At 42.0% G+C, this 285616-nt stretch overlaps 16 protein-coding genes across 23 annotated transcripts in view; 8 read left to right on the top strand and 8 right to left on the bottom strand.

The window, feature by feature from the left end:
• gna12a (guanine nucleotide binding protein (G protein) alpha 12a) overlaps window positions 1-6541 on the top strand; it is a 26140-nt gene extending 19599 nt beyond the window's left edge. The window contains exons 3-6 of the mRNA XM_080879844.1: window positions 2085-2135; window positions 2218-2418; window positions 2738-2944; window positions 5862-6541. Of these exons, the coding sequence (XP_080735970.1) occupies window positions 2085-2135; window positions 2218-2418; window positions 2738-2944; window positions 5862-6023 (621 nt within the window). The 3' untranslated portion in view covers window positions 6024-6541. The remainder of the gene's footprint in view (window positions 1-2084; window positions 2136-2217; window positions 2419-2737; window positions 2945-5861) is intronic.
• A 6764-nt stretch (window positions 6542-13305) lies between these two features.
• Window positions 13306-23544, bottom strand: ern2 (endoplasmic reticulum to nucleus signaling 2). 2 transcript variants are annotated; one of them, XM_080881378.1, is made up of 24 exons: window positions 23194-23543; window positions 22310-22427; window positions 22181-22214; window positions 21567-21639; window positions 21405-21477; window positions 21157-21279; window positions 20968-21069; window positions 20702-20761; window positions 20371-20587; window positions 20080-20158; window positions 19763-19913; window positions 18635-18786; window positions 18330-18518; window positions 17021-17162; window positions 16740-16847; window positions 16498-16588; window positions 15588-15777; window positions 15399-15495; window positions 15092-15291; window positions 14820-14967; window positions 14434-14561; window positions 14070-14193; window positions 13871-13938; window positions 13306-13773 (listed from the first exon to the last, which is right to left on the bottom strand). In XM_080881378.1, the coding sequence occupies exons 1-24, from the start codon at window positions 23281-23283 to the stop codon at window positions 13591-13593; spliced, it is 2940 nt and encodes a 979-aa protein (XP_080737504.1). In that variant the 5' UTR covers window positions 23284-23543; the 3' UTR covers window positions 13306-13590. The 2 variants fall into 2 exon arrangements, 1 of the variants encoding a protein (XP_080737504.1); XR_013971535.1 differs by lacking the exons at window positions 13306-13773; window positions 13871-13938 and having other exon boundaries at window positions 14105-14193; window positions 14434-14544; window positions 23194-23544.
• Window positions 23545-25420: 1876 nt separating this feature from the next.
• LOC308396219 (carbohydrate sulfotransferase 12-like) lies at window positions 25421-34891 on the bottom strand. Of its 2 annotated transcripts, none has more exons than XM_080881367.1 (6): window positions 34385-34891; window positions 32479-33115; window positions 32127-32269; window positions 28908-29036; window positions 28613-28805; window positions 25421-26302 (listed from the first exon to the last, which is right to left on the bottom strand). In XM_080881367.1, the coding sequence occupies exons 2-6, from the start codon at window positions 33004-33006 to the stop codon at window positions 26030-26032; spliced, it is 1266 nt and encodes a 421-aa protein (XP_080737493.1). In that variant the 5' UTR covers window positions 33007-33115; window positions 34385-34891; the 3' UTR covers window positions 25421-26029. The 2 variants fall into 2 exon arrangements, with proteins under 2 accessions (XP_080737493.1, XP_080737494.1); XM_080881368.1 differs by having other exon boundaries at window positions 32479-33098.
• Window positions 34892-38880: 3989 nt separating this feature from the next.
• On the bottom strand, window positions 38881-45198 carry eif3ba (eukaryotic translation initiation factor 3, subunit Ba). Its single transcript, XM_080881244.1, has 19 exons — window positions 44964-45198; window positions 43765-43957; window positions 43528-43647; window positions 43367-43424; window positions 43078-43206; window positions 42805-42962; window positions 42429-42560; window positions 42260-42326; window positions 42127-42173; window positions 41838-42048; window positions 41673-41745; window positions 41448-41570; window positions 41277-41355; window positions 40937-41075; window positions 40698-40823; window positions 40379-40456; window positions 39943-40051; window positions 39744-39856; window positions 38881-39448 (listed from the first exon to the last, which is right to left on the bottom strand). The coding sequence occupies exons 1-18, from the start codon at window positions 45061-45063 to the stop codon at window positions 39756-39758; spliced, it is 2043 nt and encodes a 680-aa protein (XP_080737370.1). The 5' UTR covers window positions 45064-45198; the 3' UTR covers window positions 38881-39448; window positions 39744-39755.
• Window positions 45199-45331: 133 nt separating this feature from the next.
• Window positions 45332-55870, top strand: brat1 (BRCA1-associated ATM activator 1). Its single transcript, XM_080881243.1, has 12 exons — window positions 45332-45732; window positions 46462-46610; window positions 46706-46853; window positions 49633-50089; window positions 50422-50529; window positions 50647-50738; window positions 50825-50928; window positions 51292-51478; window positions 51850-51923; window positions 52613-52697; window positions 52786-53072; window positions 54006-55870. The coding sequence occupies exons 1-12, from the start codon at window positions 45606-45608 to the stop codon at window positions 54924-54926; spliced, it is 2739 nt and encodes a 912-aa protein (XP_080737369.1). The 5' UTR covers window positions 45332-45605; the 3' UTR covers window positions 54927-55870.
• A 189-nt stretch (window positions 55871-56059) lies between these two features.
• Window positions 56060-67203, top strand: LOC308396144 (GRB2-related adapter protein-like). The gene is made up of 5 exons (XM_080881245.1): window positions 56060-56556; window positions 56641-56738; window positions 57024-57143; window positions 65494-65803; window positions 65913-67203. The coding sequence occupies exons 1-5, from the start codon at window positions 56479-56481 to the stop codon at window positions 66090-66092; spliced, it is 786 nt and encodes a 261-aa protein (XP_080737371.1). The 5' UTR covers window positions 56060-56478; the 3' UTR covers window positions 66093-67203.
• Window positions 67204-67276: 73 nt separating this feature from the next.
• slc5a10 (solute carrier family 5 member 10) lies at window positions 67277-88383 on the bottom strand. The gene is made up of 15 exons (XM_080881342.1): window positions 88011-88383; window positions 87852-87923; window positions 87153-87257; window positions 86610-86669; window positions 85445-85549; window positions 85224-85329; window positions 84953-85033; window positions 84647-84852; window positions 82101-82236; window positions 72041-72148; window positions 71800-71950; window positions 71550-71718; window positions 68909-69124; window positions 68306-68399; window positions 67277-68174 (listed from the first exon to the last, which is right to left on the bottom strand). Exons 1-15 carry the CDS (start codon window positions 88116-88118, stop codon window positions 67978-67980), a joined length of 1914 nt encoding a protein of 637 aa, XP_080737468.1. The 5' UTR covers window positions 88119-88383; the 3' UTR covers window positions 67277-67977.
• fam83gb (family with sequence similarity 83 member Gb) lies at window positions 74065-83391 on the top strand. Of its 2 annotated transcripts, XM_080881341.1 has the most exons (6): window positions 74065-74419; window positions 74524-75460; window positions 76920-77087; window positions 78000-78124; window positions 79329-80712; window positions 82465-83391. In XM_080881341.1, the coding sequence occupies exons 2-6, from the start codon at window positions 74969-74971 to the stop codon at window positions 82834-82836; spliced, it is 2541 nt and encodes an 846-aa protein (XP_080737467.1). In that variant the 5' UTR covers window positions 74065-74419; window positions 74524-74968; the 3' UTR covers window positions 82837-83391. The 2 variants fall into 2 exon arrangements, with proteins under 2 accessions (XP_080737467.1, XP_080737466.1); XM_080881340.1 differs by having other exon boundaries at window positions 74065-75460.
• A 3169-nt stretch (window positions 88384-91552) lies between the features above and the next one.
• Window positions 91553-105549, top strand: chtf18 (CTF18, chromosome transmission fidelity factor 18 homolog). Of its 2 annotated transcripts, XM_080880089.1 has the most exons (22): window positions 91554-91789; window positions 94369-94458; window positions 94537-94687; window positions 95293-95482; window positions 95609-95701; window positions 96460-96512; window positions 97241-97382; window positions 97485-97709; window positions 97797-97894; window positions 98009-98132; window positions 98216-98352; window positions 98464-98557; window positions 98636-98734; window positions 98824-98954; window positions 99510-99624; window positions 100004-100228; window positions 100355-100504; window positions 100789-100919; window positions 102352-102496; window positions 102583-102678; window positions 103809-103878; window positions 105414-105549. In XM_080880089.1, the coding sequence occupies exons 1-22, from the start codon at window positions 91702-91704 to the stop codon at window positions 105533-105535; spliced, it is 2769 nt and encodes a 922-aa protein (XP_080736215.1). In that variant the 5' UTR covers window positions 91554-91701; the 3' UTR covers window positions 105536-105549. The 2 variants fall into 2 exon arrangements, with proteins under 2 accessions (XP_080736216.1, XP_080736215.1); XM_080880090.1 differs by lacking the exons at window positions 102352-102496; window positions 102583-102678; window positions 103809-103878; window positions 105414-105549 and adding an exon at window positions 101331-102284 and having other exon boundaries at window positions 91553-91789.
• Window positions 105550-105625: 76 nt separating this feature from the next.
• Window positions 105626-108356, bottom strand: gng13a (guanine nucleotide binding protein (G protein), gamma 13a). The gene is made up of 3 exons (XM_080880091.1): window positions 108037-108356; window positions 106161-106265; window positions 105626-106050 (listed from the first exon to the last, which is right to left on the bottom strand). Exons 2-3 carry the CDS (start codon window positions 106256-106258, stop codon window positions 105945-105947), a joined length of 204 nt encoding a protein of 67 aa, XP_080736217.1. The 5' UTR covers window positions 106259-106265; window positions 108037-108356; the 3' UTR covers window positions 105626-105944.
• Window positions 108357-113736: 5380 nt separating this feature from the next.
• Window positions 113737-162990, bottom strand: LOC308395740 (uncharacterized protein). Its single transcript, XM_080880729.1, has 21 exons — window positions 162417-162990; window positions 152718-152769; window positions 150949-151046; window positions 144252-144397; window positions 143905-144000; window positions 141181-141302; window positions 137423-137531; window positions 136873-136981; window positions 136420-136514; window positions 135186-135300; window positions 132373-132471; window positions 132081-132265; window positions 129514-129595; window positions 127137-127204; window positions 124902-125009; window positions 124280-124381; window positions 124014-124152; window positions 120756-121558; window positions 120038-120680; window positions 117936-118557; window positions 113737-115685 (listed from the first exon to the last, which is right to left on the bottom strand). Exons 1-21 carry the CDS (start codon window positions 162508-162510, stop codon window positions 115589-115591), a joined length of 3984 nt encoding a protein of 1327 aa, XP_080736855.1. The 5' UTR covers window positions 162511-162990; the 3' UTR covers window positions 113737-115588.
• A 2920-nt stretch (window positions 162991-165910) lies between these two features.
• Window positions 165911-172195, bottom strand: socs1b (suppressor of cytokine signaling 1b). Of its 2 annotated transcripts, none has more exons than XM_080879461.1 (4): window positions 171849-172195; window positions 169675-169988; window positions 167618-167805; window positions 165911-167465 (listed from the first exon to the last, which is right to left on the bottom strand). In XM_080879461.1, exons 2-4 carry the CDS (start codon window positions 169858-169860, stop codon window positions 167141-167143), a joined length of 699 nt encoding a protein of 232 aa, XP_080735587.1. In that variant the 5' UTR covers window positions 169861-169988; window positions 171849-172195; the 3' UTR covers window positions 165911-167140. The 2 variants fall into 2 exon arrangements, with proteins under 2 accessions (XP_080735587.1, XP_080735588.1); XM_080879462.1 differs by lacking the exon at window positions 171849-172195 and adding an exon at window positions 171347-171587.
• Window positions 172196-172335: 140 nt separating this feature from the next.
• LOC308394871 (ATP synthase membrane subunit K, mitochondrial-like) lies at window positions 172336-188236 on the bottom strand. 2 transcript variants are annotated; one of them, XM_080879464.1, is made up of 4 exons: window positions 186714-186835; window positions 186569-186639; window positions 172655-172747; window positions 172336-172544 (listed from the first exon to the last, which is right to left on the bottom strand). In XM_080879464.1, the coding sequence occupies exons 2-4, from the start codon at window positions 186635-186637 to the stop codon at window positions 172443-172445; spliced, it is 264 nt and encodes an 87-aa protein (XP_080735590.1). In that variant the 5' UTR covers window positions 186638-186639; window positions 186714-186835; the 3' UTR covers window positions 172336-172442. The 2 variants fall into 2 exon arrangements, with proteins under 2 accessions (XP_080735590.1, XP_080735589.1); XM_080879463.1 differs by lacking the exons at window positions 186569-186639; window positions 186714-186835 and adding an exon at window positions 187819-188236.
• LOC308394869 (protein kinase C beta type-like) lies at window positions 186952-241391 on the top strand. Its single transcript, XM_080879460.1, is given in 21 exon segments — window positions 186952-187265; window positions 196345-196580; window positions 196582-196681; window positions 196683-196820; window positions 196822-197066; window positions 197519-197550; window positions 226566-226648; window positions 227844-227955; window positions 230980-231108; window positions 231476-231632; window positions 231948-232082; window positions 232225-232321; window positions 232437-232580; window positions 232683-232856; window positions 233048-233139; window positions 236481-236543; window positions 236645-236783; window positions 236875-236955; window positions 237059-237166; window positions 237633-237773; window positions 238221-241391. Coding segments are annotated over 21 exon segments (2592 nt in total). The 5' UTR covers window positions 186952-187232; the 3' UTR covers window positions 238374-241391.
• An 8883-nt stretch (window positions 241392-250274) lies between these two features.
• On the top strand, window positions 250275-253784 carry cacng3a (calcium channel, voltage-dependent, gamma subunit 3a; the record flags this gene model as incomplete). Its single annotated transcript, XM_080880088.1, has 4 exons — window positions 250275-250491; window positions 252203-252286; window positions 252387-252527; window positions 253219-253784. Exons 1-4 carry the CDS (start codon window positions 250281-250283, stop codon window positions 253782-253784), a joined length of 1002 nt encoding a protein of 333 aa, XP_080736214.1. The 5' UTR covers window positions 250275-250280.
• Window positions 253785-257708: 3924 nt separating this feature from the next.
• Window positions 257709-271275, top strand: LOC308396352 (uncharacterized protein). Of its 2 annotated transcripts, none has more exons than XM_080881577.1 (20): window positions 257709-258888; window positions 259322-259421; window positions 259566-259605; window positions 262040-262081; window positions 262208-262296; window positions 262415-262511; window positions 262665-262801; window positions 262921-263093; window positions 263198-263301; window positions 263395-263789; window positions 263873-263936; window positions 264072-264129; window positions 264224-264305; window positions 264391-264717; window positions 264893-264988; window positions 265125-266739; window positions 266831-267540; window positions 267658-267728; window positions 267844-267931; window positions 268544-271275. In XM_080881577.1, the coding sequence occupies exons 1-20, from the start codon at window positions 258723-258725 to the stop codon at window positions 269520-269522; spliced, it is 5433 nt and encodes a 1810-aa protein (XP_080737703.1). In that variant the 5' UTR covers window positions 257709-258722; the 3' UTR covers window positions 269523-271275. The 2 variants fall into 2 exon arrangements, with proteins under 2 accessions (XP_080737703.1, XP_080737702.1); XM_080881576.1 differs by having other exon boundaries at window positions 262659-262801; window positions 268544-270835.
• Window positions 271276-285616: the final 14341 nt, after the last annotated feature.

The following is a 285616-nucleotide window of genomic DNA, read 5'->3' as shown; positions in this document are numbered from 1 at the left end:
TAATCTCTCATTTGTGTGAGTATTTCTGGTCTGTATACAGTCATGGTAAAAAGAAAGGACACCATCTGTGTACCATAGCCAGCACAAGTCTTAAAATGATGTAAATACAGCCTCAGACAGGGCTGGACTTTGACTTGTCCGTTGCAGCACCTTCATTCTTTTCTTTTCCAGCTCCTCTGATTTGCTGCTGTGCTTGGGCTCATTGACATATTGCATGAACCAATTTAGACAAAGCTTTATCTTGTCAGACAGATGGCCCCACATTAGACTCTAGAATACTTTGGTACACAGAGGAGGTCATGATACACTCAGGGACTAGGTGAGTGCCCAGGTTATGTGGCTGCAAAACAAGCCCAAATCATCACCCCTCCATCACCGTGCTGACAGCTGTCGTGAGGCGTTTGCGTTGATATACTGTCTTTAGTGGCATTGTGCATTATTTCTAAACATCATCTGCCTTGTTGTCATCTGTCTAAAGAACAGCGTTCCAGATCTCTGAGTTCTTCAGATGCAGTTTTGCAAAGCTGCGCTGCCATGATCTTTTCAGAGTGTCTTTCTCCTTGCAGCCATTCCAAACAAGCCATGCCTGTTCAGTGTTTTTCTGATTGTACTGTCATGAAATTTAACATTTAACATGCTAACTGAGGCCTCCAGAGCCTGAGATGTGGCTTTTCAGTTTTTTGGACCTTCCACCCCTGCAAAGATTGGCATCTGTCTTGACTGTTTTCCATTTGTCAATAATCTTTCTCCCTGCAGAGTGATGGGATTAAAGTTACTCTAGAATGGCTTTATAGTCCTTCCCACATTGAAACAATTAACTTCTTTAAGATCATCGGTAAAGGCTTTCCTCCTTGGCGTTGTGCTAACAAACACCTAATTGCTGTGTTTACACTTGCTGATGATCAGTTAATCAAGTGCACCTGGTTGCTAATTACCATTATAAGGAGTAAGGATGTACTTGGCTTTTCACACACACTTTTTTAATGAATATATAGTAACAAAGTGTAACTATCTATCAGGATGTTGTTGAATTTTAAGAGCTGGTAGGGAGCAGATTATTTTTATTGTGTCCTGAAACGCAAAGTGAAATATCTCTGTGTTTAACTTTGTCTGGCTGCTGTTTGCCGTAAGGCAGATTATTCACTGTAAGTTTATTAAATGTGAAAATAGCTCTCTGCTCCAGCTGGAAAATTGGTGCAGTCAAATCAAACAGCTGTGTTCAGAAACAAGGTCGTTCAGAGTGCTTTACAGAGACGAAGTCGAAAACAAAGAGATATTTAAAACGCATATTTGCATAGGGGTCACGATGTGAAGCATGCACAGATAAGTCATGATGGGAATATAACTACAACCTTATTGTTTCCCACGTTCACATATGTCTAGTTAAATGTATCTGGCATGCTAATGTTTACTCTAAAATGATCATCAGGGCAAATCCGAGTCGTTTCTGCCACAAACTCGATAAACGCGATGTCAGAACAGCGTTAAAACTGTGGGGGTGTGATTGTGGGCCTCTATAGAAAACAGTTTTTCTCTCTAACGGCTGATCTTTAGATCACAACACGGGGCTGTCACACCAGCACAATGAGCCGAAAGAAGCCAAAACCTGTGGTGAGCCACACCTCGGGTTTATATTCTCTGCGGGTTTGTAACCGCGATTTTTCATATCAAAAGTCACTGTTTGATCCTTTGTTGATTGGAAAATGTGGATCAGTGCAGCTTGAATGTCATCTTGAGCTTTGAAGAGCTGTGGACTCGTGGCAGGTTCTGTGTGACACGATAACTAGATGTGATCAAGCTGCGAGCTGCACAGATGTGATGGGACTAATATGATTGTGGTCGTTCACATGGTTTCTGTCCTTTGTTGCAACGATTGATGTCTTGTTAAATTAATAACCACAATACGACAGCTTCCATGGAAATGAGAATTAAAGAAGGAAGAAATACAAGAAATGAAATCGTTCCGATAATGTGATCAAGAGCCATAATTTGATTATTTTGAGTCTTTTAAGTTTGCTTAATGCGTATAAGATGACTCAGGTCTGTGTCGCGGCTGTAATGGATTCTTTCCTTCTCGTCTGCAGAGTGAGTCGGTCAAATACTTCTTGGATAACTTGGATCGTATTGGACAACTGGTGAGTCATAGTGACTGGTTTAATCTGAAGCACACTCTGTACTTTTTACTTTGCAAGACAATGTTCTCATATCCTTTTTCAGAGCTACATTCCCAGCAAGCAAGACATTTTGTTTGCAAGGAAGGCGACTAAAGGGATTGTCGAGCACGACTTTGTCATCAAAAAGATTCCCTTTAAGATGGTGGATGTTGGAGGGCAGCGGTCCCAGAGGCAGAAGTGGTTTCAGTGCTTCGACGGGATAACCTCGATACTCTTCATGGCCTCGTCGTCGGAGTACGACCAGGTACGTGCACACACAAAAAAAAAAAACACGTTATCAGCCTAATTATGAAATGCTGATGCAGTCGGAGCGTTTGGCAGACGAGTCTCTTGACTATTGGGATTGCGAAATGCACAAGAAACATCAGAGAGACACACAACATTTGCGGTAAACACAAAGCTCTCTTTGTGGTGCGCTGAGGAAACTTCATTGTTCCCACAGTCGTGGCTCGAGTTCAAGTCAGCGGTCATATGATGACGACTGAACCCTTAATTGGCATGCAGATAAGACCTGAAAAAAATAAAACTAGACAAAGAATAATGTTGAGCCAATGTGATTCCAGGTCTTGATGGAGGACCGCAGGACAAACCGTCTGGTCGAGAGTATGAACATCTTCGAGACCATCGTCAACAACAAGCTCTTCCTGAACGTGTCCATCATCCTCTTCCTCAACAAGACGGACTTGCTGGTGGAAAAGATTCGCACGGCCGACATTCGCAAGAACTTTCCTGAGTTCAGAGGAGACCCTCGCAGGCTAGAGGACGTACAGGTAACCCGAGGTTTCACAAAACTCTGAATGCAGTTGCAGATTTTGAGCGTCTTCCTAAAGTGCTCCATTATCTTTCTCAACGCAGCTTTGCAACAGTGGTAACTTTCATGCATTCCAGAAGAAGCTGCCCATACATGGGTCGCTGTAGCAGGTCATCTGCTAATCGGAAGTCTGCATGCCAAATATCCTCGGACAAGATAGTAATCCCAGTTGTGTAAATGTTAGATAAAAAGAACTTACATAAGGAAGGGTTTGCATAAATGGGAGAGAATGGGTAACTGAGGCAAGTTGTATAAAGAGCTTTGAGTGCTCAGTAGAGTAGAAAGGCTCTATCTGTTTACCATGTAAGCTAATAAGGACCGAAATTTCTGTCATCACACACGTAGGTTGTTATGGGCAACAATGAAAGATGTAAAGGAGCATTTATAAAGACATCAGTTTATTACCAAGGCTTTATTTTAAAAAAGAAATACAGTTAACATTAATACTGCTAATTAAAGGCTTGTTTTTCTGCCAACTCATATTTTCTCTCGTTTCTGCAGAGATAATCCAGGTTGCTTCTTTAATAAGGCTTTTAGCATCCGTGACTGAAGTCAAGATAATTAATGATAATCCTAAAAGCTGGATTATAGAGCAACACTCAAAACGAGCGCATTACTAATACTACCTGGGTTTCTCTGCAACCTGTGTGTTACAGTGCAGCTTTCTAAATGTTTTTAAGTACTGGTACTGGTTTCTTACTACAAATCTCATCCATCCCATGTATGCCTTTAAACCTAATATCCATACTCGGGGTTCAAAATGCACATTAATGCAGTCAGGTATTGAACCGCTGACCTTTACAATTTTTAGCTGACTCGCTCTTTCTCCTCGCTCCTTTCTCCTGTAGACGCCGGCTTTGTGACGAGCAGATTTTAGCGCAGAAGCATAAGATTAGTAGTTTTCAGCATATTTTTAAGGGTTTAAAACATGTGAGCATTTTAACTAGTTATAAAAGAGGAAATACACCAGTATTTTTCTCACAGCCTGTAAGCCGTGTTGATCACTGTTTTGTTTTTAACCGTCAGATAGAGCATCGCTTCAAACTGAGCAGCAGCATTAGCTCCTTTCCTTTCATGAAGGATGAAAAGGAGTCACTGAAACACATTTGCTTAGCACTGAGAGCTGTTTTCAGGGCTTCCACCTCCATGCTATCTGGTTACTGAGAAACCTTCTGGAAAAGACTTATTATGCTCCCTGTAGCTCTAGATTTTTATTCTTGGACTCTACTGGATTAATTTTGCATGATTTATTTATCTTGCACTGTTCTGATCAGGCCCCTCAGTTCATCCACTGTTTGAAGCAAGCTTTCTTAGCTCCTTTCTTCAGATTGGTTCTCCTGTGCAAACAGAAGGTTTAAACGGCAGGTGGGTGGGGCTTCCGTGCTTGCAGCCAGAGCCTTAGTTGACCATATTAAGGATATCTGCTGTCGTTACAGCATCAAGAGTAGAAATATTTAAACAGTGTTTAGAGCAGTGCTTGCACATACAGTGGGAGAAATAATCACTTGATCTTCTGCTGAATTTATAAGTTTGCTCACTCACAGAGAAATGAACAGTGTCTCGTCTTTATGAAAGTTTCATATTAATAGACAGAGACAGTGCATCAACCAGAAATCCAGAAAAAAACACATTACATAAAAGTTTGAAATTGATTTGCATGTCATTGAGTGGAATAAGCATTTGAGCTGCCAGCAAAACATCACTTAGTACTTGATGGAGAAACCCTTTTTTGCAAGATGGTAAGATGTTTCTTGTAGCTGGTCAACAGGTTTGAAGGGATTCTCACTCAACTTTACAGAAACTCCCAGAAGTGTCTATAAATTAGGTTTCTTGGCTGCCACTTGGCAACTCGAAGCTTTAGCTCCAGCCACAGATTTTCGTCTGTTTGGCGTCTGGAGGCTGGCGAGGCCACTCGTGATCTGATTGTGCTTCTTCTTTAGCCACTCCTTTGTTGCACTGGCAGTATGTTTTGGGGTATTGTCATGCTGGATGGCCCATCCGTGACTCATCTTCAGTGTTCCGGCTGTTGCAGTACGTGGCCCCAGAAAACAAAAGCATAATGTTTCCACCTCCGTGCTTGACTGTGAGGGTGGTGTTCTTTGGGTCATACTCAACATTTCTCCTCCTCCAAACACAGCGGGTCAAGTTGATGCCGAAGAGCTCAGTTTGACCACAGCAATTTATCCCAATCCACCACCTTTCTCATGCTCAACCTCACCCTGTGAGGCCAGATCTTGCATGGAGCTCCCGATCGCGAGGGTGACTGATCTTTTACAATCACTACAACAGTTGTGCATGTCTGCAATTTTGTCCCTGATGTCCTTCAGCAGTTGGCTCATGGTGGTGGAGAGGTTGGAATGGGAGAAATTGATTCTCTGGACCGGTGTCTAGTGGACAAGCTGATATCAGGAGTATCTGTAACTGACTGATTGATTTATTGATTGTAATCTGTGTCCCACAGTGGAACATAGTCAATCTGTGGGAGACATGCAAATCAATTTATAACTTTTATGTAATGGGTGTGTGTTTTTTGTTGTTGGGGCAATATCTCTCTATTAAAATTAAACTACCATAAAAATTAGAGACTCTTCACATCTTTGTAAGTGAATAAATGTATAAATTAAGCAGGGGATCAAATAGTGTTTTTTCTCCACTGTACATTGACCTCATTATCTGAAGCTTAGGCCATGTGTAACATGAACATCCATCCCTCTAACACTACGTATGTGACAATAGTTCCACAACAAAAATATCTTACCGCCAAAAAGTCCAATCCTCCTGCTATGTCATAAAAGTCGGTCTGATCTTGTATTTACGTCAGTATAGTACATGTGAACACACGCACATAAAGACTCTTCCTCCTCTGCTTCTTCCAGGCGTTCCTGGTGCAGTTGTTTAGTCGTAAGAGGAGAAACCGAGGGAAACCGCTTTTCCATCACTTCACCACTGCAGTAGACACAGAAAACATCCGCTTTGTCTTCCACGCCGTGAAGGACACCATCCTGCAGGAAAACCTCAAAGATATAATGCTGCAGTGACCTTCACGTCATAGACGATGGCCTCTCTGACTGTTAACTGTGAAACCAGCCGTGAATCCAGGCCTGGAGGACTTCTGAGAAGGTCTCCTTTGATCTGAAGCAACACTGACCTGTGGAACCATCACTTGACCCACGCAGAGTGGATCTTAGTGACCTCTGAACCTGTGGAGCCCTGAAGCAACTCTGGACGTTTTGGCCCCTGTGGAATCTCTATGTTTAACCTGTATAAATGTGTGAATGCTGTAAAAAAAAAGAAAAAGAAAAGAAAAAAGACAGTGGGCTTCTCCTTGCACAGGTTCCAAGATGTGTAAAAAATGTAGAGGAAAGCACCAACTACATGACATGAGCACTGAACGTTGTTTTTCTCTTCTGTATATAAGACTCATGACAACATGTCACTAAACCCAGTCAGACTGCTGCCTGTTGAAATGTAGCTCGAGCTGTGTGAAGACGCCGCGGGAGGGGAAAGAAGCGCAAAGAAAGAAAACGAGGAGGAAAAACATGAGGTTTGGAGCTGAAAAATAGTACACCTGACAGAGGGAAGGGGGTTTGGGGTCCATACTGGTCATATGCTGTGTTATGTGAAAAGGTTGCACAAGTGTTCCTGTCAATGAACTTCAGCAGAGGAGTGAGACTGAGCTGCGCTACACCGCTCGTCCTCTCCTGCCCCGTCTTTTCTTTCCTCGTCTTGTGTTAATTCTCTTGTTCCTGCCATTGTTCGAGAGATCAACAGCTGCAGATAACAAGTCTTATTCTTCTAATCCCACTCCTTCTCGGCACAATAGACACATTGTTCTTCTCCTCAGAAGTAGACGGTCAAATTAGAGTCTCATCTAAGCTCTGACAAGTGCACGCAGCTCCTGGTTTCGTATGAATCCATACACCTTTCCCGAGCTTTTCTCTCCCTTCTGTGATTTCCATAGCATCCCAGTAGATGCACCACAATAGCCTAGACTTGACCTGAGGCAGTATAAAAAGAAATATAGTAAAAAGTATTTTAAAAAATCTACAAAAAAGCTTTGGCTTCTGGTTACACTGCTTGTTCCTGTTCCCTTTGTCCTGTAAACGTGCCGGGAACAGCAGAAAATGAAGAGATTGAACTGCAGATGACCTTATCCCCGTGTTTCTTGTAGCCATTTTGGACTTGTAGCAGTCGGGGTGGGAAGCCTTCCTAGCAAAAACACTGAGACAATGACAAGTGACTTACACAAGCCAGACTTTTTTTTAAAAAAATCATCACAGGGAAGCGAGTTTAAACACGTTCTGGTGACTGGCTAGTCTGTGATTTCCTAATGAGTTCCTAGAAAGTATCCTGACCAAAATAGTTGGCCGTGTAAGGAAAACAGGAAGCTGCCAGAAAGAAGTGCTGCCTTCAAATCCAAATATTTGATTACTGTCAGAAATACAAGTTCAGTGATAAGCGACGGCTAGAGATCATTTATTTAAATGTCTGCTGCATTGAAAACAAGAAAAAAAAAACTCGGATTTTAATTTTTAAAAATACAACATACTTAAATTTTGCAATCAAAACAATTTCACTAAAGATGTTCCAATATTTTCAAAAAGCTTTGGTCAATGCTGCGTATATGAAAGGGAAAGAACGGCTCAAGGTAACAAATTCACAGATCATTGGTCATCATCTGAAAACCCTCGGCTGTGTCCAGCGTAAGTCTGATCTAAGACTTCCTGTTCCATTGATTGCCGATTGTTTATGAATGCAGTTTTTTTGGGGGGTTTTTTAAAAATCAGGTGATGGCAGATGTTTTTTTCCAAATTGCACATCGTCAAATGTGTTCCTCTTGTTCATCTGTCAGACGTTCTTGACTGCAAATGGAAACCAGAGCATTTTTGGTGCCTGTTGACCTTCAGACAATTTCTATGCATATATATACAAATATGTGTATCGCCGTGCTCCTCTAAAGTTCCCTCCAGCTTTATATGAAGTTTCATAGTGTCCTTGAGCTCATTGTTTTGGTTTTAGAGTCTCCAACGTTACTTGTTTGGTTCACTCTCACCACTCATGGCCTTGTTTCCATCCCAAAAAAGTCCTAAAAACCAACCACACTACACTTCTTTCCGAACGCTAAACTGCAGCCGGACAAAAATAGCAGCCAGCCTGTGAACATAGTGGACTATTTAGCAGCTGAAATGTCAGATATTTGTTCAGCAGGAGGTGCACAGCGAAAACCGAAAAAGCCACAAGAGAGTTTATATTACCCAGTCCATCAAGATGTCTTGATTTGATTGATTTGAATGTAATGACTGGATTTTTTTTCTGCATTGGGTTAATCTGATAACTGCAGAAATATTTCGTTCAGTGCAAGTTTTTCCAGTGTCAGACATGTAATGTAGGTATAAAGGTGAAATTATAAGTCAAGTAACCAGCAGGTTAACTATGAATGCAACCAGTCACAATCTGTCCTGTTACGTAGCTTATCTGCAGTTTTAACAAACGTTATGCACTGATTTCTGATGGTGGTTAACTGCTCACAGGAGCATCCCTCATACTTTGTACATTTTTAAAAACTACTTTTTTCCCTCCAATCAAGTGAGGTTAAGTGAAAACCCCTGATTTGCATTTCGGTATGCAGCAGTCGGACACAGCCGGGCTGCTCTTCCCACCCCGAGTAATAAGTCTGCATTGCCTCGAAGGCAAAGGAGTCAAACCGGGAACGTTCCCACTCTCGCCTCGTTCTGATACTGTATTAAAACTGTGTTTGTGTGGATAAATCCTGTACATTAATTACTGTAAGTATGTGACTGATACTGTGTGCACATCGTAAAATACAAGCGGCACTCTGTCTAACGGTATCACTGTAACTATAACTGCTCTGTTGGTGTTGTTAGCTAACCTACCTTGTTTTCCTCTCACGCTTAACTTTTTTTTTTTGTTGTTGTTTTGTTTAATTTTGTAATTGTCGTCATTGCACTGGATGTGTCCGAGAGAAAATGAGCAGAAAGGAAAACGCCTGGGGAAGAAAAAGGCAATGAAACAAACAAACAGATGCAGACGCTGAAAGGCGAACAGGATGAAGGTCGGGAGGGTTGGTGGGGGGGGATGAAAAGAGGGAGGTCTTCTGCCTTTGTTTTTTTGTTTTCCAGTGCCTTGGCTCTGTGCTCTGTGGTGAAATACACTGCCGTTTGCTGACACGCTGTTTCTTTATTTTCTCAGTGTGGCCGTCTTTTGTGTGCTTGAGTGTGTATGCGGTAAAGCAAGAGGTCGAGACCCTCTGAGCTGGAAAGTGAAGAGTGGTAGAAAGATTAGTGGAGAGGAGTTGAGGGAGGAGGGGTGGGGGGGCAGATAGATGTGAGGATTTTTAAGAAATGTTTTTGAGCTCCGAAGGAGAAACGCGGGGGGAAATAAATTCAAATATGTTTTTCTAATGTCCTGGGGCCGTTTAATCAGTATTTATGAACACGAGAAGCTCTCTTGCGAAGCCAGAGAGTTGAAGCTCCTGATAAGCAATGTCACACTGATCTACAACCTAGGCTAACCGTAGGCCCTCATCCCACATAATGTAACATGAAACTCATCAGCCAGAGCTATCAGACCACTGGGCATGAGAGTAAAGCTGAAGTCGGGCAATATCTCTGTTACCCAGCAGAGTCTGACCTTTGCTTTGGCTTTTAATCAGAGGAGCTCTGCTGCATAACAGACTCCAAGTCTCAGGAGAGAGGGAGGGAGCCCAGAAACAACTAGACCAGAGTTTTAGTGTTGTTTTAGAAATCACTGGTTAACATAGATTTATTTACACAGGAAGTAAGCAGAGTGTAATTTAAGGTCCGCTCAGGCACGCCGCAGAAATGAATGTGACAGCCATACGAGAGCTCCCGGCTCCAAAAGAACACTGGAGTGACCTTGTGAATGGGTAGGCGCAGACTAAGGGGGGAGGGGGGGGACAAAGGGAGGAAGAGGGAATACAGGGAAAAGTAAGAGGATAGAGGGAGGGAGAGAGGAGAAGCGGGAGGAGGTCATGTTTCCTCTGTTGAGCCCACTTCCTGTCCTGATCCCAAAATGGAGAGACTCAGAACGACATCGCTCAGGCTGTTTCGATCGCCTGCCCCTCTTCACCCCACAGCACAAACTCACACAAACTCACACACACACACACAGATCACAGAAAACCCAACCAGCCTCCTGCGGTGTCGTACAAAGGAGATGAGAGGAAAAAGCAGGGAGCAGAAAAATATGTCCCAGTGGTCTCTGAAACATAAGGAAGCATTCGTTTATAGAAGCTGAGAGGCACAGGACATTTCGTCCTCGCACTGCATTTCAACGTTTGTGTCTGATGTGTAGCCTGTGTGTGTGTGAGTGTGAGAGAGAGTATCAATGCTAAATTCTACACCATAGTCAACACCAGCAGGCCTGTGCAGGATATTCTTATAGTTGAATTCAATTCAACCAAAGGAGGAGTTTATTTCAAAGTGAAAATATAAAATTGGGGTAGCACATTATAATAATGTCACACTGTTAAGCATTAGAGAGGTATTAGTAAGGTGCCTAATTCAGTTTTGGACAGTGAATATTCTATATACTTGCATATTATCTATATGATAGTTAGCACTAATTAAGATGGGTATTTATATGGGTGCACTGCAGCCATCCAGTCTTTATGTGCAGCTTGCTAATAACGACTCACTTCTCTGCCAAAAACAAACCAAAATAAACACAAAATGGCAGGAAATAATGCAAAGCTTTTTAATGCAATGGATAAAAGGTGATTGTAGCCATTTTTATTATTTTGCCTCTAGCAACCAAAGTAAATAAAGAATAATGTAGAAACACCATTTTTAGCCACAAACCACCTCACAGAAATCAAAAGAGGACTTCTGTTTGTTGTTACAGCAATTTTCTGTAACATAACGTAATTGTTGCCTACCCGAATATCCACAGGCCTGAGAGCCATCACGCACATTTATCTGTTATCTGTGTGCGAGTGTGTGTGACTGTGGGTTCGAGTGTGTATACAGCTGCATGTGTGCAGCGCAGTGAATTCGGTCTCATGACTTTGGTTAAGCTGATGTTTCCCTAAGGCTGTTTTGATTGGACCTACAGCTGAACTCTGATATTTAATAATGAGCCGGGTACTCCCTCTGTTTTTCTCCACACCCACACACACACACACACACACCAAACGACTGAATCAGAGATAAACGAGCATAAAGTATGAACGAGTGGTTCATTAGCTGATGATTTGGTCATGACAGATAGCTGCACCCCAGGCTTTCAGATCATTAAACCACTTCTGTTTAAGTTCACACTGACAGTGGAATTAACTGATGTCTGACATCTTATCTGCTCTACGGGATGTGTTTTTGAGGGCAGATTGTTAATCAGGCCAAAGCGAACGCAAGAGAACAGTTTTACATGTTTGGACGGTGACCGCATATACACAAGTACACAGCTTTAATCTGTTACTTAATAACTTTAATAATAATAATAATAATAATGGATTGCATTTATATAGCGCTTTTCGGGACCCCTCAAAGCGCTTTACAATACCACTGGTGAAGGCAAGCGACAGAGGCGAGGCTGCCATATCGCGCCATCGGCCCCTCTGGCCATCACCAGTAGGGGGTAGGTGAAGTGTCTTGCCCAAGGACACAACGACCGAGACTGTCCGAGCCGGGGCTCGAACCGGCAACCGGCCGATTACAAGACGAACACCCAACTCTTGAGCCACGATCGCCCTACAATCACAATTCTGTTTAATGTATGACAGCAATTTAGAAGCCTGCGACTTCCTCTTTACTTCTAGCCTTTACCAAGAAAAGTCATTTACATGATCAGCGCTGGGCTTGGCACATGTCTCCCTCTGCTGGAGTAAAATAGGCAATGCAGCATTTTTACTGTGATTCAATGATTCTGTTTTTACTGTGTAACTCTGAATAAATAATAAAAAATAATACATAAAAATGAAGCAAAGTCAGTTTAGTAGTTTTTTTTTGCCGTTGTCTTTTTTTTTTTTTTTTTATACCCACTGACATTTTCAAATGGTAAGTACCTCTCTGGCACATTCATCTGCACAGGAATGACATTTTCTCACCAGGATAAACAATTGACATCAGAAAAGGAAATGTCTGAAATGAGTCTTTGCTTATTCAACAAAGTGTAAAAAAAAAAAAAATCTTTACCTTCTTCATCTTTAAGTCTTGCTTTCCACCATGTCTCACTCTGTGCTGTATACAGTTTAATGCTGCAAGTGCTCCTGTTAGGATTTAATAACTTAGATTTGAACAAATTAATTTTTCTTCAACGTGAAGACAAAAATGGGTGTACCTGGCATAAAACCAGGGGTCAATGTGTGTGCAAGTGTCTTTATGTCTCTCTGTGTGTCATTAGTGGGTGGGTGTGAGTGAATGAGCGAATGGTCGGAGTGTTTTGTGCACATATGTGCGTGTGTGTGTGCGCGCGCGCGCGTGCGTTCTGGTGTGGTTGTTGGCCCGTGCCCTGGAGGCGGCTTGGACCTCCCTCTTATCGGGAGGCTGCTGGGTGGTTCTTGGGCACCAGTTTTTGACTCGTACCAGGCTAGCCAGCCTCTACCACGGTCAACTGCCCGTTGCTTCGGGTCTGCTGGGACTCTCACCCTTTGGCCTTGAGCACCCAATCTGGGGCCTCCCCTCTTCTCCTGCTGGGATGGGCATGCGAGATGTGTGGCCTCAAGTCTTCTACCAGAAATAAACTTCCAAGTTTTCACAGCTTTACCCACGTATGAAGTGTGTCAGTGATGTCTGACTGTGATATTCACTGTATTCTCTTTAGTGGGCAACATGCCTGGGTGGAGCTGTATAACTACCTTCACTTATGCAGGTACGGCACTGTCTCCAGAACAGTTAAAGAAAGCACAGCACGAACATTAGTGTGTAGCCTTGTGTAACTGTGTACCTCAGTATCTGCGGTGTGTGCTTTACCTACAGCTTCAACAACGTTTGCACACCCAGTTATTATCCTCTACGCTGACAACATGAAGACAAGATCTGCTGCAGTTCTTCAGCACACTCTTTAATCATGTCAGAGTTATTATGCATCAGTCTACATGATTCTGTCAACCTGTAAAACTATCCCCACTGTCAGAGAGGCTATTTTCAGTAGTTAATATAACTTATCATAATTTTACTTCATTTGGTTTCAGTTCAATAAAAGCGGCCATCACTGTGTTTTCACCTTTGATTTTAACTTGAGCAAGTACATTGTGTAGCACAAGGGCAGGTTATTTTCTACACAAATAAACACAGCACCTTATGACCAGTCAATTCTCTTTTTAAAAAAAAAAAAAAAAAAAAAAAAAAAAAAAAAAAAAAAAAAAAAAGTAATTTGACTGAGATCTAGTTTAAAAACATATCCTATTATTAATACAAATATATACATTCTTTAAGTAGGGAAGAAATAAAAAATACAATAAAATTAATCTATAAAACAACCAAGTTCTATAAAAATATTTTCAGAGCAGCTGCAACTTCCCCTGAAGAACAGCACAGGCTTTACAAAAGCAATAACAGGGTACAGTCAGGGATTTCTTTTACTTGGCCCTGCACATGAAATGTGGAGTGCATAGCCTTGTGAAAGCTATTTGGCATTGGGGGGTAGGTAGTAAGGGTGAAACAGTCTTTCATGGGCACAGATTTGCAGCGCAGCGTGTGTGTGCATCAGTAACCGTGGAAACCGTGATGTGAAGTACCCGACGAAGCCTTCGGGCAGCTCACCAAGAGTCTCCTGCACCTCTGGTGGGAGCTCGTGGTAGTGATGCTTCTGTAATGTAAATGCAAAAAACAAAACAAAAAAAGTCAAAAACATAAAAAGTTGAAGATAATTCTGCATGAATCTAATGATTGTAATGCTGGCTGACCTTATTCCTCATGGCTCTCAGCAGGTCTCTCACCGAGTTTCCTTTATAGGTCCTGAACCGCCTCAAGTCTGGGGCGCCCATGGAGGAGGAGGGGGGAGAAAAAAGAAAAAAAACAAAAACAAAACATTACAGGTTTATTGTCCTGCACAGATGTTAAGCATGCATGTAGAGCTACGAGGTTGTGTCTGTGTGTGCAAACCTGTCTGCAGAGGCACGGAGATGTGCATCCTCCAGTTGGTTCGGACGACTAATCTTCCTGCAGTTTCTAATCTGACTACAATTGGACTGTCTGCAGGCTCCTTCTCTATGCGGTCACTCACATCCTTTAAACAAACATAGACATAAAAATAATAAATAAATAACACTGCTCACAGAATCTGCAAACACAAAGCAAACAAAAATAAATTCACCACAACATCTTTTCATAGCCCATCTCTAAATCTCAATATCAATAAAGTAGAACGTTTAAAGTAGAAATAATAAAAGTAATCATTTTATTATTAGATTTCAATGTCTACATGCAGCTATAAACGAGTGACTACAGAGCAACCGAGGCAACACACCTGGAAAAATAGCAGCTGCTTCTCGGGGCTCCAGAAGAACGGATGTTTGAGCACGCAGGCGGTGGAGGGGCGTGACTCCACCTCAGCACTGATCATCTGCTCTATCAGATCCTGTGCGATGACATCATCTAATAAGACCAGCAAATATAAATGTTTTCCAGTTAGTAACATGTGATGTGATCTGAGCACAGTTTACAAAAGAGGCCAATCAAAGCATCAATTTCACGCAGGTAACTGGAAAAACTGCAGCCAAAAGCATCTTTGAACTGATGAACCGGTTCAAAGTCTGGTGGCTAAACGGTGCTCACGTATGAAAGCATGGACAGTTTTCCATTTTCACATCATAGGACCTACTAAGGAGAGAGGCACGAGTGAAAGACACTCACCATGTAAATCCTCCATAAAGTGTGAGAGCGAATACTCTCCTGACAGGATGTTGACCTGTCTTCTCAGTGCATCGCCAAAGGGGTGCTGCCCCCTGCTGATTACGTAGTAAAACACACAGCCTGCTGAAAACACGTCCACGGCTGCTGTCTGGAAAGATGAGACGAGAAACACCTTTACCAACAGGCCAATGAAGTACTTCTCACTCTAAAGACCAACCTGGCTTATTATTGAGAAGAGTTTAGCAGTTTTTATAAAGATGTTTGCAGCCTACCGGTTTATTTTCAGGGTTGTCTCGCAGCACTTCAGGAGCTATCCACCCTTCAGTTCCTGGTATTCCAGAACGCAAAGAGAAGCTGCTCCGACCGTCGGGAATCTTCTTACAGAGCCCAAAATCCGAGATGAGAGCTCGGACCTGACCCAGTGCGCTCGGCCCAGAAAGCAGGATGTTTCTAGGCTTCAGGTCACGATGGACTAGACGGATAAAGGATGGAGGAAAGGTAAGTAATAGTGTATGTAAATATACGTGTGTGTGTGTGTGTGTGTGTGTGTGTGTGTGTGTGTGTGTGTGTGTCTCAGACCTATATTGAGTGAGTGGAGATGTGAGAGGCCACACATGGTCTGTTCCAGCAGAGTTATAGGACTCAGCTCAGGAAAGGAGGACGGATCTTCCACATACTGCAGTGAATACAGACAAAACAAATGTCTTAGAGATAATTCAATTAACAGTCAAAGCGGAGATCTCAGTGACAGTCCACTGTAGCGCCAACCTGTTGCAGAGTTGCGGTGCACAACTCGATGGCGATGTAGGTGAAGAGGTGGTCTCGCTCTGTGCAGAAGTATCGGATGACGTTGGGGTGCGTGTCGGACTCTCGCAGGAGCTGCACCTCTCGCTCTGCCACCTCGAAACACTCTGGCAGAATTCGCTTCACGGCAACGAGGCGGTCGTCAAATTTACCCCTAAAATCCCCATAACATGATTATGTGCATGTGTGTTGTTCAAAAAGATTTCGATGTTTTGCTGTTATAGAGAGTAGGAGTACGAAATACTAACATCTGTGTGCTCTATATTTTGGTGCTTGTAATATTTTCAAAGACATGAGTCAAGTTTTTCAACCTGTGGTCACCTTAGCTTTGAATGAGTTCCTATTCACATCCAGTCACACCACTAGCTATAGTATAGACCTTAGTAAAGTCAAAAAACACAATCAGATAAACATCCATTTCTTCCCTCTCTAGTTTTTAACTCTTTACCCGTTCACAGCCTACCAGGAGTAACCCTTGAAACCTTTGTTTCCTGATTGGAGCGTTTCTGTATTGATGCATGCAGGTTAGTGAGGATTGTCTCTGCCTAAGCAGCTACCCTCAGAAAAATAAAATAAGAAAACTATCCTAATGGTCATCAAACCATGTCTTTATTGACATACACTGAAGTGTAAAAACTCATCATTTTGGGTGCAGAGGAGGTGTCGTCCTCATCCTTATTAAGGATAATGATTAATATCGTAATCATGAGGAAAACATACAGAGAATTAGTGCTGTTTGTGATGGGCACTGAAAACAGCGTGCTACGTTTTAGATGCTTAAGAATTCTTGACAAAAATATGATACAAGTTTTCTCTTTTGCTTAAAATCATGAAAATCCACTGATACAGTTTTCTGCTTACAAACATATCGTACCTGAAGACAAATGTTCCTGCAGAGCCGTGTCCAAGCACCTCAGAGGGACTGAAGCAGATTTTACCCACGTGCACCTCCTCACTGTTTTCTTCTGAGAAATAGAAAAAAAATAAAGGAAAACTAAATGTAGCTCATCTTTAAGGTGAAGGAGCAACAGTGATTCCCCCCCAGTAATGCTTTCTGTTGAGTTTTTATACCCAAAAGCATCTTGAGGCAAATTTGCCAAATATGCTGCGTTTCACCTGCTGTGGGTTTGTGTCCATTCTTGCCATTTTTATCTCCATGCGATGTGTTGCTGCTGCTGCGACTGTGAGGACTAGGTGGAGCTTCTGTAGATGCAGGCAACGGGTCTAGGTGTAGATATGCAGTCTGAATAACACTCTTGCAGGTATTAAAACTTATACTAAGCCCAGGTTAATCTGGGCCTCAATAATGACAGGTTTTATTAATTCTTCATTTCTCATCACCATCACTGCACTCACAAGCACAGAGCGATAGAGAACTTGGTTTTTAAGTTACACACCGCTTGAGATGTTTGCATCAGTAGAAGGAGGTGGGTCTGAAGAAACCAAGGTTTGTGCCTGCGTATTTGTCTGCATGCGCTGGAGACGAGACTCAAAGGCTTCCTCCAGCTGTCTTTGAGCTTTCAACTGCTGAGCTGCACGCTGGAGAGACACATATCGATATACAACACATCAAACAAGAAGGTTGAGTTCAAAAGGTCAGTACTGAAAATATAAGATTAGTAAACTGTCCACACACACTCAAAAACATGGCAACTGCGATTCAGTCTCAGTAGTGTGGAAACTCCACATAAGCCAATTAAAAGAAGCTTAAAAACAAAAACAAGACAAATAAATGTGCACTTTATCTGCAGTTTGTTCCATAATCGCTGTTTCAAACTATGATTTATTAGATTAAGTGGGGAATATACTTTTTTCTTTGCTAATCACATACACTCTGTAGCCTATTAAACTCTGCAAAAACAATACTTAGGAAATGCATATATATGCAGGAAGGTGCTACTGAAGCTGTGAGGATAAGCTTTGCTGTAAATATGATTTGTCTATCACGCAGTGGCATTGAGCAAATAACCTGCTGCAATAACTGAATGTCCTGTTCATGATATGTGGCGTGACACGATAACAGCCTGAGGCTTAGTTACTGTATCTGGCTGAAACCCGTCCAGAAAGCATATTTGTTTCTATTCCAAGTGCTGCTGAGGGGAGCTTCAACAGCCCAAAAAATGAGACGCAGACACAAAAGAGGCTGCATTTTAAAAAGCATTACAGCCCTCGGTTTTTCAAACAGAGTGGAAACGCTCTTCATCTCTCGCTTGTACTGTCACCATTCATTACCAAGCCCGCATGAGTAAACAACAGCTGAAGATGAAACAATGATCTCTGTTCTCTAAGGGTTAATGAATGACATGCTGGAATAGGAACACAGCTTTCTAACTTAAGTAGAGGAACAAGGTGGGTGGAGGAAAACTGGGAGCAGCAGGAATTTTTCCATCACACTGTTTTGGATTTAATGACAATCACAGGTCACTTACAGGGGCATCCCACCTGCCACCATTAAATCAGAGCACCTTTGTCAGAAACCCAGACAAAACCATAAATTCTCACCTTTGTAGTTTGCTTTTCTTTCTAAAACATGTAATGACTTTATTAATGAGCAGCGGTTTACTCCCATTTCTCATGTTCATACTAAGGCATGCTCATAAGCTTATATGGGTGATACTGCATATTATTGATTAGAAAGGAGGGTTAGTGATCACCTCATTTAATTCTTTAAAAAAAAAAAAAGAAAAAAAAGAAGCAAAAACTCACGATGGGATATGTGAACATGAAGGCGAGCCATCCTCCCAGCAGCAGAGTCACGACAGCCAGAGTCAGACGGTCCTGAGTCACATAGAGAGGCAGCACGGTGGCTGACCTCTGATCCTGTCCTGATGTCTTCCCATCAGCCCCTCCTTGGTTAGCCTTAGCGTCACTATGTCTGCCAGCTAATGTTTGAAACTGAGATACACAAGAAAGAGAAAAAAAAAAAAAAAAAAAAAAAAAAAAAAAAAAAATTAGATGATGAGGATACTTTTTTTTTTTTTTTTTTAATTTTATTTTAAGTTGTGACTCACATAGCGCTGATGGTAGTGGGAGGCAGGGGACAACGGGGAGGCAGTGGAGGCAGAAGATCGAGGGGGGATGACCGCCTCACCAGAATGCTGCAGGGTGGTGGGAAAATCTCTCAACATGGTTGTGTGGGCTACTGGGGGGAGCTCATGGTGACCTGAAGCAGCAAAACACAGATCAAATACATTTACATCTGCACAAGTTTTTTGTGGGATTTTGTCGTTTTGTTGCTTGTTTGTTTTGTTTGGGGGGGGGGGGGGGGGGGGGGGGGGTTTGATGCATAAATCAAAGACTTTGCTCCTACACCAGAACTCTTACCATGAAAAATAAAGAAAAAGGATATTAATCTTAATGCTCCACTGCTTATGTGAATATCATTTTTAATATATTTAAATACTTAAATAGATAATTATTTAATGTAGCAAGAGTATATATGCACTAACTTAGAAAATGATACACTAAATAAATATCTCCATTTTGACATGGGTGTGTATTTGTTTACATTTGTACTGAATTAGTTATTTTCCTCATTAATCATTCCTTACTAACAGTGTTGTTTTCGGCTAGATTAATTAGGTCTACAGCGATCTAACAAGTGGAGGCAGCCATTACATTTGTGAGCCAAACAATATGCATAAGACTGACCCCATTGCACTCTTTGGATAGCAGCCCACTCATTTGCATACTGAAGCAGTATGCAAATTATTTGAGTAAAGGATAGATGAATTAGCAGAAAGGTAAATAAATACAGAAGCAAATGAACACACAAATTCATGTTACGTTCTGTGAATCGATAAATGCTTCATTTTATTATTATTTTTAATTGATTTAAACGTCATTTATGTCAACACTTATTTCTGAGTTTGTGCCTGTGAGGTTAGCCTGCAGCTCACTCGTTTTTCTTCACTGCAATTTTCTCTGCAAGGAGGTGTCATTGTTATGTTCAGGTCAGCTTTTTTTTTTTTTTTTTTTTTTTTTTTTTTTAAATACACAGAAATACAAACCAGCAGCCATTTGTCTAGTTCTGGACAATAACTTCATTAATACAAATGTTGTCATTTCTGTTGATTAGTGTCTGAAGGACTCATTTATTTTTAATAAAGAAAGCTGTCTGTGTGTTTGAACACGTTTACCTATAAGCAGCCAGTGGTTTTTCTGGCTGTTTATGCTCCCCGGAGGATAGCGCACATCGGTGGATGGTGTGATCTCACACTCCCCCCTCTCTCTGACCGTCACCTCAGCCGTCAGTGGACCGTCGATCCGTGCCAGGGTCAGTCCCCGAGGCTGCCGTGGCAACAAAGAGCACAGATGAGTCAGGAGTGGACTTTCCCCATTATCACCTCAATCATCAGCTGACTGGATACACTGTTTAGCGTTTACAGATGATGATATTAGAGGAAAGTGGGTGCTGATGTTTGGATATTAAAACTGATTATATATTTGAACTCACCACTAATGAGACTCCGTGGTGCACAAGAGAAGTCGAAGCATAGAGGTGGGAGTCCAGCTTTCCCACATAGAGAGTGGGCCTTAAGGAAATAAAAGCTGAGTTATTTTAATTCAGTCATTGTCCAAATATTCATGAACCTAACTGTGCATCAAATGAGAGTCATGACTGTGTAGCAATTTAAAACATCATACGCTCTTTCCTGCGTTAGATCATCATGAATAACAATCAATAAGGAACTCAGAGACTGAACAAAACAATCCTCTATTCTTCAGTGAACACAATTCTTCTTACACAAGTTGAGTCTGTGCAGTGGCTTGCTCCTTCACAAACTGATAGCTCCACTTCAAAGTGGAGTGTGCATCTGCCTGGTTGCCAGCAGACGAGAATGTGAGAAAACGCAGTGTTTCCATTGCAAGGGACAGGTGGGGGGCGTGTCTCAGCGAGTCTCCAGAGTACAGGTAGACGCCGATCACTGGCGACCCATAGTTCTGACTCCAAAGGACATCACCTGGAAAACAACAATACGGGACTTAAAACCCTCAATATGACTGTTAAGGAACACATCAGTCATATGAGATGTTAAAATATTCACAAAGGGATAAAACCACACACCTCCCCCTACCTGACTCTCTGTCAACTGTCACAACAAGACCATCACCACTGGAAACAAGATGGGCCATTTCTATAAGGAAACCAGAGGCAACAGGTTAGTGTTGGAAGTGTCTGGGATCATTTTAACCAGCTGTTTACATTTAAAATATAACCTAGAGTCTGTATCAAAATACACAATAATGGATAATCATGAGTTACATTTGTGCAATGTCACAATAATCCTGGCAAAACAACTGTATTCACACTCAGCAACTGATTGTGCGTGCAGGGACGTACTGTAGTCTTGCTTCTCGTCGTAAGGTGGAGCAGAGTAATCGTTGTACGTGGCGTTCCATCGCAGCTCTTGTGTCTTTGTATCAAACATGGTAACAACATATTCTGGGAAAAACAAACAGTGACGCCCATCAACCTTCAACCCTCAGCCCTCAGCCACGCGAGCGGGTGCAGCCACCTGTGCAGACGTACCTGTGCGTCCAATGTAGAGCAGGGGACTGTTGGGACAGATGGAGTCAGAGGTGGAGGTTGTTAAACTGGTTTGCTTTTCACCAGTTTCAGGATCCACCACAAACCACACATCCTGCTTTTTACCTGCGAAGATTATTAACGAACAGCAGCGATGTAGGTCAGAGTCTCCTTTTATGACAGTCTGTTTCACACATGGTGATAAAAAATGTAAAAAAAAAAAAAACAAAACAAAAATGTGCTAATCTGACCTGTATAGAGTATCCCATCAGAGCTCCTGCAGGGAGCTGCCTGTACCAGCTCAGGGATGGTAAAAGGCAGTTTCTGCAGATTTATCAATACAATAAATCAAACAAGTTCTATTTTTTTTTTTTTTTAAATATAAGAAATATAACACAAACAAGCATCCTTACCATCAAACCTTCCTGGTGCTTTCCACCGAGTACATATAAACTGCCATCATTGGGGTCTGGGAGGAAACCTGGTCTAAATGAAATGTGCACAAATTTAGAAATGAATCACTATCAAAAAAAAAAGAGAACATCTATACAATCTATACAACAATAACACAACTTCCTTATAGAAATGGGCAATATGGAATCACCAGTTAACCTAACCCCCCTAACTGCATGTCTTGGGACTGTGGGAGCAACCCCCACAGACACGGGGAGAACATGCAAACTCCACACAGAAAGGGCACCATCACACCACCGTGCTGCCCTATCAATATATGATTCAAACTTAATTATATCAGCTTTGTCTTAAACTAAGGTTTGGAGTTTATTATTAAAACAGGATTTTCTGGTGTGATCCATGCTTTGCTTAAAGGCAATCACAAGACTTGATGAAGAATTTCCACAGTTATGTAAACTGTTTATGCATTTAGATGATAAGGCTTGTGGCTCACTCTTCCTGAGATAAGTCTAAAAGCACAAAAATGGAAAACGGACACTTTAAGGAAAGTTAAGCTATTATTCTGAGTAGTGGTACTCAGGGCCCCATGTCTGTGTGTCTCTATGTTACTTACTCTGTGAGGTAGACAGGAACTTGAATAATGGGGTCTGAAAGAATTAGAAGAGCAACTTCATGATGTATGTTTTTAAAAAAAATAATTAAATACAACAGAGTAAACAGTACTGACTCCTTGTGTACAGACCTTCTCTTAAAGTCCATTTGATGTCTCCTGTCTGTTTGGAGACAGCATGCAGACTACCGTCCAGAGTGGAGACAAACAGGAGGGACTCTGGAAGGGTGACTGATCTGACCCCACCAACCTGAAGGGTCGCCAGAAGAAATTAGAGACACACACACACACACACACACACACACTTTAGAACAGCTGTCTGACATTGAGGTCAGTCGTGTCATGTGTCGAAGATTTCAGCATAGCGCGCGTGTGTGTGTGTGTGTGTCAGGTCCACCACTGGGGGGTGGGGGGTTGATTGTAATGGCCTACAGTGAGTTTCTACTCAATAAGTGCACTGTGTTCCTGATTTAGCAGGATATCCTTATTTGCCCTGCCCTCCAAAACTCGACACCATATGCCGAGGGGTGTTAACCTAAGTGTATTTGTATTACTCACGCTGTGGGCAGATACAGTTGTTTAACCAAAGTGGGGACTTGACTGCCTTTAAGTTTAGTTTATGTTAAGATTAAAGTTAAATCACTTTAAGTCGAGATAAGTTTCCTTCGACTGTGTCTGAGAGTCCACCTCTCCCATATTTATACATTAGCAGGAGAGTAAACCTGAAGCAGAGGTACAAGTGAAGCAGGCAAACTAAGCTGACTCTCTCTCTCTTCCACCCCCCCCCACACACACACACACACACACACACAATTAACTTTCTTCTGACGAGTGAGCTAGCTAGCTAGCTAGCTAGCTAGCTAAAGACGTTAAAAGTCCCATCATATCACCGCAACTTTGCTAGAGCCTGAAATAGACACACATGCCATTTGGGAGTTCCGTTAGGCATAAATAGAAACACAGAAACAGTGTTCACAACAAGAGAAGCAGAAAGCGCCACACAACTCAAAGTTTACCTGAACCAGCTTGCCTTCCAACGACAGCAGGAGAAGAGACAGGATCAGGCGCCCCACAGCCCCCATGACCCCTAAAACACTTTGTTTCATGGCTTTTAATAAACGAACAACTGACGGTACTGAACTAAAAACAGAGGTCGAAGTCTCTTTCCATTTCCAGCGCCTGCCAGCCACTGTTCGTAAGTTAACCTCGGGCGTTTAACATCGCTAAATCCATGCGGACAGCCACTAAAAACGAACATTCAAAGCTCGAAGTGCCGCTTTAAAGCCATAACAAACGCAGCGTAACATCTCCTGTCACTACTCCATATTTCCGTGATGGGACGGATTCGGTGACGTCAGTAACGAACTGTCAAGCGGACAGGTGGGCGGGCCCTTTTCAAAGACCTACCCCAGCTGAGTGACAGGAAGCTACACCAATGAGAGGAGATATTTGGAGCAGAAGGGGAGGAACTGTGGAAATGGCTGGAACACGTGGAAAAAGACAACAGGGCAGGTGTAAACGCAACAAGAGGGGGTCTTTGTGCAATCGAAAGTAGTGGAGGCATTGTTTTTTGTTCTCTCTCAGCACCCCGCCCAAAAAAGCCTATACACACCTATCAGTGGTGGAAAGTCCGTTTAGTTAGGTAATATAACGAATTATACTTGCACTTCACTTTAATACAGGGAAGGAAATACTGTGTTATTTTTTAGTTTTAAAAAAGGTATCTGACCTCGGTGGGAATGAATGGGATTATTTTGCAGGGATTATGTTATCTGGGGAAATATTATACTTATGTTTACATTTCTCTCTTTTTCTTTATTTCACTTTTTTCTTTTTCTTTTCTTTTTTCTTTTTTATCTCACAACCTTAAGTGTATGGGCTAATTACCCCGAATGTGCTGATCATCTGTAATCATTTTCCTCTCTTTTTGTGTATATGTATAGAGGAAAAACTCTTAATAAAAAGACATTGTTTTGTTGTTGTTGTTGTTTTTAAGTATCTAATTTCAGTTTGGCTCTGAATCATACATTACCATTAAATCATCTTTAGTCTCATTACTGGAAAATGGGAAAGAGATGCAGTGGGGGTTTTTTTAAACATCCAAAAATAGATGGAAATACAGTATATAAGGCAGTTGTTATAATTCTGTGTAGCCTGTAGGTCAATATTTGGTATTCTTCAAAACAGCCTGAACTCTCTTAGGCAGCTTTCTTTTAATTTCTTTAAGTGATCTTCGGGAATAGTTCTCTGGGCTTCTTGAAGGACATTCAAAACTCTTCTTTGGGTGTTGGCTACCTTCTGTCCTCTGGTAAGATGATCCCACATTGCTTCAGTAATGTTGTGGTCCGGGCTCCAGGGAGGTCAATCAATGACTGATGGTGTTCCACTGTGTTTTTTTATTCAGGTATGCTTTACTGCTGTGTCAGGTGTGTTTGTGATCACTGTCACACTGATCAGATCCTTTCCAGTTGGAATTAACCCTTGTAATGTCCTCAGGATTCCCATACTCTTGATGACAACACAAGGACAACACAAGGGTTAAATGGTGGAGCAAAATCAGACTGTACTTTTCTGTGTGCTGTGTTTTCAGTCCAGTTCTTGTGTAATTTAGCATATCTCAGCCTATCTATTTCATGAAGAATGGCTTCTTGTCGGTCACCCCTGTTGAGGCTTCACTGAACAGTAGATAGATCAGCTGAAGGGATTTCTCAGGTCCTGTGTCAGGACTTTACTGTTTTTGGTTTTTTTATTTCTTACATACACGACTTTCAGATATGGTTTGTCTGATCTTTATAGTTTTTCTTCTTTTGAATTCAACTTTCACAAACTTTAAGGGGGGAAATGGTATCACCTTGTTGATACAAAAGTTCTATTTTATGCCTGTCAAAAATAGAACTTTGGAACTTTTGTACAATCAACTAAGAAAATGGGGAAAATATTATTTTTGTTACACATTGTATGTGTTTTTGTGAGTAACAACGTGCCTAGAGTTACAATTTAAAACTGATTCTTTGCAAAGTTGTCTATTTTGTGTAGAAACAAGACAGGTTCATCGTTTGAGTTAGCTGAATTCTTTATGCTCAAATGATTCAGATCAGTGTGAAGTGACTTGTGTCGAGACTGTGCAGTATGGATGGACTAATGTGTTCTATTTTATTCAAACTTCTGCCTCTATAGTATACTTAAAGGTAAATAGACCAGGGATTTATTACTCCACTTTCATGAAGCACTCACATACAGATAAAAAAAAAATGGCTTTAATGGATCTTTTAAAAATGAGTGACAGTTCCTCCTAATTTGCAAAACACTTATTCCTCAACCTGAGATCTGAAGACTTGACAAAATGCCTCCAGAACCAAAGCAGACAGAGGATTTATAGATGTTTTCTCAAGCTTCGTAGCACTTCCAGTGATAAGTAATTAGAGATTAAAATCAAATTTTGAATTGAGAAAGTTTAAACACAAATTACCTACAGAGGATCACACAGTAATTTAAAAACTCTTTATTTTTCTGCATACTTCCCCCTCAGAAATGTGAGCTAACATGCAGCCCAAGACCTTCACTCATGACTTACCAAAATACCGCATTCAAAAAATACTCTTTAAAGTGCCATTGCATGAGGAAACACAGACTGGGATAAAGTAACTTGTAAGCTGGTGCACTTTGGATATGATATAATGTCAAAAATAAAATAATGCAGACAGGCACTTTTGTCTTTTGAGGTATGCATAAAACAAATTAAACACACAGCTTCACAGACTGTTTTTTAAAGGCATGTGCTCGTTGTGCGCAGGCAGGGAAGGTGAAGGCGCTACACACAGTGCAGCGTCCGGGCCTTTGGCTTGGTATGGTCTACTGGTGAAGCACGCTGTCAGGTTTGGGGTATCCAAACAGCTCAAAGTCCAGCTCATACAGCTTGTACAACTGTCTCTGTGTTGAAATGGGAATCTGTGCAAACCAGTCTCTTTCCCAGCTGGCTGCAGTTTTGTTTTGAGCCCCTGAGGGGAACCGTATCAGATGATCCACCTTCAGAAGCTTCAACAGGTGCTCTGCATCTGTTTCCAGGGTTTCTAGCTTTCCGATAAAGTCATACTTCACCTGGCAGGGGTGGCACAGACGGTAGACCTGAAACACAGCAAAAGCAGGAGTATCATTTAAAAACTGCATTAGTTTGTGTGTGTTTGTGACTTTGTCTATCTGCCTCTAATAATTGACTGTTTGTGCACATATACTGGCATTCAAGAAAAAAGGAGACACACAACTCTACTCTTGTGTTTATTACTAAAATGGATTTGAATACACAGGCTTCCTCATTAATCCATCCAAAATAAACAAAAAAATAAAGAAACGCTATTTAATCAGAGTCATGCATCAAGTCATGGAGGAGATTGCCTGCCTTCTGGAGTTACTCTCTGACAGTTGGACAGGGCCGTAGAAGGTCCTTAACCCATAAGTGGGAGTGTTATCTTCTGCTTTGTGCAAGGAGGAACAAGATGAGCACTGCCAGAGCCAGGCCACTGGTGTGAATGTACTCACTACCTGGCACCGTGGAGCCTGACTGCCGTTTGCCATAGAATACCAGAATTGTCAGGTCCACCACTGGCACCCTACCCTTTTCACAAATGAGAGCAGGTTCACCCTGAGCACATGTAACAGACGTGAAAGAGTCTGGGGAAGTCGTGGAGAACGTTATGCAGCCTGTAACATAGTTCAGCATGCCTGTGGTAAATGGTGGGTCAGTGATGGTTTGGAGAGGCATAGCATTGGAGGGATGCACAAACTTCTGTATGCTAGGCTAACAGCACGGTGACTGTCATTAGGTATCAGGATGAAATCCTTGGACCGACTGTCAGAGCCTACATTGGTGCAGTGGGTCCTGGAGTCCTCCTGGTGCACGATAATCCCCAGCCTCATATGACAAGAGTATGCTGGCAGTTCCTGGACGATTAAGGAACTGATACCATTGACTGACCCCCACGCTCACCTGACCTAAGTCCAACACCTCTGGGACATTATGTTTCACTCCACCCAGTGCTGCCAGTTGCACCTCAGACTGTCCAGGAGCTCAGCAATGCCCTGGTCCATGGACATCATCTCATTAGGAGAATGCCCCAACTTTGACAGGCATATATACAAGCACATGGGGGGCTAAATAACAACAACTCAAACAACATTATGAGTTGCTGAATTTTCATTTCCATCAACAATGTGACATCCTTTGGTTCCTAACATATTATGTAGTCCATAATAGTAGAGATGTCCAGCATGAATTTCTCCCCATTGAGATCTGATGTGTTTTCACAATGTTCCTTCACTTTATATTTATGTATTCCATCAGACATGCAGCACTTCACTGTGAGGTGCTTTGATAATACCAATTATGTAATATTTTATTTGATCTCTATTTCAAAACATAGCTCTCCAGCTAACTACTGTCCTTTCTTTTTAGCTATTGTCCCCTCATTCTGAATATCTCACCTGGGTTCATCTCATCTCTCTTTCTGAATATCTAATATGGCTGAGATATAACTGTGATGCAGGTATTGTGCTAAAAAACTCAAGGAAAAGCCTAGAAATCACCTATTATAGGGAAAGTGCTGCTTTATTGCCATTGTTATGCTGTTCCAGTGTGTAGTTTCCTTTACTGACAGCACAGTTTGTCCAAATACATTGCACCGTTGTGTTTGTACTAATGCACGTTGCATTAGTACAAACTGTATGGTCCATCTTTTGACAACTAAATTCATTCAAAGGATGTGAAGCAAGTCCACGTAAACCCTTAAATATGAAACATTCATACTTGAAATGTTTAAAATCATCAAAACTCAGAAACTTGAAAGTGTTAAACTGATAAAATGTGAATAACGCTATGCTAATTCACCTGTTAATGACCAGGTAGTGAAACAATACTCAATATGTCAGATCATTTGCCATTTGTCTGCCAGCAGAAAGAAACACAAATATTTTAGAAATCTGCCAAAAACGAGTTTAAAACTAAGAAATTATTTTATTTGTAGTCAAATAACAAGCTGAATTCATTTTTATACTGTCGACCAGGACTTCTCTAAGAAGTCTGAAAGTAATCAAGCATAAAATTCGACCACTACCAGATTTTCCTGTTCAGGAATTCAAATAAATGATTTGGCATCTTAATCAAAAAATAATCATGTGTTTTACAGTTTTTTCTCCTCTGTTTTTTTTGGATGACACAATAATTATATTTTAGTATTAAAAATATCATTGGGTGGATTACCTATTATAAGAAGGTTTTTTAAGTAACTACCAGTACTGTTAATTTATGGAAGCTGTGGAATAAGCCTTACAGTGGGTGATGGTCTAATAAATGTGTTAAATACACCCCATGATTTTAATGAACGATCTTTCCTTAACCTGCACGTGTTAAAATGCATGCGTCTGTTTGTGTGAGGCAATCACCTGCCGCCAGTGTTCGTTGAAGATGCTCTCTTTCTCAGTCTCTGGATCTAGCAAGTATGTGATAAACTGCTGAAATGTTGGTTTGATTCCTGCCTTAAATGCCTCGGCCGCGGTCTCTGGCAAATCCCCAGACACATTGCCATAACGACGCAGCATAACTGAGCCAAACTGCCTGTAGAAGTCCTGGTTGGGCCTTAAAACACACACAAATACGCACACTTCAGTGATTCATCAATGACATGGGCTACTGTTTAATGCAAAGTGAAGCACATTTCCTTGAACAGCAAACACACACCTTCCAAACTTGTTCCTGAAGGCAGAGATAAGACGCACAAAAGGGTCACGTACAAACAGAAACTTGGTGTAATGCTGGAGCTTCAGTGCCATCAAGTGGCGGGACAGGGAACCATAACGGCGCCAAAATCTAGAAATGCACATAAAAAGCACTGTTAAAGATCTTGTTCTGGGGTTACCTCCTTTTCAAGTTGTGATAGTTAGATATGACTTGGATACACAAACTCTGCATGTCTGAATTCTGTGATAATTTGTGGCTGAGTCACAAGATGAATGAAGAACAAAGCCAGATCACATCCAAAGGGGAAAGGGTCAGGTCTTCTGTAACGACGCAGACAGGAAAACACATGTTCGACTTCAATGGGCTACAGAGCGGTCTGCCTGTGCTGCAGCACCAAGCTCCGCCTGTCCTTTCCGCTCGGCCTTCCAAGCGTCAACTCACACATTTTGTTTGCGAAACACATTTTTAAATAACTTAAAGTGAGAATATAATTACTTCCAGGTTTTGGGGAATCTTCCTTTTTATTAATGCTTGACATACTTTCAATTCAGTCCAGTTCACATTTCAGAAAGTTGTTTGGGAGACATTCATCTTGGAGTATATATTTTTCTTGGCTGTGCAGCCTTCCTGTTCCAGAACATTTTGCATGAGGACTTGGTTATTTAAAACTATGGTGGTCTTGATTTCCTTGTGTGGCTTAAGGAGACAATTTTATTTATGACTTATCGACATTTTTCCCAAGAAACTAAGCAGGCAGAGTGTTCTGAAGAGCTACAGTGATGTATTTATAGTAAGCATCACCTGTTTAGCATTTGCCGTTCCTCTTTCTGGTGCTCACTAATTAAAAAGTAAATGCCAATATCTCAATTATTCTCAAATCATTGACTCTTCCCTGGAGGTAGGATTAAGGCCGAGACCATTAGAGTGCAAAAATTATTAGAATGAGCAACTTAATTTCAGAGTAGGAAAAAAGTGGTACTGTTGAGGACACCAAGGTCATTCTGCTATTATAGCAATAAATCACAAGAAACAGGCTCAGATCAGCTCAGGAATGCTAATGAAATAGCTTTGTTTGTGCAGTGTGGATTCTGAAATATAATTCAGGAAGCAAGAATTAGAAAGAAAATATAATTTTAAATGTATAAATATGTAAATATGAGAGCGCAATTAGCAAAAGACTGAACAAGTATGTCTTGTAAGTTTGGAAGGGTAACCAGGAAAAGTGTTTTCTCACTAAAAGGAACCTGGCAGCACAGTTTAGGTTTGCAGCTGAACAAACCACAACCTGGACACTCTGCAGTCACTGGGCTGAATATGAAACTCGCTGTGTACCAAAGAATTATGGCGTCAAATACGAGGCCAGCTGTCTGACATTGGATCTGAAATCGGATCATGCGACAGGTCAATGATCCCACGCGCCGCAGTGAATCTATAACAGAATAGTTGAAAAAGAAAATAATCCAAGCATTGCAAAGGCTCAGTCAAAGCCCAGACTTCAACCTGACTGAAATGCTGTGACAGAACTTTAAGAGAGCTGTGCATAAAGTGGGATTTGTGAAAACAACAGTGGGGGCTGAGCCAAGATGAACCTAGAAAATAATTAAATAGTCCCAGATCCTCTAAAACCTGTTAGGATATTTATTACCGCTCTCATTCATGAATTGTGTAATTAAACAACGAAAAGTTCAGAACTTAAACATATATCCACAGCTTTTACAATAATATTGTAAGATATTTTTAAATGAGAACCACTATGAGGATTAACAGTCTGATTTTTCGCTCTTCAGACACAGGTGATCCGGTCAAAAGACTTAAACTTGGCTAGCTGTGGCATTTAACTTCAACATTAATGAGAAATAAGCCCAAATTACAGCAGCACAAAATGCTGGCAAATTTACAATTACAGCTTTAATACAGTAGATCACTTCATCTCAAACAGACAACAGTTTGCTTTGATGACAAACTCTTTCTGCTTTCCTTCAGCACGTCATTTACTCGCGTCTGCTTATCTCTGGACGGGGACCTCTGCGCGTGTACTCCGATCTGCAGCATACTTTTGAGATGCTATTGATAAATAAATGACTTGGCTCTGTAACATCTTTTACAGCATCACAACCCACAGGTTCTAACTTGTGAATGATACAATGAATGATGCTCAGATTAGGACTGAATGTTTTCCATGTGTGGTTGTCCGCCCCTCTCTATCAGCCCATCACTGCAAAGCCAGGAAACTGTGGGTGTGATTTCTTCTGCATGTAACTTTTCATCACAACTTGAAAGAAGAAATTCTGATGTCGATGATCAGGCGAGTGGCTGGCAGAAAGTATTTCTAGGACAGTTTTGAGTCTCCTAACGCTGTGAATCCAGTTAATTTCTCTTTTATTTAGTTAATGTAGTTTTCACTCTCTTTTTGGCTTGTTGGAAAGGGGGAGGGGAAACAATCCAGAGCATCGGCTTTTGTACCCTGGCTGTGCATAAATGAATTCCCGCGTACCTCAATGAACTTTAGCAACTCTGTAAAGAAGCCAAAGCTCATCCATATCAATGTTCGAGACTGATAAAGTCAAATAGAAAATAATTACTTCAAGTTATTCAAGTGAAACTGGTTTTACACCCAACTGAATCACGGTGTGCGGCCAGGTTTTCCCATGCAAATAAATAATGATACTGGGTTATAAGTTGTCTGTTGTTGTTCAGCTCAGATCCAATTTAATTAATTTTAGAGCCTGATAGTGACTAGATATATTTTATGTCCTGACTCCTGATAAGTAAAATCTTAGATTTGAAAGAAGTACTTTCTTTTTCTTTTTCACAAGTCCGATCACTACTAAATGAACATTTATCACATCAACAGTACTTGGATAGTTATTATAAAGCTGAAACTGATACGTATAATATTTTTTAGAGAAATGAGCTGGTGGTGGTATAAATGGCAAGCTAGGATGAAGCTAAAGCAATAAACCAATTTATAGTTTGGATTAGAATAGACCGAAATCACAATATTCGCCGTGCATGGTAAAAAAGGGCACAGAGCACAAAAAATAGATACAGAAATCATGATGTGAGATTTTACTCATCATTAAAAACCTGATAAACCAGTTTTCATTTCACCAAATTAAATATTTACAAAAGTAAAGAGTTATTATGACGGTGCAAACACATCACCAAAACTGATCTAATATTTGTCCGTGTTATAGGTTCAATATTTGTGTGTCATACTTGGCAAATGTTAGATGCAACGTGGAGTTGTGTACAAGGTCAGCAGGTACAGCCTCTGGGTCAGTGTAGGGTTTCCCTGAGGAGCTTGAGATCAGAGACTGAGACAGAACCACCATCACTCGCTTCCAGTTGGTGCACGCCACCTAAACAGAGATCAGCAGCAAGGCAGAGAAGAGGGAAGAAAAGGGAAACCATTTAGAAGACAACGGGGACCATAAAGGAGAAGAACAATAATGAAGCAGTGTGATTTAAACATCTGCTTCTCCTCTTGTTACTTTCCCCACACAGTGAACTGACTCGCCACCCATATACACCCCACACCACACATAATCACTCACTGAGGCAGCAGTACCTTGGGAACGTAGCAGTAGATAATCTGGTGTGTATCGTCCACTATCAGGTGATCCAGTTCCCTGTTGGGGATCTGTGAAAAAGGCCGAGTCCTTTCGGGGACTTCCACGTCTTCCTTCCCTGAACACACGTCGTCAATCCTCTTCTTTCGCGCCTCCTGTTCCCTATCATAAGCAGAGATCTCCATCTCTACATCCTCCTTTGTTTCCTCCTTCCTCTGTGCATGATTTTGCTTCCCCTTCCCTTCCTCCGTATGTTCCTGAGCCGCTTCCTTTGGGCTAAATGAAGCACTAGAAGCGGTGGTGGAAACAATGGAGGAAGAAGTCGTGTGGGCTCTGCTGGTGGGCGTAGTCTGAGGCGGGCTCATAGTCGTCGGGGCACAGCATCCGGACTGAAGCACCTCGTGTTTGGGGTCCTTCAGCGGGTAGAGACTAAAGCCCCCAACATCATCCCAGTAGACAATGATAAGCAGGATCATAAACAAAGATCCCATGATGAAAGCCACTCGGAGACCACGCCACGTTCCCATGTTTATAGTGCAGCAAGAGCCGTAATTGGTGAATAAAAGAGGAAGAGTTTATCTCAGCTCCATTGTGGCCGCCTTACGGAAGGACAGACTTCCTGTTTGAAAGATTCAACTTAAAAAAAAGAAAGAAAGAAAAAAAAAACACAGGAAACATTACTAAACCTCGGCTTCTCATTTATAGCCTTACTAGGCACATTTAGACTGTGGTTAAAATGTTCAAGTTTGTAAGAAATAAAAAAAAACTGAAGCAATGAAACCACCAGATTTAAAAAACTGAAATACCACACTTTTTTTTTAAAATCCATTAAAATCATTTTACACCTCTTCCATCCCATTTACACACACCAAAAAGTAAAACCATTAGTAGCAAAGAAGCACAGTAACAGTCATAACAGAGCAGATGTGGAGTGTGCGAAGACCCCACTAACGCAGATTTCAGAGAGACGTGCTGGAAATCACGTTAGGGTGGTTTCAAAAGTACTCCTCAGCTCTCAAATGCTTACAGAGCACTGTTAAAAAGAGGAATGTGAAGCAGCACAGTGCTAAACGTGCCCCTGTGGTGGTTTTCCTGAGAAAAATATCGATTTTGACTGATTTGCAAAGCATGTATTGTGTATTTATCTGATTGTTTGACTTAAAATTCACTGTGGTGGTGAACAGATGAAGCTCGACCTTCACCCGATGACACTAAACTGGATAAGGGAAGAAAATGGCTGGGTGGATGTGCACAGTGGTGCACAGTACTCTATGGCATTTGTTTCCATTTTAAAGAGAACAGCTGCCAGAGTATCTTACTAACTTGATGCCGGGCTTTATGATAGGCCAGGCTGTGTTCCTGACCTGTGTCATGTCAACCAGAGGCCGTGAGAACCTCAGGCTGCACCCTGGGCACCCAGCTGTCACAGGGAGATGTGAACAAATGGTTATGCTGATGAAGCAGCTTCAAACCAGGGGCTGCTTAAGGGTTCACATCCCTGATTGTTTGTCCCATAAAAAACATCTGCTATAGTGGAAAAAAATTATGGTGCCTTTTAAAACCAGAAGAAAAAATTCAGACAGGGCAAGAAGCATCCTCCAGCGAAAGGTGTTTTTCCTCTCATTGGTTTAAATTTAAACTCCGCGAAGACAAGACGAGCCTGTCTGGAAAATCAAACATCCACACAGTCTCTTCAGTCTTGCCACGCGCTACACACAAGCGCACGCGCGCGCAAAGGCACGCACAGAGATCAACGGAAAAGATCCAAAACTTCAAATGTTCAGTGACAAGCTGCAGGCCCTTCGCCCTACTTCCCTTAGAATATCTTAACCATTTCTCACTGAAAGCAGCTTACTAGGCTTTATTATCTCTGTTAATATTTTCCTCGTTTAGCAGCAGACTCACCGTGACCTCCTCCCGGCCGTCGGACGGAAACAATCTCAGTTTACAGAGTAACCTACAGAGGTTACAATGCGCCCTTTCTGCGGCCGCACCGGACAGTCCCTTCTCTCTCACGCAAACGGGACTCTTCCAGCTTCTCCTTCCCTGCAGCAGCCAACCACAGAAGGACTGCACCTCTTTCTCTCCACACTTTCATCCGCTCACACTCCGCTCATCATACCCAGGCTCTGAGGAGCAGGAAAGCCTCCTTTTGTTTCTTTTACGCCTCTCACTCAGGGAGCATCACGGCAGCAATTTAAGCCGGTCTGAACATTAATCTGTCTGTGAGGAAAAAAAAAAAAAAAAAAAACGGCTCATGACCTAAATCCTTCATATCACCCTGCAGAGGAGCTCCATAGTCAGTCCGCTTCTCTCGCTCTCTCTCCCCGTCTCTCTCGCTGTGTCCGGCTGCCCCGGTGATGAGACCAAGCGGGCGGGAGGTAGGGCGAGACAGAGCAGCAGCGACGACGGAATGAGCCCTATAATGAGGAAAGGCTCGCGAGATTTTGAAAATAGATTTTTGTTTTCAGAATCCAGCCACGCACTATTCCACGTGTTCCAACCCGCCCCCCCAACACACACATTTTTCTTTTCCCACACTGGTCTTGGGACTTCCAGGGAAAAACTAAAATAATTATAAATCTCTGTTGGTCCAGAGCCCGGGGAGAGCATAATCCATCTTTTTGTAGCTACAGTGTACTCTTATCCTCTAAGTGCTTCACATGCAGACAATAATAAAGTCAGTGTTTTGAAAAGAGAACAGATATAACGAAAATTACATTTCAAAAGCATAAAGATTTGGTGTTTTTTTTATTCCGCTACAGTGCTTTAAATTAAGTATTTATATTTTATACATTATCTAGTTTTATTATGGGAAAAAATAAACCTATATAAATCTGCCTGGTCTGTATGTGAAAAGTAATTGCCATTCAGCAAACTCATACCCCCAATTTCAGTTCCACTAGCCACACCCGTGCCTGATAATTGCAAGGCATGTTGAATCAAGACATCCCACTTAAACAAAACCTGTCTGACAAGGTAAAGTAGAGCTCAGAGAGCTCAAAAAGCAACACTTCATGTCACAATCTAAGGACGTAGCTGAGAAAAAAAGTTAATGGCAACAATGGGAGAGATTAAGGTAAAAACCACTGCTGGAAAAAAAAGGGGGGGGGGGGGCACAAAAGCTTTTGGGACTTTTGGGAAAATATTCTGTGGACTGACGAGACAAACACTGAAACTAACACAGCCTTTCATAAAAAGAACATCATTGCAACAGTTAAACAAGTTGGTGGTGGTGGTCTGGGGCTGGATTGCTGCTTCAGGACATGGAAAAGTAATTGACGGAAACATGAATTCTGCTCTCTACCAGAAAATCATGGAGAAGAATGTCTCATGCTTTGAAGCGGAAGCACCCTTGGGTTAGACAGGAGGACAATGATCCAACACACTACATCAAGCCTCCCGCTGAATGGCTCAGAAAAACAAAATGAAGGTTTTGGAGTGGTCTAGTCTGTACTCGAATCCAATTTTGGTGTTCTAGAATGACCATTAGCAGGCCGTTCATGCTGGAAAACCCTCCTATGTGGCTGTATTAAAACAGTTCTGTGGGCCTAAATTCCTCCACGGTGATGTGAAAGACTCATTGTCAGCTACTGCAAACACTTGATTGCAGTTCTTGCTGCCAAAGATGGCAAAACCAGTAATTAGGTTTAGATGGCAATTACTTCTCCACACAGGGCCAGGTAGCTTTGTATGACTTTTTTCTATAAAATTGTGATTTAAAAAGTGCATTTGGTATTTACTCCATTTTTATTTGCCTAAAATAAAAATGTATTTATTAATCTGAAATTGCTTCTTGGAGACTTGGTTTTAGGATTAAAGTTTAAACAAGCCTAGGCTAAAGGTTCAGACTGGGCACTTGGTTGTGTAAACTAAAATTAGTAATGAGATGTTTTGGAATACATTAAAGTCAGTGAGTGTCATCTGGTTAACAGAGAACAACTTTGAGCTAAAATGTAACAAGCGTTGATTGAAAGGACCTCAGATTTGACATTGCTGATAATAAGGTCCCAAGTCTGCAGTGGATCAGATGAGCAGCTGCTGAGAGACAGAAATGTCATATAACACAGTCTTAACCATTCATAAAATAAGAAGAACTATGAGACAGGAAGTCGACATTCTATCTTATAATTTAACATTTTTTAATTTCAGGAAACCATATTTGGGACTTAGTATCAAAATTTTTATTCAGTATGTCATCAAATTTGACTTCTATTTGAAGACACAGTAGCTTATACTTTCTTTGTTGTTTGAATAAAAACCAACTTTCATATGTTAAACTATGATTTTTTTTTCTCAGTAAGTCTGAATTTGAACTTGTTTTATAATCTGGTAATTTCTGTACAGTCAAAAAGTTTCAATTTTTTTTTTAAAAACTTGATTTTTCTCAGTAAAATTTATCTCTTTTTTTTTTTGGCTTTAAACAGGACCTCCTTCATAATAAAGCGCACATTGTCTGCAAATTTTATTTATTCATGTATTTTTTATTCAGTTATTTGAAAGAGTGCAAAATTTCACCCACAATTATCCAGTTAAAACATGCACACTTTAAGCGTTTAATTTGCAGATACAAAACTGATTTATGACTGTGGTTAAGCCACATTTCTTCAGGTGGTTTGTGGAACATTTAGTGACATGGCGAACTGGTAGATAACGTCTTTGATAATAAGAGTATTTCACAGTGAAAAGCACCACAGTGAAAGTGTTTAAAAGTATGCGCAGATATTTGGGAGGTTAATGAGATCCGTGCAGCATAGAGTCTATATTGTGGCTGAACAGTGGCCTCCCGCTCCCATTGGGAATTAGCCATGCAAGACTAATGAACCCAAATGGTGCTAGGATGTCAGCTGTATGTTGAGGTCTGAAAGGGTTTTTCACAATAACAATGACGCAAGTGTTGATGAGAAAACAAAACTACTGTATTTAAGGCCTTCCTATCGAGCACATTTAGACTATTTAATGTTTTATTGTAGAAATTATGGCCCACTTTGTTTTATTTTTTGCAAGCAAATCATATGGCCTTGGGGTGAAGGTATGGATGACTTTCAAATCTGTGGAAAAAGCCAAGGCTAGAATTTCACCTTAATGACAGACCAGGTATCTACAGGAACAGACAGAGAGGAAAACCCATGATTTTGGTTGATGCAAATACTTCAAGGCCACAAAACTCAAACAGCAGATACAAAAGAGCAAGTGACCTTAGCTTACAAATATTTTAAGTACAGCGAAATGTGGGAATATTAAAATCATTTGAGCAGAAATGGGCACAATTTCACTGCAATTTATGGCTTTCAAAGGCAAATTCAGTGGCAGCTAGATGACGTCTGAGTTTAGGCTCAAACACAGCCCTGCATTTAGCTGCCACGCTTGAGGCTGAAGTCATCTGTTTATGAGATGGATCTTTTTCCCCCTACAAACAACAAAGATTTGCAGTCGTTTTATATTCTTAACTGCAGTGAGCTAAAAACAAAACAAAACACAGTAAACACTCACCTGATTGGATGTAAACAAACTCATGTCTAATGGAGAAAAGGTACATGTGACTGTGATGCTGTTAATACTGAAGAGATGTGAGCAAACCTGTTGATGCTGATTGGTACTTTTGTCTTGACACTTTTCTACATCTGTAGCTGTCACATTTGGCCCAGTTGAAGGAACTTGTTTCAGCTGAGAACCAGCACTGTCCATGATCAGGATCGGTGTTTTCCTTGCAGTGGATTTCACATGCACACCCAAACATCATTTATTTTAGAAAAGACTCCGTGGAGGTGCATTAACAGTTTAAATGACCAATGCAGCAGGTTTGGACGTCAATTAGACATCTCACTAGTACAAAACCTGCACTGGTGTGAAATTAGCATGTGTAATTGTGTGGAATATTCACAGTTAGTGGGCGATTATGCCCTGTTCTGCCTTAATTACTCAGGAAACACAATCTAAACCACAGTACTTCTGCTGTACATGTGTCTCCTGGAGGGTGCTGCATGTGAGTAAGAACAGCTTTTATATCCTGATGTGATTTGATGACAAGCTGGCCTATACCCCGCCCCCTCCCCTCAGGAATTATAAGGTGAAACAGCAAAGAATCAGATACAGAAATATAATAAACAATTACAATTTTAATCTTAGCATCTTTACCAATAATCCAGATTATCAATAATCCACATGCCCTAATTAGTATGATCAGGGTACGCAGTAATATTTTATTAGACATCAGTGAACGACAACGGCCATGTACATCTTTGAATTATTTTATCAAGCCCGCAGCAGTTTTAGCATATTTACTGTGTAAACACTGCTCCAGACTCATGCAGGTTAATTTTCTGATATCACATGCAATCATGTGACCAATCCATATTTGAATGGACTCACTCTAATAATAACCAAACCGTGAGACAGAGTCAGGTGGTATTCTGTTTGTTTATTTAAAGGTTTTCCCACTGCGCGCCCCCTCCCTGTGTGAAAGCCTAGTCTGAAAGGAGGAGGATACAGGCCACTATAGCGCCACATCAGCACATTTATTAACAAGGCTACTTGTTTATTCACAACACCTCCACCCCTGAATGGTATGGCACTCTGTGCTGCCCTGTAACAACAGACTAGCATGGTGAGGCTAGTTCAAAATAAATCCCCAGGGGGGGTTGAGGAAGGTCCAAAACAGGATGGAGTTTGAGATTAGACACTGAGACTCCAACTAATGAACAGAGTAGGAGGCAGTTTTGCTGAATATCAAAGTCCACAGAGGAAAAAAAAAATGGGGAAGATGATGCTGAGAGACAAAGAGAAATTAGGCAATACAAAGTATTCTCTTTTGTCTCTCGATGAAGCTGCTGATCCGTAAGGCGCACTTTGATGATGAGTTGAACGTTGCGGCCTGAGATGAAGCCCCAAGATTCACAGCGTGGTCGTCGTCCTTCTCCAATCAATGACGTAGCTCCTCTCTCCTCCTTCCACACAAAAACGGATGGACTGAAGGGGAAGACAAGAGCGGAAATGCAGAGTGAGACTGTGAGCAAAAGGGGGGGTGATGAAGATGCTGCTGACTGTATGAGCATGCGGGAATGGCATTAATTTTTCTGTTCGCCACTTCAGATTAAAACTGAAGACAACATGCATCCCCTAATTTATATGCAGCCGCATTATGTGGACTAATGTAAAGTTTTATAGCCGGATGTTTAAAATATGAACACATCTCCACAGTGAAATCAAAGGGTGCAAGACAAATAGCTGACAAGACTCCACAACAACCTGTGCAGTGTGTTACCTGCGTAGGGGACTACAGATCTCCAATGGGAATGATTTCTTCGTTGATAAAAAACTCAATGGTCTCTTCCTCCCAGTCGTCCACATTGCTGTCCAGCTCATCTGTGCCCACTCCTACATGACACAAAAATTTCAGCACTCTTAAGAAAAAGCCTCAAAGGCAAGTTAACAGTGAGTGAGATAACAGTGAGAGGTCCCACCTCCTCTGAGCTCGAGGCGAATGCTCTTCTGTTCTTGATAAATCTTCAGCGCCTCCTCCCTGTACCGTCGGTAGTCTTCCATCATTGCCCTCCGCTTGTCCACCAGATCCTACTCACACAGAGCAGAGTTCAGCATCATAACCCACAAAGCTTACATTTCAGTGTGAACACACAGCTTGTATTACCATGAAAGCATGTAAAGTGTTAGCAGCCTCAGTGAATTATACTATAGAGTCAATATAAAAGTTAGCAAAACGCTTTAAATTTCTTTAAAGAGATACAGGAGATGATTAACTTGCAAATTAACAGGACAATAAAAAGGGGCCTATCCAATGCTGATGGAAGAGGTGGGGGACAGCACATGAAAAATTGGGAAAAGCATTTCCAACAAACTCTCCCAAAGATAAGTTAAAATATAAATATAAACAGGTCAAACCTTAGAAGCCTTGGACTGGCTCAGACGATCCTTCTGCTCAAAGATCTTTGAGTATTTCTTCAGATCCTTTTTGATCATCTGCAAGAGAACAGATGAGTGTATATGACAGCATGTTAACGTGACAGATGGCTTCACAAACGCATCATCGCAGTACATGGTGGACACATGTATAATGTGGTGTAGCTGGGAGCCTCAGATTAGAGCTAGAATCAGGAGCCACGGTGCAGCTCTCATACGAGGTGTCAGAAAAATTATGTTTGTCATCACTGGCTCCACACACTCAACAACACACACACACAGTATAGAGAAGAAACTGTACCTTTATCTGTTCTGTGCTGAGCAGGGTTGGAGGTCTTGGTCTCCAGAGCAGCTGACAGAACCGATCCTTGTTGTTCTTCTGGAGGAGCCGGCCCTGGAACGTCCACAGCCAGTACGCATTGTCCACCTAGCACGCACGTAAAGGTGGAGAAAAACGAAGTGAATGGATGACAGAAAAAGACCAGACTGCATTTCCTCTCATCTGCAAAGGACTGGCGAGGCCTGTGGAGTGCTACGCACCTTGTGGCTCCACCACGAGACGGAGGTGACGACGTAGCGACCCGTTGGATCCCACTCCACGTCAGAGGCCATGTAATGCTCTGCTATGTTCATCATGGTGCAGTCTGACGTGTCTACAAAGGCGAGAGCTCCGTTCATACTGCAAAGGAGAGGCAAAGCGGTTACATCCATGTACAAAGACACTCATCTCTACAGATACCAATGAAACAAGCCTCAGATTAGCGTTAGAATCAGGAGCTTAGCTCTCATACGAGGTGTCAGAAAAAATGTTTAGTTTGTCATCAGTGGCTTCTTATATTCATCTCACACACACACACACACACACTCCGATAAAACCTACCTCCTGAGCCCAGCCAGCACCATAAACTGTCCCTGGGGGCTCCAGAAGATACTGTTGGCCTGCTGCTTGTCAAACATCTCTGTGAAAGGAAAAGTGTCACATTCAGTTTAGTGGACACATTAGAAGCAACAACGCTCTGCTATAACATTGCATGCCTGTCCTTCTACTCACTTATGAGCTCAATCTTGCCGTTGTTTTTGACATGATAGAAGGAGGCGTTGATTCTTGGCGACTCGCCGTGGAGGACAGCAAACTTACTGCCATTGGGCTCCCATGCAAACGCTATGATGCTTTCTATAAGGAAAACAACACGAAGGGAAACAGATTAACTTCCTTTCTGTGGAAATTAGAATTACTTGCAGCTCATTTCTGTGTTTGTACAAATACATGTCTTACCCTTCATCTCCACCACATCGACAGGAACCTGCTTCTCTCTCATGCGGAAGATTTCAAAGTTGGTAACGACACCCTGAGAAGGCAAAAAAAGTCAACTTATTATTTCTTGTTTTTTTTAAAAGAAATCTGTGACATATAAGCGGTTTGTCCTCTTTCTATGAGTACCTGTGTTCCTTTGGGAGTCCTGTCAACTTTCACACACAGATAATCCCCGTTTCTCTGCCAGTGCAGTTTACAGTCGACGACATTGAAGAGATTGCGAACGCGGATCTCCTGACGGGAGGGCATCTGCATCAGAGTCACCCTGGCTGGAATGTCTTTGTCCTCGGGTACCCAGAACGCTATGATGTTGTCACCAGGAGACCACGAGAAGTCCCTGAAGATGCACAAACATTAATACCTCTATACAAAATGCCGTTGCTTTTTAAAGCATGAGAGTATGAAGGACTCTTACTTTATCCCAGTAATCTTGAGACTCTTCTTGTCCAGTAAGCCCATAGACTACAAGAAGAAAACAAAACATAAACCTTTAATATCATTTGCACATTTCATTTAAACACATCTAGACTGTTTTCAGGCCTACTTACCGGAGTTTCATAGATGCTCAGTGTGTCTGGTGTCATCCTTGCAAAGAACTTCCCATCATGACTCCATCTGACAACAAACATGTAAAATTAGAAGACGCATCCAAACTCTGCAAGGACTCTGTAAATTTGACTTAAATTAGATTTAAAAGAGAGAAAGCATAATACTGACTTAAAAATAGGCCAATGTGCAGAACTCTCGCAGTGGAAGCCTCTCTTCTTCTGTCCGGTCAGAATGTCCCAGATGATGATGGCCTGTGGGTCCTCCTTGGTGTCCATCAGTGGACTGAAGGTCACCACATACCTGGAAGCCAACACAACCACACATTAAAATCAGACAGTGGCTCACAGGCCAACTCGGCACCTCTTTAGAGTGCTTTATCTGCACATTAATCATCCTTTGCTGTCCCCAGGTCATGGTGCAACAACCCACAGGATTTAGGTGACATTGCCTTATTTACAGGAAATAAATAAATACTAGAACGGGATACTCTGTGCACTATAATGTGCTTTTTTGGATTTAAAAAAAAAAATCGACTTTTTATTACCTTTCACATGGTGAGAAGTCAATGAGGGACACACCCTGATGACTGAACCTCTGAATCTGTTTGAACTTCTCGCCGCCCCACAGTGCGATTCCCCGCTGGTGGAACGTAGCCAGGTAGGTACCTTTAGGAGACCATCGGACGTACGTCTCTGTCCAGCGCTGCATCAAAGCAGGAAAAACATCAGAACTCTCCAAACCAGTGACTACTGACCAATCATGTTCGATACAAGCCCTGCATTTCCCACCAACTCTGTGTGAGTAATTAAAAACTCACTGCTCTCTCTTCAACTGTGATTGGCTCTTTAGCGTCGTTGGAGAAAATGGCAGTCCTCTCTCCAGCTTCATAGATCACACTGTACTGGTCACGGCAATCTGGGTCCTCGATCCAATGGCGCATATTCCCCTGAAAACACAGACAAAGTAATTGTCGCTTGCAGGGTTTCAGGATAGAGACTGTCCTGTTGATTTATAAAGGTCAACTTAATAATGAAAGTGCTGACATGAAGCTATTTTTGTCAAACAAATTCTAAGTCTTATGACTGAAAAGTTAAGGTAACACTTACAAAGTCTTTGAAAGGCTGCTTTGCTGGAGCTTCCCATTCATCACTGATGTTCATGTATCTAAAAAACAAAACAAAAACAAAGGGGCGATTATTTACTTGTATTCCAAGTCTGGCAAGCAATACCTGGACAATGCATTTACTGGGTGGTACTCCATACTCACTTGTCAAAGTCAGTGAAGAGGTTGACCCTAAACGTGTGTTGCTTGTCGAGTTTGTATCCATCTGCGTTCTTGACTGCTTCGAGGGCTTGAGTAGGAGAAGCATACTCCAGGAAGATGTAACTGTAACGAGGAGAAAAAAACAATTACTAAAAAATAAAACATAAACTCTCTGCTTCAAATCCAGAAATCCACCTTGAATCAAAACAGATGCACAAAAGAAAACATCTGTGGTCTTACCCTTTGGTCATGCCATCTGCATCTGGGTAAAACTCGGTCGTGATCTTGCCAAACTTGGAGAAGATCTTGTGTATGACGTTCTTGAGCTTTTCCAAACGCTCCGGGCCCACCTGAGGGACGTTGTCCACCACCACCACCGAGTCTATGCCGTCTGCCTCCTGGGGTTTTTCCCTCAGGATGTCATCAAGAAGCTCTGAAAAGTGAAGGAGGAGGGTCAGGGGTGATGAACAAGCTCATCGGACTGTGTGGGGTTGGGGTTCTTATCTCATTTTAATGACGACCTTCTTTTCATATACAAAAACCAATCTAAACTTTATAGCCACCACTTCAGTTACTGGTAGGGAAGACTGCATCGTTGAAAAAGACATAATTCTTTTGTTTAAATTTCCATTAGAGATGTGTAGGTTTACGCTTCATGATTTATAAGTAGACAACATATAATCACATCATAATAAAGCTGATTCAATAGTACATCTCCTTTACACTCACTGCTTAATATACATCATTTTGATGAGGATAAAGAACCGCTATGCTGGCGTGTTTAGCTTCACAGAAGCTATTTCATTTGAGTCTCTGTTTAACTTAAGCTTGCATATTAATATTAAATGGTACTAATTTTGTTGTAAATTTACCCCCAAAGTTTCTATATACATAAATAATTATATTGTGACTACTACAGACAAAACACGTGTATCTGATGAGTCATTTTACCACAACTGCAAAACTTGCACAATTGAAAAGCTCTACTGAGCAAACGCCCCTCAGACCTGGGTTAGGATTACCACTGAGCTACAACCAGCTGCCCCATTCAAACTACTTTATATAGGCAAACAGCACAGAGAAAATAATGCGCTTTAACGGCTTTACTAGCTAAAATCATGTTTCGGTTTTTCAGATCGCATCGCACAGGCCCCAGTGTGGGGTCTGGGTGAGGCTGTAACGGGCGTTAAGTACACTGTGATAACGTTATGTTGGAGTTTTTTTTTGGAGAAAAAGGGTGGTGTCGCTGTTGTATTCCTGGTAATTACGCTTATGCATCCAGCTCATGTTCATTGTTAACTATTCACTATTACTACGTGCCGGTGAGCAGAGAGGCAAGCTAGCTAGCTTTGTAGCATCTAAAACATCCCCACCATTGAGCTCTTAGCTAACTGCTAACAGCAGGCCGGAAAGCCGGCGTTTTTTCTGTGACTGCTTACCGTCGTCGTCGACATCGTCCACGTAGTCCTCCGGGTCGCTGAAGGAAGGCTCCTCCTCTTCATACTCGGGGTCGTCCACCATATCCACCGTTTCTTTCATTTAACAGAACTACGACACGGACTTTTGTCTACAGCGGAGCAAAAATCCCGAAAACGAAAAGGCTGGCGGTTCTCAGCCGGTGTAGCACCATGTGCGGATCCGTGAAAATGGACGACGTGACGGAAACGCGACACCGGAACCTCCTCAAAGGCGCGTGGAAAGGCTGCGCAGAAGCAGTAAAGCTGTAAAGCATAGGGACCGGAAGTACAACAGCTACTGGTGGTAATTTTCCCCCCACAGTGATGTTTAGAGATCAGCGAAGAGCGCAGGGGCGTGAGACCCGCCCAGAAGCACGGAAAAGGAAACGACACACCGGTAGATCCGAAACTGTTTCCCGCGAGACGTTCGTTTAGTAAAGTACAAAAACCAACGACTTTGTGTGTTTAAAGTAGCTGCTTCGGTTTGGTCTGTACTGCACAATTTAGCTAGAGGTCACATTTACATTGACATGAGTGGTTAGAGAATGTGTAGACGTTATATAACTCCTAGTTGTAAAGACCTAAGCTAGCAACTGCGGTTATTAACACGCACACCTTAGCACCATGGACAGAGAGTGTGTGTCACTGCTGCCCCGGGTCTGTGAGGTGCTGGCGGCCTCAGGGAGCTCGCTGCCCGATGACACCATTCTGGAGAAACTGCTGGACTGGTTCACAGCGCTCACCGAGGCTGGTTAGTAGTACTGACCCTAACAGGATAGTGTCTTCATTCTTCCTCCTCTCCCACTATCTTTCTAATAGGAGGATCGATTCAAAAATTATATTATTAAAAGTATCGATACCATCTAATCGATACTTTATTTCTTTTCTTTAAGTTCAGTATGTAACCCTCTACCCTGGGTTGAATAACAGATATTTTGAAAATGAAACAAACATGCGATGACTGTCTTTTTTGTGTTGACTGTCACTTCTGCTTCATTTATGGCTTATAGCATATTTAAACGACACAAGCTGAGACAGAGACAAGCACATTTACATTCCAGTTCTTCGAAAAAACAGCTTCAAAATACATGAAAAGCTGAAAGGTGTGTTTTAAAGAGCCCTCATTTTCCAGAGAACTGATCTAAACTTAATACCATGCAGCGAATCACTGTATTTGTAGGTGATTATTACTCAGATTATATCACCGATATTTGCAGATAACATTTACACTTTGTAAAAGATCCCAAAACTCAAAGATACTTATGATATATATATATATATATGTTATATTGCATTAATAAAGATAAATTAAAATTTAAAATGTTCCTTTTTCATGTCTTTTTCCCACGTGTGGGACTAATAAAGGTTATCTTATCTTATCTTATCTTTATACCTTTATCATTTCTCTTTATGGTGCACATAAAAAAGTGATCCTGTGTAAATCTGTATCATTGTTTTTCTTTTCTTTCACTCTTTGAAGGGGAGTCTCTGCTGGAGGCCTGTCCGTGTCTGCTTGAGTTCATATCTGCTGTGATTCATGACACGGCTTCAGCCCCAGGTGTCCTCTCCTTCACTCTCAGACTCATCGGCTTATTGGCTGCTGCTGAGGATGACTTCATAGTTCTTAAGGTAGAGCTTCTGACGCCTGTTGCATTTAGTAAACTGTTACAAAATATTCCAGTACTTATCTGCTCTATTATTGTGCCTCCCTCTCTCTCTTGCAGGAGTCCTTAGTACTGGATCTTGTCTTTAGCTGTCAGCACTGGCAGGAGTTAGGGCTCTGGGAGGATCCCTGCATACGGATTGGCTGGATCCAGGGCTTAAGGACCACACTGCAGCATCCAAATGGTCTTAGCTTCTTTAGACAAGCAGGTGAGTTTTGTGCATCGATTCATGAGAGGGGGATCATTAGTGTTAAGGATAATATGCTATTTCTGTTCATCCTTTCATTTGTTTGCTCTTGCATATCAAATTCAGGGTCACTGGGGGCTGGATCTTTCCCAGCTGCCATAGGGCGAGAGGCACTGTGCTATAGGTATTATATTGTTGTAATTCTGACGCATCCTCAGTGGCGTGTCTAGAAAATTTTTGTTGGGGGGGCCAGGTAGGGGCACAGATTTGGAGAAGGGTGGCAGATATAATTGGCAGATATTGTTAAAAACAATTCTACCAACCGTTAACCATAATTCAATAACCCTGTAAACCTAATAACCGAATGCGCTTTTAACTCTTATTAGAATGAGATTTTAACCACTACGGTGCAAAGTTTTTAGATACTGCGTTGATAAAGTAGAAGAGATACAATCAGTCAGTGTTTACTCAGTATTCAAGGACATCAATATTTGCATAGTATTTTTACTGACATGTAGTGCACATATGTTTTGGGCAAAAACATTTTTGAATATTAAAATACGAACATTTTTAACATACAATTGGCAAATTAGCCAATGCCAATGCAAAACCAATGCCTGTTAAAAAAAAGAAGATAATCTTCTCACAAACTGGTGTTTGATTTTAAACAGGAAAAAAGTGGGGAAACAAATGAAAAGACTAACATTTGAATAAAACCTGAAAGCAAGTAAATACTTTCTATGCTGCCTTATGGTAAACTTTGGTAATATTGATGTATAAATAATAATAATGGATTGGATTTATATAGCGCTTTTCAAGGCACCCAAAGCGCTTTACAATGCCACTATTCATTCACTCACTGGTGGAGGTAAGCTACGGTTGTAGCCACAGCTGCCCTGGGACAGACTGACAGAAGCGAGGCTGCCATGTCGCGCCATCGGCCCCTCTGGCCAACACCAGTAGGGTAAAGTGTCTTGCCCAAGGACACAACGACCAGGACAGAGAGCTCGGGGATCGAACCGGCGACCTTCCGGTTACAGATACGTTACCCAACCCCCTGAGCCACGGTCGCCCTTTAAAATAAAGATATACACTGGTTGATGATAAAATACAGTCAGCTGGCATGGTGACACTGCCAGTATTAACCTGCAGGGCTGGACTGGGACAAAAAATTGGGCATTTTGACTAGAGACCGGCCCACCAGGTATTAAAGCCATAAAGACTTTGAATGAAAACAAATGCTGTTGTGACAGTGATGTACAGTCTTTTTGGTATATGTATGATTTCTATGCATTTTACGTCAGATAAAAACTTTGTTCGCAAGATTCAGATAATTATTTAATAAAAGCTAGATATTTGAATTGAGAATAAAAAAGAAAAGTATTTCTTTGTGCCCCCCTCTCCCTGTTAATGCCCTACCTGGCCCCCTGGCAACACTTTGCTAGACCCGCCCCTGCACAGTTACCAGCTGTCAGCTACGTAAAAAAGGATCCTGGTGTTATTTGTCTCTCAGAAACAGTTCATAACTTCCCTTCAACTCACTCATGTCACCTAAAAGGTAAACCTGTTTCTCCATCACAGCTCTGATGATTCAGTAAGGACGTCTCCTGGTTTCATCTTCATGTTTCCCTCTCACCACATATCCAAACCGACATCATGACCAGCAGCTTTACAGCTGTGGCTCCAGCAAACATCAGCTGATATTAAAAATTAATATTAAATAAATTCTAACAACAGCTGATCAAGCTTAAACGTGCTGCTGTTGTTTAGCGCGACATCCGCTGGTTTCCTCTTTCTGGCGCAAAGTGGGCGATAAACAAACAAGAGAGCCGATCAGCTGATCATTGATCAGTTTCACGATTGAAGTAGCAATAGAAGAGGCAGCTGTAAAGACAGAATAACTCCAGCTGTGTGTCTTTTTTCCATTATAGCTAAAGTTCGGGACAAACTGCGTCTCTTCTCAGCTCAATACGAAACGTGTAATATTTTCTCTGAATGAGGGACCATTCCATTTTTTAAGGAGCTGTTGGCAACTCTACTAACTAACCTTATGAATAAAATAAAGTTCACTATCAGTAACATCATAGCAACCGAACAGCTGTATAGAAACTCGTCATTCTAGCTCACGCAGTACGAGGTATTGTAACTGACTGTAAAAAGTCAGCTTAACAAAAATAAACTGCACCTAAACTTGGTTTATATCTGACCCAGATAGACTGCAGGTCATAACTTCTTACCTGAAGTTCAGTTCACCTGACACTCGGACCGGCGGCCACCTCCTCCTCTCTCCTCCTGCCTCACCTTCCCTCATCCACCTGCTGGCCTCTGTGGAAGCTCCGCCATAGCCACCACCAAACAACTGAGTTATTTTTACACATCGGCCAGCATCTGGCCAATCCACCACTTTCATTGTTCATGCCGTTACAAAAAAAAACAAGTCATCAGCCCACCATGCAAATGTCCGATGGCTATGTTAACTTGTTAATCTTTCGCGGAAAATTTTTTTTTTTGTTTTCTGCGGTGCCGTCTTTTGTGCTTGGCTCTTCTACCTTTGCTAACATGATGCTCATAGTGCAGAAGCCGGTGCTGCATTCACTTACCCTCGGATATCTGAGCTTCACTGTGAAACCATAATCGTACATTTGATATTTCATTAAATTTTATTGTTTTAGCTTCGGGGTGGCACCTGGGGTGGCCAGTCTGGTTGGGGGGGGTGGCCTGTGCCCCCCCAGGCGACCCTGCTGGACACGCCACTGCGCATCCTCATATATATGTATTATCTTTGTTTGGTTTTTTTTAGATTTCATTGAGCCGCTTCTGCAACTCCAGACAGACACAAGCCTATTTGTTGCCTCAGCTGCCAATCAAATGCTCGCCCACGTCCTGCTGTTCTGTCAGCCTGTCTCATCTATAGGATGTAATGGCACCAATAAGAAGGAAGATGAGCAGAACACAAGCGTGTCCAAGGCAGCTGTAGAAAACCCAGCCGAGCCCATGGAAATAAACCAAGATTGCACCGCTGTTGTCGATGCAATCTCAGAGTACCTCAAGAGGGCGCTGGGGGTTCCCAAGGGAAGCGCACAGCTTCATCAGTGTCAGCAGACCCTCCGATTGCTGGCTCTGCTCCTGGGCCAGACCAAGCCTCCTCTGCATGACAAGCTGCTGCAGACAGTCACAGCTTCTCTGGAGGAAATGGTGGCAGCAGACTGTAGTGAACTCACACTGCCTCTGATGGATGTCATTCTAGCTGCATGCAGGTAAACCCCTCATAAAACACACTAGAGTGTAGCTTTATAGAGTTGTCTGTCCTTTTTTGTCTCTACTAGAGATTATTTAGATTTTAAGTAGTGACTTTAAGAGGATGGTGAGGACAGTGGAGCTTCCTGGCTGAATATGCAAATCTGCTAATAGATATAGCATCAATGGCTTTGTTCTGTTGATCTATGCAATACAACAGGACAGTGTAATGGTCAGCCATCATTCACAGCATTTACTTAGTGGTTGTTTTTAAGTATACATTAGTGACTGTGCTGCTGTTCAGCCTCTTTCTGGTTTAGTTTATAGACTCTTGCTGTGCTTGCTCCTACAGCCGCGTCCCAGACCAGCGCATCACCCGTCTTTTAACTTTCATGTTGAACGTCAGGAAACCTGCTGACCTCGTCCATGCTGCAGCTGCTTTTCTCCGCGGCAGCCATCAGTAAGCACAGCTTGTTCAGCCAACACAAACTCTGTACACAAAAGTCTGTAGAGGTTGGGTTTTCTGTTTCTTGTCTGCAAACTTTTCTTCTTCTTCTTCTTCTGGTTTTATGTGCAGTGACCGTGTCCACACAGCTCAGTCTGTGAGATTACTGCTGCTACCCCTCGACATCATATCTGGCCAGAACCGACTAGGCACAAACACTGCAGGTGACCCACAAAGACGTACACTCTTGAGAAAAATCTGTGTTATCTTGCATTTATGTTATGGAGTAACATGAGGTCTGGGCCTATAGGAGACATGCATCGGTTTGCCATGACTGAGCAGCTGAAAAGCAAAACCTCCTGCATCTCCATGATCAGTGTGTGTCTAACAAACACACCTCAGATTGCACACATGGTGAGTGTAAGGACAGGAGAGAGTGGCGAAGTAAATATTGGATCTTTTTCGGTTAACACTATAATTTTTAATTCCTCTGTAATAAAGCAGGCTTTTTAGGTTATTTATTTGTAATTACAATGTAATTATATTTACATACACACAATTAAAGGCAGGCACACTAGAATAAGGGGATAACAGGTATAATAATAATTCTTTCCTGTACTGTACACTTAAGTAGATGCATGTAAACATAATTACATTGTAATTTCTGATACAATCTGAATGATAGAAGTAACACACCCTTAGTCGCAGGCCATGTTATAAGGTGTTAGCTTTGTTTCTAACGCATGGAAAGGCTTATAATCTGCCTCTCTCCCTCAGGATCCTGACTGCCTCCCCTGCGCTCCGGATTTAATCGTGTCTGGAATTCTGTCGCTACTGAGGATCTGCAGCGGCGACTCGTCCTCCTCGTCCGCTGGCTGTAGTGAAGTTTTCAGGAATGTCATTGGCAGTGGGAAAGTTCAGAAATGTGCTCTAGAGGCTCTGACAGCTGTCAGTAACAGCCCAGGTGAAGCTGTCATTAGAGTTAGAATCCATATTACATGAATGGAACTAAAAGGGAATACTGAAAACAACCATTCTCTTTATGGAGGATATAAAGACCTTTAGTGCATATATTAAGATAAGATAAGATAAGACTTTATTGATCCCACAACGGGGAAATTTTTGCATCACCTCAGCTCAAGTACAGATATATGAAGGAAATACAAAAATACAATTGAGTACAATCAATGAAAAAAAGTAAGAAAAGTAAAGTGATGAGTTTTTAAAAATTCTGTAAGATACTTCTACAAAACAAAAGTAGTATATGGCATATGTGGGAAAAACAAATGTTAAAGGAACACGCTGAGTTAATTTACGTGTCTGTTTGTGTTTCAGGAGCAAATGGCAAGCTGACTGACGTGCTCACACTTCTGATACAGTATCTGGACGATCCTGATTCTGATCCCACTGTAAGTTTGTGCGTGTTTTTGTTCACAGATGCAAGATGATCACAACTATCAGAGATTTGTACAGCTGCTTTGATTCACACCTAAACTGGCTGTAGGTGTGAATTAAAACGTGAGTCTGTTTCACTGTGTTTGCTCTAATATGGATGCACCCTGGCTCTCATCCCATTACACTGGGTTGGGTCAATATCCTGACCTGTGGAAGATCTATCTTAGAGTTTCATTTCTAGTTCGTTGTAAAGGTGATTGATGTGGTTAAAGTTGGAGTTAGTCAAGTTTTTCCATAGCGCACAAAGCCAGGAATATCTCTCCCCAGACTGTGGTCGTAACACACTGTTGTCTGAGAGTATCACTGTACGTTGAAGGACTGTCACTTCTTTCATTATTTGGAACTAAGAGTCCCAAACCATCCAGCAGATGGCGTCAGTAACCTGAGTATCTCAACCTGTTTTTACACAGGTCAAAGTTAAATTTCTTTTGCTCACTTTCAAGCATCAAAAATCTTCTTTACACAATTTTCTGTAATTGTCATAGAGTCATGTAAAAAGCACAAGTTTCTGCTTTTTATTTTTGAATGGACAAGAACTAATGAGATAGAGAAAGGTTCAAGATTTTAAAAGGCAGGTTGAGGGGAACAAAAATGTTTTTTGGACTGAACATCGTGATAAGATGAATGCGTCTTTGTTTTTCAGGTGCTACATAAGTCCTACCAAGCCTTGGTAAAGTGGATGAGTGTTTGCACAGACGTCTCCTTTATAACAGACCAGCTCAGACACGGTAAATCACAGCGTTAGCATCTTCCCTGTAGCTCATAAAGCCTGTGCAATAGATCTGCACAACAAATCACATTGTTTGTGTCTGTTAGATCTCGTCCAGGTGGTGAAGAAGCGTGCGTGTGACATGCGCTGGGAGGTAAGAGACTCAACGATGGAGTTTCTAGGGCACCTGGGAGCGATGCGTGTCTGCCGGGCGCCAGCTGAGCAGGCGTGCGATGCCTCTGAGGCCCTGCTGGGTGGCTGCTGCTGTACCACTCCTCTCCTCAGGGAGGCTCTGCAGGATCCAGAGAGTTATGTGAGAGCCAGCGCGATCAAAGCACTGGCACAGACAGTGATGCACAGCTGGCAGGAGGGGGCAGCACCCACACAGGAGCAGGTGAGAAGAAGTAAAGGCAAACCTGTCGAAATAGGACCGAGGAATGTGTACATGAACGTGCATGCATGACAGGAGGATAAAGACACATGTGAATACTCAAAAACAGTAAATATTAGAATCTTAACACCGATATTATATATGTAGCATGTATTTTTATAACAAACTGGTTTATTTCACCTGCTTTGGTGCAAATAAAAGTGACAACATGTGCACTGAAGAGGCAACAAGAAGATCACACAGTGTGGCCAGCACAGTGTCCTCCAGCAGGCTTTATCACCAAGCTGTCAGAAGAAGACTCCATGAGGGTGGCACAAGTACCCAGCATCCTTCAGTGGAGCCTGTGGTCACAGATTGGCACAGGCATTAGTAAGAAAACACCTGAACTGGCAGGTTCACCAGTGGTGCCCCGTTGTTTTCACAGATGATCTTGCATCAGCAATAATTATATAATTTTTGCCGTGGTCTATCCAGACTCTTTCACAGCTGCCACATGTGCTCTGTGTGAACCTGCCGTTGTTTGAGTCAACTGTTCAGCTGGAAGGAGGTATTTTTGTAGCAAAGGCAATAACACGCTGTGTTTAGTAGAAGTAAAAGGCTTATTCTGAGAGGGCAACAGAGCAGAGATGCAGTAGGATTTGGCGTTTATTGTTGTGCCTCAAGACACTGCGACATTAGATGAGCTGGGCGTCGAACTGTGGACATTCCTAATAGTAGACAGCCTGAGCTGAAAACGCCTCCAGCTTCTGTTCAAAGCATCAATTGCATTAGGGAAGAATTTTTCCACTTTTTGTTTTGTTCTGTGGAATAACAGCAACACTCAAGATAGAGATAGTGGGGCTCAGAACAGATATCAGATTTAAATGATAATAGTTCATCTGTAGTTTGATTTGAACTTGCCCGGTTTTGCTAACTCGATGTCCCGTCTATCTCCAGACTGAAATTGTGACCCGGCTGCTTGAGATTCTCTCCCAGGACACAGAAGGGTTTGCCAGGAGGGCTGTTGTAAAGTTCTTCATCGCCTGGTTCTCTTCACATACGTCACACACGCCCCCGTCGTCGCCTGCCTCCCCCTCCTGCTCTCTCCTCATGCAGTCTGTACGCTCCGTCCTCTCACGAGGCTGTGCCGATCTGGACTGGGAGGTCAAAGTTCACACGCTGGAGCTGGCGGAGTTGCTGCTGGACAAAGCCTTTTTGGGGCACGGGAGTTACACGAAGGGCTCGGACGCACGTCCGGCCCAACCACACGCATACGCTGTGATGCCTGACCGAGCCTACACACTTCACACACACGGAGACACGCGCGCACAGGACGCGGAGTCAGATTTAGTCGACGTGTTGAAGAGTCTGGTTGAGCAGGGAGTCATCTCTGCATTGCTGAGCGGTCTGGTCGACTGCGATAGGCCTGTAGCTTTAAAGGCCTGTAGACTGCTGATAACACTCAGAGTGACAGTTTGTCCGGCATCGCAAGGGGACCCAGATGTATCTGATGCCACGGCAACAGTTGCCAGAGTGTCCTGTGAGCTGCCCAGAGCAGGTTGGGCACAAGAGATCAGAAAGATACTGGGTGTAAGGACTGAGGCTAATGCTGAGAGAGATTTAAATGCACTCAATGCCACCAGCTTTGAAGACCACAGCGAGGAAGGAGCGAGCGCTGTGAGTCATTGCGAGCGCGTAAGCGTGTGTGAAGCGTTGGGCTCTCTGGGTTTGGACGACAGGCTGGAGATCCTCAGTAGAAGCAGTGACCACGTGCATAACTCGCCCCTCTCACTACTGCAGGACATACTAACTGCGAGCACCTCTCACACTCATTCAAACACACAACCAGGGCAAGAGGTCATAGTGGACTGCTACTAACGCACACACGAATAAATCAAGTTACATTTCTCTTCATGTTGTTGCAATATTCAAATTCGTTGAATCCAAGAGGAGCACGCTAATTGTAGTTTTTTATTTGTTTGCTTGTTTACTTCTTTCACCTGGGTAATTGTAATGCAGCAGTTGAGTTGTAATCAAAAAGTTTTGTGACTCCACTCCACTGATTTAAATGTGCCCACTGTCACCTGCACCTTTACACCACTCACAGTGCCGCTGCTATGCATCGCTCCCAGCTTGAATGTACAGGATCAATCCTGGATCTCAGCTATGACTCAGACTCAGTGTAGTCTAAAGCCCCAAAGGTGGCGCTGTGGGTAAGACCAGGAGAGTGGTTGTTGAGCTGACCTACTTCTGAATTTGTCCCGGGGGATCACCCCCTCAGTGCCAAGTTCTCCCGTAGCACCCTGAAGCGTCAAAGGGAGAACGTTCACTCCAAATTACACACAGCTCAATGAAAAAGCAGATTTGGCTCCCTGCGACTTTGTCCTCTCTTCCGCAACAAAATTCAAGTTGAAGGCTCGCAGTGGAGGAGATCCAGCCCTCAGGAGGAGAGAAGCATAAAGGCACAGTGACAGCATTTTTACACCTGTACTTACAAACCTTTTGATCATATTTCATGTAATTAATTAAAAGAAAAGACCCAACATCCTATAAGGACCCCAGCCACATTTAAAACATATAGCTATAGCAATGTGTCGCAGTAAATTGTCAGCATTTGTTTGCTGTTCGTGCACCATTTTAAATGAGAATATGAGCTAAATATAGACAATCCCAGAGTTGATGTGAAGCAAAAGAGTTGCCAAACACTTTCTTTGCATTGTCCAACCTGCCACTGAATGATGTCACAGTGGCCACTCACATAAGTGGGATCTAAAAGCTCAACTGAAGTTTATTCACATCAAAATCCTCTAAATAAATGCAAATTTTGTAAAAAAAAAGCGTGTTATTTTATTGCTTTTTTTTATCAGTCACTAAGGGAATCTGTGAAGGCGTCCTCCGCTGCATCCTCTGACTGCGTAGATGTTATTTTGTTGTGCTTAAACGCACACAGGCAATCTTTAGGCTCAGGTTTCAAAACACGCATTTCCCTGTCAAAAGCGCGAGTAACCAAATCCGCTGGAGCCACTTTGTTACCTCCTGTCCTGATCTTTTAGCATTGCAGTCTACTTCAGGTCCTTTTCCATTGCTTCAAAGTGTGAGCCTCCCACTGTCGCTGGTTTCCCTGGTGGACATGCTTTAATAAAGCCCCAGAGTTTAAAGTGTGTAGGCAGAGAAGCTGGGAATGGAAAAAGGCGGTCGCCATCTCCACGTGTTCACGCTCTAACTCTGTCACATGTATGCAGAAAGGGACGCAGAAAAACTCTGCTCATTAACTTAAGAGCAGAATATCAGCCACTACGCACACACACACACACACACACACAGTGATTATGTCATCACCCCGTGCTGTCCTCTACTCAGCTGTAGTATCTCTCCATTCATGAAGTGAAACTGTTGCCGAGGCTCCTCCGCTGCACTCTTTCTGTCTGGGATGGAGGCTGTGGCTCTTTTCTCTTTTGCAGCGTCAGAAGCAGACGAGATCAGTTTTCACAAAGGTGATATCATCAAGGTAAGTAGGTCTTTTAATGCGTTGAGAAATGTTTTGTTTTGTATGTCGACGCAGAGTAATTGTGCGTGTGCATGTGTGTTATAGGTGACAGAAATGGAGGAGGATTCTTGCTGGGTGACAGCAGAGATCCAGGGGAAGCGTGGCTACGTGCCCGGGAACTACATTTCCCTCCTTCCACACCCGTAAAAAGAACTATTTTGTCCACTTGTGCTGCATGAGTAACTCTTATCAGGCTTCAGTGTGTAGTCAGACTGTTTTCTTGTGATTGGATTGTATCATTTTAAGGAGTTTTAGAGGCCTAAAGATAAAAAAGCAACAATTTAGGATGTCATCATTTGTGCTTTATTCCTTTTGTGAGCTAATGGGGGAAACACTGCCTTACATAACTGATTTGAATACTGCTTTAATTGTCTTTTAAATGCCAAGAGAAGTGTGTGAGAAGTGTGTGCTGTTGTGTGCTCTGGTAGGTGGTTTGCAGGACCGGTGTCAAGACTTGAGGCTGAACAGCGTCTGCGTTGGCAGGACACTGGAGTGTTCCTGGTGAGGGAGAGTGAATCAGCTCCGGGAGAGTTTTCCCTCTCTGTTAGGTCAGTGAATGCACCACAAACACACACAAAAACAAGAACGTCAGCTTCAGTCGGGATGAAAGAATGTGCTTAAATCTGTCCATGTGCTTAAATCTGTCCATTTCCATGTTCATTTCTCATGGGCTCACTCTGCTGTCCTGCTTAAATAACCCATTCATCCACCGGTTATATCAAACTCCATCTTTATGATCAACGACTGTTCAAAGCTGGGGCTGAACTCAAACCACACATGCTGCGTGAAACACACACACTCCCCCACGCACACATCCTTGCAGCGTGTCCCTGCGGTATTAAGTGTGCTGTTGGATGTTTGTTTTCCATCCCACTGACTAAATGAGCACATTAAAGCGTCCACGTGTCTCTGAGCGTGTGTCAGGGTCGGCACATAGGAGAGCCAGACTATTTAAATTGCTTTATGAGAACCGGTTGAACTAAAAATATCACAGCAGCACAGACAGAGCACAGAGAGGAGGAGGAGGGGGCGGTGCAATCTGGGTCACCAAAGTGACGTGGGACACATTTAATCACTAAGGGTAAATTGAATGTGTTCAATAATCGGCCCATTGCGTAACAACAGACAGTCTTTAATTAAACACAGGTACATTATGTAATGGACACATGCCACAGACGGGCACGTACACAATGTGCTCATGTTAACATTTTAAGGCGTAACATCTGTCTACCTGCGAGGTTTACGAGAGATGAGAGGTGTACAGAAACAAAACAATGTGATGCTAAAGTCGATCAGGAGAGGGCGATAAAGATTCACGAAGAATGGCTGTGTAGTCTGTGCCCAGTCTTGTTTTTATTATCATGGAAAACACATTACAATACATTCCAGGACAAACCAGGAGTTTTACAACATGGGCCACATACGCTCAGTTTCATCTTAAGTGGGTTGGAGCGGTAAAGCTAACGCACAGTAACTCATTTAAAAGATTTTCAATGTAAAGAAGGTAAACTACAGTTTGATTGCCAGAGATGTCTTCAGAAACAATACGTCTGCTTTTTATCATTACAAAGAAATACTGCTGTAGTAAATTTAAAAAAAAAACTGTCAGCAGGGTCATTGGGCTCAGACTGTAAAGGAAATAAAGAAATGAAGGACTTCGTTTATTTGCTGTGACAGAAATCATCTGTGAATTGAGTGTAGCATTATTCATTTGTAAAAAGAAACTTATTTTGTAAACAGGGATTATGAAGGGATTTTTCCTGTTTTTAAACTGAATATTAACAATAAAAAAAGGAAATTTCCTTGCAGTTAATGGTTTATCTGTTACTGGTGGATAACAGCCCATTGGTTGTGTCTTTGACAGTAAAGAAGCTAAAACAAACAAAAATACTAGGGGTGCAACGATATTCGTATCGATATTGAACCGTTCGATACAGTGCTTTCGGTTCGGTACGCATATGTATCGAACAATACAACATTTGTAATTTATTTTATCAACTTTCCTTCTGACGATGCTGTCTGTGTTGAGCGCTCAGTGAATCTGCGTTCGACTACTCCGCCTAGGCTGCACTGTCGAGCGCAGATCCACTGAGTGCTCCACACAGACAGCATAGTCAGAAGGAAGAGCGCAGGGCACCTCCCCCACCCTCATTCAGATCTGGCGTTTGGAATTATTTTGGTTTTCATGTGACGTATGACCCTGAAGGTAAGCGAGTCATGGACTAAAGTAAAACAGTATGTTGGATGTGCCATGCAATGCTCAATTACATGGGTGGGAACTAGTGTGTTAGCGCAGTTAGCTCGTTAACGTGTTAGCCGTCTAGCCCCATGCACGGGGCGATCGGCGGTAGCTCGTTAACGGAGATTTGCCGTGTTGTGGTGTTAAGGTCATTTCAACGAGATTAACCTGAAAGCACTAGTGGGAACACAACGAATATGACTGCACATTTACGCCGACATCATCCTAGTGCAAAGACAAAAACAACAAGCATGCTACTAACTTTAGCCGAGTCATTTAGACAGCTGTTAGCACAGGATTCTCCTTATGCTGCTGAGAATATAGCCCAGAAGAAGCGGATAGTATAGCTTTTATTTTGGAAAGAGACATTTCTCTGTAATAAACTCTCTTTTCCAAAGATGAGTGATTCCTCAATCAGATACAGGGCTTGCAATATCGCTAGCCCAACGTCCCGGGGCTAGCGATTTTTTCAGTCGGGCTACCAAAATCTATCTCTTCCCTGCCCGTCGGGCTATTGTAGGAAGGAAAAATATATGTCAATGCTTTTGCATTCTTTCAGAAATGTAGCTGGGTAATTATGTCATTGGCATCAGTGAGCCACTGTCAATATGTGACATATTGCAATCGCGTTTGAATTTGCGCTTGTTTTTTGCTTTCACTTTGCAATCGCGCGAACTGTGTATAGAGAGCGACAGCACTGATCTGTGAGTGATGATAATTTGTGCACCAATTCCTCTGACATCGTCTTATTAATCGTTAGCTTACTATGCAAACATGACAAGTGAAATCTCCCACAGCTTAAACATGTGAGAGGTTGATCGCGCAGAGAATCGCTGAGCTTATGTGAGTGAGTGTGTAAAAGCATTTCAGTTCTGCTGAGCCAAACAAGACAGGTCAGGGTGAAGAAGTGACAGCCAAAGAAAAGCTTACCACAAAACGGAGAAGTTATGACAAATCAGACTATAAGGCAAAAAGAAAGTGCAGCTTTATGGTTTCATGGACAAAATAATTTCTGTGGCTGCGATATGACGAGCTAAATAACCAGGGCTGCACATAAGTGGTCCGCAGGTGCGCATTCGCTGTCAAAATAAAAAACACGCACAAGGGTTAGGGTTAAATTTAAAAACTGTACTTTTGAGTTAAAATATATATTTATAATTTTAATAAATGACAAATTAAAAATGCATGAACATTTTTTTTGTATCGAAAAAATATCGAACCGTGACACCAAAGTATCGAACCGAACCGAGAATTTTGTGTATCGTTGCACCCCTAAAAAATACAGTTGAACGTTCAGAATTTATTAACTTTGAAATGTCCACATTTTCCAAAACTTTTGCCGCATGTTTGACACCCCTGACCTCTGACCCTTACAGAACTGTCTGTAGGCTTGTTATCATTCTGTAACACGCGCTGAGTGAGAGTTCGGATTCCCAGCAGATGGAGCTGTTAACGGGGAAATCCGTTATCTGCACTGCTGAGACACATGTTAAAAACATTTCAGCTTGGGCGCGTTTCTCATAAACACTATTCATAAATATGATAATAATATTTGGGAGTGGGACAGCGGTGTGGTGGTTAGCACCATTTCCTCACAGCAGGCAGATCCTGGGTTTAACTCTAGTCCAAGGCCTTCTGTGTGGATTTTGCATGCTCAGTGTCTGAGTGGGTTCTCTGCAGGTGTGGCTTCCTCCCACAGTCGTCGGGTTAATCGGTGATTCTAAATCAGCTGTATGTGTGAATGGTTGCCTGTCTCAATATGTGTTAGCAACCTGTCCAGGCCGTACCCTTCCTCTCGCCCCACGAACGCTGGGATAGGCTCCAGCCACGACTGCGACCCTGAATTGGCTAAGTGGAAGAGAATGGACGGTCCCATCGTGTTTTGTACCAGGATCTTGGTACTGTACTATCCATGTACAAAAGTGCCATAATCAATATTATATAAATCACACCTGTGCCTATCCTGCAACATCATGTCAAAATGGGCCTCTTGCTCCTGTCAGTGAAAAACTCCTCATAGCAAAAACTTTTGAAACTATTTGTTGTTGTTGGTTAAACAGTTCCAGGAACATCTCATAAAACTAAAAATAATAGATTACCTTTTTTTTCATTTCGCAAAACATTTTGCTGAAAGGTCCCTAAATTTATCAGTTATGCCTGTGTAAGATCATCACAACAGTAAATCCATTGTTTCCATTGCATAGTCTCGGCCTAATTAAGACTTAGTTATCTGCATGTGTGTGTGTGTCTGTGTGTGTTCCTGTCTAGCTATCTTTGTGAGGACCCAAAGCTGCATTCTACTATACTTGTGAGAACCAACAGTCACTTGTGAGGACACACAACCCGGTCCTCACAAATGTGAAGACATTTAAAGGCATTTTTGAGGCTCAAAATGTGGTTTTAGTGTCAGGGTTACAGTTAGGTTATGGTTAGGTTTAGGGTAAGGGTTAGGCATTCATTTTTAATGGTTAGGGTTAGGGGCCAGAGAAAGCATTATGTCAATGAAGGTCCTCACTAAGATAGCTGAACGGCATTGTGTGTGTGTGTGTTGGCGGGGGGCGGGTCTGACATCTAAGTTACACACAACAGAAATGCAGTAGTATATGTAGTATAAGGTGCATGGTTGAAACTGAAAAGATATCTCAGTCTGTCAATGATTACACATCTAAAACGTCACAAAGGCAGTTACTCCCCACAAAACAGATAACACAACAAAAGAGATTATGTGAAGTGAGAGTGTGTTGGTCAAAGCTACAGTTCAAATGTAATAAGGTTTCATAGTGGAGATGGAAATGTGTTCCCTAAATAAAGTACTTACCCTTCTTTGTAATCCGTGAAGTCGACCTGAGAAAACACAGTGTGTTTCCCAGCAAGAGAGAGAAGGAGGGTTGAAATATGTATTATATTTTTTTTCATTATATATTAATGTTCAGCTGCAAAAATAATTTTACACAAGTCTTTGTTGTTTGATTAATCCATCTTTTCCTTTAACAATTTCTGTTGTTAATACTAAACTAAGAATAGAACAGGACATATTAGGAAAAAACAGCCAAACAGCACAGACCAAAGAAAAATAGAAAGAGAGGGAGAGGTTGGTTAAGATATCAGGACAGGTAGATACTGGGAAAGGTGAATGACTATGACGTGTAGTGTGTGACAAGAGGTGCTGCATGTGTGTACGCCAGTTTTCTTAAACAGAGTTCGAGAGAAAGAGAAAGCGGGAAGAAAGAAAGAAATTTAAGTTAATGAGCAACAGTCATGATAAGAAGCATCAGGAATATTAATCATCTTTCTCCTCATGTTCATCATCATCGTGATCATCATCACTACCGCTTTCAACACAAACTCATCATCATCTTTATTGTCATTTATGTGGAGATTTATAAGTGTAAAGGTCATATGTTTATATATGGTAGGAATTATGCTGAGCCATGTTTTTAATCGAGGGTTTCCTGGGTTTGAAAGTTGCCATGGTTGTAGAGCTGGGCGATATGAGATTTTTTCATATCACGATATGTTTTTTTCATTTCAGGCGATAACGATATCTATCACGATATCAGCCAAATAACTATATTTGTAAGATTTAAATGTGCCGTTGCTCACAAGTAAAATGTGAAATAATCAGCAGCTTGTTTTTATTTAAATATTTATTTCCCATAATAAGTTCAACAGGGTAGATGTACTTAAGGAACATGAGACTTTTTCAGATAAATAAAGGCAAATATTGCAAACTACACAAAAGGCAGCCGCTAAAGCGTTTAAGTTTCAAAACAGAACAAACGAAACAGACTACTAAATTGTCAATTCCACTTAGAAACAAAATATTAATTCTAAAAATAAATCTTAGTTTGTTTTACAGAAGAACAGACAAAACTGACTAACTTTTGTCAATATCAAATAAACTGAGAACTAAAAGGAAATTCTCAATCTCTCCTTGTTGTATAGCTGAGCTTTTCAAACAGTTTTAACAGTTACTTTAGTCTGACAAAAGCCGAATGACGAATCAGTGCTTCCAGTCAGAGACTGAGGCTACGTCCACACGTACACGGGTATTTTTGAAAACGGAGATTTGCCGTTTTCGTTTTAAAAAATAATCCCGTCCACACATAAAGGCAGAAATGAAGGAAAACGCTGCTATGAACATGCCAAAGCAGCAGGTGGCGCTAGATTCCTAACCATGCAGAAATGTTGGCCAATCAGAAGTCTAGAAGCCTCGGTGGGAAAAAGTAAACAAAGCTGGGGCATAGAAGCAGAACCGAGTCGTATGTGTGGAGGGACAGTAACTGTGTGTATATGTAAGCATTTAAACACTGCAGAGAGTAGAATTAACAGTAACAGTATTGTAGAAATTCATTTCACCGAAACAATAACGTGGCGCACAGTGTGACGCATGCACCAGTTTATTGTATTTCCAGACTTGCTTTTGGCACATTTACAGTGCACGCTACTCTGTTTTTTGTCAGACTTGAAATAGCCGAAATACCTTCACACTACGGAACTTCTATGGCTCTTCCGTTCGACAATCTCTCCGGCATTGGAACCATCATCTGTTTTCTCTTCGGTCACGCTCGGTTGATTTTTCTAGTCGGCACACTCATTTCCTCCATTACCCGCTGGCTCCATTACCCGCTAGTGATGGGTCGTTCGCGAACGAAATGGCTCTTAGAGCCGGCTCTTTGACGTGAACGACGCGAGCCGGCTCCTTATCGCGAGCCGTCACGTGGTTGTTTTTTTTTTTTTTTTTCTCTCAGCCTCTCTCTCGCACTTTTTTTCCGCTTCACTCTGCACGCGAGCCTTGTGCTTTACGCTGGGCAGAGGGGGGAGGGGCGGTAGTTACACTCAGTAGCACAGGAACAGAGCCAGAGAGAGAGAAAGAGAGGCAGGGACAACAACATTAGAAAGGTATAGTAATCATCCACAACTATTTTCGGTTGCAGATGATAAAGGATTGAGAAAGTTTATTCATGCAGGTCCATATGACAGAGAATGTGCATGTTCTTTTAGTTTTCATATTATAATTTATATTTAATTGTGTTGTGGTTTGCAGTGTTTTGTGTTCTTTTCACTTTAAATTTGTGAAAGGAAAAAGCTGAAAATTTAAATAGTTAAAACTTGAAATGTGAATAGTTGATTTTTATATTATATGATTTATTTATTACATTTTATGTGGAGTGAATAAATAAAAGTATATTTACGGTGGCCCCTAGAGACAAAGCACATACAAACTTCAAATCACGTACGAACTCTGAAGCATGTACAAACTCCAAAACACGTAAAAACACGTACAAACTCCAAAACACGTAAAAACACGTACAAACTCCAAAACACGTAAAAACACGTACAAACTCCGAAGCACGTAAAAACTCAGAAGCATATAAAAACTCAGAAGCACATAAAAACTCAAAACACGTACAAAAGAACAACAGAAGTGCTCCAGGATGCTGGGCGCAGTGTTGAGCCTTTGTTATCTTGTGGCTACACAAGCCAGCAAGTACCAACGACCGGATTTGGTGTGTCGTAGTAACAGGTAAATGAACTTTTTTTTAAAATTATTTGAATATATATATGAGTGCCTGTGTATAAATACACAAACAATACACACATGCTTTCAATTGTGTAATTTAAGTGATCTAGTAGCTCTGCTTTGGAAGTTCAGTTCATGCTAGAAATGTGTTTTGGAGTTTGTACGTGTTTTGTCTCTAGGGGCCACCGCATATATTTATATATAAACATATATAAATAAAACCACTTGTTTTTATGTTAGTAATTCCTTTTGTGCATAATTTTATATTATTGTTAATAATAAATTAATTAAAGCAACAAAACAACCTCAAGAGCCGGTTCGGAGCCGAAAGAGCCGGCTCTTTTTAGTGAGCCGAACCGAAAGAGCCGGATCTCTAAAAAGAGCCGGAAATCCCATCACTATTACCCGCTGGCTGCTTCCCAAACAAACACACGTGCGGCTTGGCACTTGTGCTGTACGTATCAAGTCACGCGACGTGACGCTGCGGCTGTGATTGGTTCGGCTCTGCGCTACTTAATTTGGATTGGCTGACCTTTTTTTTTTTTTTTTTTTTTAAGAGGACAAGAGCGGCGAGGTCTATCGCGATAGCTTAATTTCTCTATCGAGTAAAAGTTATATCGCGATACATATCGTTATCGTTCTATCGCCCAGCTCTACATGGTTGCATTGCTGTGCTGTTTGAATCACAGTTGAAGTTTAACCCAGTGCATGACGTCCATCAGAACTCTTATTGGGCAGTCAGCAGGCAATAGATCCGAGTGTTGTGCGTCTTTTAAGTCGAGATAAAAGTACCCCAGTGACTGTGATGGGACACGTTATAAAACAAATACAAATAATAATATTTGAAAAATAATTGTTTTTGACTAAATTATGGGGTCTATGTTTGAATCTTCCTGATGAAATAGTGAAATAGTGTTAATAACAGCTTGCCTAGTCATTTCATGGCCTCACCTTTCACGGTTGCTCTGTGCAGGTTAATGTGGCTGCTCACACAAAGACATTTGAAAATGATGGAGTGTGATTTTAGTTGGTGGTGTGACTGAGGGAGTTCCCGAACAAAGAATGAGGACGCACATGCTTGTCTTCCTTCTCATCAGCTCTCTCGTTTTCCATGTTCACCACTCTTATCTTGCAGCTATGGCGACAGGGTGGAGCATTTCCGCGTCCTGGAGGGCGGCGGTCAGTACTGCATCTGGGAGGAGTCGTTCTGTTCCCTCAACCAGTTGGTGGATTTCTACAGAACTCACAGCATTGCTGTGGAGAAGGTGGTCTGCCTCAAAGATCCTCCCTCATCCCCTCAGCTGTTGTCGCACTTGGCGCGTAACCCCTATCCTAACCCTTACAAAAGCACCTCTCAGGAGTCCATCCCCTCGGGCCGTCTCTACTCTAACCCCTCTCACCCGGAGGGAAATACATCATCGCGTCTGCTGAAACCAGTTGTGGAGGTATGACACACCACCTCGACGCGTCTCTGTTTCTCATAAACGACTCGTGCTTCTGTTAAACACGCACCTGTCTGTCTGACTTCCCCGTTTTGGCTCCGTCTTTGTGCAGAAGCCTCGGCTGGCTCACGCCCTCTGCGACTACACCCCCCCTCACACCGCCCACCTCCACTTCCTGCGCGGTGACATCATCGACCTGCTGGACTGCTCGAGCTCCTTGAGCTGGAGGGGTCGCTGCCGAGGCCGGGTGGGGGTCTTTCCACCGGAATACGTGCAGCCGCTGTACCACTGACGCCATATCAGGACTGGGGCTGCGTTGCTGACACTTATCGGTCAGCCTGCAGTGACTCACCTTTCTTATCCAGTGACCAATCGCTGAAACGATTAGTCAAATGAGACTGACTGAGCAGATTTCATTACTGATTAAAGACCTATTTCCTGTCATCTTTTCACTATGACCTTTAAATGATAGGTCCTGTCTCTACGATAGCGACTTGTCAATCTCAAGGTTTGCCCGCCCTAAATCATATCGCCTATTTTACTACAAATGGGACCATCATTTATCAAATGAACACCACGCTGTAGACAGCAAGATCTGAAAACGGCAACTGAGACCATGAACCAGTTCAGATCCTGAGGTCATACATCCATGAGCACTGCAGTCATTTTCTCATACAGGCCTGCTGCCCGGCAATGCTGCTGACCATTAGAAAGAATCCAGGTTTAATTCACCTCACCGGCGGCTTCATTTTTCACACCCCAAGGCTGTTTCAATCTTTTATATACAGTCTGTGGTTGAATACAGTTGGATAGGAAGAGATGTCACACACACACTTACACAAAATCACAACAAAAACACACCCTTACGCTCCGGATTACCCTTTGACTGTTAAACTCTACCTAATACCTGCGAGTGTAAGTGGATTCACGTCTATTTAGTTATAAAGAAATGAACCAACGGCCTTTTGTAGGCAGGCTGGAGGACTTCAGTGCAAAATCAGTGTAGCACTTTTCAGGTTTTTGTTGCTTTTTTAAAAAAATAATGTATGCCATTTTAAGTAATAAAGACAAATAGCAAACAATGCTTCTGGTTCCCTCTTCACAGATCTGAGGATTTGCCGCTTTCTGTGTCTGACACCATTATCCTTATTTCCTAAATAACTCTGGAAGTTATTTATATAGCAAAGCTTGGCTGTGCTTCATATTTGTGGGGTAATTTTACAGACTTATCAGTAAAACTAATAACAACTTACAGATAATTTCATCATAAGCCAAATTGTGCCGTTTAATCTGAGTCATTCTGAACGGCTTATACTGAAAATATGAAGTGAAATTTAACTCCATGTTTGCTTTGTATAGCCATCTTATCTTTGCTTGTACCCCCCACCACCACCACCACCACCACCCACCACACCAGTGCTTATTGTACATAAACTACACAGAAGCCGAATAAAGAGTCTGGACACAAACTTCCGTTTTTTTATCTTTTTATGCACACATCATTCAGTTCAGTTTTGATATCACCTGGAAAAAAAGATTACAGGACCACATAGAAATATTACTACTGATAAAATGAACATGAAATTTCTCATTGTTTCTCATTGGGATGCATTTGGAGCTACACTCACTGTTCCATTGCTTCCATTGGTAAAGACTTCAATATAACAGCTTTAGGTCATGTGTGAGAAGTTCTGATTAAAATTCATAAATCATGTAAATAAAATTTTAAATCAAAAGAACATTTAGTGCAAACATTCACACAAAGCTCTAAACATAACTAAATAATCAACACTGAGCATGTCGTTTCTAGGCAACAATATTATGTCACATGCAAAGCCTGAACCACACTGATGTGCTCTCACTGCATATTGTGAAGCTTTAAATTAAAGGTGATATTTGATGTCCTTTTATTTATTGTTGGTTTGTTATAATCCACACACTTCAACATTTTATTTCCATTATTATCTAAATGTAACTGTTTTAATAGATATGTGTGCTGTGCTGTCCACCGGCATCTACCGGCTTTACACTGTCAGTCGATGTCTTAATGATTCGAGTGAAATCTGAGCAAAAACCTGTTTGTTTCTTCACATTCTTGGATCTAGAGGGATCACTTTCCAGCTCGTGTTGGAGGGACTACAGTTCAGCTGAGGCCAGATGTTAAATCTGACCTCACCTCAGGCAAAGTATGCATAGAGAAAAATGTTAATGCTGACCAGCAGGAGAGCGTTGAAACAGCAGAACCTCGACCACAACACGCTCTCTCGAATGCTGGGGACTCTGGGAGCTGGAGTCTCCTCTGATCTCCGTACTGCTGAGATACACAGTCCTGCCCTCTGACCACATGTCGTCACCCGCCGTGTTGGTTCAGAGTCTGCAACACACACACACACACACAGAGCAGACACAGTAAGTTACTCAAAAACAGGAGCAGTGTGTGTGTGTGAGAATGACTTGTTTTTCACATGATAGCTGGTTATTCCCCGTGACTGCTGACAAACTTACCCTGGGAGCTACGGTGGCTGATGGAGGACACTTTTTGCAGAGGAATGTCTCTTTTTGGCTCTTCAGTTATTGTCCACCAGGTCAGGTTACACACCTGGGAAAAATCGAAGAAGCAAAACCAAGAAAGTTTCATTTATTCACTATCAACCAGGTAAAACTCTACTGCCATTTTGACATGAGGTGACCCTGACAACACCCTGACTTTAACATTTCAAAAGTTACCCCCACTTGCTATTTTTTGCAAAAATGTATAAGATCTTTATTGCATGTGCATTTATAGTGCGTATAACGTGCTATCACAAGCTGTAAACAAGGGACGATGCAGATAGGCACGATTATCTGATGCTAGAGATAAAAGCTGCTTTCAATTGCCCCCTTTTTATGAGAGATCATCACAGCATGCTCTGCCTGTTTGTTTTGGCTGAGTATAACAGCGGACGCCCTTCCTAAAGCAACCCCAGTGCAGACTCTATGTTATAGATGAGTGCAAGTCTGTTTAATTCTCTGTAGTGACAGAGTGTTTTCCCCACCAGACACAGACCATACTTGATTAAGCTTACTTCCCTCATAGTCGTATTATCTATTGTATCCATTTGTGCACACCTGTTCGTGAGTGGGCGGTGGTGTAAGCAGCGATACAACGGCAACCACAATTGCCGTGAGCCCACAGAGCAGAATGGCGAAGTGGAGGTAGTGGACACCACGTAGCACCGCAGGTGCCGAATCCTCAACGCCACATCTGGAAGGAGGGAAGGCAAACTCCAGCACCATCCTGCACACGCCGACCACCAAACCCACCATCAGACCCCAGAAGGCGCCCTAAAAATCACACAAATACACCTAGATTGGATTACATGCCTTTCTGAGCCGAGTAGCTGAATTTAATTGGACAGGAAGCATGTGTCTCATTCCCGAGGCAACTGTGAACCACACATGGGTGCGTTCAGCTAATGTCATCACTTTCCCAGAGATATAATTTGTCATCGTCACATCACTCACTTCTCACTTACTGTTAATACACACAAACACGCAGAGAGGCACAGATCACTCTCCGACTCCTTCAGCCTTCAGTGAAGAATGTGATCTGTGCAGTTTGAAAATAACTGCCTTGTAGCCACACACAGAGAACATATCTGATCTTATTTTTCCTTTATTTTCATTCCACCTGTTCTTATTTTTTAGACATACCTCACATGTACAGTTCCTATAATGTAACATGCACAGATACTAACTAGGATCCAGATATTGTGTTAGTAATTACAAGGTTAGCTGACATTTTTATGAGCTTAATTCACTGCCCAGCTTTGAACACAACACACATTGTGTTCCTGTGCAAACACTTTCGATTGTTTGCAATCTACAGTGTCATTCTGCTCAGCGTGTGACTCATCCCGTGCTGTAATGTGTGTCCTTTGACCCCGTGATTCAATATCATTTATATTTTTATTGTGTTTATCCAAACATACAAAGCTCACAGCTTTTGTGTAACCATGTAGTTCACCTTTTATAACAACCTTTTAATAGGTCTAAAGTGAAATGGTAACATAGAAAAGAAACAGAGACACCATATGAGACACTATATGGACAAAAGTATTGGGACACGCCTCTTAATCCTTGAATTCAGGTGTTTTGAGTCCCATTGCCACAGTGTTTGTAAAGGCAGTCTGCCTTTACAAACACTGGTTTGGTCTAAGGATTCATGCTTCATGGCATGGGTTTCCATGTCTGAGCAGCTCCTTCAGGTGGCCAAGTACTTTTATCTCTACAGTTTATTAATAGGCTCACTTTTGGGATTAAATGTTTCAGAGACTGAGGTCATTTAACAAACTTTTTCTGCCACATTTTTACCCTTTGGCTAAAAAAAGGCCAATCTGGAATGGTCATCACCCTACTGGGAGTGTTGGGTGGGCAGGCGGGTGGTGTGGACACACAAGTTCGTGTATGCAATAACTTGAGAACAAGGTGACGTATGGGATATTTCAAGAAGGATTTTCACCTAGGATTTTCAAATTGGCGCACCTGCTATTAGTTTGAGGGGTAGCACTGATGGCCAACAGTATTTATTATCACTGTAGTGTAATGTTAGTAGCAAACAAAACTGAAGAGCCTAAATCAATGCTGGCGACTAACCTAAAGTGCTCTTCTAATCCATGTTTTGCCTGATTATGATGCCAGAGGAAAACTTAAAGAAGCTATTGAGATATTTGAGCCTTGGCCAACGAAGTGAGCCGACGTGGATAAGATTTTCTTTTACGTAACAGAGATGTCCTTTGACCTGCAAATCACCAAATGTGTGTTTGCTTGGTGATTGCCAGCTCATGTTGTAACCCCAGGCGATTTCACTGCAAACACAAAATAATAAAAATCCTCTAAAGTAGATTCTGTGCAGCTTAACTGAGCTGGAGGGGAAGTAGTATTCACAGTAAGAGGGAAGGGAAATCCTGTTCATTAGAAAAACCTGAGAAAATGCTCTTTCTTTCAGTCTGTGGACAACGTGCCAGCAGCGAGAGCAGACACACCCAGGACGTGCTCTATTAAAACAGGGATCGTGAATATCCAGAGGACTGGTCTTTACTTGCTGGCGATCGACGCTTGAACACGTGTGATATCAGATTTAACCCAGTATGGCTTTCCTTCTCATCTCCTCTGCACTTCATTCTGCAGGTTTTAATTGTGACAGTCACAGCAGGCCTCTGTCGCTCACAGTCTGTTATCAAAGATCACCAATGACTTTTATTGTTTAAAGTGAGAACTCCGGCTCCTCTAGAGGAAGCAATAAACAATACACTTCATGAAGTGAATTACTGATACACACAGCTTTGAGCTCACACACAAGGGACACCACACCAAGCACTCTGTGGGCATGTGTGTGTGTGTGAGAGAGCTGCACACAGCTTGATCCCATTTGAGGCTAATAAAACTATGCAGCCGTTACGGTGTAAGTGAAAGGACAAACAGAGCAAACAGGGGAAAACCTCAAAAGTCCAGAATGTTCTGAGGGCAGGTATCCGGGATGGAGGGTTAAGCTTCCTTCAGTGTGTAACAACAACTTACAGATGTCTTTTCTTTCTGTGTTGTAAGTGTGTTTGGAATAAAATAGCTTTTTTTAACTACATCATGATGTAATTGAACCGCTGTGATTTTTGCTATTTTCATCATGTCACAGAAAAATCATGAATGAAAGACAAAATAGTAATTTCGAGTTGCAGCTGTAACTTTATTATATTGATTGTCAGTGTGCTACCTGCTCATTGGTCCTCTTCCAGAAGATGGCCAGAGTGAAAACAGCAGTGACGGGTGGAGCGAGGTAGCTCGTCACCGACTGGATGTAAACGTACAGCTGCCCGCTGTTGGCTGACTGGAGGATGGGGATCCAGACCACACTCACCACCACCAAAATCACGGTCACAATCCTGGGGCAAAGGCAAACTGTGTCAGCGCGTCTCTTTTCTTTATGAATCAACCTCCAGCTCATTCACACATGAGTGCCACACCTGCCAACCAGCAGCAGCTCTCTCTCAGAGGCTCGTGGCCGGTGCTTCTTCCAGATGTCCATGGTAAAGAGCGTGGAGCTGCTGTTGAAGATGGACGTCAGCGAAGACATCAGAGCGGCCATCATCACAGCTATCATAAGTCCCCGCAGGCCTGCAAAAATGCATACGCAGACACTCAGATGCAGGTGAAAACACCTGAAAAGTGTTGTGTGGCTGCTTGGGAAAAAAAACACATTCTCACCACTTGGCATGAGTTCAATGACCAGTTTGGGGAAAGCAATGTTGGAGCATCCAACCTCAGCTCCACACACTCGCACACACTCCTCTGGATCCACACAGCCTACAGAGTCTGAAACATGGAGGCATAGTCAAAAGTTGTGTGCATGAGTGGAAGGTGAAGGTGACTTTTCCTCTCATCCAGAATTCAAGTTTGTTCCCTTTAAGTCCCACGAAAGGTACTAAAGGGCAGATTCAGGGTTGTTCCATGTGAAAGCATTCAAATGTGTCTGTTCCAACTACCTACAACCCTCATTCACAGTCACACTGGAGTAGCCAGCTAGTATCCACTGCTCTACCTCTTTAACCACCCTGAACACCACTGGTTTGCTTTGCAATTTGCTGCTTCGTTACCTGTTTAGCTGATGACAAATTTCTTTGTGACATAAGATGGCATGTCCCTTTACTCACCTTACCGAAGTTTAGAGCGGACACATCTAATCGCTGTGACCCTTGTGGTTGATGCATTGCCCATCCAGCTGTCTCATTCTCATAGCATGCACTGATCCTGAGACCCTCTGTGATCCAGGGCACTGTCAAAATCTGGGTCTAAAGCCGTTTGATCAGTGTAATGTGTCCAAGCTCCTGTACATGGAGCATGTGAATGTTGTTTCTTCATTTCATAGCCATAAACCAATTTAACTTAATAAATGACAAAGTTATTTAGTAGAAATCATGAGTAGAAGATGTGGCTGGGGTCAAACTGTAGATAAAACCAATACTTTGTTCCATGTGTTGATATGACCCTTGGACTTTTTAAAAGTTTTCTCCAGTGAACTATCAGAAAAAAGATACAACATCCATGCACAAATAAGGTTTCTGTCAACTTATGTCACTGATGTTAAACTGGTGGAGTTTCTCTATTAAAACTGCATCCCATGATGTTCACGCTCAAACCTGTTTATAGAAAAATTAGATCATGGTTTCAGACTGTGGCATTTGAGGTCAATGTAAAATCGATTTTTTAAAACAGAATTTAAACGTAGTTTTCAGCCGTGAAAGTTTCATGTGTCTAGCTCCTGTATTTATACTTATAAAGTTAGACAGAAGGTTACACTTGGCATGGCTTTATTAAATATGGACAATTTGTTATTGTTAAAAGAAATCTAACAAACAACTGATTCTGGGTCAGGTGGACGGCATTGATTGAGTTTTCCTGGAATGACTCTTTCCAGGTACTTCAAAGGGTCAGTCTGAGCTAGATGGGTTCAAATGTATTGCCTGTTCAGTAAAAAAAAAATAAAATCCTTTTCGAGTTACCATCCATTGTGCAGCTAGGAACTAGGAAACACTATCTGTGGGAAAAGTGTTTGCACAAACAGCTGAGTTGGCTCAGAGGCATCATGACCAAATGTTGGATACTTGTTGTGTAGCCTTGTGAGACGAGAATGAGGAAAGGAATATATTAAAGCCACAAACTTTAACATGTATATGCATAATCACACACTACATAGCTACACACGCTCCAGCTTCATTGGCTCCAGTAAGACTGGAGTCTTTCATCAAAGCTACTCAATAATTTTTCCCAAATCACCACCCACAGCTCAGCTGAAACATCCAGGAGACCTGAGACACATTTCATTTTCACAAGTCTGCTACATGTTAAAAAGCGCAAAAAGGGTGACCTATTTGATTCTTTATCTGGCTAATGTTATATATTAACCCTGATAAAGCTATTGTTTTTCAGCGTTACCTTTCAGAGACCCGTGGATAAGCAGCAATCACAGGAAACCGGGGAAAAAGCCTGCACTGATATAACAGTAGAATAACTATTAACTTTTAGGTTCATTTAAATGAATGAATAGTGAAAGTATAAGCTTAAACAGAGTAGTCACGTTTTATATATATATATATATATATATATATATATATATATATATATATATATATATATATATATATATATATATATATATATATATATATATATATATATTGTATAACTTGTTATAGCCTCTTGGGTTAGCTCCACGGGCTTTCGTAAGGGTTCTAATTTGGGGTGAAGAACAAGATTTCCCCCTGTGTGCTGGCAGGAGGGTGGAGTCTAATGCCTCTCTTTCCTAACCAACTACCGGACACTCCGCCTCTCTGCCCCCGGACACCGAGCTTCCGTTGCCGGATTCCAGGGTCAGACACTCGCCGGCGGCTCCGCCACACAGTCTGCTGGACCTGGACGAACTTCGTGTGACTGCAGCGACACTTTAAAGTAAAGAGGCTCGGTACCGCCACGTTAGCGAAGACTGCTTTGTGTTCTTTCCGGGAAGTTTCCTTTCTTTGAACATCTGTACACCTCTGGCTTCAGGCTCGCGCTCCGACACAACAAAAAAAAAGAAAAAGTGGAAAAGTGAGTCGTCAGCGCCTCAGTCAGACTGAGTCACACACAGTTTAAAAGTTTTACCGAAGGACTAATGACTTCTTTCTTTGTGTCGACTGACTGTTCCGCTTTAGACTGACTCACTGGCAGACACACACTCATCCACCCAGACAGCTGCTCGTCTCTCTCCGTGTCTGCTGGGCCCCGAGGCTGGAGGAGCAGCCGAGCCGGGCCGCAGCTTTCCGCAGCTTTCCGGCTCCTGTCAGGTGTAAGGCGTGGCGCTGGGCGTGGAGGAGGGGGGCTTTGTTCCAACCACACCTGAGAGAGAGAGATATCTGTAACCCGAGAGCAGGGCTGAGCTGGAGCCTGCCCGGGTTGAGGAACTGATAGCGGTTTATTTGCCTCAGATGAAAATATCTGCCACTGGTCTGGTTTGTCCCCGGTCACGCGGACCCGAAATGGACCGTAATGACAGATCGCACTTCTTCCATGTTTGAACCCCCGGACGGACGAGTGGAAAGTGGGTCAGAGTGGTTTCAGTGTTTAACTATTTACTGACCGGCGGGTTTACTGGGGGTCATGGCGCTATCTCAGGTCCAGTGTCTAGACGATCACCACGTCAACTGGCGCGTGAGCGAGAGCAAACCGGAGTTTTTCTACAGCGAGGACCAACGGCTGGCCCTCGAGGCACTCATCGTTGAGGGCCGCGACGCGTTCACGGAATACATCAGCAAGCATGGCGTCCGGGAGTTCCTCTCGGAACCGGAGTTGGAGCGGATTGTACACACGGCGGAAGCATACAGGCCCGGCTACGAGCATCTCCAGAAACCCGGGACGCCAGGGCCAGGAAACACAACTCCGGGGCCCTGGGAAGAGACCGGAGACGATGAGGTGTCTCTCGAGTACTGGCCGGACCGGTCTGAGGGCTCCGTGGCAGAGCTGGACCTAGGCTGGCCCGAGGCCATCTCATACCGAGGGGTCACGCGCGTGACCGTGCACACACAGCCTCCAACCGAGGGGCACACGCACATCAAGGAAGTGGTGCGGAAGAGCATTGCGTCAGCCCAGAAGGTAGGCAGAGAAGAAGATGGAGTTTAGAGGTTCTCCACCAAAACAGAAACGCTTCACAGTGACGAGAATTAACCAGCTTATTGTCTTTTCACCACTTTATGTTGAATTATGTTAATATTCGCAATTTGATGCTTGGATTTTATCGCAAGGTGTTTTTATTTGACTCCTCCATTCATGTAGCCAAAATGTGGGGGACAAAACACATCTTAGCTGAGTACAAATTCATGGCGAGCAGCATAATACAGAGACCTGAAACGCACCACAGCACTGAGTCAACGCAGCAACAGGAAACCGCATTAACAACTCATCAAAAACTGGAGTGCATTTTCTGTGCTGTCAGTGAATGCACCACAGTGAATAATTGTTTTCAATATTTCTCCAGTCAGTGAATGTATAAAGAAGTTCACTGCCACAAACCCGCAAGTTTCAAAACAATGCTTCACCATCACATTAAAGCAAAGAAGAAAAATCACTTTGTGCACTTAATAAAAATGATTTTGCTTGGCGTTAAAATGATTAGGCGAGTAATCAGTTAGTGGTCTGACAGGAAATTACTGTTGTGCCTCATCTGAAAAACACTTTGGCAATTAAGATTAATTGTTAATGACAATAACTCTTCTATCAATCTATTTATTTGTTGGCTGTTGCTGTTTGCATGATCGTTTTATCTTGTTATTAATATTTGTCTGTTGCCACCTATGATGCAGAGCACAGCACATTATGTTAGCCTGACTTTTTTGGACATGTTCCAAGTTCAGTTCACCTTTCTGTCTTCATTTCATAATTTGCCACAGACCCGTCTCAGAAACCCGCTTCCCTTCATTATAGTTTAAATAAAACAAGTCCTGTCTTGACACGAGAACAGAAAAAAGTGGGGGGGGGGAAATGCCCTGACATCACTGAATTTGTCACATGCCAGCAGTCTTCCTGTCACATCCATAAATGCTGGTACATGTTCATGCAGTAGTCCAGCTTTGCACCTGAGCGACAAAAGAAACATTGAGGCTTAAATGAATCAGACTTAGTGTCAAAGAGAAAGGCTGGTTTTCAATGCACATGTATTTTCACAATAAACGTAATACAAAAAACATGAAAAATTTCAAGACTTATCATCATTTTCCAAAGTCTACCTAATGCTGCTGCTTTAAACGTAATCTTTAAGCTGGATCACATAAAGAGAGCCGCCTGTCTCTACTGTTGCAGCGTTGCGCAGCACATACTGTCCACCCACATTTTATCACCTCTCTGCCAAAAAACAGCCTCTGTTCCTAACAGGCTCTAAACTACAGGAATATTATGCTCAAATTTCTTGTGTTCCCAGCTTCCTTTGGGGATTGAATATCGCTGATAAAAGCAGCTGAAATAGAACCCACCCTCAGAGACCAGGAAGCACTAAAACTAACATTTGTGGTTTTCCTCTATGTGTATGTGTGCTGTTTTTTTTTTTTGTTTTTTTTAGGTGATAGCTGTGGTGATGGATGTGTTTACAGATGTGGATATCTTTCGAGACCTGATGGATGCGGCCTACAAACGCAAGATTCCTGTGTACATAATCATCGACATGGCTGCGGTGCCCTGCTTTCTTTCCATGTGTGGCAGAGCTGATATGCACCGTGGACACCTAAAGGTTTGTATTGCCAGTCACATGCATGCACGCATGGATGATGTTTTGCTGGGCTAGTTATAAAGAAGGGTACGCCCAATAAGTATACAGTAATGGGGAGGGGGAGGATTGGAAAAAACATCTGTTATTAAAGACACCTTTTTGAAATTATATTGTCACTATACAAAGGAACATTTTTGGGCGGCCCATGATTGATGTAGGTTGCCAGGTTTGTGCCTGCGGGTATTTGTGAGGTGCATGCTGCAGCTAGTTTGCAATAGCTTGGTTTTCTTTGTTATTCTCTGGCTCTCTTAAGTTGAGTTGAACTGGTCTAGGCAGTAAAAGAAAATACTTAAGAGTTTCACGGGGGATTTTTTTTGGACTGGAGGCCAGAACGACGGCAGTTAAATTCCTGTCTATGCTGCAGGCAATAAAACCACACAGACTTTTTACTTTCTGTAACATGTTTTCCTTTCGCTTCTCCTTATTCCTTCCTCACGGCATTTACCGCATTGCCAGTCTCTTTTTTATCTGACATCTCTTCCGTTATTGTGAGCGCCATCACTCCCGTTGTTAATGTCCCCTGTGAGATTTCACACACAGCGTTTACTTACGAGGTAACGCTCAGCCTGTCAACCACACCCTTATCACAGAGCCGAACACAAACACCACAGGGTGTGTCAAACAGGCATGCACGTACGTAGATAGAAAGTCTATGCTCTAACCTGTAGAGGCACCCAGTGGGAGACTATGGAGGTATTAAAGCTGAGCACCGGCTCTTGAGTAACAAGGAAACACATTCTCTTCTGCCTCTCCATTCTCTTGTTTCCTCTATTTTGCCCTTTGTTCACTGAAACCTTTCCATCCATCAGCACTAAACCCTCTAGAGGCTTTGGTTACCAAGCACTAACCCTTTATGTATGTGTGCATGTGCAGAACCTGCGCGTACGCTGTTGTGGAGGCGTGGAGTTCTTTACGCGATCGGCACAGAAGGTGCGTGGATCTCTGAGCCAGAAGTTTCTTCTGGTAGATGGAGACAGAGCCATCTCTGGCTCCTACAGGTGAGCAGCGTTCATTTGTGTCTCTAAATCTGCACAATTACATATTTTAAATTAGCCGTTAATTGCATGACCTTTTCCACTCAAAAATAAACAGGCATCCGTGCATTTCCCATGACCTCTGTGGAGGGCTTTAGAGCCTTTCAGCTCGCTGTTTTGGTTTTCTGACCTGCAGGTTTACTGGTCTGGTTTAGTCTTACCCAGTCCTTCCTGCTGCAGCATGCAGCTGCTTGCAGGAAATGGCCTTAATAAATCAGTCATACACATGCATTCCATACAAGACACACAGAGCTAGTAACTAACTGGTGAACATGCTGGAGCCTTTGACCACCATTTGTGGTGAAGAGCTAAACAGAGCTACACGGAGAGTGATTGCTGTTCTGTGTTTGCTAAGATAACACAAAAAGCGTAGCATCAATGTGGACAACTGCTTAAAGCCACTGTACCCCAGCTTTTCTCATTATTGATGGTTATCGTGGTTTCTCACCTGTCAGGGTCCTGACCTCTGAATCCACTTGATCCAGGTGCCTGATTCCTCCGGAAGTGTGACATGAATCGAATGGGGTTTTTTTTACTGTCAGCTTGTTGTTATGCATTGTGAGGCATGGCTAGTGAATTGTGTTTTGAGAAACAAGCGGATCAGTGTTGGCTTAAAATAGTTTGATTCAGACTGATTTGTTGGGGAAAATTGATTCCCCTCCCCAGCTGAAATTACAGAGTAAATGCAGACTCAGTGTCAGGCTAAAGATGTTGACGGAGTGTAAGGGAAGTATATTAAAGTCCATTGCTCTGCTTGTTTTGCTTTGGAGCCAGCAGTTACATGTCATAACAGTCACAATACGGTTTTGTTAGCGGCCAAAGCAAATTTTGAAAATTAGGTGTGTTATCCTTACCGTTTACTGTCATTTATAGTTGCTTCTTTACTGAAATGTTGGTGTAATGTGAGACTGGATCTGTTAGAAGGAATTTGAGGATCAAATGTGATCAAAGACCAAAATGTGGTGCATTACATCAGAGTACAAAAGCGTGTTATAATGATTAAACTATTATAATCTCAGATTTCTGTTTTCTCAGTGGGAGCTGTGACTTGGAAGAAGGAGTTTAGATGTGATAAACAGGACCGGAATAGAGCTGGTAGGAAAAAAAATGTGCAAAGAAAACATTGAAGTCCCTTCTGAGACTTCTCTCCATTTCTGTGTTTTTCCAGTTTTACCTGGTCCTCGTCTCGTTTGGACCGTAACCTCATCACTGTGATCACAGGACAGGCAGTGGAGACCTTTGACCTCCAGTTTCGGGAGCTTTACCTCACGTCCAGAGGCGTGTCACTCAACAAGGTTCCTATGACAGACGAGCCGGTACCTGACCCTCTCCCTCAGGCGGCTCCTGCACCTGTGCCGGCTTCTGTTGCCAGGAAGCTCATCAACCCCAAATACGCTCTTGTCACCACGGGGACCCACATAAGTCCCACTTCATCTGACCAGAACTCCAGCAACAAGAACTCAAACTCCCAGAATCCCACTGGGCTAAAGATGATGAAAGCACGGCTGAAGGGCGTTATTGAAGAGCCACCCATACATCCAGGATTAGCCAATCTGGAGAAAGCATACCTGATTCCGTACCTGCCCACCTGGCCTGAGCCAGACCCACCAAGTGACGTGATTGGCTTTATCAACATCAGGGATGATAAGCGGGCCAATCAGGTTCACTTGCAGAGGTCGGAGAGGTTTGAGGTTAGTCAGGCTATACGCTTCAGCTCACCATTTTCACAGCCAGCACAGACTGAGCAGCCTGCTTCACATCCTGCAAAAGCTGCAGGATCAGCTGACACCCCCTCTGCAAATACAAGCCTGAAGCCTTCGACTCCTGTGAGTCCAACTAACAAACAGCTCCCATCCCCCGCAGCTCCCAACACAGACCAAACTGATTCCCCTAAACAGCCCAACACACCCCCAGCACAGGATGCACACACACCAGCTGCACAGACTTCCACTTCACCACCTAGTGTTACTGCTGATTCACAGCCAACAGAAAATGCTGCAGAACCTCCACAGACACAACCTGTAGCACCTCCTGTTCCTAAACGCCGCACCCTGCAGCTGCTCATAGAACCTGCCTCCTCAGAGAAACCTGGTGAAGCGCAGGTCACTCTGGTAAAAATGGACCAGCTGGAGAGTCTAGAAGGCTCATTTAAGAAAAAGAGACCCCAGAAAGAGTTGACCCTGATACGTGGCCGCTTAACGTCAAAGGACAATGACCAGGACTCTGGGAGCAACGATAATGACAGCCAAGACAGCACCAAGGTCAACTGTGACCGAGCGGTCAATGACGAACCCTCGAGTAACTCCACAGCATCGGATGAGGAGTTTTACGATTGCGCGCAGCCAGAGCCCAATAACCAGCTAACCAATGGAGTGACAACAGGGTCCGGCCGAGGACGCCAAGGAGACGGTTTCAACATGATGGCCCGCTTCTCACAGAGCATGCTGGACTTGCGAGAGCCCAACCAATCAGAGGACAGTGCTGCTCTCATCTGCCAATCACAGCAGCTGCGCAGACAGGAGCACCTCTCCCCACACAGGCACATAGGACAGGTGAGCACTCGGTATTACTGCTCGAGTGATGCTAAAATAATCAAAAAATGGGAAATCACACACACACATCCATACAGCACTTTATCAATGCATGCACACACACACACACACACACACACACACACACACACACACACACACACACACACACACACACACAGAAGGATGCATTAGAGGTCATTTGGGGTTCACTATCTTGCCCAAGAATGCATACAAGCATGAGGAGTCAGGGATCGAGTCGCTGACCTTCTGACCCTCTCTTTCACCCGAACCATGCATCAGTATATATAAAAAAAAGTTCTATTTGTTCATGATTACCAAGTAGTATGAAGCTTTAGTGAGTTTGTAATAGAAGGTTCATTACTCATTTTCATAGTGTCAAGTCACATTTTGTCAGATGTACACACAAGGTGTTGTTGCTGGACTCACTTCACATTCGTCACATATGAAAGCTCAGGAAGAACCTCTCGAAGTCACAGTTTAAAACCTCAGTTACCCTGTGGTGTAGTCTTTCAGAGAGGAGTGTATTTTGACTCAAACTTTTATTTTTTTGAATCTCATTTTTTAAGTAGATCTTAGTGCCAAAAGAAAACCAAACAGCCAATGAAAACAAAACTAAGCCGTGAGTGAAACAGGACGTGCACTTCTCTCCTCTCCGGTCTTGTGATTTACTCTGTTGCCAACCCGCACACCTGTTTAGGCACGGTTTAAAGCAAGCAATACAAACTGCTTTGTGACAGATATCCATATAATGTTTATAGCTTCACTTTTCAATATTTATTACCACTTAAAATGAAGCCTTATAAACATAATTTACCACTTTACAATAAACATGAATTATTATCTTTTCATTTTTTAACAGTAAGTAAATGTATTTGTGTTTCTATAAAGTGTTGCCAAGAGTTTAAGTGACATTTTTAAGCTTTTTAAAAACAAGAACACACTGTTTTACTGCATAATCTATATTGAATATCTTCTTTTACAAAGATGTCAGTGTCAGGCTATATTGATGAGTCGCGTAATCATTCAATTAAAAAAAGAAAAAGAAAAGACAAAACAGCTTAATCCATTAGGGAAGTTTCTGCCCTAGATGACACAATGCTTAATCTTTTAAACGTTTTTAATGCGTAATGAGTAATCACTGACAAAACCACTGCTGAAATTCCCAGAAATTGTGATTGCTGTCCAAAAGTATGCAGCACTTACTGGAAAAGCACACATTTATGTAACCCACGTCAAAATAGGTGTGTCTCATCAGTGGTACCAAAAGCAAGTCCCTACCTGCTTGCGGTACATGCTTACATGACATATTTTTCCCCTCCAATTTAAAAGGTATTTGCGTGTCTGTGCGCATGAGCGACTGAGCACCCACGCTCGTGTACACTCACCAGGGTAGAGAGCTCGACTGATCATGCCAGGGAGGACGATGAAGATAAAGGGCAACATCTTTAGATAGGCGGCAAAGATGGAGGCTCCTTTCACATGACTCATGTTCTTAGCAGATAGGGACCTTTGTACGATAACCTAAACACACAGAAAGGTGCTTAAAAATATTTCCATAAGACATAATCAGGTAACATATGGTGTAATAAGATATAAATGAATATAATAAATAGTAACATTTCCTGTTAACAGTAGAGAAAAACATGGATAATGAATAGCAGTGGCTCCAGAATTGACCCCTGAGGTACTCCTTAGAGAATAATGGAGGATTTAGAGTTTTAATTCCCTCTCTGTGCTCTTTCTGCTTAGTTGTTTCAGACCTCTAGATCTCCGGGTCGTGATGCAAGAGCGAGAGGACCAACAGTAGTTATCGCCAAACCAGGAAGTTATCATCGGCCCACCCGAGCAGCTGGCCCAGTGATAGGAGGTTACCGCTACTGGCAGGGCCAAATGCTCCAGCCTGACTCGGCCCAGCTGCGCGTAGAGACCCGCTCCGGGCGGTCACCGAGACGACACAGTCCCGGCTACAAGAAGGAAGCCCACACGTCACCACAGCCACCAGCCAACCAGACGGGATTACTTGGAGTTTCTTTCTCAAAAATTAACACTTTTAAACACTTAAGAGCACGAGGAGGAGCACCGCAGAAGAAAGCACCTCAGAATAATAAGCCTGTCAGGTAGATCTGTGGGCCGGTCAGGGAACGTGAGGACATTAATGCTTCATTGTGGGATGTGTTGTTTTTTTGTTTTGTTTTTAATCCTCTTTTTGTTTGGAAACTGCGACGCAAAGCTTACAAGATCTGCTTTACTCTGATATCTCTGGGTGGTTTCAAATGAGTGACTGACCAAAAAGAAAGTTTGCTGACGTGTTTGTGCGGAAATAAACTCTGATAATAACATATCAGGTGTTTGTGTTTACAACATGCAAAACAAGATAGCATGCACTCTTGCAACTGATTTATGAGTGATCTGTTTTTTTTTTTAAGATATGGTACTGTGTTTGGTCAGCTGTGATTCTCTTCAGCCAACCCATGTCACGCACCGTGCAGTGTATCTGTGACATGCAGGCTCTAGGCTCTAGTGTTGATATCATGGGGACTGGTTGCTGATGGTGAGAGGGTGTTGCTTTGAAATCACTGGCAGACTTCCCTGATTACCTTTGCAGATGTATGAACATGTGTGAAAAACATGGGACCATAAGTTGTAATGTTGTAAATAAAAAGACAGTTAAATTTGTCCCATTGTTTTGTTTCAACTAGCTCACATAAAGCATTAGTTCATTTAAAAATGCCACTGTATTGTACAAACATCTTAATATTTGAAGGAAGCATATCATTACTAAAAATGAAAGATATTATCTCAAGCATACAGCGCCTGACAACCCAGACAGCTGATCAGGAAATATTCCAGGGTAAATGACTGTGAATGAACACTCCGAGGTATTTTTAGGTATGTTTGCTTTTGCTTCCTGGTTTGCAGAAAAATATAATTGTAGCTTCTTGCTTTCTGAAGGGATTTTTGTAGCCTGGAGCTGAGGTTTGGCTTGCAATCAGCATCTGGGCAACACGGCAGAGCCCAGCCTTTATTCTTTTTGCAGAGGTTTGAGGATGCAGTGACACTAGCGGAACAAAGTCTAGTTTCCAAAGTGCCGCATAAGAAACTGGGAGTGTTGTGGCTCATAAAGAGATCAAATTAATATTGACCAGAATGGAATTCAGCTTCTTGGAGTGGCTCTCCAAACATAGTCCAGTTTCAAAGTCCTCCATGACCCACAGTTAAAGCAGATAAACACGTTCTCAGATTTCTTTAAAAAACTAGTATTATAAGTATTCAGACCCTGTGCTATGGCAGACCAAACTGTCATCAGAAACATCCTTTCCAATGTGTGTAGACCTTGATAATTTAGTTATTCAGCAGAAACGTGGAGGTCATGGCAGTGCGTTGAAACAAAACTTGCAGTCTCCACTGCTCAGCGCCTGTCTAATGCTTTTCTTATGGTGAAGTGCGGGAACAGTGAAGCATGACAGCAGCATCCTAGTATAGACGTGCTTTTCAGTGCCTCAATCTTGAGATTAGTCAGCGTGCTAGAAAGGATAAATAGAGCCAAACACACTGAGGTTTGTAAAAGAAATGTGCTTCAGAATGCAGATCTTTGAGCACAACTGGGAAACAGCATGAAGTGACTTCATGACAAGTGTTTGACAGCCCCGCCAAGACTAAAAAGACAACAAAAAGAATGTAAAATTCCTCAGCAAACACGACAATGGCATTTCACAAATGCTTCTTTGTGGAACTCACAAGGGATCTATGAGGAACAAAAACACCTGCCTGAATAATGTCAGTCAACACAAAAAGGTGAAAAAAAAAATCTTAAAAAAAGCAATAATTCTGTACTCAGAAGATACAAATAAAGTATCAATCTGATACCAATACCAGTATATAGATCGATCCTCACACCTTGAGTATTTGAATTTCGTCCTTCCAGACTTACCTGGTCGGTACACCAGTACCATGTGGCCAGTATGGTGAGCCCCAGAGTCATCCCGGGCCAGGGAAGGTCTCCAGTGACGGCGTCTCTGAACAGGTGCATGGCGTCCTGCCGTGGCAGGTGGCAGGTACTGTTGGGAATAATTTTACTTGGTATCGCTCTGCTGTACCGCTCGGCCAGCTGGCTGTAGCCACCAATCTTATTGAAAGCTGTGGATGCACATTTATTGCTGCTGTTGAACAATTATTGATTGATATTGATTCTGCAAATTGGCCCTGCAATACTTTGTGTTTATGAAACAGCACATACCAGTAACTGTTAGGATAATTGCACCAACGAGCATGATAAACGTCTGGAGGGTGTCTGTGTAAATGACAGCAGCGAGACCACCTGAAAAACAGAGATTTTATTTGCGCAAAGAAACAAACAAGTGCCGAGTCTTACGTTCCAAAATATGCAATATGTTTGTCTCTGGGATTTCTGTTTGCATAATAAAATATTAGAATTAACGTTCATCAGAATTGTTGAAATTCTTTAAAAGAGCAAAAAAACGCGAATTGTAATGCACTTTCATATCTACCTGCAATGGTGTAGAGCGCAGTGACCACCAGCATGAGGACGGTAGACAGGTACAGGTTCCACCCAAGACACACCTGAACAAACAAGGCTCCAGAGTACAGGTCAGTCTGGTGAGAGAAACATGCCAGTCAGCGATGTTGGCAAACAAATGAACTCACATCTGAGACACTTGTACAGTCAGATGGGGTTGTATGTAGGTGTGTTTGTGCCACATAGTCATACTGAAATCTTTGTGAAGATGGACAACATCAGCGAGAGGACAGCCAGGTAGGTTCTGATCCTCTCTCCTCCAAAGCGACGTCCCAGATACTCTGGCATGGTCACGATCTGGACACAAGACAGTTCAACATCTTCAGCGTGCCACAGCTACACGGAGGAGGCATACTTTAAGAGACAATTTATCCCAAAAGCTACAAAATCTATATATTTTTCTTCATGGCCTGATAGTCTCATATTGCCATTTTGATTATTTTTCAGTGATAATGCAATATCAGTCTGTAGAAGAAAGTGTGAGCTGTCTGGGAGAAAACATTTGTGCATGTGACAGGAAGTAAACACTACTGATGTTTGCTCTCAGCTGCGAGCTTCCCTTTTCTGTGAAATTGCATCACAAGATGTGCGGGGGGGAAAAAACCCTAAGTGACTTGTACAAAAAAAGGACGGGTAGATCAATAAGGTCAAAGTCTATTTATACCACTGACCACACACAGATCACTTTGATCTGCAGTGGGTCTGACCAGTGAAACTGTGATAAATGTGCAAATTACAGAAAAGGTGCTGGTAGTTCATTGGCCAGACTGTAATTATAAAAATGCATATACTGTCTTTTTTTAACTACTGCAGAAACAGACATTTCTGTGGAAGGTTGTGGGATCAGTAGGAAAAGTTGTAAAACTTATGAGAACACAGCTCACAGGTCAAAATCTATGCACGCCATAACATTTTCCAAAGCTGTCCAGTGGGCCATCTTTCCCGACCGGTTCTGGTCCCTGTACCTTATGTTTGACACCCCTGATGTGGCTGGATAAATAACCCAAAGGGGAGGAAAAAAATGCGAGTTATGTCCAGTGACCTATTTCCTTAAGAAAACTCTGGATGGATTCAAGATACCGACTATGAAGAAGTTTAGTACGTTCACAACTGTATTTATGACTTTATTTTTTTAAATATATGTGCCAACAAACAATAAAATGAGTACTAAGATGTGTGTGTGTGTGTGTGTGAGTGCTGTGCAGTAACACCCTTCTGGGGAATTTACAAGGCGGGGGAATCCTTGTTGGGGAAAAGCCTCCTGGCACCAAAATGTACCTGCAGAACCAGCCTGAACAAGCAGATGGGTACCTGTGTGAGTGTGTGTGCATGTGTGTGTTTGTGTGTGCCGACCAACCCCTGAGGAGATGTAGACAGGCACAAATACCCAGGCTAGAGCCAGCAACACATAGGTGGCCTGGGGAGAAGGGGTCAGATAGAAAACAGAGGGGTTTAATGAGAAATCCGCCAGAGTCAGCTCACAGGTCTCTTTATTTAAGACGCATGCTCTGCGTCCACATAGGACAGCTATGCTGCTGCTGCCCCCTGCTGTAAGCTGCCTGTTACAGCTGAAGAGAGGAAGACATTGAAATGACAAACTTTTGTGGTCTAGACAGCCATGTTCATATTAGGTAAACTTTCTGTTGTAAAGCAGGTAATTGCAACTGATGTTATTTTTATTTAGCTGCAAATGTCATATGCCCCCCCCCCCCCCCCCCCCCTCCTTTTGTCTAGTCAGCACACCACAAAAGAGAGAAGTTGTTGAAGGATTAGCAGGCTTGTTCTGCTTCATTCCATGCCACAATGCATTTAATCACCATTAACAGATACAACAAAACAGCATCTCGTATTGTTTTGATGAGCACGCATGTTTCTCTGACTGCGGTTTTGTGTTTCTCACATTCCATTCAAAGCCGGTGACAGCGATGCCTCCGGCAGCTCCCGTCCCCGCCAGACCGATGAACAGACCCGAGCCCTCTGAACTGGCAAAGAGAGACGATCCAATCTGTGCAAGACAGAAGAAAAGGTCTGGAGGTTTTACTGCAGAAATACTCTGCTGCAAACACCTGACCTACATGCAGAGTTTGTGGACTTGATGCTTGTGCTCAAAATGATGGAAAATCTTCTCAGAGGGTTCAAAACTTTTCTTTTTTTAAACCTGCAACTGTAGCATTTGTCTTCTTTCATTTCTCATGTAGCCTCATTAACGTCAGTGTTTATCATCACATTGTTATTTACTTAATGAGAAACAGTTTCCGTTAAGCATAAGTCTACCAAGTCTCTCTTAAGTTCAGAACCCAGCTTGGCCTTACAGTTTTAGCTGTAAGGGGTGGCTGAATTTTAGTAAAACAAGGAGAATTGATTTCTACATTTTTCTATCCCCCCACCCCCACACACAAAAAATCCACCCTTTTAAGTGCCTGTAAGAACCATACAATTGTTTACTGATGCTTGATTCACAGAACAAATCTACCCAGAAAGTTGTGTATCTCCTAAAGTCAGTGTAGCCTACATCTATCACTTTTACCATCTGTGAAAACTAAAATCAACTTATTGCAGGTCACGCTTTATTTCCACAGTTAATGTCAGATGGACTCACCGGCCACCAGGCCATGTCCCTCCCAGCCAAGAAATATCCACTCAGTGTGTTTCTGCTCACCCTGCATGAGGACTGACACACAAACTGATTTGCACAAACATCCAAAACGAGCTGAATTAGTAGAACGGCACAAATTCATTCACGCCTCTCGATTCTTACCCAGATGCCAACAGCGAGGTTGAGAAGAAAGTAGGTCGCAATGACAATGATGTCTGAGAAGCTGAAAGACTGCGACAGGGCGTAGAAGCTGATGGTGGAGTTAGACATCCTGAGCGTTCGCGGCACTGTCGAAAGGTTCCCTGCGGCCACACACACCTGTCCGCCTCTGCGATTAGATTCTCATCTGACGCTGGAACTTTGCAAACACCATAAACTCGAGAAGAAGATGATACACACCCTAAAAATCTGCAAATCCTTGCCTTTAAATGCTCACTTCCCATCCAATGCACTCACGCTGTCAAACACACACACCTGGCCCTCGCCTGCGAGCTGACTGGTCTGCTACCAAAACATCTCGAGGCACACTGTTACATCTGAGTGTGAAGAGGGCAGACCAGTGGCTGAACTGATGATTAAACACATCACCTTAATGTGGCACCTGAAGTGCTGACACACACACTCTGCTAGGGGATAATGGAGTGCACAGTGTGTGCGAGCAGGGAAGTACTGATGTAAATCAGAGTCCACGGTGACACACACACACACACACACAGATGGTCAATCATTGCCGATGACAAGTTTATAATCATTAGCGTCTAAACACACAAAAATCTGTTCTGGGAAGTGCTAAGCAGGGTCAGTGGAAGTGTGTGAGAACGTGTCTGAGCTGTTTATGGTTTCATCCTGATATCTTCAGGAGGTGATACAGTAAATAAGACCCCATAGAGGCCTTTCTTTACAAAAGAAGATGCTGGAAATGCTGGAAAAGTGCCACAAATGGATAATAAATATAGTGTATTCTTCTTACAGCAGCTATTCTGATGAATAGTAGTAGTTTAGTTCATTCTGTCTATAGTATAGTTCACACACCTGGATGCTTTCATATCAGACCCCTAATTAATGCTTACCTGTTACTTCATGGCAAATTTGCTGCTGTAAAATCTGCCTGTGCTACAGTCTGTAAAAACTCATTCACACAAACATTTTTTTAATGTGTGTAAAATTTGTATTTCCCTTTTTACATAAATTATTTTGAGTATGAGATCTTAACAAATGGATAAAATGAAGAAAAAAAAGGATTTGCCTCATTGTGCAGGTCATGAGATTGTAAAAATGTATTTAGGCTTAAATTTTAAGTGGCACCAGTTTAGCTAACAGTGTGAGCAGGAAACCATATGTCACTAAAGGCTGAATGCAGCGGCCCGGATTTGACTTTGACCTGCAGCCCTCTGCTGTATGTCCTCGCCATTCTGTCTCTTCCTGTATGCTCTCCACTGTGCTGTCATTTATTTATTTATACTGGGTACATAAATGCAGACATCGGGTGGTTATAGCTCAGGAGGTAGAGCAGGTCGAGTCTGCACGCCAAATATCCGGGGGCAAGATGCTGAAATAGGTCATCGCACATGAGAATATGAACGTGTGAGAAAACCCTTAGGTAGACAACAAAGTACGAACCAGGAAAGTTGTATAAAGTGCTTTGATTGCTCAGGTAGACTTTTCAGGTAGAGTATAAATGCACTATATGGGGTGGCTGTGGCTACAATGTAGCTTACCATCACCAGTGTGTGAATGTGTGTGTGAATGGGTGGATGACTGGATATGTAAAGCGCTTTGGGGTCCTTAGGGACTAGTAAAGCGCTATATAAATACAGGCCATTTACCATTTATATGAGAATCATTTGCCATTCATATCTGAACAGTAGCACATATTTTATAATCTTGCCTCTGTACACCACCACAGCGGATTTTAGATTAGTCGATCGAGATGTGCCTGAAGTTTAGGAATTACAGGTGTTTTTAATTCACAGTCCCCATTTTCAGAGGTTGAAACTTAATGGGACAATTGACTGAGAAACAGCTTAATGGCCAGGTGAAATCTGCTCTTTTGCTAATTCATGATACATTAAGTATATAGAAAGAGTTGATACAAAAAGCAGAACTTGCATTTGGTAGCTGTTTACTGGAATTCTTGATGTGAGGTCCAGAGAGATGTTGATGCAAGTGAAGCAGGCCATCGTTAGGTTTAAAATCCAAAATGAACCAAACGAAAAAGAGATGACAAAAACTTTACAAGTGACCAAATCAACTATCTGGTTCATTTTCAAAAAGAAGGAATGCAGCGGTCAGCTCTGCAGCACCAAGAACGCCCGAAAGACCACAGAAGACAACTAAATTATGATGAATGATGTGGAAAGACAAAGAGCGTGTGAAATAAAATAGATCTGGAGGTATGATAAGTGAAGGAAACAGTTTATGGTGAGACTTCATCCAAGAATGAAAAACAATCAAATTATCAGTCAAATTGTGTTAGTCTGTACATCTTTGATTAACTACATAAACTCTACTGAGGTGGTTTAGAGAAAATATGTTTAATTTTCAAAAATCATACGGACCTGACTGCAGTTTTTAAAAGCTCTATTTTTTCTCAAATACATGTATTTTTCAATTTTAGTGTTTATTTTTCTCTACCTTTCTTTCATCAGTCATCATCAGTTTGGATATTTCATCCGTATAAAGTATGAAGAGTTCTGACCTTTACTGTTTCACACACTTGTTTGTAGCTATGCTTTCTGACATGTTTGCTTTTGCTGGCCTCACAGTGAAAAAGCCTTTTCTCTGAGCACACCTGTACATTTTTCATCGGTGACAGCATGAAAGGATGGAGAAGTCCAAGAGTGGGTGTCAGGGAGAGTTTATCGGTCTTGCTTTTGTGCTCCCTGATGTGAAATTAACTCAGTGTCACACACAAGCCGCTGGCCGGTGTTTGTCCGCTATAAGGAGCAGATGGCGATGATGGAGACGGCCTGACGTCACGCACACCATCATCATTAATCTTTCTCTCACACAGAGCCACACAAAACCCCACTCTCACACTCGCAAAACACACAGCAACAGGTATGTGGTATTGGTAAAAGCGATAAGAATAACTGGTGTGCATAGAGGTCTGTATGTGTGAATGGGTGGATGACTGGTTGTGTAAAGCGCTTTGGGGTCCTTAGGGACTAGTAAAGCGCTATATAAATACAGGCCATTTACCATTTACCATTAATAATATAGTAATGAATAAAGAAAATCTTCTCTAGGGCTGGGAGATAGACTTTGATGTCAACACTAGTGCATTTTATTGGAATACTTGCAAGTTTGACTGCATTTTAACTAAATATGTGCAGAGTTAGTTGATGTTAATTCAAGAGAAAACCTTCCAAATTAATCCAAATTAAAATGTCAAAGAAGCAACTTCAAAGGTATATGCGCAAAAAATATTATCTGAATCGGGCAGGAAATGAACACATCCGAGCTATGTCACTAAAGAGAAGTGACAGCGCCACCCTCTGGTCAAACAAGCAGAAACAAGGTTTATCTATTTGAAATTGAAACGATTCTGCTTTAAGGGAGACAGCTTGGCACACATTTAGTCGCACTGTTACAGGGAAATGTCGGCATTTTTTTTCAGATATTCAGATCATTTAGCTAAGTAGTGTATGACGGGAAATAGGAAAGAACTGCGATAGCCAATCAGGAGTGAGGGCAACGGACTTACCCGGATGTAATACTTCATAACAAAAAATTTGCCGGGAACACGACTGTGCCAAAGCTACTGTCGAAGCTGAGAAAGAAGCTATCGGGGGAAATATATTTTTCCTGATTATTTAGCCGCCGTGTCTCGGGTTTTATCGGACCAGGCAAAATGGACGAATACGATGAACTGTTCGAGGTACACGACGACTTCGAGGAGCAGTTTGCCGACGAGCTGGAGGTGCTGGCTGAGATGGAGGGTGAGTCCAAAACACTCAAGTTACCAAAAGGGTAGCTAGCCTATGATTCAACTGTTAAATCGCCGAGCTACTTCTCGGAAACCGTCGTAGAAAAGTGGAGTTTTTGTTTAGGAGTAGACTTAATTTAGGGCTGCTTTGCTTTTGAACAGTGCGGCTCTTGAGGTGCGTTTAAATGGCTTTCAGGATCTTTGGGAAAGCTGTGTCAGTGAGTTCGGATCGAGCAAAACGCAACAAAAACAGACTCCGGGTAGAATAAAAAGAAATAGAAGTGCATACATTCAAGCTACAACATAATAGCACAAGATAAAGAAAAATAATAAATATAATGAAAATAGAGTTTGAGATATCTGTACAGGTGCAATAAAAAGTAGAGTTTGCAAATAAGACTTAGAGGCAGTGATTATACACTCACCCGTATATGTAGATATGTGAACGCACACATCTAGATATGTGTAGCTGTGACTTTATAAAAGTAAAAAATAGGTTATTAATATACAGTATATGTGTAGATATGTGAACACACATATCTAACCAGCTAGTCACGTCGTATCAATTGAATGCATTTAGGCATGTAAACACGGTCATGTATTCCAGAAACTGCTGATCTACTGGGGATTTCCTGCACAGCCATATTCAGGGTTTACAGAGAATGGCCCAAAAAGAGAAAATACCCAGTGGCAGTTTTCTCTGTGCCTTTTTGATGCCAGAGGTCAGAGGAGAAGGGGCCGACTGCTCTGAGCTGATAGGGAGATAAGTTGTTATTTGTATTATTGTTATTACAACAAGGTATGCAGAAGAGAATCTCTGCAGATCTGCATCAAACCTCGATGCAGATGTGCTACTGCAGACTTCACTTCTGTGAACTAATAACTAATAATAATAATTGTCCAAGCATTTCACTACATATCGTACTGTGTATGACTGTGTACGTGACAAATAAAAATTTGAATTTGCACTAATAACGGGAAAATGAGGCTGCACTTCACACGGGCTCATCATAACTGGAGAGTAGAAGACTGGAAAAATGTTCTCTGCTGTGACTTCAGTTGCTGTGTTCAAATTATAGGGCCAGACTTTACTCATAAACATAGACAAACATAGATCCATCCATGATTAAGGCTGGTGAATGTGAAATGTAGTGTGATATATTTTCTTGGCATACTTCTGAGTATAATTTAAACACCACAGAGAATCTGAGTGTTGTTGCTGACCATGTCCATCCCTTTATGACTATGGTATGCGCATCATCTGATGTCTGCTCCTGGCAAGATAACACAATTACCACAAAAGCACAGATGCTCTCAAACCGGTTTCTTGACCATGACAGCGAGTTCTCTGCATTCGAATGGCCTCTCTGCAATCCATTAGCTTGTGGTGGAACACAAGATTCTCATCATCGATCTACAGCTGACAAATCTGCAGCAACTGCGATGCTTTCATGTCAATATGGACCAAAATCTCTAAGGAATGTTTCCATCACTTTGTTGAAGCTATGCTATGAAAAACGAAGGAAAAAAGGGGCCTGAATGCTCTTTTTCTTATGCATTTTGGTCATTTCAGCCAGACCAGTGACTCCCCAGCACAGCCTTGGCCTTCCCAGTCAGCCTATTCAGTTTCTTGGTGTCACAGTTTCAGATGCTCCTACACCAGCAGATAACTGCAGAGGAAACCGGACTAGCAACACCAGATAAATCAAGTGAAGTTAACATTATCATCATCCAGCAAAACTAATTCGGACCCCTCTGACACCTCACTGATGGTGCTGTTCTGTTCAGGACTATACATCCAAGAAAATGCTGACTTTTGTCTCTGTTTGGTTTATTATTCCCTCAATGGGTGTGTGAACTCCATGATTATACATACTATGTGGTATTTGAATAAGACTTAAAGGACTAAACAAAGAATTTAGTTATGTCTATTCTGATGAAACAGGCTCCACACATCAGAAGATGTATGTAATCTGCTCCATTATTATCCCTAATAATTCCCCATATTAATGAGAAGAGTTTAAAGTAATCATTTACCACACAGTGGTACAGTTGTTCGTGATTCTGACATCATTAATTCATACTTATTCATAGCTATATACAATACCTAACCCTTTGTCAAACTGTATTATTTGTATGTATTGTTACGTTTATAAACCAGAGTAGAATATAAAATAAATTCTGAAATGCGATAACACGAGAACTGGTTGACAAAGTCCAAAGACATGCAGTTTGGTTCATTTTAAATTGTACATGTGAGTGCTCTCTGTCTCCAACCCCCGTGACCCCATAAAGACGGACTGCTCAGCTGGCTGTTTGTGGCTATATAAACATGCTGGGAACAGGGAAGTTGCAGAGCGCCCTCTGAGGACAGACTTTGCAACTTCAGCACCTATAACATGGTTGAAGGGTGTTTCTACCACTTCTTCATCCTCTTCATTTGTCAGCTGATCAGCAAACAGCCATACTGGTCTGATAGCAAATCGGTCAGGCTCAGGAGGATGGTGGTGATAAAGTTAAGATAGATAAAGTTAGGGTTAAGTCTCCAGGAAGTAATTAATGTATGATTTTATGTGTGCTTTAACATCGTAGACGAAACTTGCAAGCCGGGGAAACGCCACAGTCAGGGTCCAGGAGACGACATCTCGGATATAGAGCACCTGCTGGACAATCAGCCCATCAGTGAGTTCACCCTCGGGGTGCACCTGTATTTTTACACCTGTCTAATTTGCAGCTTTAATCTAAGCCTGCCTCTTCCAGCTCCAAAGGCAAAGCGACAGAAGCAGGACGTTGGTGTGGTCAAGCGACTGTTCAACGCAGCACAAGTTCAAGAGAGCAAAGTCCCTTCACTGAGTGATGACATCACACCGCCATCCTCTCCAGAGCACTATGAGCCCTCTCACGCCATCAGGTAGTTTTTTTTTTTAAATGATTTGTTTAGCATCATTGAATTTGACCTGTTTTACTCAGAGACACCTTCAATGTGTTTTATTTATTTATGTTTTATTTTTACCTTGATTTTTACTTATTGAGCTCATTTGCTTTGTTATATTGTGGCGATTTTATTGAACTATTGTATTGAGATCAATAATAGACATGTATTATATTAACATTCATCTGCATCTCTTTCAATTGATACCGGAGCAAAAAGATGTTCCTAAAAATCCCAAACATTTCTAGCGGAAATACATTTTAATGCAGAAACTCACACACAAGTAAGATGCACTTAAAAACAATACATGACAGTCATTTGAAGCAAAGTGGCGAGTATTGCTGGGGGCACAGCGGCGCACAGGTGCCTGAGGAGCAGATGTAGCTGGTGCTGAATGCAGTCGTCTTTTTTCCATCATATTTAAGCAGTTTCTGTTTTTGTCCTTGATGGGATTGTTGTACGTGGAGATGGGCATAACAATAACCTGCACGATAAAATTGTTATTTTAAAATCATACTTGTACAAAAGCGTGATTTCAGCCTTTAATATAAATCTGAGACTTCTGAACATGTTTTGTGTTCCAGCTCTACCCCTGCTGTGCTGGATATCAGCGGCTTTGCTGAGATTCCACTGACTCCACAGCGACCTCCCACAGCGGCGCCGGCATCCCTGCGTGTGCTGAAGCGACCTCCTTTAGAGGGAGACTACATCAGTGTGACGGACTCGTCTGGGAATCGGGTCTACCTCCGACAGAAAGAGAACGCAGAGACAAAGGTTAAATGCCCCCCGGTTATTTATCCGTGAGGCTGAATTTCGCACAGGCAGCATGTGCAGCAGCTGCAGCTTCCAGAGTTTGGTTAATATTTCTATTTCTCTCTACATTTCCATGTGTCTCTTCAGACAGCAGACTCCAGAATAGTACCAAACTCCCAGGGTGGACTGGGGCTGCTGGCAGTGCCGATAGGACTGCTGAGAGAGCAAGAAGCAGACAGGGTGAGTGACTCATTACCTTCCCTGCACCCAGTGTTAAAAAATGCATCTACCAAGAATATTTTTTATCCACTAAAATTGTGTTCATTTAAAAAAAAAGTGGATTTATATTGAAATCTATTAATAGAATTAATATTGACCTCAAAGATGACCTTAGATGTGCTTAAAGTATAAACTTAAAAGCAAATTAAGAAATCTCATCATCACGCTACTTACAGAGACCACGAAGTCCCGACCCTAACTCTGATTGGCTAGTGTTCTGTGTTAATCTAATGGCTAAATGCTAATAAGAAGATGAAGAAACCCAAGAAATAATCTTCACATATTCAGTTGTCGCAGCATCAGCTTTCCTCAAAGCTCAAAGAAGCATGAATGAAGAACACAAAGCGCAGCTTCAGTGGACAGCTTTCATGCTTTTTAACGCTCTGCTTCACTTTGTCATCGTTAACTTTTTAATTCTGCACAACAGGGGCTAAGTTGAAGGACTGGGAGATATAGAAGAGTAGCTTACTTAGCAGTTTTTCTACATGTACAGCTCTCATAGCTACAGCACGTAGTAGAGGGACTTTTCATCTGCTCGTCTCGTTATGGAAGATCTAAGAATAAGAGCGTTTAGATTTCCAGTGTGACAAAAGCCTATAAATATAATTCATTTGAAAATGTGTGATATAATGTAGGCGCTGTAGCCCTTACATTAATAGCAGAACATACAATTATTGTAAAGTCACATCAATGTCTCGTGTTCCTTTGAAATCTTGCAGCGCCACCAACAGGTTGTGGAGGAATCGCAGCGTCTTACAGAGCTGTTAGCCAGGTAACTCACTTCCTGTTTCACTCACAGACATCAACACACTCATGTGGGGCTCAAAAGAGGACACAGACTGGGCTGGTTGTAAAATAACAAAAACAGAAAACATCAGCTGAGACTGATAAGATGGCGTGAGTGGTGGAGTGGTTAGCGGTGTCGCCTCACAGCAAGTTCTTGGTTTACATCCCACCTGATGTCCCTGAGTGGGTTTCCTCAGCCTTTCTCCCACAGTCCAAACACAAGCACGTTATGTAGTTTGTGATTCTATATGGGTCGTGTGATATGGGGTAGATGGAGTGGTTGAAGTGCACAGAATAAGTGCTGTGTGATCCATCCATCCATTATCTGCCGCTTATCCGGGGCACGGGAGTATCAGTCTCAGAGGGGAAAATTAGACCTCCCTCTCCCCAGCCACCTCTTCCAGCTCGCCTGGGGGGAAACCAAGAGACATCATTTCTCCAGCCTGTCCTGGCTCTGGCCCGAGGTCTTCCCTCAGTCTGATATACCCAAACCACATCAACAGGCTCCTTTTGATGCGGAGGAGTAACCACTCTGCTTTGACCTGTACAACTGAACTCCTCACCCCATCTCTAAGGGAGCATCAAGCCACCTGTTGGAAGAAGCTCATTTCCCTCTAGTATCCACAATCTCATTCGTTTGAGACACATCAAGACTGAGTTTACATACACGAGCAGGAGTTTTAACTGCGTTTTTGTGTTTATGTCACATTCCAGCAGTGTAAACGACGCGTTAGTTGAGTCTGAAAACCCAGAAGATGAAGAAAACGAGGATCCAGAGGACACAGAGGGCCGAGCATCTCGGCTGTGGGTGGACAGATTTTCACCGCGTCACTACACAGAGCTGCTCAGCGACGATGTAAGTGATGTGCAGTGTTTCTGTGTGACTTTAAGGAGGAAAGCTTATTCTAAAGTCTTTGTGGAGGCGGCTTATTGATGTGGCGCGTCTTGTGTCGTTCAGTTCACCAACCGCTGTCTGCTCAAGTGGCTGAAGCTGTGGGACACCGTAGTGTTTGGAAGAGAGAGGAAGTCCTGCCCTGCCCGATCCGACAGACAGGCTGCCAATCAGAACGCATTTAAACCCAATCAAGGAAATCAGAATCAAAATCGCTTCAAGAGCAAGATTGAGGTGACCGAGGAGCTGCTGGAGGCAGAACTGGACCAGTACAAACGACCCAAATTTAAGGTCTAAAAGCTGCACATCTGTCACATCTGTTTGCATTTGATTACCTGGCTTTTACACACGGTGTGATTTATTTTGGCCTCTCTCCAGGTGGCGTTGCTATCCGGTCCTCCAGGTTTGGGGAAGACCACCCTGGCTCATGTCATTGCAAAGCATGCTGGGTACAACGTGGTTGAAATCAATGCCAGGTTAGTCACAACAATAATAAGTGAGCAGATAGTGGCAGTAAGTCATGGAGATGGCAGGTTTACTGTCATCCTCCTCCTTCACAGCCTCACTTGGCGTTGTTGATGTTTGTGCAGTGACGATCGCAGCGCCGAGGTGTTCCAGAAACGCATCGACACAGCGACACAGATGAAGTCCGTTTTGGGAGCCAATGAGAGGCCGAACTGCCTCATTATCGATGAGATTGACGGAGCACCTGCGGTACACTCCTGCTTTAAATTGGTAAAGAGCAGCTAATTGACCGCAGCCGTTCTTAATGCCTTGCCCTTTGATGTGCTCCGCAGGCCGCCATCAACATACTGCTGGCAGTTCTGAACAGGAAAGACGGACACGGGGGTGAGGCTGGCGCGGAGACGGCGAAGAAGAAGAAGAAAAGGGAGTCCATCTTACTGCGACCAATCATCTGCATCTGTAACGACCTGTAAGAGAAACTGTGGCATTAACAGCAGAGTGGGAACTGTGAATACCTGTTATTTGTTTTTACTTTATTTTTACTTCTTTATCGTTTTAAAGTCATCTGTTTCTTTTTAAGTTATGTCCCAGCTCTCCGGCCTCTCAGGCAGCAGGCTTTCCTCCTGGCTTTCCCACAGACTCAGCCTTCCCGCCTGGCACAGAGACTGGCAGAGGTCAGCATAGTCACAGATGCACGCACACATCTCGACACGCGCTGCTGATCCTTGTTTAAACGAAATCGCTGTTTGCAGATCTCACTCCGCCAGGGGCTGAAGGCAGACACGGGCACCCTGATGTCACTGTGCGAGAAGACCGACAACGACATCCGGTCCTGCATCAACACGCTGCAGGTGGGTGCCGCGGCTGAGAAGGAAAGCCCGGCAGATGCACAGCCAGTGTGAAGAATTCGGTGTAAACATGTGTTTGTGCTTCTGTCCAGTTCCTTCATAGTCGTGGCGTCAAGCAGCTGGACAGCAAGACGATTCAGAGCATCTCTGTGGGGCAGAAGGACCAGAACAAAGGCTTGTTCCATCTATGGCAGGAAATCTTCCAGTTACCACGTACAAAACGGTACGGCGAGTTCCCCGAGACAGGCCAGCAGTCTGTCACATGGCTAACACAGAGAGAGAGATGACGATTCACACCTATGGGTGTGAAAATTATGCAAATATCACTAAGTAAATAGATAAACCTTGAAGATAATCATAGCGCATATGAACTGAGCTTAGTATTAAAATGTCTTTTAAAGTCTTCAGTTGAAGCAGGTGAAAGTCGTAGGAAGCCTTGAAACGAGTCACTGTGTCTTTTCTTTTCCCTCCCTGAGCCTGATTCTGCCAGAGGTTTCTTCCTGCTAAAAGGGAGTTTTTCCTTCCCACTCTTGCCAAGTGCTTACTCACAGGCGGTCATGTGATTGCAGGGTCTCTACCTTACAATATAAAGCACCTTGAGGTGGCTGGTGTTATATAAATAAAACTGAATTGCCTGAAAAACAAACGACCGCCAGACCATCGTAAACAGTCATAAGATAATGTTAAATCTTTGGCACAAATAAAAGGTACAGCAGGTGTTTGAGGTGTGTAGAGGACCATATGTTGCAAATTACTGATAAATATTCATTATTTTCAGGAAACGTGTCGGTGAGGGGTTTGAGGACGGACCGGGTTCGGGAAGTGGAGCTCACAGGTTCCAGCACATCTTGCATCTGGCTTCGTCTAGTGGAGAATATGAAAAGGTTTCTCAGGTAATACAGGAAACTCTATGGGACCTGCTCTGCTCATTTAAAATTGCTTGTTATCTTATATCGGGCCCTCACGCCGCTCCTCAGCTCATCGATTGTCTGAAACGAGCTTCTTTAGCTCTTGCACCTTTAAACCGACTCTCTTCTGATTGGTTGCTTGTCATAAACAGAAGGTTTGAAAAGCAGGTGGGTGGGGCTTCTGAGTTTTTGGCTCACAGGGATTTCTTAACTCACGCTGACCTCAATGTTTGAAACTTTAACCGTGCTTAATATGAGCAGTACAGAAAAGCTGAGGAGGAGCACTGACTCATGTGGAAGTTTCCAGAATATAAAGTAGTTCATGGTTCACTGTGTAATGTTGCATTACATCTCTTTTCCTCAGGGTCTGTATGATAATTATCTGTCCATGCGTGTGAGGGACCCAAACCTCCAGAGCGCGTGCGAGGCGCTGGATTGGCTGGCCTTCTCAGACAAGCTGAGCCACGTGATTCTGCACGGGCAGAACTTCTCTCTGATGAAATACCTGCCCTTCCTTTCCATCACATTTCACTTCCTGTTTGCCCACACGAACGTGCCCCGCATCAGCTATCCCCACAGCCAGCACGAGGTACGACTCTCCTACACACACCTGTGCAGCAGTGCGAAGGAAAAGTGATAAAAGGAGAAGAACACGTTTTTGTTTGGGTTTTTTTAAGGCATCATTGCTGATCAGTCACTATTGTGTCCCGTCCAGGCCTCCTCCCGGCTCCTCAGCTGCAAGAACGCTCTGTCCACCATGTTGGCCGACACCCCAGCAAGCATCAGAGCGAGGATCAGTCAGCTCAGCCTGACCCTCGATATCCTCACCTTGCTTCTCGACATCATCTGTCCCAAACTACGGCCCGTATGTAAAAGCTTACATTGTAACCTTGGTACATGCCTGTATGTTCAGCCCAAACTCCAAAACTGTGCAAAATGTGCAGAATGCAATGATGATGATGCCTTTTTTTAAAACAAATCTATGGTTTTATGGTGCAGATCTTATAAACCTAAATTTTGCACATCAAACATTAAATTTGACAAAAAGCATTGTAAATGTAGGACCTGAAATGCCAGGTTTTAGCCTCTGTGTCTGCTTAGATAGATGTGGGTGGGTCATGATATCAAAGTTTCTTATTCTTCTTTCAGGTGAATCCACAGCTGTTCAGCAGCAGAGAGAAGGAGCAGATGCGTGAGCTGATCGACACCATGCTGGCATACAATCTCTCTTACAGGCAGGACCGCACTCCAGAGGGACAGTACACCTACGTGCTGGAGCCGTGAGTACACGCACACGTACGCACACTTGGCTGGACTCCACTGTACACTGGACTCATGCAGAGCTGATGTGTGTTTGAGGGGTGTTGAAGGTCACTGCTCTTGTCCACACTGTGGTTCTCTGCATGGAGGCTTAAGAGATTAATCCCCTTAACACCTGGTGGGCGTGTGTGTGTGTGTGTGATGGTCGTGGTTGAAGCAGGGTAGCAAGCAGTAAAGCCTCACCGTTGGATGCAGGTGAATGGAGGAGAGGATGGAAGGAGGGGCGGGTTTAAGTTAGATAGGTTAGTAGGCAGTAAGTGACGAGGTGGCCTTTTGAAAGGTCGAGGAATGAAAGGATAAAAGAAGAAAAAGAGCATTTTTAACTTGAGAGACTTTTACTTAATGTTCACCCTCATTTTTGTGATTCTGAGGATGCCGGCGCCTGCTGCAGTTAGAATGGGATAACCAGCTTGTTACCTCAGCCATGCCGGCCCGTGTGGAGGAGCAGCGGGACGCCCAGGACGGCTCCTTTCTACAGGCTCGCTGTGACGAAGTGCTGGTCACCAACGACTGGGGCCTGCCTCTAGTGCTGGCTCTGCTGCTGCTGCTGCTGATCTACACCTTTCTGTACCTGCCCTCTCAAGCGCACCACAACTCCACTCTCTGATATCTCACGCATAAAAGGCACAGAGTGCAGCCGTGGATCTAAACATTTAACATCACAAACAGCGGATGCGCTCAGGCAGGACAAGATTATTTGATTGGACTGCTCTCTTTTTGGCCGCAGTTGGTGATTGGTCATGTCGGACGCTGTGAGCAGGAGGAGATGTGCAGGGAAGAAGAGTGGGAAAGATGAGGAGAGGTCATTTAAAATAAACCCTAGAACTGATGTCTGCTTTCATGCAGAAGACTGTGTGTCCTTATAAATCCCTAATATGTCCTAATACGGTTAAAAATGAATTTAAAAGTAACCTGCGGCTAGATTTTAGTAATATGAAGTTTAACCAGTGTTGTTCATTTTTATTGTTTGTTACAGAACTGCTGTTGAATTGTGTGGATTCAGATGTTAAAGATGATATCTGCACATGTAGATGCTAATGATAACACGGTTGACATAACGCTATTCCACAATAAATAGCCGACTGAACCGTGTGACTGCTTTTATTGTATTTATTGGTCCACAGGGCTGTGAGTGAGAGTGTGTGTGTGTGTGTGGATTGAGTTGGAGATCAGCAGTAAGAGGATTAAAGTTTTAGAGAATGAGAGATTCTGGGTTTTATTCTGGGGGGGGAAACCAAAACAACAACCACGGCACCAGAAGTGGAAGCTCTTTGTTATTGTTCGTCATCTAACAGGGTTCAGCCGAGTGTCAGTTGCATCACAAGTGCATTTGTGTTTACTGCGTGTAAACAACGAGCGTCTCGTTTGTTTGTGTTTACTGCGGGTTTCCAGGCGCGTCGAGGAGGTGGTGAGGTTTCCAGGCCTGCCTCCGCGCCGCCAGCTGACGTACCAGGCCAAACAAACCATCAGCAGAGAGATGGAGCAGGAGAAGATGAGGAGGGCCGAGCAACTGATGCTGCTGCGAAACCCAGCACCGGTGAGACTCGGGCACGCGTAGCACCTGGCCCCGCGCGTGCTAATTAACGTGACGTGTTTGTAATGCGCCGTGTCTGTGTGACGTAGAAAGCGGAGGACAAAAAGAGCGCCGGTCCTAAAGCAAGCAGGAACCACCAGCAGAGGCTGGAGAACATCGTCAAGCAGACCACAGTGGAGAGCAGGGTGAGGCGCACAAACACTTTGACACGCTGTTAGCTGCTGGAAAATCACTGCTGCTCTGGACCAACACTGCCTGATAATATGGTCTGATTTGTAGTTGTTATTTTTGGCCTGAACACAGAAAAAACACTTATTTTTTTCTTTTATTTAAATAATTTATTTGTTATTTTTTTAACTTGAAAGTGCCCCCTCTTAACCTTTGATACAGTTCATGGGGGTGGGAGTGTATACCAGCTGACACCGGGGGGGGGGGGGGGGGGGGGGGAGGAGGAGAAGCACTACCGTAGGAGAAAGCTTTATAAACCACATACAGGCTTCGTTTATTTGTTCAAAACTGATCTTAAATTTTCTCTAATTTCTGATTGGTCCACATTAGCTGCACAACATGTTTGCCTTTTGTTTTGGTGATGTTGTCATAAAAAAAAATCTGAAATAATCCACTGGGATTATTCTTTAATTCTTTAAGATTATCATTTGGCACACTTTCATGGTGAAATGTTGTCTATTAGGAAGAACAACGTATTTCTGGCTGAAACCAAACACAATATATTGGCACAAATACCTCACACCAGCTGTTAAGCACGGTGGTGGAGGGGTGATGGTTTGAGGCGGTTTTACAACCACAGGAAATGGTCACCTTGTAGTCACTGAGTCATGCAAACTCCTCTGAATGCCTTCAACCTCAATATTGCTGCTAAAGTTACTGAGTCATGAGGTGTGCTTAGTTTTTCGCAGCACTGCACAAAAGAAAAAAAACACAGAGCTCAAGTTTCCACTGCCGGTAACATGTTTACTGTTATAGACTCTACTGTATGTTCAGGGTGTGGTCACTGTGCTCCTCACACATGTGGGTGTTAGTTGGTGCCTGCTGGTGGAGCCAGAGTGGAGCAGCCTGTCTGCACTGAGCCTAGATGAGTTATAATAGTTCCCTCTAGAGGGCAGGAATGAGGCTAATAAGAAGCCACTGGGTCACAGTCCCCGATGGAGACAACTGGGAAATTACGCTAATGAGAGAGAGAGTGTGTGTGTGATTGTTCACTGATATTGACCTCGTTATTGAGGACAAAGCGTTTGAAACTTCCTGTTTAACTTCATCCTTCTCATCACTTTGTTGTTGTGTTTGCGTCCTGCAGCCTGAGGTGGATTTCTTTGGTCGAGCTGTTGCCCCTAAACCCCAGAGACCACAGCCGTCATCAGACACAGGTACCTGACTTCATTTATCTCAAATGTGGAAAACACAGGCTGCTCTGATTTTTTTTTTAATACTTAATGCCTCGAAGCACATCAGGTCCACACGCACCAGAGGTAACAACTAATGTGTGTTATGTAACTTTGGTAATTAAGCGTTTTTGTTGCAGTCTGCAGGCAGAGCTGCTGGACTGCCAGCACTGTTACCACTTGCATTTATTATCAGATCTCTGTTAGCCAAACAAACTACTTTGCACAGCGCGATCCTTATATTTATGCATCAGCCAATAGAACAAACATACTTAATATTTATTTCCTAAAATGTACATTAATAATAGTGTCCAGCATTCCTCAAAATCAGTTTACTACATTTTCCTGAGATGTAGCAGTTGTAGCCCTTGGATGCTAATAAAACTCTTCAAGGTCATTTCTGAGCCTGCTGGTGCTTTTGAGTCAGTGGAGGCAACTGTGACTGTTGTTTGAATACATTAAATCTCCACCCCTCCTGCAGTTCTGGAAAAGTGCATCATCGTTAGCTCAGGACCCGTAACATGTCTCTGTGCATGTCTTATTTACCGTATGACCAAAAAGTCCCATTAAAAGCACTAACCCTCCTGAAACCACACCATCAGGGGCATTGATGAGCAGTGTAATCAGGGTGGAAACGCAGACCTGTGGTCATTTGTAGGTCAAAGCAGGATTTATTTACTAAAACAGGCACAGCTCCACATCCTCTGTAATGCTTCCCAGACTTTTATTTTGATTGGATCGGTTTGTGGAGAGGACTGAGAAGCACTAATTTGGATCTGGTGGCGTCAACGGTATGCATCAGTACTTTAGATGGGTGCATAGTTGAATTATGCAATAATGTGACAACAGTGTGAGAGTGAAAGGATGCTATGGATTAAATGATTATCAGTCTGCAGCTTTCATCGTCTTTACAGAGCTTTATGTTGAGCCACAGATACACAGATATTTACGCCGATGGATCAGATTTTTATTGTACTTGCGGCTTCAGCCTCACTGCTCTCATAGTGTCGTTTTTACACTACAGCAGGCGGCTGTTTTCACTGGAAGACACCACTGTTAGCAAGTAGTTAGCATTTAGCTCCTCAGGAGAAGGAGACCAAAAGTAGAGCTAACAGAACAAGTTAAAAATAAACTGTAAATAAACAGTGTTGCTGCCTAACTGCAAATTTTCCACTGGAAGTTGAAGGCTGATGATGTTCATAACTTATTTCCACCTCCTCAAGTCCTCCATCCAAAAAAAAAAAGAAAAAAAAAAAAGAATTCACCCTTAGTGTGAAACTGGAGCTAAACTAGTTACACAGATCAGCATCGGCTCTGTTGTGGGATTTATTGATGTAAAAGTCATTGGTTTGAGCTGAAATGACAGAAAACTCTTTGGTTTAAGAAACTTGGACTGGAAAATTTATATTAATTGAAGTATGAACTTTTTAATTCATTGTGAAAAAAGCCACCAGCTTAATCAAATATGAAAATACTTGGACCCGAATGAGTGCACTCAAAGCCTGTTTGTGTCTCCGCAGGTGAGAAGAGAGCAGATCTATCTATGGGGACAGCAGTGGGCAACAGTGACGTGTGGTTCCGGTTTAATGAGGGCATGTCCAACGCTGTCAGACGAAATGTTTACATCAGAGATCTGCTGTAGCGCGCACACACACGCGCACACACACGCTACTGTCTCATTCTCAGCTGCACTTGTTGTTGTATCATATGAAAGAATCTTAATCAATGCGTGTTAAATTCAAAACAGTCTTTATTTGGATTGACAGTGTAAAGAGCCAATAAAAAGGTGCTGTTCATCAAAACAAACCTCTAGAAAGCTACTCGGTGCTGCACACTCACACATACACTCGTCTCCACAGAAAGCATTCAGAGAAAAGCGGTGATAGCACTGATCGTGTGTGTGAGCGAGCATGTGAGTTAGTGCAGTGCGTCATCCTTCAGTTTGTATGCATCCGTGATTGTGTGTGTGTGTGTGTGTGTGTGTGCGTGCGTATATATTTATATATATGAGTGTGTATGTGTGTGTGTGTGTGTGTGTGTGTGTGTGACCGCTAGAGAATCACACACTTGCCCTTCTCCACCCAGGGATTGGCTCTCATGAGCTCCGGATTCAAAAATGGATCTTCACAAACACATCCCTCGATCCATTTCACCAGCCTACAAAAAAAGATAAAAGAAAGAGAGAGTCGTACGGTCAGCAACGGGTCACACGCTGTACTGAACAGAGAGGGAACGAGTGTGTGTGTGTGTGCAGCAGGTGGACTCACTCAGTGACAGTGATGGAAGATTTCTCTCTGTTGATTGCCAGCTGATACTGAAGGCTTTCCACTTCGCGCTTCATCTGTGGGATGTCCCACTCCTCCATGATGCTACTGTTGTGTATACACACAAACACACACACGCAGATCAGAGACTGAAAGAGCACAGCTCTACTACACAGATGATTAAAGCTTGTTTTTGTTTTGCAACTGCGCCAATTTTAGAGTGCTAAAAGAAGTAAAAGCAGCCGACTGATCCTGCTCCAGCTCCTTTTTGAAGCGGGAGTATTTTTGTTGTCGCTTCTGCTCTGAGTCATAATTCACTGCGTGGATAAGCTCTGCACAGAGAACCAGTGTTGTGTTATTTTCTAATTTTTCAAAATAAAACTCACGTTTAAAAAAAAACTAATAAACACAACTTTTTGCAAACATTACTCTAACAGGTGTAAATTGCGCTCGTGTTGTGGACTATTTTCAGCTGTGGATGAATACGATTTTACTGGCTGTTGACCTCTGACTCCAGAAGGATGGTTTGTGTGGGATTAGGCATACAGCAGTGTCCATGTACATATTGGAGAAGCAGGTTTCAGAGAGACTGCCAGTAAAATGATCAGAAGTAAAATAAGTAAAAGGGCTTGACTTAATTAATGAGGTGGGAGGAGTGATCCAAATATTGATAGTATCGATACCAACACTGATACTGGCATCAGATTGATACTGCCGCAACAGGATTTGATATTTTGTTTCTATTCTCTCTTTTTAAAAAAAAGAAAATATATGCTTCAAACATGCGCTATGAAAAATGTCTCAACCTTTGTGTTGACTGTCGCATCTATTTTATTTATAGCCTAGAGCAAATTTCAGCACGTTTACATTCCAGGTCTTCAAAATACATAAAAAGCTTAAAGTTGTGTTATTGTTGTGTTAACGCGTTATTGTGGAAAGTTCAAAATCAGTGATTTGGTGATCATTAAAACGTGTGGAGAATTTGGCAAATCTGATTCAACTCTTACATTATGCCACACTGCTCTGCCCTACACGAGCTGCCTTTATTGGTTAAAAGTATCGGTAATGGTATCGGCAATACTGGCCCTGTATTTACTTGGTATTGGATCGTACCAAAATTTGCAGTATGGGACAGCGCTAGTGGGAAAATATGACGCCACATTAAAATTGTGCTTTCCTCATTTTGTTAGGTTTATCCATTGTATTTGAATCCTGTTGACATGTAAAATGTTTATACTAGAGCAAGAATAAACTGATTCGTTTAGTGGAGACGGAAAGCACAAAGAAAAACAGTCACAGAGCGAATTTCTTAAAAGAAGAGCAGGTCATGAACTGTTTTCCATTTTTCTCTCTCTTGTTCCCAGAAAAAGGATCGAGTTACACCATTTAAATGTAAATAATCAGGGTAAAACGCGTTTTGTCTCTTTCTTAAGACACCTCAGGATATTTTAATATATTTAATGTTAGAAAACAGGTCTCGTGTTCTTATCTTATTTGTATTACTTGTGCCCTGCCCCACCCTGCCCCAGGCCACATTACAGCAGCAAGACACAGCCAGAGAGTTCAATCATGGATCGGTTAAGCCCTCTCTACTGGAAGCTGTCTCCCTCCTCCTGCTCTTCATCTTTTTAATGGATCTAAGTAGGTCGGCTGCCGGTGCCGGTTTCCACCACCAGCATCCATCCTGCTGCGCTTCTCCACCAGCCAACCGGTCCATGAAAAGGCCTTCATCATTTAATTACAGGCAATGCTACAGCCCCATCACGGTCTTCCTCCCATTTTACAGCAGCTTCTGTCCTCCCTCTCATAAAGGAAGGACATAAATGTACCTCGTCGTGAACGTGTGGTGACAGCGAGTGAATGACAAAGCCGCTCTTACCGTCAGGCCTACCGGGGAGAGGACCGCTGTTCGAGTGTGTGCGCTGCCGGGTGCAGACCGGGCTTCAGCGGCGGCGAGGACCGTTCAGGGCCGGGAGTCGGTGGCGTTTCACCGGTAGATGAGTACGGAGTCGGTGGGGGGAGGAGGCTGTGTGAGTATATGCGTGTGTGTGTGTCGGCTCTCCGCTGCGTAAAGGCACTCCTCTGCGCTCCTCCCCGGTAAAGCTGGATGCTTGCGGGGGCGGAGAGAGAAAAAAAAAAAAAAAGCACCAGCGCCTGCTTTGACAGTCAAACGAGAGCCGGAGCAGACGCACCTGTATGGAAATCCGAGCACGCAATGAGCCTCAGCGCAGGCAGGGAAAACGCAAATGAGTCGCTCCGAAGGGAAAACACGCAGGGAGGTCATTTTCTATTCATGTGACCGGAGGCTATGCCTGTTTCTCCTCCGAGGCCCCCACAGAAAGTACCAGAACAGTACTTTGATTTTTTTCTTTACTCAGCTCTGGTACAGACCATCAAAAACACCTGACCTCTAATCTAAACACGTTTTCCTTCTCTCTAATGCTGCCATTGTTTTGACCACTAAACTTATTTTAACCTTCATCATGCGGATGGGTGCTTCATCTTTTCCCAGGACACTTTGACATCTGCATGGATTGAACAGCAGATTCTTAATTAGTCACCCTGCTGTACCTCCCAGTGCACAGCTGTGCTTTTAAATATCCAAAGACTGTCTAGTTAGTATGACTAGACTGCAGCTGTACCCACTTTGTTCTTTACTCTTAAGGTGGTGCACCTGTGGTATCAGTTTCTAAATCCTGCACCACCTAATAAAGTTTCATCTTATCTCATTCTCGAATTCACAAACTCATGGTGGATGAATTTGGCCTAAATCTTCATTTTTGGCTTTAATCAGGCATCAGAATTTCAATAGAATGACACCACCACAGAGACCATTCAGAAAACGAGAGTTTAACTTTTATTTGGCAAATTTGAAAAAGTATTTTTAAATAACTGCATAAAACAACATCCTCCTGTCCCATAAAATCATCTTTGCTGGGTTTGTCCTGTGAGCAGCTTCCCCATCTGGTGACGACATCTGAATACCACACCTGAAAGACACAAATACACATTCATGTGAGTGACAGAAGGAGAAAAGCAAAACAAGCCATGAGCTGGAAGTTCACATACACGAGGTGTTGAGTTTTTCTCGTCACTGGCTCTCCCACATGCATCGCATATAAACAGACTTACCGTAAAGAAACTAGATCACCATCTGCCATCCTGAGTCGGGCTGTAAACAAGAGGAGCAGCTCAGTTATTATTCACATAAAGACATTCGTAGCATCACATGGTATTACAGGATTACTCCAGAAGCCTCAGAGAAAAGCTGGAATCAGGAGCTGAAGCTCAGCTCTCATAGTAGGTGTCAGAAAAGATTGTTTAGTTTGTCATCACAGGCTGAAAATGTTCGAGTACCAGCATCTTATACAGACTCACCTGATCTCAGACCAGCATGAAAGCCCATTTCTCAGGACCATGTGGCAAAATACAGCCTACTTCCAGTCACCTTCCTCTCACCTGGAAAACACAGTAGTTGTTTTTAAAGATGAAGGCAACGTGACAATTCATCATAAAAACATTTATCATAAATAACTGAGCCTCAGAGAAAAGCTGGAATCAGGAGCTGAAGCTCAGCTCTCATAGTAGGTGTCAGAAAAGTTTATTTAGTTTGTCGTCACAGGCTGGAACCGGTTCGTTTGTTAAGAGAAGAAGAAAGAAGAAAAAAGGCTCACCGGCTGTTTTCTTCTTGCTCTGCTTTCATCTCCAGGTGATCACGTTGTTCTCCGACTGCATTCAGCCAGCCTTCAGTCTGCTAAACAGCCCTGTGCATTCTCCAGCCTCTGCACTGTCATCCAATCCCACCGTGAAGGCTGAAAAACAAGACACAAACACAATGATCTTAATCATGAGCAGAAGGCACTTCATGCGCTTTGGAAATTGATTACTGGAGCCTCAAATGACTTGCAAATCTTGCTTTGTTGTAGTAAAACAGGCTGAAAGGCACATTTGTAAAGGTCGCACGGCAGAAGGAGCTTTTTATTTTAACAGAGACAAATCCAAACGCCCCCCCCAAAACCCTTCAACCAACCGCTACGAGTGTGTACAACCGAGACGATGTGTGTAGTAATTCAGAAACTGCGTCATGAGTTTGTCCAGCAGTGTTGCTCAGACTTTGAGGGTACTCACTGTCTGCAACATGTAGCATAAACTGTATATAAAAGGACACAGTCAGTGACACTTTGACTTTATGACACCTCAAGCAAAAGATTTCTGGCATTACCATTATTATTAATAATAATAAATTTTTAAACCAGACACTCCCAAATTTCCCCTTGTGGGACAATTAAAGGATTATTCTATTCTTATTCTTTGTAAATAGCACATCTGACTGTGAGACTCACAGGCCCATTATACTCGCCCTCATTTGCTAAAGTGTCGTCATATGCCACACTTTGGCATTGTGTCAGCTGGTTGGCACATCTCAATTTTTTTTTAAGCCTCACATGAGAGCTACCGCCACTGTGTTGAAAATCTGAGTGTATGATCGTGTCACTGTTAATAATGAAATAAAACCCTTCTCTGCTTCCAGTGTTGATGTCTACACCCACAATGTAGCAGTGGCAACATTGCAGTGTACTCATACCCTTGGTGTTGGTGTAAATGCTACAGAGCTGTGGCGACATCACCATTTGAGCACCACATAACCAATGCAGCAAGCATAAAGGGGCCCAAGCAGGTCCACTGTAAAGCATATCCTGCTTCATCAGGTTTATTAGCAATGAAACAAATTCTTCAGGAAAATGTTTGCTTCTTTCCTCTGACCTCAGTAATGTCATTTTTGCATAGATGTCTAGAAAGCTGTTTACCCCCTGCTGACAATTAGGCAAAAGTGCAGCTCTAAGGCATTTAATAACGTTCAGGCGCCAATGTTATGTCCATCTTTTATATACAGTCTATGACATGTATCAGGCTAAACACACAGCTGAGCATTCATACACAGAAAGAATGCATTAATTAAATGTGTAATGAGTGAATCAGGGAATCTTTTACTTTGCGCAGAATTGCTTAAAATATTTGTTGCAGAATTGAACAACAACTGGTTCCACAAAGACGTGAAAACCGTGACCCTTAAAGTAATTTTGAAGAATAGCTAAATGGATCCGTCATTTAACTAAAGTGTTGCTTAATCCAGTGAATGCACTTTAAAAATCGGAGCACAAGTTCTACTTTATCGCCACATGGTTGCACGTGCTTGCGATGTAAGTCGCTGTACACTTCCTCCACGTGCAGACCCAGTACTCACCTCGTTCACTCTTAACCGCCGTCCTTTGAAGTATTTAGCGAAGCAGACCAGATCGTTTCGGCCTTTTTTGCTTCCATGTTGTGTGTTTATAGTATATAGTCTTCAAAGGTCCATCGTCTGCTCGGGCTGAGAAGGAAAAGACCTGCATGCCCGCCTGAAGTCCCTCACATACCCTCTCAGGGTTAAAGCCCCTCCCCCGTGTCCTATCATTTCCGGACTAACTGTTAGCTGCAGAGCTAGCTTAATTGTTTCTGCTGGGGGGGGGCCGCTTTTTTTTGTCCCTGTTTTTGTTTACTGGGTCTTCATTGATATGCGGGCATGAGAACAACGAGTTATTGTAAACTGTAATTAGAAACAAAGTTAACGCTGTCGGCATATTTCAGATGCGCAAGGTCCAAGGCATCATGGGACTTGTAGTTCATCGTGGTCAATGAACCCTTTCAAGCCTGAACCATTATAACTGCCATAAAATCCTTTTCTGACTTTCTTTCTTTTTTTTTAAATTGAGTGTTTATTGAAACTTCTGACTTTTTACAATCATTTGCTACATCTGGCATTTTTCTTTTTTTGGTAATTTATTAGGAATTTCAGGCAGGAAATTAAGAAAATTCAAGTATCACTAGTTAATAGTTTGTAAAAAAAAAAATCTCTCTCTCTCTCTCTCTCTCTATATATATATATATATAGACCTTTAACTCCCAGCAGGCATGATGACATAACAGGACAATGTGGATAAACTCAAAAAGTGCAACCACAGATAAACCCAGCCTGCATGTCAGCATCCTTTAATCAGTTGGGCCCCTGTACCTGTGTGCACATATCACATGTAGAAAGCCATGTTAACAACAAACACCTGTCTGAAAGTGTAAAATCTCACTGAGAATAATACTATTAATCATGTACTGGACTTTTCATTGGGTGAACAAAAGGTGTGGCTCCTCCTATGGTGCAGTGAAAAATCAGTGCTGCACAGGAATGTGCCTGGAATTTGTTTTTACACGATTTGAAGGTTATAAAAACTGGCCTGTCACCTTATTTGTAGTTTTACCTGTCAACAGCAATATACCATATGTAATTGTAGTTAACTGGCATAGCTAGATCTGCAGAATATAGAAACAATGTAGTAATAAGACTGGATATATAATATAATGTTGACTGCAGACTCACTTTGTTAGGTGCACCTGTTTAACTGCTTATTAATGCTGATATCTAATCAATGACAGTGCAGCAACTCAGTGCATTAGGCATTTAGACATGGTTAAGATGACCTGCTGAAGTTCAAACTGAGCATTGGAACAGAGAAAAAAAGCTGATTAAAGTGACATGGCTGTTGGTGCCAGACAGACAGCAGATATTTCAGTAACTGCTCATCTACTGGGATTTTCCCATACAGCCATTTCTAGAGGTTACAGAAAATGTTCTGAAAAAGAAAAAATATTCAGTGAGCAGCAGATCTCTGTGTAAAAATACCTTTTTGATGTCAGAGGTCAGAGTGTGTAATGAATGCTATGCAGAAGAGCATCTCTGAATGCACAACACCTCAAACGTGGAAGCAGATGGACAGCAGCAGCAGAAGACCTCACCGGTTGTCACTCCTATCAGCTAAGGAAAGAAAACTGAGGCTGCGATTCACCAAAACTGGTCAGGAACATTATGCAGGATGGGTCCATGAGTCCTCCATTAGACACTTCATTTCCTTCATCCTGGTGTTTTCTTCTGCTGCAGGTTGTAGGTTTTTTTTGTTTTGTTTTTTTTGCAGTTTCTGCATATTCGAAACCTGTCACACACATCTCCGGTAATTTCAAGCACTGTACAGCTCATTTAAGTTATAGAGTCTGATTGAAAAACAAAGGCCAGGGCAACATTTCCTTAATATTAGCTGGCAAACAATCACCAGCATTTCTAATGGGGGTAATCAACCCCTGTGTCCCCACTGAAATCCCCACATATGGCAAAGGCATTTTCTTTTTTCCACATTGCTTAAATTTCTGTGTCACACGTCAGTGAGTAGAAATAGCCAAAATACACATTACCTGTTCAGTTATATTTTATCGCTGTACGCTCGGGTTTGGGTAGGTAATAAATCTTGTTCTGCAATTTATAACAGTATTTTGCCTGAAAATTCAATGCATTCGGTCTTAAAAATGGAGATAGATTCACTTAGGTTTCTGATTCTTTTGGAGAGCATTCCAAAAGCAGCAAAATTATTACCAGAGGATTTTCCACTGACATGTTCTGCCATTGTGTGCGGGTGAAGTGACTCGGGCGTAATCAGGCCTGCTGTAGAAGGCGAGATGCAAAAGAACAACTGCGAAAGAGTAGCATCCGGTTTATTTATTTTTTTTACATTTATTCTCATCACAGCTGTACAGGAATGCATCGTCACAGCAGAAACACAACCTAAACCCAACCAACATGGCACAACAGCCGTCACAACACATCCAGAACTCGACCAGAAGCTCACCTCAATGCCTACAGCCATTATCGTTATTGTTATTATTAATAGTATTCACATAGATCCATCTGTCTCTCAAATATATCATCTTTGTTTTCAAAGAGCATAAAAATACAAGTGGACTCTTCATTGGGGGATGAACACTGGTGGTTGATCCACTGTCTGGCTAACACTGGGGGGGGGCTCTGAGTGGGCCACTAAAAACCAGGGATTCAAGGAGGAGCGGAGCCAACTTATTACAGCTTACGGGGGGACTTACATGGGCTGGTTTTAAATGGGGTAGACAAGCTGACTAATTTTAGAGGTCGTATATAGAAGCTATTCAGACATCACAGACACAAAAGGGCTTGTAAGGAACCCAAAAAAACCCCAATAAATATGTTAAAGTATGGAACAAAAACCAAACAAACCAAAAAACTGAATATATGAAGAACACTACGAAGGCACAGAGAGATGTAGAGTTAACAAACCAGACACAGAGGGAGATTGTAAAAAAACAAAAAGTGGGGGAGACGAGATTCAAGGTGGGCCAATTAGAGGCAGTTTCACTAACCAACACTAGAGGGAGCCATAACAGCTCAAATACCCAGGTATACTATAAACTCTATGTATGTATACTGGATGTACTATATAAAGCATTGAAATATAGGTTTATCTTTTATAAACACTGTTCACTGCAGCAGGACAAAGGGATATACCGCATGAGTGTGCTTGTAAATATTTATATATATATATAATATATGTTCATGGGTGTGGTGTGTGTGTGTATGTGTGTGTGTGTGCAGATTAATTTTCAAGCAAACCTCCGCAGCTGGAGTTAACCGCCAACAAAGCTGAAGACTAGCAAGATGTAATAAGTGTGTGCATGTGTGTGTGCGTGCGAGTGTCTCAAAACTCATGGACACACATCTATATCATCTTTCTGATCATTACAACAACTACTGTACGAGAGGGAGGACACTGACGTGAGCATCAGCAGGGACTACACACGACGACGACAACGGCAACGGCAGCAACAACAACAACAACATGAACAGAGACGACACACAGGGAGTCAGGAAGTCCGGCTAACCATAATCCTCCACTGGAACAGAAGAGAAATAGAGGCTACGAGTTGACTGGAAAAATGCATCCTTTTGACGCTGCAGGAGCGAATCGGGCACAGAAAGCGGCCCGCCTCTCTCCCCGTGTGCTTTTATAAATCTTCTTGGACGTCTCATCAGTATCTACCTTGTCTATCTATGTATCTAGCTATCTAGCTATCTCCCTGCCAGATGGATAGTGTGCTTATTTTGCAAGCAATATGCTTATCTGCTGTCTCCCTGTCTGACTGAGTCAGCATGTCGGTCCAAGTCTGTAGAGATCAAAGGATGAGGAAAATGATTGTGCTTCTCATGGTTCACACAGCCATCTGAGGCCGGGTGGCAGCGGAGGCGGCAGCGGTGACATGCTGAGCTGCAGAGGTCAGAGGTTGTGTGGGAGCGGCCTCCTTGCACCAGGAGGCGTACTAGAGCTACTGCACCAGACAAAGAGGACCCCCCCCCCCACTCCCCTCGTCAGTACTGTACAAGGCTACATGAGAAAGCGCTCACGCACGCACGAGGGGGCGCACGCTCGAACACACACTCTCCGCGCCGGCACTGAGCCTCGGGAGAGTTTTCTTACACCTACGCATGATGAGGGGGGAGGCGAGGGAAAGGGCTTGTAGGAAAATGAGATGCGTGCAGCAGATCAGTCCAGCATCGCATCCAGTTGGTCTGCCAAGTCGTCAAACATGCTGCCAATGTCGTCCAAGATGGAGACTGTTGCTTTTTTTCCGGAGAGAGAGCTGGAAGTTGGGCGAGAATAAAAGAAGGGTTCGGTTAGTGCTGAGGCATACAGCAAAGAATCAGAGATGGAAAGTGGAGGGATTTGAGAGGATGCAAATATCTAACACTGATCGCACATTAGCTACTTTGAATGACCTTCTGTGACCTAAGTTGTCACCGGTGATGACCTCTAACCCCAGGCAATAAGAATATGTATATTTTGTTTGTTTGTTTTTGTTCAAATTTTAAGTTCAAGATAAAGTTTTGGCAGTCAGGGAACAAAGAAATAGATCATAGCAAAAGTTTTTCACATTTCTTTCAAAATACAGGGTTAAGGTCTTATTTCCACCAATAAGGACTTAGACCAGCTAACATTCCAGCTCCTGAGTATAAATTCCGTGCGATGTTGGATTAAGTGGTTGTGCAAACTGTCTGCAGCATTTACCAGTGCTGCTTCTTGCATGCACCCTCACATAAAACCACGTGGAGATATATCCAGAGGTGTGAATGTGTGTGAAGCAGATTACTTCCTGTTGCATGCTGCATGTCAGACAGTCCTGACCTAATTCTCCCAAAACTGTCCAAAGTTCATGTGTTTAAGCTTGTTCTGTGTTGTGCTTATTCACTTGTGAATACAGGGCCGGTATTACCGATACCAGCATCAACACTAATGCTTTCAATTATACATAATACTTTTAACTTAGAGTAGTGTGTCATGATTCATGAGGTGAGTCATCATCAGTTTGCAAATTCTGAACACACTTTGCTGATCACTAATTTAACGATTTAAATGAGCTATAGGCTATAAATAAAACAGACCTGACAGTCAACACAAAAAGGTTGAGACATTTTTCAAAGTGCATGTCTGAGGAATATTTTTCATTTCCCCCAAAATAATTTATTTAACACAGTTCACTGAGCTACATACTTAACTTAGAGGATAGAAGCAAAGTATCTTACCCTGATAGTATTGATCCAATACCAATACCAGTGTCGGATCGATACTACTACGCCCACCTCTAGTTGAAGCAGCTAAAGATGCCAGAGGAGTCATTTGGATAGTTTCAGCTGGTAATATTTGATTTTTTTCCACCCAGCAAGTTTGTTTTCCTTCTAATTGTTTGTCTCCATGAATTCCAAAACCCATTTGGCTACTTAGCTATTCGATGCCCTGTTATATCTAACAGCAACCTTCTAGCTTTGTTGTCCTGTCTTTATTGATAGTGGTGCAGTCGGCAATTCTTGGATTCACGACGCCTCCCCGAGTGGACTCGCAGCGTGTAATCCCCTTGCACTGTTTTTGGTCTTCTTCCTGACAGCCTCACTGCTTTGCTGTTCACTTTCCTTACAGTGAATCACAGAGCTGTTTTTAAAACAAAGGGAATGTTTACCACGGCCGCTGCTTTGCATTTAAATCATTGCGATCAAAACGCGGCACGGCTTTGTTTGTGAAGCAGCCGCAGGAAATGCAATTTCATCGTCCGTTTCCGTGCGCGACAAACATACCCATACGCACAAGCAAACCCTGGCTGGGTCCAGATTTTTGAATTCCTCCACTCCACTGAGTTGATCAACTGAGGGGGAATGAGTTGATGATATTAAACAAAAACAAATTTGGATCGCTGTTTTAAAGCAACTCATTGGATTAGAATAAAAGTGCTGCTTTATATCCTTCTCCTTCTTTGCCCTTTCAGCTGCACTGGAATAACTGCTGATAGCTAATGGGGAAAAACATATATCCCCTTCCTGTTTTGGTTTTCACAGGAGATCAAACAAAACTTCAAACCCATAGATCAGGGCTGTCAAATGTAAGGTTTGACAATCTGAGCATCTTACCAGAAGATTTTCTGTTTTTTTACACATTTATCATGCAAAAAGCTGCTGAAGTTTCACTTCTTTTTCCTGTATCAAGATATGTCAGGGATTAAATATCTTTAACCTGGCAGAAAAGGGAGTTTCACTGGTTGGGCCCACTTAAGATCAATGGCTACATCCATGTTTTGTACTGTCTATACTCAAACCAGGAGTGTGTGTATATTTCTCACAATCTTGAGCTTGATGTCAACACGAGCCTCGGGAGTCCTTTCTGTACAGCACTAGCACTTCCATTACACTGAAGCCTGTAATAAGCTGTCTCAATTTGCAGCTCTACACCGCGTCAAGTTATTTATGATCTAATCCCTTTGTCATTAGGTTTGGTGCCAACATGCAGTCCCGATGAATATAAATCTCCTTTCAGTGGGAAAATGAGATTTGCTTCTAGTACTCACTCATTTTGTGTGTCCTCCTCTTTGATCTGATGCTCCACAGCCTCCAGAGCTGCAGCCAAAGAGGCGCTGGTCTCCTCCAGCCGATGCTGAACCTCTCCCTCCTGCTCTCCTTCCCCTGCTCGACTCTCCACACTGTCGCTCTTTGAGGACTTCCTCTCCAGCTCCTTCAAAGCCCCGTCCTCGGCTCTGCTTCTCTCCTCTTCCTGCTCTTTGTGCCTCCTGTGCTCTCGCTCTCTCCTCCTTTCCTCTTCATCTCGCCTCCTATCCTCTTCCTCCTCCACTTCCCGCAAGCCCAACAGGTCGATGGAGAGACCGGTGATCGAGGAGCGTGGAGGTTTGACGGGGTGCGGTGAGGGAGTGGACGGACTCTGGGCTGGAGAAGGGGAAGTGAGAGGGAGCCCGGGTGAGAGGCAGGGAGCGGAGGGGGTGTCGGGGGCTGGAAGAGGGGCGGCAGAGAGCGGAGAGGAGGGTTTGGGGGCCGGGGTGGGGCTGGCTGCAGCCGGGCTGGTAGCGGCGGGGCTCGGGCTCATGGTTGCTGAAGCTACTATTGCTTTGCCAGGTTTAGGTGCTGTCGGAGGCCCACGCGGCTTCGGGGACACGGGGGGAGGGACACGCTTCGACTCTGCTCAGAGAGAATCACAAAGAACGACGTCATTTTTCTCACATAGATGATATCTATTTCTCTGAAGAATCAAAACAAAGAGACTGCTGTTATCGATTATTGATTTTTTAAAAATGTTTTAGTCTTTGAGCACCTTTGTTTCCTGGCATAGTTTACTTGCCTGGTTTTGAATTTACAGAGCAACAGAAACATTTCAGTTTTTAATACTGAATGACTTAATGAGGTTTTGACCCGTGTGTGACCAAAAAGCGTCAGCTAATCGAGTGGCAGCAAATCATGTCCTGAAATGCTCAGCACGACCTGCTCAACTTCAAACTGAGCAGAAAAGAGAAAGAAAGAAGATTTAAGTGGCTTTTGATGTGGGATGTTTGTTTGTTGGTGCTTGTCGGGCAGGTCTGATGACTTCAGAAGCTGCTGGGATTTTCCCCACACAACCATCTCTATGGTTTAAGGGAAAATATCTAGCCAGCTGCAGTTCTCAAGGTGAAAAAGCTTTGTTGATGTCACAGGTGGGAGGAGAATGGCCAGAGTGCTCTGAGTTGACAGGAAGTCAACAGTAACTCAAATAACCACTGGAGTGTAAAAGAGCACTTCTGAACACAGCGAGGGATAACAACTGTAAACGCTTATGGAGCCACCGCATGTGATGAATTCTAACTCTTTTACTAATCACTGATTTCATGCAGAGTACAAGGCTACACATAAAGCAGGATGTCTTTGGATTAAATGACATTAATTTAAAAACAATGTTTGTCATGAATATGAACAGATGTTAATGATATTTAAATTAAGGTAACACGGAAAATAATATAATAGGACCTTTTATATTTGCTGTACTCAACTATGCAATGTGTGTTATAAGCCAAGTTAATTAATATTAACTATATTTTATTAAACATGTGGGTAGTGAGCTGTATGTGTCTGAGTTTAGAAGAGAAGAAAAATGGTCCCATCCGTTTTTTTGGTTCTTCCTGTGAAATGGGAGTTTTTCTTCCCTACTCTCGCCAAATGTTTGCTCATAGGGGGTCGACTGATTGTTGGGATTTTTCTGTTGGATTGTAGAGTCTTTAACATATAATACAAAGCTCCTTGAGGCGACTGTTTTTGTGATTTGACCTTGACTTTCATTGTTAGTGCCCAAGGTCAAAAGGTTTCACGAAACCATATCCAGTATTATATAATATGAAAGGCCATTGAGGGAGCGATACAATGCACTTTTTGTTTGTTCAATACGAAACCGTACGTCATCAACATAAGATGACGCCATAACAGGCTGATGTCAGCATGTTGTAATAAAACATCATAAAACATCAAAGGTTTTATGGGGGGAGTTGCGTGTTCTTCTTTTCTGTCTCTGTTTCCACTTTCTCCACCAAATAAAGGCAGAAATTAATAAATATTTAAACGCCCTAAGTATAGGATTTTGATTTTCTGACACAGAAGTTAAATTCAGTGACCATGTGTTGTGTGTGTGTCTCACCGGGGCTCTGGGCCAGCTCAGCAGTGTCAGGCCCGGGTATGGGGACCCTACGAGTCGGAGTCGGGGGGTCAGCTTGCGGCTTCTTCAGGGTGACAGTGGATGGTTTGGGTGAAACTGGTGGCTTCAGAGACTTCCTAGCTTCCATCCACTCACAGCTCTCCTTGTTGGTCTCCGTCCTCTCGGAGATCTCAGACACCGGCCTCCGCCTCAGGATCACGCCGCCGTTCTGCTGCGGCTCGCTTTCAATTTTACGGCAGCTATCTATTTGACTGATAGGAGAATCTGATTGGTTATTGCTTTGAATGAGATGCTCCGTGTGCTCAGTCGTGCGTGGCCTCCTGCGTATGGTGTCAGAGCCAGTAGTCGTGGTAACAACCGTGGTAGACACAGATGCAGGAGCTTCAGAGTCCGCGGCCACAGGACGCGGCTTCCTCCGGAGCGTCGCTGTGCCGTCTGTGATCTCTGATGCTGAGGTGAGCACGGTGGAGCGGGGCCGAGGCTCGGGGCGTCGCGGGACCGGTTGCTGAGGTAATTGGTCAGACTGATCTCCAGGGAGGCCTTCGGGTCCACTGATGGTCCTGCGGCGATTTAAAACATCATCTTCTTCAGATCCGAGACCTCCTGCGCCTGCCTGGCGACTCACCTGTAGATCACATCACTGTTAGACATGTAGCCCAAAAAACTCATACATTTGACTCTCACAGTCACTGTCACCCACCTGCAGGTAGTTCGTGCTGCTTCCCAGATTCTTCGGCAGCGTTTTGGTTCCACTCACGATGGATGTTTCCAGCATGGCCGCGAGGCTGCGAACACTCCCAGAAGCTCCGTCTGACCTCTCCAAGCCTGCTGACTCCTGAGCCCTTAAAGCAGCTCCCAGGCTGCCGCAGTCACTAGCTCGCCGCTCTCGATAGGTTGGCAGCCCGAGCAGTCCCTCCACCTGCCCCTCGCCCTCCCCGTCACCCCCGGTAATGGAAGAACAGGACCGTTTAGGAGGTGTTGGGGGCCGACCTTTCCTACGCGGGCGAAGGGTAACAGATGATTGGCTGCGGTTAACAGTGACATCATTAGCGGCAGCGGTATGTGAAGAGCTGCTGCGGCACACGGTGGCATATCTAGAGTCTGATTCCGAGCCAATTAGACTGTGAGTTCTCCGTCGCTCTTCCTCCACGTTGGGCAGCCTCAGCAGAGGTACTGCCGAGTCTGCTGTCGACTGCTGGGTGGATGGCCGCGGCCGAGCCCTGGGGGAAGCCTGCTGGGTCCGAGTGTGCGGGGGCGTTTGCGGTGGGGTTTGAGTCGGTGTGTGGGGAGGGGTCTGTGTGTGTGCGAGACCTGGGCGAGGTTTGGCCCGAGGGCTGGGCACCCCGTCCCTCTGCTTCCTCGCCTCTTTCCGCAGCTCTGATGTAGTGCTGCCGCCTGGGCTGGATGGAGGTGTAGAGGGGCTCTGAGGAGGCTCGGAGCCACTTTCTCCTCTCTGAAGCTCCTTCAGCCGCTTCACTCCCAACATTATCTTCTTCTGATGACCTGAGGGGGGGCAGGAGTGCGGGGCAAAACAGAGGATTGTGAGAAGAGAATAAGCTATATTTACACTGCAAAGCTAGGAGAGAGTGGCATTTCTGCATAAAAGCCACCATGAAATACAAATTTACATTTTCTTGAAAACTGCAAATCTTTAATGGCAACCTCATTCTGCGCTAGTCATGCAGATTAAAACTAACCCAAAGGTTTTGGAACAATTCCAAAAAGTTGAATAATAATTACATCTCTGTATTGGTTTGTTTTGTTTTTTAACAGTATTATCCAAGTAGGATCTGATATCCTCGTGTTGTTCCCACATCATCATCATCATCATGGACATTATGAACAATGCTGGGCATCCTCTGCACACGGCCATTAACAACCAGAAGAGTCTGTTCAGTGACAGGTTGCTTCTCCCCAAGACAAGAACTAACAGACTTAAAAACTCCTTTGTCCCACACGCCATCAGACTGTTTAACTCCTCTCTGGAGGGGAGAGGGAGGGGAAACAGGAGGACAAAGGAGGGGGGAACAACTAAGCTGTAGTGCCTCTTCACCTCACTGTACAATACCTTGTGCAATACTTTTTGTAAATAGTCAACAGTGCAATAGACCTCAATACTTGAAATGTGCAATTCACTTGTATTTTTATTTTTTATTCCTATTTATTCTATTTATCCCCTTTGTATATTTTATTTATATTTGTCGCTGTATTTATATATGTGTGTGTGTGTGTGTGTATATATATATATATATATATAACAATTCTGTAACTGTAACTTCAGTCGTTGCTGTGCTTTTTTTGGAAGTCGAATTTCCCAGAGGAACCCACCCGAGGGATTAATAAAGTTCTATCTTATCTTATCTTATCTTAAATGTTGTTCCAGGTTCAACATTGCAAGTGACCAATGACATTGTTGTGATGTCATACTTTTGCGCCTTAAAAAAAATCTACTTAACTTGCAAGAAACCGCCTCTGTCCGCCAATCCAGCAATTTGAATTCGCTGCATTTCAGGATACTGTTCTTTAATACATGGTAAGCATTATACATATTGTCCTTGCAGCATTGGAATTTCATAAATGAATTAATCGCTTGGCTTGCAAAAGTTATTGTGTTATTGGTGGGACCGTTGCTAAGCAGCACTCCCACTCTATGTTATGTCCAAATTCTTCCAGTAGCATAATTCTGGTTCATATCTTGCCCTGCACCGTTTGAAACGTCTAAACATTAAAATGACTGGCTCATGTGCACGCTGGCAGCCACACGCAAACATGGCGTTAGTGCGGAAGCTCTTCACGGTTTTTGACAAACTAAACCACAAAAACACTTGTAACATCCAACTTGCTCAGACATTTAAATCAACCTCACACAGAGCTCAGAGCCAGCCACAAGCCAGCAGCCTCGGTATGAGCAAAGGATCACTGCAGTTAAGAGGCAAATTACAGAGAAGAGGTTGAAGTCCTGTTATCTTGTTTTGTCATATGTAAAAGTCTCGAGCCACCCCTCAAACTTTTGTTTAATAATTTATTTTATTATTAAAATAATATTTTACATTGTAGAAAAGTTGGTTTTTTTGCTTGTATATGCTGAAAGCTATAGATTACAGCAAGAAAACTGGCAAAAATCTCTACTAGACTGGACTAATTAACCGACAGAGTGGAAGATGCACAAAAATTCTATCTGGTAGGATTTCTCTTCAACCTGCCTGCGCGCTCAAACAGGAAAATCCATCTTCTTTCCAACAGTGTCTTCCTGAAAGCAAGCAGATATAGACTTTTTGATCTGTAGGCATTCGAGTGAGAGGAGTGGCATTTAACTGTTCAATAGACTTCCATTATAATTTGATAAAGGATTTTTGGAGACAAGCAGAAGCAACCTGTGTTTTTATCTTTCTTCACTGACCACATTTTTCACACTAAAAACACAAATTTTGTGGAGCTACTTCTTGGGACTGTCACATTTTTTAAAGGAGGTAGATACGATTTACAGATTGGCAGCGAGAGCAGTGCCGAGACGATTTTTACATTTGTTTTGACAGCTGGTTACAATGAGTCACACAGAGCGTCTTCACCAGGTGCAAACAACAGACACTTAACAGGCTGAAGATGATGGGGCGCATAATCGTCTGTTATCGCTTTATTGGTTCATTTGAATCTCAACGTTCCCTCTGTGATGCGTTTATACCTTTGTTCACATTAAATTCTTGTATCTCTCACACACAAATGGTTACACGTGATTATAGAGAACAGCTTGAAATGCGCTTCGACACATTTTAGCCAATTTAAAGCAATTGATCCATCTGTCTGTTCATATCTACGCAATTTCTAAACAACAAACACAGAACAAAGACACTAAGAGCGGCTAACAGGAACCCGGCTTCCTAATGAAGGGTCGCACTTTTCTATAGAACTTGTGTTATAATATATTGCCTATAATCTTAATAATGACGTTTTATCTTACCGAGCTTAGTGATGCCAATCTCTCGCAGATCTTCAAGGCTGATGTCCGAGACAAAGTCAATGTTCTCATAACCATTCTGCACGAGTACCTGGTAGTACTGACTAAGGCCCAGGTGAGACAGCCAGTCTGCCAGATTAGCCTTGATTAAACACAAAGACAGACAGACACAGGCACAGTTATGATGCTGCGTGAGCTGGATGCGTCTGTGCTCTTGTGTTCGTCCGACCTCCTTATTCTAGATTGTATGCAGCAGCTAACATCCTTACAGGCTTGTGGTCGGGCAGCCAGTCTGTGGAGGGCAGCTTGCTGATCTCTGATATTAACTTCTTTCGATGTCCGGGCTTCATGACCCCAATTGCCGTCAGATCCTTCAACGCAAAGCACACTCAGTCACATCATGAACTCACCACCTCTACTGGAGGTGTTTTTATTTTCATTTCTATTCAAATGTGAGCAGTTTTTACAGGCAACTCGGACATTTGCACACGTGATATGCCTTCGGGAATATTTTGGCTTTGGATAATCTCTGATGAGTGTCGCCTGTCCTTTGGGGACGTTTACATCATAGCACTGTGTTTGCTTCAGCGCACACATACACACACACAATCACATTAAAAACCACATTCAAGGACAAACAACGAGTAGTGTTTACAGCACAGACTGGAACACGCGGCCATGTGTGAACACAGGTATGTAAATGAAGCAGACGGAGCATGAGAAGTGACTGGTTGAGGCTCAGGACTCACACCGGGGGGTCAGGTGACAGAGACAGGAGGGTCATGATGACATCATCCAGGTCAGTGGGGAGCTGATTTTTGATAGCTGTGCTGGGCGGAGCCTTGACAGACAAGGGGCGGGACGTGAGGGGGTCAGGGGTCATGACCTTACCTCAGGGGTCATGCGGCTAATGGTGTCTAGATCATATCCCGCGGTGAGGAAGTGGGTGGTGTAGAACTGCAGCTGAAACTCACCCAGCCACGCCACTACTGCCTGCTTCTAGAACAGAGAACACAGAGCGCTACTGCCTGCTTCTAGAAGAGTCCACAGGCCTCTTCTAGAGCCCGCTCTACAACACAGGAGAGAGGACTGTTCTAGAAGACAGCACAGAAACATCTAAGGAAATTCCCAAACGGAGCCCTAGCCAGCAAGGAAACTGAACCTACTCTGGAACACATGAAGGGGAGCCCTTCTAACTAAAAAGGGAATAAAACACAAGAAGAATAATCCCTCCAATTATTCAAACTCTGCCTGAAATGACTTCAAGACTGTCAGGAATAATAATAATAATAATAGTTTTTCCAAATAATGTTTCACTCCCACACAGTGCTCTTGGTTATCCTCTAGGGTTTGTACAAAGAGTAAGACACATTCTGGATAACAGATTACAAAGTAAGTGCAAATATAAGATGCCTGCTTGCTCCTAGTGTTAATTAGCCTCTTACGTTTTGAGATCTCTGCCACTGAGCTACATCCCACCATCATCTCAATTCATACTTTTCAGTCACATGACTGTTGCAGAGCACTACAGGGCAAAACACTGTCCCCGGGCAGGTCAATTAACAAATAGAAATACATAAAAGCATATCTTCAGTAAGCAAATTATACTCATACAAATATGTGGTTCCCTTTAGGGGTCGCCACACTGAATCATCTCACCCTGTCCTTAGCATTCTGTGTCACCCTAACCCTCCTCATGTCCTTCTTCACCTCATCCATGAACTTACTCTGTGTTCCTTCTCCTTTCCTCCTGCCTGGCAGCTCCATCTTCGACATCCTTTGTCCAACATAGCCACTATCTCAGCCTTGTCTCTCTATCTTTGGCTCCGAGATGATCAACCTGAGCTGGCCCCCTCCATTCTGGTCAAAAACCTTGAAGTCTGGCACCTGTCTTTTTGTTATCCACATTATACGTCACAGCGGGTCTCACTACTTCCCTGTAAGCCTTCAATTTTACTCACCCTTCTAGCCTTTTGCCAAAAGCATCTTTATGAGATTTCCTTCATTTTTTTCATCTTCAGTGACCATCGTTAAACCAGACCTGCATCTAGTATGAAAATTTAATGTTTAACCTTGCAAATATTTCACATAGCCCTCCCTGTTGATCTGGACTTAGGTACCAGTACCTGGTTTGTGGGTGGATTAAATGAGGGCTCATCCGGGAGTTGAACCCGGGACCTCTCGCACCCGAAGCGAGAATCATACCCCTAGACCAATGAGCCAGTTATAATAATGGGCCCTCAGTTTCAGAATAACTATATACAACATTACTGGTTTCAAGGCAAAAATATGTTTATATAACATAAATCTTTTCATAACCTATTTCCATTTTCCAGTGTGCCAGATTGGAGTCTTTGCCTGCTGATTCTAGCCCTCGGGCATTTAAAAAAAACTCACAAACACAACAAAACAGATCGACTGGCCCTAAAAAGAAAGCCCCACAAGGATTACTACGTGCTCTGCTGCTGGTTAATTAGAGCTGGGCAAACTGTTCACAACATGAATATATCTTCATTCCCCTTCCTTGTATTTAGCGATGACGGAAGTCTTCGTGCTAGAGATCTCAAAACTCTAAGCACCTGATGTTGTGACACTACACCCTTCCAGGGGATTTGGGGTTAAATAAACCTTTAGGGGTCTAACAAAATAATCTTCTTTAAATCACTGGTAAATATGTGTTATATTTTCAGCGGTGTACATGTTATAGAGCGCTGCGTGAGGTCAGTCAGTGAGGAAACGCTAGGACGCAGCACGCAGATCAGCCCTGAGCTCCACAGAACACGCAGCACTGCCAGCAGCATGTGGGTGTCTCAGTGCGGTGTGAGGGCAGGGGAGGGAGGGAAAAGGGAGAGGGAAAGGGGGGAGGGACAGAAGGCAAGACAGCAACTGACTCCTCGATGTGTCTGTCACTCTGCCTGTCTCCATGGTGACACACTCGCATGCCCAGCCTCAGCGTGCCATCTTTTCAGGTGCAACACAACCACCGTGTTTCCCACTGAAACCCCACCATTGCAGACGTTCTTTCTGCTACTTGAGAAGAACCAGAAGCAAACGGAAAAATGGAAGCACCAGAATGAATCAATCCACCGGGAAAAAAAAGAAAAAAAAAAAGAAGATACAACTCACTTTCCCATCATCCTCTTCGGCCTTCCGTTCAAACGAGCGCTGCTCGTGAACCGTGCTGCTGGAAGAGCCTTAAGGTTTAAGTGATAAAGAAAGGCAAAGAGAAAGGACAAAGAATAAATCACATTACTCTCAACAATTTTCATTTCTCTGTTAATTACACCTTAAAGCTAGCTGTTTACAAAACACCCGCCTATTTATTATTTCTATTGAGTTGTTTAAGAAATTAACGGCTTCATGTGAAATCGTGGTCCTTTGAAATCTACCATCACTAAACAGCTGTTCTAGGAAATTAACTGTACTTCAAAGAAACCGAAAAAAGATCAGAAACAGTAACTTATCTCATAATTGTTTGCTTTTCAAAACGCTGCAAAGCCAAGAAATGATATTATGTGGTGATCTAAAGGATTCTTATGTGGGAGAAGCGCAGGAGAAAGGAAACCATGCCAGATTCCCACTGCCTATGGAGCCCTTCTTAACAACTTTCATACTTGGCTGGCTCGGCAGCGCTGTTTTAGCACTACACTTCCCACATAACACTTAAACCAGTAGAATGACAGCGGATTAAACATGCTAATTTATGGGCTTCTTTTAAAGTGAGATTAGTAAAACAGCTACAGCTACAAAGTGCCCAAATTTAAGTGGGAGTCTTGAGACACTGTGAAAGCGTCTACACCATGAACTGTACGTGCACATTAATACAGAACATTTGCTTCAATGCTACGCTAGTCTTTGTAGCCCCAAGTGAACACTCACCTGCTGTAATGCAGACCTGCAAACAGCTTGTAACAAATAAGGTTTGTAAGCTGGTTCAAATCCAAAACAACCATTAAAGTTTTGACTGTAAAATTAACGCGTCTGAAGTTAAACTTCCCAAATATATCAACCCTGTAACGCCTGTAAGTCCATCTTCTTTCATACAAGACCGCTACATCATCAGTGTTATTTGAATGCATTGAATCCGACACATGCAGTGCTACTGTGAGGAATGAAGTCCACAAAAATACTGATGTAGCAGAAGTGAAAAGCATACCAATCGAATTTCATATGTGCAAAAAATCCCCCAAATTTCACCTTTCTGGCAACTATTTCATGCTTCATGGAGTTAGCAGAACTAATTTTTTATTCATGTTGATTCTTTTATGTAAAAATATGAGGCTCCAATAAAAAGATAGACGTTTCTGATTAAAAAACGCCCAAGGCCAAGTGAATTTAATTCCTTCTTTAAAATCTGTATTACTCACTTTGTAAGAGATGGTCTGATGAGATCTCTAATCTGCATGACAACATCAACATCTGTCTATGGTTCAGTTTTTAGTGCTGTATCGCAGCTAGTTTTTATCAGAGAGATGATATCAGGGATCACTGGGTAGCCAAAACTACTTACTCAAACACAAGATCAATATTATTGATCGATACTGGCCATTTACTGGCATTAACCAGCAGTAATCACGGCTGAGAAACTAAAATGAAAAAAGAAGCGATAAGCGAAAGGTATAGTTTGTCCACCAGAGGGCGCTCTGCAGCTGATCCAAGCGGAGCGAGAATGTGTAAACAAATAAACATAACAAATGTCAGGGACGTCTGTTTGTGATTGTGTGTCTAAAAGAAAAGAAGACATTTCATTTTTAAATCACCAAATATCAGCATCAGTATCGGTGTCGGTATCGCAAAATAACTATGAGACACAAAGAGCGTAACATTTTAGCTTCACACTTGCAATACTAATCGATCAAAACTGACAAACTAAGTGTTTCCTCTGCAAAATAAATGTATTTCACGCTCACAGGAACGTTAGATATGTAAATTAATAGTTTTAAGCTGGTAGTTTAACGTAATCTGTTGAATTTCTTTGAGCAGTTTTTTTATTCTGCTTATTGCAAGCAAACCTCTGCGGCTACAGCTAGAGCTCTGACTCAGGAGAACAAGAAAGAATCCATGACATCCCAAGAAGCCATGTCCCCGGCTGCTTACAGCAGCTTTTTAGAAATGAAGAATAACTTGAAATACTCTTCTAAAAGGACCGAGACTGGAAATGCTGCTTGTGTCTGATATGAACAGACATGTGGTCTTTAGAGGGCCAGGCTGAAGAATAAAAAGTGATTCACATAAGCAATCAAAACAAGCTCCGAGGCGCTTGTTGTACTTGTGAACACTGCCTTGATCATTTTTAATTGTCATCACTTACAGACAAAAGCAGGTTTTTTTTCCAAATTAACTGATCGCACGCGTTTCCTTTCAAGCAGGCAGAGACAAACTTTGTCATCTGTGCTTAAATCAATGCAGCAGCACACTTAAATTAAAGCTGACACGAATGAACACTTCAAATACAGACGGCGATATCGCGCTACGCTGTGTTTGTATGAGTGTGTGTGCTTACTTGCTGACTGCTCCACAGACTGCGACTGCTCCAAGAGATGCTCCTTGGCTTTTACCGACTGAGACAGCACAGTGGCCAGGAGCTGAAACACAAAAACACACACAGATATGCTCATATGTACACACACACGCTCACATTGAGAAACATTTACTCAAGCATAATCGTTCAAATCCCAGAGGTGGTCGGTGACTCAGCTCAGTACTCAGCACTCTGCCTCCTGTATGTCCTACAATTTTCTGGTACAGCAGAAATACCAGCAAGACATTTCTTAAATGCAAGACACTAAAAAAACAGGAAATACACATTTTATACCAACTGTTAAAATATCATTTAGTATGTGCTGAACAGCAGGATGTACAGAAAGGAAAAGCACAACAGATGTTTATGCTAAGAATTAGTTTCCTAGATCTTGTCCACATGCGGTTGATGTAATTTAATACAGTGGGCGACACATTTAAGTGCAGCTTTAAGGGAAACTAGCTTGAAATCAGACTCAAAATCATGGCCGGTTACCTTTAACTGTGCAGTTAAAAAATAGTGGTGCAGTGCTGCTTGCTAAAGCTGCTACTATAGTGGCAGGCTGACACACAAGTAGCACTCTATAACTGAGCATCCTGATAAGCTGTAGTTGGTGTCACGTTCTCTGATGTGTTCATCAGTATGAATGTGGGTGTTAGATAGAAAGCACTTTCTTAAAAAAATCTTGTACTAATGAGTGAATGAGGCAAGAACCAGTGCATTTAGCATTTACAATCAAATATTAGACTGACGCTATGTTAATAGTTCATCTGTGCCTGCAGCTTCGTCTCCATCTGCCTGTCCCTCACATCATGCTCCCTGGATTTGTCCCTTTCTCTCTCTCCCCTTCACTTACTCTCCAGTGTGGTAAAATAACACATGAATTAATAATGAGCTGTCAAAGGGTGAATGTCATACAGTCCCGTAGAAAAACAAGAACACCCAATGACTCAGTGGCTTGCACAACCACATTTAGCAGCATTAATTTGAAGTAATCGCTTTCCGTGGGACTTTATCGCTCCCTCGTTTCATTGTGGAGGAATTATGTCCCACTCTTCTTATAGCGTTGCTTCATTTCTTTGAGGTTTGTGAGCATTTATTTATGCAAAGCTCTCTTAAGGTCCCACCTCAGCATTTCAATGAGGCTGAAGTCTAGACTTTGACTGGACCACTGCACCTTGTGTTTTTTCTTTTTAAGGTATCCTGTGTGCCTGGGATCACTGTCCCGTTGAATGACCCACTATCAGCCCAGCATTAGCTGTCAGACAGATGGTCTTGATTCTAGAAGACTTTGGTATAAAGAGGAGTTCGTGATTACTTAGTGGCTATTAGGTTCCCAGAACCTGTGGCTGCAAGCGAAGCCCAAATCATTCCCTGTCCACCACCGTGCTGCCAGTTGGTACGAGGTGTTTGTGCTGATTTGCTGTGTTTGGTCACTTTTAGTCTCATCTGTCCAAAATGCATTGTTCCAAAAGTCTTGTGCTTTGTTCAGATGATGAACTTTGCAATCCTAACCTGTGCTGCCATGTTCTTCTTAGAGAGAACAGGCAACCCCGTCCAAACAATTCATACTCGTTAAGTCCTTGCTGTACTTATACGCTATCACATTTAGAAGATTTTCGGAAAACTTGACTTGAGGTCAAAGTCACTGAGATCAAACATGTCTAAGATTTTTAGTAGATACTCCTATGGTATCAATTTGAAGCTCCTACGTTGCTTCGTTCTCGAGTTATCGCATTCACAAACCTCCGTGTCCACGTCGAAGAAAATCTACTCTGGAAAATAACTGAAACTAAAATCGAATAAAAAAACAAAAAGTCATAATGAAATAGAAATAAAAACTAACTGAAAACACAAAACTATAATAACTCTGGTTCACAAAGACCAAAAATTGTGTTTTCAATTGTTTTGGTCATCACAGGTGTTTCATCAGCAAAATGAAAGGAAGTTTTTGCCGCCTTTGATCTTAACACGCTTATCAGCCACCTTTTAAGGTGGAATATTTTCTTGAATATTAGTTCAGTTTGTATTGTGACTCAGTCAGCGGACCTTAAATATAGCAGTTAATTGTATTTGTTATGGCTACATGCCATATGCATTAGTGATGACTGGATGTTCGGATGCTTAAGAAGATCTATTTAATAGAATCACATTATGCAAACTACAAATATTCTACTTCCTCACTTGCAGAAAACAAACAAACTGTGGAGGTGTTTCAGCGGTACACCTATGACAACAGCTCACTGTGGAGGTGAGGTGCAAAAACACGATAAATAAGACAAAGTTGAGTTGCTTAACTTGAATTCAGCTGCTACACTGTATCCAAACAAACACAATGCACCTTGTGTGCTGCTAGGAAAAAACAACCAACGGAAGAATAAACTGAGCAGGAAACAGAACTGTGGTTATCACATGAACTACAGTTGTGTTTGTTTCCTAGAAATGTTTTGCCGTTTCCCAGAAACGGTGTGTGTGTGTTGTTTTGTAAGGAAACAGCAGCAACGTCATGAAATGTGTGCAAACACAACTGAATGCAAGGAGTCTTTTACCTTGACTCCTTCTGCTTGTGCATGCAGGCCGGGAGCATTAAGGCCGTGGGTGTTGACCCCTGGCGTGGGTGCGGGGTGGGGACTGGGTGCAGGAGTGGTCAAAACATGCGTGTTTCCAGAGCCCTGCAAGCTGCTCGATGACCGAACACTGCCGAGGCTGCCGACGCTGCCGCTGCGCTCGCCACCTCCACACATAAACACACGTTGTAGAACGCAGCATTACACACACACACAACGTGTCTGACACACATCATTTCCTTTTTTCCCCCACAAAAGCACGCTTTCAGTTTACCTGCCAGCGGTTTGCGCAGCACCCAGATGTCCTCACTGGTGCTGCTCTGCTGTCCCAAAGTGGGAGAGCCCTGAGGACTCAGCTCTGCAGCTCGTGAACCTGTCTCACACACACAGAGACACACACAGAACCCCACATCTGTTACTCCTTTGGTCTTAGTATTTTAAATTTAAAACTTTGTATTAGCAAAAATGCAGAAACAGAAACAATATCTGAGCGATAATAATGTGTACTGCTGTTCCCTACATACAGTAAATGTGTTGAGCTTGTGATTAAACACTGTAAAAGGCACAGACTCACACGCAGAGATACACTCACTCAGCTCACGTGCATAAACATGCTACTACTAGTGGGAGTCCTGAGGCTTGTAGAAACCCACAGACCCTTTTGGTCAAAATACCATGAAGCTGTTGTGAATGACACATCCAGTGACGTGTGGTGATTCTACTTAATCACTGTAATGCTGATTAAAAATGCCGAATACGGCCTCTCAAGTTATTTATAACAAACACAGCATGTCGAGTAAGATAAATGAAAGGGTCATTTCACTGGAATTATAAGAAATGTACAAAGGAGGCATTACTTTCATGGCCTTAGTCGTCATAAAAACCCACATTTAAAGAAACAAAACAAAGGTTTGAGTCAGTTAGGACCCACACAGGCTAGATAAATGTATATGTGGACGAATTACTAATTTTGTTAGCCTTTTTTTGTAAATAATTATTTGATTGAACTGATCCTTTAATGAAGAACTGCCTCAAGCACATATGGCTATGTAAAAAAGAAAGTCTTCAAGGGACAATATGCAGTCTTGTTTAAAACTAAGTACACCATTACTGCTTCCACAGGTGATTGTAGCTCAGGAGGTAGAGCAGGTCACCTACTGATGGGAATGTTAGTGATTCGATCCCTGGCTCCTCCAGTTTGCATGCCAAGTACTAATCAAGATACTAACCCCAAGTAGCTCTCTGATGCATCCGTCGGAGTATGAATGTTCATTAGGAAGCACTAAAAAGCTTAGAATGAATGTGGCATGTTGTATAGAGTGCTTTGAGTACTCCAGCAGATAGAAAGGGCTATATAGAATCAGTCCATTCGCATGAAATCAATAACACACAAACACAAAAGAGCAGTTTGCTGGTCTGGAGCACTTGGGTGTGCCCAGCAAATTCATCCCAAGGTCAGACTGTGCAATGCAACAGCTCAGACTCTACAGGCCTCAGTTAGCATGTTAAATATAAAGTTCATCACAGTACAGTTAAACAAAGTCTGAACAAGGCTTCTTTGGAAAGCTTGTCTCTACTTTCTGAAGCGAGCACAGCTCCGAAAGCCCGTTTTTGATACTAAAAAAAGAAAGTATCTATAACTTGAAATGTCGAGTTATCTTTCTCTAAATTTTGACTTATTAACTCAAAATTTTGAGAAAAGTAACTCGAAATTTCAAGTTAGCGCTGCCAATCAGTAATCTACGTAAATGACGTCATTTCCTTATTACCGGGAAGCTGAAGCCCTCAGCTACAAATGCTACAGCTAAGCTACCAGTATTACAGCCAGTCATAAATGCACAAATTGCTAAGTATTTTCAGTGTGGTTCATATGAACAAACCAGAACACTTCTGGAAAAATGTCCTCTGAAAAGGCGAGATCAAGGTGGAGATGTTTGTCAAAATGCACAGCACCATGTTTGGAGAAAAACATGGTGCTGTACCGTTGGTATGGTAGGCCGCTAGAGTGACACAAAAAACAATTATTAAAGTTATCGCTGCTAAACATGGTTCTGCACGCAAGTGAGTCATGAGGTGTACTTAGTTTTTCACAGGACTGCTTCAGTTTTTTTAGGCCTTTTTGAGTATTTTTTTATTTGGCTGAACTGATTCTTTGATGAAGCGTTGCCACAAGCAGATAGACAGCAGGCTTTTTATGTGTTCTTGACAAAAAGCAGAGAAAGGATTCTTATCTGTGACTTAAAGTGACACTACAGTATGTACCTGTCTGACTTTGCTGCTCCTGAGAAGTGGAGAGAGGAGGAGGAGGAGGAGCAGTGGACAGAGGAGGAGTACACAGAGAAGGAGGAGAGATAGGGAGAGGAACGTACCCAAATGAGGAGAACCGAGGAAGGGACTGTGTGTTGGGGTTAAGGGGAGGAGGGGGAGGCAGATGCGGGGGAAGGACTTTGGAGGGGGGGTATGAGTTTCCGTTGACCGAGGCAATGGGGCAAGGGTTGGGCCTGCGGAGGAGGAGGGTGTGGCACTGCTGGGAGGGGGAGTGACCTGGCAACAATCCAGGAGGAGGGGGGGGGGGGCAAAACAACAACAACAACAACAACACAACAACAACTGATCAGTCAACTTGAAACAAAACAAAAGTCTAATCAGAAAAAATCAGAAAATGCACAAAATAATAGTTGATTAAACTTAAAACATGAGAAAAGAATACATCCATATATCCACAGGGAATATATCATTATAAAACAAAATATAATATCACTACAGCAATAAGGCAAACAAACAATATGAACAAAAACATTACAATCTAGCAGGGTCGGACTTGTTTATTAATTAGGGAGGGTGACAGAAGGAGCAGAAATATAGAGGGGTGATTCAGGGCCGACTGCGGATAGAGGACTATGTTTGATTGATGCAATCAATGAGACTGGCAGGGTGGGGAAAACAGATGGTATGCCCCAAACAGGCCGATGATGCCACAGCTAGCTACAACTAATGACCAGCTATAGCTGCGAAACAGCTGCTAAGCTCACACGCACATCCACCCACCCACCCATGCACACACACAGCTGTGATGCGGGTGGTCACCTGCCCTCTTGATGACTTCCACCATGTTGGAGGGGAAGTAGCCCACACGGTCATTTCCTGTCCGGTTGTCATGAATACAGCCTTTCCATCGGCCATCAGAGTGCTGCTCTAAAACCTGTGCACGTACAAAGATTACAGCCACTTTTCATTTCCATAACAAAGACTGCAAAGCCAAACTAAAACCATACCTATATCAAGTTTAAATCTTTAGCTCTGAACCTCACACTACCAGCTAACTTCAAACTATGGCAATAGTGGCTACTGCTCAGATGGCAGTGTAACAAATTTAGCTGTTAATTCTTTATAAAAATACTTCTACCATTGTTTTGCTTTTACTTTTTCAGACTTAGCAGCTGAAATGAGCAGAAAATGTCTGTTTAAATTTCCATTTAAAAAAAGGCAGTAGTTAAAAAAATGAGTGGGAAATAACACACCATGCTATTTAGTCATTTAGCTATCATTAGCTAGCATTAGCATAGTTAGTAGTTTGAGGCATTTTTGCGAAATATAATTTAAAATTTTCCATGTATATCATAGATAAACTGTGTTTTATCAAGTGTCCACCTTGATAAAGTGGAATAAGTGTCCACCTTACTAAACCCTGAATTCTTCAATCATAATACATTACACAACTGTTTTTACATTAGCAGGCTGGCTTTAGCGTTGCCATTTTTAGCCAGTTGGCTACAAAACTGGTTAAAAACACAAAACATACTATATAAACTGCCTTAACATGTATATAGTTTTTGTGAATTATTTTTATAAAATTCAAATCCTTTTAAATTATAGATATTATATATAGTAGATGACCTCAAAACAAAAGCCAACATTGCATCTGCTTTACGTTATGTATTTTCATGCACATCTGTAAATAGGTGTTCGCTAACAGCGCCTGTAAGTGATTACTTTTTCATATATACAAGGTAGCTTGCAAAAAAGATCAATGAATATAGAAGAATAAAGAAATAACATAATAAATTGACATAGATGTCTGTGTTTTCTTATATGAGTGAAGCGAAGAAGCGCCATAGCTCTGGCAAAAATAATAATTTGTTTTTAATAATAGTTTGTGTGGCAAAACCTCTTTTCAGCTCAGTGATGCTTACACTGTAACACCCAACTATTAAACTGTGTAGACAGATTGATATTACCGACACAGGTTATTATGACTGGCAAACATGCAGCAAAGGCTGAAACATATTTTTATTGCGGAACCTTAATTATAAAGCTATACCGTGATGATGTCGCCAGCTTTGATGTTGAGGCTGGTAAGGTCATAGTTGTTGCAGTAATCCTTTAGTGCTCGCACCTGCATTGCAGCTGAGGCATCTACAACACAAGAGTATAAAGTGCAGACAGAAGAGAACGGAGAAGGTGATATTGGTGGGTAGTATCATTAGCATAATAAATTTCGCCAGTCTAATCAATACAAGAAAATCCCAAAATAAGAATGGACATTATGCCATTGTTTTAAATGTCAATAGCAATAAATTCATTTTAAAAATGTCTTTTTACAGTATGTTGTTATTTATAACAAAAACCAGGTTCCTAATAGTTTTAACACTCACAAAGTGGGCATGGCTTGAAAAGCAGATTTTTGGTGTTGCCACCAGCTGGGAGGGTTTAAAAAATGTGTCACACAAGGATTTGTGAGTTGGTGTGCGAGCTCGTGCACTCGCGGCCTCACCTCTCAGTAACTGTTTGATCTCCCGGCTGGCCTGCGTGGTAGTGAACTGGTTAACGATGTCCAGGGCAGTCTGACTCAGAGTGTTTCTCACTCCTGCACTGATGCCGCTCTGGAGTGACGCGGAGGAGGAAAATGATTAAAGCTGCAAAATCAAATTGTGTGTCACAAAGAACATTCCACAGTAGGGATGTTTGTTGTGTGCGCTGCCTCAGCATTAACATCAAAAGTGAAGCGCAGCAGGACGAGAGGGGACACTTAAAGTGGGCCCTTTACAAAGGCAGGGTTAGGCATTTACATCCATGTTCATCTGAAGGTCAAAAAAAAGGTTAAAAACCGAACAACAGGTTTGAATATTGGATGACAGACAGGAGGCTGGTCAGCCTGCTACTGCTTTATGTAATAAACAATAACAATATAACATATCCCACAGTTTCCTCACAGTCAGATGAATGACAGTTGCTGGGGTGTGAATTTGCACAGCTCATAGGAGGGAGGTCAGCATTAACAACAGCTTCTTATGTAAACACATTAAACGGATAGTTAGACTTACATCCAGCAGCAGGCGTACTACCTCCGTCTTCCCACAGAGGGCAGCCTGATGTAGTGCTGTGCCAGACTCGGACTGTCTGTTGATATCTATTCCAGCCTGAATCAGCAACCTGCAGCGAAAAATAATAAATATTTCAAGATAACTTTTTATGACTGCTCTAAAGTAAGAAATGAAAGAAAAGCATCTACATTCATGCAACTCAATAAAAGTGGAAATAAATTCCCCAAAATGACATTTGGATTAACCAGTTTTTCAGTCTTTTTCTCAGATGTATTTTTCATAGTGTTTGTGTTAAGAGCTGCCAGTTTGAGTGAATGGGGTCTCTGTGTTTGACTGACAGCTGTTGCCAGGCTTCCACAGGAAGAAGGAAACAAAGAAAATATGTTTCTAGTGTAACTAAAACCCACAATGTAAAAGGAAAGCACCTTTTGCACAGGCCAACCCTTTGCGCGGTTATCTAACATAGGCAGTTGAATTTTACCCTGTAAATGTTTGTTTGGTTGGTTATTCAACAAATTGCAGGAAAAGATTTGTTTATAGGGGGTTAAAGAGGAAGTGGACTTTGGCAAGAAAGCTAATTTGTGTTAATCTTTTGTGCCATAAACACACGCTCACTGTGTAGTAGTGAAGGCAAGAAACTGAAGATTGAAGAAAAGGCATAGAGAGAAAAAAATCACTGGCCTGCTATAGCGTTGGGCTCAGGAAACTGATGGTGTTGCCATGTTCTGTCCTATACTGCCAATTGAGGAGGAAAACGTTCAAAAATGCTCACAATTAGGTCAGCCAGCAACTTGTCACTAACACAGTTCACCAGAACCATCTATTGATCCATCTGTCTATTTTCTGCTGTTTATATATGTCCAGGTCACAGGAGCAGCATTCTAGACAGAGATGTCCAGACCTCGCTCCAACCAGCCAGCTCTCTTTATCAGAACAGAGCGCTACAGTGTCCCCAATACTGCAGATGACATGAGTCTGAATGAAAATCTCCCGCAAGGCCCCAATGACAGGCAGCAGCCACCTTACGTCTGTAGCTCCATGTAGGTGCAGAGCATGATTAAGTCAGACTCGGTGTCCTCTGCCTCCTTCTGAATGGTGTCCAAATTCTGCCATAGGTAGGATTTGACGATCCTTCACCAAGTTCTAGTGTTTGGTAAAGTCCTTTCCTGGGTGTACTAGGACTTTGTCAGATGTCCAAGTCACGTTGGCCGTTGACATGTGGGCTAGGGTATTTTGGTGCAAAGCCCACTTATGTCCCAGTGAATGTTAAAATTTCTCAGTAAGAGAATGAAGACTCAAAGACTAAAAGGCACCTGGGCCTAATATTTGACGTATAAGTCCACACAACAGTCAGATATCCTGTCATCCACCAAACATGCAGGGTCTCTCACTGAGAGCATCTCCAGAGGGGAACAACATCCAACTCCTTCCCAGGAGACTGGCTGCAGAACCGGAGTCATACATGTAGGTGAGCCTGACAGTAGTCCTATTACCCAAGAACCAGTTTTAGCAACCAGGAATTGGATCGGATCTCTGTTCCAGACTGCTGCCCAATCCACATAGCATCAGACCTTTACACTCTCTTACCTAGGATCAATAATGTCTTTCGAAACCCAGCTAGGGCTATTTGCCCCAGATAAGGATCAGGGGAAATGCCAGAAGATTACGGTTTGAGAAATGGCTGTTACAGTGGCCTGTGCTACAAAGGAAGACTGGGGCCTTTTTTTCCAGGCAACTTCAGGTTTAAACCTGTTTTTGTTTTCAGTTTTGAAGGTTCACGTCTTCCAGGCAGAATCTACATCAAAAGAAGCCTTGATGTAGTGATACTATAAGATCCTAATACACGTCACCTAAGCTTCGTACTTGTTGACCTCATAAAAAAACATTCTGACCCATTTTTACCCCTACCCTCCATACCATAGGCCTGCATCCACTCATGTAGGAAAACAGCCACACCTTTTGTACAACCCTTTGCTACTACATGGTTATTGGACATAGGCATCACTTTTTCCTGTAACTGTTTGACTAGTTGGTCATTTATTAAGGCATAGAAAAATATGTGACTATATATGTAAGTTAAACAGGAAGTGGACTTTGGCAAGAAAGCTCAAGTGGGCCATTCTTTAGTGGTAGGCTTTTGTGTCATGTAAAGGCTCATTGTTATCTCTGTGCTGTATATATAAAACCACTTTTTATTTTTCAAATACTGTAATTTTTCTTCATTTTTAAAAGATGCTGAAGTTTGTGATGTGTCATGTTGCCTAAACTGTATCCTTTATGTGAATGTGCTAGATTTGTAAATCCTGGGTTTAATTATCGAGTTGAAAATTATCTTTGGTGACAGCCTAGCCTGATTGCCAATACATGGGTAAGTGAAGCCACATAGAAGAAGAAACCTGGGTATGTTTAATTGACTTTATAGTAAAGACCCCAACTCATGAATTCACCATATTTTTCTTTTGTGGTCGACTCCTTTGTCACGTGGTGTGAGCAGAATCATCTGCAGCTCAACGTGGCAAAGACCAAGGAACTGATCGTGGACTTCAGGAAGACCAGGAAACACTTGACCCCAGTTTCAATCCAGGGGGTCAGTGTTGACATTGTGGAGGATTATAAATACCTTGGAGTACACATTGACAATAAACTGGACTGGGCTAAAAACACCACAGCACTTTACAGGAAGGGCCAGAGTCGTCTCTATTTTTTGAGGCGACTGAGGTCCTTCAACATATGCCGGAAAATGCTGAGGATTTTCTATGAGTCTGTTGTGGCCAGTGCGATCCTCTATGCTGTTGCATGCTGGGGGAGCAGGCTGAGGGTCGCAGATGCCAACAGACTTAATAAACTGATCCGTAAGGCCAGCAATGTTGTGGGGATGGAGCTGGACTCCCTCAAGGTGGTGTCGGAGAGGCGGATGCTGTCCAAGATAAAGACAATGTTGGATAACACCTCCCACCCACTCCATGACATGTTGGTCAGTCACAGGAGCTCGTTCAGTGAGAGACTGAGATTACCGAAAAGCACCACTGAACGACACAGGAAATCATTCCTGCCTGTGGCCATCTCCCTGTACAACGCATCCACTTAACACACTGTTTGCTGCTACAGCTACACATGTTTCTTTTCCAACTATTTATTTATGAGTGACTTATGTATGTATGTATGTATATATATGTATATATTGTACTATTCTTAGTTAGTGTATTGTCTGTCTTGTCTTAATGTTGGTTTATAATGGAGCACTGTAACAAAAAATAATTTCCCCCAGGGATCAATAAAGTATTCTGATTCTGATTCTGATTTTCTTTTTTTAAACTTGTGTTTTGCTGTATATCTGTAATCTTTCACTTGTATATATAGTTTTATGTGATGTGAACAGGGCCTATGCATGTAATGTTTTTGCCTGTTAAAAAAATAATAAATAGAAAAAATAATGAATAGAAATAAAGACTTGAAAGAACTGTTTAATATAATTCATTGTTGTTGGGATGCTTCAGAGGACTTGGCCCAGTTTCTCTAATGTATGTTGTTCACACCTCAATTCTACAAATCTCTACAATCAAGGTGGATAGTGGAAACCCTGCATGACCCATAGAAACACGTTAGCCTTGTTAATGGGAAATATGCCAGGTTGAAATGAACTGGCATTATCCTTTAACGTTAAATTAGATCAGTCGGTGGAGAGACAGAATGACTAAGTGTCTAATGAAGGAGGTATAACAAACACAGAGCAGACAGAAAGGAGTAGTTATTTGGACCGTATCACTTCGATGTGTCCGTTCTTGGCAGCCAGATGCAAAGGTGACACTCCGTTGGGGTCGGAGGGTTTTGGTTCCAGCATGGCTGCACACATGTTACTGCTGAGCAGGAGCTGGACCACCTAAACACAAAGACACACAGTGTAACTTGTAAAGCCATTTCATGATTTATATTAACTCTATAATTCCTTCTGTGTAAAAGTGAATTTAAAACTAAAATCTGGTTTCTCTGTGGACTAGCAGCAACACAGGTGCACACTTTGGCTGCTAGTGTCTTGAATTACCTCTGTGTCCACATGTGGCTGTCTCAGTAAGACCATTGTTCTTGTTCATTTTAAGGATTTTAGACATTTTTAGGCTGTGTTGTTGTATAATTAATCTGTTTCTGGAATAATTAACCTTTTAGGTGAACATTTTGCCTATAATTTTAAAATTAAATGGATGTCACCATTGCTTATCTTTACCAGGAAACTCTAAAATAAACATTTAGGTATAGAGTCTCTCAGTCAAAACATGGCAAATTTGGTACTTTTGATAATATCTAACTTTTCTTCTTACCCCATCATTGGATCAAAATTTGAGTTTGTCTCATACTTTGATTAATGTCTAAAAACTAATGCTAATGCTAACAAGCTAAAAGCTAAGCTAATGGCATTCCCATTATCTTTAGCTGTACTTAAGTATTTAATATTGACTATGTGCACATTAGCATATGCTACTTCCGGTGCGGAAACTCCTGTGGGGAGCTTTGTTTCTGGTGTCCTATTCACGCCCTGTTTACGGTCCAAAACAAGTTAAGCAAATGAATGAATCAAGCGGCGATTTACATTTCTATAGATGTCTTGGGCATTTACCCAATATATCTGTAAATGATGTTCATCGACTTGTCGATATTTTTTCCCCGCGCCTCAGAGCAAAAGAGAAAAGGGATTCAAATGTTATATTTCTCAGCTGTCCCTCGTTTATCGCGGGTGTTATGTTCTAAAAATAACCAGCGATAGGTGAAATCAAGTAGCCAATTTTATTTTTTGACGGTGCAAAATGTTTGGTGGACATCGTGGACATACAGCACTGCACTTCAGAGTCACACTGTTAGCAATCGATGCAGCGATTCTGTACTGTACAGGAGAGACGTCACGGAGAAGATCGTCTGCAGTGATCAGGACGCAGGACACAATGTGACGTAAAAAAACGTGCAAACTTGCACTAAAAAAGATCTGTGAAACAGCGAGGTGAAAGGTGAACCGCGTTATTAGCGAGGGACCACTGTAATTTTGAAGGTAAGTCACAACATACCCTTCGTAAATACTAATGTATAGAAACCGTTACCAGCAATCATTCATTTTTTGTGGCTTTTTTCACGGTTTGTTAACATGCTGTGTAGGTGTGTACTTGACTAGCTGATATCGACATAACTGGGGAAACATCTGGTTTGACTATTCTTCACCTGTAGTTTGAATGCTGAACATTTGCCTGTTTAAATCATAAGACCAGTCACTATACAGAGATGTGCTTCTGAATTTGCCTGCTTGCATCACTCTGCTTGTGTTGAGTGATGTAAACAACTCATCGATCTAAACTCTTTAAACATCAAAATTGATCATTAGATTTTTTATGACACAACAGTGGCGAGTGTTCCCACCTTCTCCTCTTTGTAACTTAACGCGATCTTTCCGTTTTCGAGTTTTGGACATGATTTTAATAAAGCTACCGGAAATGTACAACCCCACATCCGGTCTCAAACCAGGAAGTTAGCATTTTCTCGTGCACAGGGTCTATTACTAAGCAAATCTTAACATGCAAGTGAGTTGATGTGATCTGTTTAGCATGTTAGCATGCTAACAGTTGCAATAATTTACTTTGGTTTTTCATGTGACATCAAAAGGACATTGTTCAAGAATTGTCCGCCAAACTGGACATGATACATCCACTGGTTGATAGCGAATTAACTAAATACCTCTTTGTGATTACTTTGGTTGCTAGCAGATTGCCACAGTTGCCTGTAGTTCTTCATTTTTGTATGAAAATACTTGCTAGCTACAAGCAACGCAAACTGTAAATGAGGAAGACTTGCCTTAACAGTAAAAGTTGTGCCTGAGGAATACAGCCAACATTTTAAAGGGTGTCTGCTTTTGGTCTGTGTGACAATTTTCACAGATTCTTTACAGCTCGGAGAGCGGCTGGCTGGTGTTTATAGACAAGTTCGTCACTTATTCGTCACAAATTACCAACGCAACAACATTTTAGCAACCAAAGCAATCACAAATAGGTTTTTGTACACCAGTTGGGGGAGACATGCTTTTTTCCTACCAATAGGAGGTAGCTATTGGGGCTCACTAAATTGTCTTTAGGCCTGAGTAACTGCGGCTTTAGAAATCATTTTCCCAGCAGCTGCTATCAACCTCGAACCCAGTCAAACCCAGTTGGGCAATACTCATTCTTCCCTCACAATCACTGGTTTTCAGTTGGTTTCACACATCCAAAATAACAGGCAAGTTAACGTCACCTGGTTATTGGCCAAGATAACTTCTGGCTTAAAGAAAAAACAAGATGGTGGCAGCAAAAATTTAATGTGAAGCTTTAAAATGTGGAGTCCAAAACCAATGGGTGATGGTGATGTTACATCCATCTTCATCATTTATCATTTTTAGGTAAAACATATTGTTGATAGGGTAAAAAAAAATCTTCTGTTTTGAACCCAGTTGTAGTTATTGTTGTACTCACTCCAACACGTCCAAATTCGCAAGCGAGGTCCAGTGGAGTTTTCCCAGCTGTGTCTGAGATGCACGGGTTGGACTGGTGCTGCAGCAACATCTCCGACTGTAACACACAGACGCACACAAACAAACAAATGTTACCAACACATTTAAAGCTGAGCTTGCAACAACCACGTATCAGGCACACAGCATCAAGCCCACATAACAACTACACAGATCTCACATAACACAAACACTGGCTCTGTGCACAGTAAAGCACCTACAGTGCACACACACACACACACACACACACACACACACACACACACACACACACACACACACACACACACACACACACACACAAACAGTTACCCCATCATAGTGTCCATGCTGAGCTGACAGGTGGAGCGGGATCTGTCCTTCATCTGACTGTCCGTTGACTGACGAGCCTGCCTTCAGCAGCATTTTCATAGGCTCAGTCTTCCCCTGCCATGCAGCATAATGCAGGGGACGCATTCCTACACAAAACACACACAAACAAGGACACAAACATACACAGCCAACATGACGGCACAATAAAACAGACACACAACACAACCCACAACCACATGCACACAGGCACGTACAAAAAAATGAGAATGTAAAGACACATTAGTGCAAGCAAATACAAATTTTTTGTTAGTTTAGGTTAGTTTGGCATTAGATACCAAGCAGACAGAAATCTATCTGGTGCTGATTTTACAGAGAAATCACTAAATTTACTTGTTAACAAATGTTCTCATGGTTAATTCCCTCTGTGTGGCCTGTTAGTCTGAGAGATTAGGAGAGCTTAAACAATTATTGCATTGAAAGAAAATTAACCAGATGTACTACAACAGTAATTAATTGAAGCTAATTAAAACAAATGTTATATTTACAGGAAAATACATTGGTTCCAGTTTCTCTTTAACAAAACGTGTTGGGCCTGCATGCTATGAGACTCGACAGAGAGTGTATTCACTAAACAACCAGCAAAGCAATTGAAAAAACTATTGGTGGACAAAGTCACAAGGTAACAGCCCAAATAGGGCATCATGGGATGTTTGAGACAAACACTTTGAACACAAAGGGCAAGAGAAGTCCAACCCCTTTCTTTCTATGGCCCCAAGAAACCCTCGGAGGGAACTGCACAGCGACTCCCAGAGCCATGCACAGCATACAAGGTGATGCCAAGTTTTGCTGTGCAAAACATCAGTGCGGACTCCTTATCGCTGCCTTTAACAAGTTTTTTCAAAAAGGTCTCAAAGACTTTAGAGTCAGACCTGTTACAGATCGTCAACTTTTCTTTATTATCAGGTGTGTTTCCAGAATCACTAAAAACTGCTGTAATCAAACCTATACTGAAAAAGGACAATCTTGACAAGACACAAATGAACAACTACAGGCCGATCTCAAATCTCCCGTTTTTAAGTAAGATCATTGAAAAAGCAGTTTCTCAACAGCTCAGTTACTTCTTAAAACAGAATAATTGCTACGATGCCTTCCAGTCAGGTTTTAGACAGAACCACAGCACTGAAACCGCTCTGACCAAAGTGTTTAATGACATGTGTCTGAATACAGACAGTGGAAAAATGTCAGTCCTAGTTTTACTGGATCTCAGTGCAGCATTTGATACAGTTGACCACAACATATTACTCAAACGACTGGAGAACTGGGCAGGTCTTTCAGGAACTGTACTAAACTGGTTCAAAACATACGTAGAAAACAGGAAATACTTTGTATCAATAGGTAACTTCACATCTGAGCAGACAAGTATCACATGTGGAGTTCCCCAAGGTTCCATCTTGGGACCCCTTCTGTTTAACATCTACATGCTCCCACTGGCACAGATTATAAAGAACAACAAAATAAACTATCACAGCTATGCAGATGACACACAAATATATATCACAATGTCACCAGGAGACCGAGGCCCTGTGCAGGCTCTTGGTAAATGCATTGAGGAAATCAATGACTGGTTGTGCCACAATTTTCTCCAGCTAAACAAAAACAAAAGTGAGGTAATAGTCTTTGGCGCCAAAGAAAAACGATTACAGGTCACCAGAGAACTTCAATCTATACATCTAAAAACCACAAACCAGGCGAGAAATTTGGGTGTAGTGATGGATGCAGACCTAAACTTAGAAAAACACATTAAGACAATAACAAAGTCAGCTTACTATCACCTCAAGAATATTTCAAGGATAAAAGATCTGATGTCTCAACAGGACCTGGAAAAACTAGTCCATGCATTCATCTTTAGTAGGCTTGATTACTGTAACAGCATCTTTACAGGTCTACCTAAAAAATCAGTCAGACAACTACAGCTCATTCAGAACTCTGCTGCTCGAGTCCTCACTAAGACCAAAAAAGTGGACCACATCAGTCCAGCTCTGAGGTCTTTACACTGGCTGCCTGTCCGTCAGAGGATAGACTTTAAAGTTCTGATGCTGGCCTATAAAGCTCTGAATGGTTTAGGACCAAAATACATCAATGACCTCCTGACCCAGTATGAACCATCCAGATCCCTCAGGTCATCTGGATCCGGTCTTTTATCAGTTCCCAGAGTCAGAACCAGACACGGAGAAGCTGCATTCAGCTTTTATGCTCCTTATATCTGGAACAAACTCCCAGAAAGCCTCAGATCAGCTGAAACACTCAGTTTATTTAAATCCAGGTTGAAGACTCACCTGTTCTCAGCTGCATTTGAATAAAGCACCAAATCCACACTTTAAGCTTAAATTTCAAAACTTACATTTAACTACTGATTTTATCTACTGTTCTGATTTTATCTGTTTTAATTTTATATACTGTTGTTTGTTTGTTTGTTTGTTAATTAGTTAGTTAGTTAGTTTGCTTGTTTTATTCAATTTTAAATCATGCTTTTTATTTGTTCTTGTTTCTAATGTCTCTGTAAAGCACTTTGAATCACCTTGTTGTTGAATTGTGCTATACAAATAAACTTGCCTTGCCTTGCCTTGCCTTGCCTTGCCTTTAACCAGAAGACATCTAATACCACTTTGCAGCGGTGGCTTCGAGAAGCAGTGAGCGTGTTTCTCATGGCAGCAAACCAAGACCTCCAGTCTTGACACTAGAGATGAGCCACACCATTGAGCTGAATAAAAAGGCCCCTCCAGCCTCAGCTGGCATGAGAGACGCCTGAGTCAGAGGATAGGTGCTGGCAGGATAAAGAGGCACAGCAGCTGCAGGAGTTACAGAATCTAAAGCTTAGAGATTTCAGGCCAAATTACTATCACACGGTCTCAAAGATCTTCTCGAAAGTGTGATTGGGCACGAGAAGAGCGGACTGCGCAGGAATAAGAGCAACACTGAGAAATCAGAGGAAATGCTCGACGTACACGAATCAGTTCAGAGGCCATTTTTTCAAAAGTCCTAAAAGAAATGAGTATAATCCTGTCTTGTTGAGAAACTGACGTGCAGCATCAGGCGTATTTTATTAATAGCGCTGTATTTGGAAGGCGGCAGTGTTTTCTCATTTTAACCGTTAATAATGTTTTGATAAGACTAACCTAAAAACATCAAGTAGGGGCTCATATTTATTTATTTTTTAGGTTAATTACATGCACCAAAAAAGAAGTGAATCGGTCACAGCACACAATACCATTAAACGATATTAAAGAATGTCTTTACTCAGGGGGTAAGGTTGAAAAGCCAATCTTAAATGGCTGTGATCTTTGGGCCTCATGCAGCAATGCATTAATAACAGATTCTGATTGTGACTGCATGGGCTCAGAAACACACGGTTAAGGTAAAATCTGAGTATTCAAGGGAAAAAAATGAACGATTCTTAAATGCTTCTGTCGCTGTGTGGTCTTCAACAAATCCAAAGGTTACATTTTTTTGTAAATCATGGACGCTGTGTCCTCTGCACTAAACAGAAGAGCGACCATGCATGCAACTTAAAAGCCAGCACTGGTTACGTTCTTTAAAGTCTTAATTTCTGAGAGAACCACCACTGCTAAACAATATATGCACGTTTTGGAAAAGGTATGAAACTACTCAGGAAACGCCTTGCTTATTTCAGGAACAGAGCACCTCCAAAGTCACAGATTCTGGGTTCTTAGCTGGCTGGTCTGCAGTCCAGACATGTCACCCACTGAAAACATAACACACTGTTTAAGATAATTTCAGTCAGCGTATACTGTAGCATCACATCAATAAAGCATCTGGTATATTGATGTGGTCAGTTAAGTAGAGACGGGGTTGCTAATCAGTTTCAGCTGCTTTGGTGTTAATTAAATTAACAACATCAGTAGTTGTGCCGGAAGGTTTGCCGTGTCAGTGTCATGGGAGGCAGTTACTCTTGGAGAGCGGGACAGTTGGAAAGTCCTTAATTCATCAACAGGACTGGTATCTGTACTTCACACCATCTGATATTGTTGTGTTAGGTGTTGTTCATGGACCAACAAAACTAATGTTGGTCCAGGTTCAACATTGGAAATGATCAATCATATTGCAGTGATGTCATAGTTTTGCAGAATAAACCATCACACCACATAGCAAAGTGTAACTCTAACTCCCACCAACCCTTCTGGATTTGGATTTTTTCCTGAGCAGACTAGAGATGGCACGATACCACTTCTTTATGTCCGATACCGATACCGATATCATAAATTTGGATATCTGCCAATACCGATATGAATCCGATATAGTGTGTTTTTTAATCAATAAAACTGTTTTTTTAATATCTTGCTGCTTTTTGTATCAGTTCATAGGGTTAAAAAAAACATTAAAGCTATTCTGTTATACCTGTATGCAAAAACTACCCTGCACCCAAAATATTTCATAGTTCAGCAATACTGATCAATCTAATAAACTTAAACCTACTCCATCCTCCCTATTCTGGTATTTTAAAGAGTAAGCAACCTAACTAATAGGGCTCTAAAACTCCCAGCAAAAAAAAAAAAAAAAAAAAGGGAACCACCCCCCCCCCTCCACCTCATGATGCTTAATCGACGTAATCGACTTTAATTTGATGCAGTGTGAAAAAAATTGCACAGAAATCAATTATTTTTCAAGAATAATTAAATAGATTCAACATCTTTCTTCAACAGAATTGCAGACTGCACATGATGATGAAGTACTATAGCTTACTAGGGTATATTAGACTTAACAGTTACTATATACAGTAATGGACTTCTATACATTTTACATAAGATTAAAACTTTGGGTGTAAGATTCAGATAATTATTTATTAAAAGCTCGACATTTTAAATGAGAATAAGAAGAAAAGTATGTCTTTGTGCCCCCTTTTCCCTGTTAATGCCCCATCGGCCCCCCTGGCTAAACTTTGCTAGATCCGCCCCTGCACAGTTACCAGCCGTCAGCTACACAGAAAAGGATCCTGGTGTAGAAAGTAATATTAAATAAATTCTAACAAAAGATTATCAAGCTTAAACGTGCTGCTGTTGTTCAGCCGCTGGTTTTCTCTTTCTGGCGCGAAGTGGGCGATAAACAAAGAAGAGAGACAGACTCGCACATAAAAGCCGATCAGCTGATCATTAATCAGTTTCATGATTGAAGCAGCAGCAGGAGAGGGAGAGAGAGAGAAGAGGCAGTTGCTCCATATATCGGTTGTTAAGCTTAACACGGGAATGCTTCACAAACATTCAGAGATAAACTTACACACTTGCTTTACTTCTCTCTGGGATCACTTCCTCGGAGATGAAATGCCGGTTTGGTAGCGAGGCTACAAATACACACAGCCGCTCTATCACGTGACCACACTGCTCCGACATGCTACGGTTATGAGCTGAGTTACGCCATGTCGCAAGTTTTGTGAGGTGCTTTTTTGATATTTAATAGATCGGATTACATTTTTTATTTCTCTCCGATATCAGATCCAGGAATTTACGTCAGTATTGGACCGATACCGATACTTAATATCGGATCGGTCCATCTCTAGAGCAGACATTGGTAAGGGGTCTTCCAAGCCACAAAGCTATGATATCCTAAAGTGATTATTCAAATGCAATGTTGATCGCAGACAAACATTATTATGTTGATCCAGGAACAACATCAACACGATATCAGATAGACTGTTTACCTCACCTCTTGCCCAATAGCTATACGCTCCAGCACTCTGTGACCCTGAATCGGATAAGCACTTAAGAAAAGGGATGAATGCATGAAGGGATGGACATGTTCCAACTTTCTGTCTTTGGAAATACCCTTCACTTGTTCCTGTGATTATTCTGGCTGAACACATAGCCACTTTCCACATTTCCTTTTTGTGATGTTTGTCTGGAGGATATACAGCTCCAAAGCAAAGGCCCTCAGGATGTTGAGGCAACTTAAGCTGGCATCTTGCAGAAGTATGTTTTCCTAACACCGGAAACAGTTCTCTTTAAGACAAAGTTGGCTGGTTCCATCTGGTTGGACAAATCTTAAATCTCAGAAACATTATTAGTATTTTTTGGGCCACTACCCTGACTACAATCACCTCCTATGTTCTGTTAATAAAGCACACAGTCAAACACCTACTCGTAGAAGGTGAAGATGTGCTGTTTCCTGGTGCCTCTGCAAAATCACACCCATTAAAGCAGTAGGTTCACCAAAAGAGGCCTGGTAAGTCTATTTAGAGGCACACTGGGCATGACTGAAAGTGCAGACACAGTAGGCCTACATCCTGGAGGGATTATAACTCCCATCTGCCCTGAGATTTCTTCTTCTCCTCCTTCTTCTTGAATCTGCCAACGTAGGATCGAGATACTCTCTGCTCTGCTTCCCACTTGGCTCTCACTCCTGCAGCCATGGAGCTTTCCTTCTTCTGTTTTCTATTGTTGACTGTGCAAACAAATCTGTCGCTCCTCATAAATGCACGCCACAGACATAAATTGGATTTCCAAGAAGCTCACCTTTTATTACATAAGCCGGTATTATTTGTCACACAGGGAAAGCCGGAAAGTATTTGTTTTTGGGCTTTTTCTGCACAGCCGTGTGTGTTCGTGTGTGTGTTTTGTGCCTTATTTTGTAGCAGCACAGCGTATCCCAGTGACACTGTGAAAGCCTGTGTGCATTTTTTTTTTACCTTTATGGTCTTTGATATCCACTGCTGCCTGGGCCTCCAACAGCAGAGAGATCATCTCCTTGTTGCCACTCAGAGCAGCATGATGCAGCGGCGACAGCCTTCACACAGACACAGATTATGTATAAAAATACACACATTCAAATGCATAGTGTAAAACCTGAGCACAACTTTGCTAAAGTAATCTTCGGCGTACAGCTGCTCCGCCCCACAGCTCTGTGTGACGATGGGAGCGCGTGCGGGGAGGGCGGGTGGAAATGACCTACTTCCATTAATAAGCAATCTCTCTCCCCCGGAGTCGAGCGTACGCGCAGGGCATCTGTGTGTGGGTCTAATGGATCTGTGGTGAACATAAGAGCGGGGCCCTGGAGTCAAATCAACGACTCATCAGTGATTACACAAGAAGCTGAGTCCAATTATCTGAATCCAATCAACATCATAAAAAGATCTTTGTTATCTGATGGAGTCAAACGGAACACAGCCGTAAACCAAGCATGTGCACACAAAAAGCTTAACCAATCATGAAGCTAAATATAGCCAAAATCCATAGTTGAACATTCAGAGCTGATAAGGGAATATTTCTGAGCAAATTAGGAGCTGGGAAATGTTGGCTTTGCTTTAAGGTGATAATTACAGTCTTCAGATCTGAGGTCTTCAGCTGGCTACACTCCTATGAGCCAAAGACAGATTTAAACAGGAGATAATTTGAACAGTAATAACGGCTTGCTAGCCTATTGATTATTTGAAGATTTTTCTTCCTATTTGTTTGCCACAGTTAATTAGATATTCACAACATGGATCAGCTACAGCCCACAAGCATCGGGCTTTGGTGTTTATTTTTCTCATGATAACTGTCTCATGTTTAATATCAGCGAGGTATGAGACATTTTATAACAGAGCTCTTAAAATGATCTATTTGTGACCCCAGCTCACAGGTTCTGCATTAGTTTGGATGTGAGTCAAAATCAGTTAACAGAAAGTGCTTTTCAGTTTCATTTAATTCATATGATTATTTCAATTACAGCACAGATCTCCTGGCCAGAGGTCGCCCACCACATGATCCAGACTGACCCACTGGAAGCTATTGTAAGGTATAAAAATAGAAAAGGAGGAAATAATCATGGACTGTCACCAGGAAGCCTTGTGTTTAAGCACGGACAAAATGGGGGTTTATGAAGGAGCCCGAATGAATCAGAGCAGTCTTCAATTTATGACTGAGTGTGGAAAAGATGAGCATCTCTGGGTTTTCCTCATTTTTTTATGTATATGAATGTTCATGTACACATTCAATTCAGTTTCAGCCAAGCCTGTGGAGATTTTCAGTCTTTGCTAAACGCGGATCTATAATAAAAGTCTTTTTTTTTAAGTTTCCTTCAGATTGGCCCAACTGTTAGGAAGACGGGGCACATATGCTACAATCAGGATGGTAAAAACAAGTGGGAAAAATCTGAAGGTGTTTTTTTTACATGTTATTATGCGGGATCTTTACATGTGAGGCTCATACAACTAAAGAGCAAATTAAGATGTATTAGATCTTTGAATTTTAGTGAGCGGCTCGATGGCTGAGTAACAACTACCTCAAAATCTGAGAAAACAAGAAAAGATCTCAGGATTCAGTTGTGTTGATAGTGTTGTGAGTGTTTTCAGGGCCATGAAGAAAGAAATAGGTTATTATAAAAGATGGAATGAAAATGGAGTGATAAAGAAAGAGGTGTAATGATAGAGTAAACAGCTGGAACAGGAGGTGATGTGAAACATCTGTGATCCCTCACCCATCTGCATCCTGGATGTTGACGTTCACCCGCTTTGCTGCTCCGAGAAGCTCTGAAAGGGTAACAAAGAGTAAGAAAAGCATTTCAAAAAAAGTTCAAATTTAAACTTTAATCTAGGGACAAGTATATTCTTCTGTCCTGTTCATTCAATATTTAATTGAGAGCCGGTAAAGTTGAAGCAACATGTTCACATCTGTGAGTGTTTCCAGACATACTCCTACTGTATAACTTCAGTGTGTTAAAGAGAATCGACCATGTAATGAAGGTAAAGAAATTATAGGACTCTCATAAAAAAAACAAAAGCTCAGATTTTAATGTGTTCTCTCACATAAACTTGATCTATATGCAAAAATATATGAGTATATTTAGGAGAGCAGGTGAAAACAAAAGGACCTTATGATGGTTTGTCATAAGAACCTAAAGTGGAGATAAGCGAGTGCCTAGCTGATAACTAGTAAAGCTCATAACCTGCTAGGGTTGCAAAAAATTAAATGCTCAAATACTAAAACAGTAATAACACTACTAAAAATTAAGCTCATATTAGATAGTCTGTCTCTATCTAACAGTTTCTATACCATAGATGCCATCTTTGACTGCTCCAGTTGACGCACAACTTCACACAGCAGCGCTGCAGCCAGATAGGCACACGGCAGATCTCAACAGCACTTTGATAATAAACAGTTATCATAAATGTTAGCCTGGCAGCATCGGCGTAACTTTGTGCTGAACATAACCCCCCTAACCCCCCATGGAAATTACGCCCCACATACGTTAATGTTAGCTGTTTAACTATTAGCAATTAGCTGATAGCCACACTAGCCGTCTGTTAAGCCAGCGGTCCCCAACCTTTTTTGCGCCACGGACCGGTTTATGCCCCACAATATTTTCACGGACCGGCCTTTAAGGTGTCGCGGATAAATACAACAAAATAAAACTAGTACCGAAAAAAAGAAAATTTATTCATAACACACGTGAAAAGACCAAGGAAAACCGAGTAAACGATAAAAATGATAACAAAATAACGCTGAAAACCGATAAAAACACTGAAAACTATGCATTTCACCCCTGAGCCTCAATTCTCAGGGCCCGGTACCAAACGATTCACGGACCGGTACCAGTCCGAGGCCCGGGGGTTGGGGACCGCTGTGTTAAGCTATCATTTCGGTAGCAGCTAGCGGCTATGGCTAATAATAAAACGGGGCAAGGCCTCAATGTGGCCATAACTTATAAAACCTTCCTGAGACGAAGTATTTTTTGTTCATTTACTCTTTTTAAAGCGTCATTTTTTATTATTAAGTGGTCTGAACATAAGCAATAATGGCCCAAAATTTTATAACTTCTACATATTTATATATATATATATATATATATATATATATATATATATATATATATATATATTTTTATATATATATATATATATATATATATATATATATATATATATATATACATATATATATATATATATATATATGTATATATATTAGGGGTGGGGGAAAAAATCGATACTGTGTAGTATCGTGATATTTTGTTTGCTAATAATGTATCGATACAGGGACAGCAGAAATCGATATTTTGTTACAAAAAAGGTTTTTGTACTCTGACTTCAGAGCATGTTGATCCTTTTTCTGAGCAAGAATCCTGACATTCCTTCACTGTCCAAATGCGTTTAACTTTTTTTTTGGCAGCAATAAACATGACAGTTTACTTATTTTAATTTAAGACATGTTTTATTTTAATTAAGTTTAAAACTTTTTTATTTAATGTAAAATTATATTTTGTTTTAATTTACTTTCAAATTCTTCAGTTGCTGAAGGGGCTGCATAGTTTTCATAAATTGCATAGTTCAGAATAGCTATAATTGTACCAGATGGTTGAATTCAGTTAAGTTGGACTAGACTGTAATACAAACCGTTCAAGTTTGTCAACAATAAAACTGACTGAAATGAGAGAAAGACTGAGTGTGAGACTTTGTTATTAGATAAAATGAATATTGATAAAGTTTACCTTTATGTACAGAATCTGAATATCGCAAAATATTTTAAAAAATTGCAATAATATCGTATCGTGTGTTAAGTATTGTGATAATATCGTATCGTGGGATGTAGTCTCTGCACTAGTAGTTTCAAATACCCCATCATAATTCATCAGAATACAAGGTGACCTCCATTTTAAACAATGGTTTAAAAGCCCCCCCCCCCCCAAAAAAAATAAAATAAAATTAGGTGCTTAGAAAAAAAACAACGCCAAAAGAACCTTGATTCATTTTTTCTACACTGACTTACTAATTAATGGATCAGTCTTTGCATCTTTAGAGTGACACTATCGCTGTCATACATACATGAGTGTGTCTGCGTATATTTATAGCATGTTTGGGTGTAGAGCACGTGCTTCATTGTGTAAATGTGACACACACGTGAGCATTAGAGAGATGCAGGCACCGGATAGCAGGAAGAAACCGTTCACAAACCCACTACCAAACAGCCTGAAAGGACACAGGAAAAAACAACTTGTTTGTCTTTCTGCCTCCACTTTTTTTTTTTTTTTTGGTTTGGTCAAACCCTCATAATCCACGGGCCATAATCTGTAGCTGTGCTGTAATCTGGGGAAAAGCTCTCCCTTCGCTCTGCAGCTCTATCTGCACTTCATCCCTTCATCCTGCTCTCACACTCTAATTTTCCCTGTAATTTGCTAAAGAGCGCGTGCTGATTGGTAGTTCTGTTATTTCTGTTTACAGTGCAGCTGACATCATTTTCCTGCATGCATATGTGTGTGTGTGTGTGTGTGTGTGTGTGTGTGTTTATGTGTGTATTTATGGAAGTGCTGGTTCCTCCATATCTCTCTTGGATTAAAAATAAGAAGCATCCCTTCCCCCCAGCTGATGAATCAATGAGTGCAGATAACTGTGTCACCATCAGACTACCACAAAGCCACATGAACCCCGATACAGACCAGAATCTCACAACACAGAAACACCCACATGAGGCGCTTCCCTCTCAAACTCAGAACCAGGATTTGTATTTAATCTAATTCAGCTGACAGAGACAGAGTATCACTCTGCACATATAAAAGCCTGTCTTTTGTTTTAAGAACTGCTCTCACAACAGACTTTCATCTTCAAACTCACTTATGTCAGCGCTAACCCGCTGCCTGACTGTATCAGTGACTTGATTTGTTAAATTAAATTTTGAACGAAAGGCTTTTCCTGCCCTCACATGAACTGCTTGTTTGAGAGCGCTGCCATAATCTTTCTCTGATACAGTCCTTGGACCAGGGTTCATATTTTTCCGATCATTTATTTTGTCATAACATCGCAACTGAGCGCTGGGTTACCATGGTAACTCCTCAACGTGCCATTCTCGGAGACTGTCAGTCATCTGGGAGGGATTACAATGACAAGACTATGATATTATTGTGAAACATCTCCCTGAAAATTGTAACTGTGGCTCATTCATTTTCACTTTGAAAGTCTTTATTGTTAACTGAGAGCCAAAATAACCAAGCAGGACTGAAAAGCAACCTTGAATGTAACACAGCAGACTCACAAACCTCAGGAGAGGTGAAACGGAGGGGTTTCTCAGGGGTTCTCATTATCAGAGATGTTCTGAAGTCCTGTTTCCATCACCTCCGACCTTTCCTGTCATCATGCATTTAGACTTTCAGCGTAACACGTAGCCTAAAACAAATGCCAGCACAGATTTCAGACAGTTGCACACATATGTTAAAAGTGACTCGAGTCAGGGTCACAATATGCTACCAGCCTCAAAATGTATAAAATTATCCTCAAAACATCTAAATGACAGACACAGACAACAAGCATGCTAGTGCTGTAGGATCATGACGCATCATGCTGTCATAAACTGGCCCATGGTAAGTGGCAGTGAAAAGTCTACACAAGTGCTTTAATTAAATAAAATGTATTAAATAAGCTAACAAAAAAAAGTATATACTGATGGAAGATAGTGAACACTTCAACAAGCATATATACATCCATCCATCGATTCTCTTCCACCTTTCTAATTCAGGGATGGGACAGGGCTCGAGCCCATCCTAGGATGACATACAGTCATCCGAAAAAGACTCTGTGCAGTCCTCTAATAAGTTTTCCCTTTGCATTGGAATTAAGAGGGTAAGTAGCAGCCAGTATCGGCTAATAAAATGCATAAAGTAAGTATGAGAACCTCTATAAAAGCAGAGGTTTGCTGGTCTGGAGTTGTGTGTTAACACAATGCCACAATCTTTCAAGGATTGGACGTCCCAGCAAATTCTTGCAATGCTCAGAGAAACTGTAAAAAACATAAGAGCTGTAGCTTAGACTCTACAGGTCTCAGTTAGTGTGTTAAATGTTAAAGTTCACGACTGAACAAGTATGGCTTCTTTGGAAAGGTTGCACAGCTTAAGTTTGCCAAGTTGCATCTGAACAAACCACAAGACTTCTGGAACAATGTTCTACTATACATAACGGTGAACATTATGTATAGTAGTGTTGTAAACTCATTTTAAAAAATTAAAAAAAAATAAAAATGCCATCATTCTGAAAGCATTCAGCTTCTAGTTTCACTATACAACATAGTTCACACAATTTTCATATTTACTGGTCCCCCTCATGACTACTCAAGGTTTGCGGTGACCATCCCATGAACTGGGATCCAAACCATCCCAGCAAAATGATCCCAATCCCAATGTTCTCCTTGTGTATATACATCTAATTATATATTACCTATTTAATAGCCAATTAAAAAAATTTTGTTTTCTGTATGCAGAGAGCACCGGAATCAAATTCCTTATGCGTGTGCACAAACTTGGCCGAATAAAGATGATTCGGACTCTGAACATGTGCTGTGACTGTTGATAATTTCCACTGCTGATAGTATAATTACTTAATGGATTAATCCTGTTGATGGTATAATACTGAACAATCACAGTTCCCAGAGTCTGCCAAACTAAGGCTGCTTGATCTGAGTACCAAGAACATAGCCTGACAGAGATTACAATATTTGACTTTTTTTTCAGTCCACACATTTGCTAAGAGCTAGGATGAGGAGACGGTGTTTCGTGTGTAATCACACCTGTTATTCTCGAGTCAACAAGCTAACAAAAAGAAGCGCTCTCAGTGCAGATCTGTTACAGGTGTTCACTTGATGAATTGGGAATGCCAGAGCTTACAAAGTGCTATAAGCTATGCCAAAAAAGACGAGAAAAAAAGGGTCAGCGTTCCCTGATCATCAGTAAAGTCCATTTCAGTGGATCGCTACAACATAAAAGAGATACAGTTATGATAAGAATGCTCTCATATCTCTAAGATAAAGAGCTTTACTTCAGCTGAGCCAGAGATAATAAAACCATTACCAAATCGTTTAGGACTGTGCCTCACTTTGCGTGAGCAGGCAGTAGTTTTAATGTCGTCTCCTTTAAAGTGAGACTGAACGTCTCTTTCATCTGAAGTGATTCATTCAGACTCGAAAGATTCAGAACAAACTTTTGATTGATCTGTAACAAGAAAACCGAGAGTGCCGTGATTGCAGCAAGGCTACAAGCTTAAAAGACAAGGTGGTGTTGTCGAGTTTTCTCATTATCTACAGCTACAACAACAACCAACAATGAGTCTGCTATTCTCTGTGCAGCTGCAGCTCGGTATTCCTGTGTGCCACACAACTCCAGCTTTGCCTCAGAATGATTGAAAACCCATCAGCCCAGCACACCGCTCCATTAGATGACATCTTACCTTATAGTTTACTGGCGTCGACACCACATATATCTCTGTTGTTCCTGAAAATGCTGACTGGGAGACCAAATGTTTATTAATCTCAGCGGATATTCACCGACAGATACATCATTTCCTCTCGTCCGAGTTGATGAGCAGTTTTTCACAGATGTGTGTCTTCAGAGGGGGAGAAACGGGCAGACAAACTTTGGGTTTCCTCACAGAATTTTTATGAGAATCACACCAACGTTATCGTTTATTCAATTTAATACAGTAATCTTAGTCATCAGTACACGCTATATGAAAAAAAAAAGCTTTAACCCAGCAAGATCGAGTTGATTTTTTTTTACAATACAGACACACATTTAGCTTAAATATGGGTTAAATATGGGTTTATTAGCCAATAATAAACTGGCAGGTCTAACGGGTCCTGTATCTGTGTCAGGTAGCAGTCTAACAGCTCTGAACTGAAACCAGAACTGCGATATGAACCTCCATGGTTTGCTGTTGTGGTTCTCTCTTCCTGTGCTATCTATCCTAATGTGCTGCAGAAGCAGAAAGTAGCCCACAAGCACAGCAGAAGCTACACGTGGGCTAGCGCAGCTGCCACGAAGGCTCCGCCCCGACTACCTGATAAGAAATCTTGCGTTTTTATCTTGAAATGAACATCTGTCTTTTGAGGTAGCGGTTACGTTTCCATACACCAAAATGTGTTTGGGTTTGAGACCGTTATATAAATGCCAGGGAGAATGAAACCCATGTAGTAACGTAGCTTACTTTATACCTCGTAGTGACGTTTGTAGGCTACTTAGCAGCCTATTAACAGTCTATTAGCAAAGTAAAAAAAATGGACCGTCACCAGCATGTCAGTGATGCCAATTGACTTTAACTGCATCACTATGTGTTGGTCTTGTATTGGGGTAGCTGTAGCTCAGGAGGCAGAGCAGGTCACCTATCAATCAGAAGGTTGTTGGTTTGATCCCTGGCTCCTTCAGTCTCTTAGGGAAGATACCTCATGTTGCTCTCTGATGCATCCATTTGAGTCTGAATGGATGAATGAGGCATGTTATATAAAGTACACAAGTGCTATCTACTGGTTATTGAGAATTGTGTACTGGTACAAGTGATTACATGTCTATCGTTGTGTGTCCCTTCTATGTGAAAATATTTTCCAATATTCATCCCAAAGGTGGCGAAAGTGATTTCCAGTTGAGCTCTGACACTGAAACGAAATTTATGAAAGGAATCTCTACGGCCTTGTGTCGCGGTTCTCTCATCCTCTGTTGCAAAACTAATGCACAATGTCCAGCAGGGTGGTAGGTCTCTGCTACATCGCTTTAAATCATTTATGTTTACAGTGGTGCTTTTTTTCTGGGTCTTCTTCCAGTCAAAGTTCGTAATATGCTCTTTTTTGGGGTGTCCTTTCGTTCCGTTAGTTACGGAGCTTTTTGTGAAAATAAAAGGTTTAAAAAGTAACAAAGCCCTCTTCAGTGGGAGTTACTGTCTCCTACAGAAACACTTGTTAGCAGTCCGGCTGTTTCTCCCGTTTCTTATCTATGTCACTACTGTATGTAACACACTGGCACAGAGCTCGCCTAGCCTTTCGTTTGGCACGCCCTCAAATAGAGAATAAGCAGCTGCCTTGCAGTCCCTCATTTCTATTTACTCACTAGAGCTGCTTCTGTTACCTCTAACTCTGAAGTGTCTCAGCAAAGCACACCAAATGTTCTGCTGCTGGCTGAAGGAGCAAACACAAGCGTCTCCACGCACTCCAGGGGCATCACGGAAGAGCGGATAACTCCCAAAATGTTGACTAATGACTGGAAATCTAAAAGTTAGACAGTGACCACAGTGACCAAGGAAGGCTTTTTTTTTAGTCACACCACTTTTTTACCTGTTCACATCACCTCTGGGTATTTTCCAGAGTTTCTCACATGTATCACACAGCAGAAAATGGTGTGTTCGGCGCTCGCCCTGGCACAATGAGGCTTCACATGCCAGGTCAGCGACTGCTGTAAAGTTCGATCTAGCTGATCCTGCGATAGGAGCTCTCACTGCCACCTCAGTTGGGTAAAGTCTGGAAAAGTTCAGGGCTGCGGTGCATGCGTGTAAACAGCTACTGATAACGACTGATAGAAATTTGTGGTTTTCTGGCCTCTGAAGGTGGTCATGCCAGGAAAGCTTCTGTTCCTTTCATCCACAGCATCAATGTGTGACATTTCAACACAGCAAATAACCAACACAGCAAAACCTCCCTTTAACCCGCCACAGTGCTGCTCTGAACCTCATTAGCATACTATTAATAATACAAACACAGTCAGGCACATGACTAACACCCGATGTGTCAAGTGTGTCCCTGTGTGTGTGTTTGTGTTTGTGTGCGTATGTACCTGCCTGTAACTGTGTGTCTGGGGTGTGTCAGTGTGTGCGTTTGAGAAAGCAACAATTCTCCAGCAGAGAAACCTGGCATCCTGTTTAATTATTCAAACATAAACCTGGATTTGAAACACACACACACACACACACACACACACACACACACACACACACACACACACACACACACACACACACACACACACACACACTTTAACCTCCCTCCAACACGTCCTGTCTCTTGACCTCTCTGCATACATATCTGAACATTTCACTTGCTTACATGCTAACCCTCCTCCTCACCCTCATTTCCCTCACCCCCCCCCCCCACCCCACCCCACCCCACCCCACCCTCTCTCTCTTTGTCAGTGTGCAGTGGACTAAGCACTCAGGCCTGATCTGTTCTGGCATTTGAGGAGAAGCAGTTTTTTCTTCTTTTCCACAGCACTGCTGGAATGTTCAGAGACAAACAACGCACGAGAAGAGAGGAAAAGGACGGGGCAGGAGAGGAACATGGAGGAAACACCGGCTGTGTGTGGCTGCTTGTGTGTGTGTGTGTGTGTGTGTGTGTGTGGTGGGGGGGAGAGAGATGACAGAGGCAGAAACATGAGCGGCACGGTTAGAAGTAGTGGAAAGGAGGTACGAGTGAGGGAGGAAGGAGGAAATGAAAAAAGGGGAAAACAGGTGAATAGGCAGGAAGGAGACAGGACGTGAAAGGATATGAGTGAAGGAAGAAAATGACACAGGACGGTAGATGAGAAGGGGGGTAGGGTAGAGACAGGGAAAGCGCAGGAGTAGAAGGCAAGAGATGATATGAGAGAAGACAAGATGAAACACGGGGAGAGGAGAGGCGAGAAGAAGCCAGAGCAGAGGAAATGAGGTGAGAGAAGGAAGAGAAGCAGAGGCGCTTAGAGGGGTCTTATGGTGAAACTGCAGAGGAGGAGAGATGTTTCAGCGCTGTAATTGAAATCTAATTATCACCTCAAGTCCCAGCTGACTCCATGTTAGGCACCCGCGCACATGCATGCTTTAGCGTCACATTTGTGCGCGCGCACGCAAATGTCTGCACGTGTACGATCGTCACATTATTACCACTAACATCTGGCGTCTTCACACACCAATAATCCCCCTGTCCCGCTAGCGGTGCACGGCCTATGTGCGTACCCACTTTCCACCTTTCTGTCTGACACGCGCACGCACGTACACACACACACACACACACACACACACACACACACACACACACACACACACAGAAAAGATCAGTTGTGGGGAATGGGATGACAAGCGCTCCTAATTTCAGATTACATCCTGATGACTGTTCTCACACATGTGCAACGTCATCACTATCACAAACTCAACGTCATAGCACACACACACACACACACACGCGTGCAGGAGAAACGCACGCCATCACACAAACACGCACAGTGCACCATTTAGGCTAAATGGCATCACATCAGATTTAGCCTGCACTGTCCTGACCTGATAATGACGGGCAGTGTGTGTGTGTGTGTGTGTGTGTGTGTGTGTGTGTGTGTGTGTGTGTGTGTGTGTGTGTGTGTGTGTGTGTGTGTGTGACACAGAGACAGGAGGATGGATGGATGGATACTGACTGGCTTTCCCTGGCCGTGGTCTCTGTAGAAGCCGCTGAGCTGTCAGCAGGTCTTCGGTCTTCACGGCCTGGAGCAGCTCCTGGTCCTTCCCCATGTCCCCTCCGTCCCGCCTCGGTCCCGCTCTCTTCCTCTGAGCGCCCCTCTCTCCTCCGTTAATCCGCTGCTACATCCTGCCGCCGCTCCCGGCCTCCCGCTGGAGCTGAGGCGCGGAGGGATGGATGCTGCCGGGAATGGGATGCTCTGATTCGGCCAAGGAGTCCAGCGCAAGTCCCTCTGCAGCTCCCCTGCACGCTAAAGCCTTCCGCGGACCCACACCGACTACAGACCGACCGACCGGACCTCGCTCTCTGTCGGGATGCTCTCCGACCGCGCGCGCAGGAACACTCGCGACAGATTCCACAGATTCTATCAGCGTGACGATTTCACCGGGTCGACGTGCGTGCCGTGCGTGAAAACGGTGGAGCTCGAGCGCCCTCCCATCTGTCGGGTCAAGCCCGCACAGCTCAAATCTCACGAGTCCCCAGTCCGCAGAATAACACGCATGGGTGGCTGATGTTTAACGTGCGACCGCTGTCGCCGCCGCGGTGCTGGACCAGCTCGCGCCAGATCCAGCGCGCGCACGCACACGCGAGCGGTCACAATTACATATGGCATTACATAAACAAGTACTACACACGCACGCGTGCCACTCCAGTTGTTGTAACCCCTGAGCGATAAGGTCCCCTCCTGAGGGTCACCGGTCAGAAAGGTCATATAAACACGCAGTCGCGTGCAAGAGGCGTGCTCATAGCTATGACCGGGATCGCGCGACCACACGGGACACCCAGCAGTTTTTTAATAATAATAACTAGTCACACTCGAGCTGTGCTGGAGTGTGTGTGCGTGTGTGCGTGTGTGTGAGATCACAGTAAAATGTGACCTGGGAAACACCTAATAGCAGAAACTATGACTAAGATATTTAGAATGTCTTCCTTATACAGAGATTTCAGGTGTGCAGCTGGGATCAAACTGAAGGTCCTGCTCAAACATGAGCCCACCCCTCAATACTGAGGACAGGGGAAGTAGGACACCAAGAAGAGAGAAGTGGTCTCTTCCAGCTTTATGGGTCACAAACAGAAGCGTTGCCAAGACCTTACAACAGTGGTGCCTCGACCCATCCCTGAAATCTTCTTGGATTTTCGCTCAGAAACACATTTTTGAAGTTAGATTATAAAGTAAAATTATTATCAAATATCAGAGCTAATGGTTAAAGTCAGGGGTGCTAAGCCTAGATTATACTCCTTTGTGGACATTGACATGGACTCATTGACTCTATACTTCTTTGACATCTGCTTTAAGAACACCACATTATGATTCACAGCTGCTGTACTGTGATGTAAATCAGGAAGGCATGTGGACGTCCATGTGGAGCCCCGCGCTAGCCATCTAACCCCTAGCAGAAAGTGTAATCCCTGCTTTAGGCTGACTTTGAGCATCAGTAGTAAAACCACAATGCTGATAAAGCACTCATGTATAAGGCTGCATGTTGACACATTGATAATGTTAGTTCAGTTTTTCTCGTTGTTTCTGCTTCTGTTGTGTCATATTGAGCCCTTCCAAACTGTGCTGCCTCTGTCTGGTCTTTTCTGTGCTCACCTCTTCATCACCTTTCCTGCTCTTTTACTGTGTCATCAACCTGCTGCACTCTTCATCTCCTCTGCCCACTCCTCCTGTTCCCTCTCCTGTACTGGTTGTAAAAGCAATGCAATCATCACATGCCAATTCAATGATCCAAACATCAAATTTTTGATGTGATGATTATGTATTTACCATATTATTGATTAATATTATTCATTAATAAGATCCCGAGGCTCCAGCCGTGAAAGCCCAGGCTGATGATGTGCCTGCCCACAGACATGGGCATATTTCCAATACGGTATCTATATATAAGCAATAAAGACAGATGGGGCTATTTTCTCACTGGTGTAACTCACAGCACTTTTAAAATCTATACAGGCCTTTGAGCATGTCCATTTTAATGCTACTGATATGAGCTGTTAATGCTTAACAAGCCTTTTATAAAAAGCTCTTTACCTTTGCATTGTTGTTGGAAGGGGTTCAACAAATAAGCTCTCCTCGCGTTTATGTGTGTCACAGCAGTGGTGTTTTTTTTCACATCAGCCTGTTTAAGGTTAATGAGACAAAGATAATTTGAGGATCAGGAAAGTGTGGATATGTGTGTGTGTGTGTGTGTGTGTGTGTGTGTGTGTGTGTGTGTGTGTGTGTGTGTGTGTGTGTGTGTGTGTGTGTGTGTGTGTGTGTGTGTGTGTGTGTGTGTGTCCCTGGTGCAGGGCTAATTTAGACTAAAGGGGACACTGCCAGTCAGATTTAGGACAGGAAGTGGAACAGATGACGGAAAGCCACAAAAAATCTATAATGTGCGTATGTGCACACTTTTGCACTGCATTGTGTGCACACCGCTTGTCTGAACGAATGATCAAAAAGCTTTTCAGCTGAGCGTCAGCTTTATACCAGGCCGGAGTAACACCGCTAAATGCAGCACAGAGCCCAAATAAGACGTGGGCCTTAATTCACCCACACAGAGTCAGTCTGGTTAAAATGAAATCACACAGACATGTAGTTAGTCATGCTCACAGAGGTGATCTTTGTGACTGATTCATACTAAACACTTCAGAAAAGGAATGCAAACAAGGCTTCCACTGAAACCATCGCATTGGTCCTTTAACAATCTGAAACTATTGTTTCTGAAATATGTGTCACTTTAAAACTGCAAAATAAATAAATAAAACTGCAAAAAGAAGGTCAAGTTTACAGATAAAGTAAGGTAGGGGCGAGACTTTTGCCTGGAGAGTGGCGTGTAAGGCTTTCCTTTTACTTGTTTTTTTAAGTTTTGCTTTCACTTGCCAATTAAGTTTTTTTGATCTATTGTTTAGATAAAAAGACAAAAGTCACCTGACTTTAAAATATTTTAAAGGTCATAGCTGTTTGATGTGCAATAAAGAAAGTGCTCGTCGGTCAGCTGTCCCGATTAATAATGAGCCTCTGAAAATGCATGAAAAGTGATTAAAACCTGCACCTCAATCGCATCTTGAGAAGTACATGTGTATCCTGTTACTAACAACTACTAAAAATAGACTCATGTCCCACTGTCATAAAGTTGAGCAGAGCACAGCAAGCAAAGCGTCATTTTTTTACACTACTGTCTCGTAATGCTCTGCACAGTGTACTGTAGCTGTTGGTGAACTGACAGGACCAAAACCTTCAATGGCTAACCCCCCCCCCAAAATAAAAGCCAAAAAACAGCTAAAAACTAATATATTTACACTTGTGTTTGTTTACTCTTGTTTTGAAAAATTCTCTAGGTTTTTGTCATGTTTACCTTCAAAGCTTACATACTTACTAGAAAGGAAGTGATTTGTATTCCTCTTCCTGTCTTTGAGTGGGCAGTAATCAAGTCTTAGGTTTACATATATTTTATCTAGTATAAAAAATTATTTATTCAATATGAACAAGACAATATTACATGCATATTGTACCAGAAGACCAAAGACAGTAACTAGAATAATTTCAAGTGTTGATCAGTTGCATTAATCAATACTTTTACATAAAAAAAGAATTATGGTGGAATCTACACAGACGAAAGTGACAAAAACAAACATTCAGTCAACTCTGCTGCTTAGTTTAGCTGCTGTAGCCGACCCCCTTGACAGCCAGGCAGGAGAAGGCCAACACAAAACCCCAACAGAAAGACAAAAAACACAAAGTCGATGCTTTTTTTAAATACAGGTGAGAGCAAAACTACAGAATCTAAGGTCAGCTACAGCTGGAGGAATCCTCTTTTTGTGAGATAACAGAAAAAGAGGATTCCTTCTGTAATGGGAAGATTACATCTGCAACCTCATAAAGAACCGCGGCGAAGTTAACCGATATCTGAATCGTATTAACTGCAAATTCTGTGAATTATAAACATCAATTTAGCGGTTGGAATCCGTTCCTCTGTTTCCCCCCATCATCCAGAGCAAATGAACCTTTGTACCAAGATATTGAGATAATTAACCTAATGTTACCAAACAAGCAACGCAAAAAAAGAAAGAGAAGGAACGAGCCAGAAACCATCACTCCAAGTGGATTTTTACAGTTGATTTACCCTCACGTTCATGAGCTGTTGACATGGCTGCTTGCTCATGCGTTCATAAGTTCAGATATCAGCTAGTGCAGCTTTAAACAGCAGCAGTTATGACATTTTCATAGGCACGACAAACTGAAATGTCACCATACAGGCAGTGGTGCAGCCTTTACAGGGAAAATTGCTAGAAACTTTAGTTATATAAATAATCATTGTTGACTTCTGACAGTGCATATAAACCCCCCCCCCAAAACAAACCCCAAAACAAAACAACGTTAACACGTGCTTTGTCAAATCTGTAAAACAATACATTTTCAGAAGGTGTGCAAATAACCTCTCAACAACCAGAAACCTTCAGGTTGTCCATCTGTGCCGCAGGTTGCCTGAATTACCTCATGTAGCCATTTCTACCTGTGATGGTTACGGCCTTCTACTCGCTTGTCTCTCCAATAATATCATTCATAGCAGTCACCTGCAGTGATCTTCTATTATCTCTCATTTATAGTACAAAGGATAACTTCTTTAAAAAGTAAGAAATAAAATTCTTTATCCTTGTGATAGCACAACGTCCTGACACAGAAACTTGGAGCACATGGGTCTATATAGGGTGAGGGTATGCCCAAAGGTAGCTTCTCACTTGCTTGTTGAGACCAGGTAATGTGCTTATCCTATCTGCTCCAAACATGCCTACAAACGCCCTCCTGCACATCTGTTTCAGACCCTCTGGGCGGTGAATACGAAAGGGCACCGTCAGTTTACAGCAGGAGCTGGTGTAGTAAGTCAGCAGAGCAAAGAGTGAAGGAAAAGTCCTCTGGCTGCCAAACAGATTGAAGTGGAGCTTGTTCAGCTGGATGCGAATACTCGTCGGGCCATCGTCGCTTTGGTAACTCAGAGTGAAGAAAACATCCGGCTGCCCGCTGTCCCTGCAACAGCACAGCGGTGTACAGTCACTACACATGAGCTTGGCAAATGAGATGGACTGCATTGGTTTAGCTTTAATGGGATGAAGGGGGAAAAAAGCAGGAAAAAAACACAACAGTTAAAGAGAGAAATAAAGAAAAACAGCGCTGACTACCTGATAAGGAAGGTTCCAGCAGGAGCATTTTTGAGTTTTCCGTGGGCTTCTTCCATGGTCAGGGATCCCCAGTAGTAATCACTCTGCAGAAGCTGCTGGTAAGTACTTTTTACTAGTTTATACTCTGCTTCGCTGGTGAACGGACGGAGGTGTGTGGGCAACCCATCGGAATCAGCTCCAGTCACTTCCTACAGCGGAGAAGATCAGACGTGTCCAGTCAATATGATGAAAAACGCACATAAATCAAAGTGTTCTCTGGTGGCTGCAGGGTCTTTATTGCTGATGGTACACCAGAGATTTCACTGCCTACAGCGAACAGCTCCTAATCTGATTAAACAAAAATGAAGGCTGTGCTTTTTCTTGCCCTCGGCTTTGCCTCTAAGGCTAAATATATGTTGCCTGTGTTGCTTTTCTTTAAAAACGTGAGGCAAAGTTTTAAGTGATGAGGTCAGTGCACAAGCGCTCCCCGCCAGCCAGAAGATACTCTCCCACAGTCTGTTTGAGTCTTGCTTTTGCATGACATCAAGCCCCACCCACCCACTGCTCTTTTGTTTTAAAGGAGCAGCCAATTAGAAGAAAGCTGGCTTAAAGAGGGGGTGGCCTTAAAGGGGGAGGAGCTACAGCAGCTTGTTTCAGATCAGTGATGAACTGAAAGGCTTAACTGTGAATAAAGCAAAAAACACTATGGTCCATTAATAAAATAAAACATTGAAAGTTAAAATAAGCATAATAGTTTACTTTAAATGAAACTTAAATGACGCCTGTCAAGTATTTTTAGAACAAATTATTGCACATCGGTCACAAATGAGGTATCAGAAAGAAACTGAAACTTACAAAAATCTGATTTGTAATGTTTGTGGTGCAACTATACAGCCACTTAGAGAGAAAAAAACCATTTCAAAGAATTTTAAAATCTTTGAAATGTCTTTTTTTTTTAAATTAGAGTGCTTTTTTTCTTTTTTGTTAAGCTTGCTCATCACGTGAACTTGTGACTCGGCGTCTTATGTAATAAACAAAAAATGTACAGCAAGGAATGTTGCTGGAAACTTTCCGAATAGCTGAAACCGCCATACCACAAAGGGTTCTTTCACTTTCTCAGCGTGAACTCAATGCTTGGGTCATTTACTAGAAACTTTATCAGTTCACTTCACGTGTTAATTTCCATAAGCGCCACTTGTAACGTTTTGCTCTGACACAAGATGCGCTCTGTGGGCGATAACATTGTAAGACCACTACCAACACCATAATGGTGCTGTAAATCCTTGGCTCATGAGGGGGAGGCATGCTCAGGTTCAAAGTCCAATGATAAAGCCAGGCAGGCTTCCAAACACTTTCCTTGTAACAACAACGATTTCCTGTCGGGGAGTGTCATTTTGTACCGACCTGGTCTGAGTGACCGAGTTTATTACCGCCACGCTCCAGCCATATCGTTTATTTTCCTTAATAAATTTATCAGCTTTTATTTTGATAGCAGTTTAAAAACAAACGTTTGTGGGTCACTTGTAGTTTCACTTTTACAAATGTTGTCATATTATATTAGTATCCATCATACTGTTAATAATGTAAAACAAACACCGTTGAATTTTTCAATCGCATTATTATTTAGTTTCGCTTTTAGCCTAACTTAAATGAAAAAGAAACGGATTTAAAAATATACTTTTGCACGACATTGCCTAAAAGTACACGCTCAAGTACTTGTTCTGTACATCTGAAAATCTTTATAAATGCATTCAATTTTACTCACTTTGAGGGAAACTGCTGTTTCCTCCACTGTATCTGTTTGATAACAGTAGCTACTAGTTTTGATCTATACAAATGTATAATTGACAAATGAGCTGTGATGGACATTTAAGACAGTTCCCAGCAGTGTGTAAAGTAGTTAAAAAGCTGCAACATTAAAGTTGTGCCCATGCATTAGTGCACACATGTTAATGATCGAATAATCAATAAAGGCATAAAATGTGGTATTCTGCCTGCTGAGTGCTTTTAATATTTAAACAATCTATCACCAAAAACAACATGAGTAAAATCAGCAGTGAGTGATCGCGAACACTAACCCAGAGCTCAGCGTCTTCCTCACAGTTGTTTTTGACCCAGTGCAGTAAATCCAGCTCTCTCGACTCCGCTCTGTTTGGGCTCTGTTCCCGGTGTTCTTCAGAGGGCTCACTCGGGCTCTGTGGTTCGGCTGCGTGGCTCTGTTTTGGGCTTTGTACTACCACTTTATTGCAATTGTCTCTGACCATCCTACAAAGAACAATCCTCCTCTTGACCACCTGTTGCACCAGTTACTCCGTTTTTCACTGGCAGATCCTCCATCATTCACTCCTTCCCGGCTGGTCATCTGTTGCTCAGTGCACTTTGAGACGCCATGCTGCAGAGAGTTTATATTGTAACTTTAATCCTCAGCTTTTCACAAACACTTAACATCGCATTAATCACATTGTCATTTCTGGTGTACATGTTTTATGCCTCCTGATGAGCGCACAGCTGATGTTTGAAACACGCCCTGGCTTTATATAGCGTAACGCACACTGTCATGGCACACGCTCCCAGCATGGGTGCCCAATCCAGACTTAAAGGGTGTGCGGCTGACAGTAAACCACATGTTTGTGTGTTACAAACCACCAGTAAGGGCAGCTACAACACAACTGATGACAGAAGAACGCTTTCACTTTCTCAATCAAGCGAGACTAAAAAGGTGTATAAAAAGACTTAATTTCCTCTGAAGTGTGAGGTAAGCAGATTAGTGGTGACATTTTCTGCTTTTCATTTAAAACAAAAGCAATGAAAACATTTTAACCGTCCTGTACAGATTTTTGTGTTTCAAATTTAAGATAAGCAAATAAAAAATTACATTACAATAAAGAATAAAATGCAAATACTTGATGCTGATCAATACTTTCTAAGGAGTACAGTGTGTACCAAGCAGTGAGTAGAGAATGTATATATTTTAACAGTTCAAATTAATTTTATTTTCCCTTTTTTATTGTCAATGTTTATAAATATTACACTGAGTTATAATAACTTCATTTTTTCTAGTGTCAGTGTTTGCAATGAGCTTACAGCTGCATTTTATCAGCTAACATAACAGTTTTGTCTCACAATGACGTAAAAGTCTATCATTATCTCTCTCTCTCACACACACACACACACACACACACACACACACACACACACACACACACACAGACATATTATATATATCTATATATATTTAAAAGAACCAGTGACAACGATTTTAAGGTTTTAATTCATAGGTTCACACGCCCAGATATTAAGCAGTGGAGCAGGGCAATGACACGGCGTTACTTTAGCCCAAGAGGAGAGCATTTATGACTCACACCTTAAATCAGAGACACGGTGGCATTTCACACAGAGTGCTGGAGCTCGGAAATAACAGTAAAACCAGCAGGACGAGTTAAAACTGCAAAGAGCTGCAAAAGTGTTTAGAAAAAGCTCAAATGTGGCCAAACATCCTCCACAGATTCAGCTGCAAAATTCTGTGCTATACAACAGATTTACTTAAGGTGGGGGGATTTTTGAAGGTGGAGTTCAGCTACCTCCGTCACGCTGATGTGTTTTAAAGAAATTGGAAAAGCTTGTCACAAGTTCCCACACTTAATGAGAAAATGACACTTTTCTTTTTCAGCTTTCTTGGATTCCTTCAACAGCGGTCCGCCTCAAGCTTCAGCGACAATGTGAGCTAAAGGAATAATTAAGCCTACTTACGTGTCTCAGCAGTGAGCTACAGTCGGCTTCTCGCCCCCAGAAAGTCGCAACTCGTTTGATAAAAAAGATGATTTCGTTTTCAGAGAACGTACGCGCTCCTTCTTTCGCTCAAACGCGCATGCGCGCTTCAAACCGTTGATTCAGGTGTTCGCGACCGCACTTTCGCTTTCACTTCAGCTCGCAGATTCCTTGAAATCATGTGATCTCACAGCAGAGCCTGTGTGTGTGTGTGTGTGTGTGTGTGTGTGTGTGCGTAGCGAGTACGCACACTGAATTTGAGATTGGTTTGAATGCAAATAACTATATTTATTTAAAAATGTTACAGCTGCATGAAAAATACACCAATACCGATTATAAAACAAACATCCGCATCACGGATGGGTTGATGGTTTTACTACTACAGCGCTGTTTGCTTTAAAAAAAAATTTTTGTGGATATATTTCAGTTTATATACAAGTTTAGTTTATATTTATAACAAAATGAAAGAAAGGCTCACACATACCTGTGGACATCATGCTTTACAAAGCCCGGTGGTGTAAAGTAAGTGTAAACCTCAGTGATGCAGCAGCAGGAGCAGCAGAAGCAGCACAGGTGCCTGCGTGTAAGATCTCAGGTAAGACTCTTGTTTCCTTTTTGTTCTGTCAGCTTTGCGTAACAATGCTTAACTATGCTTAAGTGCATAGTCAAAGGGCTGCAATTAGTTCCATGTCATGTCAAGCATGTCAATAGACTGCAGGTTAACCGACTACCTCGTCAATCAACCTGCAGCCAAGAATTCAAAAAGGATTACAAGCAAAGTCATGAACGTGAATGCATTCATGAATCAAACTGTGAAAAATGTGCAGCCATTCTTCTTATTTTATATCTCTTATAGAGAAAAACATGCTGCTTTAATGGTAATAAACGGATAAGAAAATTACGGATTTTGTTGCCGTTTCTGCAGCAGCAGACAGATTGTTCATTATATCAATGAATAATGATCAGACAAGCACGGACAAAGTATTTATTAACACTCTGTAACTTGCAGCTGACACATTTGAAGGTGCAGTACCGCTCGCATCACAGAGAAAAGGCATGACTGCAAGACATTAGCCTCTCAGGCCGAGGAGGTGGATGTCTGGTTTTCTTTTTTCTTCTGTCTAAGCACCAAGTAGGCAGCTGCCGTTACTGCAAAGATCCCATAAGTAGCCAAGACACACTGCAGAGAAGAGAAGGAAACATTTGGGATTGTGAGGAGTCGGCGCGCCTGTGTGTAATATCTCTATAAAGATGTGTGCGTGTGTATAAAAGTGTGTGCTGGTTAAGTACATTTCTGCGACCCTGCAGAGTGTAGCTATTAAAGTATTTCCTCCAACCCGTCAGTTCCACAGAAGAAGGGGCCTCAATGCCAAACAGCTGTCTCTAAAACACAGAAACAGTAAGAGGAAGTGCTGAGATCAGATCTGTGATATTTTTTGACACATTTCCAAGACGTTTTTAAAAAAACGTGCATTGAAAGATATAAAATGAAAGATGAAGAAAACAGAAAATAAAAGCTAGCAAACAAACACATACAATAGAAGCACATGATGAATGCCCTCAGAATTATGCAAACCCAGTCAGAACGAATGTGAAAGCACCAGATTAAATGATGAACAGACTTACGGAAAATAAACAAAAGGAAAACCCAATAACAAAGCTTGAGTAAGCGCACTCTGCGTTTTTTAATTAAGGAATTATTATTGTGTTTTTTCATGTAACCTAATAAAAGCTGCAATATGAAAACTTTATGAAGAAATTAAGCAATTTATTTTAGAAATAGATGATGTGGAACGTGCATACCTTTGCATGTAGAGGCACGTTTTTCTGTGAGTAGCGTGATAAAGCAACAGTGGGATTGCACACTTGTTACTAGCAGTGTTGGGACTAACGCGTTATTAAGTAACGCGTTACAGTAACTACGTTATTATTGTGGTAAGAGCACAGTAACTAGTTATTATGCCAAAACCGGGAACGCGTTACTCGTTACTGGGATTTAGATAGGCTCGTTATTCGTTACTTCCTGTGGTGGCTATCGCGGAGCTTCCACAGATTCAATAACATTAGCAAGTGGTGGAGGCCAGCAGGTGGATGAAGGAAAAGGGAGGCAAGAGGAGAGACCCGAAGTGGCCGCTGGTCTGTGAGTGTCAGTTGAACTGAACTTCAGGTAAGAAGTTATGACCTGCAGTCCATCTGGGTCAGATATGAACCAAGTTTAGGTGGAGTTTATTTTTGTTATGCTGAATTTTTCGTACTGCGTGCTAGCTAGCATGACGGAGTTTCTATACAGCTGGGTGGGTGCTATGTTACTGATGTTGAACTTTATTTTGTTCATAAGGTTAATTATTAGAGTTGCCAACCGTCCTGTAAAAAACGGAATCGTCTCGTATTCAGAGAAAATATTACGCGTTTCTTACTGAGGTGAAAAGGAACAGTTTGTCCCGGACTTCAGCTACAATGAAAAAGGCACAAAGCTGGAGTTATTCTGTGTTTACGCTGCACAGCTGCCTCTTCTTCTCTCATCCTCTCCCCCTCCCTCTCCTGTTTGTACTTCAATCATGAAACTGATCAATGATCAGCTGATCGGCTTTTCTCTCTTGTTTGTTTATCGCCCACTTTGCGCCAGAAAGAGGAAACCAGCGGATGTCGCGCTAAACAACAGCAGCACGTTTAAGCTTGATCAGCTGTTGTTAGAATTTATTTAATATTAATTTCTAGTATCAGCTGATGTTTGCTGGAGCCACAGCTGTAAAACCTGCTGGTCATGATATCGGTTTGGTTATCTGGTGAGAGGGAAACATGAAGATGAAACCAGGAGACGTCCTTATTGAATCATCAGAGCTGAACAGGTGATGGAGAAACAGGTTTACCTTTTAGGTGACATGAATGAGTTGAAGGGAAGTTATGAACTGTTTCTGAGAGACAAATAACACCAGGATCCTTTTCTAAGTAGCTGACAGCTGGTAACTGTGCAGGGGCGGGTCTAGCAAAGTGTTGCCAGGGGTCCATGTAGGGCATTAAAAGGGAGAGGGGGGCACAAGGAAATACTTTCTTATTCTCATTTAAAATGTCTCACTTTTAAAAAAATAATTATCTGAGTCTTACAACAAACGACTGATAGATTGATACATATATACCATCAGAACAGTGTACATCACTGTCACAGCAGTGTTTGTTTTCATTCAAAGGCTTTATGATTTTTCCTATAATGGTGGGCCGGCCTCTAGTCAAAATGCCCGGGACGATTTTTTTGTCCCAGTCCAGCCCTGTATGCAGCTCATCTGCAGTCTGGTGTTACCTACATCTTCCTATTCAGAAGGCAGAATTTCCGAGTTCTGAGTACAATCGAAAGCACCACGACTGCAGTTTTTGTGTTGGATGTAAAAAGCAGGCTAGGATAAAATCAGGCGTGGGATTTCTCTCGTGGAAATGTGCACATTATTTTTTCCTTTCTATTGGTAGGTGGCACAGTGCACTTGTGGCAAGTAAGCAAGCTAGAAGACTGGCAATCTTGCTGGGTATCCAGTTACGGAAGCAACACATTAACAAGAGAATTCTGAGTTAAACCAAAGTTACTTTCCCTAGTAACTAGTTACTCTGAAAGTAACGAGTAACTTGAAGTAACTGAGTTACTTTTGATAGAAGTAACTAGTAATGTAACTAAGTTACTAATTTAAAGTAACTTAGCCAACACTGGTTACTAGTAATTGAGATCACACCCAGCATACCGTCTGAATTTGATGAAGCTGATTTGGTCGTGAACCTGTACTATGTGACCCTAGCTCAGCTTCCACATCCATTAGCATTAAACTCTGTAGCAACATCCTAAGCGTTTTCCCTTAATAAACAAGCTAATAACATTTCTCAAGTCTACAAATTTCAATTATTACATTTTTTTAACTGCTACTTTTTTGTCTGTTGAGCAGTGGAAAAAAAAGGTGGTTGCTCTGGGTGAAAATTGGGCCTGTAGGTAACGTGGGTTATTTTAGGATCTTAGCATCTCATCTCTTTAAAGGTTAACAGCTGGTGACTGACTGCAAGACATTTTAAACTGGTGCTAAAACACTACCTGATATTTAGCATTTGATCTTATTTGGTCTGAGGTTCCTAAGGGGAACACCTCGTTTTGAAACTGTCAGATGACAAGCGAACGAACATATGAAATCTCACTTGTTAATAAGGTTAATAAATCAATAACAAGCAAAGAGACATCTCTAAATTCACAACCCTTGTTATGAGGATCTCTCTCAGATAAAATTTTGTAAAATGAAGAGAAATCTCTTTACCTCCTGGCCCAGTTTACCGTAATGTATTAGATAAAATGGGTCATTCATTTCAGTTAAAGTGGGACACCCTTTGAAATGTATTGTGATGATTCCTTTTATTAAAATGATTTATATTGTTAATATATTTGATTGCTGCATGTGTCACATGCCTTTTTTTCCCCCTATTGAGTTTTTTTTTTACCAATCGTGTCGGTGTATGCTAGTGGGCACAAATACACAGGAGCTCAGGTTCACTAAATAAGAAATGAAAAGGAGAGGGTGAAAGAGGCATGCTGATAAAGACGAGACAGATGCAGAAGTGGGGTTGAAAACAATGGCAAGAGTGAAAGGGAAAGCAAGAAAGGGAAAGGAAGGTTTACAAGACGGGATGTGAGATCAACTGTGAACTATGGTTTGGAGATGGTAACACCCACAAAAAAACAGGAAGCCAAGCTAAAGATAAGATTTTCACTGGGATCAACAAGAATTAACATTATATAGACATTATATGGACATTGGACCTTATAAATGAGCATATTAGAGGGACAGCTCAGGTCGAGCCGTTTGGAGACATAACTATAGAGGCAAGGTTGAGATGGTTTGGACATTTGCAGAGGAAGCAAAGAGGATATCAGGGGTGTTTAAATGATTTTTAAAAATTGGGTGGCAAATGGGGGAGGGGAGCAAGTTCAAGCTCATATGCAGCCCTGAGTCCTAATGCAGAGTTATTATGTGAAAAGCGGACCTGAATAACAATTTAAACATAATCTTGTTGACTTTTGAGGGTAAAAAAGTAATTAGACGTTTTACCTAAGTAAAAGTTACAATCATTCACATATGTAATGACACTTGAGTAATATACATGATGTTACTGGAATATAATTATTGATTTTTTGATGTGTATATCTCTTTATTGTTAAAGCCGTCAAAGACTTTAATTGCTTAAATATTGTACTTTGATCAATTGTAATTTAAGTAATCTGCAAAAATATTAAGTAAAGAAAGCTTTAAAATAGTTTGGTACAAAGTGCAACAATCACATTCAGAATAGAGACAAAAAAGAAAAAAAGGAAAGCAGCATAGTAGTACACAGTAGCGGTTTTAGATATGGGCGACACGGGCGGTTGCCCGGGGCGGCATCGTGGTGGGGGGCGGCATCACGGCATCGGCCAAACAAAAAAAAAAAAAAAAAAAAAAAAAAAAGCTTGTACTCATGCTCCCCCGACGTCAACCAGCGCACATTGGGAATGGCATAGGCACCGATCGGTTTTCTATCACCCATTTGCTGGGAGTAAGGACGCCCTTCGTTTGCGAGGTGCGCCTGCTGCTTGCGGCGCAGTGAGGAGAGGGCGGGGCGGCGAGGGATTTTCTGACCGGCTGGAGCAGCATCTAATAACCAACTCGCAAAGTAAAACAAAATAAAAATAAACCAACAAACAAGAAAACACCAGACATTATAATACAGATTTATAATTTGCACCAATGTTTTTTCGAAATTCTATACACGAAAAGTGAGCGCGAGAGCCCTCGGTGCGCCTGCTTGCTGCTGAAGTCAAAGTAACTTTGTCATCTCCGCTACATACAGTCCAGTATATAGAGCAGGGGTCCCCAATCCCAGTCCACGAGGGCCGGTGTCCCTGCAGGTTTTAGATGTGTCCTTGATCCATCACAGCTGATTTAAATGGATAAATTACCTTCTCAACATGTCTTCAGTTCTCCAGAGGTCTGGTAATGAACTAATCATGTGATTCAGGTGTGTTGACCCAGGTTGAGATCTGAAACCTGCAGGGACACCGGCCCTCGTGGACTGGGATTGGGGACCCCTGATATAGAGAGACGAGACACGACAAGGCTCCAGTTACAGCAGTGCAAGCAAGCAAAAAATATATGTAAGAAGAGTAAGAAAATAAATATACACTTTAGGACCAGGGGTAAAGGGATCAATAACAATTTAAAATTTACAGTTTGATGATTTAAAGTCTCACACACATGCCGTTGAAAGGGGGGGGGGGGGGGGGGGGGGCTTGCTGTTTCCAAATAGAGCACATTTCATTTATAATGTTGTAAATCCAAGCCCATTATGTATTCATGATTTGAATCCTGGTTTGTGTGAAATATCAGAAATGCACCCTAGACAAAGTGAATCTGTGATGTTGTGGTGATCCTTGGGTTGAGGTGGGTGTTCATACTGGAGTGCAAAATTAAAACCAATGGAAGATGGACAAGAAAAGTTCAAAGCCATCAGGTCATCAGTTTAGAAAAAGAGAAAAGAAGAGGAGGAGAAACGAGCAAAAGATGCAGGTAAGCAGATGTGTCATTGGATAATGGCAGGTCATCCTGAAACAAGCAGAATCAGAATACTTTATTAATCCCTAAGGAAATTATGTGAGTTACAGAAGAAATGGTAAAAATAGCAACAGTAACAGACTAAACGCCAAACAATACATTACGTTACAGATTTTAATATTAATTAGTCATTGTCAATTGTTGATTTGTCCTGTTCTCATTGTATGATGAATTATGATGGCTGTTTGGTAGCCGTTTGCATACAATGCATACTCTCTCTCTCTTCATATGTGTGTGTATAACAATTTTATGTTAATGTACAATCCTTAATATGTTTTGTGTGTGTGTGTGTGTGTGTGTGTGTGTGTGTGTGTGTGTGTGTGTGTGTGTGTGTATATATATATATATATATATTTATTTATTTATATTAGGGGTGCAACAATACTCGTATCGAAATTGAACCGTTCGGTACTGTGCTTTCGGTTCGGTGCGCATATGTATGAACAATACAAAATTTTTAATTTATTTTATCAACTTTCCTTCTGACGATGCTGTCTGTGTTGAGCGCTCAGCGGATCTGCGCTCGACAGTGCAGCCTAGGCGGAGTAGTCGAACGCAGATTCACTGAGGGCAGGGCAAGCTAGCGAGACAGAAGTTAAGCTCTCCTTGCAACATGGAAAATTGAACCTCCCCCACCCTCATTCAGATCTGGCGTTTGGAATTATTTTGGTTTTCATGTGACGTATGACCCTGAAGGTAAGCGAGTCATGGACTAAAGTAAAACAGTATGTTGGATGTGCCACGCAATGCTCAATTACATGGGTGGGAACTAGTGTGTTAGCGCAGTTAGCTCGTTAACGTGTTGGCAGTCTAGCCCCACGCACGGGGCGATCCGCGGTAGCTCGTTAACTGAGTTTTGCAGTGTTGTGGAGTTAACGTCATTTCAACGAGATTAACGCTGACAGCACTAGTGGGAACACAACGAATATGACTGCACATTTACACCGACATCATCCTAGTGCAAAGACAAGTGGAAGCAGACAAAAACAACAAGCACGCATGCTACAAACTTTACCCGAGTCATTTAGACAGCCGTGAGCACATGATTCTCCTTATGGGGACCTGATATATTTAATATGCTGCTGAGAATATAGCCCAGAAGAAGCGTATAGTATAGCTTTTATTTTGGAAAGAGCCATTTCTCTGTAATAAACTCTCTTTTCCAAAGATGAGTGACTCCTCAATCAGATACAGGGCTCGCAAAAATCGCTAGCCCGACGTCCCGGGGCTAGCGATTTTTCCAGTTGGGCTACCAAAATCTATCTCTGCCCTGCCCATCGGCCTGTCGTAGGAAGGAAATATATATGTCAATGCTTTTGCATTCTTTCGGAAATGTAGCTGGGTAATTATGTCATTGGCATCGGCGAGCCACTGTCAATATGTGACATATTGAAATCACGTTTGAATTTGCGCTTGTTTTTTGCTTTCACTTTGCAATCGCGCGAACTGTGTATAGAGAGCGACAGCACTGATTGGTGACTGATGATAATTTGTGCACCAATTCCTCTGACATCGTCTTATCAATCGTTAGCTTACTATGCAAACATGACAAGTGAAATCTCCCGCAGCTTAAACATGTGAGAGGTTGATCGCGCAGAGAATCGCTGAGCGTTATGTGAGTGTGTGTGTAAAAGCAGCAGGATATATATTTTAGTTCTGCTGAGCCAAATAAGACAGGTCAGGGTGAAGAAGTGACAGCCAAAGAAAAGCTTACCACAAAACGGAAAAGTTATGAAAAATCAGACTATAAGGCAAAAAGAAAGTGCAGCTTTATGGTTTCATGGACAAAAGAATTTCTGTGGCTGCGATATGACGAGCTAAATAACCAGGGCTGCACATAAGTGGTCCGCAGGTGCGCATTCGCTGTCAAAATAAAAAACGGGCACAAGATAAGAAGTTAATATTATATAATTATACAATATTATACTTTAATGTATAATATTGTAAAGGAAACAAAACATCAATCAAAAAAATTGCTCTCTTTTTTTATTCGGGCTACTTAAATTTATTTTGGGCTACCAAAAACTGAAGAGTCCCTGCCCGAAGGGCTACCAGGGATTTTGAAATTTTGCGAGCCCTGAGATATATTAATTTTTTTTATTACTTTTTTGTTTCAGCAACATACAATTTAAAAACTGTACTTTTGAGTTAAAATATATATTTATAATTTTAATAAATGACAAATTAAAAAGGCATGAACATTTTTTTGTATCGAAAAAATATCGAACCGTGAATTTTGTGTATCGTTGCACCCCTAATACACACACACACACACACACACACACACACACACACACGTACATACACATGTATGTACATACACATACATACACATCAAATCTCGATGTTGATTTTGTAAATTTCCATGCGAGCAGCCCAGGAGAATTTTCAGGCTGCCCTAACACTCCGACACTGGCCTCTCGATCTCCCGTTGGAGAGCCGCGAGCCTCCCCATGATGGTATCAAACTTCTGTTCCATGGTGTTGTCGTTCTTTTGATTCTGAGACCTCACAGCAGCAGTGATCCGTTCCGCGATGTCTTCCAACTGTTGCTCAAGGGTCCCATTTTGAGCAGGCCTCTCTCTGATGTATCCCCCCATACGCTCAATGTTGTTGCTTTGAGCCTTCACAGCCGATGCAAGCGTCTCCAAGGTGTTAACCATATTACGTTCGTTGTGAGAGGTCGCGCCTCGTCCCGTTGCGTCGATTCCAGCGGGCAGCCTTGGGGGGGTTTGAACAGCTGGTTCCGCTCTCTTATTTCTGTGGTAAACCAGGGCTAAGCCAACTCCGATCAGCAAGAACCCTGTTATCACGGTTCCGAATAGATAGATATCTTCAGCGTCCTCGATCGACAGTCCCGCCAGGCACACGACCCTCCAGTTCTGCCACCCGTCCATCGTGTATCCGGCAGGGAAAGTCCCTCCAGGGCACTCAGGCTCTCCCGAGCCCAGACTTCTCGTTGAGAAAAGGGTGTCAATAGCATTCAGAGACCAGTTCTCTGAATGCTGAGAAAAGTCAAGCGTGCAGCTGCCAAGATGCCACTTGCCACCAGTTTGGCCATATTTCAGAGCTGCAACATCACTGGAGTGCCCAAAAGCACAAGGTGTGCAATACTCAGAGACATGGCCAAGGTAAGAAAGGCTGAAAGACGACCACCACTGAACAAGACACACAAGCTGAAACGTCAAGACTGGGCCAAGAAATATCTCAAGACTGGTTTTTCTAAGGTTTTATGGACTGATGAAATGAGAGTGAGTCTTGATGGGCCAGATGGATGGGCCCGTGGCTGGATTGGTAAAGGGCAGAGAGCTCCAGTCTGACTCAGACTCCAGCAAGATGGAGGTGGAGTACTGGTTTGGGCTGGTATCATCAAAGATGAGCTTGTGGGGCCTTTTCGGGTTGAGGATGGAGTCAAGCTCAACTCCCAGTCCTACTGCCAGTTTCTGGAAGACACCTTCTTCAAGCAGTGGTACAGGAAGAAGTCTGCATCCTTCAAGAAAAACATGATTTTCATGCAGGACAATGCTCCATCACACGCGTCCAAGTACTCCACAGCGTGGCTGGCAAGAAAGGGTATAAAAGAAGAAAAACTAATGACATGGCCTCCTTGTTCACCTGATCTGAACCCCATTGAGAACCTGTGGTCCATCATCAAATGTGAGATTTACAAGGAAGGAAAACAGTACACCTCTCTGAACAGTGTCTGGGAGGCTGTGGTTGCTGCTGCACGCAATGTTGATGGTGAACAGATCAAAACACTGACAGAATCCATGGATGGCAGGCTTTTGAGTGTCCTTGCAAAGAAAGGTGGCTATATTGGTCGCTGATTTGTTTTTGTTTTGTTTTTGAATGTCAGAAATGTATATTTGTGAATGTGGAGATGTTATATTGGTTTCACTGGTAAAAATAAATAATTGAAATGGGTATATATTTGTTTTTGTTAAGTTGCCTAATAATTATGCACAGTAATAGTCATCTGCACACACAGATATCCCCCTAAAATAGCTAAAACTAAAAACAAACTAAAAACGACTTCCAAAAACATTCAGCTTTGATATTAATGAGTTTTTTGGGTTCATTGAGAACATGGTTCCTCAAAAATACAACTTGCCTAATAATTCTGCACTCCCTGTATGTACATACACGTACATACACATGTACGTACACACGTACACACGTTTGGTTATACTTACCATGGTGTCCATGTTGTGCATTCAGGTCCTATATGTGAGACAGGTGTATGGGAAGGGCCGCCCACTACTTCCTGTTTATATAGGGTCATGAGGTCAATGATTGCATCACTGGGTGTAACCAAATGGAGGGTTTTTCATTTTGTATAGTATTGTTTGTTTTCTTTAAAGTAGCCTTTTGAGTTATATTGTATGAAGTGTTTTACTTTACAAACTATTTAGTTGAGTAAATGAGTTTGTCAGTTTCATGCATGACTTTATTCCTGTTCTTTGTTTAGAATTGTATTATTTGGTTTGACCTATTTTGTTTCAATGGTAGGGACTAACGAGGTCAGGTATGGGCAAAGTCTTGTATAAAGCCAGTGGGATTTTTGCATGCCTGATTGATTGTTTATGGTAAAAGGGAAAATAAAAGAACTTCAATCGTCTGCTAATGCTATTTACTTATCACCTTCCTTGCTGCTTAAGTTATGCTACATCACATATGTACATGTATGTACATGTACATGTATGTACACACATACACACATACACACATACATACATACACAAAAGGAAATATATACAAAGGATGCTGAACATGAAGCTGTCAGGCAGAAAGCAAAAATGAAGACCACAGAGGAGGTTCGTGGATGTAGTGAAGGAGGACCTGTAGAGGCTTGGTGTGACAGAGGACGATGCTACAGACAGAGCAGAAGGCAGATTATCCACTATGGCAAACCCTGAAGGGAGCAGCTGAAAGAAGAAGATGAGTGTGAAAACAAAGGAATAGAGAGGATCGAGAGGAGACAGAAAGGATGTCTGCAACAGAGGGGCCAAAAAACTACAATCGTTAGGCAGAGGAGAGGATGGAAACTCCCACATACTTGAATGGTTTGTTGGGGTGAGTTATTACACTGTTGTCAAACCAAAATGATCCTAAAGTGCCTTATTTTCACTTTGCAGTCAAACTGGCCCAACCTGAACATCATTTCCAAACCTGTAGGGCCTGAACAGTTCTATTTCGTTACACCAATTCAATGCAAAAACATTAAAAGCAGTAGTTATTAAATATCAAACCTTTGGAGTCAACAGACTCCAAAAAAGTGACAGAATATAAGCAGCATATTTTATCGATCACTTTTATTCCTAAAACTATAAATTAGAATCCATATATACAACTCTAAACAGCGAATGCTACGCTACAGTCAGGCCACTGTTAGCTATCTTAGCACAAAAAGAGGGAAACTGCTAGCTTGGCTCTGTAAAAAGCAAACAAATGTGAGAACCCGCATTTGTAAAACTCGCAAACTGCCATACCACATCTCATTTGCATCATGCATACGAAAAACCAAGGTGTGAAACCGACTAAGCTGTGGTTTTACAGCCGGTGGTGAGTGGACTTCAGCCAGGCAGCACTTTGTGCTAAACAAAGCTTACTTTATCACATGGTTTGTGTTTCATACTCAGCTAGCATGAGAGGAAAAAAACAAAACAAAAAACATAGATATACTTTACTAGCACTTTAAGCCCGTGAGCTTTATGTGATTGTCGTTTACATCCAAACTAATCCTGTGCTTGATAAATGTCAGGACGGTTATTGTTGTCTGTCTGATTACCCAGACTTGGGACAACAATTAGGCGTTTGTCACATGCACTGATTTCCATGAAGGGAACCATTCATCTAGAACATCAGGTTTACAGTAAACTACGAGGAAATGAAAGAATTCTTGTGAAGAGGGAAATAGTTTCCCATTACGAACATTAGATAAAGTGAGCCAGGGTCGAGGAGGGACACAATGCTCCTCTTCATCTTGCTGATTTGTCCTGCCGCTATGGTTCATATTATTAACGTAGCAGAGAGGAAACTCTTGTTCCTCCTGAAACCTTATACGTGAAACCACGTCAATAAAAGTTGAAAAAGTGCAACTGAAATAATTTTTGAAAATCAGCAGTGAGCTTGTTTTGTTTTTCTTCTTCTTGTGGTTACAACAGTAGTCTTATATCCACCTTCCCCTTCAAACAGACAAACGGAGCCTGAAACAACAACAGCTGAAACCAGCATCAGCTCTACAGCTGGAAGGAGCCGGTGTATGAAAACTGAAGTCAAACTCCTGTTGATATGTACAAGTATAGTACTACTATTAATGAAAAATACCAAATGTAACAGTCTTGCCTAATATTTACATGACAATTAAACAAACATCATATCCCACAGTTCCTGAACTTCGTGGGTTAAGGGTGACAGCTTGACAGAGGATGGGAGCTCGCTATGCTGTCCAGTTCTGTGGGGTATTTGAGTCAAACATTACAGATGGCACACAATAAGAAAGAATATAAAGCTAGATCTATATACAAACAAGTTAAAAAAAAAACCTCAAACACTTTGTCTATATGGTTTTTAAATTGTAGCTTTCATTAAGGAATGAACTACAATATCACTGAGACTGAAATGAAAAACATCCTGTCTTCTGTTTATTTTCTCTTGAATCAATCGCTTAGTAACTTTGAAACTGCTTACAGTCAGCATTTTATGTTTTACTACTACTAATAATAACGCATCATATGACAACGGGAATCTGTGGTTCCCTTTTACACAGTTTAAAAGTAGCCCGGCCACCTCACAGTGGTGTCTTCTGCACTGCCAGCACAGGGGGCAGCACTGAGCACATTACAGCTCCAGTACAGAAGCAAGCCCTAACCCCGGGGTGTCCAACTCCAAGCCTCAAGGGCCGGTGTCGTGCAGGTTTTAGATGTGTCCTTGATCCAACACAGCTTATTTAAATTGCTAAATTACCTCCTCAACATGTCTTGAAGTCCTCTATTGGCCTGGTAATGAACTAATCATTTGATTCAGGTGTGCTGGCCCAGGATGATATTTAAAACCTGCAGGACACCGGCCCTTGAGGCCTGGAGTTGGACATCCCTGCCTTAACCCAAGCTCACTGACACTTTTCACCAGCACAAACCAACAGTTAAAGGCATATATTATTCTTACTTGTGTACTTCATGTATATAATGAAAATATACGGGTGGCTGCTCCCTTGTAACAAAGAGTACTTCATGCATATGTGTAGGACTAAAAAGCAGATCCACAAGTGTTCAGATAAAATTGACTGCTGCCCCCAAGTGGTCAAACAAAAGGATTGCAAACATTGATTAAATGAATGAAGGAATAAATAAGTTTATAGTTAACATTTTAGCATCTAAATAATATGTTTGCATACATGCTGAGCCAAATAAAGAAACCATTTTAAATGTTTTAGTCTATTTATATTTTATTTTTAGATAAACATCTATGCCGGAAATGGCACCTTGTTACTTAAAGGAGAAGTCTTTTAAAATATATTAATCAGAGGAGCTGGCATCTAGAAGGTACTAAGAAATTATAAATGCCACCAAACAAACAAACAAATAAATAAATAAACAATTTACATTGACATTTAAGAGGCTAATAAACAGGTCTTTATTTTATAATCTAAAAAAAACCCCAAACTCTCTAGTCTGATCCATCATCACAGTAACACTTCAGGCATATCGATCAGTCCAGTCAGGAAGCAAAAGCCATTGTGACTCGGTGGGACCTGCTCTGTGCAGCTCACCTAGCACAGCTGGCAGGTGCGCCTCTGGTGCTGCATTCTCTTTACTCACTGAGCACATACGACAGATGTGAAAGAGCCTGCAGATGCAGCTGAATTATGCAACATCTTCCTGCATGACCGTTTTTTAGCAGTGCGTCTGAGAAGACCTCCACGTGTTAGCCGGCGGTGCCCTGACTGCTTTTAGGTTCCAGGATGAAATCCTCAGACACGAATTTCAGACCTAACACTTGTGCAGTGGGGCCCCGGGTCCTCCTGGTGCAGATTCTGATCTTTAAGGAAATTCCCCACAACCCCATTCATGGTTTAATCTGTCTGTAGTACAGTTACAGGCATGTATGATGTAAGTCTTACTGGGATTTTTGGATGATTTTAGTTTCCATGGACTGTTTTTAGCCCAAGTTTTAAGGATCCGTCTTTTTTGTTGCCCTCTGTATATTCTTTTAATAGCTGGTCTGTTTCCTGCCTCTTTCAGTTGAATTTCACTTGTACAGAATAGCAGCCAAATACAATCTTACATAATAAAGTCAAAGGTAATAAAGACGTTGTGCTGCTTGTGGAAATGTGCTTCATTCACTGGGCAGATCCATCAAAGAAGACAAAGCAGGACAAAGGTAACTGCTGTTGCTGCTTACTGATGACACTATAACACATAAATGATAACCTAAACATTAAGACCCCCCTTAATGTTTATTATAGACCCCCGCCCCCCCTCCCGTTTGTCTTTTAAACCCCTTCATATCCATTCTGTTACAGCTAAATCCCCCTCCACCGCATGCACCGTTTCATTTCACCTGGAAATCCCCGGATCAAGCCCCCTTCCTACCTTCACCTCTGTTACCAAGTGTCCAAAGCTGGTGAGGGGGATCCTCGTTTTAACAGGTGACGTCGGCATGACTGAGGAAAACACAAAGTTATTTTCCCTTTTCACAAATTCACTACAGCCTGAGCTTCGTCTAGGTGATACTTACCGCAGGTTCAAGGGTGGGAGAGACGCTTACACAACAATCGGGCGTGTGGAAACTGTTCCGTACAGGTTTAACGGACAGCACCCACTGACCAACCACGTGGTTTTGCTTAGAGTATTAACCAATAGTCTGTGGCCTGGTGGGAGGAGCTCGCCCACAGTTACGCAAACAAAAACCGGTGGAATTTGCTTTTCTTTGACTGAGCCACTAGAAGGCGGGAGACTACAATAGCTAGGTTTCATTTGACGTAGACGTGACGTCGACGTAAAGCGCGAAATTTGACTGGCGGTCGGAAGTGAAAAAGATAAGCGCAAAATCACAGACAGACAGTACGCAAAATGCCTATGTCCTGTTGTGTTTACGGATGCTCCAGTAGGTCGACCAGAGAAACTGATAAACGGTATTTTAGGGTACCAAAAATAGCCCAACGAAGAGGAGAAAAATGGAAAATTCTAACCGAAAAACGTAGGAAAAAATGGATTTTAAATTTACGTTTACAGTCGGGAGGAGCAGAGTCTGCCAATGCCCGTGTCTGCAGCGACCACTTCGTCAGAGGTAATGTTATGTTTGCAAACGAACTTATTAGCATTAGGTTGTCGTTAAATTCTCGTTTACTTAGTGCTTTTAAGTTAGTAGTCTAATATTGACTTGATTGGGACTATAGGCTGCCCAAGTGCTTTGGATGACGAAGAGTCGGAGGACTGGGCTCCGACGGTCAATCTCGGCTACGAACGAAAACCCAGATCGGAATCAGTTCTCAAACGAGAGAAAAGAATGAAGCTTAAGGCAGAACAGCATCGATGTGCAGAGGCGATTTTGGATATGCAACAGACGGCTGAGAGCCCGGATTTGAGCCTAGTGACAGTGGAGAACAGGCTACTAACCCTGCCATACAATTGCAATGAGCTGCAATCACTTCTCCATCCTCCTTTGCAATTACCCAAGTCTTCAGAGGTGTCTCGTTAGACCGCTGAGAATGGTTTACCTTGAAACAAACAACTGTCACTCTAACGAAGTCCTAAGGATGTGGCATGTTTGTTGACGTTAAAGCCGCTACCGCTAACTGTTAGCGTGTTTAAGATAAAGCAATATAAGAACAAACACTCACCCTTGCAAACACCAAACTGTATCCATCACGGAGACGTTTTGTTCCAAGGTTGTGGACCCACCCGCTGACAAAAAAATTGTACGCCTCCAGACTCTTGAAAGCTTTCATTTGCTGCCTAGTGTAGTAAGAAGTCTGGAGGACCAAGTAGTTGGTGATATCCACAGCCTCGATAGTAGGCAAATCCTTTACTTCTGTGGTGTATTCGGACATTTTCAAAGAATACGGATCACGTCCGATATATTTTTTAACTATCTGTTTATATCTCTCCCGAGAAACGGGGTCTAAAGTTGCACAATAGCTGCTCTCCTGACTCTCCACAGTGTCCTCCATGTTTACTTCCGCCCTCCACTCAAAAATCGCGCTGCCTCCGCACGTCATCAGAACCACGTGACCGCAACCCAACTATTTATGTGGTCCTGCAGACATGCCCAGCCAATGAAGCTATAAAATATTATTTTTATTTATTTATTTAAGTTATTTTTAAATGAACCTTTATGCTGGGAATGCCACCCTATTATTTTCCTGTAAAATCTCTCCATTTACTAATATGTTACAGACCACACTATAATCTGCAGTTTACCCGAGATCAAATGATCGTATTCTGATAAAAAACAGAGAATATCAGGCAAAACAAGTGGGCTTTACTTATTTTGGTATATACAGACACGACAGCGTCAAACTACACTTTTATGATGTGAATCTCCTGTTCCATCACACCCCAAAGGGGCTCTGTTGAACTGAGAAACTCTGGAGCTCATTTGAGTACAGTGAACTCATTGTCACTTTCAAGAAACGAGATTAAGATGATCTGGACCTTGTTACATGGTGCATTATCTTACTGTAAACTTTGATTGGTGCAGTGTGGTCATGGTGTGGACATCGTTAACAGCAATGCTGCGGTGCTGAAATGATGCTCAGTTGGTGGTAAGAGGCCCAAAGTGTACCAACATCCTTACACCAACACCAGCAGGATGAAGTGTTGATACAAGACCAGATGGATAATTGCTTTCATGCTGTTTATGCCTAAATCTGACCTCACGCTGGCTTTAATCTCAGTTTCCTGCTCTTAGCTGAAAGCTGTAGCATCCAGTAATGTCCTCTGCTGCTGTAGCCCATCAAATCAGTTGAGTTCAACTGGTGAGTGCATTGACGTGCTCTTTTGCATACCTCGATACTCAGTTTGTCTTGACTATCTCTACATCTCTAAATGCAGAGTTGCTCCCATGTGATTGACTGATTAGATATTTGTATTAATGGGCACTTGAACAGGTGGAAATGGTGAAAGTGTCCAGTGAGATCTGCCTCGCACTCCGTAGAGAGTGAACAAACGTCCTGGAACATTTCTAGAGTTGGCAGAAAATGAATCAACCTTTGAAACAAAGCAAGGCTTTAATTTGACACAATTTATTGATTTAGGGATGATCAAAACAAACACAAAAGCAAAATCAGCGAAGATAAACAGCACTACGGAGTTCTTTAAACTAAAAATCATTTAAAAACAGTGGAACTTCTGCCAAGTTGTTCAGTTTACAATGGTGTGAAAGTACTTTACTACCTGGCTGAGTTTCCCAGACTCTCACACCCACTTTCCAAAGAGTTCAATTATTTGTGCACGGGCATGAAAACAGGCAACGCGCCAGGGCCATCTCAGTTTCTGTTTGTGCTTCTGCTACCGTCGACCATGTTCAGTGCTGGACTGCTGACTGCTCTGTTACCTCTGTTTTGGCAGAAGTGGTGTTCAAAGGAAAAATGGGAGTGTGAGTGAAATTTGGATCAAGTTCAGAGCTTGAACAAGTTTGCAAAGGACAGCAGTTCCAACACTGCCTGTGTATTTCCTAGAAAAAATGAGCCCTTAGATTTTTTTCAAGCAATTTATTGAACATTTGCACCACAGACTAATGGTGGAAAGCTTAATCCCATAAACACTCATTATAAACACCAGTATCTAAACTACACAGAAATTTGCCTCAGTGTCTACAAGGTCCAGCAACACCTGTTTTTCCAGATATTCCCACTATTACACAAGCATATTCTTGTTAAATTCACTGTTTATCTGTGGTTAGCGTGATCTTTTGTGTACGATGCAGTTAAAGGTAAACACTGCTGTAACTTGCCAGCGAGCTTTGTTCTTGCCTACTTTTATGATTTTTTCCCCATCAGACTTCTCTCTAGAAACATAACGCTCACATATTTTCCATACACAAACATTTTAAAAACATTTTTTTAAGTGAAATGTAATTAAAATTAGATCTCTAGATTATATTGACCTTAAAAAAAGGCATGGGAAATAAAAAGCATTTTACTGTTTTTCAGTTTTCTTTAACAGCGAGATGCACCACATGCAGACGGGGAAAATATAGGTGAAAAACAACCAGTGAGGTTATCTGCCACTGATAAGTGTGACCTGATCTTTTGATCTTTTTTAGTGTGCTAAAAATGTTTTGCACAATCATCTTAGTCATGCCAACTGAGACTCTTGTTTTCATTCAATCATTAAAGCCATCAGTGCAGCTAAAACTGATTGCTGGAATGGCTGCTCTGAGTTGTGGGAAGGTGACAGACTGACACCTTTTAGCCCATTTTCTCACATGAAACCTGTAACATGACAGGTTCAAATATTCAGAAAAGGCAGAGGTTTCCGTCATTCACACATAACCTCCTACACATAACGCTGCCATTCCAGAGAGACTGAAGGAACAGCGTTTAATATAAACAGGAATCAAAGGAAACACCCCACCGCCTACACTTTAAATAGACTTGTATACCTTGTTTTATGGATCACATGTGGATTGTGCAAATGAGTAGCAAATAACAGAATATTAATTCAGTGTGTTACTTTAATCACTATAAAAACACTTTTCAGCAATACAACATTGCTGATTTTCTCATTGCGGCAATAGCTTTCTGTCTTTTAGATGTACACTCACTCACCACTTTATTGGGTACACATGCTAGCACTGGGTTGGCCCCCCTACCTCAGCGGTTGCTGGAAACACTCCTCAGATGCTCAGTTGGCTGACTTTGGAGTACAATGAACTCATTGTCATGTTCAAGAAGATTCCCTTGAATTCCCTTGAGATGATATGAGTTTTGTGACATGGTGTATAAAAAGGGTATGCTATGATCAAGGCATCAACATGGTCAGTAACAACACTCAGATGGGCTGTGGTGTTAAATAATGCTCAGCTGGTACTGAGTGTACCAATTAAGTATCCCTCACACCACCTGAAACACTGATGCAAGGCAGGATGCATCCATGCTTTCGTGTTGTCATCTCAGTGTTGCAGCAGAAATCAAGACTGATGAGGGCAAAGTGGGACCCAGTGTGGCCTTCTGCTGCTATAGCCCATCTGCTTCAGGGATGGGCATGTTGTGCATTCAGAGGTGCTCTATTGCATACCTTGGCTGTAACAGTGGTAGAGTTACTGTTGCCTTCCTCTCACCTTTCAGCAGTCTGGAATCTCTGACTGCCACAAGGCATTTTCACCCAGAGAGCTGCAGCTCACAAGATATTTTCTCTTTTCCAGACCATTATCTGTAAATCCTAGAGATGGTTATGGGCTGAAAAACTCAGTAGATCAGCACTTTCTGAGATATTCAGACCAGCCTGTCTGGCACCAACAACCACGCCACATTCAAAGTCACTTAAATCCCCTTTGTCCCCCAATCAGATGCTCAGTTTGTACTTCAAGCAGGTCATCTTCGCTTTGTATACATACTTAAAAGCACATTTGCTACCACGTGATTGGCTGACTAGATATTTGTGTTAATGAGCAGATGAACAGATGTACCTAATGAAGTGGCCATTCGTAGTTATATAGACGAATACCCATACACATTTTAGTACATTTTAATCAACCGATCAGATAACCTTTGTCACTCTAACAGCTGCACAGAGTGAAGTATAGAACATTATCTGGCTGTTAGAGTCTGATCGATCCTGTTTTTGTGTTGAGGACAGTTTCTTCTTAGTTTCTTTTTAGTTATTTTTAAATGTTTATGTTGCAGTAGCCACATTTAAAGCAAGATCATCTCTCTATCTTTGGAAATGTTAGTGTATGGATTCTGGTGCTGTAGATATGTAATAATCCCAGAAGAAAGACTTCTATGATCAGCTGGAAGCAACTAAATAACTTTGGGTCATTTTGACATGCAGTTGTCACTACTAATATTATGAGCATTACTGATGAGCGTTATTAATCTGATCTATTAAAGGCTCTGTCTTCAACACAAAACATTGTATTCTAGTAACATTTCATGTCTTGAATAGAAGTAAAATTAGAAGTCAAAGGTTTTTTTTTGGTTTTTTACCTCATGTCTAAATTTTATTTTGCCATGTTTATTATATTCTATTGCTGCTATTGTTCTTGTGTTATTGAAAAAATGAGCCCTTAGATTTTTTTCAAGCAATTTATTGAACATTTGCACCACAGACTAATGGTGGAAAGCTTAATCCCATAAACACTCATTATAAACACCAGTATCTAAACTACACAGAAATTTGCCTCAGAGTGTCTACAAGGTCCAGCAACACCTGTTTACCTGTTTTTCCAGATATTCCCAATATTACACAAGCATATTCTTGTTAAATTCACTGTTTATCAGTGGTTAGCGTGATCTTTTGTGTACGATGCAGTTAAAGGTAAACACTGCTGTAACTTCAACTGTCTTCAACACAAAACATTGTATTCTAGTAACATTTCATGTCTTGAATAGAAGTAAAATTTGAAGTCAAAGTTTTTTTTTTGGTTTTTTACCTCATGTCTAAATTTTATTTTGCCATGTTTATTATATTTTATTGCTGCTATTGTTCTTGTGTTATTGTAAGGTGGGTGAAAGGTGCCTATAGATAAAATTATTATTATTATTATTAATATTATATTATAAGGAAAATATGAATGGTGGAGACTGCTGTGTGCACCTCCAGCAACCAACTATTCCTATGATGTTTTGTCATATTCAGGTCGTTGTGTGTGCAGAAAAAAGCCTGTTTAACATATATAACTGTGTCAGAGATCACAGTGTAACAGTCAGTTTTTGACTAACCCCAGTGAGGCTGTTCTCCCTAACAGTCTTTTAGAGACTCAAGATTTACGAGAGGCAGGTCTGCATGCTGTAATTTCACGTGTTAGTTTTTATTAACCTGATGGAATGCATCCTGACTTGTTGTAAGTGGAAAGTTATATTCAAATATTGCAAAGGCCCCACCCGTGGTAGCTTTACTGTAAAAGTGTTTAAGGTGCTCATTCGGACACGAAGGCGACACTTCTGTATTTGGTCAGATAACCGGAAAGCCCGATCCAATAAAGCTTTGAAGAGGTTTAATTAGTGTTTAACAAGACAACGAGAAAAACAAAACATTTTTGGTCAATCCTCCCGATACAGCTCTGAATTCTCCTGGTTTTACACTGAAAAAACCTCGCCTCCCTACTGCCATTTAAAAAATATAACAGGACAACATTATTGTAGAGCTAAGCTGACGTGTCTTAACTGATGTTCAATTCAAGCAATTACAATTCTCTAACAAAAATAACCGACTTGCAAACTCCCAGGGACAGAAAAAAAAAGGCAGTCTTGTGAGATTTGGGTGTATTAATACATTTATCTTCCTTCGTGATCCCAACCTCATATCAGTAGCCTGCACCGGAAGCTTAAGCAAGACTTTACCACAGCCTGTCAGTTTTAAAAAACGATGCCTGGAGCAACAGGCTGTGTTTGCCTCGGCTGCTCAACCTGCTGAAACGTCAGACCTGCTTTGTACTTGCCAGTGTGTTTATTTCTCGAGGAATCAATGAGCACTCTAACACTGAAATGATTGTTTGATTAATCAGTGAGTCACTTGACAGAAAACTAATATGTGATTAATTCTTTTAAGCTATTTTGAATGTAAAAATACTGAAACAATCAACGGTAGTTTTACAAATGCGATGGTTTGCAATGTTTCCTCCCTGATAATCAAAAGAATTGTAATTAATAATAATTATAATTAACAACAATAGCAATTCTAATAACATCGTTATTATTGTTATTATTAGTAGAGCCATATAAAAAAATGTAAATTGACAATAAAAGCAGTTTTGTTAATAAACAAACACAAACTAAAAATGTCTGAAAAATAAATTTTGACTGGCTTCCTCTACAAGAAGATTGCCAGATACATATAACCAGAGATGGGCAGTAATGTGTTACTGTAATCCGATTACTTTTAACGAGTAAAGTAAGGAATTACTATCGCAAAAACGGTAATTAGATTACTGTTACTATCCCGTAAGCACGCTGCGTTACTGCGTTACTAAAACCGTGATTTTTTTGCGAGAATGTCTCATGACAGTGACGTAAGCGAGTGCGACGTTAGTGACAACAGCTGTGTGCAGATCAACAATGGATCGTATATCGAGTGCAGGAGAGAGTATGAGCGTGCAGCGTTTAAAGCGTGGAAGTACTGACCTTACTTTAAGTTTGATTCCATAAAAAGTGACAAAAACTTTAGCGTCCGTTGTGCGTGGGAAGAAAACTTTTTACAGCGAAAAAACCCCCTAAACAAGCACCGAGTGCTCAACGACGTAATGGGAAACTCACAGAGAAACTCGCGGATTCTTCCACTGACCGCTGCGGCACACCTGCACCAGGGTAAACCTCCGCCTACTCTACTCCTGCTTTACAGGTGAAAATAGAGCAACAGGACCGCCGAGTCTTTGACTTTATTTATTTTCTGCTGTGTTTTACTTGCATCTATTTGAAAGACTGAGTGTAAACACAAAAAATATTTTATCTTATGTGCTGGAATATGCAGAAAATAGGTTTAAATATTAAACAAATTTCTTCCAGTCAAAGAATGTTGCATATAATTAAATGTTTGCTTGATGCATAAAGTTAAAAGATTAAAACTGATAAAACAAGTTTTAAAAAGAGACTTTTCCATTTGATTACATTTTGTATGATGGATTATGCAGAAAAAGTAGAATTGGGCTGAAAGATCTATCGCTTTATCACCTCTTCAGGTTGTAAATCGTGTTTTTAAAAAGTAACTAAGTAACTAAGTAATTAATTACTTTTGAAAATAAGTAATCAGTAAAGTAACAGGATTACTTTTTTGGGGAAGTAATCAGTAATTAGTTACTGATGACTTTTTTCAAGTAACTTGATCAACACTGCATATAACCTAAAATACAGTTATGAAAAAAAAATCTGATTTGGAAGTGTGAGCATCTCTACAGGCACACATTTGGGAAGTTTGCTGGTCCAGAGCATTTGGGTGTGTGTTATCAAGAAGCAACAATCTCAGAGTTCACACAGATTTTTTGCAGTTTCACTGAATGTTGCACAGAGAGCTACATCTCAAACTCAGGCCTCAGTTAGTGTGTTAAATGGTGAAGTTCATGACAGCACATTTAAATTTACACTAAACAGGTATGACTTGTTTGGAAGGGTTGCCAGGAGAAAGCCTCTTCTCTCTAAAAAGAACATGGAGCGTGGTTTAGGATTAGAAATTTGTACTTGAGCAAACTACAACACTTGTGGAACAATGTCCTTCGAGCATATGAGACTAAAGTGGAGATGTTGACCATAATGCATGAAGCCATGTTTGATAAAAGCAAAACACGGCATATCAGCACAGGCGGATATCATACCAACTGTCGAGCACGGTGGAGGAGTGGTGATGATTTGGGTTTGTTTTGCAATCACAGGACCTGGGCAGCTTGAAGTCATTAAGGTGGCCTTGAACTCCTCTAGGGGCAAATGTGAGACCAACAGCTCTGTTTATCAGCTAAAGCTTGGTCCACACTGGATTACTGAACAGGGCAATGACCCAAAACAGAACAGCAAAATCTATGCCAGAATGGCTGAAAAAGAAAAGAATGAAGGTGTTGCAACGGTCCAGTCAAAGTCCACACCTCAACCTGATTGAAATAGAGCTGTGCATAAACAAATTCCTGCACATCCTCAGTGATCTGAACCAACACGGTAAAGGCTAAGGATGGTTCTACAAGCTGCTGATTTAGTTTCTCCACAGAAATGCGCAAAGTCCTGTGTACTCAATTTGTAATGTTCATGCTTCTGACTATGTAGTAGCTTTACTGTATCTGATAAGACTAAAAGGAAAAGAAAGCAAACTGTGGGCCTGTCTGTAATCTAGAGACAACAGTATGGCTTACCTGTCTGCACTGTACCGCCGCCTGGTTTCCACTTTGCACTGCAGGAGTCTTTACATGATTAGAGGAACAGCACATTTTTCACTTCCAGAATCCATACTCTCTGTCTACATATATATTGACAAATAGGTGCTGATTATCAAAGTCCACACTGACTCTGAAAAGGTACATTAATAATGCTGAAAACACTGATGACAACAGACACATCTAATTACACTTTACAGAATAAGTCAGAGGTATATAATCAATAAAATATTTTAAAATGTAAGTTTTCATTCAGACACAGAGGCACGAGTTCAACTTGAAATTCTAATGCTCTCTATATGTTTGAAATAAGAGTCTATGACTAAAGGTAGATTTTTTTTTTTTTTAGAAAACGGGGTCACCAGGTTGGCTAATAATGACGGACTCTCTGAAATCGGAGCTTCAGGGGCCTCTGACTCACGGGTTCGTGGGCAATCACTGGTTTCTGTTAACTGGCGTCTCAGACTGGTTTGGATGCGTGTGTCTCCAGAAGTCACATCACAGTGAAAGAACGCAGGGCTCGTTGTGCCATAGACGGAGAGAGATCGCTTCAGAGGTGTGCCACACAAACAACACGTCAACGCACAAATACAGAGAGGGAGGAAGAGAGAGAGAGAGAGAGAGAGAGAGTTGTAAGCAGCGGCACATCGGTGAGAAGAGGGAAGCAGGCGCGCGGCACGGGGACCCGCCGGAAGAAGCAGCTGCAGCAGCTTGAGCGCGAGCTGGACGCAGACCGACAAAAACACCGGCAGCACGAGCGACACCGCGGCGGCCAGCGGGGCGAAGAGGAGAAGGAGGCGGCACCTGTACCGCGACTCGTCCTCCCCCGCCGCCTCCGTCGCGTCTCTCTCTCCCCTCTCCTCACCCCTCGTTCCTCCTCTCGGACCGCCGCCGCTTCCTCGTTAAGATGGCTGACCCCAACAGCGAAGGAGAGGTGCCGGAGAGCGCGCGCGGCTTTGCCCGTCAGGGAGCCCTCCGTCAGAAGAATGTGCACGAGGTGAAGAACCACAAGTTCATCGCGCGCTTCTTCAAGCAGCCAACCTTCTGCAGCCACTGCACGGACTTCATCTGGTGAGTGTGCGCGCGGGCGTGTGTGTGTGTGTGTGTGAGGGGAAAGGACACAGGTGATTCACTTGCTGCTGCGGCTCAATCGGCCTTCGTCCACACTGACACCGCAGTGTTTCTTTCATTATCATGAAAAACAACGCGGTGCGCCATACACCCCCCACCCCCCTCCACAATGCGACAACACCGCGGGCCTGTCGGGGAGAGATGGCGTGTCGGCAGCCGCAGAGCAGTTGCTGCTGCTCGGTGTTTTTACCGCATCGTCCCGGACACCCATCTCTGACACTGGAGGAATGCTGCTGAAGACACAGGGCCCCGCTGATGTGTGTGTGTGTGTGTGTGTGCGCGCGCGCGCGAGATCATGTGTGATTGGATATGTGTGTGTGCGCGTGCGCGTCACTGCCAATGCATATCTTGTGAATTCCCCAAATCTCACAGCCCTGTCTTTCTGTCCACAGGGGCTTTGGGAAGCAGGGATTCCAGTGCCAAGGTAAGAGCAGCGGCTCATTCACAAATCCCTCTGCTGCATATGGCTGTGGGTGTGTGGACGGATGTTCACTGTCTGAAGGAGTGTTGCTGTGTGTGTGTTTGTTTCTTATATTCGGGGGCCTCAGGTCTGCACACTGTTAACGGTGACCTGTTGACTCTTTTGTTGATGGCGGGTTGGTGTTGGCAGGCAGGTGTCAAACTCAAAGCAGGTGCTTGCCAGCAGTGACAAATGAGAGTGCGAAAGCTCCCCGAAGAGGCTCGAGCTGAGGAGACAGTGTGAGATGTAAGAGTAGAAGAGTCGGCGGAGCACTGAAAGCTGAGATGTCTGGTTTTGACCGAGGAGAGATGGCAGGGAGACAGACCAGGAAGTTTACATCTGATTGGAGCTGTAAAATGGTGGTGGGCGTGTGTCTGTGCATGTGGGGGTGGATGGTGATGTGTGGCTGCGGGTGGGTGGCTACTCAAGGTGCTGGTGGGTGGGTTGGTGGGTGTCTAGACATGGACCTCTGCACAAAGCAGTTTCACAAACAGGTCCTTGCAGCAGCACGGTGACACCCCTAAATCACATGCATGCTGCTCAGCTGTGGCGATTGTTGTCGCTCTGTATCACTTCCTCTTCTTCACCATCCTTCTCAGACATCCACCTCAAGTCATTTAGCCTCGGTCATGATCATCCATGTGCGGCTCAGGACGAGGCAGCCAGAGTTTCCACGTTAGCCTCTTGTGTAATAGCGAAAAAGTTGAAGTCCCCTCCTCAACTGCTCTGCTGCTGATACAGGAAATGCACCGGAGGTAGAAAAAATTAACGCTTTATGTGGGTGAGTGAGTGCACACGGGCGCCTGGACTACGGACTGGTGTGCGGTTAATTAGCCTGAGTTGATGACACACAAAATGTGGAGAGCACAGACTGTCTGCAGCCTTTCTCAGGTAGAGCTGCTGTCAGATAAGGTTTTATTGCAAGTTTCAACCAGCTTAGTGAAAACAGAGCACTCTTAATCATATAGAAAGCCTTTTATGCCTCTGACTGAGAGGAAAGTAAACATCAAAGATATGAAAAGTAGCTAACCAGTCAGACAAACTATCCAGTCAGCACTTGTGTGCATGCAGACCAGAGCTGTGCTCTGTAAGTTAATGCCAAATTTAGCAATAACTCGAGTAAGTGTTTCTTTTTTCCTCAGCTGTTACTTGGGCTGTAAAATAAAATGTACTTAAACCACTTAAAAAAAGTAAACAAAAAATCAGCACAGTTCATCTGTCCAGCTTCTCTAATGTCAAACCAAACTGCTTTTACTGGTGTTCAAAAATAAAATGAGAAAACCCCCGCTGGGTTACAAAGAATGAGGTCCGGGTTATTTCTCTAACTGCAGCTGTCAGATGTCCTCACATGAAGACGTGCACAGAGTGATGCTCTTTGAAACGAGGACAGATGTAAGAATGCGCTCGCTGAGCGTGTCATTTGTGGGTTGCCACACAACAAGAGAGTGACTGAATTTGTCGTCGCTTAACCTGACGCCCTCCAAGAAACTGAAAGAGCACAATAAACATAAACCATAGCCAAGTATTGCATTACTATTTTGTTTGAATTTAATTTAGACTACTCTAGTGAGGAGGTTTTAGAGGTGTGTTTACACCTCCTCGTCAGAGGATTGGTTTAGCGGTGAGGTTAGAATAAGGTTTAGGCCGGTAATGGGAATGCATTATGTCAGTAAATCCACTCACAGAAATGACAATGTAAACATTCATGTGGTCATCCCAGCTCATCAGATTTTAGCCAAAACGTGATGGGTTCTCACTGAGATGAGCTCAAATTTGACAATGCGCTGACCTCAGAAATGCAACCAATGAGTACCAAATGGTTCCTGTCTGATCTTGGAAGCTAAGTGGGGGTTGAGCTCAGTTGATATTTGGACAGGACTAGGTGTTGTAAGTTTGGATGTAGCTGTGCCTCAGAAGGTAGAGCATCCACTAATTAAAAGGTCGGTGGTTCTGTGGATGCTATTTAAGGTACTGAACCCCCAAAGTTTAATCTGATGCATCCATTGGAGTGTGAGTGTGTGCATGATGGTTTAAAAAGCCAGTCCATTTCTAGAGGGAGGTGAAGAGCAGGGCGATATGACCAAAAATATTTATCACGATACAGATTTGAAAATTTGCGATAACGATATAACTGACGATATAATTGACACTAGACAAAATACTTTACAACTCCTCAATTTTATTAGTGCAAAAAAAACCCCATCAATGTATTTTCACTTAAACAAGCAGCTGTTTTTTGCATTAAAGTTATATAAAAATGTAACAGTGCAAATGCAAATTCCTTGCTGACAGTTTAACCAAAAGGCATTTCCAGTGGAAATTGGCCGACATATCCTCAGCATAACCATGTATAATATCCACAAAACTTAGAAAGAGGTTACACACACACGCAATACGGTAATATTATGTTGAAGCACCGTACGTATTACTCCGCGAGGCTCCTGCCTACGGTAGCTGTAATGCTCCGTAGGCTCCGTACCCATATTCTATCGCGATATTTCATTTTCTATACCGGTATTACCGTGAACGGTATGATATGGCCCAGCCCTAACAGACACATTAACACACACACATACAGAGATGTCTTTATTTATGAGTGAAAGAAAAATAAGTCATTTAATAAATTTGACTTGGCAGGTTCTCATTGATCCAGGTCAGAGTAGTTTTAAGCGCTTGAGTTGAAGCCAGCTTAATTTATAAAACTTATAAGTAATTTTAAATTTGATGTAACCACTGCATAAATGAGATGAAAAAACATCATGTCAGAGCACCGTTAGTCTCAGGAATTCGGCTCAAGCATAAGAGCTGTTTGATAAAGATGACGGGAAGGAAGGACAGCTTTCAAATGCCTGAGGTGTCCTGCGGTGCACAAATATGACAAATGTGTCTGTGCAGCGTATAATCAGCTGTAATCTAATAAAAATAATGCTGCATGCGTCTGAGGAGCACAGCAGTATGAGACGGTGCTTCTGAATGAATTAGCCCGTGTGATATGACAGTGATCTTAAAGGTAACAGAAAAGGTTAAAGTAAGCTCAAACACCACAGAAAAAACACATCCTGTCAAAATCACGTGATCCTTATCTAGCCAAATCAACTGCTGCCATTCAAAAAGGCTGAAGAGCAGCTTGTGTATCAGCCCCTCCCACCTTTAATTTTACTCGTGCTCAGAAAGTCCGCTGCCATGCAGAGCAGCAGCACAGCACATCTTCAGCCCCGCCGTGTGGTCTTTGGGGACCCTGTTCTTCCTGTTCAGGGTGGTTCTTGGTAAAAGTGATCACGTGAACAGATCGAAATGTTGGTATGAGTTACAACGCAGAAGAACAAGCACGGTCAAAAGTTGACCTGTGCTTGTACCGCACATTGAAACTTCTATAAATATGGAGTATGTAAATTAAATTTGGATCAAACAAATATTCACCTCGAGTATCCAGTGAACACTGAACGCCTAGTTGGCATCCTGTTCTTGTTTCAGATGTGTAGGCCTACATATACACTTTGCTGATGCTTTCTAGAGTTCGACAGCTTTAGAAACAAGCAAACGATTATCTTGAATTCTCAGGAAGTGCTGTGTTGATTATTTACTGGTTAATGATATCTTAACATTGCTAAATTAGTTTGAGAAGTGAGCACAAGTTTAGATTTTAATGCGATAGCCTGAAAGATGTGCAGATGCAATCACAGTTGATGATTCGTTGTTGGAAACCGTGCAGTACTACAGCTTTGTATTGCTTTTATATTAATCAGATGTAGAGTTCAGCAGCTAAAGCTTTGTTTGCAGTTCACATATAAAGACAAAAAGAGAGAGTCGTCCTTCAGATTTTCAGTGCACAGTTTGTTAGAAACTGAAATGCTACTTTGTTGTTTATCCATTAATAATGTTGTGATTAAGTTTTTACGCTGTGATTTGATGATTTGGTTTTTGTGACGCACCAGTCCCTCAGTCAGTCACTCAGTCATGCTTTGATATTTCACTGAACAAATTCATCTTTTCCAACTGAATGATTCATGGGTAAAATAACTGATACAGTAATCAGTTGCAACCCTTCTTCATATTTAAGTAACTGCTTCTGAACAACCCAATCTAAAGTTCGTGTCTTTGGGCTGTGGGAGGAAACCCCTGTAGGCACAAGGAAACTTTAAGAATATCACAGCAGACCCAAAGGTTTGAACCCAGGAACCTACCTGCTGTGAGGTGTAACTCATACGTGTAGATGTGGATGTGAGAGTGTGTGGTTATCCTTTGCTCTGTGTTAGCCCTGTGATAGACTGGCAAACTGTCACCACTCTTAGTTGGATAAGCTGTTATGGGCTTAGTTAAACATGCCTGGAAATCTCTTAGGAACCTCCGGCACTGGTGAAAATGTGTGTTACTCGACTGGTTGGTGACTAGTTGCTGGCCGACTATAAAATTATTTGCATTAAAAACCTCCCTGTGATTGCTTTGGTCGTCAGCAGATTGCCGTGGCCTCTTGTTGTTTGGAGACCATTCACCTTCAAAGTAAAAGCTGTGTATTTCAAAAGGTGCAGCTTTTACTTTTGAAGGTGACTATCTGTTTGTAGTTTGCGTTGCACTTTTCACAGTTTCACTGCCTCTGGGCAAGCGGTTGTCGAGTGTTTCCCGACAAACCGCTTTTATCCACGCTAACTGAAGGCAACCATAGCAACCTGCTAACAACCAAAGTAATTGCAAGTACACTGTACTGTAGACCTCTTTGCAGCCAGTTAAACTTAGCAGCTGCTGGGAAACACTTGCCAACCCGTTGCAGAATGCACATTTTCCCCTAGCAACCTTTGATTTTTGTGGGTAAGTGGGATCATCCACAGGTGTCAAGGTATGTGTGAATGGGGCTTCAGAAAATGAATGGAGGGCAAGGGAAAACATTTAAAGGTGCTAAAATCATTTCCTTCCATAAAGAAGTTTTTTCTGTGAATTTAACCAGATGTGAGAGCTGGTGGTGAAATTTCTAAATAAACTTTTGTAAAGATTTCTCACCACAAGCTTCTGCTTTTTGTGAGGATTGGTCCTATAACTTCTGTAAATAATCGGCTGAACTTTTATTCATGACTTTGGAAACAGCCACTGACAAAATGGTTACACTGTAACGTCCTTTAGTAGCTGTGTTGAATTTATAGGTTAAATAACTTAAAATATATAAAAGTGTTGAGAATAAAGAAACTTTAAAAGGGGCCCACTTTAAAGTAAAACTAGCCATTTTAATCATATTTGAATGTTATGGCATTAAGTCAGATAATCTACATATAAGTTGCGTAAAAGAAAGGGGTTTTTTCCTCTGCTGTATTTTACCTGAGGTGAGAGAAAAGTGTTTAGATGTTAAGAGTGAACGCTGGTGCTTTAAGAGTCCTGAGAGAGAAAGAAGAAGGGTGTAGATTAGGTTATTGCGAATGGGAGGTGCACACACACACACACACACACACACACACACACACACACACACACACACACACACACACAGCAAGTCAACAACACTGTTGTCGTTTTGGTTTGAAGGAATTTCATACGTGTAGTAAGGACTTGTTCTGACGTGCAGGGTGGATTGTATGTGCACGTGAGTGTGGGCGGAGGGGGGTGTCCAGCAGGAGACACTATGTTTCATACATGTGATATAGGTATCTTATGTCCGTTTTGGGCGTGTTGGATTCCTGTTCTGCAGGTATTCAAAGATCTCTATTCTTTCTTTCTTTTCCCTGCTTTTCATTTTTCTTTTACTGGTCCTCGTTTGTATATGTGTGCACACCTGAGTGCACCGCGGGCAAAAAAAGAGGAAGTTACTGTTGTTGTTTCCTGCTGCAGTCAGATGCAGGTGTCTGAACTGAGGTTGGATTGGCTGTGTTAAGGACAGTTTTCAGTTCAGCTAACGTACCATGATTTGAGGGAACGTTTCACAAGTGAAAACCACATTAGACAAATTTAAAATGCCGCAAAGTGGTTATAAATTATGGCTGGGATTTATGAGTCGCTGAGATGGGAAGGGAGAAGAAGTAGTTGGTTTAATGATAAAAGGCCTCTTTTTTAAATCGCAATTTTAATGGCTCCCAGTATTTAAAGCACAGGCAGTGGTGTGCAAAATTGCAGCTCTGTCGAAGCATTCCCAGCAAGCCCTGGCAGGAGATGGTGGGCCAGATAGTGGTACGATCTATGACATGATTACTCGTGTCATTATTTATACCTATTCTCTCTTGCTGTGACAAGTCAAATTTTCTCAAGTGACAGGCTGGTTCCCTTTAAGTGTTTTTACTTCTGAAATGCAGCCCTGAAGCAATTTCCATGGAAGGTATTTATTTAGACTTGCAACTTTCCTTCCTGCATGTTGATGTTTGAGTGCTAAGCCAATAATCGAATCATTACCAGAAACAATCAGGCTTGCACTCAATGGCCACCTCATTACGTACACCTTCCGTAGGGGTGCAACGATACACAAAATTCACGGTTCGGTTCGGTTCGATACTTTGGTGTCACGGTTCGATATTTTTTCGATACAAAAAAAATGTTCATGCCTTTTTAATTTGTCATTTATTAAAATTATAAATATATATTTTAACTCAAAAGTACAGTTTTTAAATTTAACCCTAACCCTTGTGCGTGTTTTTTTATTTTGACAGCGAATGCGTACCTGCGGACCACTTATGTGCAGCCCTGGTTATTTAGCTCGTCATATTGCAGCCACAGAAATTCTTTTGTCCATGAAACCATAAAGCTGCACTTTCTTTTTGCCTTATAGTCTGATTTGTCATAACTTCTCCGTTTTGTGGTAAGCTTTTCTTTGGCTGTCACTTCTTCACCCTGACCTGTCTTATTTGGCTCAGCAGAACTAAAATATATATCCTGCTGCTTTTACACACGCACTCACATAAGCTCAGCGATTCTCTGCGCGATCAACCTCTCACATGTTTAAGCTGCGGGAGATTTCACTTGTCATGTTTGCATAGTAAGCTAACGATTAATAAGACGATGTCAGAGGAATTGGTGCACAAATTATCATCACTCACAGATCAGTGCTGTCGCTCTCTATACACAGTTCGCGCGATTGCAAAGTGAAAGCAAAAAAACAAGCGCAAATTCAAACGCGATTGCAATATGTCACATATTGACAGTGGCTCACCGATGCCAATGACATAATTACCCAGCTACATTTCCGAAAGAATGCAAAAGCATTGACATATATTTTTCCTTCCTACAATAGCCCGACGGGCAGGGCAGAGATAGATTTTGGTAGCCCGACTGAAAAAATCGCTAGCCCCGGGACGTTGGGCTAGCGATATTGCAAGCCCTGTATCTGATTGAAGAATCACTCATCTTTGGAAAAGAGAGTTTATTACAGAGAAATGTCTCTTTCCAAAATAAAAGCTATACTATCTGCTTCTTCTGGGCTATATTCTCAGCAGCATATTAAACATATATAAGGAGAATCATGTGCTCACGGCTGTCTAAATGACTCGGCTAAAGTTAGTAGCATGCTTGCTTGTTTTTTTTCTGCTTCCACTTGTCTTTGCACTAGGATGATGTCGGCGTAAATGTGCAGTCATATTCGTTGTGTTCCCACTAGTGCTTTCAGGTTAATCTCGTTGAAATGACGTTAACGCCACAACACGGCAAATCTCCGTTAACGAGCTACCGATCGCCCCGTGCATGGGGCTGGACGGCCAACAAGTTAACGAGCTAACTGCGCTAACACACTAGTTCCCACCCATGTAATTGAGCATTGCATGGCACATCCAACATACTGTTTTACTTTAGTCCATGACTCGCTTACCTTCAGGGTCATACGTCACATGAAAACCAAAATAATTCCAAACGCCAGATCTGAATGAGGGTGGGGGAGGTCCATGTTGCAAGGAGAGCTTAACTTCTGTCTCGCTAGCTTGCCCTGCGCTCTTCCTTCTGACGATGCTGTCTGTGTTGAGCGCTCAGTGAATCTGCGTTCGACTACTCCGCCTAGGCTGCACTGTCAAGCCTAGGCGGAGTAGTCGAACGCAGATTCACTGAGCGCTCAACACAGACAGCATCGTCAGAAGGAAAGTTGATAAAATAAATTACAAATTTTGTATTGTTCGATACATATGCGTACCGAACCGAAAGCACTGTATTGAACGGTTCAATATCGATACGAATATTGTTGCACCCCTAACCTTCCGAGTGCCAGCTTGGACCCAGCTTTTTCCTTCAGAACTGTGTTAATTCTTCACCTTATTGATTCAACTACATGCTGACTGTGAAGGCCGTCATGAGCTCACTGTCATGTTCAAGAAACCAATTTGAGATGATTAGAGCTTTGTGACATGACATGTTATCTTGCTTGACGCAACCATAAGAAGATACACTGTGCTCATAAAGGTATTGACATGGTCAGCAACAATATTTGGGTGGGCTGTGGCACTTTAAATGATGTGGCAAAGTGTGCCAAAAAGTACCTACCCCCCCACAATTACACCTCCTTCAGCAGCCTTATCCGTTGCTACAGAGCAGCATGGATCTGTTGCTTTGTGATGTTTATGCCGACTTCTGACCCTGCCATCTAAATGTTGCAGCAAAAGTTGAGCCTCATCAGACCAGGCAGCTATTTTCCAATGTATCACACAGTTTAATGAGTCTTGGCATGTTGCAGCCTCAGTTTCCTGTTCTGACAAGATTGGGAACTGATGTTGGCATTAATAAGCAGTTGAACAGGTGTACTTAATAAAGTGTATTTTGACAGTTTGTAGAATAAACAGGGAAAAAAATATTCAAATTCTGTTTAAACAGCATCTGCATAACACCCAAAGGTCATTGGTCCAAAATCTTGTGAGTTATTCCACATAATTTCAGAGTTTGTGGAGAGATTTGTAAATAAATCAATAAATAAGAAGAATGCCTGACAACAATTTGCGTTGAACTTCTAGTTTAAGTGACTTGATATAAGACGCCTAAGCTTGGGGACATTCTGATTGAAAGTCTCCTTTAATCTGACTATTTCTGAAACTGTAGTTAAGACTGGCTTTACAGTAAGGGCCTGTCTATTTGTTTTGGGATCGCTGACATGTAAACAGCATTTTAGGCCATTGAGGAAAGGACTCTTAAAAACACCCTTGCATGGTGAAAATTTACAAAAAAATTCCTGTATCTATGTGTGAACAAAGAAAACAAAGATTTTGTTTTACAGCATGAAAGGCGTCCACCTTCCTCTATTTATTTATTTATTTATTTATTTATTTATTTATTTTTGTTTGTTTGTTTTTTACGCCAGACTGCACGCTGTGTTTGTGTTTGCAGGGTTCCAGTTGGCTAACATTTCCATACAGTTAGGGTTATATTGCTACATGTTGCTTCCTTTTTTTTTTTTTTTTTCCAAATGCAGAGATGTCTTTAGAAGTAAAAGCAGATCTGTGTTTTTAAAGAAGAGCATATATGGAAGTAACATAAAAATAGACATTTTATTGATATTTAAACAATGGGTATAATACTTAAACTAATTCTAAAAAATATCTAAAAATCTAGTAGCAGTTCATAATTACGGTACATTTGGATAGCCATTAACTTACGCTAGCTGAACTGTTGCTGTTCATCACAACAATGAATAAGTCTGGCTACCATGTTGCACTCCTCATGTAGATGCAGTATCCGGTCTTTAAGTCATACGTCATTGGCCGTTTCCGGATCCAAACTCCGCTGCAGGTCCCAAAGTCAAACAAACACTGCGGCATTACTGAGAGTTAAAAACTGTCTAAATTCTTTCATCTTTAATAAAATGATCAGTGTGACTCCTCTACAGGTGTAACAATTAAGTTTAACATCCAGATGATATCACATGTTCTGACTGAGTGATTGCTGAAAAATTCAAACGTACAGCTCTGCTATCACTTCCAACATGAAGGCAGAAAACTAAACAGTAGTGACGTTTGTAGGGTTACTAAAGTTGGCCTAGCTGGTATATAATGATGTGCTACATGGTGGCTAGCGACAGAGCTAGCATAATATATGGTTAGCACAGTATAAACACAGTGAAGCTGGAGGATGAATGCTAACTTTTTTCCACTGGATAAAAGTTAACATGAGGGTTCCCAATGGTTAGGGACAAATGCAGTCATATTGCAGGATGCTGTAAATGGACGAAACATCAGTCAGGAGAACAGCTGAGATGATCCATCCCCAATACGAGGTTAGTCATTAACAGAGATGGGCAGTAACGCGTTACTTGTAACGCGATTACTTTTTTTCAAGTAACGAGTAAAGTAAGGGATTACTATTGCAAAAACGGTAATTAGATTGCCGTTACTTTCCCGTAGGAACGCTGCGTTACTGCGTTACTAAAACCGTGATTCTTTGCGAGAATGTCTCACGACAGTGACGTAAGCGAGTGCGCCGTTAGTGACAACAGCTGTGTGCAGATCAACAATGGATCATATATCGATTGTGGGAGAGAGTATGAGCGTGCAGCGTTTAAAGCGTGGAAGTACTGACCTTACTTTGAGTTTGATTCCATAAAAAGTGACAAAAACATTAGCGTCCATCGTGCGTGGGAAGAAAACTTCTTTTTACAGCGAAAAAACCCCCAAAACTTCCAAGCAAGCACCGAGTGCACAACGACGTAATGGGAAATTCACAGAGAAACTCGCGGATTCTTCCACTGACCGCGGCACACCTGCACCAGGGTAAACCTCCGCCTACCGCAGTCCTGCTTTACAGGTGAAAATAGAGCAACAGGACCGCTGAGTCTTTGACTTTATTTATTTTCTGCTGTGTTTTACTTGCATCTATTTGAAAGAGTGAGTGTAAACACAAAAAATATTTTATTTTATGTGCTGGAATGTGCAGAAAATAGGTTTAAATGTTAAACTAATTTATTCAAGTCAGAGAATGTTGCAGATAATTAAATTTTTGCTTGATGCATAAAGTTAAAAGATTAAAACTGATAAAACAAGTTTTAAAAAGAGACTTTTCCATTTGATTACATTTTGTATGATGGATTATGCAGAAAAAGTAGAATTGGGCTGAAAGATCTATCGCTTTATCACCTCTTCAGGTTGTAAATCGTGTTTTTAAAAAGTAACTAAGTAACTAAGTAACGGGATTACTTTTTGGGGGGGAAGTAATCAGTAATTAGTTACTGATTACTTTTTTCAAGTAACTTGACCAACACTGGTCATTAATATACTGCTGCATGGGCTGGGCTGTAGTTACATGTAAGGTTTTAAAATTTAGCTGTAAAATTAACAGTGGTAATAACAACCAAGAGAGGCTGACAGTTATCACTGACTTTAGGGGCTTTTTCAGAGTAAAATGAACAAGGTGCAAAGCATTAAAACATGTTAAAAACACAAAGGCTTTAATAAACACAGAATAGTTTAGACCCGAAAGCAGGGTTCAAATGTCATCACTTAACAACTGTATACGTAGCAGAGGAAAATTGTCCCCAATTCAAATAAACACAACTTGCTGAATTTGAAATTTGTCATAAATAACCAATTATACACTTATACTTTTTAAATTAATATTTTTAATACTTTATCCTCTGTAGACAGTGACATTAGTCCACTTTCAGATTAATCTCATGGCAGACATGTTTACAGGAAGTAGTAGAATACCGACCTGTGGTTACGAGGCAGTCTAGTGCTGTGTGACTGAACTCTTAATGAAAGCAGGCCTGCTGTGAGGTCTCCTGGTAGCTTCCCCATTAAAGTGATGCCCTTTTGTCGTGGAAGTTAGCCTTGAGGTCTCGTCCGGAAAACCCTACCAAAGTTAATGCTATAGTAATCACACTTTAAAGTACTCACACAGTAAATACACAAAGAAGTTTTCTTACCTCAATCAGATATTTTTTTTCCTTCATGTTTTTTGTATTTGTCTGCATGACTGATTTTGAAGAATGCAGTAACGTATGTGCCGACAACAGGGCTGCAGTGTTGTTGATGCCTGTCCTTGCTCTGATTTAATACATTCAAACTTGTCTGTGAAATAATAATGACATGAACATCAGTAGGTTCTTGTATCTCGTCGGTCCCAGGAACTAATAGGTTGTTGCCAAAAAAGAAAATAAAACAAACAAATCATATCAAGTGTAATCCATTCAGCATATTGTGACACAACTGATGTGAAAGGACGAGCCTTCATACTTCCTCCAGGCTCTATATTCAGGCTTAAGAGAATCTAGGCAGTGATTGGCGGCTGTCGCAGGTTCCTTCAGGCCAGATGAAGTGAACAGTATACTGTGAAAAAGTCAATGTAGGAAGTAAGACACAGTGGCGCAATGGGCTCAGTGGAGGACTTCCTCCTGGGAGAGCAGGATTTGAAGCCACATGTCAGCGCTGACACTGATATTTTTAGGCATTTGAAGCACGTACACATGCTTGTTCTCCTCTGATGGCAGGGAAGAACTGCAGAAGGCTTTTGGATATATTCTTTTTTTTTTTTTTTTTATTGCATTTTCCTGCTGCACCTTAAATTTGCACATATCCTGCGCTATTATTTTCTATGAATATTTATTTCTGTAATTTAAAAATGTATATTTATTCTGTATTTATGTTACAGTATGTCCAATTTCCAAATGCTTTTGGTCAGTACATCGTTTACAAAAACTATATGCAGTGCATCAGAAGGCTGCAGGTTACTCCCTGTTACCCGTTTCGAGCTGAACCCTGCTGCAGTATGCTGGCACAAATGCATCTCATACACATTAGACCTTGTTGTGTGTGCATATCTAAACAGAGGAAAGCGCAGCAGTTATTTTCCTCGTGAAAAACATCTTCAGCACGATTATCGCCTCCCCCTAGACTCCGGGAGGGCCTGATTTGTTTGTAGCTTTGGTAAACAAATCTGCATGTAAGTGATGGTGTGGCTGACACGGAAATACGTCTCTTAATTCCTCTTAAATCCCAATTCACGTTCAAACATGCACACCATGAACTGCACTGTGTGGGGTGTTTGTATGGTCCGTGTGCAGATGCAGCGTTAGTGATGTTTGCTCCACCAAAAAGTAACTGGAGCAAAACATTTAAGATTTTCACTGATCTGGTCACTTCACATGCCGCTGACCTCTGCACTTTGAAAAGGAGATTATATCGGGTACTGGTCTCCTTATCAGAGTTTGATGGGCATCGCCTTGTTTTGGGCTGCTGTACGTGGCTGTAGCTGAATCACTGCCAGCGACTGGAACACAGTTAACTTTTGAAACTGATTGAGAAGTTGATTTCTATAAATGGCTTGACTAAGGAAAGTTCACAGAGTTTACTTCACTTTGAAGATTATTATTGTTCAGTGTTTAGTGGTAGGCGATGAGTTTAGGATGTAAAGAAACTAATGAGGAATATGTGATGTTTTCTGCCTTTGAAATTTGAGTTGGGAATAAATTTTAGTGTAAAGGGTTTTATTTAAGTCTAGACAATTGTTTTACTAATTATTAAACAGTTTTAAATTTATTTTAAACTGCCTAAAGTAATGTTGAAGGTGAGGAGGTCCTCTGAACTTCACCAACATCCTCCATTGTCTTAATGGTTCAAAATGAAAGACTTCTATTCACAAAAAATTACAAATTAATTTAATTAATTGATAACAGACTCCCTGATTCAGAGTGTAAATCTATTAAAACAAAGTGCCGGCAGCAGCACAGTGCAGTAGCAGTGACACAGCATAAAGCACAAAGATAGCACAGTTAGTGGAAATTCTAAGTAAAAGTGTTACATAATCAGGGAAAACTAGTGAAAGCAAAGCAGGTAAAAGCAGTTTGGCAAGAACTAAGCCAACTTAACCTTGCAAGTCTTCTGTAGCTGCACCATAGTTTCCTTAACTAATTTGTCTCATTCTGCCCCCACTCCTCCCCTCTTGTTCCTGAAGCCTTTTCTTTTTCCCGCCCTCCTTCCTTTGCCTTCAGTTCCATTTACAACGCATCCACTTAACACACTGTTTGCTGCTACAGCTACACATGTTTCTTTTCCAACTATTTATTTATAAGTGACTTATGTATGTATGTATGTATGTATGTATATATATGTATATATTGTACTATTCTTAGTTAGCGTATTGTCTGTCTTGTCTTAATGTTGGTTTAAAATGGAGCACTGTAACAAAAAATAATTTCCCCCAGGGATCAATAAAGTATTCTGATTCTGATTCTGATTTCAAAAAAGAGAAAACTTTTATTAATCACATAATGAAAACAAAAGGGAAAAATATTTTTCCCTATCTGGGAAGTTGTAAATTGAGTCGAGCTTTTTAACGAGCTGCCTAAGGGGATCCTTTTCCACAGAAATCCGCTAAACTGGCATCATATCCTTAGTCAACCAGTCCGTAATTTCCATGCACTGTTTGCTCTTCCCGTCATGCGTTGTCTTAACGAGTTCATTTGAACCATTTGTTTACTTTTGGGTTGCATGTCTCCAGCTGCTAGTGTCTCCTCCACTGTATCCTGGTTGTACTTCATTGTGCTTTTTTGTTTCCTGCTTTAAGTAGTGAAACAAGTTACTCGTTGCCACTTTTACTGGAAAGTGATCATCGGAGGCGAGTGCGGGTCTGGCGGTCAGAAGTGGCTTGTCTTGTTGTTGTACACAATATAAATGTTGCTATAGCAATGATATCATAATATTAAATGACACTTGAACTATAAAGATGACAGCTTATGTATTTATTTTTATAATGTGAAAATGTATACCGGTATTATTGTGGACAAACGACACAGCCCTGCTAGTCTTAAGCCGCTGATTGAAAGCTGCATTAGTGATACTGTGGCTGTGAAAACAAACAGTCCTGTGCTGATCCCAAGGTGATGCAAACAGACTCTGTAATGACCCAAATAAACCAGAGTATTTACTCTCATGCAAAATATGTCCGACCTGAGCAGGGCCTAACGGAGAGTATCATAACAGCTTGCACTGAGTTTCCTCTTACTACTTCAACTTGTCCACAAAAGAAACACCTCATTTTTTTTTCTTCCTTTCCGTTCTCACCTCAAAATACGTCATTATCTCCTGCAGTTCCTGCGATGTCTGAGATGACCTTAGTGCTGCGGCTGTAAAACAAGACACTGCTCGACCTGATTAAACCAAGAAGTTTTTGGACCAGAGTGTCTCTGTGCAGGGTCGCTCTCAGTTTCTTAGACCCAGTGGACCTGTGACTTTGATGACTGCTACTATCTGCTAGAAAAGAACAACACATGCAAATCATACTGGCATTTTGACCTTTACTGCAAAGTCACCTATGTAGACAGGACAGATGGGGCGAGAGTCGGGGGTCCAATGTGATGTAAAACACTGAACTGAAACAGAAAGATGGCATGTGATGTAATCATCCATCCTCCCATGCTCTTAGCTGCTTATCCAATTCAGGGCGATGGGGAGGAGTGTAGCCTATCCCAGCTGATGGTGATCAAGAGGCTGGATTAGGACTGGGCGATGTATCGAGTTTTTAAATATATCGCTAGATTTTTATAAGAGATATGAGATGTGACAATATCGTTTATATCGATATAGTCCACGTTAGGGCTGGGCTATATCATCCCGTGAACGGTATGATATAGCCCATACGGTACCGTGAACATACCGTGAGCCCAATGTTGGGCAACGATAAGAAAATGAAATATTGCGATAGAATATGGGTAAAACGCCCATGTGCAGTGCCTTTGTTTTGGAAAAAAGCGGAAAAAGCAATGAGAAGGGCGAAACAGTACACAGTATTCAGAAGGGATAGAATTGGAACAAGAGGAGGAGGAATACTTGTGTATGTAAAAAAAACACCTGGATTGCTCTTTACATAGTTCACCAATAGATGTCGAAATAGAACATATTTCTATTAAAATCACTCTTTCCCCAGAAATGTCATTTACGTTGATCTGTTTATATCGCCCTCCTTCCGCAAAGAATATTTTTAATGAACAACTACAGATATTACTTAAATATCATGCTATAAATAATAAGTCTAATGAAATAATTGTAATGGGAGATTTTAATGTCAACTGGGACTGTGAAAAGGACAGAAAAACACTCAAGGACATAATTGAGACTTTGAACTTTACTCAACACATTGAACAACCCACAAGAATAACAAGACACTCTAAAACTAAAATAGATCTGGTTTTCAGTAATAAGCCCGAGCGAATTATTAAATCTTATAATTTTATCACTGGTATTTCAGACCACAATTTTATATTATTTTCTAGAAAATTTATAAAATAACGGGTTAAGAATGACTTTCAAAGTTCATCTAATAGGAGATCCTTTTATGAATTCATACCAAGAAGTCAGCGACAAAATGTAGCAGAAGCATTAGCATCAGTTAACTGGGAGCCTTTATTGTGTAGTGATGATCCACAATTCTGCAGCAGTCACTTCACTGACATTAAGGATGTTATATCAACATACTCCATTAGAGGTCGACAAAAAATAAAGACAACATCTAATTTGCCCTGGTTAAACAAAGAGTGCAAGAATTTAATGAAAACAAGAGATCAATTACTAAAGCAGTTCCTGAAAACAGGTCTAACTCTGGATAGACAGAGGTTTACTTCAATGCGGAACAAAGTAACAAGAAGTTCGAGACAGGCCAAAGCAAAATTTTTTATAAATATAATTGAAAGAGCCAAAGGTAATGGTAAAATTATCTGGCAACACTTAAATAAATTACTAGGCCGTCATTCAAACAAAAGTAAAAATACAATTGATCTTTGTGTAAATAACTCTATTGTTAGAGAGCCTCTATCTATTGCTAGTAACTTAAACCCTTTCTTTATTTCATCTGTTAAGGAGATCAGTCAGAGCTTTGACTCAGTCGTATGCTCTGATAGTGTGAATGATGCTGTCAAAATTTGTTCACCATCACTCATATTTCAGACACTGAAGTTGCTAAACTAATTACAGGTTTAAAACAATCAAAAGCACTTGATGTATATGGTATTAACACAAATTTCCTAAAGGAACATATGGATTTGCTTGTACGTCCAACAACTCATGTTTTGAATATGTCATTCGAACATTCCATTGTTCCAACAGATTGGAAAATTTGCTGCAGTTACACCAATTTTCAAAGCAGGTGTGAAGACTGACATGGCTAATTATCGCCCCATAAGCATACTCCCGGTCGTATCTAAAATAGCTGAGAAGTGGGTGGTTAAACTCCTCACTGCTCACCTAGAAAACACCCAACCCTCATTACATCCATTGCAGTTTGGCTTTCGGGCACATCACTCCACAGATACTGCCCTGTGTATGCTAGTGGAGAACTTGAGGAGCTTGCTGGACAAGAGTCCCTGTGTTGGAGCTGTATTTTTAGATCTGAAGAAGGCTTTCGACTCTGTAAACCATCAGATATTGTTGTCCAGATTGACTCAGTTTAATATCTCCAGTCGGGCTCTTCAGTGGTTTGCCTCATATCTCTCACACAGGAAACAGTGTGTGTTGTTGGATGGGGTTAAATCTCCATATTTAGACTGTGATACAGGGGTTCCTCAAGGATCTGTTCTTGGGCCCTTATTGTTCTCTCTCTTTTTATCAATAACTTACCTGAAGTCTGTCCAAATATATTTGCTCAAATGTATGCAGATGATGCAGTTATATATACGCAAGCAAATAGTGTCCAGCAGGTGGCAAAAGATCTTACAGCTGCTTTAGCATTAATGCATAGCTGGCTGGAGGACTCATGCCTAATGTTGAACACCTCAAAAACTGTCTGTATGTATTTTTCAAAACGCCCCTTAAACTTGAAGCAGTCAAACATATTCCTGGATGGAGCAGAGCTTGAATTAGCTCCAGAATTTAAATATCTTGGGGTCATTCTAGACCCAACATTATCCTTCAAGAGTCACATAAATAAGAGTCACTTCCCACCACCACTGTGTCATGTGTTAAAAAAACATAAATTACTGAACTTCAATAACTTAGTGAAACTTAAAAGAGTGTGTTTAATATATAAAGTCTTACACCCCCTTGCTCCACCACCACTAAAGCAGTTCATTAGGCATAAAGAAAGCTCAGACAGGACAACTCAAGCTACAACCCGAGGAGACTTGTTTATACCCCACAGACGGACAGCATTTGGGCAGAACGTCCTCTCTGTTAAGGGAGGCCATCTGTGGAACAGTCTTCCTCAACTCATTAGAGAATGCTCTACACTCAATTTGTTTAAGGCAAAGGTTAAAAACTGGTTATGGACAAATCAAGTGTGTGATCATGTATAAGTTGTATAGTTTTAATGTTTTATTTGGGAACAGAATGGTGTGTATGTGTAAGTTTGGTGATGGAGTTTTTATTATGAATGAATGATGAATTTTTATGAATTATTATTTCTATATTTTTTTATGTTTAATGACAACAGATGGAAATTAGCCTTTGGCTATAATCTGGCATGTTTACATTCATGTACTTTTTTTTTTTACATTTATGGTTTGTAAATTGAATTGGTTTGTAAAAATGCTGCAACTTCAGTGGTGTGGAACTGGTTTAGCTTTCGTCTGTCAGATACACAACAAAACACTGTTTTTGATGGAGCATGCTAGTGGGCTGTCGTTATTACCGTGTTGTTTGGAAAATACGGCACACTTAAAATCAATCCTTTGATTTTTCTGAAAATCGACAGTGCCCCTTATAATCCCGTGTGCCTTATGTATGAATTCTGGTTGTGTTTACTGACCTCGAAACGAGTTTATGTCGTACACGGCGAAAATCTGTCAAATGTTTTAGTGTGACTTTCGTAAGCTACAAACCCGCACCGCTTGATGGATTGTCGAAGCATTACAGCTATCGTAGGCAGGCGCCTCGCGGAGTGATACGTACTGTGCTTCAACATAATATTACCGTATTGTGTGTGTATAACCTCTTTTTAAGTTTTGTGGATATTATACACGGTTATGCTGAGGATATGTCGGCCAATTTCCACTGGAAATGCCTTTTGTTGTTGTTCACTTGTTTAAGTGAAAATACATTGATGTTTTTTTTTTTTTGTTTTTTTGCACTAATAAAGTTGAGGAGTTGTAAAGTATTTTGTCTAGTGTCAATTATATCATCAGTTATATCGTTATTGCAAATTTTCAAATGTATATTGTGATAAATATTTTTTGTCATATCGCCCTGCTCTAGTCTACGTTACGTTATAACTATACTTGTGGAGCCGCAAGTTTGCCTCTCTTTCGTCCACTTTTGTCTCTACGCTGCGATACTCTGCCTCGCCTCTCCTTCACTGAACACAACTCCCCCCCCCCAATCACTTCACCTGCATGCAACGGCAAGATGGATACGGCAGCTATCAGAGAGGAGCTGGTCGGTAAAAAGAAAACAATTGGAGATTACTATTTAAGTGCTGCATTAACGGGGCAAATCTCTGTTACCGCGGATCGCCCCGTGCGTGAGGCTGGACGGCGTCAATGCGTTAACGAGCTAACCGCGCTGACGCCTAAAATCCTTTCATTTTCCCAAAAATCGACAGTGAGCCTTATGTATGAATTCTGGTTGTGCTTACTGACCGCGAACCGATTTTATGTGGTACACAGCGCTCAGAAAACTTTCAAAAAATGTTTTGGTACGACTTTGGTAAGCTACGGAGCCGCACCGCTTGATGGATTGTTGGAGCATTACAGCTACCGAGGAGCCTCGCGGAGTGATACGTACTCTGCTTCAACGTAATATTACCGTACTGTGTGTGTATAAGGACCATAAATGGCACCTGTTACGAAGCAGATTTCAAACTCCAGGCTGTCAGTCAGGCAGTAGGACTTGGGAACAGAGCAGCTGTGAAATCTGTCTTTGTTATTATGCTCAGCGTCTTTTAGTTTACATTTTGACTACACAATTGTGAGCTTTTTATTATGCACAAAAACAACATTGTTTTATATTACTTGGGGAGCATTATTATTTAATAAATGCTGATAATTTATTTCTGAGTAATTTTTTCTTGTACATCTGCGCTGTATGTTAATAACTTCTTACTTTATGGCTTTAAAAAATATCGAGATATAGATCGTTTATCGCCATCCAGCTAAAGAATATCGAGATATGAATTTTGGGTCATATCGCCCAGTCCTAGGCAGGTCATCGGCGTCATCAATCTCATACATGGATTAAACTCCATAAAAGTTGGCGCCTTAAACCCACAATAATGAAAATTGTGTGGTGCTAATGGAACAGGTGGAGCACAGTTAATCTCATTCACATACACTGATGAATGATTTTTTCCTACTCTAATCAATGAAGTATGTGTAGACGGATATTAGTGGAACAGGTGAAATGGTATTAAGTCATGGCCCCACACACAAACAAAAAATCCAAATATTTCCAACTCCCAACCACAAATTAAGGAGATCATAACTTTATTTCTGGACGCAGCTTCAGCCAGAGTCTTTAGAGAGCCATCGAGGAGCACAGCATTATCTTTATGCTTCATTTTATTCATGCAAGTTAAGGCCTGAAGGATGATTATGAGTGTCCCCGTCTGTGCTTTGTGTACTGGTAATCATCCAAGATGGAGGAATTTCCCGGCGCTCCTCCTGTTGATGAGAAACTGGCAGTCCTTCGCAGGAATCTTTTTTGGATCGACTCTGGTTTGCTGCCGATGCCGTCAGTCAGATAAAATTGGGCGGCGTGTGTAGACTCGACTCTAGGGCTCAGCCTGGTTGCTAAGCAACAGAGCAAAGACCCCTTCGCCAGGTCACTAAGCCTGTCTTTCAGTAGTGTGTACCTTTTTGTGTGTGTGCGTACAGATGTGTGTGAGTGACAGTGCAGATTTATGAACAAAAGCCTCTAAAGTGCAGCTGCATTCTTCGCTGTTTTCTGCCGCTCCAGTTCTCTGTTTCTGTCTTTCTGACATGCTGCAAACACACAAATGAATTTCCACCCCCTCACATTGCCTCAAACCCAGCTGTGCCCCCATCCCTTCCTGCCCACACGCACACATTTGTGCTCCTATCGTTGCGAGGACCCTCGTTGGCATAACACATTCCCCGACCCCTTTACTCTAACCCCAACTGTCACAGCCGAATGCCTAACCCCGGCTATCAAACCCCAGAGGTAAAACTAATTTTAACGCGGACCCTGAAACGACCTCTAAACTGTCAAACAGCTGTTCGATCAGAGCGGGCTAGGTTTCCGAAAAAGTGTCCTCACTCCAGAGATCTAAAACTCAAATTGGTCCACACAGACGTGCAACCCCACATCTTCCGCTTCTTCACTCGTTTTTCTTTTTTTTTTTTTTTTTTGTCTATCCTGTCTCGCCGCCTTCTATTTTTTCCCCTCTCGTGGTCTCATTTGCATTGTGCAGGGCAACAGAAGGGCCGTCTTCATCCCATCCCTATTACTGTTGTGTCTGTGGTGTCTGTTTGATTTAAAATCGGACTGATGTGGCCCAGCCTCACTCCTGCTCTAATGAAACGCTCACACGGACACACGGCCTTGAGCACTCTGTTGCTTAACTGCTAGAAACCCGTGGAAAGTGCCTCCAGTTGCCGCTGTGCCTCATTCAAATGTAATGAGAAGGTGAATAATTAAGATTAAAGCACAGCGTAATGTCACCCTGCATTTGTGTGTCTGTGTGTGTGTCTGTTTTAGGAACTGGCTCTTGTTGCAGTGAGGTAATATTTTCATGTTCATGATCGTTAGAGCCATTGTCATGCCAGATTTCAGTTTTTAGATAACACTGTGAGCCATTTCAAAGTGGAAGTGGGTGGTGCAAGATTTTTTGTTTTTGTTTAAAATACCGTGCTGATGATGAGACTAAACTGTTCCACTCTCTCTGTCGGTTGTTTACTTCATCCGTGGAAAGTGATTGCTCTTTACTTGCGTCTGAGAATGAGACAAAAACGTGGATGTTTCTTTTTCTGAGCTTTAGTTTGGCTTTAGTTTTTTTTCTTAAATCTTTTTTGAATCAGTGGTTGATTAAAAAACCTACTGACCTGAGATTAATTAGATCTGTGCTGGCATTCAAAAACAGATTGAAAACCTTCTGGTCCACACAGGCCTACACCCAGTACGTGTGTGTGTGTGTGTGTGTGTGTGTGTGTGTGTGTGTGTGTGTGTGTGTGTGTGTGTGTGTGTGTGTGTGTGTGTGTGTGTGTGTGTGTGTGGTTTGCCACTTGACACCTGTTGATTGCTATTTCTGTCCTAGCACAACCCAGAAACTATCAAGTAAATTAGATAAATGTAAGATAAGACTTCTCTTTTTTTCTTGCTTCAAAGTGGACTTGAATTAGCGATCTGCTCCCCAAGCCTTGCTCCTCAGTTTTGGTTGACGGCGATTGGTTTGCGTTCATCATTACTATAAATAACAATGTAGAATCTGCTTTTATTTATTTTTTAGTCAAATTATCAGCATGTTTGTTGTGTTTGTTTTTTGTGCTTTTAAACAAACACTGTGTTCTAAATTTGCACATAATGTTGAAAAAGAGGCAACATGCAGCTAGCTTACCCAGTGTTGGTTCATGGAGATGGAAATTTGTGAGACCCAGGGAGACTTACAGTGTCGGGTTTCTGTTAGGGATGCACCAATATAGTTTTTTCCCCCTGTTGCAATCCAGTACCTATACCTTAACTGTGGGTATCTGCCACAGTATATATAATTAACAAACTGCAATCTCCACTGTGAGGAAGATGGCGCCGGTGAGGTCGGCTGCCGTCACGACTGCTCCGACCACTTTTTCTTTGTCTTTGTTTTTTAAGTTAGTTTTCAGCGTTTCTAAATCGGCAAAATCATCACCATTGGGTACATTAGGTATGACAGTGACACTCTTGTTTCTATTGGTATACAATGTACTCACAATTCGAAGTTTTTAACTCCGGATCTGAGCTGGCCGAGTGAGATCTCGAGGGAGAACAAAGGGAAGCGGCGGCGGCCTAGAGGGAAGCGAGCCGGCGTCAGGAACAGGCTGAGAGCTCGTGCACACCGCACACCTCTGCCTAGCATCCTGCTCGCCAACGTCCAGTCACTGGAGAACAAGCTTGACGACCTCAGGGCCAGGATAAAGTTCCAGAGAGACATTCGGGACTGCAATCTCCTCTGCTTCACCGAGACATGGCTGAACCCAGCGGTGCCGGACCACGCCATCCAGCCGGCCGAGTTCTTCTCGGTTCACCGCATGGACAGGACACGGAACTCGGGGAAGTCAAGGGGAGGCGGCGTGTGTTTAATGGTGAACAACAACTGGTGCAACAGTGCGAACGTTGTTCCTCTCACACGCTCCTGCACACCAAATCTGGAACTACTGTCCATCATGTGTCGTCCTTTTTATCTACCTCGGGAATTTACATCGGTCATTGTTAGTGCCGTTTATATTCCACCACAAGCGGACACGGTCACTGCCTTATGCGAGCTGCATGAGGCACTCACACAGCACCAGACACAACACCGGGACGCTGCGCTTATTGTGACGGGGGACTTTAATAGCGCCAACCTCAAACGCGCAGCGCCGAACTTTTATCAACACATCACCTGCCCCACCAGGGGTGAAAGGACACTGGACCACTGCTACACTACGGTCAAGGACGGCTACAAGGCACAATCCCGCCCCCCGTTTGGCAAATCTGATCACGCCGCCATCTTCCTCATGCCAAAATACAAACAAAGGCTGAAACAGGAAGTTCCGGTTCAGAGGAAGGTCGCGCGCTGGATGGATCAATCGGTGGCCGCGTTACAGGACGCACTCGATGACGCAGACTGGGGCATGTTCAGAAACAGCTCCGACGATGACGTCAACGTGTTTACGGAAGCAGTTGTGGGATTCATCGGGAAACTAGCGGATGATACCGTGGAGACAAAGACTATCACAACGTTTCCCAACCAGAAGCCGTGGGTGGATAAAACCATCCGCGACGCTCTGAGATCCCGCACCGCTGCCTACAACACGGGACTCATGACGGGGGACATGGACCCGTACAAAGCCGCGTCATATAACGTGCGGAGGGCGGTGAAAGAGGCGAAGCAGCGCTACGGGAGGAAACTAGAGTCACAACTCCAACAGAGTGACTCTAGGAGCCTGTGGCGGGGACTAAGGACAATAACGGACTATAAAGCACCAACAACCGGTATGACGAACGCGGCCGTGACTCTGGCAGACGAGCTGAACACTTTCTATGCTCGCTTCGAGGCTGCAGCTAAGGTCTCCAACAATGCTAGTGTTAGCAGCGCTAACGGCTGCAGACAGGAAGATACTGCCAGCACCGGAAACGTGCTCGTCATCTCCGAGCATGAAGTAAGGAGAGCCTTCAAGAGAGTGAACACCAGGAAAGCAGCAGGACCAGACGGCATCCCAGGTCGTATCCTAAGAGACTGCGCATACCAGCTAGCTCCTGTGTTCACTGAGATATTCAACATCTCTTTATCTCAGTCGGTGATCCCCACATGCTTCAAAGAGTCCATCATTGTTCCTGTCCCGAAGAAACCCCACCCTGCTTCTCTCAATGACTATCGCCCTGTAGCCCTCACCTCAGTAGTGATGAAGTGCTTTGAACGCCTGGTCAGAGACTTCATCATTTCTTCACTACCAGACACACTGGACCCACTACAGTTCGCTTACCGTCCAAATCGTTCCACAGACGATGCCATCTCTCATCTCCTCCACACATCACTCACTCACTTGGACACTAGAAGGGGGAATTATGTTAAAATGCTCTTCATAGACTACAGCTCTGCATTTAATACCATAATTCCCTCCACACTCACCACCAAGCTGGAGCATCTGGGACTCAGCTCATCTATGTGTCAGTGGATCTCCAACTTCCTAACTGGCAGACCACAGGCAGTAAGGATGGGCGGACATGTCTCAGCCTCCACCACTCTCAGCACTGGAGCCCCCCAGGGGTGTGTTCTGAGCCCCCTGCTGTACTCTTTGTACACATATGACTGTGTGGCCACTACCAGCTCCACCACCATCATCAAGTTTGCTGACGACACCGTCGTGGTGGGCCTGATCTCTGATAACAACGAGACGGCCTACCTGAAGGAGATTAGGAATCTGGAGAACTGGTGCCAGAGGAACAACCTCCTTCTAAACGTCAGTAAGACAAAGGAGCTGATAGTGGACTTCAGCACTAAGCAGGAGAGGAACTACCAGACCCCCGTCATCAACGAGTGCCCAGTGGAGAGAGTGGACAGCTTCAAATACCTCGGAGTTCACATCACGCAGGACCTGTCATGGTCCTGTCACATCAACACCGTGGTGAAAAAGGCCCAACAGCGTCTCTACCACCTCAGACGCTTGAGAGACTTCCAACTGCCCTCCAAGGTGCTCAGGAACTTTTACTCGTGCACCATAGAGAGCATCCTGGCGGGAAACATCTTAACCTGGTTCGGGAACAGCACCATGCAGGACAGACGAGCTCTACAGAGGGTTGTGCGGTCAGCTGAGCGCACCATCCGCTCCGAGCTCCCTGACCTGCACTCAATCTACAGCAGGCGGTGCTGGACCAAGGCCAGGAAGATCGTGAAGGACCTCAGCCATCCCAACAACAGACTGTTCTCTCTGCTGAGGTCAGGAAAGCGATTCCGCTCCCTGAAGACCAACACAGAGAGACTGAGGAGGAGCTTCTTCCCGCAGGCGATACGGTCTCTCAATCACACCACCACACAGTACTGACCCACACATATGGTTCTTACACACACACTGGACTTTCTGGACTTTGTTTTTGCACAACACTGGTCACTATATTCTTCATTTCCGGTTAATACTTGTACAGCTGCTGTTATTGTGTATATATTTATTTATATTTAGATTCCTTCATACATTCTTATATAGTTCTATATTGTGTATTGTGTATTTTGTTGTACAGTTATTTTATTTTCAACTTTAATTTATATATTTATCTTTATCTTATTCTTCCCAGTTAAATTTACCCTTCATTCTAATTTGTGTTGTACAGTTATTTCATTTTTAACCTTAATTTATATTTTATTCCTTCCTAGTTAAATTTACCCTTTTTAATTTTTCATATTTATTTCCTTTCTTATTCATAGCCTTTTCCTTTTTTGTTTTCTTTAGGTCACGAGCAGTTGTCCAAGCATTTCACTACATATCGTACTGTGTATGACTGTGTACGTGACAAATAAAAATTTGAATTTGAATTTGATTTGAATTTGAGACTGGGAATCTTTCTTTTATACATAAGGCAACATCAGGATTTATGTAAGCAACTTTTCTTTGTAAATGAAAAAAAAATGTTAGAGATGAATGGATAAATATGAACACCCAGTTGTTGGTATTAGTATGCAATTGAAGCGTTCTAGTGTTACTCTTCATTTTATTTGGACTAGCTTAATTCAAGTCATAGCTGCGTTCAAATACAGATACAGAAGTTTTTCTTTCTCCTTTTTCCTCCTAAAACACGTCGTGTATATAAAGTTGACGTATAAAATGAAATTGAATCGAGCGGAGGACGACATGTTATGTTAAAATAAGTATAATAAAAGCTTCCCAACAGCAAGCGTTTAACCTAACCAACGTCCAAAGTAGTGTTTCTCTCCCTGAAAATTTTGAGAGTGAGCGTCAGAAACAGAGAGAAATCTTAAGAATGACTTTGAGCACTAGTAGACTAACAATAACTACTGATGTGGCAACATGCAATACCTCCCTCTGCTGCCTCCTCTGTTTCATTTGCACTGCTGCTAGCTTCTGCTGGCAAATGACGAAGTCAACGAAACAACATAGAACTGAACTGAATGGATATGAGCGTGTGTTGACTCGCTGTCACTCATATTTGTGGCGATATTGTACCAACAGGGATACCAAATATAGAACACAAAAATTAACTTGAGAATCGTTTTTTTAATAAGCAAATAACTAAATTCAAACTGAAAAAACAAAACGAAACAAATTTGAGCAGCTAGGTCCAGAGCAAATGTAGATATTCCCAGCGCTGCAGAGTTGGTAAATTGGCAGACATTTTTCTCTCGAGTAGATACACTAATAGTTATTTTAAAAGATATTGATAGAGTTTTAAGTACTGACTGAACTTCTTTAACTGAATAAAAGTGAAAAAGCACAGGTGCTGAAACGAACTTAAAGTATAAAAATGAAAAGCAGCTCTTTCAGGGATATTTTTTTCTAGCTCGTCCTTTAACTTTAGCTTCTTTACTCTGGGTTGTTTTTGTTTTTTTTTTGCCTCCTCAACTTGACTTCTTTTACATCAGCAATAAGCACATTGTGCTATTATTCCTTATCTTTAGGTTGAAATTGGCCTGCTTTAGGGAAGATGTGCAGTGACATGAAACAACTTCCCACAAACACGTTATAAATGAAGGATCTTATTTTGAAAATCCAAGTAGTAGAAAGCAGAGATGTTTGTGTTAAAGTCAAAAGCGGTCAGAAAAGTAAATATTCAGATAAACTGCAGATACCTCAAAATTGCTCACTTCCACTTCCAAATCTACCCAACAAAAATTCCCATCCCACTCCAACCCCCAAGAGGAGCAAGAAGGTCGTCACAATGCTAGAATTTCAAACTCAATACCATTTTACGGATACAATAACACATGGAAAGAATGACAAAGGATAAATAAAGATAAAACAATATTGGTTGGATTAAATGTATTGACTTTCAGCCCTGTTTATTTCCTGTGCTTCTGGTAACTTGACCCCATATTTCGTTGCTGATCAGATAGATTTATTAAGGTAGGCTGCCACCGTTTCTGTCTAGCTGCTGGTAGACTTTTTGTTGCTTCAGTCTGGTACTTTAAGAGAAATGTAACTCACTTTGGACACAAATAATTGTGTTATCCGTAACAAAATGATAACAGACGGCTAATGCAGCTATTAATACTAGCAGTTAATATTAATAGCTGTTTAATACTTGAGCTTTCTTGACCTCACAGATCGGGATGTCTGAAGATGCTTCAACAGCAGTTCAGCTGCTAGTGAGGGGAGGGGCTGTGTGACGTTTGTGTGTCAGCTGGCTGAGGTGATGACAGTACTGTTGGTACCAGTTCTGCTGCAAGTGAATATTTAATCTGATGGTAATTTCTATTATAAGTTAGTGCAGATTTTGTGGACAATCCTACTCGGTGCATATACCAGCTTTAATTTTAAAATGCTTTCAGTGTTTTGAAATCTAAAGGTACCATCAGTCCCAGTTCTGGTGACATCCCTATCCATAACTTTATAACATAAACTGAAGGAGAGATTTGTTCTTGTAAACCGATGTTTAAAATGACATTTTTGTCTGTGTTCCTCGTCATTTGCTCCCAACTCAACCAGCTTCTGGATGTTAATTGATAGCTCTCTTTTTTTTGGTCTATATAAGACTAATAGGGTGTTCAACTGAGCCACAGTCTTAAATAGTATAATGTTGGGGTGTTCATTTAAATAAGCATGCTGTACAGTAACAAAGTATTTCTGCTTTTCCCGCCAACAAGATTCAGATGGTGAACTAAACGTCGTCGGGTTGGACTGTTTGTTTGACTATAAGTTTGTGATGGGTACTTTCTGATATTTTAATGACTGAGAAAATAACCAGCTTTGTTACAAAAATTCACATTTTGTTCTATGATTATCTTTAAATAAGACACAAATTCTTGTATTGCGTTACCCGGCAATGAGTGAAGATCAGAAGATCTTAAGCACTTTTTGTCTTTCTAGTTTCCCTCTAACAGGATTTATTTCCTACTAGCTGCCATGTGCTATATAAGGATGCAAGTATGAACTGTTTATTTCAGTCGCTACACTGAATAATTTCAAGCAGCAAGCAGGAACAAGCAGTCAAATCACCAGCTATACTGCCTGCTGCCATTTGAAGCTTCTAACATGGGAAGTTTCCTGTGGCAGCTTTAATGTTACTGGGCGTGATTATTAGACTTCCCACCATGCTGTGGTTAAATTTAAAATCATCTAAACTGAAGCAAAGACTAACTATAGATGTTGGAAGCAAGAAAGAAATGCATGTGAACTGCTGAAATACGAGGAGCTTTTTTTGCAGTGAATTAATGCCACATAATTGACATATTGATTTATCTCAGTGTTGTTATTGTGTCGCCTTATTTGGCACCGCAAAGAAGCCCGAGCTGATTTTCACTTTTTTCCCTCTCCCCAGTGTGCTGTTTTGTGGTCCATAAGCGCTGTCATGAATTTGTCACCTTCTCCTGTCCGGGGGCCGACAAAGGACCTGCCTCCGATGTAAGTATAAAGAAAGTAAACACCCACACTTGTGCACGAATAAAACATCTACACAGCTTGATTATTCGATCCTTTACTCCTTATTTTTAGTCAGACCTGAAAGCAAAGGTCAGACACACACACCTCTGTTCGTGCACAGGTGTGTGTGTGTGTGTGTGTGTGTGTGTGTGTGTGTGTGTGTGTGTGTGTGTGTGTGTGTGTGTGTGTGTGTGTGTGTTTGTGTTCAATAAACAGCACATTAGCAAAACAAAACCCAGTGCTGACCATGCTCATTTTATTAATAACCATTATTCAACAGCAGAACCGCTTCATGCATTAAAAAATATTTAACCTGAACAGACAGACACACACACACACACACACACACACACACACACACACACACACACACACACACACACACACACACACACACACACACACACACACACACACACAGCCCTAACCTCCTAGCCTTACTCCTGCTGACATGTCAGCCACAAATCACATTCAGACACGTCAGTATAGGAGAATGTGCTGGCTGGCTGCATCAGGTTAATGACCCAATATCTCACTCTCTTTCACTCACGCACGCACGCACACACACACACACCATTTGTGGGTTTGAATTAATTTTAAATTCATGTCACTGATGTTTATTAATCTCAAACTCCGCTCTTTTTGTTTTTGTTATATCACCAGTGCTGTTGTTACCTATTTTTGTGCATCCTCCAAATTCACTCAGTTTTCCATCTCTATCTCTTGGTCTCTCATGCTCACATTAGTTCTTTTGTTTTCCCGTAAAATATTTAAACATTTAAAGGCTTTACTCTGGAGAAAATCAGTACTGTAAGTCATCTACTTATGGCTAATCCCTGCCATAGGGAGTGGAGATCATATGATTTTTTTGCGCCGTGATATATCGCATGGTTTAAAATGATTCATCATCAGTCACTGACTGAAATGTTCTGCTGTCCATATACTTTATTTTTGCATCCATGTGGGTTTGCAAATTAAACACATTATGATTAAGAACCTGTTAGAGGAAATTGAGAACCCCTTTTCTTGTAATTTAGCTGAGTCCAGGCTTTAAATGGCGACTAACAGGACAACTGAGAACACCTAACCTTGCAGCTTTAAATCTTTTAACAACCCGAAACAGTCTGAGTTATTTGAATATAATTGTACTCAAGCATCTTCTGTCTCCTCTTTACAGGATCCTCGTAGTAAACACAAGTTTAGGGTCCACACTTACTCAAGCCCCACCTTCTGTGACCACTGTGGCTCCCTCCTGTACGGGCTAATACACCAGGGAATGAAATGTGACCGTAAGTACACGAATATCTGCCTGTGTTTCAGAAAGGAAGCCTTGTGCTTTAGAAGCTTGCATTTTACGCTCTTTTTAAACCTTGCTAGTACTGAGATGGACCCCCATTTCCCTTTATAGGTGCCTTAATTCTTTGTGGCACAGGTGCTGGAAACATTTCTCAGAGATACTGGTCAATAATGACATGAGAGTATTGATGCTCATCTACCGAGCATCTGAATAACGCAGCAGAAATCAGGGCTCATCCGACCAGACAACATTTATTTTCTGATTTTCTCTTGTCTTATTTTGGTGAACCCATGTTAGCTATAGCCGTGGTTTTCTGTACTTAACTCATAAATGTCCTCTGGTGTGGTCTTCTGCTGCTGCAGCCAATCTGCTTCAATGTGAGGCTCTTCTGCAGAGATGCTCTTCTGTATACCTTGAATGTAACAAGTGGGGATTTGAGTAACTGTTGCCTTCCTCTCAGCTCAAAGCAGTCTGGCCATTCTCTCAGAGCTCAACAAGGCATTTTCACCCAGACAACTTCCGCTTACTGGATATTTTTTCTCATTTTTTTGACTATGTGGGAAAATCCCATCATATCAGCAGTTTCTAAAACACTCACACCAGTCAGTTTTGCACCAACAACCCTGCCTCATTGAGAAACATTTAAATTTTGTTTCTTCCTCATTTTTGGCTTGAACTTAAGCAGACCGTGTAGACCATGTCTGCATGCCTAAGAGCACTGATTTGCTGCCATGTGATTGGGTGATTCGATACTTGTATGGAAGTAGACTACGTTTAGAAAATGAAATCTGGTTGTTTCTCACATTTACGAGATGGTGTAAAAAAAAGAAAGAAAGAGGAAGACTTGAGGAATTGGCCACAAGTTTCAGGTTTTTGAGATTTCTTCACTTCTGTGGTAAAAAAAAAAAGGCAAATTCAGTGTGTTCAGTTTTTCACAATGTAGATGAGCACGGGCGAAAAAACTAATGCTGTTGCAGCATAGAGTGCAGCACAGGATACTCGGGCAAAGATCAACATTTCTGTCATCTAGAAGCTTTTCATTTGACAATAAAAGTTTATGCTGAAACTGATGTTCGTTAGATTATATCTGATCTGATATCAGATTTATCAGTTCTTTTCCTGTCCTGATCAGTTTTACTACTACAGAAGCTTCACTCTGTCGTTAATGCTTTACAGCATTAATGACACACATATTGCTACAGCTAAAGTTAAAGCTTCCACTGCTGAACACTGACTGCAGTTTGCATGAATACTTCACAATAATCAAGCTGCTCATAATATTTTCCCCCCTCCATTTCTTTAGTTGTGTCACAAACTGTTTGTGTTGGCACGGAGAGGAAGTAGGTTACCTCTCTGCAATGCTATACTCAGGCCAGCATTATTTAGTGGGCAGATGTTTCCTCATTGTGCTTTGACTTTGCATCATGAAAATACTAGAGTACCTTATTTGACATAATTTACAAGCGGGTTTGGTTATTTATTAATCCATAGAAACACTCGAGTTGTTCATTAATTGTAAATGTATAATTATCATACAGAAGATGAGACTTATTTCTGTAAGTGTTGGCAGACAAGCGCAAGTAGTCTTCAAGGTTTACACTCGTTAATGGATTAATGGTTCTCATGGGTGTGTTTAGTGCCTGTTGGAGATAATACATTGAAATCCACGGTCACAGAAACATTATTGTTACTGGAAAAGAAAACCTACAGAGAGCAAGAGATTAACTTCTCACTCTCCACCTTCAGAACCTCAACACCACCCACTGATTCAACAGAGTGGAGCAAAATGTGGTACATCAGAAATGTCTGCCATCTAGTGGACGTACTGAGAAATGACCATGGGTTATTAGACTTGTCTGTGTTCTTGCATTGATCAAATTGTTTCCCACTTACTAGTCTGTAAAATAATGAGTTTTGCTTAAACTGTGTTCTACTCTCACTGTCCAGATTTAATGTTTAGCTGTGCCTTTTATTACCGAAGACAAATTTTTAAACTGTTCTGACCAACCTGTATATACAACACATAGCTTTAGTGTTGGTGCTCTTCGGCCCTCAGGCATTTTCTCTGGGCCAAGGTTCATTTAAAAAGGACTGAGGAAAGTGGAAAACTGTTCTGTGGTCAGACGAATCGAAGTCTGAAATTTATTTTGGAAAACGTGGACGCCACATCCTGCAGACCATCCGGCTTGTCATCAGTGCTCAGTTCAAAAAGCCTGCATCTCTAATTGTATTGGAGTGCATTACTGTTTATGGAATTTGGCAGCTGGCACAACTAGAAAGGCAACATCAGATGACATCTTCTACAGGTGAGGCCCTGCATATTTCACCAAGACAATGCTAAACCTCATATTACAGAGCTCCATAGCAGAGGAGCCCAGGTGCTAAACTTGCCTCCCTCCAGTTCACCAACTGAAAGGATTTGGAGAATCCTCTGATCTCAGATGTTTGCAGACTTGCTGTTGCTACAGTGGTAGACATGCCCCTGTATTGAGAAGTGCTGCTCCTATCAAATTCATAATGAGCCAGTATATTTTTCTTAAAATGGTACATTTGATGTTTTTCTGTGTTCTACTATGAATAAAGTATGGATTTATGGATTTGATGGATGAATCTGGTTTTATTTACATACGTCAGGGACTATAGGATGGTTTTGGGGGTTGGGTGAGGTCACATCTCTGGTTGCTCTGACCTAACGAGTATGGGTGATATTTGGTCTGGTGTCCGGGATCTGAGAGTTCAATAGTTTTCATTACTTTAAGTACCCAGCATGTTTTTACTTATTATCTAACTGTCTCCAAATTTACCTCTTTGTTTTTTTTGATTAATTTTTTAAGCCCCCTGTGTCTGTTAGGGTGCAGCCCTAAATCTCTTTTAATCTGGCAATAAGGCACTGAAAGCCTTCCGGTAATTACTTTGGGGGGGTTTAGGGCACAGACTGTCACATGTTAGACAGACTGTGATGATTGTGATTCATAACCAACCTGCACAATTTTCCTGTCTCTCTCTCTCTGTTCAGACTGTATGATGAACATCCACAAGCGATGTGTCGCCAACGTCCCGAGCCTGTGCGGGACGGATCACACGGAAAGGCGAGGACGCATCCACATCTCTGCGCAGATCACTGACGACACTCTCACCGTCACCAGTGAGTGCTCCCACACACACGAGCGCACTGAGTGCATCTCAAAGCTCTCTGCCAGCCTAAGACTAAAACCGGAAAGTCCATTAGTTGATCAATGATCCAACGATTGACCCACATTGCCACTGGGACATGCACCCACGTGCCAGCGCTCCCTTTCAGACAGCTGTGGATTGATTATGGAACAGAAACTAAACTGTTGTTAAGTGTTGTCTAATGTGGCCAGAGTTATTTAGGGCAGGCTGAAGCTTTAGACATGGATGGGTTGCGCTAACACTTTGGGAAAGGACAAATTGCGGACAGTCTAAAAGTGTGTTTTATCCTGGGATCTTCTGGCACTTATTTGTATTTATGTCCTCAACCCCCCCCACAGTCAAAGAGGCTAAGAACCTGGTGCCTATGGATCCCAACGGCCTGTCAGACCCCTACGTCAAGCTCAAGCTGATTCCCGATCCCAAGAGTGAGAGCAAGCAGAAGACAAAGACCATCAAATGCTCCCTCAACCCCACGTGGAACGAGACCTTCACTTTGTGAGACACCTTTTTGTTGAACATAACTTGCCTTTTGATTAAAGTTACTCACTTGGCCTCATTTTGAGTCACATATGCGCAAACCTAACTGGAGCTCGTGCAAGTGACCCAGTCCTCTCTCCTCCTCCTGTTTGTGCTCGTTGTTTTTCGAGCTATTCTCGGGTAGGAAAGGTATGAAAAACTGTGATTTGCTGCATTGTTTTTAAGTTTGTACAGAGAGAGATGAGAGGACTGTGATCTCAGGTTTTCATTTTTAGCTATATTAGGAACGCACTTTATCTTCCGTTTCACTGTCCTCCATTTTTTTCCTTTTAGCAACCTCAAAGAAACTGACAAGGACCGCCGTCTGTCAGTAGAGGTCTGGGACTGGGATTTGACCAGCAGGAATGACTTCATGGGATCACTGTCCTTTGGGATCTCAGAGCTACAGAAACAAGGGATAGATGGATGGTGAGAAAATTACACAGGTGTAACTAGAAATGATACAGGCAGGACGTGCAGGGGTGTGAATGTTTAGGAGGCTTTGTTGTCATAGTCTGGTGATAATCCTGGATTTTGTCTGGCAATGCTCTGCTTTCATTCTGGGGTTTAGGTTTAAGATGCTGTCCCAGGAGGAAGGAGAATACTTTAATGTTCCTGTCCAGCCAGATGGAGAGGACGGTAATGAGGAGCTACGGCAAAAGTTTGAGGTAAGACTCACAGAAATCGACGAGAATGACGACTGGTTTAATTTGTGCTCTTGCCTATTTCTTGTTCTCTAATAAACTACTTCTTCCCCCTTCCCCATTTTAATTCTCTCTCTAGAGAGCGAGAGTGGGTCCAGGGAAGCCCACTGACTCCTCTTCTTCCTCCTCGGTGTGCAAGTACGACAGCAACGGCAATCAGGACCGCGTCAAGCTCTCAGATTTCAACTTCATCATGGTTCTGGGCAAGGGCAGCTTCGGCAAGGTGGGGCACGCGTCAGTAGAAATGTGATGTTTCTGATGTAAACATGGCATGAATGAAATCTCTTTAAAACTCACTGATTTCCTTTGGTTGACTCCCTCAAAGGTGATGCTGGCTGAGAGGAAAGGCACAGATGAGTTGTACGCCATCAAAATCCTGAAAAAAGACGTGGTGATCCAAGATGATGACGTGGAGTGCACCATGGTGGAGAAGAGAGTCCTCGCCCTGTCAGGAAAACCACCTTTCCTCACTCAGCTGCACTCATGCTTCCAAACCATGGTGAGACAGCTTGAAGCACGACCAGCTTCTTATCTTTTATAATGTTATCAGAGTGCTTTCCATGGCTTGTTTGCTTTGGTCTGTTTACTGTGTAAATTTGAACTGTGTAATTATCAGCCTGTCAGTAAACTGTGATTCTGAATAATTTATTCCTCTCTTCTGGTCTCCTGCTTCTTCTTTATTGCTCCTAGGACCGATTGTATTTTGTCATGGAGTATATTAATGGAGGAGACCTTATGTACCATATCCAACAGGTCGGCAAGTTTAAGGAGCCTCATGCTGTGTGAGTGCATGCACACACACACACACACACACACACACACACATGCACACACACACACACACACACACACACACACACACAGACAGACAGTGAGTTTGATCAAATCTAGAAGAGAATCAAGCATTTCGATGCTCTTAAACAATCCCCCACTTAAGAAACTCAATGGTGATTAACAAAACAGAATTTGGCATCCAGACTTTCCTTAACTAATAAGTTTAGTTTCACATCAAAGTTGATGTGCCACCATTATTATCTTGTTTTTTGCTTCTCCTCGTCTGTTCTTGCTTTCTTACTTATAAGCAGTGTTGGGTAAGTTACTTTAAATTAGTAACTTAGTTACATTACTAGTTTCTTCTATCAAAAGTAACTCAGTTACTTCAAGTTACTCGTTACTTTCAGAGTAACTAGTTACTAGGGAAAGTAACTTTGATTTAACTCAGAATTCTCTTGTTAATGTGTTGCTTCCGTAACTGGATACCCAGCAAGATTGCCAGTCTTCTAGCTTGCTTACTTGCCACAAGTGCACTGTGCCACCTACCAATAGAAAGGAAAAAATAATGTGCACATTTCCACGAGAGAAATCCCACGCCTGATTCTATCCTAGCCATTCTATCCTCGCTTTTTACATCCAACACAAAAACTGCAGTCGTGGTGCTTTCGATTGTACTCAGAACTCGGAAATTCTGCCTTCTGAATAGGAAGATGTAGGTAACACCAGACTGCAGATGAGCTGCATACAGGGCTGGACTGGGACAAAAAAATCGTCCTGGGCATTTTGACTAGAGACTGGCCCACCATTATAGGAAAAATCATAAAACCTTTGAATGAAAACAAACACTGCTGTGACAGTGATGTACACTGTTCTGATGGTATATATGTATCAATCTATCAATCGTTTGTTGTAAGACTCAGATAATTATTTTTTTAAAAGTGAGACATTTTAAATGAGAATAAGAAAGTATTTCCTTGTGCCCCCCTCTCCCTTTTAATGCCCTACATGGACCCCTGGCAACACTTTACTAGATCCGCCCCTGCACAGTTACCAGCTGTCAGCTACTTAGAAAAGGATCCTGGTGTTATTTGTCTCTCAGAAACAGTTCATAACTTCCCTTCAACTCACTCATGTGACCTAAAAGGTAAACCTGTTTCTCCATCACAGCTCTGATGATTCAGTAAGGACGTCTCCTGGTTTCATCTTCATGTTTCCCTCTCACCAGATAACCAAACCATATCATGACCAGCAGCTTTTACAGCTGTGGCTCCAGCAAACATCAGCTGATACTAGAAATTAATATTAAATAAATTCTAACAACAGCTGATCAAGCTTAAACGTGCTGCTGTTGTTTAGCGCGACATCCGCTGGTTTCCTCTTTCTGGCGCAAAGTGGGCGATAAACAAACAAGAAAGCCGATCAGCTGATCATTGATCAGTTTTCATGATTGAAGTACAAACAGGAGAGGGAGGGGGAGAGGATGAGAGAAGAAGAGGCAGCTGTGCAGCGTAAACACAGAATAACTCCAGCTTTGTGTCTTTTTCATTGTAGCTGAAGTCCGGGACAAACTGTTCCTTTTCACCTCAATAAGAAACGCGTAATATTTTCTCTGAATACCAGACGATTCCGTTTTTTACAGGACGGTTGGCAACTCTAATAATTAACCTTATGAACAAAATAAAGTTCAACATCAGTAACATAGCACCCACCCAGCTGTATAGAAACTCCGTCATGCTAGCTAGTACGCAGTACGAAAAATTCAGCATAACAAAAATAAACTCCACCTAAACTTGGTTCATATCTGACCCAGATGGACTGCAGGTCATAACTTCTTACCTGAAGTTCAGTTCAACTGACACTCACAGACCAGCGGCCACTTCGGGTCTCTCCTCTTGCCTCCCTTTTCCTTCATCCACCTGCTGGCCTCCACCACTTGCTAATGTTATTGAATCTGTGGAAGCTCCGCGATAGCCACCACAGGAAGTAACGAATAACGAGCCTATCTAAATCCCAGTAACGAGTAACGCGTTCCCGGTTTTGGCATAATAACTAGTTACTGTGCTCTTACCACAATAATAACGTAGTTACTGTAACGCGTTACTTAATAACGCGTTAGTCCCAACACTGCTTATAAGTGATGCAACAATACTCCAGATCTCCAAATCGCACTTCAGGACTAAGATAACTTTGCATATTCACAATTCCAAAATAATCCTTTTTTATACATTACTGGATCTTGGTGCAGCTCGTCAGTTAATTCACTGTCTCAAACGAGCAGTCTTGGCTCCCCTCTTCCTTCCATTAAGTCAGCCACACTTTGATTGGCTCCATCTTGCAAACAGAATGTTTGAACAGCTGTGTTCCTGTGATGACCTCATTAAACATATCTGTTCTCATTGACTCAGTGTTTAGTCTGAAAGAAGAGCTTTTGACTTACATTGAGTGAGATAAAAAATTGCCATTTTATCTTCATATATAGCTGGAGAAAAAAGAAATTCGACCCCCCTTGTTCACTTATAAAAGAAATGAACAGTCTTTATTTTTATGGTAGTTTCATTTTATTTCCCGTACTGCATGATTGAGGAAAAAAATGAAAAGTGTAATATGTGCCCAATAAACATAACAGCTCAGGGAATCTTAGGGACTAACTACCGCCGCTCCACTTGGCTCATTAACGTAAGCAATATGTGCACGTGGCTAATTAGCATGACATTACATAATGCAAGTTAACAGAGCTATTTCTCAGCCTGTATCTACACACATGGTGTTTACACAAGCACAATCAAAACATGCCCTTAATAGGAAATGTTTAAACAGATGGCGAGTTAAACTGTGTATTCCACCTCAAAGCTTTGCTAACATAGCTCCGGTGTTAGCTACAGGGATGAAGCAGCACCTACCTTTTTCTGCCACTGTTGTCACATAATCCTTAACTGTCTGTATTTACATTCATGCACTCAGCAGCTGGTCTTCACATAATGCTGGCATCTTTGTTGAAGACAAAGGTCAAGATAAACCTTTACCAGATGACAGGTTAACAGGTACTTCCTGTTTTAACACTTGCGCAGATCCGTGTATGAGGAGAGACGAGTTCCTTTGCAGTAAAAGCTCTGCAGCTCAGAAAGGTTATACATTACTTAAAGTGGCAGCCAAAACTGTTATAAAATGAACTTTTTATGCATTTTGTGCGTTATACTTACAAATGTTGATGTTTTTGTCATTCGTGGTGCTTAAAAAAATGAAAATGCATGAGGCACACTTTAACCTCTCTGAAGGGCTTCAATAGGAGATATCAGAGCATCACCAAACGCACCTTTCAGTTAAAGACGGATGTTTGCCTCTGTTTTAGGTTCTATGCTGCTGAGATTGCCATCGGCCTGTTCTTCCTTCATTCCAAGGGCATTGTGTATCGGTGAGATGGTTTTTGAATCAGCTCGGCTACTCGCGTGTAGTTTCCGGTCCCTTTTAGTTTACAGATGTGAGTAACATCTGTGCGTTTGGATGTTTTTGCAGGGATCTGAAGCTGGACAATGTGATGCTGGACTCTGAGGGCCATATAAAGATTGCAGATTTTGGAATGTGTAAAGAAAACATGCTTGATGGCATTACCACAAAGACTTTTTGTGGAACTCCAGACTACATCGCTCCAGAGGTGTGTTTTACGGGTTAGCCACTGTCTAGTTGTCGATGGGTTTATTTTAATCTTTCAGACATTGATTGCAACCCTATTCTTTCTCTTGCAGATCATAGCCTATCAGCCTTATGGGAAGTCTGTGGACTGGTGGGCTTTTGGAGTCCTGCTTTATGAAATGCTTGCTGGACAGGTTTGTATTCATCTACTGCTTACCCTCTTAAATTATTATTATTATTGTTATTATTTTACCAAAACAACAACTAAAAAAAGGGTCTGCATTTGTGCCTCTCTAGCCGCCTTTCGATGGTGAAGATGAAGATGAGCTTTTCCAGTCCATCATGGAGCATCACGTCTCATACCCTAAATCCATGTCCAAAGAAGCAGTTGCTATCTGCAAGGGGGTAAGAAAACATGCTTGTATGCGCATACATGCAGGGTAACTCCTAATGTGGCCCCTGAAACCTCTGCTTGTTTTTCACTCTGAGCACTGGAGGGTTCGTCATATTATAAAGGCTGCTGCGTGTTAGTGCGCACCCTCCAGCAGTGAGGCTGAACTGCCTCTTAACAGCTCGTGGCAGCAAACGATGATTGTACTTGTTTATTTGCCCTCCACACCTCCTCATCTGTGATATCTTTTTATTTGTTTACTAATGCGTTAAATAGTTACAGTACACATTAATAAAGATCACTGTTTTTCATCTCATTAATAATATTTTGCATGACATAATGACTTTGCATTGCTGTTTTTAATTTAAAAATGCTGCCTTTATGTAATGCATACATGCTACAGATTGATTATGGGTCCGTTTTAAAAAGACTAAACGAATACGACTCATCTTGCATTGTATGTCTTTGTGTAATCTCTAGCTGATGACCAAACACCCGGCTAAGCGTCTGGGCTGCGGCCCAGAAGGTGAGAGAGACATCAAGGAGCACGCCTTCTTCCGCTACATAGACTGGGAAAAACTGGAGAATAAGGAAGTCCAGCCGCCTTTCAAACCGAAAGCTGTGAGTATATGACACGCTGACTCACTTCAGCTGTTCACTTTATCAGCCTTCACTAAATGCCTTAGAAATCTTTGCACAGTAGTTAAGAAAATGCCACAGTTTGCTCAAACCTTTAAGGTAAGTTATCAGGATTAGTTTGTTCATCCTTCAAACCCAACCATCACCTGCCGTTGGTCACTGCACTCACCAATGCAGAGCTGATTTATTTATTTATGTGAGTGTAGTCACCAATGATGAAGGCAGATGTCACCTGGCTCACGTATGGACCAATGGAAATCCACAGTTTCGGCTGTGAATGATTTTATTGGTTGATGCCATATTTTAGTTGTATTTCTCTTTTTTCTCTTTGTTGCTTGTTGTCCTTTTTTTCCTGTCATCCTTCATCAAACTCACTGCATCCCCCCCCCCCCCCCCCCCCCCATCTCTCTCCTCTCCTCTCCATGGCAGTGTGGGCGTGATGCGGAGAACTTTGACCGCTTTTTCACACGCCATCCCCCAGAGCTGACCCCCCCAGATCAGGACGTTATAGTCAACCTGGACCAGCAAGAATTCCAAGGCTTCTCATTTGTTAACCCTGAGTACTCCTACACAGATCACTGACCATGCCGCATATTACTGGTCTGCATTAGTATCTCTTGCACCACACATACTGTACAAAAAAATTAATAAATCACAATTTCATATTGTATTTGGAAGGGTGAAAGAAATCACTCAACATTTTGGAAAATGTGTCTTTTCCTTTTAACTCATCACAATTTGATAGCAAATAATATCACTCTAGTGTTAATGTACGTGGCGTTGTAGCTAGGTAGGGATTAAGCCTCAGTCACACACTTCCCAACCCCCTGGCAACGTGAAATGTGTGTTCTCTGACTGGTTGGACTGGTTGCTGGCTGTTGCTAGGTAAAAGTGTTGCACAGAGGTTGCTGCACCCAAAACCTGCATGCTATTTCTACGTGGAAGATGCCAAATATTTTCTATAGTTACTCTCCAAATTTTAGTGAAACTTAAAAAAAGACAGTTTGCATTCAAAGGAAAAGTCATGCTTTTTAAAATATTTTGGTTGCAGCAGTAAGACACAACTTTTTGCATTTTGCAAGTACTGTGAATCTTTTCAGACAAATCTGCGTGTTCCATATAAGCTAACTGCATGAAGGTTTTCAGCCCACAGCCCTCTTTGTGACCAATTTCACCTAGCAACAGCCAGCAACTTCTTACCATCTGGTCACAGAATACATGCTTTTCCTTAGCATCAGGTGGTTACCAGGGGTTACTGACCAGCAGTTAGCATTAAGTTTGGAAGCACCTAGAAATAGCTAGCCTGGCTCTTTCTAATCTCAACAATAAGGTAACCAGAAGTAAAGCAGATTAACATGTCTCTGTGGTTTTACAGATATGCAACACAACAAAGCTGCGAGTTGTGGCTTAAACTCATAAACAAAGCAGTACAACTGTCTCGCTTTATGGGGAAGCTAGCAAGCACACTAGCACAGATATCCTGGTTGGTAAAATAGTGTTATATGATATAAAACCTCCCTAAGATTCTTAAAGGACATCAGTGGCCTGTAAGGAAAGAGCCACATGACAGATGATGACACTGAAAGGTAGCATTTAGCTGTCCTTGAGCAACCTGGTTGGTTTACCTTCTGGCACTGCTGTAAAGTTTGATAGGTAGCACATAAACAGCGACACATTAAAAGTATAACTCCTAAACAACTTGATTACCAACTTTTAAATATTACAAAGCAGGGTGGTATCTTTTTAGTTAATATGTTAATATTAGAAATAAACATTCCAGTCTGTCATACTTTTTGTGCAAATTAGCATGAATTTGCACAGTTAAACTGCTAGCGAGCACAAACGGTTAACAGTGCTAAACATTGAGTAACAATTTATATTTTGAAGATTGTTAGCTACAAACAGTAAAACATTAGTCTAGCTGCCAGTTTGTTTTTTTTATACACATTGCGCAAAGAAAAAAAATTAAAGACTTGGTTAGCAGTTAGCCACTAGCTCATTAATCTAGCTCTGCTAACCCTCTCAGTTGAATAACCTTTGCCTTGCAGGTTGCTACATTTGCTTCAAAGATTAAAACATTAAATAAAAGATTTTTGTGTAGTTAATGGTAGTTATTGTTGCCACATTAGTGAGGAGAACCAGGCTAGCTGGCCCCCCCAGCTTCCATTTTTCACATTAAACCAGGCTAACACCTCTGCATAAACATGGGTGATATTTATCATCTCATCTGACTTTCAGAAAAAAAATTGAATCGGATGTATTTCTTGTATTTCCTAAATAATGTTCACACATGAACATTATTTACAGGTGCTCCACTGAAATGCGACTAAAATAATCAAGTGTCAAGGTGCCAGTAGGCGGCTAATCTTGTTTGCAGCAGCGACACTGTTCTGAGTTTATTGTAGTTTAGCGCGTCACGTTACACTGCTGCTCTTGTAGCAGCTCTACTGGCTGTATTTTTATCTTTAGTACAGACATGTTGCTCGCTCCTAAATGCCACACGGCTGCTCACACTGGCAGGCTGATGTCGGAGTCAGACCTCAGGGCCGACTTTAGCCTGCTCCGTCTCTATGTTGCCCTCCTTTGTAAGGCAAGGCAAGGCAAGTTTATTTGTATAGCACAATTCAACAATAAGGTGATTCAAAGTGCTTTACAGAGACATTAGAAACAAGAACAAATAAAAAGCATGATTTAAAATTGAATAAAACAAGCAAATAAACTAACTAACTAATTAACAAACAAACAAACAACAATGTAATTGCATATTGACTATGACAACCTATATTGATGAGTGTACTATGATCACATGTTGGTAATTCATGCAGTGTAAGTGAAAATTGACCAATTGCTTTGCTATGATTGTTTGACTACTAATCATTTTTCCGAATGTTTACTTTTGTCTAAAATCTGCATCAACTTAGTGATTTTTTTTTTTAAATGTCATTGTTTGTTGGGGTTTTTTTGTTTTCTTTCTTTTTTTTAAAAGCTCTTCTCATGATCAATTTCCGAAAACAATCTCCACAGTTACACTGTTTTTAATGACAGAGATCATATCTCTTTGCTTGTGCACAACCATCTTTGGAGAATTTCACATATGATGAAGGTGTTTCGAGTTTTGTGAAGTCGGTAGTCTGTTAGCTTACAGAAACAGGATGTCCAAAAGTGCCAAAATAAAGTCCAGAATTCACAAGGCTGTGAAACAACTCAACAACTGTGATGAAGGCAGCCATTTTGTGCCATTTTGCAGTTCATGTATAATTATGATATGCATTATACTTTTTGTTCACAAGTAATACAATATCCCATAATTTTCATATATCAAATGAACTGTCTGAGTTGTATTAAACTTTTGTAACTGTTTAACGATGCAGGGTAGTAACAGTGTGTCAAATGATGTTCTTTGAGCTCGTATCAAAAAGAAAAGAAAAAAAAAGAGACAGGAAGGCGATATCAAAGGGTTTGTTTTACAAAAATGCTTCTTGAAAAACTATTCTTCCAGATGAAAAAGCGCTTATTGTGATGATGGCAATGGTGAGGAATACATGTTGAAATAACAAGAGAGTGCAGAGAAAATTATATATATATATATATATATATATATATATATATATATATATATATATATATATATATATATATATATATATATATATATATATATATATATATATGAGTTCTATATATGAGTTCTATATATCAGAGAGATACTGTATTTGGATACATTGTTTCTGGATGAGAGAGATGCTTCAGTGGATTGTGTAATTGTCCTGTATGACTGGAAACTGATAATATACTCACTGATGCCTACCAGACTACTTCTGCTGTGTCTGCTTTGTTAATGTTGTTGCACCCAAACACAGTGCATCAGATACCCCCATCCAAGCAGAGGGACCACAAATTCTCAGTGGTCTGTGAAAAGTCCCCTAACTCATCACATAAATTCAGACTTGGTTTGGGAAAAGTGTCATTTAACACACATACAGTGCAGAATAGCAACAGCTAATATCTGCTAGGCTGCCCTCATTCACAATAGTTATGAAAGGTTTAGCACAATTTTTAAAGCTTTCCCAAAGACCAGAGACGGATGGATGTAGCTACAGTGATAACACGCACTAGTTAATGAAACCCCCAGTTTAAAGCTTCTGCCACCAACAACAATAAAACACCTTTTTTTCTGACAAACGAGATAACTAAATAAAAGCTATGATCAAAATGCCCCTTTGACGCTTTTGTTAGTGAATAAAAACGAGATGAAACTGTTCCGATCCAAACTGATTGGGCTGTGTAGAAAGGCAGGATGAGTTTGGAAGTGATCCAATCAGAAGTAATCTCCCATGCTTCTGGTTTCTCATGAAAATGTGAAAAGATTTTAATGCTTGAGATGAAGGAAAGAGCAAACATATGGAAACATTTCACAGTTGATGTCAAGGGAAATAAGATGCTTTGTAAACCATGTGGAGCATCTCTCACCGGTAAAAACACATTTACACTTTATAATTTAGTTGAATGAATCAACTTTGGGTTTAGTCTGTGATAATCTTTTATTTAGTCGACAAAAACTAAAAGAATTTGGATGCCTAAATAATGATTGAAACTACATTTTTGTAATAAAAAGACTATGCTCATGCTCATTGGCTAACGACTAATCAATCACAATGAACCGTGTAGGCTACCAAGATTTTTAAAAATTATCATCTTTTTAATTCAGTATGACATGAAAGGAGTGACTGAGCAGATAAACTGGAGCAGGAAAATGTTTACTGAGGTAAAGTCAGGTGCTTTGCCTTTAAATTTATAGAGGACCGGAAGTCATTTTTTTCAATTCCAGCTATCGCCCCCTGCTGGCTGTTAAAAAGAGCGCAAGGTTACAGCACAGTTTTAAGCTACGTCCTTGTTTTACGCTGTCTGTGGTCGAGACATAGTAGGACACTAGTGAGCCCTTTAAAAGGTCAGTGTAGGAAATTTCTGTATCTGGATTTCGTTTGCGTTACATGGCTGTTACTGTTGTCTGAGTTGAGGTTGGACTGCCGGGCAGTTGCACATTTTATATTTGTTGACGCATCAAATCATTTAAAATGGCTCTGCTGTGATACTTGGTCAATAGTGAAATTACTACTCCTGTATTTGAATGGAGTCTTCTTACATCTGGATGCTCGACTATTTTGTGAAAACACCTGCACCAGCTTTTTGAAGATTGAACCCACCGCACGGCCAAAATAATTCTGATGGTGTCATGTAGACGTATGAAAAGTTTAATAAAAATGTATAAAACTTGAATGGTTTAACTGTGGCACCTACAAAATTTAATCAGTCACAGGTTTAAACTGATTTATTAGCGTCTTTAAAGCTTGTGACACATAAACCATCAGTCCGATTTATAATTTGAAGAGCTTAGGGTTATCAAAAACATAAATCCACATATACTGTGTGATTATTGTTACTCAGTCTCCATACACCAAGTTTTAATCAATGAATCAATGAAACACTCTGAAGCCACAAACATACACTTGCTTCATGCACTAATGGTGAACACGTGGACCATTGGTAGAGATGGGGAAAGTCATTTCAGCTGGAAGCCCTGTGATGAAACGAGGAGGTAGGAAACTAAAACTGTGTGTGTGTGTGTGTGTGTGTGTGTGTGTGTGTGTGTGTGTGTGTGTGTGTGTGTGTGTGTGTGTGTGTGTGTGTGTGTGTGTGTGTGTGTGTGTGTGACTCGTGTGTCTTGGGCTCACTGCTTCACCTCCCTGTGTGAAATCCTTTCGGTTGTGGTTTGGTCCTCAGCAGGTCTCTTTTATCGATCCTCGTCTGCTCTGTACTGGAACATTTCCTCTGTCTCTCTCTGGCTCTGGAAGTTTGTCTTGGGTCTTTCTGCATCTGTGCTGTTGAAGTTGTTCAGGGTGGTCTCTTTGACTGTGTTTCTGGATTCGTCCACAGAGTGTGTTTTGTTTGTTATCCACTTGCTTTCTCAGTCTATTTGGAATCTGATCTGTTGTGCTCAGTCTAACAGTTTTGGTGGTGCCACCTTTTACTAGTGATCAGAGGTGTGGACTACACTGGACTCTGACATCAAAACGCACACGCAGCCCACACGACTGATTCATAAAAAAAATAGCCAGATGCTCATATGGACACTGAAACAGATGATGACAGGAAACCTTAAAAGACCAGTAAGAAAAAGTGAGGATATCAGGATACCAAATCAGTTTGAGTGTTCATATGAATGTTAGATTATTGTTGTAACTTTAAGTCCTTTGACCTGAAATGACTTTATATCACCTCAACCCAAAGACTAAAGTTGACCTGATCAATATAATCACATTATGACCATTTCACAGAGTTTCCCTATTAAGACAAACTCAAGGGGTCAAGAGTCTTCATTTGCCCTCAGCTCTACGAAGCGTTTTTGCAGACTTCAGATCATCAGTTTGGATTTAAAAGCTTTGCTCTTACAAGCTGCTGACATCAAACTTGAAAGCATGAAAAACTGAATCAGTTAAATCCCAAAAGGTTGATTCTGTTCACCTGACCGCAGCGTTTTCAGCAGGAGTCACTCATCCAGGTGACTTCTTCAGTCTCAGCTGACTGCAGGTTTCCCCAACCTTATAAACAGTACATTTGCACAATAACTGAAACCAGCCCATAAATGAACAATGGGCTGTGAGGTCAGTTCCTTGATCATTAATGCACAAATTGTCATGACCATTGATCAAAGTCCATGAGTACCATTTACAGAGAGTTAGGGACTAGTAAAGCGCTATACAAATACAGGCCATTTACCATTCCCCAAGGACCCCAAAGCGCTCTACACATTCAGTCATCCACCCATTCACACACTGGTGATGGCAAGCCACCCTGGGGCCCATTGACAGAGGCGAGTGGAATGGCTGCAATCTCAGCATTTTAAGATGGCAAAAGATATACCCTTAGGCCCCCCCCCCTTTCCCTTTCCATGTAAATGGCTTTCTTGACTCTGCACTCAAACCAGCGTTCCTCCCTGTCCAGGAAGTGTACATCCTCATCCAGATGACCAGAATCAATCTTTAGGATTTACTTACCTGGATGATTCAGCATCAATCAGTTAAAGTGTCATGACTGTGGACATGTATAATCAGTCCATCATTGGTCATTTACACTGCAGAAAAAGAGTAGCAAGTGGAGCTGAGGCCTATAAACTTTAAGCCAAAAACACCAGACCGCAGCTCATTGAAGGAGGTTTTCAGGATATTTTAGTATTTTTATGGACTGATTTTGAATTCATCACATGATTTTGCACGTTGAATTTGACTTTCTAGACTTCAGGCACTAGACACTGACTTTGTCCCACCTCTGGCAATGATCAAACTGTGTCTTTGCTTGTGTCACAAGTATTTGCCTCCTCCTCTACGCTTCATCTTTGTGCTTTTTCTAACATAGATGTTCTAATTCCTTGTTGTCAACCCTCTGTCTGAACCGCCTTTTTAAAAAAAAAAAAAAAACCTCTTTTACAAATACGCTCTAACTTTATTCTCTTTCTTCCTTCTTTCTGTTTTTATTTATTTATTTTTTTGTGCGTGTGTGTGTCAGAAAACACGCAGAGACGTCTGCAACTTCGACAAGGAGTTTACAAAGATGGTGGTGGAGCTGACGCCAACAGACAAGCTCTTCATCATGAACCTTGACCAGAACGAGTTTCAAGGCTTCTCCTACACCAACCCAGAATTCATCATACAAGTCTGATGACTTCCGGCTGGTTAGAGGCCGGACTTTACTCCAGCTTGTACAGCCCAGCCACATTTCATTAAAGACCCATCCAGCATCAGATCAGGACTCAGAGCCGCGCCGTCTTCAGTCTCGACCCACACCAGCATCTAAACTGGGCAATCATAAACCGTCACATTAGCTCCACAAACACACAGACAGCAGTGTGAAACAAAGCCCGCTGGTTGCCAGTTTCCAGAAAACTCCAGGTGGTTAGCATTCCCAGTACCTCACAGTGAGCCGGTCAGTACGAAGAGCGGTGATCAAGAGTCACAGTGAATGTGCTAATAGTGTGTATGTGCTCTATTGATCACCAACAAGAGTGTCTGTTTACTTGATTTTCTTCTCTTCAGCCTGTGGAAGTTGCATCATGAGCCTGCAATGATCAATATGTACATGCTCACTCACACACACGTGTGTCTGTGCAGGCTGCGGTTTGGAGCAAGGTTGGTTTTGAATTCAAAAAGCTCTGATTTATAACCTCATGTCTAAGTTAGTCCTGAACTTAGTCTTAAGCACGTTTCGTCTTCCAAATTGATGCAAAAAGAAAAATTAAAAAAGGGGGAAAAAAAAAAAGACCCCCCACCCCAAATGCCTGTTTCGGCAGAGATATTTAAAGACGTCTTTCTCTAGCTTAATCTCTTTCTCTATGGCACTGTGTACGTATGCGGTGGGTTAGTGCTGTAGGCCTATACAGTCTTTGTGGTGCCGCTCCTCTATGCATGCCATGTTTGTTGGTCCAGTAGTTTAAAGACTTGCTTTCAACCTCTCGGACAACGAGGGGGGACCTCGTCAGGTGTCCAGAGTCAGTTCTGAAATATCCAAAATCAAAGTTTTAGTTCCCACTCTGAATGCTGTATCTCTTAATAGTGTTTTGAATATGCGTGGCTACACAGTTTGCTTTACAAAGCACGGAGCAAAGACTGTCTGGCTGTCTGTAAATGAGCGTATCGATGTAACGGTGCTGTATGACCTGTGTTTGTGTGTATGTGTGAATAGGAATGGGATGTAGAGCTAGAAGTGTTTTTCATGTTATCGTGCACTTCTCTACTATTCCCCCCCCCCCCCCCCCCCCGTTCTCTCCCCCCCCCCCCCCCCCTCCTCCTCCTCCTTCCCTTAAATCTTCTTTTGATCTCCGTCCCCCCCTCCCCCCTGGTTAACGTTCATATCATTTTAAGGAAATGTGATAAGACGAGAAAGACAGAGGGAGGGCAAAAGATGGGGGAGTAAAGTGTTAACTATGCAAAAAGGCAGGAGGAGGAGGAAGTGGGCAACTTTTATTAAGCAACCAAGGGATTGTGTAAATGGACAGTGTACATGTGTTGCATGCGCTGTCTTTACCTGCGCGTGAGAGACACCTGCAGAAAGATGCATTAAAATGAATTATCATAAAACATTCCAGAAACTCTGGCTCTCTTGTGTTTTTCTCCTTTTTATCAAAGACAATCTTGTGATCGTGCTTCATTTCTTACCGAGATGTATATTATGTCTGCGATGGAGAGGAGGGATTGTTCTTGAAAGCGATACAGATTTTTAAATCTGTATTGTATTCTTGAAATTAAAGCAGCTATAATGAGCAGTTCTATAGATGTAGTGATAATAAGTATCAAATGGCTCTGTGAGAACATGAAATAAGTCGCTTGGACGGATGAATCTGCAGAGGATTACAGCCCGATTCTGCTTACAGCTCCTTGGAAACTATTATTAACGCTTATTAAATGTGCACATTTAACTTCTCAACAGAAACACTGTGTTCAAAGGCCTGCTGTGCAAGTTCACCAATGACATATATATAATAATGTGCGGTTTAGTCGAGAAGCTGAAACGGTGATTGATCAAAACAAAACATTTTACAGCGAGGAAGCTCGTTGGTTGGGGTTGATTGCTTTTGCTTCTTCACACACATGGCCACTCACTTTGCAAAGCCTTAAATAGTCACATCCTCATTTATTCTTTTAGTCACTTGTATGATATGCTTGTGGAGTGAATACTGATGACAATATTAATATTAAAGGACATGTAATGAGTAAACCTGGCCAAAGAAAAAGCCCCATGAGAGTTCTGTCTGTCTATTTAAAAGTGTTTTCAAAATGTTTTTTTTTCTACCTGATTATGCATTATTGGTTATACATACAGCATACATACAGTCATGGCACAGAGAAAGTATACTTTTTCCTTTTCATTGGATCATTGTCCTGTTGCAGATCTTGATTTCAGTCGAGCTTTAGCTATCAGAGAGATGGCCTCGCATTTGAGTCTAGAATACTTTAGTACGCAGAGGAGTTCATGGTTGATTCAATAACTAGAAAGGCGCCTGAGTCCTGATGCTGCAAAACAAGCCCAAATGCTCACTCCTCCACCACCGTGCTTGACGGGTGATATGAGATGTTTGTGCTGATTGGTTTTCACCAAATGTGGCTGCTTCATCTTTCAGTTGTTCCCTTTAGGGGTCCTCTGTCACACCAATACTCTGCCCGTCCTCCTTCATTACATCATGACCCTCCTCTGATTCTTAAACATCGACCATCCCTCCTCTTCACAGGTCCAAACTTCCCTCTTTAACTTTGTCTCCAAACAGCTCAACCTGAACTTCCCTTTTACTCTTTATCCTTCTGTCAGGATACACCCCTGACACTCCCCATTCTGTCTGCACTTTTCGCTATCCTACATTTATCCTCCTCTTTTACTTTATTCATGAAACCCTCAACGCACACCTTCCACCTTCTCAACACACTCTCTTCACTTCTTAGTACATTTCCATCTCTATCACATCCTTCCTCTGCCTCTCCCTTTCTTAGTGTCCAGCCTCACAACTCACTACAAGCCTTTTCCTTTGTCATCTCTCTCTTTGCTGTACACCTAGCCTCCCAGAACTCCTTCTTCATCTCCCTAATTATCCAACTTTTTCTTTGCTGACCTCTTCCTTATGACCCTTCCCAGATTGATAGACAGCCACAGATGCTTCCCTAACATCATTGCTGATGCTCCAGAGCAGCAGACTGCCAAACGTCTGCTTTGGTAGAAGTGTTCGCACTTGTTGCTGATCGTTTAATCAAGTGCATTTGAATAGCAGCACCTGGCCGCTCCTTACGCTGATACGTTTTCTTCCCACAGAGTGCTTCTAAAATTATGGCTTAATTTTTGTTAAATAACTACACAGTGTAATATGTCATGTGTTCTTGTTTGTTTGAGGTTGTATTTAAATTTTTCAAATTATTTTCCTTCTCATATCCTCATATGTAAAATCTAAAAAGTGACAGTTTGTGCTCTTCTTTTTACCATGACTGTAACAATGACCAAGACTTTATATAAGAGATGAATTTAGATCCTAAATTTGAAAGGAGGCGGTGACTCCTGTCATTGCGTAAATCTCATATTTTAGTCACAATATAAAATGGAAAACACATCAAATGTTTGAATTGAGAAAATTTGCTGTTAAAATTTTGATTGCAACAACATGTCTCAGAGGAGTTGGGGAAGGAAAAGTAAGTGGTTCTAAAAGGAAATATTTTGCAGTTAATTGGGTTAACTGGAAACAGGTCAGTAAGACTATTGGGTATAAAAAGGAAACGGTAGAGAGGAAGAGTTTCTCAGATCTAAAGATGGGTAGAGGTTCAATCTGCAAAGAGTTTCAGAACGTTCCTCAGTGAACGGTTGTGAAGACTTAGACTTATTTCATCATCTATATTTCATAATATCATCAAAAGAGTCCGAGAATCTGGAGGAAATCTTGCTGTGTGCAGGAGACAAGGCAGAAAATCGATATTGGATGCCTGTGATCTTTGAGCCCTCAAGCAGCACTGAAATCAAAACAGGAATGACATTAAAATCACTGCATGGGCTCAGGAACACTTCCTGAAAGCGACATCTGTGAACACAGTTCATTTTATAATCCAGTAATGCTGCTTAAAGCTCAATCATACAAAGAAGAAGCCACATGTGAGCATGATCCAGAAACGTCTCCATCTTTTCTGAACCGATACTCACTTAAAATGCACTGAGGCAAAGTGGAAAACCGTTCTCTGGTCAGATTAATCAAAATTTGCTAATTTTTGTATTTTTTCAAAAACATGGATGTTGCATCCTACAGGCTAAAGAGGAGAGAGACCAAAGAAGCTCTGCTGTAGTGTTCACGGGCACTTATCTCCACTTTAAGACTGAATTTAAAATGTAAAGTTGCCTTTTTGCAGTTCTAAATTGAAGTGTTTTTAGGCTGAGTTAAAGGTTTTATTGTGTCTTTGCCAGAAAATAATGCGCACTACTTTCTGCTCTCTTGCTGCTCTCCATGGTGCTGACCTGGTGGACTATGAACTGGTTTGCATGAGGCCTGTGCTATTCTTAGTGACAGGGACACACACACACACGGACAAATGCACACACACATACAATCAGACAGGCGGGGTCATTCTGCAGACTGAGCCCGTGCAGAGTTGGGCTACAACAAACTAGAACGAGTCGAGAAACATGCCGCTGATGCCATTTTCTCCAGACTACTTTCCTCTATCATTTCCTCCAACTTTCAGCGCCGTTTCTTTACTTGTTCTGCACAGCCAACAAGATGACATCAAGCTTCTGTGCCTTTAACATGGAAACATCTTTGTGAACAAAGTTTTATAGTTTAGAGGAAAATGGGGCGGCAGAAGATGTGCTCGGAGTTTCCTTCCTGGATCAACTCAAAGATCAGACACAGAGGGAAAGTTTTGAACAACCTCTAAACTCTGCCAGACTCGGTCCTCAGAGGGAGGAGGAGACATGAGGGTGTTTAACCGGGGTGTGCTGATGCTTCTGACCACAGCAGGGGCTTTCTGTGCCTTCAGCCTCATGACCATCGCCGTGGGAACGGACTATTGGCTGTACTCCCGAGGGGTGTGCCGCTCTAAGACCCTGAGCGACAACGAGACGGTCCGCAAGAACGAAGAGGTCCTGACCCACTCCGGTCTGTGGAGGACCTGCTGCACAGAGGGTGGGAGTCACACTACACCTGCATGTGGTTTCACATTAGAAGCTTATAAAACAGCCCAGAGTGAAACACAACAAAAATGGTCAATCTAAACATAGTAAATATGCACTATGGTGTGTTTATGTGACTATGACTTGTTAATCTAATAAATTAAATAGGATATAAATGGGCAACTCAATATTAAATAGCAATAACACTGTCGGTTCTTACAAGCAGGTCTCTAACGGGCTGAATATATAAACAAAGCTGTGCATCATGTTTCTCTATCGGGTGATAATTGCTACATCGATAAATCATACAACAGCAGCTACATAGTAATACTATTACAAAGTATTACAACATAGTAATAGTATTACAGACCTGAAAATGTTCTGCACTCAACAGTTGAGTGGAGTATTTATATTCTGTATCACGAAAAGTAGAAATCCGACATAAAAATACCCTGTTATAGTGATTGTAACTATAAATATGTGACTAATATGTAAAAACTATTTTTTACTTGCACTGTGCAGATGATTTTGATTGTTTGCTGGTGTCATGAGGACACATCTTAAAGAAGACTATAGAGAAGGTTTAGTCCTGGCTATATGATGGATAGAAATGACATTTTTAATTATTCATTTCTCTTTAATAGCACTACCAATACTTCTCTCACCCTATATCCTTGGTTCTGTTTTGCTTTGCTAAGTTTCTGAATGAAGAGAAAATGCTTGGCTTTTCGATTTCCTTCCCACTTCCCTTGCATCCCCTCCCTCTGCTGCTGCCCCTGCCGCCTGTAAAACCAAGCCAACCTAAAAAAGGTTTAATGGAGAGGAAACAGAGCATGCAGAGGTCATCAGTGCTTTAACAGTCTGGTGTGACTGCGTGTTGGTCAGTTTGCCTGCATTGCAAAAAAAAAGCCATAAACAGGCAGATAGATGAAGATAATCGTGATGCACGAAAAAAGCGCTCAGAGACAAATTTGTTGTTGAGCCAGATGGAGACAGATGATCTGATCTCTTGTTTCTAATGTGACAATAATTTGAATAACTTTACACCTCACATCTTTTCTCTCAGCCCTATTCGCCGCAGCTTATCTGTTGTTAATGAATGAGTTTTGTTTTGGTAACCATGGGGACCGAGCCACATCATCGATACTGGTCAATCAGGGCGGGCTCACAGGGACACATTTGTCAATACGATCCTGTGTGCGCAAATACTAAAAGGCATCTCGCGGCCAAAGGTTACAAAGGCTGATGTTTGTATTTCCAGGCATCATTATAATGCATCAGAGCCTTCACGGCTTACGAGGGTTATTATCTGTCTGTGCCATATACAGTAGCGTTGAGCGATAGTGGAATATTTGTCTTTTCACTTGAGACAAGCTAAAACTAAAAGTGATCACATGACATGAGTGAGTGTGGACAGCCACTGCAACACTGTGTCCTCCAGGTTTAAAATCTGATAGGCTGAACAAGTGAAGCCATAAAGTGACTCTTTGGGCATGCTCATAACTCACAAGCACAATATAAACACAGTAAAGGGCCACAAGAGGGCACTGATTCATGTTAAACGGTTAGAAGGTGGACAGGTTGAGTAAAAACCGACCTGAGAAGATACCTGTGCATATTTTACATTTGCATCAAGTACAGAAGAAGAGGGAGACAGGGGGAAATGACAAAGCTGAGCAACTTTTGTTACAAAATGATGTAATTGTCTGATTTTCTGTTTTCAGGGACATTTCGGGGTGTTTGCAAGGACATCGATCACTTTCCTGACGATGCAGACTACGAGCAGGACGCTGCTGAATACTTACTGCGTGGGTCTCAAATAATTGCATGAACTTTTAACAGCTGTGATGACAGTGTGAGGTATTTGCGTGGTGTCTTAATACCCTCGTTCTCCTGTCCTCTGCACAGGAGCGGTACGAGCCTCCAGCCTCTTCCCCATCCTCAGTGTGGGGTTATTATTTCTTGGGGGTGTCTGCGTAGCTGCCAGCGAGTTCTACAAGTCACGCTATAATGTCATTCTCACTGCGGGTATACTCTTTGTCTCTGCAGGTCAGACACACAGAGTTGTTTCAGCAGCATGATTATTATTGTGGCTCTTCATTCAGTCCCTTATTAATTCTGAAACACAGAATTAAAAGCTTTTTGTCAGTGATGTTAGATTTTATGTATACCCCCCCCCCTTTTTTTTTTTTACTGTTATTAATTATGTTTTTCTATGTTAGTCTTTCTGGTATTTTATCTTTTTTTCTTTTTTAAAAAAAAGTATTTTCTTCAGGTGTTTTAATGGTTGTACTTTCTTGTTGTATGGAGGATCAAAAGGGCCAAAAATAAATAATGATTGAACGACTCAATAATTCTCTATCATTAAATTCATCAAAAGTAATATTAACAGCAAAAGGAAATAAAAATATTTTTTTTTAAAAACACAAAATAAAAATAATGGAAATAAATGGAAATTCATTTAAAGGTAACAAAAATACAAAAAAATAAGAAAATCAAATAGAAACAAGAATTGGTATCATATTTAATTACTTATTGTATTTATTCAGCATTTTTTAACCATTATTGTTATTTCTGGTGCATTTAACTGGTGTCTTTAATTTTTTTTAATTTAACTAATTAAATTTACATTTTTGCACTTTTAGTCCTCCATAGCATGTAGCGTGTCAGTCAACTGCAAAAATTCCTCTACAAATAAACATCTGACTGACCCTCTTCATCTCTATGAACACTACTGCAGGTCTCAGTAACATCATTGGCATCATTGTGTACATATCAGCCAACTCAGGTGACCCCAGCCAGAGCGACAACAAGAAGAGCTACTCCTACGGCTGGTCCTTTTATTTCGGAGCTCTGTCCTTTGTGCTGGCTGAGATGGTGGGCGTCCTGGCAGTGCATGTGTTCATAGAAAAACACAGACAGTTGCGCACTAAGGGCCGGCCTTCGCTCATGAAGCCGCCCATCTCTCGAAGCTCATCGTATTACCGCAACCGTTACTATCAGAACCGCAGCCGCCGGTACAGTTACAGGAGCAACCACAGCGCAGGGGACCCGCACTCCTTCCGAGCATCACTCAGCCGTGACCGGGAGCCGTCCATCTCCGCTGAATCTAAAGTCACCACCATGGCAGGTTTGCCGAAACCAGTGTCAGTGGGCTCAGAGTTCATGCTCTACGCTTTAACCTCGCCTCTCAAAAACAGTAAGATAGACATGGCTGTGGATCATTTAACAGCTGCAGCTGCTCACAACAACACAGAGATGCTGCCTGGAAACTGCGCTTCCAACAGGAGGACCACACCTGTCTAAGAAGAGAGTCCCTGTAAGGCTGAACGTTAGTCGGAGGAGAATAAGCTTTCTCATGTTCTTGCTTGCAAAAGAGAGACATTGTAGACAAGTGCAGGGCTTAGCCTGCCAAATATTTTTTTATGAACTCTTCAGTCAAGAAATAGTGGGAAAACTGCCATTACAATCTCCCAGAGTCAGTCCAACAGTCCAACACCAGGATATAACTTGGGGTGCAATCAGAAAGTCCAGTTACTCCAACCATTAAAAGCAGAAACCATGTCTGGTTTAAATTTAGCCAATCTCCCCTTCAAGTCTGCTCCTTCTGCAGCTCTGGAATTAAATGGGCGGTGCATTATGTGGTTCAGTGGTTTGCACAGAAAAAGGTCCTGGGTTTGAATCCACTGGCTGGGGCCTTTCTCTGCGGAGTTTGCATGTTGTCCCTGTGACTCTGAGTGCTCACGTTTCCTCCAACAGTCCAAAGATGTGCATGTTAAATTCTGATTTGTCAGTCTCTCTGTGTTACCCCCTGTGGCAGATTAGCAACCTGTTCATGGTCTCCTCAAACTCTTGCCCCATGACAAGCTGAATAGGCTCCACCAGTGCAAGGAACAGTTTGGAGTGAAAGTTCCCCACATGAAGGCAGTGCATCGGATTAGAATGATAGTTATTTCTTAAGATATTTGCAGGGGCTTGCACTAATTCAGAATGAAATCCGGGATGAGAACTTCAGTGCGAAGCTCTACTCTAGAACCTGAAGCGTCCAATAGAGTATATCTGGTGGAATCAACCTGAACTGGTTGCTTCCAGTCTTCAATCTGCAACTAGCTGCAACTTTTTCATTTTTCACATAATTATATATAAGCTAAGGTGTCAGCATTTTGACATGGTGGAGGAGATCCAACATGCACTGTTGAAAGAAAAGTTGAAGTGGTCAGAACAGGGCGTGCAGGGAAGGGTTTAAAATAGGAGCTGTAGGCTTGCAGCACTGCCCAAAGACATCCCCTAATGGGGAAGATGTGTCACATTTAAATCAGGTTATGGTTCACAAGCTGGCACCGCAGAACTTAACGATTGCATCTCCTGATGAAACAAAGCAAGAAAATAAAGCTGTTTGAGATGTTGAAATCAGAGAGACCTTGTCGTTTTTTACTGGAACAATTTTAAAAATGGTCCATCGATGTTTTAAATAGTTGCAGAATGTTGTGCAGTTAATTCACTTATCGTTTCAGTTCAAGCAACCAGCTGATCTGTATATTTGACACTCGGAGGAAAAATCAAAGCAAACAAAAACTGAACTTTTAAAAAATAGATTTGTCTCAGTTTTTGTGAGTGTGTGTGTAGTAATAGTCAGTCAGAGAGAGAGACAGAAAGGGAGAGGTGCCCGTGAGGAAATAGAAACATTTACAGAAAATACAAAACGCATGAAAGCAACTGAGAATGAATGAATGAATGTCCTGTTCCTGTAGCCTCATTTTTTGTGGACCTATTGCAGAAGATCGAAACCCCATTAAGTGCATTCGAACTCTCTCTGTCTCTCCATGTGTCTAATTGTGTGGCTGAGTGAGTTTTTGTAGCATGTGAGCGTGCATAAGCCCACTGAAAGGGTCTGCCCTCATGGTTATGCCACTTTCTATATGCCTTAAAGAAAGCTTCAAAACTCACATCACAAAAGGTGCTTTTTTAAAATTGTACAGGACATCTCAGTTTCTGGCATCTGGCATTTGCAAGAGAAACTAAGAGAATATTCAAACACAACCCAGCACAGAAGCAAAGGTTTGAACAATACTGATAAACAAAAACAGTTTATCAAAAAAAGGTGACCTCTCCTGTGCTGAGTAATATCAGGGCCTTATTGTGCCTGAACATGCATGAATTAGCTCCGTTACATCTGATGGCAGGGCAGCACAAACAGACACACGTCTGAGAAACCTCAGGTGTTACCATGGCAGCAACGGGATTCAGGCTAGAATTCAAGGTAGGTTATGAATACGCTCACACAAGAAATTACCTGAAAGCACAACTGACTACTTCGGCTACTGTTTCAGCTCCACAAGCTATTTATCGCTACTACACTGCACAGAGTCTACTGTCCAAGGATCCATATGGAAGTATTTAAGTAGTATTTCAAATATTTTTACTAAAAGTAAAAAAAAAAAAGTGCAAACAAAGGATTCAAACTAATGCCTCAAACAGACTGGAGCCTCTAATCAGAAAGCTTCAATATGATTTAGTTACTAAGCAAACAAAAGTTAAGTTAATGAATAAATTACCAGCAGAGACCAGCCTGCAGTGTCTGAAAGGAGAATGGTGAAGCCAAAGAGACTGATAACATCAGGCCAGCTAACATCAAGATTTACATTTCTTGGGCAATACTCTACAGAAATCATGGTAAAAAAGGTCAAGAGTCAAGAATGGACAAGAATCTATTGAAAATTTCAGCAGACCAATTTTTATATATAACTGTTGAAGTGAGAGCCGAGTAGGCTTAATATTATAGCTGGATTGGTTGGTTTTGTCTGCTGATTAAATTAAACGAAACAACAAGTTTGATCACAAGCTGTAAAACCAAAGGAGTGCGCTAAAAGTCACTAAAATGTTTGGCATATCAAAAGAACTGACGAACCAACTTTTTTTTTTCCTACTACTTTTCTCTGAGGAGGTGCACTCGAGGCTCTTAATTAAAGAATGGGTTATAAATAGAGCAGCAAGCTTTGTGAAGCCATTGCTTTTCTCTCATTGAAATGGGAACTTTCAGTCACTACTATATTAAGATCACAACTTGCTGTGAGGTATGTGTAATATGTTTCAGTTTCCTTCAGACTTTACAACAACATCCCAAAAATGTCACCACTGGCCTTTCCTCTTTAACACTAGCATTCGTATCAGGACATCATTGGTTATTTATGAAGACCTGAAGCACAAAAACATTTCTACTGTGTTTTACAGGAAATGGGATGAATCAGCAAAATAAAGGTACTGCTTAAAGTCATCAGGATCTGATATTTTTCCACCACTGAAGAAACAAAACAAATACAATGAATAAATTAAAAAAAAAAATTCCCAGGCAAAGGTAAATCTAAATTAAAGGGTTATTTTTGCAAAATGTCAAGCAAGGTATCTTAAAATTAGAGGTACAAACTTTAAAAGAAATCTCTGAAACATCTCCTTGCTGCATAGAATATATTGTATAAAACAATACTTTACAGTTTTATACAATAAAGACAAAAACAACTGATTCTCGAGAGGATGGATGGTAAAGTGGTAAAGAGTTTCAAGTTCATATTACATTATTTAATATTATTTCTAACAAATTAATTGTACAGTGTAAGGGTGTGACTTTTTTTAGTGACTGAAACAGGTTTCCATACACATATGAAATGGTTATTTTGTTTTAAATGACATTGGTTTAAAATGAATTTAAATACATGTAATATAACCAAAATGTATATTAATTATCAATAAAACTTTAGTGCACTAATGTATAATTGCCATGAACTAACAATCAGTTAAAGTTACAATTTAAAACACAAAATCCATCCATCTACAAATACCAGTTGCCCAGCATCCAGCCATCTTTATTGTCCCGTCTTCCTCCCCTCACTCCTAACTCAGGTGACCGATTCGGCCAGAGATTTCTTCCTGTTAAATTGACTTTTTCCTTTCCACTGTCCAAGTGTTTGTTCATAGGGGGTAGTGTGATTGTTGTTGTTTTGGGGTTTTATATATTATTTTTGGTGTCTTTCTTTATCTTAAAATATAAAGTGTCTTGAGACGACAGGCTCTTGTGAAATAGCGCAATATTACGAAAATTAAATGATTAGTGCACAGATATTGTGGGGTTTCACTCAGTTAACTTTTTTGAGCAATAAAAGCTGAGGGTGGCAGTAAAATGCAACGCCGCAGCTGCCACTTTTCATTGCCTCAAAGAAGAAGCAGACACTGGCGACATCCGGTTCCGTCCAGCGCCATTTTGATGAAACAGCGAGGAGACGATCGTCTGGGATCAGCGACATGGATTTAATGGATTTACACTGAAGAATCATCCGGATTCAAAACTTTATTTTCTGTGGTGGGACATAACCGTGGAGTGAAGAGGAACCTTTTCGTCCTGACTGCAGACGGTGGATTTTTGCCCCAAAGTTTAGCGTGACACCATTGTCAGCAATAGCAGCGTTAGCCGTTAGCTTTTGTTAGGCCTGCTTTCATGTTGTGTTGAGTTGCGTTAGCTAATCTCGAGGTGTCGCATGTTAGCCTTGACATTAGCTTAACATTTACACGGAACATTTCGATTTAAGATTAACCTTTTCGGAGGGGTCTAAACAGTAGTGTGACTCCTGTGGACTGGCCGTGGAGCATTTCACGCAGTTTTGTGGACTTTTTGTGGAGCTCGGTGGTGTTTTGTTTCTATAAATTACAAACTGTACCGAAAAGGCAAAACACTACCGCGAGGACTGGGGAAGCCCCAGGCCCGCTGCTAGCTGCAGTGCGGCGGACCGGGTTTTCCAGCAAGGACAATTCACGACGGACTTGACCTCATTTACCCATGTAACATATTCACACTGTGCTGCATGGACTCTTTTGGATTTGGTGGCACCTTGTTGTATTTTCTTGGACTTTAAAGAACTGAAGAGGCACACGGCGCCGCTCCATGGCGCTTTGGCCTCGCTGCTCGATTATTTTTCATTTCCAGTAATAATGACTGTGTCGTCATCTGCGAGCTCAACCTTTTCCCCATATTAGTCCTTTCTTTGTCCAGTGTTTCAGCGAATAATACAGAGGGTTTACCCATTAAAGTCACCAGATTTAGCCTCCTGTGTTCAGTGTTGACGCTTTCATTTTGTTATACCAGGCCTGTGTTTTTTTTTTCTTTGTTCTTAACTTGATAAGTGCTTAGACTTGTTTAAAAAAAAAAAAAAAAAAAAAGAGAGAGAGAGAGAAATCCAAACAAAACAAAACAAAATGTCGTGTGTTCACTATAAGTTTTCTTCCAAACTGGACTATAATACAGTCACTTTCGATGGGCTGCATATCACTCTCAGCGAGCTTAAAAGGCAGATTATGGCCCGGGAACGGCTCAAGGCCACAGACTGCGACCTGCAGATCACCAATGCGCAGACTCGAGAAGGTACGCCATGAGCTGACTCTTTACATTATGGGAGAAGCATAATCAGATACTTAGGGAAGAGGCAGCGCATGATATCTACGTATAGGGCTTTTGCTGGGAAAACACAAACAGGGCTAGAATATGTACAAATCCATTGGGATCTACAACATGCCTCTAATAATTTCTTTAAAACAGTTTGACATTCTAGGATTTACTTTATTTGTCCCAAGCAGTTTCATGTACACTGAACCTCCAATCTAATATTTGAGAACGAGCTTTTAATGTCTATTTTTATAAAGGCTTTGTCATTATTTAGTGCTTATTTTAACTGTCACAGCTATTCAGCCTTAGTTGAAGCCCTGGGATCGCATAAGCTGTAAATACTGGGATTTTTCTGTATTTCATAAATATTTTGTAAACTCATTGGATTTCTGTTCTGTGTGGTGTTTCACAGAATACACAGACGATGAAGCCCACATCCCAAAACACTCGTCTGTGATCGTCCGCCGCACCCCGATTGGTGGAGTAAAACCTGCTGGCAGGACGTTCATTGTGTATGTATACATAAAATCTAACGTTGCAGCCTGAGTCATGATTACAGTGTAGTCACCAGTGGATTTTAAATGATAGAGAAATCTCTAGGTTATGTTTGTTCCTTTTGTGCCAGTAGCTTACTACTTTTTTTCTGTTTTCCGCAGAGATCGTTCTGACACAGCTGTGGTGGGACCTCCTAGACCCGTATGTAAAACAAAACCCAAAAACAACACACTCTCCTTCCTCACCCCTCTGTCTCTCTCTCGCCCCCTTCTTTCTGGCTTTAGTCACCTTTCTCAAGAACATCCTGTCAACAATGATAAAGTTGTATCTTCTGTTCACTGTGTGTTGGCTACATTTGTGTTGAGCTCTCGACCTCTGTGTGTTATTTGATGTCTTTTTTTGAGGGTTTCCTGGAGTCACTAAGGTTAAAGTAGTTTGTTGTTTCTCTCTAAAAACCCGGGTTGTCTGCCTTTTTTTTTTATTTTGAAATGAACAAATTAAAAGTACACTGTGTGAATGAGATGAGGCCGCTAAGAGAAACAACAGACTAGCCACCATGTTTTTGTAATGCTCTGAACTGAAACTGTTGATAATTAACATGGCAAGCAATTTAAACTGTTAATGACTGTATTTCATAATGAAATGGTTATGTAGCCTGATTTATGCCAGGCAAATGTTTTGAAGGGGTTTGTAAAAGGAAGTATGGTATTTTTGTATTCATAATACATTGTCATTTATTTTCTGTGAAAATATTTTCTGTGGTTTATAAACCCAAAGAAGGAAAGTGTGATTAATTTATATAAACTTATCTTACATAATGAGTGGAATAGATTTGCCACTGACTCTTATTCATTTTATGAGCTTAACCTGCTAAACATACACATTCTCAGATATTTTGTTAAGTCAAAACTTCTGTCATTTATTTTGTCCTGTACAATTTAATCATGAAGATGTTCTGTTCTGCACTGAATATGGACTGCACATAACCCTTAAACTTTGAAGGCTCGCATTTACATTGCTGTGCTGAGATACACTGAATCTAGCCAGATTCCTCAGTGCCTCTTGTGCAAGGAAACCAGTTCAAAGTGTGTTTTTGTTTGGTTTTTTTTTGTTTGTTTTTTACAAAACTGTGGTTTTTTGGGGGGGATCATTACGAAGCTAGACCACACTGTGCTAAGACACAGTATCAGTAAATATCCTTCCATGGTTGCTGCAGTGCAAAGTATGCTGGTGTAGTGTGTCCTGTAAGCTGTAAGCTGCAGACCCTGTCAATAAAGTTGTTGAGTGGTTCAGTGTCAGAACCGCTTGCACCAGATCCCTGTGTGTTCCCTCCACAGCTTTCTGCAATACCCAGTGTTTCCTCTGAGCCTGCTTATCATGATGGATATCCCACCCTGCTGGCTTTTTTTGTTTACTAACATTTAGCCTTTATTACTTAAAAAAAGAAGAGAGATCAAATTTTTTTATGTGGGTGTAAAATGTGACCCTTTGTCCACTCTTGACAGAACCATCCCTCCTCCGCTTTCTGTCGTGACGTTGGTGGTGTTGTAGGGCTGTTAAAGGGAACAGGTTAAGAGAATAAGTGACAACAGCGGTTACTTCATTTTCCTTCCACCAGGCATTTTTTTATTTCACCCACCCCTTCAACAGAAAGATCTCTACACTTGTGCCTTATCAGCTCTACATACTTGACAGCTTCCTGTGTCTGCATTTTTTTTTTTTTTTAAATAGGTTGGCTCTGCTCCTTGCTAGCTCATTAGTTTACAGAAAGCATTCTTGAACTTTTTGATGAGTTTTGAATATTTGTGACAACTTCGTTTGACAAGCTTAAATCACTGTGCCCTAGTGAGGGGAAACTGCATACTTAAATTAAATGTCAAGTATTCCTTTGAGAAAATTGCCCTCTGCTACCCACTGCAGAAGAAGCTTTGGATATAGGATTTAGAGGGATGTGTTGGTAGTATTTGCTGATAAGCCCCAAATACTTAAGGAGGCGTGATGTGTTTAAGCAGAAGCTCTTGGACATTACCATAGTTAAAGGCTCGGAAGACTTGCATATGCTAAAGAACAGCAAAAGTAGATGTTTTTACAATTTTCTGTCTCGTCATGAGTTCTTAAACATGCGACTAAAGCGCACAATCTCATTTAAATTTTTTTGGTGCTGTAATACTTTTGTTGCTTTGCAAAGGCAGTAGATAATACATTCAGTATGGAGTTTGCATCACATCGCTGTGTGTTTTTTGGGTATTTGTATTTTACTCTATTCCCCCCCAAAGATCTCATCCATGTAAAAAATCTCTGAAAAGACACAAGCTTAGAGGCTTTCAGAGTATTAGTTTTTTTTCCTTCTAGATTTGCTGACTATTTAGAGGAGTTGGACTTAAAACGGCACGCACCACTTGTAATCCACGTGTTGATTTTTTTTATTTCTTTTGTTAATTGCTACTCGTGCATTACCTTTGTCAGGCACTTTGGAGGCTAAACAGAGGTGCTAATTTTGTTTGAAGAAACAAACGGAGGCTCTAAGGGATTGGTCACAGATGTGGTGGGGAACTGTCGGGGCTCTTGTCTTCCAGTGTGTCTAAAATCTATCATGTTAATACCTTTTAATATATGTGCTCTGATTCTCCTGCAGACGGACTCTTCTCCTTCATTGTCGTTCGCCCAACTTGCGAAGGTACTGTTTCTGTGTATGCTTGCTGTAACGCCAGAAAAGCTAAAAAGATGGGTTGTTTTTTTTGGTTTTTTCTTGAGGGGTTGACATTGTTCTGATTCTTATATCTCTTCTAAATCAATGTTTTAGACTGCTAACCTGGTTGACGCAAATGCATCCGAGGAGGACAAGATTAAAGCCATGATGACTCAGTCGAATCACGAATATGATCCAATACAGTTAGTATACAATCGCCACACTTGAGCATCTAATTAAATTCAAAATGAAGCATGTAATGTGTATTTCAATTCATTGTCTAGCTGGGCGTGTGTTTAACTCTGTAACTTGTGCCTCCAGTTACTCCAAGAAGGCAGTCGGACCTCCACCTGCTCACTACACCTGCTTTCGTTGTGGAAAGGCCGGTCACTACATTCGACAGTGCCCCATGCTAATGGTAATTAACAGTATTGTTTGATCTTTGTCTGTGTTGCTATATTTTACAACATTGTTGTGTAACGTCTAAAAAAGTAACCGTCATGTTTTGGTTAATGTTAATTTTTGTTGTTTTGGGTTTTCTTTTTTTGCCTTTTTACATTTTGAGGTTCAGGATAAAAGTGTGGAGGGTCCCAAGCCAGTACGAATTAGTAAGGGGATACCACAGAGCTTCATGGTGAAAGCAGAGCCAGGTGCCAAGGGAGCCATGTTAACCAGCACAGGAGAATACGCCATACCTGCTATAGATGCGTACGTGCCAATCACTGACATACGCCTACACATGACGTTTCATATACACTTTATAGCACATTAAGTTATGTCTTAGTTGGTAATTATCCATATTGCTGGTGCATTTGTTTTGTTAACAGGGAAGCATACGCACAGGGAAAGAAGGAGCGCCCTCCATTTGTTCCACATGAACAGTCGTCATCTGAGGATGAAAACGATCCAATCCCTGACGAGCTCCTGTGTCCGATCTGCAATGACCTGATGACAGATGCCGTAGTCATACCTTGCTGTGGAAACAGCTACTGCGATGACTGTGAGTTCTCAAAATGTAGACGATAAAAAAAGATTTTAAGTGATTTTTTTTTTTTTTGTGTGTGTGCGTGAGCTTTTGTCTAAATAAGATCCGTCTGTTTTCAGGTATTAGGACTGCCCTGTTGGACTCAGAGGAGCACATCTGCTTCACGTGCAAACAGTCAGATGTGTCACCTGATAATCTCATTGCCAACAAGTTTCTTCGACAGGTAGTGCTTTCAAACGTTTGCAGTCTGATGTGGTATTAGTTTAATTTGACTGTTTTTGTAAGTGCTGGATTATGTGTTTGCCTTCTTATGTAGGCTGTAAACAACTTTAAGAATGAGACAGGATACACCAAACATGGGCGCAAGCAGGCCCAACACACAGCTCCGCCTCCACCGCGGCCACAGCTGGTCAGGCCTCTGCACTCGAGACAGCAGGACCCGCTGCTGGCCAATGTCACTCAACCACCTCCTACAAATGTACCAACCACCACGGCCCCTCAAACACAGGCCCCACCTACTGCACCTGCTCCTTCTATTCCTTCTCCTGCACCACCTGCTGCGTCTACTCCACCGCCTGCTTCTCCTTCCCCTGCTGCTGCTTCTATTGTCGAGGAAAAAGAAGCTTCGCCAGTCCCTGCACCGGCTGTTGATCGCCGTTCTCCTATGCACTCGACCAACTCCACCGACCAGGGTGAACCACCCCCACCAGGGTAAGTTTACACTGAGATATTCCATGAAAAATTCAGTTCAAAGAAGCCTTTCTTGCCAGACACTGTCTCTATTTGTGTTTCAGGGAGACGCGTCCAGAACCTAAAGGGACAACTGATTCATCAGGACCCTCAGAAAGTGGCTCACAGGTGGGTCCTTCCTGAATAGTGACTTGTTTGCGAGGTTATGTTAGTTAGAGCACCAAAACATAGGTTTTTCATCATGTTAACCTTTTTTCTCTTTCTCTCTCTCTTTTTAAAAAAACCCCATAATTTCTCCCACAGAGCTACACTTTACCAGTGATTGGCCAACTGCCACCTACAAGACCATCTCATCAGTCAGGTCAGAAGATCAATTTATTCATTTAAGCAGATCTGATGAGCTTAAAGGGAAGACATTTGGCAACTAACAGCCTGCCTGCTCTCTGCTCTTTTAGGTCACCATTCACGGACAAATCACTCTCACAGAGTAGGAGCAGTAGCAGCACCAGCAGCAGCAGGCGGAGGTGGCAGACACTGGTAAATCTTGCTTATGCACTATGAACTGTGAAGTGTTTGTGATGTAACATCAGTTCTGTAAAGTCTTTTGTGTACATCTTTACAGGTACCGAAGTAGAGGAGAGCACCCCTCCAGTCGCCTGCACACAGCTCCACCTCCTGTACCTAGTCCTCAGGTGTACCCATCTCCAGCCCTGTATCCACCTCCACCTCAGGCTTACCCTCCTCCATACAGTGCTGGTCCTGGCCTTATTCCTCCTCCTGCTATGAGTTACCAGCCCCAGCCTGTTTATCCCCCTGGACCAACAGTTCTCAACCCCCCCTGGGTTCCCCCTGGTACCCAGCCCCCTCTAGTCCCTCTTCCACCCACCCTCCCACAGCCACCTCTCTGTAAGGAAGACTTCTACAGGCCAAGGCATCACAGACAGGACAAGTGAGTGGGTTCTTTTTGTTTTAGGGGTCTAACGACAGACTGTGGTGGCACATGTGAAAACCATGTAGCACCAGACATAACTCAGGATTGCAATTGTGAACAGTTATTTTATTTTGGAGTTTCACCACAAGAGACGACCTGGAATGTTTCTGAGTGTTTAATTTTGTTTACATAGGGTTACCTCCAAGCTGGATGAGTTCACTAAAGACTTCCACAAAGAGCTAATGAAATACCGAAATGCACCAAAGAGAAGAAAGCGATCTTACTCCAGGTATTTATTACATAACGAAACTTGTTTATGCACAAAGCTTTTAAAGGCATTTGTTGCATTTTTGCGTAATCCTTCTTTCAACCCTTCATTCACTCTGTTCATTCCTTCTTTTTCCTGCCCGACTCTCTTCTTCCAGGTCCAGGTCATTCAGTCGATCTCCATTTAGCCGCTCTCCTTACTCGCGCTCTCGGTCCAGATCAAGATCTAGATCCAGATCCAGGTCTTACTCTTATTCACCGAGCCGATCCCGCTCTCGTTCACGATCCCATGGCAGGTCCTATCCTCGCTCGCCTTATTCCAGACGTAACGGACGCAGTTATGGACGCTCACGGTCAAGGTCCCGATCTCGTTCGAGGTCTTATGGGTACCGTCGCTCTGGCTCACCACGATCTCCTCCCTCCTACCGGGGAGGAGGCTGGGAGGGGCCAGAAGGGCCTTACAGGTCTAGGTCACGATCTCGCTCCCCTGGGGCATACCGGAGCCGCAGCCCTGGCGGACGAAAGCTACCTCCACGCGAGCTACCACCATATGAACTGAAGGGTCCGAGTCCCGCAGGCCCCGAGCGCTTTGAAAGGGAAAGGCGCCAGTGGGAAAAGGAGTATGTAGACTGGTACAACAAATACTACAAAGAATACGATAGCCAACACCCTTCACTGCATCACAGAGGTCATGGCAGCAGAGACAGAGAGAGGGACAGATTGTCCCCTTTATCCAGAGATTACTCACCCCAGGGGAGAGGGAGAAGAGGGAGAGAGGAGAGAGCTGGTCCACCTCACCATCCCCCGTCCTCTTCCTCGTCAGGGACAAAGTCCAGCACTAAAGTCCTGAAAACAAAGAAGATAAAAAAGAAGAAAGCTGGAGAAGAACCAGAGGCGTCGCAACAGCCGGTGGACAGAGGCGATGCCACTCCGGTCAGAGACGAACCCATGGACGATGTACCGTCACACACAAAAACACCTCCCATCTCTTCAAGGCCTGCTGTTAACACTGCGTCATCTAAAGCCCCGCCCTCTAAGAGCACTGCTTCATCTGTTAAATCTTCAACCAAGTCTGCATCAAAAACTCAATCTGAAAAAACGAAGAAGGACAAAGTTCAGAAAGTAAAGCCTAAAGCAAAGACGGAGCCGGTCAAGGTAAAGCCGGACAAAATGAAGAAAAAGACCGGAGAAGGAGTTTTGGCAAAAAAGAAAGACCCCTCATCATCTTCCTCTTCCTCCTCAGCTGTTAAACCTTTAAAGAGTGTTAAAGCCAAACCAGAAGACACCCACAACTCGACTACCTCTAAAAAAGAAAAGGGTAAGAGCTCCGTTGTGAGGCCTTCACTTGTGAAGACCCCTCCACAGTCCTCCCATAACCAACCTCTGCCTCATCCCCCGCTTCATGACAGCCCCCGATCCAGCCATGACATGCGGGGAAGAAAAAATCTTCCACAGGGCGGTGGTCTCCTTCCTCACCCCCATCAACACGGTCTCCCACTCCTCCCCCGACCTTCATCCCCAGTGGACAACCGGAGGAGGATGGGAGAGGAGGGTCGCTCTTTACTTGGACCTCCTCCCGGAAAGCTGAGGAGAATAGATGGCCTAGGAGGTGGAGTGGATATCATGTCCCACTCGCATTTGCCTCATCAGCCCCCACTCCACAGACTCCCACCTTCCTCTGACAGGCCTGGTATCCTTCCGCATCCAGGGAGCCGCGAGCTTGGCCGGGGTGAAACGGATCGAGCAGCCATCAGACCTCTAATGGACCTTCAGGTAGGTCCTCAGAAACTTTTGTTAAACGTATTTTTCCTACTGATTTCCCCTAATTTAACTCCGTTTGAACATTTTGTTTTTGCATCTGCAGGTTAAGCCAGTAAGAATAATCAAGTTGAACAGAGATATGGGGAGAAGAGGCAGCACTGAGGCAGCGGCCTTGGATGAAACTTCATCTGGTCACGAAAAGAACGCCTCAATCTCAGAGCGATCAGCTGGCACAAGCATTTCTGAAGCAGACCGGCACAGTAGTGCAGCAGAAGTAGCTAGAAGAAAAGAGCGCTCTGCATCTGCGGAGAGGGGAGTCTCCAGAGAGAGACCTGGCAGTGGCGGAGAGGGGCAGCACATCTCAGACAGAGAGCAGGACAGAAGCTCTGGAGTGGACAGAGAGCGAGAGAGGTCTGGTTCGGACAGAGAGCGAGAGAGGTCTGGTTCGGACAGAGAGCGAGAGAGGTCTGGTTCAGACAGAGAGCGAGAGAGGTCTGGTTCAGACAGAGAGCGAGAGAGGTCTGGTTTAGACAGAGACAGAGGTCAGGGGTCTGACAGAGACCGAGACAAGGACAGAATCGCCCAAAAGGTGGCGGTTGCATCGGAGAGAGACACGGAGGGTGAGAGGGCGTCGAAGGCAGAACGAAAAAACTCAGGCGGCGCGAGCGGGGGAGGCAGATCTGTCAGCCTGGATAAAATGACGATCGGAGAGAAGTCTGCCATCACGAGGAGACAGGCAGACCATCAGGAGAAACCAAGAGCATCTTCTAAGGAGAAGGGCGAGGGCTCAGAAAGAGCCGCTAAACCTGACAGGTCACTACATTTGCTTTTCTGCTTCTCCTTATCCATGACTGAAAGACGCGATGATACATTTGTTCTGTCTGTAAACACAGTTGTTAATAGTTGTAATTATATTCTCTAATTACCCAGGAGTGCGTCCAAGGACAGAACAGAGAGGAGCGTTCCCTCTGGAGAGAAACCAGCTGCTGCTCGCAGAGAAGGTAATTTGAAGCACGAGTCGAGTGTATGGCAGGAAATGATAACTTTGATTTTGTGTCTTGCTATCTAATTACACATTCATTGAACCTTTCCTCTTTCCTCTCACCTCCGTGGAAGCGGTCAAAGACGTTCAGGAGGCTGCTGTAAAGAGCAAACCCAGGATCAGCCGAAAGGCTCTGACAGGCCACATTACAAGCTCCACTAAGTGAGTGCCTTTTCTTTTTTTTTTCTCCTTATACAGCCTTTAATTTTCACTTCAAAATGTTATGTAGTTTATTTACTTTGTTCCACTCTTCATTTTATGCGTCTGATATTTGCATCTTTAAGTTGTTTCCATTAGGATGGCACGAGAATTTAAATTGTTTCTATCTGTTTCTGTCAGCGGTTCATTAGCAACAGAAGAGGAGTTTGAAAAACGTAATCAGTCTAAAGCTGTTTATTTGGGAGGGCTAGGAAAACTCATTATTTTAGTGTTGCCAAAGCAAAGTAATGAGTTCAGTGGCACAGTGAAACTCACATTGAATTACATGACTTGTGTAGTTGTGTAATTTTTGTTTTTGTTCTTTGTAAAAATACATTAGACACAAAATATCTTAGGATTAGGGTCTAATTATTGATAGTTATTCAATTTTTTTTTTTAATTTTGTGGACATAAAAATAAATTTAAGGTGAAGCAAGTATAAACTGTTGTTGCAGCTCAAGTTTGATAGAAAAGTGTTTCCCAAAGAAAATTGTACTATTGTCTAAACTGTGGTGTCGTATCTGCTCGTATTGAGATGTTTAAGCTTTTCTAAAAACTTGTTTTTCCTTACAAAAGGTCGTCTCATGAAACAAAGCAGGACTCGGAGAAAGACCAGAAGAGTTTGCCTTCGAAACCTGCAGAACAGCCTCCACCGAGCCCCGTAAAAACCCGTGCACGCAGCCCGAGCTTGAGCCCGGTGCTCAGCCCGGCCAGGGAGGAACCGCTCATTCAGCCTCCTCCCCGCTCCAAGTGGGAGAGGGAAGATGACGAAGAAGGCCAGGAAAATGAGCTTAGTGTAACCAAGGAGCCTTCCCCAGTGCTGCAGAGGCCTCGAGGTAGAGAGCTGCAGCAGGAAGCACCTAAGCCTATTAGGACTGAAACCCGGGATGCTACAAGAGAAGAGAGGAAAGGAGCAGTGAAGGAGGAGAAGAAGGGAAGAGCCACAAGGGAAGAGGGTAAGGGTGGTAGGACGGGCCAGACAAACTTGGACAAATCAACCAAAATTAAAATCGTGAGGGAAGAGGGGAGAGGAGTGAGAGAAGAAGGAAGAGCTTCTGCAAGAGAAGAGGAGCGGCGAGGTGGAGGAAGAGAGGAAGGGCGAGTAGCTCCAGGGAAGGAGGAGAGAGCAGCAGAAGTCAGAGGTGGAGGAGGGCGAGAGGAAAGTCGGGCCCCCGAGCCCAGGAGACAGCGTTTGTGCTCCGACCTCGGCCGCGAGACAGACGAGGCAGCTTTCGTGCCCGACTACAGCGAAGGCGAAGGTTCTGAGCCTGAGAGAGGGCGAAGCGGCAGCGCCAGTCTGTCCCTCAGCCAGCGCTCCCACAGCCCCACCCCAAGTAACCACAGCGGCTCAGCCACCACCACGACAGACAAGAAGAAGAAGAAACACAAGAAAGTTAAAAGGCACAAAAAGCACAAGAAACGCAGCAGCCAGGACAAAGAGGCAGAACACAAGAAGCACAAGCACAAGAAAAAGAAACGCAAAAAGAACAAAGACAAAGATGGGGAGGAGGATGAAGAGGGCAGAGAGAAAGGCTCTGCATTAACAGAGGCATAACTCAAAGCTGCAAGGAGATTAGGACGTAAAGATAACAGCTAACGCTGGCATCCTGCTACAAGGAAACTGATAAATGTCAGCTGTTCTGATGCTTCCTGTCTCTGCAGCTCTCCACGGTACCCTTGTTCCTGTAATGCAGAAAGACTGCAGCTGAGGTCTCTTCAATATTCAATGTGAACGTCTTTGCAGACTCTGGGCCGGGGAACAACTGGGCAGCGACGCTGTGCTGTTGTGGTCAAACTAGAGCTGCAGGACTCTGACGTGAACTGCTATGCTATGAATAACACAAACTGTGCTCAGGGATGTGATTTCTTTTTGGCAGAGGAGGAACTGCAGATTATCTGCCTCTGATTCATTTGTAAATATAGATTAACTCTTGCTTTATGTAATAAATTCTCCTCAGTTTGTTTTGCTCACATCCCTGTGTGCTATTCAGGACTTAAATGTGAAACTCTTCACTCCTTTGAGGGCTGTCTTTCTGGAGAACGCTGCCAGCACATTTTAGCTCATTAACCATGAAATCGTATACGCTATTATCATTGTTTTTTCTTCCTTTTTGGCAATTGTTGGTTCAGTTCATGCCGGTATATTTTTTCTTCTTTTTTTTTCTCTCTCTTTTTTTTTTTTTTGTGATGAATAATTTCCAAGAAAGGCAACGGAAAATTTCTGAACAGGCAAACCAAGTAAGGTTAATGTTATGCTGGTTGATTTGTCTTATTGAACGTGACATAAAATCTGATTGCTACCTGGTAAATTATGAAACTCTGGAAATTTGTGATTAATGGGCTAAAATGAGAAATTACTAATGTGGTCCTTGAAGTTGAAGCAGACTTTTATGCGTTCATGTTACACTGGATTGTATAAGATGTTTATAATACTGACAGATCAGTCAACATGTTTCTGTTCCAAAGGTTTAGTAGCTAGCACATTGTCAGTGAGCGAATGTGTGTGTGCTGTTGCGAAAGTGAAATGTGATGGAAGTTGAACAAATTGGAGGACAAGACTTCTTACAAAAGATTTTTTTTTTTATTAAAATGTTTTGACCTCATTAAAATCCCCAAGTTGTGTTTTTTGTTTGTTTCTTGGTGTTTGAAATCTCAGTTGCTTTATGTGCTTCTAATGACTGTAGAAAACATGGATGACCTGACAGCTCCAGAAAAATGAAGCCAAAGCGTCTCTGTGGCTACCTGCTGTCTGGCTGCAGTATAGTTTCATAAGTACTGCCCTCTCCATGTTAGTGGATGGGACTAGAGTCAAAATAAAGGCAGTGCTCCTCAGTTAAATTTTCCCAAGAATGCTTTCTGTCGTTATTCATAGTTCTTATAGCTGATTTGGGTTGAAAAAGTCATGTTTTTAATTGGGTAGCAATGTTATGATTGACAGCTGAGTAGGCCCACTCGCAGGAGGAGAAGGTGCCAACTCCAAAATTGTGATTGTTTGAAACTTGTTCAGTAAACTGTACTGACCATCAACAGGGCTCTGATGGATAGTTGCAGTTTAAGTTAAGACTGTTTCCTAAGCTAATGCAGGCTGCAGGTTGAGTGATGCGGATGCTGTACCAGTCCATCATGGTGAAGAGAAAGCTGAGTGAAAAAGTGAAGCTCTTGATTTCCGGGTTGCTCTACGTCCCTACCCTCACCTATGGTCACGAGCTTTGGGTAGTGACTAAAAGAACCAGATCACAGATACAAGTGGCAGAAATGAGCTTTGTCCAAAGGGTGGCTGGCCTCTCCCTTAGGCAGGGGCTCAGAGTAGAGCTGCTGCTACTCCACATCGAAAGGAGCTACTTCAGGTGGTTTGGACATCTGATAAAGATGCCTTTGGGCGGCTCCTGGGTTAGGTGTTCTGGGCACGTCCCGCCGGGGGTGACCCAAGAGAGATTATATCTCTTGGCTAGGGAGAGGGAGATCTGGACTTCTCTGCTTAGGCTGCTGTCCCTAGGAGCCGTCCCCGGATTAGTGGAAGAAGATGATGGATGGATACTAGGTGGTTAGTTTTTGATATTACTCATTACACTGAACTAAATTTACTGCTTTTGTATTGAAGTTTGTGTCCCAAGAGGGCACAAGGGTCACACTTTGCTGCGTTAGCTTTTTATATCCAACAGCCTGTGTTGTTTATGTTTTTCCGATAAAATCATATCACTTTCTCTGGTATTTTGATTAGACTAAAGGTTTAAGATTGTGGGATTTTCTGTTTTTTTGTTTGTTTCTTTTTAAAGTGGCGCTGCAGCACTCTTCCCACCAACGACTTAGTAACTTAGTTTACTTAGCATCTTTAAAGAATACCCTGCTCTGGCATTCACATACTACCAGCAACATCAGTTCATGTAGTTTCTATCTCATTATCTTGATTTATGTTTTCTTTGACAATGCAAACTGAGTGATTTAATTAGAAGGCTTCTAAACAATCTATTAAAACATGGCTTATGTCTATACAGTTAATAAATTGTATGACTGGAGATTCATTTCAATATTAGACATTAACAGTGTTTATATACAATGTTAATCATGTAATCGAATTTTAAGTTGTACTTTTTGTTTTGTTGCTGTTGTCTATTCTTAAAAATAGTACAAAATAAAAAAAAAAATTAACAATGGATATATTGTGTTAGCATTAGTTTCTATCTGTGCTTTGTCCCGTCTGAGTTTGTCTTGTTTGCCAAGTATGCCTTGTCCCACGTTCCCACTCACGGGCCAAGATACCCACCCCATGACCCACCCTTGTTGTGGTGAGTGGGCTTTCAACAATGATGCGCCACCTCTCTCTCTCTTTTTTTTTAGTCATCTTGCGCTACACACAACTTCACAAATGAGGGTTATAAACACCTTTTAAGTGCAACATTGAGTTTTAAAAGTACGCACTAGTTTAAAAGTCCATAGAGATAATTTCTAGGATTTCTGCAGGGTGGTGCAGTGGTTAGCACTGTTGGCTTACAGGAAGAAGGTTATGCATTTGAGCCTTCTGTTCTGGAGAAAAACAGAGGCCATTTGATTAGGCACACCCCATTAATGTTGGGTTGGTTCTGCTTTTTCTTTCACAGCTACCTTAATTATTCATGGCACAGCATCAATCAGATGCTGCAAATTTCTCAGCTGGATATCCATGATGTAAATCTCCTGTTGCACCAGATCCCTGGTGCAACAGGAGATCTGGTTTATTATTATTATTATTATTATTATTATTATTATTATTATTATCTTAAACAAGTGAACTTGTTTTTTTATACAAGAATTATATGAATAAACTTGTTTTTTTGGGGGTGCTTTGCTGAAGCACCCCCAAAGATTTCTTACTTCTTTTGAAAATATTTGCTGTTTGTGTGACACACTACTAAAAATATAAAAAGTATACAGTACTTAATTGAGATGGAACATTTTAACAACAAAAGTATAGATAACCCCCTCCCAAAATGGTTTGTTCCAGCTCTCCCCTGCTCTGGCTCTAGCGCTCTTGCTACCAGAACGATGGTGGCTGAGACGCAGCAGAGCGGAGGTGTAAGTGCCTGGCTTAAAACAGGACATATTAGCTGCATTTAACCTTCAGTTACTCTTTATATAGTTAGGTAGGAGTCACACCATGTTTCTTTTTTAGCTGAAAAACATTACACCCAGGTAACCTGCAGTGTTGAAAACTTGTTTTCCGAGGATGTTTGCTCTGTAGTAAATTCAGCAACATTTGACCGTCCTGTTGATCTCATTGAAATGTATACAGCCTATTTAAAATCTAAAACTTAACATTGTCCGTAGCCTGGTGTTGTTACCACTGTCCTGTTTGAAATGTAATGAGAGAAACGGGTTATATTGTCATATGTGCATGTGCCGATATTGAACCCAAGGTACTAACTAGCTAACTGACTGGATGCCCATTAACCTTATAACTCCTGTTGTGTGTGTGTGTGTGTGTGTGTGTGTGTGTGTGTGTGTGTGTGTGTGTATGTGTATGTGTATGTGTGTGTGTGTGTGTGTGTGTACAGAGAGACAGCCAGGTTCATAATGGATATGAGGAAGTTTTTTCAAAAAAAGGAGCCACATTCAGGTAAAAGTGTAAGATCAAATGATCCATCAATAAAGGATAATGTTGGATCAGTGTTTCAGTATTTAGACAGTCAGAGGGAACTCGGGACAACTGGAGGCATTTAGGGATGCAGGGACTAACAGAGACGGGGAAGACGTCTCATCGTGATGAGTAAAGTTTACCTTGCCTGGATGGGCAGCTCTCTGGGTGCTCAGCACCCCCAAAGCTCTGATCCTAGAATCACCCCTGATTTAACCCATTCACTCAGTGAAGCAGTGGGCACCAATCCACTGCCCAGGGAGCAGTGTTTAGAGACGGTACTTTGCTCAAGGGTACCTCAGGGTAGTTGTTTGGTGAATTTGAATCCACGACCTTCCAACATGGGGGGAACACTCTACCTACAGAGCGCTACCTCTTTGAAAAGGTCTGAGCTTGTGTGACATGATGTGTTATCCTGCTGGAAGCAGCCATTAGAACATCTGTACACTGTGGTCTTAAAGGGATAAACATGGTCACCAACAATACTCATGTGGATGGTGGTTTTTAAATGACGGTACTTTTTTTGGTACTGAAGGGACCAAAGACTGCCAGAGTGTACCTAACGAGTGTACACTGTACATAAGTGAAGCTGCAGTAAAGGCCCAGCCAAAAAATCGTAAAGGAGTAAACCCATTGTTTAACGGTGTCCATGAGTTCTAGACTAGTCACTGCCTGCAAATGTTTCTCCACTAAGCATTAAAAATGATCATTTCATTCCTGATTAAATTAATTTGTTGAAATACTTCTGAGTCCTAAAAAATGGGAGACGATGTATAAAAATGTCACTCTTTGACAGTGGGGGCAGTGCTTCTCTTTCAGTCTTTCAAAATAAAAGTAAGTTTAGACTTGGAGCTCATTTTTATCATTTATTTGTAAACGGGGCATTTTCATAAACAGCTAAAATGACAAAAATTGTAGCTGTGTTTCAAAATAGTAATTTCCTGCAGCTTTTAAACTGGTGTGTGAGCTGGTGAAGACTTTAGTGGGGAAACATGTCAAGAAAAGATTAGCTGTGTAAATTAAAACAAATCACTTTTATTGTCACATCACATGTGCAGGTACACTGGTACAGTACATGTGAGTGAAATTCTTGTGTGCGAGCTTCACAAGCAACAGAAGTGTGCAAAGTACAATAACATAAGAACAAGCAAACAAGAATGGCTAAATCTGAGAATTATATGAATAAATATATGTACAATATGAGTGTATGCATATTACTGAATGTGTATACTAAATATGTATGTCTACGTGTGTGTATATATGTGTGTGTGTGTGTGTGTGTGTGTGTGTGTGTATACATATTTTACAAATTAAATAGAGTAAAAATAAAATAAATATATAATATACAGAGGTTGGTAGTTGGATATTGTGCAAAACAAGTGGCATTAATGTACAGTGTGGAGTGCATAATGTTGAAGTTCCAGTAGTGGAGGTGAGGTGTCTATGACGTGTTCAGCAGTCTGATGGCCTGGTGGAAGAAGCTGTCTCTCAGTCTGCTGGTACGGGACCGGATGCTGCAGAACCTCCTTCCTGATGGAAGTAGTCTGAACAGTTTATGGCTGGGGTGACTGGAGTCCTTGATGATCCTCCCCGCTTTCCTCAGGCAGCGCTTCCTGTAGATGTCTTGGAGGGAGGGAAGCTCACCTCCAATTATCAGTTCAGAGCACCGCACTACTCTCTGGAGAGCTTTGCAGTTGTAAGCGGTGCTGTTGCCGTACCAGGTGGTGATGCATCCAGTGAGGATGCTCTCAATGGCACAGTGATAGAAGGTCCTGAGGATGCGGGGGCTCATGCCGAATCTTTTCAGTCTCCTGAGAAAGAAGAGGCGCTGCTGCGCCTTCTTCACTGTTTTGTTTGTGTGTACTGACCACGTAAGATCCTCAGCCAGATGTACACCAAGGAACCGGAAGCTGCTCACTCTCTCCACAGCAGCGCCGTTGATGGTGATGGGGGTGTGTACTTCTCTGCACCTCCGGAAGTCCACTATCAACTCCTTTGTCTTTGCGACGTTGAGGGTGGGTCAGGGCGCTGACCTCCTCCCTGTAAGCTGTCTCATCACTGTTGGTGATAAGACCCACCACTGTAGTGTCGTCCGCAAACTTTACAATGATGTTGGAGTTGTTAGTGGTCGTGCAGTCGTAGGTGTAGAGTGAGTACAGGAGAGGGCTCAGTACACACCCCTGTGGAGCACCAGTGTTCAATGTGATGGGGGATGAGGTGATGCTGCCCAGTCTGACCACTTGGCGTCTGTCAGACAGGAAGCTAAGGATCCAGCTGCAGAGGGAGCTGCTCAGTCCTAGATCCTGCAGTTTCCTGTCCAGCTTCGAGGGAACGATGGTATTGAATGCTGAGCAATTAAATGGGTGTACCTAATGAAGTGTGGACTGTTTAAAACATTTATGTTTGGATTCCTCGTGTAAAGTGAATTTCTTGGACTGACATTTATATGCAGATCATGCACTACCTTAATGTGTGCATGAATTATGTTTCTCTTCAATGCCAACAGTTAACAGAGCATGACGAATTGAACCTGCACCATTTAAAAACTGTATATTTCCAACAATTAAGATGAAACTTCAAAAGTGACTTTGAACTTATACAAGTATATTCACTCACACATGACCACTTTAACGTTTAAGATTCAAGCCAAATCCCAAAGTTAAATCTGGACTTTATCCTTGCTTTTGTTTTGCATGGGACGCACAGTACAAACACTTTGTGGAGTACTGCTGTATATTTGAATGAATATTAGATGGTGGTTTGTATCCTCGAAAGCAGTCTTCTGGATTCAGCAGTGAGTCTTTGGCTTTGGCAGCTCATCCCTTTTCTTTTCTTTTTTTTTTCGCAAACATGAATAATTAAAGTGAAACGTCCCAGAAAGAAAGCTGCAGTAAGACGCAGTGAACACTGTGTGGTGCTCTAAGTCCTGTAACTTTTACAAAATTGGGAGTGAAACAAATTAACAATGAAAAACCTTCTCTCATGCTGCCTTAGGTTCAAAAAAATACAACCCCGCATGTTCCCACCCTTCCCTCCCTCCAGGAGAACACGGCACACAGCAGGTTTCGCTGTGATGCGTGCGCCCATGCTGAGTGATGGCGTGACCGCAGGATCACAGAGAACAGGCTGGAGGCTGGAGATGGGTTCACAGACAGGTGGAAGGAACACAGAGAAACAAGAGAGCAGCAGATGTATTTCCCTTAAACAGCAGCGCGTAAAAGGACGTTCTCAGTTAGTCTGCGGATTATCTGTGTGTCTCTGTGTGTGTATGTGTGTGTACGTGCATAAATGTATATATAAGGTCATCCTTAATGGACTCAGAGCTCAGCGAGAGCATTAGAGAAGATTAATATATTGTTTTAACTTGTGCCCAGATTATCATCACAACTCATTATTCCTCTCCTCTGCCATCACTGCAGGGTAACTCCACATGTGTGCACCTGTTATCTGCCTCTGCATGTGTGTGTGTATGCGTGTGTCTGCTTATGTTTTGTCTCGTAAGCGTGACATCATTTCCTGTCATCAAGGCCAAAGGTTGCTAAGCAACTTCACTTCAGCTGATTGTCGGAAAAGATGCTTCTCCAGTGCCGGGCTTACAGCCTTAAGTCTCGTCTTATCTCCTGTCATAAATATAACGTCTAAGGGAAAGATGCTGCTTATGTGTGCATGATCGCCCGTGCATTTGTGTGGACGAGTGTGCATTTATGCTTACCAACAGAGCGCAGGAAAAAAGGCAAGAGAGACAGAGAGAGGGAGAGAAAGAGAGGGAGGGGGAATGTATTTTCTGATAGATATGTTTCCCTGAACTAATAAAAAGGATGAGTCAGTAATGTTCCCGCCTGATGGGATAAATCCAGCTGTAACGCAGCAAAACATCGGGGCTCAAGTTGTTATTATGGAGACACAGACAACCAAAACTTTGATGTGTGACTCCAAATAAAACGCCTTCATTAAGCTGCTTTCGTGCGAGGTGATGGTTTACAGCAGTGCAATTGAAACGTGCTGTATGTTGGGGACGAATGTGAGAAAGAAGACAAACAGATATATTATTAGGAATGATGTCAGCGAGGGCTGAATAAAGATTACAAAGACTTAAACGCAATGTTGTGCAATTCAAAAAGCGCAATTTTCAGCCTTCAGAGCAACATTAATCAGCACTTCTTCATGATGGTTTAAGCAACAGTTGAGCATTTTCAACATCAGGTCAGTGCATTCAGTGACTGCTTTGGTGAGCCACGTTAGTTTTCAACAGATGCACCTAATAAAGCAGGAACTGGAAGGCCTCTTTAACAAGACTACTGCAGTGCTTGTAGGTCTTCAAGTCCAGGCTTTAGGCTCACTTTAACCATCTCGGCTCACTACGTTCACAGCATCGATTCTCTCCCTTTCTTCAAAGCCGAACTTTATCCATACTGTGATTTTGATATTTAATTGCTTGAAGGTGCCTATAAATCAAACATATTTCTCATTTGTCCACTTGCCCCAATTTGGCTTTGGCAAAAACAAACAAACAAACACAAAATACATGAAGATAAAATAAACATCATTTTTATAATTGTTTTTTATACTTTAATTTTTATTTATCAGTGGAGTTAGTGATACTTTGGTTCTCCAATTATAAAAATGTTAAACTTATATACCAAATTTGAAAATAACTAGTTACCACTAGTAGCTGAAAACAGGAAAAAAAGTAAACAAATTGTATTAGAATTGTTTTATAAGATCTTAAATGCAGACGGTGTGGTGGGTTGGGCTTTTCTGCATGTGTCTGTGCCTGCGTGGAGCCTCTTTCCTCCTACTGTCCACAGACATGCATGGGTTAACACCCCCCCCCCCCCCCCACCTCCCCCCGGATGGGAAAATAAGTTTTGAAAAGTTACAACACCAAACAATCATGAGTAGCCTCCTGCAAAGTGGCCGTACTTGGTTAAAAATGAGAATTACCTCTTAGTAATATTAATATGCTTATTTGTATCTTATTTATATTATGCAGGCTGTGTCACCTTCACTAAAAATGTGTTTTGTTTCCTTACAGAGTTTTTTGTTTGTTTTTGTTTAGTAAAAATTGCTCATGATGGCTCTTTTAACCGCTGGAACAGTTTAACTGATCTTGATATTTTTTACAGTGTAATCACATGTTAAAAAACGGTCATGTGCCACAGTGTCTTTGGGCAAGCTATCGCTCCTGAGGCATCAGCGTGTGCGACATCTAGAAAGTTTTTAAGGCATAAAATAAAGAGCAGCATTAATGTGTGTGTCGCTTTAAAGAAGCGTGCTCAAGTCTTAGTTAGACCAGAAAAGCTCTATAAGTACTGCTCGATTTATCACTGTGTAATTCATCAATGCAAAATGATGTAACAGCCGTCTGAGGGCTGGATTTATAATGACATCTAAAATCAAAAATGTTCCTCCTGTTTCTGGGAGTGCTGCATATAGCTGCTGTAGCACTCTATATACTCAATATGCACTTTCTAGGCTTTTCCCCCCTCTGGTATTATTATGTAATTTTATCATAACCAAATAAAAAAAGCTTTTTACAGTGAACTATAATTTTCTATTATACCCTTTTAGACTTAACGTGCGAGAAATATTTCATAACTTCCTCAAGATGTCACTCAGTTTTTCCCACAGTGCGACCTTGTATTCCTCCTGCAGTCTTTATATTTATCACATTCGAATTTGCTCTCTACCTGTTTCATGTTGACGTTAATTAATTAATGAGTTTACAAACAGCTCTTGGTTTTTGTGACGAGTGTGTTGTCTGTCAGAATTGCCTCAGATGGTTTAAACAGACGTGAAGGAAAAGAAACCAGTTAATTACCGTTGCTTCCTTTGTCTTCCTGCCCTGAACTTTAACAAGCTGACACTGAGACAGCTGACCGTGCTGTGTGTGTGTGTGTGTGTCTGTGTGTGTCTGTGTTACCCTCTTCATACACAGATCAGGTAAAGGAGTGGAAGCATTTAGTCTCACACTGTTCACAAATGTGCATTTACAGTACGTGTGTGAGTGTGTGTGTCTGTGTGTTCTTTGTGTGAGGATGTTCCCTCGGGGGGTTGTCATGACTATTTCAACGATTGATCAGGATCATTGATCTGTAATCGAATTCCCACAGTGTGTGTGTGTGTGTGTGTTTTTGAGTGTGTGTGCGTATCTGTGACAATGGCATGAAATAAAGCATGTCCCTATATATAATGTTATGTGATGGTCACCATGGAAACACACCCAAGGGGCGCCTACCACACACTGATAATAATGTTTGGCCTAGATACCCATCCTCAACTGATAACAGAGGGAATGTATTTCTGTGTGTGTGTGTGTGTGTGTGTGTGTGTGTGTGTGCATTTCCGTACTAATGTAAACCAGCATTTGAACACACCACGATGACAAGGCTGGAGTAAAAAATGCATGAAATGATTCCGTGGAGCAGAAAGTCTTGCATGAGTTACACAAGACAGTAAGTGTGAGGGAGATGAGATGAGCTGCAGGAGCGGGAAAACGAATGGGAGTGGGAGTGGGAACGCACAGCCAGGGAGACCCAATAACAGCGGATTACAACCAGCGCGCGCACGCACAAACACTCACGCAGCGACTTCAAACAATGCTCATCAGTCTGCTCCTCTGGGAGAGTAGGATATTAGCTGCAGAGGTCGGCGTGAGTGTTTGCGCGGTTCAACGTGCGTGTGCTAGATATCTTAAACCGTGTTGTTGAGATGCACTAAATCTTTGATGTATGATGTAGGTTTAAGAGTTACAATAGCTCTGTAGAGTCTGACTGCTGTGAGTGAAGATTGTGTACCGCACAGTGTTTTCCTGCGCTGAGTGAAAACCTAATCTTAGTTTGTAGTCCCAGAGGTAAATCATCTGCTTCTGTAGTTAAGTCCTGAGCAAAATATCTCAGCATTTCAGTGTAGACCCGCGCAACCCCGAATGATGTATCATTTGATACGGTTACTTCATGTCAAGTGCCCCCACTACCCCCCACCCTCAACAGATAACGATTTTCACTTCAACTTACGACATGAAGCAGGTTACAAATTAAAGAGAAAACACGAAGCCACTAGATACCTTTGATTTTCAGACGGAGGAACTGGTGCGATGAGCCCTCCTTCGACACATTTCCTCCACTTGTGTCTGGATGACTCTGATGGAAATCTGTGAAAGCGTCTGCATTTGTTATGATTCTCCTCATTCATTCACTTTATGAAAAAATTCTAAAGCAAATGAAAATGAAAATCAAAAGTTCAGCTCATCGCTAGCTTCAGGCACGCCTCCGTTTACAGAGCTGTCGTCATCAAAACTGACATCTTGACACCAGAGCGCTCTTCAAGAAAAAATTGAATAATAGAGTAGGAAAATAGAAAAAAATAATCAACAGCATCTGGGTTTAAGAGAAGTTACCAGCCGACTGGTGACAAGGAGTCATTCTCCCTATTTGGAAGCAGAAAGGTGATCAGCTCAGAGAAGTTCCATCTGTGGAAAACCGTCTTCGCGGATTCTCCTCAAATGTTCTGTTCCAGCTGTCAGAAGTAATCAACGCCTTCGAAAAACTGAATTTGAATCTGGATTGTGCGATCACGTATCGATCTCTTCTCCTGATCAGTGAGAAGTCTTCAGAGTTCTGTAAGGATGTTGCTTTTACATCACCTTCACTGACCTAAAGTCTGAATATGAGTGTCGTTCTTATATAGTGCTATTCTACTCAAACTGAGCACTCAAAGTGCTCTCTGCTACAAGTCTCATTCAGAGTTTGCATGTTCTCCCTGTATTTGCGTGAGTCCATTCCAAAGACATGCAGTTAGCGTGAGTAGATTAATCATTGATTCTAAATTACTGTAAATGTTTGACTGTCTCTCTGTGTTGGCCCTGTGATAGGCCGCTGACCTGTCCAGGGAACCCTGCCTCTGGCCCTGTGACAGACGGGATAGGCTCCAGACATCCGTGACCCTAAGGACAAGCGTCAAGAGGACAACTATGACAATTTTGTTATAAATCCATTAAACTGGAAGAATAAAATATGCCTATGACAAGTTTTATGTTAACCAGACTCTAGACTTTGTTAAACACTCCAAAAAATAACTTAAAATAATCATGGAAAGGATTTCCACATTAATAAGTGGCTTTCTATTAGCATCAAGATTAACGTAATTTGCATGAGTTGGATCAGCTCAATTAAATTAACTTGGGCTCATCTGCAGTAAATAAGTTGAATCATCATTAATTAATTTAGTTGGTCCAGCTCAAGTATACTGATGACTTAAAGGACTTGGCATGATCATCTTCAGTGGAAACATCTAGTGTGTCACTTTGGCTCTATGCACATGCTGTCACTTCAGTTCTCTGATGATGATGACACACTCAGATATGCATTCAGGAGTTAAATAATATATCACATCTACAATCAGCCTTAGCATAAGTACAGCTGAGGCGTAAATACAGGCCCAGAAGAAAATGACTAAAAACAGAGGCTGATGTCTAAGGCCTGATTTAGAGTTTTGTGGTGAATCTTAGTAAAGCCTACTGTGTAACCTACGTAAATGGTAAATGGCCTGTATTTATATAGCGCTTTACTAGTCCCTAAGGACCCCAAAGCGCTTTACATATCCAGTCATCCACCCATTCACACACACATTCACACACTGGTGATGGCAGCTACATTGTAGCCACAGCCACCCTGGGGCGCACTGACAGAGGCGAGGCTGCCGGACACTGGCGCCACCGGGCCCTCTGACCACCACCAGTAGGCAACGGGTGAAGTGTCTTGCCCAAGGACACAACGACCGAGACTGTCCAAGCCGGGGCTCGAACCGGCAACCTTCCGATTACAAGGCGAACTTCTAACTCTTGAGCCACGATCGCCCCACGTAAACGTGTAACGTCATTGCCGACATTTATGCTTGTGCTGGTGCATTATGTGTTAATTACCATGTTCCGGCGTTTTATATGTGGTGCCAGCCAATAGGAACTAATTAGGATTTTTTTTTTCCTCCTGGATCCCCGTCTTTACAAATCTGTCCCTGGAGTTTTTCCACTTCTTCATCCATTCTGATATTTTCCGCCATCTCCATTGCTGACATTTGTTAGTTCTTACACTGATGCTATGATTATGTTAATATAACATATAATTTTGAGCAGTGCAAATTAACATTTACACATTTACATGGTCACTAAAAGAGGAAAGGCCTAGACAGGTCAGACACTATAATCCTTACATCAGTAATAATGGCTTTCAAATGTAAATACATAAATTAAGACAGAAATGACTGGAAAAGGAAATACTTCATTCACAGCAACTGCTTAAAGCCTTTTACGGCGATTACAGTTCTTTAGACATAGGGTGCAAATGTCCAGAAAGAGTCACCACTTTCTGTTGTAACCATCTTTCACCATCAGTTAATGGTGTAGAATAGTGATGATGATGATGTGCTAGATAAGAAATCAAAACTTGCAAATTATTAAAACTTAAACCTTCTATTGACCATTAAAAGGTACGTGTTTTATGCACAAAGATTAAGTTTGATGTAAAAACTGGGTATGTTCATGAACTGGCCTCAAACATACAGTGTCTACATATTAATATGCAGAAAAAGAAACGGTTCTGTTTATTTGAAGTAAATATTTGAATCCATCATCATATAGAATTTACAAGTCTTGGTACCCCAGGTAGTTCAGGCTAAGAGGAGTTTGGGAGCAAACATATACTACATTATTTATTGTTCTTTCTCAGAGAACCAAGGTTACAATGTAACCGTATGATCAGTGTAGTATGACAATATTGAGGCGGTGATATTTCTCTCACTGGTGAATTCAAATGCTGTGGCAAAAAAAGTAGCTGGATACTGAACAAGCCAATCACGAGTTGTGGGCTGCATCAACACCACGTGTTGTTACATTTCTACAGAGGTGCACGTTGGGTTGGTCTGTATGTTAAAACATAGGGTTTCTGAGTGGTTTGGGATTTTAATGTAGCTGCGGTGTAGATTTCCTGCTGAAGCAGAAATCCCCGGAGACAGTGGTTGATGTCCACCAAAAACTGTTCACAGTGCAGCTTTTTTCTCTGGATCAAACAGTTACAATGCACAAACACAGAAAAACTGAGAAATGCAGATTCTTAACTCCCAGGTTATGGACACGTTTAAGTGCTGGTATATATTTCTTGCAGTTTGTACTGCACATGCATTTGGAGTGCCTCCTTTCTGTTGACAGATTTTTCAAGTCGCTCTCCCTTTTCTTACATCTTATATCTGCTCATTCACAGAGAGAAGTTTGCTTTTCTCGCTCAAGCTGAGTTCACATGCTCTCATGAGTCCACTCAAATCTGCTTTGCTTTCAGTCTGGACATTCTTACAAATACTCTTCTGCTGAGATGTCACTGAATGACTACTACACAGAGCCTAAATCCTTCTCATTTAAGCAACAGCAACATGGGTTTTCCACCAGCACGCCACAGTTAAAACTCCCCGCTGCTAATAAGACCTAAGATTAACATAATGTCTATTTTTAATCCATCCAAATGTATTTTTTTAGTATTTAATGAGCATGTAGCCCCTCACAGCCACCACCCAGGGACTCTTGTTTCCTGTCTAATGAAGTGTAAACATCAAACAAAACATCCCCAAAAAAATTATTTGGAGGCCGCATGTAGATATTAAAATATTAGCAGGAGAGCATTTAAGTCTAGTGCTCCCTAGAAGCTGTTTGCTACTGTACAGCCTACTTCAGGTCCAATATAAACTCCCAAAGTGTAATTCAGGGACCGCCAGGGGGCCTTTGGGGAATTGCAGGGCACCCCCAGAAAAAATTAGCCCTGGTTCAGTTTCAGTGCTATTTATAACATTTAGGGGTGTTTACTTTTCCCCCGCCTGCGTCACATCACTTGTTTTTACCTCCTGTAGTGTGACTACACTGCAAACGAGTTGGCTTTAAAGCAAAAAATTCATTTCAGTTATGGAAACTGGATTCACAGGTATTGCTGCAAAGTACAAAGCACTACTTGATGCCTCCACTTCATGCCACTTTATATCTTTATTTTATTACATATAAATAAGGAATTTCACAGGTTACTCATTGCTTTGGCCTTTTTTCAAAGCTGTCGTTAGCAGCTGCTTTTAAGGTTGTAAGGTAGTTCAAGTACATTCAGCTCTGAGATCGAGTATCTCAACTGTGTCTGGACACTCTCTGATGAGCTACATAACATGTTTTTTCTTTGTATTTCACTTGCGAACAAGCCTCTGGGTCTGATAACTGACACCAGAACACAACTGCCTTTATTATCCCTCTTGTTTTTCTAATGGCCAAATGGTTAGAAAAAGAGGTCTGACAGAAGTCAGTGACAAAACAAGGCTTTAGCTCTGGTTATTGATGACTTCTGAAAACACTTTACTGATGCGTTTATGGTCTCAATAAATAGTTTCAAGTCCAAAATTGGACAATAGATGACTGGAAAAACATTATCTAGTCTGATGAATCTATATTTCTGCTGCAACATTTGGATATCAGGGTCAGAATTTGCTATAAACATCCTAAAATGATGGATCCATCTTATATCAACGGATCAGGCTGCTTTCGTGCCACACTTAGAGCCCCTTAGTACCAACTGAACATTGCTTAAACATTACAGCCTACCTGAGTGTTGTTGCTGGCCATTTACCCCCATAGCGTACCCATCTTCTCATGGTTTCCTCCAGATGGATGATACACGTCACAAAACCCAGATCATCTCAAACCCGCATCTTGAACATGGCAATGATTTCACTGGACTTAAATCCAGAGTCACCAGATCTCAGAGCACATTTGGCATGTGGTAAAATGAGAGATTCATATCATGGATGTGCAGCCGACAATCTACAAGAACTGTGTGATGCTTTCATGTCAATATAAACCAAAACATTTGAGGAACGTTTCCAGCACCGTGCTGAATCTGTACCATAAAGAAGTAAGGCTGTTTCTGAAGGGAAAAAGGGTACAAGCCAATATTAACATGTACCTATTAACTTGGCCAGCAACTATATTTCTGGGGCTTTGCTTTACTTCCTCCTTC

This window comes from Rhamphochromis sp. 'chilingali' (genome assembly GCF_963969265.1).
Source record: "Rhamphochromis sp. 'chilingali' genome assembly, chromosome: 4".
Lineage (NCBI taxonomy): Eukaryota > Metazoa > Chordata > Actinopteri > Cichliformes > Cichlidae > Rhamphochromis > Rhamphochromis sp. 'chilingali'.
The sequence above is the reverse complement of the archived record's forward strand: the minus strand, read 5'-3'. Positions and strand labels throughout refer to the sequence as shown.

What these genes read in the sequence shown, in the direction of transcription:
- brat1 (XM_080881243.1), top strand. Translation starts at nt 45,606, where the DNA reads ATGGACAGAGAGTGTGTGTCACTGCTGCCCCGGGTCTGTGAGGTGCTG. An exon ending in CACAGCGCTCACCGAGGCTG is followed by an intron (nt 45,733 to 46,461) that starts GTTAGTAGTACT and finishes CACTCTTTGAAG; the next exon opens with GGGAGTCTCTGCTGGAGGCC. An exon ending in ATGACTTCATAGTTCTTAAG is followed by an intron (nt 46,611 to 46,705) that starts GTAGAGCTTCTG and finishes TCTCTCTTGCAG; the next exon opens with GAGTCCTTAGTACTGGATCT.
- gng13a (XM_080880091.1), bottom strand. Translation starts at nt 106,258, where the DNA reads ATGGAGGAGTGGGACATCCCACAGATGAAGCGCGAAGTGGAAAGCCTT. An exon ending in TCTTCCATCACTGTCACTGA is followed by an intron (nt 106,051 to 106,160) that starts GTGAGTCCACCT and finishes CTTTTTTTGTAG; the next exon opens with GCTGGTGAAATGGATCGAGG.
- socs1b (XM_080879461.1), bottom strand. Translation starts at nt 169,860, where the DNA reads ATGGTCAGAGACAATTGCAATAAAGTGGTAGTACAAAGCCCAAAACAG. An exon ending in AGGAAGACGCTGAGCTCTGG is followed by an intron (nt 167,806 to 169,674) that starts GTTAGTGTTCGC and finishes TCTCCGCTGTAG; the next exon opens with GAAGTGACTGGAGCTGATTC. An exon ending in GCTGGAACCTTCCTTATCAG is followed by an intron (nt 167,466 to 167,617) that starts GTAGTCAGCGCT and finishes GTGCTGTTGCAG; the next exon opens with GGACAGCGGGCAGCCGGATG.
- eif3ba (XM_080881244.1), bottom strand. Translation starts at nt 45,063, where the DNA reads ATGAAAGAAACGGTGGATATGGTGGACGACCCCGAGTATGAAGAGGAG. An exon ending in CTCTTCACTGACTTTGACAA is followed by an intron (nt 43,425 to 43,527) that starts GTGAGTATGGAG and finishes TTTGTTTTTTAG; the next exon opens with ATACATGAACATCAGTGATG. An exon ending in CGGCAAGATTGAGCTCATAA is followed by an intron (nt 41,356 to 41,447) that starts GTGAGTAGAAGG and finishes TTCCTTTCACAG; the next exon opens with AGATGTTTGACAAGCAGCAG.
- LOC308396219 (XM_080881367.1), bottom strand. Translation starts at nt 33,006, where the DNA reads ATGGGAACGTGGCGTGGTCTCCGAGTGGCTTTCATCATGGGATCTTTG. An exon ending in TTCAGGAACAAGTTTGGAAG is followed by an intron (nt 28,806 to 28,907) that starts GTGTGTGTTTGC and finishes GTGTGTTTTAAG; the next exon opens with GCCCAACCAGGACTTCTACA. An exon ending in TCAACGAACACTGGCGGCAG is followed by an intron (nt 26,303 to 28,612) that starts GTGATTGCCTCA and finishes GCTGTGTTTCAG; the next exon opens with GTCTACCGTCTGTGCCACCC.
- LOC308394871 (XM_080879463.1), bottom strand. Translation starts at nt 188,196, where the DNA reads ATGACGTGCGGAGGCAGCGCGATTTTTGAGTGGAGGGCGGAAGTAAAC. An exon ending in ACAGTTTGGTGTTTGCAAGG is followed by an intron (nt 172,748 to 187,818) that starts GTGAGTGTTTGT and finishes TCTGTGTTTTAG; the next exon opens with AGACAGCTGTTTGGCATTGA. An exon ending in CTCTGCAGGGTCGCAGAAAT is followed by an intron (nt 172,545 to 172,654) that starts GTACTTAACCAG and finishes TCTTCTCTGCAG; the next exon opens with TGTGTCTTGGCTACTTATGG.
- LOC308395740 (XM_080880729.1), bottom strand. Translation starts at nt 162,510, where the DNA reads ATGGGGAAGGACCAGGAGCTGCTCCAGGCCGTGAAGACCGAAGACCTG. An exon ending in CCGAAGAGGATGATGGGAAA is followed by an intron (nt 125,010 to 127,136) that starts GTGAGTTGTATC and finishes TCTCTGTTCTAG; the next exon opens with AAGCAGGCAGTAGTGGCGTG. An exon ending in GCAGCACGAACTACCTGCAG is followed by an intron (nt 120,681 to 120,755) that starts GTGGGTGACAGT and finishes TGTGATCTACAG; the next exon opens with GTGAGTCGCCAGGCAGGCGC.
- slc5a10 (XM_080881342.1), bottom strand. Translation starts at nt 88,118, where the DNA reads ATGTCTAACTCCACCATCAGCTTCTACGCCCTGTCGCAGTCTTTCAGC. An exon ending in GGGACATGGCCTGGTGGCCG is followed by an intron (nt 87,258 to 87,851) that starts GTGAGTCCATCT and finishes TGTCTTGCACAG; the next exon opens with ATTGGATCGTCTCTCTTTGC. An exon ending in CAGTCGAGCTCTCTACCCTG is followed by an intron (nt 72,149 to 82,100) that starts GTGAGTGTACAC and finishes TCCATGTTTCAG; the next exon opens with ACTCTGTAGGCTGTGTGGAT.
- fam83gb (XM_080881341.1), top strand. Translation starts at nt 74,969, where the DNA reads ATGGCGCTATCTCAGGTCCAGTGTCTAGACGATCACCACGTCAACTGG. An exon ending in GCATTGCGTCAGCCCAGAAG is followed by an intron (nt 75,461 to 76,919) that starts GTAGGCAGAGAA and finishes TGTTTTTTTTAG; the next exon opens with GTGATAGCTGTGGTGATGGA. An exon ending in TGCACCGTGGACACCTAAAG is followed by an intron (nt 77,088 to 77,999) that starts GTTTGTATTGCC and finishes GTGCATGTGCAG; the next exon opens with AACCTGCGCGTACGCTGTTG.
- chtf18 (XM_080880089.1), top strand. Translation starts at nt 91,702, where the DNA reads ATGGACGAATACGATGAACTGTTCGAGGTACACGACGACTTCGAGGAG. An exon ending in GGTGCTGGCTGAGATGGAGG is followed by an intron (nt 91,790 to 94,368) that starts GTGAGTCCAAAA and finishes TTAACATCGTAG; the next exon opens with ACGAAACTTGCAAGCCGGGG. An exon ending in GCTGGACAATCAGCCCATCA is followed by an intron (nt 94,459 to 94,536) that starts GTGAGTTCACCC and finishes TGCCTCTTCCAG; the next exon opens with CTCCAAAGGCAAAGCGACAG.
- LOC308396352 (XM_080881576.1), top strand. Translation starts at nt 258,723, where the DNA reads ATGTCGTGTGTTCACTATAAGTTTTCTTCCAAACTGGACTATAATACA. An exon ending in GCTGGCAGGACGTTCATTGT is followed by an intron (nt 259,422 to 259,565) that starts GTATGTATACAT and finishes TGTTTTCCGCAG; the next exon opens with AGATCGTTCTGACACAGCTG. An exon ending in GACAGTGCCCCATGCTAATG is followed by an intron (nt 262,512 to 262,658) that starts GTAATTAACAGT and finishes TTACATTTTGAG; the next exon opens with GTTCAGGATAAAAGTGTGGA.
- ern2 (XM_080881378.1), bottom strand. Translation starts at nt 23,283, where the DNA reads ATGAAACAAAGTGTTTTAGGGGTCATGGGGGCTGTGGGGCGCCTGATC. An exon ending in GCAGGAACATTTGTCTTCAG is followed by an intron (nt 15,778 to 16,497) that starts GTACGATATGTT and finishes TGGGGATTTTAG; the next exon opens with GGGTAAATTTGACGACCGCC. An exon ending in TGAGAGCCATGAGGAATAAG is followed by an intron (nt 13,774 to 13,870) that starts GTCAGCCAGCAT and finishes TTTACATTACAG; the next exon opens with AAGCATCACTACCACGAGCT.
- LOC308396144 (XM_080881245.1), top strand. Translation starts at nt 56,479, where the DNA reads ATGGAGGCTGTGGCTCTTTTCTCTTTTGCAGCGTCAGAAGCAGACGAG. An exon ending in ACAAAGGTGATATCATCAAG is followed by an intron (nt 56,557 to 56,640) that starts GTAAGTAGGTCT and finishes TGTGTGTTATAG; the next exon opens with GTGACAGAAATGGAGGAGGA. An exon ending in ATTTCCCTCCTTCCACACCC is followed by an intron (nt 56,739 to 57,023) that starts GTAAAAAGAACT and finishes GTGCTCTGGTAG; the next exon opens with GTGGTTTGCAGGACCGGTGT.